General features: G+C 45.6%; 2 protein-coding genes across 3 annotated transcripts; both read left to right on the top strand.

The window, feature by feature from the left end:
- The first annotated feature begins 47,006 nt into the window (after window positions 1-47,006).
- LOC120996037 (retinol dehydrogenase 7-like) lies at window positions 47,007-99,449 on the top strand. Its single transcript, XM_040425699.1, has 5 exons — window positions 47,007-47,153; window positions 77,009-77,340; window positions 79,463-79,718; window positions 97,999-98,162; window positions 99,161-99,449. Exons 2-5 carry the CDS (start codon window positions 77,028-77,030, stop codon window positions 99,379-99,381), a joined length of 954 nt encoding a protein of 317 aa, XP_040281633.1. The 5' UTR covers window positions 47,007-47,153; window positions 77,009-77,027; the 3' UTR covers window positions 99,382-99,449.
- A 10,366-nt stretch (window positions 99,450-109,815) lies between these two features.
- On the top strand, window positions 109,816-234,586 carry LOC120996035 (retinol dehydrogenase 7-like). Of its 2 annotated transcripts, none has more exons than XM_040425697.1 (5): window positions 109,816-109,954; window positions 217,555-217,887; window positions 228,545-228,800; window positions 230,178-230,344; window positions 234,253-234,586. In XM_040425697.1, exons 2-5 carry the CDS (start codon window positions 217,575-217,577, stop codon window positions 234,516-234,518), a joined length of 1,002 nt encoding a protein of 333 aa, XP_040281631.1. In that variant the 5' UTR covers window positions 109,816-109,954; window positions 217,555-217,574; the 3' UTR covers window positions 234,519-234,586. The 2 variants fall into 2 exon arrangements, with proteins under 2 accessions (XP_040281631.1, XP_040281630.1); XM_040425696.1 differs by lacking the exon at window positions 109,816-109,954 and adding an exon at window positions 191,177-191,309.
- The last annotated feature ends 53,772 nt before the right edge of the window (window positions 234,587-288,358 follow it).

The raw sequence follows: 288,358 nt of genomic DNA, 5'->3' as shown, positions 1-288,358 counted from the left end.
GTCATGAAAATAAAGAAAACTCTTTAAATGAGAAGGTGTGTTCAAACTTTTGGTCTGTACTGTATATATACACTGCTCAAAAAAATAAAGGGAACACAAAAATAACACATCCTAGATCTGAATTAATTAAATATTCTTCTGAAATACTTTGTTCTTTACATAGTTAAATGTGCCGACAACAAAATCACACAAAAATAAAAAAATGGAAATCAAATTTTTTAACCCATGGAGGTCTGGATTTGGAGTCACACTCAAAATTAAAGTGGAAAAACACACTACAGGCTGACCCAACTTTGATGTAATGTCCTTAAAACAAGTCAAAATGAGGCTCAGTAGTGTGTGTGGCCTCCACGTGCCTGTATGACCTCCCTACAATGCCTGTGCATGCTCCTGATTAGGGATGAGCGAACCCGAACTGTATAGTTCGTGTTCGTACTGAATTTTGGGGTGTCCGTGACACGGACCCGAACCCGAACATTTTCGTAAGAGTCCGGGTTCGGGTTCGGTGTTCGGCGCTTTCTTGGCGCTTTTTGAAAGGCTGCAAAGCAGCCAATCAACAAGCGTCATACTACTTGGCCCAAGAGGCCATCACAGCCATGCCTACTATTGGCATGGCTGTGATTGGCCAGTGCACCATGTGACCCAGCCTCTATTTAAGCTGGAGTCACGTAGCGCCGCATGTCACTCTGCTATGATCAGTATAGGGAGAGGTTGAAGCTGCGACGTTAGGGCGAGATTAGGCAGATTAACTCCTCCAAAAGACTTCATTCTGTGATCGATCTGCAGCTGTGGATCATTGAAGTGCTATTATTGACTTGCTCACTTTTTTGAGGCTGCCCAGAGCGTTTTTAGATCACTTTTTTTCTGGGGTGATCGGCGGCCATTTTGTGACTTGTGGTGCGCCAGCACGAGCTATCACCAAGTGTATTTAACCATCGATAGTGTGGTTATTTTGTGCTATATCCTACATCAGCTGCAGGCTGAGCCTGTGTCACCGAAGTGCATTTAACCATCAACAGTGTGGTTATTTTTTGGCCATATATTACATCAGGGGCAAGTTGAGCCTGTCACCCAGCGCCTAAAAAATAGACCTGACATTTCTATTCAACCAAATCTGCACAGTTTTAGCTGGTCAAGTTATTTGTAGTGACCGTAAAAGCAGACTTTTTGTTCTGGGTTAAAAAAGCATTCCCAAATTTGCCATTCTGAAAATAACTAGTTTGTGGTATTTGAGGCCTACTTGAAATCTATCCCAAAAAGAAAATCTTACATTGAAGGTATTGATAGTGTCATTCAGAAAAACCTAAGACACACGCTAGCGTGCTGATAGAAGTGTCATTCTGTGATTAAACCTATAACTGTCACACAGCGCAAAAAAAACAGGTCTCACATCTCTATTCAACCAAATCTGCACAGTTTTAGCTGGTCAAGTTATTTGTAGTGACCGTAAAAGCAGACTTTTTGTTCTGGGTTGAAAAAGCATTCCTAAATTTGCCATTCTGAAAATAACTAGTTTGTGGTATTTGAGGCCTACTTGAAATCTATCCCAAAAAGAAAATCTTATATTGAAGGTATTGATAATAGTGTCATTCAGAAAAACCTAAGACACACGCTAGCGTGCTGATAGAAGTGTCATTCTGTGATTAAACCTATAACTGTCACACAGCGCAAAAAAAAACAGGTCTCACATCTCTATTCAACCAAATCTGCACAGTTTTAGCTGGTCAAGTTATTTGTAGTGACCGTAAAAGCAGACTTTTTGTTCTGGGTTGAAAAAGCATTCCCAAATTTGCCATTCTCAAAATTGTGGTGAACGGGAACAATGAGGAAAACATCTATAAGGGACGCGGACGCGGACGCGGACGTGGACATGGTCGTGGTGGTGTTAGTGGACCCTCTGGTGCTGGGAGAGGACGTGGCCGTTCTGCCACAGCCACACGTCCTAGTGAACCAACTACCTCAGGTCCCAGTAGCCAGCAGAATTTACAGCGATATTTGGTGGGGCCCAATGCCGTTCTAAGGATGGTAAGGCCTGAGCAGGTACAGGCATTAGTCAATTGGGTGGCCGACAGTGGATCCAGCACGTTCACATTATCTCCCACCCAGTCTTCTGCAGAAAGCGCACAGATGGCGCATGAAAACCAAGCCCATCGGTCTGTCACATCACCCCCATGCATATCAGGGAAACTGTCTTAGCCTCAAGTTATGCAGCAGTCTCTTATGCTGTTTGAAGACTCTGCTGCCAGGGTTTCCCAAGGGCATCCACCTAGCCCTTCCCCAGGGGTGGAAGAGATAGAATGCACTAACGCACAACCACTTATTTTTCCTGATGATGAGGACATGGGAATACCACCTCAGCACGTCTCTGATGATGACGAAACACAGGTGCCAACTGCTGCGTCTTTCTGCAGTGTGCAGGCTGAACAGGAGGTCAGGGATCAAGACTGGGTGGAAGACGATGCAGGGGACGATGAGGTCCTAGACCCCACATGGAATGAAGGTCGTGCCACTGACTTTCACAGTTCGGAGGAAGAGGCAGTGGTGAGACCGAGCCAACAGCGTAGCAAAAGAGGGAGCAGTGGGCAAAATCAGAACACCCGCCGCCAAGAGACTCCGCCTGCTACTGACCGCCGCCATCTGGGACCGAGCACCCCAAAGGCAGCTTCAAGGAGTTCCCTGGCATGGCACTTCTTCAAACAATGTGCTGACGACAAGACCCGAGTGGTTTGCACGCTGTGCCATCAGAGCCTGAAGCGAGGCATTAACGTTCTGAACCTTAGCACAACCTGCATGACCAGGCACCTGCATGCAAAGCATGAACTGCAGTGGAGTAAACACCTTAAAAACAAGGAACTCACTCAGGCTCCCCCTGCTACCTCTTCTGCTGCTGCCGCCTCGGCCTCTTCTGCTGCTGCTGCCGCCGCCTCGGCCTCTTCCTCCGCCTCTGGAGGAACGTTGGCACCTGCCGCCCAGCAAACATGGGATGTACCACCAACACCACCACCTGCGTCACCAAGCATCTCAACCATGTCACACGGCAGCGTTCAGCTCTCCATCTCACAAACATTTGAGAGAAAGCGTAAATTCTCACCTAGCCACCCTCGATCCCTGGCCCTGAATGCCAGCATTTCTAAACTACTGGCCTATGAAATGCTGTCATTTAGGCTGGTGGACACACACAGCTTCAAACAGCTCATGTCACTTGCTGTCCCACAGTATGTTGTTCCCAGCCGCCACTACTTCTCCAAGAGAGCCGTGCCTTCCCTGTACAAACAAGTGTCCGATAAAATCAAGTGTGCACTGCGCAACGCCATCTGTGGCAAGGTCCACCTAACCACAGATACGTGGACCAGTAAGCACGGCCAGGGACGCTATATCTCCCTAACTGCACACTGGGTAAATGTAGTGGCGGCTGGGCCCCAGGCGGAGAGCTATTTGGCGCACGTCCTTCCGCCGCCAAGGATCACAGGGCAACATTCTTTGCCTCCTGTCTCCTCCTCCTCCTACTCAGCTTCCTCCTCCTCTTCTTCCACCTGCTCATCCAGTCAGCCACACACCTTCACCACCAACTTCAGCACAGCACGGGGTAAACGTCAGCAGGCCATTCTGAAACTCATATGTTTGGGGGACAGGCCCCACACCGCACAGGAGTTGTGGCGGGGTATAGAACAACAGACCGACGAGTGGTTGCTGCCGGTGAGCCTCAAGCCCGGCCTGGTGGTGTGCGATAATGGGCGAAATCTCGTTGCAGCTCTGGGACTAGCCGGTTTGACGCACATCCCTTGCCTGGCGCATGTGCTGAATTTGGTGGTGCAGAAGTTCATTCGCAACTACCCCGACATGTCAGAGCTGCTGCATAAAGTGCGGGCCGTCTGTTCGCGCTTCCGGCGTTCACACCCTGCCGCTGCTCGCCTGTCTGCGCTACAGCGTAACTTCGGCCTTCCCGCTCACCGCCTCATATGCGACGTGCCCACCAGGTGGAACTCCGCCTTGCATATGCTGGACAGACAGTGCGAGCAGCAGCAGGCCATAGTGGAGTTTCAGCTGCAGCACGCACGGGTCAGTCGCACTGCGAATCAGACCCACTTCACCACCAATGACTGGGCCTCCATGCGAGACCTGTGTGCCCTGTTGCGCTGTTTCGAGTACTCCACCAACATGGCCAGTGGCGATGACGCCGTTATCAGCATTACAATACCACTTCTATGTCTCCTTGAGAAAACACTTAGGGCGATGATGGAAGAGGAGGTGGCCCAGGAGGAAGAGGAGGAAGAGGGGTCATTTTTAGCACTTTTAGGCCAGTCTCTTCGAAGTGACTCAGAGGGAGGTTTTTTGCAACACCAGAGGCCAGGTACAAATGTGGCCAGACAGGGCCCACTACTGGAGGACGAGGAGGACGAGGATGAGGAGGAGGTGGAGGAGGATGAGGATGAAGCATGTTCACAGCGGGGTGGCACCCAAAGCAGCTCGGGCCCATCACTGGTGCGTGGCTGGGGGGAAACACAGGACGATGACGATACGCCTCCCACAGAGGACAGCTTGTCCTTACCTCTGGGCAGCCTGGCACACATGAGCGACTACATGCTGCAGTGCCTGCGCAACGACAGCAGAGTTGCCCACATTTTAACGTGTGCGGACTACTGGGTTGCCACCCTGCTGGATCCCCGGTACAAAGACAATGTGCCCACCTTACTTCCTACACTGGAGCGTGATAGGAAGATGCGCGAGTACAAGCGCACGTTGGTAGATGCGCTACTGAGAGCATTCCCAAATGTCACAGGGGAACCAGTGGAAGCCCAAGGCGAAGGCAGAGGAGGAGAAAGAGGTCGCCAACGCAGCTGTGTCACGCCCAGCTCCTCTGAGGGCAGGGTTAGCATGGCAGAGATGTGGAAAAGTTTTGTCCACACGCCACAGCTAAGTGCACCACCACCTGATACGGAACGTGTTAGCAGGAGGCAACATTTCACTAACATGGTGGAACAGTACCTGTGCACACCCCTCCACGTACTGACTGATGGTTCGGCCCCATTCAACTTCTGGGTCTCCAAATTGTCCACGTGGCCAGAGCTAGCCTTTTATGCCTTGGAGGTGCTGGCCTGCCCGGCGGCCAGCGTTTTGTCTGAACGTGTATTCAGCACGGCAGGGGGCGTCATTACAGACAAACGCAGCCGCCTGTCTACAGCCAATGTGACGTTCATAAAAATGAACCAGGCATGGATCCCACAGGACCTGTCCATCCCTTGTGCAGATTAGATATTAACTACCTCCCCTTAACAATATATTATTCTACTCCAGGGCACTTCCTCATTCAATACTATTTTTAATTTCATTTTACCATTATATTGCGGGGCAACCTAAAGTTGAATGAACCTCTCCTCTGTCTGGGTGCCGGGGCCTAAATGTGTGACAGTGGCCTGTTCCAGTGGTGGGTGACGTGAAGCCTGATTCTCTGCTATGACATGAATACAGATTCTGCACTGACATAAGGCCAGATTCTCTGTTACGGGACCGCTCTCCTCTGCCTGGGTGCCTGGGCCTAAATGTGTGACAGTGGCCTGTTCCAGTGGTGGCTGACGTGAAGCCTGATTCTCTGCTATGACATGAAGACAGATTCTGCGCTGACATAAGGCCAGATTCTCTGTAACGGGACCGCTCTCCTCTGTCTGGGTGCCGGGGCATAAATGTGTGACAGTGGCCTGTTCCAGTGGTGGGTGACGTGAAGCCTGATTCTCTGCTATGACATGAATACAGATTCTGCGCTGACATAAGGCCAGATTCTCTGTTACGGGACCTCTCTCCTCTGCCTGGGTGCCTGGGCCTAAATGTGTGACAGTGGCCTGTTCCAGTGGTGGCTGACGTGAAGCCTGATTCTCTGCTATGACATAAATACAGATTCTGCGCTGACATAAGGCCAGATTCTCTGTTACGGGACCTCTCTCCTCTGCCTGGGTGCCTGAGCCTAAATGTGTGACAGTGGCCTGTTCCAGTGGTGGGTGACGTGAAGCCTGATTCTCTGCTATGACATGAATACAGATTCTGCGCTGACATAAGGCCAGATTCTCTGTTACGGGACCTCTCTCCTCTGCCTGGGTGCCTGGGCCTAAATGTGTGACAGTGGCCTGTTCCAGTGGTGGCTGACGTGAAGCCTGATTCTCTGCTATGACATGAATACAGATTCTGCGCTGACATAAGGCCAGATTCTCTGTTACGGGACCGCTCTCCTCTGTCTGGGTGCCGGGGCCTAAATGTGTGACAGTGGCCTGTTCCAGTGGTGGGTGACGTGAAGCCTGATTCTCTGCTATGACATGAATACAGATTCTGCGCTGACATAAGGCCAGATTCTCTGTTACGGGACCTCTCTCCTCTGCCTGGGTGCCTGGGCCTAAATGTGTGACAGTGGCCTGTTCCAGTGGTGGGTGACATGAAGCCTGATTCTCTGCTATGACATGAATACAGATTCTGCGCTGACATAAGGCCAGATTCTCTGTTACGGGACCGCTCTCCTCTGTCTGGGTGCCGGGGCCTAAATGTGTGACAGTGGCCTGTTCCAGTGGTGGGTGACGTGAAGCCTGATTTTCTGCTATGACATGAAGACAGATTCTGCGCTGACATAAGGCCAGATTCTCTGTTACGGGACCTCTCTCCTCTGCCTGGGTGCCTGGGCCTAAATGTGTGACAGTGGCCTGTTCCAGTGGTGGGTGACGTGAAGCCTTATTCTCTGCTATGACATGAAGACAGATTCTGCGCTGACTCAAGGCCAGATTCTCTGTTACGGGACCTCTCTCCTCTGCCTGGGTGCCTGGGCCTAAATGTGTGACAGTGGCCTGTTCCAGTGGTGGGTGACGTGAAGCCTGATTCTCTGCTATGACATGAAGACAGATTCTGCGCTGACATAACGCCAGATTCTCTGCTACGGGACCTCTCTCCTCTGCCTGGGTGCCTGGGCCTAAATGTGTGACAGTGGCCTGTTCCAGTGGTGGGTGACGTGAAGCCTGATTCTCTGCTATGACATGAAGACAGATTCTGCACTGACATAAGGCCAGATTCTCTGTTACGGGACCGCTCTCCTCTGTCTGGGTGCTGGGGCCTAAATGTGTGACAGTGGCCTGTTCCAGTGGTGGGTGACGTGAAGCCTGATTCTCTGCTATGACATGAATACAGATTCTGCGCTGACATAAGGCCAGATTCTCTGTTACGGGACCTCTCTCCTCTGCCTGGGTGCCTGGGCCTAAATGTGTGACAGTGGCCTGTTCCAGTGGTGGGTGACGTGAAGCCTGATTCTCTGCTATGACATGAAGACTGATTCTGCGCTGACATGAAGCCAGATTCTCTGCTATGGCATGAAGAGACTGATTCTCTGCTGACATGAAGCCAGATTCTTTGCTATGGCATGAAGAGACTGATTCTCTGCTGACGTGAAGCCAGATTCTCTGCTATGGGACCTCTGTCCAATTGATATTGGTTCATTTATATTTTTTTTATTTTAATTCATTTCCCTATCCACATTTGTTTGCAGGGTATTTACCTACATGTTGCTGCCTTTTGCAGCCCTCTAGCTCTTTCCTGGGCTGTTTTACAGCCTTTTTAGTGCCCAAAAGTTCGGGTCCCCATTGACTTCAATGGGGTTCGGGACGAAGTTCGGTTCGGGTTCGGATCCCGAACCCGAACATTTACGGGAAGTTTGGCCGAACTTCTCGAACCCGAACATCCAGGTGTTCGCTCAACTCTACTCCTGATGAGGTGGCTGACGGTCTCCTGAGGGATCTCCTCCCAGACCGCGACTAAAGCATCTGCCAACTCCTGGACAGTCTGTGGTGCAACGTGACGTTAGTGGATAGAGCGAGACATGATGTCCCAGATGTGCTCAATTGGATTCGGGTCTGGGGAACGAGCGGGCCAGTCCATAGCATCAATGCCTTCGTCTTGCAGGAACTGCTAACACACTCCAGCCACATGAGGTCTAGCATTGTCTTGCATTAGGAGGAACCCAGGGCCAACCGCACCAGCATATGGTCTCACAAGGGGTCTGAGGATCTCATCTCTGTACCTAATGGCAGTCAGGCTACCTCTGGCGAGCACATGGAGGGCTGTGCGGCCCTCCAAAGAAATGCCACCCCACACCATTACTGACCCAATGCCAAACCGGTCATGCTGGAGGATGTTGCAGGCAGCAGAACGTTCTCCACGGCGTCTCCAGACTCTGTCACGTCTGTCACATGTGCTCAGTGTGAACCTGCTTTCATCTGTGAAGAGCACAGGGCGCCAGTGTTGCAAATTTGGTGTTCTCTGGCAAATGCCAAACGTCCTGCACGGTGTTGGGCTGTAAGCACAACACCCATCTGTGGACGTCGGGCCCTCATATCACCCTCATGGAGTCTGTTTCTGACCATTTGAGCAGACACATGCACATTTGTGGCCTGCTGGAAGTCATTTTACAGGGCTCTGGCAGTGCTCCTCCTGTTCCTCCTTGCACAAAGGCGGAGGTAGCGGTCCTGCTGCTGTGTTGCTGCCCTCCTACGGCCTCATCCACATCTCCTGATGTACTGGCCTGTCTCCTGGTAGCGCCTCCATGCTCTGGACACTACGCTGACAGACACAGCAAACCTTCTTGCCACAGCTCGCATTGATGTGCCATCCTGGATAGGCTGCACTACCTGAGCCACTTGTGTGGGTTGTAGACTCCGTCTCATGCTACCACTAGAGTGAAAGCACCGCCAGCAATCAAAAGTGACCAAAACATCAGCCAGGAAGCATAGGAACTGAGAAGTGTCTGTGGTCACCACCTGCAGAACCACTCCTTTATTGGGGGTGTCTTGCTAATTGCCTATAATTTCCACCTGTTGTCTATCCCATTTGCACAACAGCATGTGAAATTGATTGTCACTCGGTGTTGCTTCCTAAGTGGACATCAAAATCCAGCCTAAATGGATGTATTAAATATCATGGGTTAAATATAGAAATAGAAGGTCCAGCTAAGGTATAACCCTACAAAGTGGATAATCTTTAATAATATTCACAAAACAAACATTCAGTCCTATTATGTCCAAACATAAGCGTGTCCTAAGTGGACAGTTTGATTTCACAGAAGTGTGATTGACTTGGAGTTACATTGTGTTGTTTAAGTGTTCCCTTTATTTTTTTGAGCAGTGTATATATATATATATATATATATACACATACACTCACCTAAAGAATTATTAGGAACACCATACTAATACGGTGTTGGACCCCCTTTTGCCTTCAGAACTGCCTTAATTCTACGTGGCATTGATTTAACAAGGTGCTGATAGCATTTTTTAGAAATGTTGGCCCATATTGATAGGATAGCAACTTGCAGTTGATGGAGATTTGAGGGATGCAAATCCAGGGCACGAAGCTCCCGTTCCACCACATCCCAAAGATGCTCTATTGGGTTGAGATCTGGTGACTGTGGGGGCCATTTTAGTAAAGTGAACTCATTGTCATGTTCAAGAAACCAATTTGAAATGATTCGAGCTTTGTGACATGGTGCATTATCCTGCTGGAAGGAGCCATCAGAGGATGGATACATGTTCTCATTCTGTTTACGCCAAATTCGGACTCTACCATTTGAATGTCTCAACATAAATCGAGACTCATCAGACCAGGCAACATTTTTCCAGTCTTCAACAGTCCAATTTTGGTGAGCTCGTGCAAATTGTAGCCTCTTTTTCCTATTTGTAGTGGAGATGAGTGGTACCCGGTGGGGTCTTCTGCTGTTGTAGCCCATCCGCCTCAAGGTTGTGCGTGTTGTGGCTTCACAAATGCTTTGCTGCATACCTCGGTTGTAACGAGTGGTTATTTCAGTCAACGTTGCTCTTCTATCAGCTTGAATCAGTCGGCCCATTCTCTTCTGACCTCTAGCATCCACAAGGCATTTTTGCCCACAGGACTGCCGCATACTGGATGTTTTTCCCTATTCACACCATTCTTTGTAAACCCTAGAAATGGTTGTGCGTGAAACCCAGTAACTGAGCAGATTGTGAAATACTCAGACCGGCCCGTCTGGCACCAACAACCATGCCACGCTCAAAATTGCTTAAATCACCTTTCTTTCCCATTCTGACATTCAGTTTGGAGTTCAGGAGATTGTCTTGACCAGGACGACAGCCCTAAATGCATTGAAACAACTGCCATGTGATTGGTTGACTAGATAATTGCATTAATGAGAAATAGAACAGGTGTTCCTAATAATTCTTTAGGTGAGTGTATATGTTTTGTAACAACTGCTACTCATGACTGCAATGGATATCTGTCGATTGTTCATCCTCTGTAAAATTGTCATTGAAATGTACACTGTCATTGTAATATAAATAAAAAAATAAAGTATTTATAAAAAAACAAAAAAATATGTTTGTTTGTTTTTTTGCTTAAAAACTGCTTTTATTGTGCTAAAGTGAAATAAATAAAAAAGTAGACATATTAGGTATTGACACGTCCGTAACAACCTGCTCTATAAAAATACCACATGACCTAACCCCTCAGGTGAACACCTTAAAAAATAAATAAAATAACAACAGTGCCAAAAAAGCAATTTTTTGTTACCTTACATCACAAAAATTGCAACACCAAGCGATAAAAAAGGTGTATGCCCCCGAAAATAGTACCAATCAAACCGTCACCTCATCCCGCAAAAAAGGAGACCCTACCTAAGACAATCGGTCAAAAAATAAAAAAGCTATGGCTCTCAGATTACGGATACACTAAAACATCATTTTTTTGTTTTAAAAAATGCTATTATTGTGTAAAACTTAAATTAATAAGAAAAAGTATACATATTAGGTATTGCCACGTCCGTGAACGCTGAAAAAATAAATAAATGAAAACTGTGCCAAAATTACAAATTCTTTGGTCACCTTGCTCCATAAAGTGTAATAATAAATGATCAAAAATGATATGTACCCAAAAATGGTACCAATAAAAACATCAACTCGTCCTGCAAAAAATGAGCCCCTGCACAAGATGTTCGGCAGAAAAATTAAAAAAAATATGGATTTCAGAAAATGGAGACACAAAAACAAAATTTTTTTCCCCAAAAATGCTTTATTATGTAAAACTGAAACAAACAAAGAGAGTAGACATATTTGATATCATTGCGTCCGTAACAACCTTCTCTATAAAAATAGCACATGATCTACCCTGTCAGATGAATGTTGTAAAAAAAATAATAATTAAAAACTGTGCCAAAACAGCCATTTTCTGGTTACCTTGCCTCACAAAAAACATAATATAGGGCAATAAAAAATCATATGTACCCCAAAATAGTACCAATAAAACTGGCACCTTATCCCCTAGTTTTCAAAATGGGGTCACTTTTTGGGAGTTTCTACTGTAAGGGTGCATCAGGGGGGCTTTAAATGGGACATGGCATCTAAAAACCAGTTCAGCAAAATCTGCCTTCCAAAAACCATATGGCGTTCCTTTTCTTCTGCACCCTTACATCAGTTTATGACCACATGTGGGGTGTTTCTGTAAACCACAGAATCAGGGTAATAAATATTGAGTTTTGTTTGGCTGTTAATCCTCATATGGATTAAAATGGAAAATCTGCCAAAAAAGTGAAATTTTGAAATTTCATCTCTATTTTCCTTTATCCCTAAAGGGTTAACAAAGTTTGTAAAATCAGTTTTGAGTAGCTTGAGGGGTGTAGTTTCTATAATGGGTTCATTTATGGGGGATTTCACTATGTAAGCTCCACAAAGTGACTTCAGACCTCAACTGGTCCTTAAAAAGTGGGTTTTGGAAATTTTCATAAAAATTTTAAGAATTGCTTCTAAAATTCTAAGCCATCTAACGTCCTAAAAAAAAAAAAGACATTTACAAAATGATGCCAACATAAAACAGACATATGGGAAATGTTAAGTAATAAATATTTTATGAGGTATCACTTTCTGTTTTAAAGGAAAGAAATAGAAATTTTGAAAATTGTGAATTTTTCCTTATTTTTGGTAAATTTGTCATTTTTTTATACCGTAAATAAAGGTGAAATATATTGACTCAAATTTATGACTGTCATGAAGTACAATTTGTCACGAGAAAACCATCTCAGAATGGCTTGGATAAGTAAAAGCGTTCCAAAGTTATTACCACATATAGTGACACATGTCAGATTTGCAAAAAATGGCCTGGGCAGGAAGGTGAAAACTGGCCCAGGGTAGAAAGGGTTAACAACAGAGCTAAAGCAAACAGTCAGAAGGTCAGTGTGTCCTTGTTTTTCTTCCAAAACATTGCATAAGTAGAAAGTCATAAAGTCTCTCAGTATTAGCTTGCTGTTGTCACGAGGATGTCAAGAGCCACGTCTGACTCTGTTATACCCGGGGTCAGGAAGTCGCAGCGGGTGGCTGAGCGCTCTATGTCTAAAGATAGTGCTGTTTCTTAATGGTAGCTTTCTGGGTTTGCCTTGCAATCCTTTTTGGCTCACTCAGGGATCCGTAGCTTCTTCTCCTCAGCTGTTTCTTGTCCAGCAATCCCAACCTCCTTATATTCCCCTCTCCCACTTCTCTGGTTGCCAGATATAGAGCTTCCTGCCTGGACCTCTATACTGACCCACTGGAGCTGTGTAGCTGTGATTCCTGGTTGTTGTTCCAGAGCGTTACCCTCCGGGTCCCTGTTGGGCTTTTGTTGTCCACTGTTGTCGCCCACCTGGGATTATATGTTTTGTCTGTATTGTCTGTCCTCTCCTTGGTGTTTTCCTTTAGTGTTAGTGGTGCGGACTAGTGTTCCCACCGCCCTATTCACTATGTAGGGCTCATCTCAGGGAAAGCCAGGGTTTAGGCACGTGATCGGCGTACGGGTGAGGAACCCGTCTAGGGACGTCAGGGCAGTCAGGTGCCAGCCTAAAGGTGAGTTAGGGGTCACCACCTTTCCCTCTCCCTTGGACAGGGCCTTCCCATTTCCCTCCCTTTGCGACATGTATGTGATCGGCACGCCGGTCATGATATTATATCTGGCCCTTATTTTGTGTAGGTAGAAAGAAAGAAAAAAAAAAAGAAAAAAAATACTTTTTCTTTCTGCCTATTTAGAATCCAGTATGGATCCAATTGCTGCTTTGATAAAGCAACTTCAAAGCCTGTCTTTGGAGGTGGCAGGATTGAAGGCAACAGCAGCAATTGCAACAGACCGCAAGCCCAGCGGTTGCTTTGGGTAACCAGGTTGCTGCGGAACCCAAGGTTGTTCTTCCTGACAGATTTTCTGGGGGAAGGGACAAATTTGTGACGTTCCGTGAGGCCTGTAAGTTATATTTTAAGCTGCGCCCTTACTCCTCTGGTAATGAAGAACAGCGGGTGGGGATTGTTACTTCCCTGCTTCAGGGGGACCCGCAATCCTGGGCGTTCTCTTTACCCACTGATTCCCAGGCTCTCCGGTCAGTGGATGAATTTTTTGGGGCCTTGGGTCTCATATATGATGACCCTGACCGAGTCGCCCTGGCTGAATCGAAATTACTGAGACTCCTACAGGGAGAGCAGCCAGCAGAGGAGTATTGCTCAGAGTTTCGTAGGTGGGCTACGGATACCCAGTGGAACGACCCGGCTCTCAGGAGTCAGTTCTGCTCTGGGTTATCCGAAAGGGTTAAGGATGCGCTTGCGCTGTATGAGGCTCCCTTTTCCCTTGATGCTGTTATGTCCCTTTCTATCAGAATAGATAGACGTCTTAGGGACAGATTGAAAAATCCTGAGCAATTGGTATCCCCTGCCAAGCAGCAGTAAGTCTGTACGGACCTAGGCGAGCCTATGCAGCTAGGAGGAACTACTCGTCAGGTCCGTCCTCCTGAGGCTCGCCGTAGGCATGGGGTTTGTTTTTTCTGTAGGGGGAGGGTTCATTTCATGAATGTCTATCCTTCCTTTCTCAAAAACAAAAGACCGTCGGAACTACTAACCCCAGGCTGTGTGGAGGATGTCAGCTGGGGGGTATACGTTTCCTCCATACGAACATCTCAATTTGTGTTGCCAGCGGTTGTTGTTTTTGGTGTTAAGACGGAGACTATTTCTTTCTTTCTAGACAGTGGAGCAGGAGTAAATTTGATATATGCCCATTTTGCCCACACTATGGGTTTGTCTCTCTGTACGCTACAGAGACCTATTCCCATATTCGCTATTGATTCTGCTCCTCTGTCTCAGAGAAACCTCACTCACATTGTCCATAACTTACACCTTCGGGTAGGGGACCACCATAACGAGTGTCTATCATGTTATGTTCTGGAGGGCCTTCCCACTCCTGTGGTATTGGGTCTTCCCTGGTTGGTAGCGCACAATCCAGTGGTGGATTGGCAGGCCAGGGAGATATTGGAGTGGAGTGAGCATTGCAGAGAAAATTGCTTAAATAGCAATTGCGTAGTCGCCTCCATAGCTACTCTACCTACATTTGTTTCGGACTTTGAGGATGTTTTTTCCCCCCTCGCCTATGACAGCACCCATGGATAGCATCCGCCCCTTTCCTCAGGACAGGAAACAGGAAGCACAGCCTCTTTAAAAGGGAAGTACAACCCCCATTACGCCAGTTCTGTTTCCTGTCCTAAGGGACAGGGTGGATAAGAGTAGCGGTTCAGTTTCCGGACAGACTCCTACATGTACAATTTCAGGCACTGCCGTTCGGGTTATCCCAGGCACCCAGGCTTTTCACAAAAATGATTGCAGAAATGATGGCTCATCTGAGAGAGAGGGATTTGATTGTCATTCCCTATCTAGACGATTTTCTCCTTCTCTCTCAGGAACCAGACCAGTTAATCAATCTGATTTACTGGTTCAGGGAGGTTCTAGTGAAACTGGGTTGGGAATTAAATCTCCAGAAATCCAGTCTTGTACCAAGCCAGTTATGCACCTTTCTGGGGTTACTCCTGGACTCCCAGAAACAAATGTGTTTTCTTACACCACAAAGAGTATCTCTGCTAGTCTACAGGGTTCAAGACATTATAGCTCGCCACTCCATCTCCTTAAGAGAAGCAATGTCAGTTCTAGGCCTGATGACGGCCGCAATCCCGGGAGTAGAATGGGCCCACTTCCACTCGAGGTCACTACAGTTGCAGATCCTGGGAGTTTGGGACAAAGATCCCCAATCCTTGGATTCTCTCTTTTTCCTTTCACCTCAAACGTTAAGAGACCTAGAATGGTGGACGGTGCCTTCCAACCTTCAAAAAGGAGTCCCTTGGTCAAGGAAGGATCCCCTAACTCTGACTACAGATGCAAGTCCTTGGGGTTGGGGAGCCCACACAGATTCTCTACTTCTGCAGGGACATTGGAATCAGGAGATAGTCTCCAAGTCTCACAACTTCAAGGAACTTCTAGCGATCCTCATGGCCTTGAAGAGGAGCCTCCACCTCTTAAAAGGCAGAAATATCTTGATCTATTCAGACAACATGATGGCAGTAGCTCATATCAATCGTCATGGGGGGACCAGATCCCCAGACCTGATGTCTCTGACCAAGGAAATTTTCGAGCTGGCAGAAGATTTCCTTCCATCAATCAGGGCAGTAAACTTAAAGGGGACGGAAAATGTAATGGCAGATTTTCTGAGCAGACATTGTGTTTGGCAGGGGGAATGGTCCCTAAATCAGCAGATCTTCGACGACATTGCGGCCCTATGGGGTCTCCCGGTGGTAGATCTCTTTGCCACAAGGGAAAACAGAAGAGTGAAGAAATTCTTCTCCCTATCTCTATCGGAGCAGCCCACAGCGGTGGACGCATTGGCCCAATCATGGAGAGTAGGCATTCTGTACGCCTTCCCTCCTATAAAACTACTCCCGAGAGTCCTGAAGAAAATTCGGGAGGAGAAGGCCCTAATAATTACTATAGCCCCCTTTTGGCCCAGGAGGGTCTGGTTTTCCTGGCTAAGGAGGATGTCGGTAGCAGATCCCTGGGTACTTCCTGTCTTCCCGGGGCTACTAGTGCAGGGGCCGGTACTTCATCCACAGTTAGAGAGCCTGCACTTGACAGCTTGGCTGTTGAGAGGCAGATCCTAGAAATGAAGGGTCTTTCTGGGGAGGTAATAAACACCCTTTTGTCCAGCAGAAAGGCTGTTACTTCAAAGATTTATTAAAGGATTTGGAGGGCCTTCCTTAGGTTTGCAAATAAGCCTGTTAATGTCCTAGAGCCACCGGAGTTGCCACTAGTTCTTAGCTTCCTCCAGGAGGGCTGGAATAAAAAACTTAGACCTAGTACTTTGAAGGTCCATATCTCTGCCTTAAGCGCTCTCTTTGAGTATAAATTAGCAGACCACCCCTGGATTAAAAGATTTGTCATTGCAATTTCTAAACTTGCGCCCGTCCAGAAGTCCAGAGTTCCTCCCTGGGATTTAAATCTAGTTTTGTCTGCCTTAACTGGAGATCCCTTTGAGCCCATTGAAGATATCCCAATAAAAATCTTAACCTATAAATTATCTTTTTTGCTAGCCATTACATCGGCTAGAAGAGTGAGCGAGATATCGACCTTCTCAATTGAGAGACCGTATCTTAACATTTTAGAAGATAGGGTTATTTTATCTCCTGACCCTGCCTTCCTTCCAAAGGTTTCATCATCCTTTCACCGATCACAGGATGTAGTTTTACCTTCCTTTTGTCCCTCACCAAAGAATCTGAAGGAAAGGGAATTCCATTGCCTCGATGTAAGAAGGTGCCTAATTCGGTACCTTTCTGCCACTCGGGGCTGGAGGTCATCCTCTAAGCTTGTGGTTTCCTTCCAGGGACAGAAGAAGGGCTCCCCTGCTTCCTCACAATCTCTTGCCAGATATATTAAACAGGCCATTTACCTTGCATAATCCTCTAAAGGGGTTCCTCCTCCTGCCGGGTTTGGAGCACACGCAACTAGAGCGGTGTCTACATCCTGGGCAGAAAGAGCTTCTGCTTCTATTGACCAGATTTGCAGAGCTGCTACGTGGAGTTCTTCACATACCTTTTTCAAGCACTATAGACTTCAGCTTCCTTCACAAGAGGGTTTAGGGTTTGGGCGTAAAGTCCTCCAAGCAGTTGTCCCACCCTAGATAATCTCGCCTAGATATCCATGGGTGCTGTCATAGGCGAATAGGCGAGGGGGGAAATATGTGACTACACTTACCGGTAATCGTTTTTCCTTGAGCCTATGACAGCACCCGCCTATGACCCTCCCATAATAAAAAAGAAAAAAAAAGAAAAAAGAGTTTTTTTGATAAAGATATAGTATAAATACTCCTTTATTTATGTTTAGAGATATATAAAAAATAAAAATAAATAAATAAATATATATATATATATATATATATATATATATAAGGCTACTTTCACACCTGCGTTCGGGTGTCCGCTCGTGAGCTCTGTTTGAAGGGGCTCACAAGCGGCCCCAAACCCATCCGTCTAGCCCTAATGCATTCTGAGTGGACGCGGATCCGCTCAGAATGCATCAGTCTGGCGGCGTTCAGCCTCCGCTCAGCAAGCGGACACCTGAACGCTGCTTGCAGCGGACACCTGAACGCTGCTGGCCGTGCGGAGGCAAGCGGATCCGTCCAGACTTACAATGTAAGTCAATGGGGACGGATCCGTTTGAAGATGACACAATATGGCTCAATCTTCAAACGGATACGTCCCCCATTGACTTTCAATGTAAAGTCTGGACGGATCCGTTCAGCCTACTTTCACACTTAGAATTTTTTCTAAGTTATAATGCAGACGGATCCGTTCTGAATGGATACAAACGTCTGCATTATAGGAGCGGATCCGTCTGAGCAGACATCAGACGGACCCGTGTGAATGTAGCCTAAGCGTTTGATCTATTATGGATGTATTGTGTCCTATGGTGTAGTCTTTTCTGTTTCCTTAGTTCTTGGAATAGGACTGGCGTGATGGGGGTTGTACTTCCCTTTTAAAGAGGCTGTGCTTCCTGTTTCCTGTCCTGAGTAAAGGGACGGATGCTATCCATGGGTGCTGTCATAGGCTCAAGGAAAAACGATTACCGGTAAGTGTAATCACATATTTCTGAAAAGGGTTGTCAGAAGTTACCACCTCACCGTCCTTATGATTGCCCGGTTAACCTGATTCCCGGTGCAAAATTATCCAAGACCAGGTTATATAATCTTTCGGGTCCCGAGAGACAAGCCATGAAAGATTATATCTCTGAGAGTCTGGCTAAGGAACACATCAGACCCTCTTCATCACCCGTGGCTGCAGGGTTTTTCTTTGTTAAAAAGAAAGATGGGGGCCTGCGTCCTTGCCTAGATTTCCGCGAACTAAACCGGATAACCATCCGAGACCCATACCCTCTTCCTCTCATTCCTGACCTGTTTAATCAGATTGCGGGTGCTAGGTGGTTCTCCAAACTTGATCTTAGGGGGGCCTACAATCTGATTCCTATCAAGGAAGGGGATGAGTGGAAGACAGCTTTTAACACCCCTGAGGGGCATTATGAAAATCTAGTCATGCCTTTCAGTCTGACCAATGCTCCTGCTGTCTTTAAACATTTCGTTAATGACATTTTTAGTCATCTTATCGGCAGGTTTGTGGAGATATACCTAGATGATATTTTAATTTATTCGTCTGATCTGAAAACACATGAGGTGCATGTCAGACAGGTACTGCAGGTCCTACGGACGAATAAATTATATGCGAAAATTGAAAAGTGTGTCTTCGCCGTTCAGGAAATACAGTTCCTGGGATATCTATTATCTGCTTCAGGTTTCCGTATGGATCCTAGGAAGGTCCAGGCAATTTTAGATTGGGATCTTCCTGAGAACCTTAAAGCACTGCAACGGTTCTTGGGTTTTGCAAATTTCTATAGAAAGTTCATTAAAAATTATTCAGTGATTGTCAAACCCCTTACTGACATGACTAGGAAGGGGACTGATTTTTCTAAATGGTCTGACGCCGCTAAAACTGCATTTTCCTCTCTAAAAGAGAGGTTTACCTCGGCACCTGTACTAATCCAACCTGATGTCTCCCAGCCTTTTATTGTTGAAGTAGATGCGTCAGAGGTGGGAGTGGGGGCTGTACTGTTTCAGGGTCCGTCTCCTGGCAAATGGCATCCTTGTGCTTTCTTTTCTAAAAAACTATCTGCAGCGGAGAAGAACTAGGATATTGGCAATAGGGAACTATTAGCTATTAAACTAGCGTTTGAAGAATGGCGTCACTTTTTAGAGGGGGCAATCCACCCCGTCACAGTGATTACGGACCACAAAAACCTTCTGTACCTCGAATCAGCTAAGCGTCTCACCCCTAGACAAGCTAGGTGGTCGCTATTTTTTACCAGGTTTAACTTTTTCATCACCTATCGTCCTGGGGCAAAAAATACCAAGGCAGATGCATTATCTCGTAGTTTCCCTGGAGGGGGTAATGTGGGTGATCCGGTACCAATTTTACAAAGAGGAGTGGTTGTCTCTGCTGCACACTCTGTTCTGGAGGGAAAGGTGTTAGAGGACCAGGGGGACGCCCCGGTCTCTTGCCCCTCAGAGAAATTGTTTGTAACGTTAAACCTGCGTCTCGAATTATAAAAGGAACATCATAATTCGGCACTTGCTGGGCACCCGGGTAGTAAAGCAACCTTGGAGCTATTGTCTCGTCGTTTTTGGTGGCCAAGGTTGCGTCAGGATGTAATGGATTTTGTGTCTACTTGTTCTACTTGTGCACGCGCGAAAGTCTCTCATACACGTCCAGCAGGGTCTTTATTGCCACTTGTCATTCCCAATAGGCCATTGACACATCTGTCAATGGATTTCATCACTGACTTACCTTTGTCTGTGGGTAAAACAGTTATCTTGGTAGTAGTAGACAGGTTTAGCAAAATGGTACACTTCATTGCGTTACCCGCACTACCTAATGCTAAGACTCTTGCCCAGGTATTCATCAGTGAAATCGTGAAGCTTCACGGGGTCCCTTCTGATGTTGTTTCGGATCGGGGAACCCAGTTTATTTCTAAGTTTTGGAAAGCTTTTTGTTTCCGTTTGGGGGTACACTTGTCCTTTTCCTCAGCTTTCCATCCTGAGTCGAATGGACAGACTGAGCGTACCAACCAAAACCTTGAGACATATCTAAGGTGTTTTGTGTCTGAAAACCAAGAGGTGTGGTCATCATATTTACCGTTAGCCGAGTTTGCTATAAATAATCGCCGTCAGGAATCCACTGGCAAGTCACCATTTCTTGGTGCATATGGTTTTCATCCCCAATTCTGTACTTTCAAAGAGGGGGGGTCTTCTGGGGTTCCCGAAGAGGAACGGTTTTCGCTATCTCTTTCATCTGTATGGCAGAAGGTGCAAGCTAACTTGAAAAATATGGGAGGTAAATATAAATGCATGGCTGATAAGAAACGGTCGCCAGGTCCAGACCTAGGAGTGAATGACTATGTGTGGTTATCTACTAGGAATATTAAGTTAAAGGTTCCCTCTTGGAAACTGGGTCCTAGGTTCATTGGTCCTTACAAGATAGTAGCCATCATTAACCCCGTGGCTTTTCGCCTGGAGCTACCTCAAACTTTTAAAATCCATAACGTCTTCCATAAATCGTTACTCAAAGTATGTTCCACCTCTAGAACCGTCACCGCTGCCACCCCCTCCTGTTGTTGTGGATGGTAATCTAGAGTTTCAAATATCCAAAATTGTTGATTCTTGTCGCGTCCGCCGCTCTCTTCAATATCTGGTGCATTGGAGGGGTTACGGTCCCGAGGAAAGAATGTGGGTTCCAGCGTCTGAGGTAAACGCCGACCAGGTTAGTTCAGGCTTTTCATGCCTCTCATCCTGAGTCCTGAGTGTCCGGAAGCCCCTCAAGGAAAGGACAGCCGCCCTCTGGATCCAGCCTCAGGGAATGCCTAGACCGACAGTGTCCGACTACATTGGGTTAATGTCACGAGGGTGTCAAGAGCCACGTCTGACTCCGTTATACCCGGGGTCAGGAAGTCGCAGCGGGTGGCTGCGCGCTCTATGTCTAAAGATAGTGCTGTTTCTTAATGGTAGCTTTCTGGGTTTGCCTTGCAATCCTTTTTGGCTCACTCAGGGATCCGTAGCTTCTTCTCCTCAGCTGTTTCTTGTCCAGCAATCCCAACCTCCTTATATTCCCCTTTCCCACTTCTCTGGTTGCCAGATATAGAGCTTCCTGCCTGGACTTCTATACTGACCCACTGGAGCTGTGTAGCTGTGATTCCTGGTTGTTGTTCCAGAGCGTTACCCTCCGGATCCCTGTTGGGCTTTTGTTGTCCACTGTTGTCCCCCACCTGGGATTATATGTTTTGTCTGTATTGTCTGTCCTCTCCTTGGTGTTTTCCTTTAGTGTTAGTGGTGCGGACTAGTTTTCCCCCCGCCCTATTCACTACGTAGGGCTCATCTCAGGGAAAGCCAGGGTTTAGGCACATGATCGGCGTACGGGTAAGGAACCCGTCTAGGGATGTCAGGGCAGTCAGGTTCCAGCCTCAAGGTGAGTTAGGGGTCACCACCTTTCCCTCTCCCTTGGACAGGGCTTTCCCATTTCCTACCTTTGCATCACGTATGTGATCGGCACTCCGGTCATGATAGCTGTGCATTAACTCTTTTCACAGTGCAGCTATAGTGTGATAGTGTAAATGGATATAATACAATAAACATATAAATGCAGTTCAACAAAATAAAACAGTATAAGTGCAAACAACAGCATAAATCACGGTGCAAGTTAACTCTTCAGTAAAGTAGGGAGATTATGACTGCATAGCAGCAATAGGGACAATTGTCCATAGTCCAAATTACCCTTGCTCCAGGGCACTACACATGTATTTACAGTAGAAGACATCCTTCCTACAGGTCAGTGTCATTCCTCAAGCGGCAGTGCAGGCAGTTGCTGTGGAGTGATGTGACCCGGGATGTCATATCTTGCAGTCTATTGCAACAGATAGCATGGCAGAGCAGGTAGCTATAGGTTTTAACTGTTTCCACGGCCTGATTGACTGTGGTATCTGAGGGGTTAACTGAATGGTATTGGCGTTTTCTGATCCCAGTCATGGCAGTGGAATCAACTGATGACCCTGCTCCATACACCTCTTGCATGGGGGCATGAAGGGGTTAATATGTTATCTGCAAATCTTCTATTCACTGTACTCCTAGATTACACTAAATCATTCCAGTTAAGATCCCATTAGTAGTTTTGATCTATGATTACCATAAAACCTGATATTATAATGACCTTTGTGTATACTTAAAAGCTGTTTGTGAGTTTCAGGATATAATTTCAGGTTGTTCTAGCATGCTTTGTATTTTTATTTATTTTTTGCAGAAGGGAGCTTTGTGATTTTGGAGTGAAGGTGATTGAACCAGGTGCTTTCCAGACACAGATGTGCATGCCAGAACCTTACTTGAAGAATCTAGAGCGTCTGTGGTCAAATCTCCCTTCACAAATAACAGACTACTTTGGTGAACAATACTACCAGCAATGTAAGTCAATATAAGGAGGTTTAAGGTTTCCAATTTCCATCATATGATTCTATAAGTGAGTCTGTCAGCAGTTTTGACCACGCTAATCTGCTGACAGCGCCAGGTAGGTGCTGGTATCGCAAGCCCAAATGAGAGTAGTAGTGGCTCTGGCTGAAATGATCATTCACAGTGGCAATCCTGACACCGATGCTCCCTAAGGCTCTTCCCAAAAGCTGTAGATAGGCAAACGGCAACAATGATGATAATAGGAGTAGTTATCCCTGATCTAAGCACTCTGCAACCTTTCCAAGATGATCACAGGCATGCAAAACTCTCAAAAATGTGGTAGGCATCCCAGAATATAAACCATGCACACACATAGAAAGAAAGCCACAAACTACAAACCATCCACATGCAAAAAAAAAATCACAATCAGCTCTGCAATTCCCAGATTGAGGGATGCAGGTTGTCAAAAACATTATATAAGTGTGACTGTTAATCCTTCCACAAGCAGCAAAGTCTCTATTGGCCTTAAACAGTGAATACCTCGCTAAAATGCATGACTCAGACATTTATGACTTATTGGCCTACAAGCAAGAAGCAGGGAAGAATCATGTGTTCAGATGGGAAAAAATGACGAATATTCGCTATAACGAATATATAGCACTATATTCGAAATATTCGCGAATTCTCGAAGTTGCGATATTCAAGATAAAAATTCGCTATTCGAATATTCACTCTCAACACTAATGCCCAAGAGAACTGCATGTGAGCTCTCTTAGCTTAGTGGAGCAGGCAGAAGCAGGAGCCCGCTCCGCTCAGCTAATCCTGGCATAGTACATGGGTACAGGGTACCCATGTGCTATGCCAAGAGTTAGTAATAGTCCAGGAAGCACGGGCAGGAGTAGCAATATGCGCTCCTGCCATACTTACATCGCTGCTGCCCGTTGGGAAAATGTACTCCGTAAAGTATATTAGAGTTAGTTTTATTTGGGCATTAGGGAGCACATATGAAAAGTTTAGATAAAGGTTTAGTTACTCTTTAATGCTGGGGTCATATCACTGTTTCATTTTCCTTCTGATCTGTCAGAAGATGCATGCATGTAGTATTTTTTGTTCCGTCAAAAAATTTTTAAAAAATCTCAGACGGAAATGGCTCAAATAGATGCCAAAGGTTTATAACTGATGCACAGGATCCTTATTTTTTTTTACGGGATCTTTTTTTTTCTATTCTTCTGACAGATCAGAAGAACAGAAAATTAAACAGTGATGTGAACACAGAGTGCAGAGTGCACTTCACAGCCCCACCCATGGCACTAGCAATTGCAGAAATTGGCAGAATAAAACTTCATACTCTTACTCCTCCTGGTAAGAAAAGCTCCACAAAAGGTACTGTATATTTGTACTGCTCTCCTCAGCCCTGCTTTGAACATGGTGTCAGGTCTGACAACAGCATGGTTAGAGAGCAAAAAGAGCTGAGCAGATAGAGATATATATATATATATATATATATATATATATATACACTCACCTAAAGAATTATTAGGAACACCTGTTCTATTTCTCATTAATGCAATTATCTAGTCAACCAATCACATGGCAGTTGCTTCAATGCATTTAGGGGGGTGGTCCTGGTCAAGACAATCTCCTGAACTCCAAACTGAATGTCAGAATGGGAAAGAAAGGTGATTTAAGCAATTTTGAGCGTGACATGGTTGTTGGTGCCAGACGGGCCGGTCTGAGTATTTCACAATCTGCTCAGTTACTGGGATTTTCACGCACAACCATTTCTAGGGTTTACAAAGAATGGTGTGAAAAGGGAAAAACATCCAGTATGCGGCAGTCCTGTGGGCAAAAATGCCTTGTGGATGCTAGAGGTCAGAGGAGAATGGGCCGACTGATTCAAGCTGATAGAAGAGCAGCGTTGACTGAAATAACCACTCGTTACAACCGAGGTATGCAGCAAAGCATTTGTGAAGCCACAACACGCACAACCTCATCTCCACTACAAATGGGAAAAAGTGGCTACAATTTGCACGAGCTCACCAAAATTGGACTGTTGAAGACTGGAAAAATGTTGCCTGGTCTGATGAGTCTCGATTTCTGTTGAGACATTCAAATGGTAGAGTCCGAATTTGGCGTAAACAGAATGAGAACATGTATCCATCCTCTGATGGCTACTTCCAACAGGATAATGCACCATGTCACAAAGCTCGAATCATTTCAAATTGGTTTCTTGAACATGACAATGAGTTCACTGTACTAAAATGGCCCCCATAGTCAGCAGATCTCAACCCAATAGAGCATCTTTGGGATGTGGTGGAACGGGAGCTTCGTGCCCTGGATGTGCATCCCTCAAATCTCCATCAACTGCAAGATGCTATCCTATCAATATGGGCCAACATTTCTAAAGAATGCTATCAGCACCTTGTTGAATCAATGCCACGTAGAATTAAGGCAGTTCTGAAGGCAAAAGGGGGTCCAACACCATATTAGTATGGTGTTTCTTATAATTCTTTAGGTGAGTGTGTATATATATATATATATTTTTTTATTTTTTTTTTAAGAATTAATATAAGATGTATTTCATTCTTGTAAATCTCTGCTCTATCTGCTTAGGGGCCCAATGAGCTGTCCTACTCAGAGACAGACAACCTTCCCTGCCTAGCTGTGCATACAGAGGTATTTGTAAATCACTGGTACGATCACCCACTGTACTCCTATACATAGAAATACCAGATGCATAAATAATATTTTATAACCGACCACGTGTCCAGAGTTGTAGTTGTATAGAGTTGGAGAATCACCCACCTTACAAATGAGCTGAAGTTCTGCAGTGTTTCTATATTTCATCTGTAAGTAATTTGTGATTTTTTTTCCCTCTTTTTCTTGCCCACAGATGCCCAGGGCTTAGTTTATCTAACTGGCATGGGCAGCAAGAAACTCTACCATGTCACAGACTGTATGGAGCATGCCTTAACTGCTGTACATCCCTGGACAAGATATTCCCCTGGCTTGGACAGCAAGCTTTATTACATACCTCTGTCTTACCTACCTACTGTCTTATCTGATTATGTGATGTGTCGATTATCACCCAAACCAGCACATGGCCTTATATAACCACCTTCCCACCATTTTTCTATTGGAGATAAACTTTTATGATGACTCAATCAACCATGAGATAAAGGTGACATTGGTCCAGGTGATTTGAATCTAGAATCATGTTACTCTATGAAATCAGCCCTTCATTCGGAACATTAGAGGAGTCCATATTTGTCTCACCCCACTGATGTCATCATTATGAGGTTTATGTTTGTCATAATAGTTTACCATGGGGGAAAATAAAAATAAAAATTTAAATGATGGACACCTATGATGTGTTAAAGATTATTTTAGTGATTACCTTCAATAAAAAAAAAAAATATGTTCAATTCAGAAAACTTCATTCCTTCATTCATTTTTAGACTCCTTCTAATATTCAGTTTGCAACCTGCTCCTAGTTTTCTCATTTTTCTCATGTGTATGTGTCCCTCCCAGTAATACATGTTGTGCCTGTGTGTCCAGGATGCTACTGCTATCTCCCTGCACACTGTTTTAAGTGTGCCCTCTTTCCTACCCACAGCGTGTGATCTGCCCTGTCTCCACACACGTCTGCCCTGTAAAACCTACTAATGCTACGTCTAAGACTTCATGCACAAAACTGTATATTTCATCCATGTGCCAGCAGTATTTTTCCTAGATAGTACACTCACCCATTCATTTCTATGAGGTCATGCACACATTCATATTTTTTGCAGTTCCATATGGCTAAACTGCAAATTATTGAACATGCTCCATTATGGTCCATATTGCAGACGGGAAATGGCCATTTCTATTGGTGGGAGTGAGAAAAGGGTTAATTACTCTTACTGGTAATTGGATTTTTCCAAAAGCCTCCACAACAGCACTGACAGGAGGGTGTCCCGCCTCCCCAGGACAAGAAACAATGTAGAAACTCAAGTTTAAAAGACCTTTACCTGCTTTAGTTAATGACATAGGACTTGGTAGTTATGCAAAGTGAATGTATTAAAGAAAAAAACAAATTACATACATTACAATTACTGGTCATAATACAAACCGGATTCCAAAAAAGTTGGGACACTATACAAATCGTGAATAAAAACTGAATGCAATGATGTGGAGGTGCCAATTTCTAATATTTTATTCAGAATAGAACATAAATCACGGAACAAAAGTTTAAACTGAGAAAATGTACCATTTTAACCACCTCAGCCCCCAGTGCTTAAACACCCTGAAAGACCAGGCCACTTTTTACACTTCTGACCTACACTAATTTCACCGTTTATTGCTCGGTCATGCAACTTACCACCCAAATGAATTTTACCTCCTTTTCTTCTCACTAATAGAGCTTTCATTTGGTGGTATTTCATTGCTGCTGACATTTTTACTTTTTTTGTTATTAATCGAAATTTAACGATTTTTTTGCAAAAAAATGACATTTTTCACTTTCAGTTGTAAAATTTTGCAAAAAAAACGAGATCCATATATAAATTTTGCTCTAAATTTATTGTTCTACATGTCTTTGATAAAAAAAAAATGTTTGGGTAAAAAAAAAAATGGTTTGGGTAAAAGTTATAGCGTTTACAAACTATGGTACAAAAATGTGAATTTCCGCTTTTTGAAGCAGCTCTGACTTTCTGAGCACCTGTCATGTTTCCTGAGGTTCTACAATGGCCAGACAGTACAAACACCCCACAAATGACCCCATTTCGGAAAGTACACACCCTAAGGTATTCGCTGATGGGCATAGTGAGTTCATAGAACTTTTTATTTTTTGTCACAAGTTAGCGGAAAATGATGATTTTTTTTTTTTTTCTTACAAAGTCTCATATTCCACTAACTTGTGACAAAAAATAAAAAGTTCTATGAACTCACTATGCCCATCACAAAATACCTTGGGGTCTCTTCTTTCCAAAATGGGGTCACTTGTGGGGTAGTTATACTGCCCTGGCATTCTAGGGGCCCAAATGTGTGGTAAGGAGTTTGAAATCAAATTCTGTAAAAACTGACCAGTGAAATCCGAAAGGTGCTCTTTGTAATATGGGCCCCTTTGCCCACCTAGGCTGCAAAAAAGTGTCACACATCTGGTATCTCCGTACTCAGGAGAAGTTGGGGAATGTGTTTTGGGGTGTCTTTTTACATATACCCATGCTGGGTGAGATAAATATCTTGGTCAAATGCCAACTTTGTATAAAAAAATGGGAAAAGTTGTCTTTTGCCAAGATATTTCTCTCACCCAGCATGGGTATATGTAAAATGACAACCCAAAACACATTCCCCAACTTCTCCTGAGTACGGAGATACCAGATGTGTGACACTTTTTTGCAGCCTAGGTGTGCAAAGGGGCCCATATTACAAAGAGCACCTTTCGGATTTCACTGGTCAGTTTTTACAGAATTTGATTTCAAACTCCTTACCACACATTTGGGCCCCTAGAATGCCAGGGCAGTATAACTACCCCACAAGTGACCCCATTTTGGAAAGAAGAGACCCCAAGGTATTCGCTGATGGGCATAGTGAGTTCATGTAAGTTTTTATTTTTTGTCACAAGTTAGTGGACTATGAGACTTTGTATGAAAAAAAAATAAAAAAAATAAATCATCATTTTCCACTAACTTGTGACAAAAAATAAAAAATTCTAGGAACTCGCCATGCCCCTCACGGAATACCTTGGGGTGTCTTCTTTCCAAAATGGGGTCACTTGTGGGGTAGTTATACTGCCCTGGGCCAATTGAATTAAATATACAGACACCTTCTTATACCAGCGTCTGGTTCTGCGGGAAACTAAATACGGAGACAACATCTGGTCATTGAAGTCCACCCCTCCCATGAGCGCATTATAGTCGTGGACACAGAGGGGCTTTTCAATGACACGGGTTGCTCGCTCAATTTGGATTGTCGTGTCTGCGTGAATGGAGGAGAGCATGTAAACGTCACGCTTGTCTCTCCATTTCACCGCGAGCAGTTCTTCGTTACACAAGGCAGCCCTCTCCCCCCTTGCAAGACGGGTGGTTACAAGCCGTTGGGGGAAGCCCACGCGACTAGTTCGCGCGGTGCCACAGGCGCAAATCCGTTCTAGAAACAAATGCCTAAAGAGGGCCACACTTGTGTAGAAATTGTCCACATAAAGATGGTACCCCTTGCCGAATAAGGGTGACACCAAGTCCCAGACTGTCTTCCCACTGCTCCCCAGGTAGTCAGGGCAACCGACCGGCTCCAGGGTCTGATCTTTTCCCTCATAGATCCGAAATTTGTGGGTATAGCCTGTGGCCCTTTCACAGAGCTTATACAATTTGACCCCATACCGGGCACGCTTGCTTGGGATGTATTGTTTGAAGCCAAGGCGCCCGGTAAAATGTATTAGGGACTCGTCTACGCAGATGTTTTGCTCAGGGGTATACAAATCTGCAAATTTCTGGTTGAAATGGTCTATGAGGGGCCGAATTTTGTGGAGCCGGTCAAAAGCAGGGTGGCCTCTGGGACGGGAGGTGGTGTTGTCGCTAAAATGCAGAAAACGCAGGATGGTCTCAAATCGTGTCCTGGACATAGCAGCAGAGAACATGGGCATGTGATGAATCGGGTGCGTGGACCAATATGACCGCAATTCATGCTTTTTTGTCAGGCCCATGTTGAGGAGAAGGCCCAGAAAAATTTTAAGTTCGGAAACTTGGACTGTTTTCCACCGGAAAGGCTGGGCATAATAGCTTCCCGGGTTTGCGGTTATAAATTGTGTGGCATACCGGTTTGTCTCTGCCACGACTAAGTCCAAGAGCTCCGCAGTCAAGAACAGCTCAAAAAATCCCAGGGCCGAACCGATTTGAGCCGTCTCAACCCGAACTCCAGACTGGGCGGTGAAAGGGGGAACTACTGGTGCGGCTGAAGTTGGTGACTGCCAATCAGGGTTTGCCAGCACCTCAGGGATTCTAGGGGCTCTACGGGCCTGTCTGTGCGGTGGCTGCGACGGGGTAACTACTGCACGTGCCACCGTACCAGCTTCAACTGCCCTTCTGGTGCTCGCTACTTCACCATGTTGTACGGCAGTGCTGGTACTAGGTCCAGGAAGGGCTGCGCTGCTGGTGTATGCCTCACCACGTGATCCGGCAGCGACAGCCCCACTCTGCTGCTCTTGAAGCGGATCCTGCGCAACCTGTGGTCTAGCGACATGGGGCCGGGACCTCAACCTCCTCGTCCGAACTTTGGGTCAGAGAGCCACTGCTTTCTACAGGTTCATATTCTGACCCGCTAGATTCGTCAGATGAGGGTTCCCATTCCTCATCCGACTGGGTCAGAATCCTGTAGGCCTCTTCAGAAGAATACCCCCTGTTTGACATTTTGGACTACTAAATTTAGGGGTATTCCCTGAGACTACCCAAGAAAAAAAGCAAGCCTGTCTTACAAAGGGGAGGCTAGCGAAGTACCGGAGGCCGCTGCGGTTGATAAAAAATATCAAAACTGATTTTTTTATCGCCGCAGTGCGTGTAAAGTGAATGTGCAGTGATCAAAAAAAAATATTTTTTTGTCACTGCGGTGGGGCGGGCGTGGGTGAACGCACGTGTGGGCGACCGATCAGGCCTGATCGGGCAAACACAGCGTTTTGAGTGGAGGGCGAACTAAAGTGACACTAATACTATTATAGATCTGACCGTGATCAGTTTTGATCACTTACAGATACTATAAAAGTACAAATGCTGATTAGCGATACGCTAATCAGTGAATAAAAGTGACTGCGGTGCGGTGGGGTGGGCGCTAACTGACGCTAACTACCTAACCAAGGGGCCTAAACTATCCCTAAAACCTAACAGTCAATACCAGTGAAAAAAAAAAGTGACAGTTTACACTGATCACTTTTTGTCTTTCACTAGTGTTTGACAGGGGCGATCAAAGGGGTGATCAAAGGGTTAATTGGGGTGCAGGGGGGTGATCAGGGGCTACAGTGAAGTGTTTGGTGCTACTCACAGTTCAGTCTGCTTCTCTGCTGGATCCAACCGACGAAAAGGACCAGCAGAGAAGCAGAGAAGCCATATAACAGATCATATTTACTAATATGATCTGTTATATGGCTTGTGATTGGATTTTTTAAAAATCGCCAGCCTGCCAGCCAATGATCGTTGCTGGCAGGCTGGTGACGAACTTCTTCTTTAACTTTTGCCGGCCCGCAATGCGCATGCGCGGGCCGGCTTTGAGCGAAATCTCGCGTCTCGCGAGATGACGCGTATATGAGTGACTCTGCGCAGCGCTGCCACCTCCGGAACGCGATCCTGCGTTAGGCGGTCCGGAGGTGGTTAAAGGAAAAATATGTTGAATCAGAATTTCATGGTGTCAACAAATCCCCAAAAAGTTGGGACAAGGCCATTTTCACCACTGTGTGGCATCGCCCCTTCTTCTTACAACACTCAACAGACAGTTTCTCAAGTTTAGAAATAGGAATGCTCTCCCATTCTTGTCTAATACAGGCCTCTAACTGTTCAATCATCTTGGGCCTTCTTTGTTGCACCTTCCTCTTTATGATGCGCCAAATGTTCTCTATAGGTGAAAGATCTGGACTGCAGACTGGCCATTTCAGTACCCGGATCCTTCTCCTACGCAGCCATGATGTTGTGATTGATGCAGAATGTGGTCTGGCATTATCTTGTTGAAAAATGCAGGGTCTTCCCTGAAAGAGATGACGTCTGGATGGGAGCATATGTTGTTCTAGAACCTGAATATATTTTTCTGCATTGATGGTGCCTTTCCAGACATGCAAGCTGCCCATGCCACACGCACTCATGCAACCCCATACCATCAGAGATGCAGGCTTCTGAACTGAGCGTTGATAAGAACTTGGGTTGTCCTTGTCCTCTTTGGTCCGGATGACATGGCGTCCCAGATTTCCAAAAAGAACTTCGAATCGTGACTCGTCTGACCACAGAACAGTCTTCCATTTTGCCACACTCCATTTTAGATGATCCCTGGCCCAGTGAAAACGCCTGAGCTTGTGGATCTTGCTTAGAAATGGCTTCTTCTTTGCACTGTAGAGTTTCAGCTGGCAACGGCGGATGGCACGGTGGATTGTGTTCACTGACAATGGTTTCTGTAAGTATTCCTGAGCCCATTCTGTGATTTCCTTTACAGTAGCATTCCTGTTTGTGGTGCAGTGTCGTTTAAGGGCCCGGAGATCACGGGCATCCAGTATGGTTTTACGGCCTTGACCCTTACGCACAGAGATTGTTCCAGATTCTCTGAATCTTCGGATGATGTTATGCACAGTTGATGATGATAGATGCAAAGTCTTTGCAATTTTTCGCTGGGTAACACCTTTCTGATATTGCTCCACTATCTTTCTGCGCAACATTGTAGGAATTGGTGATCCTCTACCCATCTTGGCTTCTGAGAGACACTGCCACTCTGAGAAGCTCTTTTTATACCCAATCATGTTGCCAATTGACCTAATTAGTGTTAATTGGTCTTCCAGCTCTTCGTTATGCTCAAATTTACTTTTTCCAGCCTCTTATTGCTACTTGTCCCAACTTTTTGGGGATTTGTTGACACCGTGAAAATTGGAATCAACGTATTTTTCCTTTAAAATGATACATTTACTCGGATTAAACGTTTGATCTGTCATCTACGTTCTATTACAAATAAAATATTGACATTTGCCATCTCCACATCATTGCATTCAGTTTTTATTCACAATTTGTTTAGTGTCCCAACTTTTTTGGAATCCGGTTTGTACATAAAAGGGTGGGAAACCCCAGTGCTGGTTTACTGCAAATCATCCAGGTATGTGGTGATAAGAGTGCCTTTCAGATGTAGAGAGCTTGTTACTTCTGCCATAATTTTAGAGAATATACTTGGGGCTGGTGAACCCGAAAGCGAGAGCTTGAAAGTGACAAATCTGGCCTTTCAGGAATACTGCAATTCTGAGGTATCTCTGAAAATTCTTGTGAATAGGAACATGATAATATTCATCTGAGAGATCACTGGTTACCACATAGCAATCATGAGAGAGGAGATTTTTGTTGGACCTGACTGCATCCATTTTGAATTTCTTGTAACTGATGAACTTGTTTAGGAGTTTTAGATTTATTATCAACCTGTATGATTTGTTTGCTTTTTTAACGAGAACCCTTCTCTGTACTGATCTTCTGTAACAGGAATTAATACTTGTTTTTAAGGTAGAGTAAGTATTTCTGATTCTAGGGTTAACTGTTCTCTGTGAGGGGAAGTGGTCTGTTCAATATGAAGTGTTTTGTAGGTGTTAAAATAAACTCTAGTTTGTAGCCTTCTCTTATGGTGTTTTGAATAAATGGAGAAGTTGTAATATTCTCCCAGACTGAGGAAATTTTTTTGAGTCTGCCCCCCACTTGAAGCCTGGCACCATTGTGTGGATTTTGAGGAGCTTTCTGGATTAAAGAGAAACCCCTTTCCCTTTCCTCTAGAAGACTGCCACCTTCCTGTACCTTCTTTTTTCTTCTGGTCTGGTCTTTTCTTTGGTACCGAAAGGAGCATCTCATTGTAACATAGTAGCATGGTTTATAAGGCTGAAAAAAGACGTCTGTCCATCCAGAAAGCCTGTTATCCTGCAAGTTGATCCAGAGGAAGGCAAAAAAAAAAAAAAAAACTGAGGTAGAAGCCAATTTTCCTCACTTTAGGGAAAAAATTCCTTCCCGACTTTAATCAGGCAATCAGAATAACTGTAAAGAAAAGGATGGGCACTCTTATAACTGGACCACAGAGTAAGCGATATAACACTAATTTATTGGTAACAATGCATAAAGGTCACCAAGCACATATAAAATAAAGTAGTATATCCTGAACAGGTTAAAACCCTATTAAAATACAATTGATAAAATGTTTATAAAAAAATATAGTTTTAGTCCACTGATAAAACTAATATGCGGGGGTTGGGGCTTGATATATCCCGGCCACGGGATCATATATAAATGACCAAGGTTAAACCAAATTGCATGCAGGCTGAAACATTAAGTATATTTGGTTAGTTGGAGCAATGGCTGATACCAATTATATCTCCACAAAAACAAATATAAGTGTACAAATTGTGCCAAACCAGTGCGTCAAAAAATAAATATAAAACTACTATTTAAGTGATAAAGCATAGTGACATAAAAAATAATGTTAATATTAATAAATCAGTGCAATGAATAGAAAAATAGCAGTGCTCAAATGGTTACAGTGATGCGTATCCGTGAAGCGTGTCTGTGGAGATTAATCCTGGAACTCAGTCTTTCCGCAATGGTGTAGCAAAGGTTCCGGAAAATCAGCACAATGTTCCAATATTTAATCCGGAAAATATACTAGGTTACACAATGTAACAGTCCAGCGAATCTCTAATTAGGGCAGCCTTAGGTCGCAGTGGCAATAGTCCATTAAATATGCAGTGCAGCGGTTAAGCAACAATGTGTGCACATATAATAAAATGTTTTATTACTCACGTACGGACTTAATACCGTCCTCACCGTGGCGTCCCACGTAGTAGAAATTCAGGATAAGGTATATCCCTGGGCAGCAGACAAAAAAGCAGCTTAGCTGTTAGGTATGAACCTGTTTTTTTTTTTTAGGTCCGGCTGTGAGTAGAGGTGCTTGATAATGCTTGCTCTGTCCCACTGCAGGTTCACCTTAGAGTTCCTTGATTGGAATGAGTTTTCCACCTGTCTTTGGTGCAATCACGTCCATAGGTGGCTGCTAGAAGTCGGCTGCTAGAAATCCATGATTCCTTTATCTTTGAAAGCGCTTTCTTTTATCCAACATCAAATGGCAAACTGTTGCGTTTTTTTTGTCAGGTCCAATTCATCCACGCCAGACGCGTTTCGAAGGTTATCCACCTTCTTCCTCAGTGGCTCTATTGGATCTGACTTGTTTGCCTGCTTTTTATTCATTTTGGCTGCCAAAAGGGTTCTATAGTAAACCCGAAATGGATCGGGAAGGTCTGAATGTCCCAGATACAATTTACCATATGCTGCGATATTGTCGCGGTTTATCTGCGTTTTTTTGTGCAACCATGCGTTTTCTTGTTTTATAGAATCTTGAGTTCATCAGGAACATTAATCATACTCAATTTTTTATGTATCCTGTTGCATTAGCCTCTTATATGGATAAAATTACATAATAGTGTACATTTACAAGAGCATATAAAATGTAATATATTAAATCTGCTGCAGTATAAAGGATGCATAAAAAGATCCCATCATAGCTTATTCTTACTATTATGAATATTCCATAATCATTAAATGGTCATATATTTTTGCTATATATATATATATCCGTCAACTGTAAAAAATTATGTATTAAAAATAGAATAAAATGAGAGTTTAATAATTTATTTAAAAATATATTAAATGGAATTTTGTATGGTGGGCGTCTGTTACAGGTCTAAAATTCTAAAATATTCTGTAATTTGGGATATATGCCTCCATATAATAAATAGTCCAATTAGAGGATGGCGCAGAGATAGTTTCAGACAAGGGATAGACAGAAGTCAAACCTGGCTACCCTGTATAGATGGTATCCTAGCCCATTGGGGCTTATTGCCTAAGTGTTTTGGGTAGATGAAGGATACAGGTTGGTGTGTGACTAGTTGGTATAGGGGTGGAGACCCACAGCTCAGGAGGGGTCATAGTGCTGCTAAACAGCCCGACTAGTACACCTCGTGGGCCGAAGGCATCCAACCCATCACAGGAACCCGAATATTTCCAGTTCGGCATTAAGCCCAGCTGGAGCTAGACTGCCGAATTTGAAAATCCTTCTAGACTCAGTCCTAGACATTCGGGCAATGTGGTTACTTCCCCTCCAATTGCGCTCTATCTGTTCAAAAGCTGCAAAGGTTAGAGTTTTGGGGTCTTGATTATGTATCATTTTAAAATGTTTGGATAGTACATGTTTTTCATAGCCCTTTTTAATATTATTGATATGTTCCGCTATCCTGATTTTTAATGGTCTTTTAGTCCTGCCTATATATTGTTTAGCACATGAGCATTCAATAATGTAGATGACATTTGAACTGTTACATGTAAGAAGATTCTTTATCTCAACTACAAAGGTGTTTTGTGTTGAGCTTACACGTTGGGTCTTCTTTGCAAAAGACGTGTTTCTGCAGTTCACGCAGCAACCACATCTATAGAACCCACTCCTATTTAGCCATTTATTGATAGAACCAGTTTCTCTTGAATTCTGTTTAATTGATGGTGCTATTTTCAGACCCAAATTAGGGGCCTTCGTATAGACTATCTCTGGTGTTGGTGGGATCAAAGGGCCTATAATTTTATCCTTTTGGATTAGGTGCCAATGATTTTTTAATGCTTTGCTCAATTTTCTTATGCTGTGAATTATAAGGCAGTATAATGCGGAATTTGTCATCTTCCTTGGGCTTATCAGTCCTCTTTTGATTAATTTCAAAGAACTTTTCCCTATCTATCATTCTAACCTTTTTTAAAGCGTTTTCGACTACTGTCTCTGGGTAGTCTTAAATAATAGTTTTATATTTATTTTTTGACGCACTGGTTTGGCACAATTTGTACACTTATATTTGTTTTTGTGGAGATATAATTGGTATCAGCCATTGCTCCAACTAACCAAATATACTTAATGTTGCAGCCTGCATGCAATTTGGTTTAACCTTGGTCATTTATATATGATCCCTTGGCCGGCATATCAGGCCCCAACCCCCGCATATTAGTTTTATCAGTGGACTAAAACTATATTTTTTTATAAACATTTTATCAATTGTATTTTAATAGGGTTTTAACCTGTTCAGGATATACTACTTTATTTTATATGTGCTTGGTGACTTTTATGCATTGTTACCAATAAATTAGTGTTATATCGCTTACTCTGTGGTCCAGTTATAAGAGTGCCCATCCTTTTCTTTACTATTATTGCTTTATTTCTGGTGATCGGGGTACGACATCGGGTTGGAGCACCTTGCCAGCTTGAGTCAGGGGTGAGCCGTTCTTTACCTTATCTATGTACAAATCAGAATAACTCCCTGGATCAACAACCCATCTCTAGTATCTATAGCCTGTAATATTATTACACTCCAGAAATACATCCAGGCCCCTCTTGAACTCTTTTGGTGAACTCACCATCACCACCTCCTCAGGCAGAGAGTTCCATAGTCTCGCTGCTCTTACCATAAAGAATCCTCTTCTATGCTTGTGTACAAACCTTCTTTCCTCCAGGATGTCCCCTTGTCACAGTCCTGTGTATAAATAGATGATGGGAGAGATCTCTGTACTAAATAACCCTAATTTTGATAATCTTTCAGGGTACTGTAGTCCACCCATTCCAATTATTAATTTAGTTGCCTTTCTCTGAACCCTCTCCAGCCCTGCTATGTCTGCCTTGTTCATAGAGTCCAGAACTGTGCACAGTACTCCATGTGGGGTCTGACTAGTGATTTGTAAAGTGTCAGGACTATGTTCTCATCAGGGGTATTTATGCCCCTTTTGATGCAACCCATTAATCTTATTGGCCTTGGCAGCAGCTGCCTGACACTGGTTTCTACAGCTTACCCTGTAGTTTTCGGTTCACAAAAATTCCTAGGTCCTTCTCCATGTCACTGTTACCCAGTGTTTTACCATTTAGTATGTACTGGTGACTTGCATGATTCCTTCAATTTGCATAACATTACATTTGTCAGTGTTAAAACCTCATCTGCCAATTCTCTGCCCAAGCCTTCAATCTATCCAGATCCCTCTGTAGCAGTATACCGTCCTCTTCCATGTTAATTACTTTACACAGTTTAGTGTCATCTGCAAAAATTGATATTTTACTGTGCAAGCCTTCTACCAGATCATTAATAAATATATTGGAGAGAATAGGGCCCAATAATGACCCCTGAGGTACTAGTGACAGTGACCCAATCTGAGTGTGTACCATTAATAACCACCCTATGTTTTCTATCATTGAGCCAGTTACTTACCCAGATACAGACATTTTCCCCCAGTTCAAGCATTCTCATTTTATAGACTAACTTTTTATGTGAAGTGCAGATATACGACATCCATTGATTCTCCGCGGTCAATCCTAGAACTTACCTCCTCATAGAAACTGATTCAATTGGTCTGACATGAATGATCCCTCATGAAGCCATGCTGATATGGCGTTATTTGCTTATTTTCATTGAGGTACTCCAAGATAGCATCTCTTAGAAAACCTTCAGCTTACCCACGACAGATGTTAAACTTACCAGTCTATAGTTTCCGGGCTCAGTTTTTGGACCCTTTTTGAATATTGGCACCATATTTTCTATGTGCCAATCCTGTGGAACACTCCCTGTCATTATATAGTCCTTAAATATCAGAAATAAGGGTCTGGCTATGACATTACTTAATTAGTTCAGGATACGTGGGTGTATGCCATCTGGTCCCAGTGATTTGTCTATGTTAAAGGAAATCGGTCACCAGGATAATCGCTATTGAAGTAAAGGCATATCCTAATAGCACTTAGTACCTCATTTCTAGATGAGCCTTTGTTTCAGCAATAGATGTTTTCTATCTTCTGAAAATCCAGAGGGGCGTCACTCTTGCAGTAAGGAGCCCAGGCACCCTCCTGCTAGTGCCCAAGCCCGCCCTTATGCTGGGATCAGGGAAAAGGGAGGCAGAGTTATGGCTTGAATGTGATGTAGGAGGGGTGGGTGGACACATTGTGGCATATTTAATAGCTTTGCTTTCTCCTCATCGCTCTCTGCAACCCCCCTCATTACTCTGTAAAGGGCCGACACCTTCAGATTTATACTTTTTACCATTTATATAATTGAAGAACATTTTCTGTCTCATCTTTATCATCTCTGTTGATAAAACCTAGATTTTGAGGGAAAGCCTTTTTTCTTATATGATGCCTTGTGTAGAAGATTATCTAGCACAGGGCCAAAAAGCCCTGAACTGGCATCTCTTCACACGACCTAAAAGTTTCTTTTTTCAGGGTATCTCCATTCTCAGGCAATTAACATTTTAATGTTATTATGGACTGGAAAAACTCTTTTCCTCTCCCCAACCCCTGGAACATCATATCCTGTATAGATTGAGACTCTTTAATGTCCTCAATTTTCATGGTGGCTCTTATGGTCTTTAATAACCTTTCAGTGTCCTCTGGAAGACAGAGAGGTTTACCAGAAGTATCTTCTGAGGATTCAGATTTAACATCTGATAAGATTTCCCCTTCATCTGAGTCAAATTCACCCAAATATTCAGAAGTCTGTCACTTGTGGGAGGTAGATGGCTGAGGAGAGGATGGAGGTAATTTCAAGTCCACTATAGCTTTTACTTTTTCCTTTAGACTCTTTATGGAATCTAAGAAGAAAGAAGACTCCTCCATAACTAGTTTTTCTGTATGTCTAGAGCAGTGATGGCTAACCTGGCCGAGATTCTCATCTGGGGCAAAGAACTGGCCGTACGGTAACAAAATTTGCTGGCATGTGCAGGAGAAGCTTCAATGTGTATCCCAAGGACAGGAAACAACAACAACTGAAGCAGGTAAAGGGAGGGAGCCATTGACATTTGAGCTTCTACATTGTTTCCTGTCCTGGGGAAGCAGGGACACCCTCCTGTCAGTGCCATTGTGGAGGTGGGAAATGCGGAATGCGCATGGAAGATACAGTATCTGTATTTTGTGGATCAGTGGTTTGAAGACTGAAATACCTATATGGTCTTGTGCATGATGAGAATAGAGGGAGAGAGCAGAGACTGCCGACAAAGACAGAAGCAGTGCTCTGATGGATTTGTCTAAGATTCTGAAGCATCACCAGCTAAGAAAATGGCTCACACAGACTCTACAGAAACAAAATGGTAGGACATTTTCAATTAAAGCCAGCCATAAACATGATTCATTGATTGGGTATGTTGCAGCCAACCAGAGAGTCGGGTTTAAAAAAAAAAAAAAAAAAATACTCCCTGGTTATTGAACAGATTCATCAATCAAGATGGTGGTGCCCGCCGATAGCGAGCAAATAGAGGAAGTGGTACATATGATTTTTTTTGTTTTTACACCATTTCAGGTTAAATCGATTCGGTACTACGAAGCACGAGTAAATTCTGCTTTGCGGAAATCAAATTTATCCAGAAATTCGTATTTAATTCTACTTCGTTGGATTTGATTGCTCATCTCTATTAGCATTTTTTTTTAAATCACAGTATGCAAACATTGGATGCTACATCTCAGATTGTACTGCTTCTGAGCTTATACCTGTAGCTAGGAATTAGGCTTAATATACCACGCATAAATTGGAATACTACAGGCCATAATATGGTATGAGATTTATAGCATTTTTAAATCCACTGAAGCTGTATCACTGGGACACTGAAACAATAACACATATCTTATTTCTTAAAAACGACACCAATCCTGATTTGGAAATTTACAGTATGATATTGCAGCTCGGCCATAATCATATCTGAATACCATACATGGCGCCAAAATTTTATAGGCTTCTCTACAGGATAAAAATACAAGTAAAATATTGTATGAATAAGAAACTCCATCCACGAGAAAAAAAATCCTTGGGAAAACCACAGAAATGTTATGCCTTTGTTTGTCATTTTAAATCCGTTGCAGGTGAATTTACACAGCAAAGGTTTGCTGCAACATGTAGGTGACATTTCTTCAAATCTCATCCACTTGGCTGGTACTTTAAAATGCTGTGGATTTGCTACATACAAATCTGTAGTGGCAGTTTCCCAGCCTTTTCATCCCATGTGGCCGTAGCCTTATAGTGGAATTCCTGGGGAAATGTGCACTACCCTAGTGCAGGGGATATCTGCAAATGGGTTTGTTCTTAAACGTTATGTCATGTATTGTATTACCATGTTATGCATTACACCCAATATAGTGTGTATGGATGGCAAACTCAGGGTTAAAAACCCTGACTCAGCCCTCGTAGTAGGTTAGATGTGGACTGCCTCCCCAACCCACCAATCTTTTCGAGAGAGTATATTGAGACTTCATAAAGGGCGGAAGCAAGTCTATGTGGTCCTTCTCCTTAGGCCTGAGGATCCAGAGACTAACCAATCTCTGTGAAAGTTACTGCTTCTGCTACAAGAGCAAAGTGAGAAAAAAGTACAACTTGGAATCTGCATGGCGAAGCATAGGAGTCAGCAAGGCAACCTGTGCCTATAGCTAACCAGACTTTGCTGCTTGTGAGGTAATACCTGTCACACTTAACCACATCATGTGTCTCTAAAGACCTGCACTCGGACACCACAGCCATAATTGTCAGTAACCGGTCAGAGATTCTATCGAGAGAGACCTTTCAAGCTAGAGAGGAAAGAGGGCCATAACTCTTATCCATGACAAAATCCCTACACTACTATCTGGGAGAGAATTGCACTGTGTACCTTTGGAACTGTGTTCTCGCTCTAGTTGGATGTACTACTACTCCTATTTTGCACTGCATTAAATAGATGTTTATATTTACAACTCTGCTCTGATTTTCTGACTCCTACACCATACGCTTGCCATTGCACCTTGCACCCATCCAAATATGTACCTAACATTACAGGCACCCCAGCTATCATAAGGAAGGAGCCCCAGAACCAGGGTATCCCCTCTTTGCGCTGAACTGTCCGTACGGAGCAACTGTGATACACTGTTATGACAAGAGCCAGTACAACTCCCATCCTCAACTCCAGCCCCTCAAGGGCTCACTGTAAATGTAACAGCTGTCCATGTGATGCAAGGACACGCTGGGTCTGCCAGGGGAAGAGGGTGTTTTGCTGATAAGAGCAAGACTTCAAGCTTGGATACTCTTTAGGGGGAGACTCTTAACTGCTAGCATACTTCAAACGAAGGTGACAACTACACTTCAAATGAAGGTTAATATGATTTTATGAAATATAATGGTATATACATATAGGGATATACCGTAATATCCTTCTTTTGGAAATTAAGTATATACGAAGGATAAAGAACTTACATTACCGATTGAGTAAACATCATCTGACAGGAACATATCAGCTGGGAAGCCCTATCAGTGAATACATTCAGAGTCTCTATCGGGAAAGCACCAGTTCCTACACAAGGTGTCCTATCGTAGGTGAGCTTCAACTACCCCTGAAAAGTTCCAACTTTTATACTGTGTAAACCAAGAGTTCCATTCCCTAGTGGAATGTAGCCAGTGCATACGCTCTATAATGGTCACGGTGTACGTGTTGTTTATCTGTTATCACCCCAGACCTTTTCCCAGATCCACAATGAATCAGAATCCCTAAAGAGACTTGAAAAAATATGCAGACAAAGCCTCACTCCCTTGCACAAGCAATTCCAATTCTGTAGGTTTAAAAGTGCTTGGTATTTTTTAGATTCAGCACATTTGACAATGCTCACTGCCATATGATGCAGACTATAGAAAGCGGAGATAATGTTCTTTTTCTGTTGCAAATTCTAACATTAGTGACTGACGGGTCAACAAGTTGAGCAGCTCTGTGGCACCATCCTCTACTCCCTAAGTGACAGTAGGGTTCATTTGAGGAAACGGTATCTGTGAAGCAAAGTTCTGGTCAACACTGTTCATGTCAATATCATGTGACATCACCCACAAAATAAAATGCTGAGTGAGACATTCTGCAATTGCTAAACATATAATCCAAGGGCATTATGGACCCAACAGCTGTAAAGCTAGCAGAAGAACAGCAGTGGTTAATGAAACTTATCTTCTGCTCTGGGTTGCCCATGATGAAAGGCAGCTCTATCAAAACATTAGCCAAGCACCAAATTAAAACACAAAGTGGGATATTCGGCAATATTGTGTAAAGGAAAACTGGTTTAGTTGCCAATAGCAGAGCTCCTCTGGAAAATGAAAGGTGGAATCTGATTGGTTGTTATGGACAAGTAAGACAGTTTTCCTTTACACCAGTTTGACAACTCTCCCCCCAAAATTTGAAGATTTTGTATTTGTATTAAAGCAGATAGGTTGGCTTCTAGATTAAAAATGTCTGATGACTGACTTAGGCTACCTGCATACATGAACATTAGGGTGTTTCATTTTGTGCTGGAAAAAATAAAATGTAAAATTTTTGCAGACTTTGCTTACGCCCCGAGTCTCAGTGATGTAAAAGATATAAAGTAAATGCCAAATTTCAAGAAGACTGGATAATATTTAGAGGTTGCACACTTTGATCAGTTTTGTAAAAGTAGGCCAAAAAAGAAATGATTTTTCAATGTTAATTACTTTTATTGGGAAAACTAGAAATCACAAACTTAAAAAAATATTAAAACTAGACACTAAGAATAATAGGTAGTATGATAGGCAAATCATGTGCTATATTAATCAACTTTTAACGATGCAATCCCTTCTTTTGTCAGCTTGGTGATGACTTTTCTGTGATGCTCGACTACCCTCAACAAGAATTGTTTTTGTTGTTTGTCCCTGACTGATTCGTGAAACTTTTTTATCAGAGCAATTCCTCTTTCTGCGGTATCATTGACCACCTTAAGAGTGTTCACATGGCTTATTAGAGAATCACTGCAGTATTCTGTCACGTCGTGGATCCCAAACAATTCAAAGAACGTCTTTTTTGTATTAGTAATGAAATGGCTCAGGTCTTTTCCATCAGAAACTAGGTTTTTACCCTCTAATCATTTCATTTCCTTTTTCTTTGCAGGTTTGGTTTGTAATTTTTTTGTCATATTTTCCTTAACAGCCTGAGTAATACAGTTGTGATAAAAATAATAGCAGTGTGTTTAAAAAAAGTGAATAAAGCTCAAAATCCTTCTAATAGCTTTTATTTCCATACACACAAATGCATTGGGAACACTACACATTCTATTCCAAATCAAAACATGAAGAAAAATATATCAAATTTGTGTTGTTCCTCTAAAAAAATTTGAAGAAAAGTGAATATTAGACTGTTCAAAAAAATAGCAGTGTTTGTATTCTTTTTTACAAACTCAAACATTCACTATATAAACTGAAATTTTTTTGAATATTTTGCTTTCCTTTGAATCACTTAACTGATATTTAGTTGTATAACCACAGTTTCTGAGAACTGGTGTACATCTCAATGTCTGGAACAACCCATTTTCCTCAGAATTTCAAGAGACAAAAAAAAAAAAAGAGGGAGTGTTGGTGAGGAGTGAGCAAAGGCAGGGAGGGGCGCCAAAGGATGCCTGAAAAAAGGAGGAGGGGCTAGAGAGTCAGAGAATAGGTACGTGAGGCTGCTTCACACTGGACAACGGTCTGACTAGCAGGCCGTAGTGTACAGAATTTGTTGAAAAAAAGGGAAAAGGAGGGTGGTGGAGCGCCAGGAAGAGGTCAGAGTAATAGATGCTGAAGAAACTCGATCAGTCGGAATAAGGACTCCCTGATATCAAAATAGAGACCTTAAAATTCCCAGGTTGTGTGGTTAAACAGTTGTTAGGCACCTCTTGTTAGACAGTTGGTAAACACCCACTATAGAGTGATAGATGCCAATTATCCAGGTACTATCAGAGGTGGGGTACATTACACAGGATAAAATAAAAAATAAAATCACTTACAGAGTTATTAACAATAAAATCTAAGTTTGTCTGTATGTTCAGACCACAAAAGGATCCATACACACTTAAAGAGGTACTCACTTCACCAGGGAGGGAGGCGCAAGATAAACTCAAGACACTTGACGCCGTATCCTCCCTCGCATGTAGACCAAGATCGCATGTAGATTGGAGGACACCAAGGAGTGTCTAACAACACGTGCCTAACAACTGTTTAACCACACAACCTGGGAATTTTAAGGTCTCTATTTTTGACATCAGGGAGTCATTCTTTCGACTGATCTAGTTTATTCAGTATCTATTACTCTGACCTCTTCCTGGCGCTCCACCACCCTCCTTTTCCCTTTTTTTCAACAAATCCTCTGAATTTCTGAGAGAAATGCACTGTAACCAGCATGTACAACATTTGCTGCCTTCCTTCCTTAAATAAGGGCAATAATTGCCACCTGTTTTTCAAAGAATGAATGACCTCACTCATTGAACTCCACACTGCTATTATTTTGAACATGCCCCTTTCAATAAGTGATTGAATTACAGAGAATCAGCAGCATGCATGTCATGACTGTTGGGTTTCTATTACTTTACTACACCTGCTAGTCAATTATTTGCCATGTAGAAATATCATTTCTACCAAAAACAGTGATTGATCAGGTTAGTGATGTCTGACTGCTATTATTTTGAACACAACTGTATGTTCGTCCAAAAAAGCCAATCCTACGTTTGTTTGACAGATACCTGAGGTGTCTCTTAGCAACTGTGAGAGCACTTTTTTTGACGTCTGCATCTGGGTAAGTGCTCAGAAGCTGTAGCATATCCAAATCATTCTTTGGAGCCCATCGACTCACAATTGCCTCATGCAATAAGCAAACATATATGAGGCTGACAAAATGTGCAACCCGCTTCCTTCCTTTCATTTCTCGTTGAGGAATATTCAACTGTTTAGTGAAGAGGACAATTTTAAGTGCATATATTGCCTTTGCCATCCACCTTGCTTGATGCAGAGCCCCTGGGATCCTGAAACTGAAGTCGTTTTTAGACCAACCTCCTAGGTACAGGAGTGAGAGTAGTAATAAAAGTGATCAATGTGTGCAACCCCTAAATATTATCCAGTGGATCTCAAAATCTGCACCACAGGTCAGTTTCGAGTGGTAAATTTCTACATTGTGTAGATCAGATTCTCAAAATCTCAGCTACTTAGGTACTATATTAGACTGTGGATTTGTCACACTATAGTTCATGTATTATCTATGCATAATACGCACTGTGTGCGGGTACCATTAGGCAGGGTGCAGTTTTGCAAACAGAAAGTGGATTTTAGTGCTGATTTCTCTGTGTTTCTACACCAAATCTGCACTAAAATTTGCATGTTTTACTTCCAGATTTTGGGCAAAGGCTACATACAGGGGTGCATCTCGCCTTTCTGCTGCCTGAGGCAAAAATTTTAATGGTGCCTCCCCCATGACAAATTCTCAACCTAATCCCTTTCCTCTTAACATTACATACAGCGCTACAAAATATAAAAACATACAGGGGTATACAGTGCCACGTACCCCTTACATCTTGTGGCATCTTATCTGATATAGATGTTCTCTTTCCTCATCTTCTTCATTCGGACCAGAGCACCATGATGACTTCTTACAGCTGTGTCTTATGTCTGCAGAGTTTGACAATAAGACATCTTAGTTATCTACTTTTCCATCATCCTCCCACCTTCTGAACATCCCATCCTGCCGCCCCCAATATTGTGCCCACTATGCTCCCCAATACTATACTACAGACCGAGATAATCCCCCTGTAAATACTAGTACCACACAGATAGTGCCTCCTTCAACAATTATTGGCGCATAGGGGTCTGACTGCTCTCCTTATATAGAGATTCTAGCTGAACTAGAACCTTCCAGCGGGAGGGGTGAAGCTGGATATGCACAGCCTAAAATGAAACAGTGTTACAGTTTCTTTCATAAACTTGTATAGAGCTTCAATTCAAGTCTATGGGAATGAATAAGCAGTTTTTCCAGGCAAAAACAAGTCTTCAGACATAAACAACATCGCTAAACCAGACAGAAGGTCAGCTAAGGGTTAATAGCAAGCCATGGGAAATAGCCTATTTTTGGAACTCCCACGGTGAATGGAGGGTGGCCACGCATGTGTAGCTGTTCTCCGTTCACTTTGGGACCCTTGATCTAGCTATTCATTTCCTTTAAAAAAAAAGGGATCATCTTTTGTGGACTGTTAGGGTACCTGCACAAGGGTGTGGGTGAACGCACAGAAGAACCACACAAATTTCCATGTTTCTGCACCCAGGCCACAACAAAAACTTCAAATTCAGTTTTTTTTGGTGCGGATGTGACGTGGTTTTGCTGCAGATCTCACCCTTCATTAGAAATGGGTGAAACCCGCAGCTAAAACCACAAATATAATTGACATACTGAGATTTGGAAGTCCTCCAGCAGGTCAGTTTCTGTACAGAACATGAGATTTGTGTAATCTCATACACTGCTGGTACTGTACTATGCTGTGGATTTTCTACACTAGAATCTGCACTGTAAAACCACACATATTCCGTAACATGTGCAGGTACCCTTAGTGGCATAGAGGATTACTTTACCAACATAGTAGATGCACTTGTGAAGACAGCATCTATTAGGGCTCATTCACATGACCGTATATATTTTGCGGTGCGCAAAACACAGATCAACAAAAAATACGGACAACATCCGTGTGCATTCCGTATTTTGTGGAATGGAACAGCTAGCCCCTAATAGAACAGTACTATCCTTGTCCGTAATGCGGACAATAATAGGACATACAGAAACTGAATGCACACGTAGTAACTTCCGTTTTTTTTTTTTTTTTGCGGACCCATTGAAATGAAAAAACGGAACGGACGCAGAAAGAAAATACGTTTGTGTGCATGAGCCCTTACTGGAGAGATACTGAAAACCCACATTATATCAAAAGCCACCACATGGTTACTCCCCACAAAAAGGTACAATGTTCTTGATCCTGATTGGGGCCCCCCAACCTCTGGGCCCCATTGCAAGTGCTGTAGCTACAGTTACACCCATTGTAAACAGTAGTTTTCAGCCCCTGAAGTAAAATATACATTACCTTCACAGTTATATTTGATCTGGCCAGGTTTCAAGCCACAGCTTGGCTCTATCTCCACCCATCCCTGCCGCCAGTAATGTGCTAGTTTTTATAAAGCAGCACACCCAGCTCTTTCCCTTTGAGCGTGTTCTGTACGTTTTCTTCACAGGATCACCTTAAGCATCTTCAAACTATTCAAGGTGAGTGATCACACCTTAATTGCGGGTTAATGACGTCATGTAAAGCATTTCACAACATAAAGCTTTATGTCAGGCTTCATGCAATAATGTACAATGCAGCTCCTTTGTCATTTTCATAAAGAATCAAGTTTGTGTTTTATTCCAAACTAGTCTAAACCCGTCTGCACCATGTTATATAAAGTGTAATTTTTGGCTATGCATTTGCCCCCACAGCACATACTGTAGCTTTATCATTCAGACACTGTTCTTTGCGACCCACACGGATCACTTATGATACCCCTAGCCTTAGGAAGTACAAGGCAGGATATATTCCAGCACTGATGGTAAACGCAGGTAACTCTCCTGTCCGTACCAATGTGGCATTACAGCTGCTAGGATTTTTCCTGCCTTGTATTTGTCCGACTCCATCAATCGCTGTAAAAGAAATGAAGGTCCTCAAAACTACAGTTTTTAATGCAGAGATCTACTTTCTTCTATGGGTTTCTCAGGTCTCTATCCCTTTTTCCCAAAACTTGTAATGGATTTAAACAGGATGATGATAGAAAACGTTTTTCCTCGTGCTGGAATACAATCCAAAACTGACTCCTTGAACAAGCCTAGAGGCATAACTAGAGAAGGATGGGCTCCCCAACTCAACTGCCCCTGAGCATAAGGCCTCTTTCACACGGGCCTTGCGGGAAAAGGTGCGGGTGTGTTGCGGGAACATGCACGATTTTTCAGCGCGAGTGCAAAACATTAGAAATTCGGGCTTGGGATCGGTGTTCTGTAGATTGTATTATTTCCCCTTATAACATGGTTATAAGGGAAAATAATAGCATTCTGAATACAGAATGCATAGTAAAATAGCGCTGGAGGGGTTGAAAAAATAAATAAAAAAATTCAACTCACCTTAGTCCACTTGATCGCACAGCCCGGCATCTCTTCTGTCTCCTGCTTTGCTGATTGCAGGAACAGGACCTGTGGTGACGTCACTCCGGTCATCACATGGTCCATCACATGATCCATCACCATGGTAATTCAGCGACATTTATCCATCACCATACCATTCAGCGACATTTAAAGGGGTTGTCTGAGTTACCATCCTGAACCCCCACTGTTCCAGTGACATGCCCATATATCGCTCATGACTGCCGCAGGCACTCAGTGGCCTCAACAGTATATGGCATAAGACAACTGAGGCCAGTGATCAGCTGTAAAAGTCACATGCGGTATATGGACATGTCATTGCTGTAGACAGAGCAGCAAAGCCCAGCAGAACTGAGGGAGTTTGGGACAGAATTTTTTTATTTATTTATTTATTTATTATAAAACTTGCTGACAATTAAGAAAATCTTATATCACCCCTTTAACTGTTGTATGGAATGCTAACATACCTCAGCAAGACAGGGTCCAAAAGGACACTCTGTTGACCTAGTCCTAGTATAACCCTATGAACATGTATACACTAAGCACACATCACAAACAAGCCTATAACTATGAGACCAGTGTATTCTTTCAGCGCTGCTGATTCAGTGTTTGTTATTTAACCCCTTCAGGACCCTGCCATTTTTCATCTTAAGGACCAGGCCATTTTTTGCAAATCTGACATGTCACTTTATGTAGTGATAACTTTAAAACACTTTTACATATCCAGGCCATTCTGAGAATGTTTTCTCATCACATATTGTACTTCATGACAGTGGTAAATTTGAGTCAAAATATTTTACTTTAATTTATAAAAAAAAATATACAAAATTTACCCCGAAATTCGCAATTTTCAACATTTCAATTTCTCTGCTTTTAAAACAAATAGTGATACCTCCTAAAATAGTTATTACTTTACATTTCCCATATGTCTACTTCATGTTTGAATAATTTTGTAAATTACATTTTCTTTTTTTTTTTGGGACGTTAGAAGGCTTAGAAGCAAATCTTAAAATTTTAAAGAAAATTTCCAAAACCCAATTTTTAAGGATCAGTTCAGGTCTGAAGTCCCTTTGTAGGACTTACAGAATAGAAACCACCCATAAACGGCTACATTTTAGAAACTACACCTTTCAAGGTATTCAAAACTTATTTTACAAACTTCCTTAACCCTTTAGGTGTTCCACAAGAATTAAAGGAAAATGTAGATGAAATTTCAGAATTTCACTTTTGGGCAGATTTTCCATTTTTATCCATTTTTTTCAGTAATAATGCAAGGGTTAACAGCCAAACAAAACTCAATATTTATGGCCCTGATTCTCTAGTTTACAGAAACACCCCATATGTGGTCATAAACTGCTGTACGGGCACACGACAGGGCACAGAACGAAAGGAACGCCATATGGTTTTTGTAGGGCAGATTTCACTGGGATAATTTTAAGTTGCCATGTCACATTTGGAGACCCCTGATGCACCCCTAGAGTAGAAACTCCCAATAATTACCCCATTTTGGAAACTACGGGATAAGGTGGCAGTTTTGTTGGTACTATTTTAGGGTACATATGATTTTTGGTTGCTCTATATTACACTTTTTTTTTTTGTGAGACAAAGTAACAAAAAATAGCTGTTTTGGCACCGTTTTCATTTTTTGTTATTTACAATGTTTATCTAACAGGTTAGATCATGTAGTATTTTATAAAGCAGGATGCAAAATACCAAATAGGACTACTTTTTTTGGTTGTTTTAGTTTTAAATAATAAAGCATTTTTGAAAGAAAAAAATATTTGTAGGATATGACTTTTTGATCGCTTGGTATTACACTTTTTGTGATGTAAGGTTACAAAAAATGGCTTTTTTGACACCGTTTTTTTTATTATTATTTTTTTTACAGTATTCACCTGAGGGGTTAGGTCATGCGATATTTTTATAGAGCAGGTTGTTATGGATGTGGAAATACCTAATATGTATACTTTTTTATTTATTTAAGTTTTGCACAATAATATAATTTTTGAAACAAAAAAAAAAATCATGTTTTAGTGTCTCCATATTCTGAGAGTCAAAGTTTTTTCTTTTGGGGCGATTGTCTTAGGTAGGGGCTATTTTATTGCGGGATGAGGTGACGGTTAGGTTGGTACTATTCTGGGGGGCATACACCTTTATGATTGCTTGGTGTTGCACTTTTAGTGATGTAAGGTGACAAAAAATTTTTTTTTTAGCACAGTTTTTTTTTTTTTACGGTGTTCACCTGAGGGGTTAGGTCATGTGATATTTTTATAGAGCCGGTCAATATGGACACGGTGATACCCAATATGTCTACTTTTCTTTTTTTCCCTATTCTTTGTTTTTACTTTATTTTGGGAAAAGGACACTTTTTTTTTACTTAAAACGTAATTTTTTTTTCAAACTTTTATTTTTTTTACATTTCTTTTTCCCAATCTGGGACTTCAACTTTTGGGGGTCTGATCCTCTTTACAATGCCCCACAATACTTCTGTATTGTAATATATTGGCTTTAAGTGTATTACTGAATATAATACACTTACAGCTTTCTGCCTGTGAGATCCAGTGGGCTGGATCTCACAAGCTGTCACGGAAGGCAGCAAAGATGCTTAAGAAAGGCATCGGGCTGCCTTCCCTGCCATCGGGTCCCGTCACAGCAGCGCGGTGTCCCGATGGCCACACCGCACTCGGCATGATCCAGCACATGCTGCGGTCAGCGCTGACCGTGGCAGTGCGAGGGTTAATGCGCTGGCATCTGTGTTTTCACTGATGCCGGCGCATACAGTAGTGATCCAGCTATCAGTGACTGCCGGACCCCTGCTGCTGATTGGGTGGGCACAGCTCCTGCACCCGCCCGATCAGCCCGCCGTACATGTACAGCGCTGGTCCTTAAGTCACGTCCACCAGCGCCATACATGTACGGTGAGGATCCTTAAGGGGTTAATGTTATGTAATGTTATTTTGTGTACTCTGACTCTGTCCCTGTAGGAGGCTCGGAGATGGACCTAGATCCACCCCTAGTTTAATCTAGTATTAGCTCAAATCCGAGCATCAAAATCATAAAAAAAAAGTTAAAAAAAAAATATATAAAAAATTTAAATATAAAAGTTTAAATCACACCCCTTTCCATAGATTAAAAAATAGCGTACATAAATAACAAAAAATATAAACATCATGGGTATCACCGTGACCAAAAACGCCCGTACCATTAAAGTAAAAAAAAAATTTTTTCCAATATGGCGAATGGCGTAACTTTGCCAATTTGCCATTTTTTCATTGCTTCTCTTACCCCAAATTTTTTTATAAAATGTGATCAAAAAGTCGCACACATTAGAAACGTGATAAGAACCAGCCTATATAATAATAATATATATATATATGTTTGTAAGGCTGAAGCTCAGCCTGCATTTGTGGGAGGGGCTTGAGCCTTTATCAGCCCCTCTCTCCCTCACCTGGTAGGCGTTCCGGTATTCAACTTCCGGGTAGGAGAGTGTCGTATGCTTCCCTCGTTCTGCCGGCCACCTCACGCTACAGCTCCGTTTCAAGAGGGTAAGTTGGGGATTCCGATCGGTGCCAAGCCGAGCAAGGGACAGCGGCAGTCCCACCACCATGCGCACACTTCTTCGGTCGGTGGTGTGTCCGTTCCAGTGTGGAACGCACGCGCCTCCTGGTCCTGGACGCCGGCGTGCTTCGTCCTACCCCCATGGCGGTTCACGATGCTGCTGAAGCGGCGTGCGTTCCACCGTGGAACGCAAGCGGCCCTCATCATGGCTGGCGACAGGCGGTTGGCTGACTCCAATAGGCGCATATGCAGCGCTGGTCCTAGCGGCCTCCTGGTCCTAGCGGCCGCCTTGTTTTGATCCACCCCCAGGGCAGTCACCATCACTATACAGCGGCGTGTGTTCCACCGTGGAGCGCACGCGCCCCCTCATCATGGCTGGCGACAGGGGGTTGACCGGCTCCTGCGGGCCCCAATGCAGCGATCAGCGGTGTGCGTTCCGGCGTGGAGCGCTCGCGGGTCCCTGCCTGGCTGGCTGCATAGGGAGGCACGTCTCTATACTAGCGCCGGTTCTGGGGAGCGGCGTGCGTTCCACTGTGGAGCGCACGCGGCGCCTCCTCCTGACTGCAGCACCTTTGGTTCCATGCCCTGGGGCTTTTAGCTCAAGTTCCACGGATTCTATTAAATGTGCAACCGCTATGTGTTTTTCTTCCAGCAACAACATAATTCCTGTTTTATAAATATTCAAGACCAGGTTAACTTCTCCTGCCCCAGGGTTCCGCGTGCTAGCATCCCAGGTGGGGTGCGGCAGGGCCTTCTGCGATGCTCTTGGGGGCCATTGGGTAAAAAAAATAAAAAATATATCTCTTTTTTTTTTTCACGTTTAGTATTAAAAAAATAAAAATAAAACATTTATAAAAATTTAAAAAATAAAACCATTTGCAGGATTCGCCCTGCTTCTTTTCAATTGCTCTCTACCTGGTTGCGCCCAGGCCGGTTTCATCTACCTGGTACGTCCAGGCCACTGTTGTCTTTGTGTTTATAGCCACTTAGATCTTTGTCACCAGGGCACAGTCGGTGGTCTTGTCTTGTCACAGTGTCTCCCCTGGATCGCCCAGGGTACGCTACATTCCTGGTACGCCCAGGTCCTCTTCTTTTTCTCCTTCTCTGATACGTGGGTCTCGTCGCACCTTTCTGCTTGCTTGTCCTTGTCGTTCTGTTCTGTCTAAGGGGCCATTCTCCGGCTGCTCCCCTAGTTGTTCTACGCTCTTTTTCCCCTGACTCACAGGTTCTCTATGTAAGTCTGCCGCCCTTCGCGGGCCGCTGCTACGCGCAGCCTGTATCTCATGGCAACGCGCCATTGCTCCTTTCACCCACCTGGTACGCTCAGGTGGTCTTCTTCTGTCAATATAACCAGTCAGATACGCTCGGATTGTTTACTTGACCTAGGGGTGCGCCCCATCTTGGCCAGTTGGATATAGATGACAGCCTATCTGTCTCAGGGTCAGTCATGTCAGGCCAAGCTGGTCCATCGTCCTTAAGGAGTTGGACCATTCCGAAGTTGCTGGCGGAGCTTAACCGGAGAGGCATCCCGCACCCAGCCACCGCCAGAAAGGCAGAACTATACAAACTCCTCATGATCAACACTAGCGCTTCTGAGGTGCAACCGGAGACGTCTTCCATCCAGCTGTCACTGGTACAGCTGCAGTCTACCTTGAACTCGTTGGTCGACTCTGTAGCTGACGTCCAGGCGAGGGTGTCAGAGCTGGAGTCCCGGCCATCCGTGGCGCCCCCGGCACCCGTCCCACTGATCGCTCCGTCCACTTCGGTGTGGCTGACACCAGGTACACCCAGGCCCATTCCCCAGGTGGCCCCCTCGCATTTCATCCCTGACAATCTCAAGAGGGACATTCTGTCAGGGAAGGACGTCAATCTGGCATCGATCCTCATTGCCGCCCAGGATGTGCCCGAGAACAGGGTGATCAATTGTAGGGATGTGTCTGTGGTCCTCAGGGCCAAGGACTCTCGGCTTAACCGCAAGTTGTCTATTCCTTCAGAGACATTGTCTGCACCGCACAGCCTGAAAGGAGAGAAGAGCTGGACAGCTACTTGTATCTGGTCACTGACCTGGGTCACAAGTATGGTGCTTCAGCCTTCTACGACTACCATCGTTCCTTCTCGGCTAAAGCGGCAGCAGCTTTGGCGCAGTTCCAATATGTCACCAGCTGGGCCTCCATTGACACAGAACTCTTCTGCCGTCACTTCGCTGGCCTCAGGGCGCCCACCTGCGCAATGTGCCAGTCTATTTTTCACACGTCTGAATGGTGCCCAAATAACGCTCACCCGTCTCAGGACAGGGCTCTCCCTGGAACCTCCGGGTCTCAGCCGTCCAACCCCTCCACTGACAAACTTTGCCGACCCATTGTCTACTTAGGAAGGAGTCAGATCTGCAACAATTTCAATTCGGGTGGTTGCTCCTTTGCCAGTTGCAGATCTCTCCACGTGTGCTCCTTGTGTTTCAGAGCCCACCCGCGGTCCTCCTGTCCTAAAAAGGCAGCCAAAGGGGCCTGACTAGCCGACATTAATGTGGACCTCTTGGCGGCTCTCCTTCGGGACCACCACGATCAGAACTTCGTGGCATTCCTGTTGGCAGGCTTCTGGCAGGGGCTCATTACACTGCCACAGGTTCCCTGGGAAGGCAGGAATCTGCTATCGGCCACCATGGACCCACTGGCAACTAGCGAATTGATCCGGTCTGAGGTGGAGAAAGGTTTCCTTATAGGCCCTTTCCCGCTAATTCCCTTTGCATCATGGCGCATCAACCCAATCGGCCTAGTGTCCAAGAAAAACACTAATAAAAAAGTTTGATCTATGACCTGTCCGCCCCTCACGTTTCTGCTATTCCCAGCCTCAATTCCCTCATTCCGTCAGAGGAATTCGCCATGAGGTACTCCTCCATAGACTACGCCATACGAGCCATTCTGTTGCATGGCAGGGGCGCTTGGTTGGCAAAGGCAGACTTCGCCGATGCGTTCAAGCTCCTTCCAATCCAACCACAGTTGTGGCAGTTCTATGGCATCGAGTGGGCCGGCCAACATTACTTTGCCAACAGACTCACGTTCGGCTCTAAAAGTAGCCCCTGGTTATTCGACCAGTTTGCCAAGGCGCTACATTGGATCTTGGTCCATCACGGTGGCCTTCAGACGGTCATCCACTACCTAGATGACTTTCTGGTCGTTGAGGGTCCGCAGGGCGGATCTGGCATTCTCGCCGTCCTCCTTAAGATGTTCGCCAGTCTGGATGTTCCGGTTGCCCAGGCCAAGACTGAGGGTCCCGTCACTAGGGTCTCGTTCCTGGGCATCATCCTGGATTCTGTCAGCCTGCAGGCCAGCCTCCCGGAAGAGAAACTCACTCAGTGCCGAGAGGTCATTTCCCACGCTGCCTCCTCTGGGTACCTCACTAGGGTAGAGTTGCAATCTCTTCTGGTCTGGCTTAATTTTGCCTCTAGGATCATGCCCCAGGGAAGGACATTCGTGTCAAGGCTACTCCAGCTTCTTCCCTCGCCACCCGAACAGGACAGCAACATACATTTGGATGGCCAGGCAATGGCAGACCTGGCCATGTGGGAGTTGTTCCTCTCCCAGTGGAACGGCATCTCCCTCTTCGTCCCTCCGTGGTCACCCTCCTTCCCGACTATCTTTTCAGATGCCGCCGCATCCTGTGGTTACGCAGCCATTTGGGGTCCCCATTGGCTGGTTGACCGTTGGCCCATGTCCATCCTGGAGGATGCAGAGTCCATCCGCACCTCCTCCCTGTTGGAGTTATACCCCATTGTTGCAGCTGCTCAGGCATGGAGTCATCTCTGGGCTAACTCACCGGTGATGTTTGTTACGGACAATCAGGCTCTAGTCGACATCTTGACCAAGGGTAGGGCTAAGTCCCAAATTTGCATCTCTCATACAACACCATCAAGTTATACCTTGCGGGCGTCCAACACCACACCATGCTCCACAACCCGGGGGGGGGGGGCTCCATTTTTTCTGCGCATGCGGTCAAGGCCACCTTGCAAGGGGTCCGGAAAGGTAGGGTCAATCCCCCGTCCCGCAGACAGGCTGTCACGGGTGAGATGTTCCGGAGGTTTTCTTCAGCCCTGGATGGTGCCCCTTTTGGGCCCTTCTCCAGCTTGGTCATTAAAGCTGCTATGTACTTGGGCTTCTACGGTTTCCTTAGGCCAGGCGAATTGACTTGCAGTTCTGCGGGGCGTCAAAGGAACAGCTGGTGCGGAACCAGGACCATTATACGCTTAAGTTAACATCCACTAAGACGAGCCAAACAGGTCCCCCGGTTGAGGTTAATTTTTTCCAGTCTGGCAATAAATGGTGCCCGGTACAAATTTTTGGCCAGCTCATGCACGCCATCCATGATGCTCCCCCTCACAGCCCACTGCTACCACATCTCAATGGCGCTCTCACCTCCGCACAATTCATCAGCCATATCCGTACTCTTGCCTCTGGCTTAGGGTTGGACCCCGGCTCTATATCTGGCCATTCCTTCCGCATTGGAGCTGCTTCCGCGGCTTCCCAGCACAGGGTCCCCACTCATGTCATCTGGAGAATGGGAAGGTGGCGCTCGTCTTGTTTCACCAGGTATATACCTAACCCACAGCTAGAGATTTTGCAAGCCTTTCAGTCTCTGGTGTTATGAGTCAATAAATTCTTGAATTAACTATCTTGGTTTCCTTTTTTGCCCCCTTATAGGCTGCTCTCGTACCCGGCTCCAGGCACACCTCAGCCGGTTTAGGTTCAAGGCGGGCACGCATGCCCGAGTTCGTATCATTAGCCACGACCACAAGTTTGTAAGGCTGAAGCTCAGCCTGCATTTGTGGGAGGGGTTTGAGCCTTTATCAGCCCCTCTCTCCCTCACCTGGTAGGCGTTCCGGTGTTCAACCCACCCGCCCATTCCCCTTATTTTAATCTTCTCCTTTAGGGCAGCCCCCTTATAGGCTGCTCTCGTACCCGGCTCCAGGCACACCTCAGCCAGTTTAGGTTCAAGGTGGGCACGCATGCCCGAGTTCGTATTATTAGCCACGACCACAAATATATATATATAATTTTTTTTATTTTTTATTAATTATTATTTTTTATAGGAATCTCTACTTGCAGTGGGGTCAGCAATGACAGATTTTCACAGAGACGGCGGGTTTTAAAGTCCAAACTGTTTATTTTGTCATGTCAGCATATCAGATTAGCATCCAAGTTATAGCGTCACTTGGGGAAGTGAAATTACAGCACCTGCATAACATAACAAAGCAAAATAAATACCTGCGCGTCTGTGGTCTACCTAATACACAGGCGATTCCTGTCTCACCTATAGATTCCTGTTCACACCAAAGGAGATCAGGCTTCACTCAGCCTCATGGTCAGCCAGTCTCCAATCAGCCTTTTGGTCCAACAGCCCTCCTGGCTGTGACCACATAAAGCCTCTCAGGTTTCCTTTAGGCCTCATGCACACGACCGTTGCTCTGGTCTGCATCCGTTTTTGCGGCTCAGGTGTGGACCCATTCACTTCAATGGGGCCGAAAAAAGATGCAGACAGCACTCCGTGTGCTGTCCGCATCCGTTGCTCCGTTACGTAGCCCCGCAAAAAAAATATAACATGTCCTATTCTTGTCCGTTTTGCGGACAAGAATAGGCATTTCTACAATGGGCCGCCTGTTCCGTTCCGCAAATTGTGGAAGGCACACGGGCGGCTTCCGTGTTTTGCGGATCTGCAATTTTTCGGACAGCAAAAAACGGAACGGTCGTGTGCATGAAGCCTTAGACTGACATTCTGAGGTCTGCTTTATTCCCCAGTGATGATCCCAGCAGATCTCATCTGAGATCACCTCGGGCTAGGACATAAACCTGCGATACAATGGTGTGGACTGGGAAATCCCTGTGCCTATCTTTTCTCCCAGTCCAAAGAAATTCAGCCCATACAAATTTAGACTACATGCACACGAACGTTGTTTGTTTCCATGTCTGTTCTGTCTTTTTTGCGGATAGGATGCAGACCCATTTATTTCAATGGGTCCGCAAAAAATGTGAACAGCACATCGTGTGCTGTCCGCATCAGTATGTCTGTTCTGTAGCCCTGCAAAAAATAGAACATGTCCTATTCTTGTCCGTTTTAGGCATTGTTACAATGGAGCGGCAAAAAAAACGAATGGCATAAGGATGTCAGTTTTTTTTGCGGACCGCAAAACACATACGGTCGTGTGCATGTAGCCTTCAACAAAGAGCTCCAGCAGAATATGCTCTGCTGAAGCAAAATGCATCCCTCTGGATTTCATCTATCTTACCCAGCTGAGGTATATGAGCGAGGTATACACTCTCTCCAGCACTTTACTATATATATATATATATATATATATATATAGTGGATATAAAAAGTCTACACACCCCTGTTAAAATGTCAGGTTTCTGTGATGTAAAAAAATGAGACAAAGATAAATCATTTCAGAACTTTTTCCACCTTTAGGCCCCTTTCACACGGGCGAGTTTTCCGCGCGGGTACAATGCGTGAGGTGAACGAATTACACCCGCACTGAATCCAGACCCATTCATTTCTATGGGGCTGTGCACATGAGCTTGCGCGTTGCATGAAAATTGCAGCATGCTCTATATTGTGCGTTTTTCACGCAACACAGGCCCCATAGAATTGAATGGGGCTGCGTGAAAATCGCAAGCATCCGCAGGCAAGTGCGGATGCGGTGCGATTTTCACGCATGGTTGCTAGGTGACGATCGGGATGGGGACACGATATTTAATATTTTCCCTTATAACATGGTTATAAGGGAAAATAATAGCATTCTTAATACAGAATAGTAAATTAGGGATGGAGGGGTTAAAAATTTTTTTTTAAATTAAACTCACCTCATCCACTTGTTCGTGCAGCCCGGCTTCTCTTCTTTCTTCTTCTTTGAGGACCTGGGAGAAAAAGGACCTTTGGTGACGTCACTGCGCTCATCACATGGTCCATCACCAACATTTTTTTTTTAACCCCTCCATCCCATTCTGTTTTAAGGATGCTATTATTTTTCAATTATAACCATCTTATAAGGGAAAATAATAAAATTTACACAACACCGATCCCAAACCCAAACTTCTGTGAAGAAGTCCGGGTTCGGGTCTGGGTACCAAACATGCCGATTTTCCTCACGCGCGTGCAAAACACATTAAAAAGCTTTGCACTCGCGCGGAAAAATAACTCATTTTCCTGGGACGCATCCGCATCCTATCAGGCCCTCAAACACGACGCCCGTGTGAAAGAGGCCTTAATGTGACCTATAAACTGTACAACTCAATTGAAAAAACTTAAATCTTTTAGATAGAGGGAAGAAAAAATCTAAAAATAAAATAATATGGTTGCATAAGTGTGCACACCCTTAAACTAAAACTTTGTTGAAGCACCTTTTGATTTTATTACAGCACTCTGTCTTTTTGGGTATGGCACATTTTGACTTGCAAGATTTGCCCACTCTTCTTTGCAAAAACACTCCAAATCTGTCAGATTGCGAGGGCATCTCCTGTGCACAGCCCTCTTCAGATCACCCCACAGATTTTCAATCGGATTCAGGTCTGGGCTCTGGCTGGGCCATTCCAAAACTTTAATCTTCTTCTAGTGAAGCCATTCCTTTGTTGATTTGGATGTATGCTTTGGGTCGTTGTCATGCTGAAAGATGAAGTTCCTCTTCATATTCAGCTTTCCAGCAGAAGCCTGAAGGTTTTTTGCCAATATTGACTGGTATTTGGAACTGTTCATAATTTCCTCTAGCTTAACTAAGGCCCCAGTTCCAGCTGAAGAAAAACAGCCCCAAAACATGATGCTGCCACCACATGCTTTATTGTGGTTATGGTTTTCTTTTGGTGATGTGCAATGTTGTTTTTGCGCCAAATATATCTTTTGGAATTATGGCCAAAAAGTTCAACCTTGGTTTCATCAGACCATAACACCTTTTCCCACAAGCTTTTGGAAGACTTCAGATGTGTTTTTGCAAAATGTAGCCTGGCTTGGATGTTTTTCTTCGTAAGAAAAGGCTTTCATCTTGCCACTCTACCCCATAGCCCAGACATATAAGGAATACGGGAGATTGTTGTCCCATGTACCACACAGCCAGTGCTTGCCAGATATTCCTGCAGCTCCTTTAATATTGCTGTAGGCCTCTTGGTAGCCTCCCAGACCAGTTTTCTTCTCGTCTTTTCATCAATTTTTGAGGGACATCCAGTTCTTGGTAATGTAACTGTTGTGCCATATTTTCTCCACTTGATGATGACCCCATTTCGGAAAGTACACACCCTAAGGTATTCGCTGATGGGCATAGTGAGTTCATAGAACTTTTTATTTTTTGTCACAAGTTAGCGGAAAATGATGTTTTTTTTTTTTTTTTCTTACAAAGTCTCATATTCCACTAACTTGTGACAAAAAATAAAAACTTCTATGAACTCACTATGCCCATCACGAAATACCTTGGGGTCTCTTCTTTCCAAAATGGGGTCACTTGTGGGGTAGTTATACTGCCCTGGCATTCTAGGGGCCCAAATGTGTGGTAAGGAGTTTGAAATCAAATTCTGAAAAAAATGACCTGTCAAATCCGAAAGGTGCTCTTTGGAATATGGGCCCCTTTGCCCACCTAGGCTGCAAAAAAGTGTCACACATCTGGTATCTCCGTACTCAGGAGAAGGTGGGGAATGTGTTTTGGGGTGTCATTTTATATATACCCATGCTGGGTGAGAGAAATATCTTGGCAAAAGACAACTTTTCCCATTTTTTTATACAAAGTTGGCATTTGACCAAGATATTTATCTCACCCAGCATGGGTATATATAAAATGACACCCCAAAACACATTCCCCACCTTCTCCTGAGTACGGAGATACCAGATGTGTGACACTTTTTTGCAGCCTAGGTGGGCAAAGGGGCCCATATTCCAAAGAGCACCTTTCGGATTTGACAGGTCATTTTTTTAAGAATTTGATTTCAAACTCCTTACCACACATTTGGGCCCCTAGAATGCCAGGGCAGTATAACTACCCCACAAGTGACCCCATTTTGGAAAGAAGACACCCCAAGGTATTCCGTGAGGGGCATGGCGAGTTCCTAGAATTTTTTATTTTTTGTCACAAGTTAGTGGAAAATGATGATTTTTTTTTTTTTTTTTTTTTCATACAAAGTCTCATATTCCACTAACTTGTGACAAAAAATAAAAACTTCCATGAACTCACTATGCCCATCAGCGAATACCTTGGGGTCTCTTCTTTCCAAAATGGGGTCACTTGTGGGGTAGTTATACTGCCCTGGCATTCTAGGGGCCCAAATGTGTGGTAAGGAGTTTGAAATCAAATTCAGTAAAAAATGACCTATGAAATCCAAAAGGTGCTCTTTGGAATGTGGGCCCCTTTGCCCACCTAGGCTGCAAAAAAGTGTCACACATCTGGTATCCCCGTACTCAGGAGAAGTTGAGGAATGTGTTTTGGGGTGTCTTTTTACATATACCCATGCTGGGTGAGATAAATATCTTGGTCAAATGCCAACTTTGTATAAAAAAATGGGAAAAGTTGTCTTTTGCCAAGATATTTCTCTCACCCAGCATGGGTATATGTAAAATGACACCCCAAAACACATTCCCCACCTTCTCCTGAGTACGGAGATACCAGATGTGTGACACTTTTTTGCAGCCTAGGTGGGCAAAGGGGCCCATATTCCAAAGAGCACCTTTCGGATTTGACAGGTCATTTTTTTCAGAATTTGATTTCAAACTCCTTACCACACATTTGGGCCCCTAGAATGCCAGGGCAGTATAACTACCCCACAAGTGACCCCATTTTGGAAAGAAGACACCCCAAGGTATTTCGTGAGGGGCATGGCAAGTTCCTAGAATTTTTTATTTTTTGTCACAAGTTAGTGGAAAATGATGATTTTTTTTTTTTTTTCATACAAAGTCTCATATTCCACTAACTTGTGACAAAAAATAATAAAAACTTCCATGAACTCACTATGCCCATCAGCGAATACCTTGGGGTCTCTTCTTTCCAAAATGGGGTCACTTGTGGGGTAGTTATACTGCCCTGGCATTCTAGGGGCCCAAATGTGTGGTAAGGAGTTTGAAATCAAATTCAGTAAAAAATGACCTATGAAATCCAAAAGGTGCTCTTTGGAATGTGGGCCCCTTTGCCCACCTAGGCTGCAAAAAAGTGTCACACATCTGGTATCCCCGTACTCAGGAGAAGCTGAGGAATGTGTTTTGGGGTGTCTTTTTACATATACCCATGCTGGGTGAGATAAATATCTTGGTCAAATGCCAACTTTGTATAAAAAAATGGGAAAAGTTGTCTTTTGCCAAGATATTTCTCTCACCCAGCATGGGTATATGTAAAATGACACCCCAAAACACATTCCCCACCTTCTCCTGAGTACGGAGATACCAGATGTGTGACACTTTTTTGCAGCCTAGGTGGGCAAAGGGGCCCATATTCCAAAGAGCACCTTTCGGATTTCACTGGTCATTTTTTACAGAATTTGATTTCAAACTCCTTACCACACATTTGGGCCCCTAGAATGCCAGGGCAGTATAACTACCCCACAAGTGACCCCATTTTGGAAAGAAGAGACCCCAAGGTATTCGCTGATGGGCATAGTGAGTTCATGGAAATTTTTATTTTTTGTCACAAGTTAGTGGAATATGAGACTTTGTATGAAAAAAAAAAAAAAAAAAAAAATCATCATTGTGACAAAAAATAAAAAATTCTAGGAACTTGCCATGCCCCTCACGGAATACCTTGGGGTGTCTTCTTTCCAAAATGGGGTCACTTGTGGGGTAGTTATACTGCCCTGGCATTTTCCAGGGGCCCTAATGTCTGGTAAGTAGGTAAATGACCTGTGAAATCCGAAAGGTGCTCTTTGGAATGTGGGCCCCTTTGCCCACCTAGGCCGCAAAAAAGTGTCACACATCTGGTATCTCCGTACTCAGGAGAAGGTGGGGAATGTGTTTTGGGGTGTCATTTTACATATACCCATGCTGGGTGAGAGAAATATCTTGGCAAAAGACAACTTTTCCCATTTTTTTTATACAAAGTTGGCATTTGACCAAGATATTTATCTCACCCAGCATGGGTATATGTAAAATGACACCCCAAAACATATTCCCCAACTTCTGCTGAATACGGAGATACCACATGTGTGACACTTTTTTGCAGCCTAGGTGGGCAAAGGTGCCCAAATTCCTTTTAGGAGGGCATTTTTAGACATTTGGATACCAGACTTCTTCTCACGCTTTGGGGCCCCTAAAATGCCAGGGCAGTATAAATACCCCACATGTGACCCCATTTTGGAAAGAAGACACCCCAAGGTATTCAATGAGGGGCATGGCGAGTTCATTGAAAAAAAAAAATTTTGGCGCAAGTTAGCGGAAATAGATTTTTTTGATTTTGTTCTCACAAAGTCTCCCTTTCCGCTAACTTGGGACAAAAATTTCAATCTTTCATGGACTCAATATGCCCCTCAGCGAATACCTTGGGGTGTCTTCTTTCCAAAATGGTGTTATTTGTGGGGTGTTTGTACTGCCCTGGCATTTGAGGGTCTCCGCAATCATTACATGTATGCCCAGCATTAGGAGTTTCTGCTATTCTCCTTATATTGAGCATACGGGTAATGAGATTTTTTTTTTCCGTTCAGCCTCTGGGCTGAAAGAAAAAAATGAACGGCACAGATTTCTTCATTCGCATCGATCAATGTGGATGAAAAAATCTCTGCCAAAAAAAGAAAAAGGAGGGGAAAGGCGTCTGCCAGGACATAGGAGCTCCGCCCAACATCCATACCCACTGCAGCTCGTATGCCCTGGCAAACCAGATTTCTCCATTCACATCAATCGATGTGGATGAATAAATCATTGCCGGGATTTTTTTTTCTATATATACAAAGTGTTTGCCAAAGTATATGAACACCGCCACCTCCTCAGCTCATATGCCTCGGCAAACGTATCTTTTACTGCAGAGGAGAAATCTCGTCTTGCAGCGCCGCATACACCGACTTGCGTGTAATCTGACAGCAGCGCAATGCTTCTGTCCGAATGCACATCAGTGCTGCAGCTAGTCGATCGGTTGGTCCACCTGAAAGGTAAAAAAAACAAAACAAAAAAGAAAAAACCAGGCCGCAAAGCAATAACTTTATTAACTGTTGAACAGAACATAGAAACTTTTTTTAAACATTTTTAACTGAACATTTAACTTTTTTACTTACCGGTATTTTTTTTTTTGTTTAGTTTTTTTTACCTTTTATAGAACAAACCTCTCCTTCCCCATGGGACAATGTGCAAAGCGCAAATCGCCCAAAGATGTGGCGAAGTACGTTATGCACTTTATCCCAGGTGAAAGGAGAGGTTTGCAGCAGCTGTGAGTGAATGGGCCCTAATAGCCCTGTGTGCCTGTCCTGGTGAGATGTGATCCCTATGCTAGGTGTACCTGTGTGTGGTACTTCCGGAAACACTCTCCATAGCATAGGGCAGGGTGGTCAGCACAGTCAGGACAGAAATAGCGGGTGTCACGCCTTATTCCACTCCTGCTACAGACACGACATCTTTTTCGGGGTGACGGTTGGGTTGAGGTACCAGGAACGACACTGGGGAAATGTCGCTCGTGTAGACGGCTAACTACACTGGTGGATGGGGCCACGGAACCTCCTGGGTAAAGGAGGTTCTCGATGATCTCTTCCTGGAATTTGAGGAAGGATCCTGTTCTCCCAGCCTTACTGTAGAGAACAAAACTATTGTAGAGCGCCAATTGAATTAAATATACAGACACCTTCTTATACCAGCGTCTGGTTCTGCGGGAAACTAAATACGGAGACAACATCTGGTCATTGAAGTCCACCCCTCCCATGAGCGCATTATAGTCGTGGACACAGAGGGGCTTTTCAATGACACGGGTTGCTCGCTCAATTTGGATTGTCGTGTCTGCGTGAATGGAGGAGAGCATGTAAACGTCACGCTTGTCTCTCCATTTCACCGCGAGCAGTTCTTCGTTACACAAGGCAGCCCTCTGCCCCCTTGCAAGACGGGTGGTTACAAGCCGTTGGGGGAAGCCCACGCGACTAGTTCGCGCGGTGCCACAGGCGCAAATCCGTTCTAGAAACAAATGCCTAAAGAGGGCCACACTTGTGTAGAAATTGTCCACATAAAGATGGTACCCCTTGCCGAATAAGGGTGACACCAAGTCCCAGACTGTCTTCCCACTGCTCCCCAGGTAGTCAGGGCAACCGACCGGCTCCAGGGTCTGATCTTTTCCCTCATAGATCCGAAATTTGTGGGTATAGCCTGTGGCCCTTTCACAGAGCTTATACAATTTGACCCCATACCGGGCACGCTTGCTTGGGATGTATTGTTTGAAGCCAAGGCGCCCGGTAAAATGTATTAGGGACTCGTCTACGCAGATGTTTTGCTCAGGGGTATACAAATCTGCAAATTTCAGGTTGAAATGGTCTATGAGGGGCCGAATTTTGTGGAGCCGGTCAAAAGCAGGGTGGCCTCTGGGACGGGAGGTGGTATAGTCGCTAAAATGCAGAAAACGTAGGATGGTCTCAAATCGTGTCCTGGACATAGCAGCAGAGAACATGGGCATGTGATGAATTGGGTGCGTTGACCAATATGACCGCAATTCATGCTTTTTTGTCAGGCCCATGTTGAGGAGAAGGCCCAAAAAAATTTTAAGTTCGGAAACTTGGACTGGTTTCCACCGGAAAGGCTGGGCATAATAGCTTCCCGGGTTAGCGGTTATAAATTGTGTGGCATACTGGTTGGTCTCTGCCACGACTAAGTCCAAGAGCTCCGCAGTCAAGAACAGCTCAAAAAATCCCAGGGCCGAACCGATTTGAGCCGTCTCAACCCGAACTCCAGACTGGGCGGTGAAAGGGGGAACTACTGGTGCGGCTGAAGTTGGTGACTGCCAATCAGGATTTGCCAGCACCTCAGGGACTCTAGGGGCTCTACGGGCCCGTCTTTGCGGTGGCTGCGATGGGGTAACTATTGCACGTGCCACCGTACCAGCTTCAACTGCCCTTCTGGTGCTCGCTACTTCACCATGTTGTACGGCAGTGCTGGTACTAGGTCCAGGAAGGGCTGCGCTGCTGGTGTATGCCTCACCACGTGATCCGGCAGCGACAGCCCCACTCTGCTGCTCTTGAAGCGGATCCTGCGTAACCTGTGGTCTAGCGACATGGGGCCGGGTACGCCTGGTGCTGCCAGGGACCTCCACCTCCTCGTCCGAACTTTGGGTCAGAGAGCCACTGCTTTCCACAGGTTCATATTCTGACCCGCTAGATTCGTCAGATGAGGGTTCCCACTCCTCATCCGACTGGGTCAGAATCCTGTAGGCCTCTTCAGAAGAATACCCCCTGTTTGACATTTTGGACTACTAAATTTAGGGGTATTCCCTGAGACTACCCAAGAAAAAAAGCAAACCTGTCTTACAAAGGGGAGGCTAGCGAAGTACCGGAGGCTGCTGCGGTTGATAAAAAATATCAAAACTGATTTTTTTATCGCCGCAGTGCGTGTAAAATGAATGTGCAGTGATCAAAAAATATATATTTTTTGTCATTGCGGTGGGGCGGGCGTGGGTGAACGCACGTGTGGGCGACCGATCAGGCCTGATCGGGCAAACACTGCGTTTTGGGTGGAGGGCGAGCTAAGGTGACACTAATACTATTATAGATCTGACCGTGATCAGTTTTGATCACTTACAGATACTATAAAAGTACAAATGCTGATTAGCGATACGCTAAACAGCGAATAAAAGTGACTGCGGTGCGGTGGGGTGGGCGCTAACTGACGCTAACTACCTAACCAAGGGGCCTAAACTATCCCTAAAACCTAACAGCCAATACCAGTGAAAAAAAAAAAGTGACAGTTTACACTGATCACTTTTTTTCCTTTCACTAGTGATTGACAGGGGCGATCAAAGGGGTGATCAAAGGGTTAATTGGGGTGCAGGTGGGTGATCTGGGGCTAAGGTGTAGTGTTGGTGCTACTCACAGTTCAGTCTGCTCCTGTGCTGGATCCAACCGACGAAAAGGACCAGCACAGGAGCAGACAAGCCATATAACAGATCATATTTACTAATATGATCTGTTATATGACTTTGGATTGGATTTTTTGAAAATCGCCAGCCTGCCAGCCAATGATCGTTGCTGGCAGGCTGGTGACGAAATACTTCTTTTAATTTTGCCGGCCCGCGATGCGCATGCGCGGGCCGGCTTTGAGCGAGATGACGCGTATATGCGTGACTCTGCGCAGCGCTGCCACCTCCGGAACGCAATCCTGCGTTAGGCGGTCCGGAGGTGGTTAATATGTATAGCTTGGAAGAAAGAAGAGACAGAGGGGATATGATAGAAACTTTTAAATACATAAAGGGAATCAACTCGGTAAAGGAGGAGAGCATATTTAAAAGAAGAAAAACTACCACAAGAGGACACAGTTTTAAATTAGAGGGGCAAAGGTTTAAAAGTAATATAAGGAAGTATTACTTTACTGAGAGAGTAGTGGATGCATGGAATAGCCTTCCTGCAGAAGTGGTAGCTGCAAATACAGTGAAGGAGTTTAAGCATGCATGGGATAGGCATAAGGCCATCCTTCATATAAGATAGGGCCAGGGACTATTCATAGGATTCAGATATATTGGGCAGACTAGATGGGCCAAATGGTTCTTATCTGCCGACACATTCTATGTTTCTATGTTTCTATGAGTAATTCTTGACCATTCCTCTTTACAGAACTGTTTCAGTTCAGCAATATTCTTGGGATGTCTGGTGTGAATCGCTTTCTTGAGGTCATGCCACAGAATCTCAATCGGGTTGAGGTCAGGACTCTGACTGGGCCACTCCAGAAGGCGTATTTTCTTCTGTTTAAGCCATTCTGTTCTTGATTTACTTCTATGCTTTGGGTCCTTGTCCTGTTGCAACACCCATCTTCTGTTGAGCCTCAGCTGGTGGACAGATGGCCTTAAGTTCTCCTGCAAAATGTCTGGAAAAAACTTGGGAATTCATTTTTCCTTCGATGATAGCAATCCGTCCAGGCCCTGACGCAGCAAAGCAGCCCCAAACCATGATTCCCCCACCACCATACTTCACAGTTGGGATGAGGTTTTGATATTGGTGTGCTGTGCCTATTTCTCCACACATAGTGTTGTGTGTGTCTTCCAAACAACTCAACTTTGGTTTCATCTGTTCACAGAATATTTTGCCAGTGCTGCTGTGGAACATTCAGGTGCTCTTGTGCAAACTGTAAACGTGCAGCAATGTTTTTTTTGGACAGCAGTGGCTTCCTCTGTGGTTTCCTCCCATGAAATGTATTCTTGTTTAGTGTTTTACGTATCGTAGATTCGCTAACAGGGATGTTAGCATATGCCAGAGACTTTTGTAAGTCTTTAGCTGACACTCTAGGATTCTTCTTTACCTCATTGAGCAGTCTGCGCTGTGCTCTTGCAGTCATTTTTACAGGACGGCCACTCCTAGAGGGAGTAGCAGCAGTGCTGAACTTTCTCCATTTATAGACAATTTGTCTTACCGTGGAGATACTTTTATAACCCTTTCCAGCTTTATGCAAGTCAACAATTCTTAATCGTAGGTCTTCTGAGAGCTCTTTTGTGCGAGGCATCATTCACATCAGGCAATGCTTCTTGTGAAAAGCAAAACCAGAACTGGTGTGTGTTTTTTATAGGGCAGGGCAGCTGTAACCAACACCTCCAATCTCATCTCATTGATTGGACTGACACCTCACTCCAATTAGCTCTTGGAGATGTCATTAGTCTAGGGGTTCACATACTTTTTCCACCTGCACTTTGAATGTTTACATGGTGCGTTCAATAATAACATGGTAACATTTAATTTTTTGTGTGTTATTAGTTTAAGCAGACTGTGATTGTCTATTGCTGTGACTTAGATGAAGATCAGATCACATTTTATGACCAATTTGTGCAGAAATCCATATAATTCCAAAGGGTTCACATACTTTTTCTTGCAACTGTATCTAATGCCTTGGAAAAAAAATTGTACCGTTCTGCTGACTGATACCTTTTAACAATGAGATCCCTCTGATGCTTTGGAAGCTCTCTGTGGACCATGGCTTTTGCTGTGGGATGCAACTAAGAAAATTTCAGGAAAGACCAACTAGAGCAGCGGAACTTTATTTGGGGTTAATCAGAGGCACTTTAAATTATGGCAGGTGTATGCTGACTCCTATTTAACATGATTTTGAATGTGATTGCTTAATTCTGAACACTGCTACATCCCCAGTTATAAGAGGGTGTGCACACTTATGCAACCACATTATTTATTTATTTTTTGTTTTCTTCCCTCCACCTAAAAGATTTCAGTTTGTTTTTCAATTGAGTGGTACAGTTTATAGGTCACATTAAAGGGTTTCTGTCACCCCACAAAACTCATTATTTTTTTTTTGGATAGTTATATTCCTTATAGCGCGATATAGGAGAATATAATAGTCTTACTTACTTTCATGCGGCCGATTCTTTAGAAAACGAAGTTTTATAATATGCAAATCAGGGCTCTACCAGCAAGTAGGGCGTCTACTTGCTGGTAGCCGCAGCAGAAATCCGCCCCCTCCTCTTGTTAATTGACAGGGCCAGCCGTGATCTCCTCCTCCGGCCGGCCCTGTCAGTATTTCAAAAATCGCGCGCCTCTGGTCATTCGGCGCAGGCGCTCTGAGATGAGGAGGCTCGTCTCCTCAGCACTCCCTCAGTGCGCCTGCGCCGATGACATCTTCTCTTTCGGTGATGTCATCGGCGCAGGCGCACTGAGGGAGTGCGAGCCTCCTCATCTCAGAGCGCCTGCGCCGAATGACCAGAGGCGCGCGATTTTTGAAATACTGACAGGGCCGGCCGGAGGAGGAGATCACGGCTGGCCCTGTCAATCAACAAGAGGAGGGGGCGGATTTCTGCTGCGGCTACCAGCAAGTAGACGCCCTACTTGCTGGTAGAGCTCTGATTTGCATATTATAAAACTTAGTTTTCTAAAGAATCGGCCGCATGAAAGTAAGTAAGACTATTGTATTCTCCTATATCGCGCTATAAGGAATATAACTATCCAAAAAAAAAAAAAAGAGTTTTGTGGGGTGACAGAAACCCTTTAAAGGTGAAAAAAGTCCTGAAATGATTTATCTTTGTCTCATTTTTTAGCATCACAGAAACATGACATTTTAACAGGGGTGTGTAGACTTTTTATATCAACTGTATATATATATATATATATATATATATACACACATACAGGCACATATATACAGTCTGACATACACGCAGGCACTAGAGTGGCCACTTGCTTCACCACTAAAAGCCAGAGATTATAGTCCATGCCCCCAATCCATCTAAGCCAAAGAAGAATACAAGTACTTAAAGACCTGATGGTGAGCTTCTCAGGGCAGGAGTGCTTCTCTCCCCCTCAGTCAGTCACAGAGTGACATGTTTGCCGGCTCTAGTGACTGACTGAAGGTGAGACAAGCCTATCAGTCTGTCAGTTTGTGCCTTCAGCTCACGCTTAGAAAGTGCAATGCTACTGCCTCAACGTGAGCTACTGAAAAAAGAGGACATCCAGGACATCCCTGAGTCCGTCCAGGCATTGAACTGGACAGAGGACCAGGAGCCGGAAAACCGGACTGTCCAGCCTAAAGGTGGATGTCTGGTCACCCTAACAAGCACATACTGTATATACAGTATCATATATACAGTCTCCTACACACACAGCAGGTACCATACAGTAAGCACTTACCTCCTCTCTTGACAGACAGACGGTTCCCCTCCCTCCCGTTCTGACTGAACAGCTTATTTTACAGGGATTTGTGGATCAGTATGGGGAGTGGGACACAAAGGCCACTCAGTTAGGCAGCTCCACAGAAGGTCCAAAGCTGGGGGGCCTCCAGTCTGTAGGGAGAAAGAAGCTTCTTCCCAGGGTTGCCACCTGTACGAGATTGACCCGGACAGTCCGGGTTTGTAATCCTGTGCCCGGGTACAAGCCTTTCTCAGACCCAGGCACAGGATTAATTTCAAACTGCAGTGCAGACTGTCTGACTTGCTTGCTCACGGTCTTGACAGCTGGCGGTGAATGAGCGGCGGGCGAGCTGTGAGCGGCCGGCACTCCAGGACCGGCTCAAACCTGAAGAAGACGAGGCCGCCGGTCAGGATAGATTGGAAGGCGGAGAGCTGGGGGCTGCGGATGGTCAGGAGCAGGAGCACGAAGACGCTGCTGAAGGAGAGCAGCAAATCCTCGCCCCACAGCATGGCTGCCGCGCTGGGACTGAGCTGCTCTCACTAGCAGATCAGGCCAGATAACAATGAGACGAGCGCGGGCCTGCGCTCCTCCTGTCCCTGGCTCTTCTGCTGCGCTCCTTTCCTATTCCGACACCTCCCCTCTCCCCCGGTCTCCGTTACCAGGCCCAGCAAAAGTTGCCGGACTCTCACACAACACTCTACAGTCAGTGTGCCGGCCCCGAGTGACGGTTCCCAGGGGATGTGGGCCCCATTACTCTAACTGGGGTTCACTAATGGGGGCATTACTCTTACTGGGGCCCACTAATGGGGGCATTACTATATCTGACTACTAGATCTGTGACACAAACACTGACAGCAGTAACTCAGGAACTGCAAGGCCTCTTTCACACGAGCGTGATTGATTAGGTCCAGATGCGTTCAGTGAAACTCGCATCATTTTGCAAGCAAGTTCAGTCAGTTTTGTCTGCGATTGCATTCAGTTGTTTCAATGCAGAGAGCTGCAACACCCATCTTCTGTTGAGCCTCAGCTGGTGGACAGATGGCCTTAAGTTCTCCTGCAAAATGTCTTGATAAACTTGGGAATTCATTTTTCCTTCGATGATAGCCATCCGTCCAGGCCCTGACGCAGCAAAGCAGCCCCAAACCATGATGCCCCCACCACCATACTTCACAGTTGGGATGAGGTTTTGATATTGGTGCGCTGTGCCTATTTCTCCACACATAGTGTTGTGTGTGTCTTCCAAACAACTCAACTTTGGTTTCATATGTCCACAGAATATTTTGCCAGTACTGCTGTGGAACATCCAGGTGCTCTTGTGCAAACTGTAAACGTGCAGCAATGTTTTTTTTGGACAGCAGTGTTTAGTGTTTTACGTATCGTAGATTCGCTAACAGGGATGTTAGTGTTCTAAAGAAAATAGAAAAAAAAATGGCACATCCACATGTCATGCATTTGTCTGTTATTGCTTCTCAGCACAATTTACACTTCTCAGCTTAATTAGTAGTATACAATGTCATAATCTACATACTATACAAGAGCCATTAGTGTTTTGAATAAAATGTATAGGCCCACTCACCACGTCAAGGTTTCCTCTACGAGTGGGTTCCTACTACTACTCTACATGGCAGGCAGTATGATAGAAAATGCCGCAATTGCAGACAAGAATAGGACATGGTTTATCTTTTTTGTGGGGCTGCATCTTTTTTTGCACAATAAAAATGAATGAGGATGGATGAGGACCCTTTCATACGGTCGTCTGAATGAGCCCTAAGGCCCCTTGGAACATGCATGCCTTCTCAGATAGGCATTAGTATACATTGGGTACCTACTGTAAATTGATGCAGCACCACATAATAACCACCACTGTCATGTAGAATATAGAGCAGTGTGTTTGGATGACATGGGGAGATGCCTTTGATCTAGGACTCAAGTGGTACTGTTTCTCCTTATGGAAAATGCCAGAAGTGGTGTAGGGAATCAAATAGGTCATGCAATACTCCCTGGGAAATATGGCTGGTGTGGGAAAGGTACTTTCTTTAGCTGTGGCTTTCCTCCAATAACCCAGACTTCCAGTACCTGGATCTTGATCAGTACTTTGCAACCAAAGGGAAGGGAAAATGTAATGGGCCTGGAACCTAGGGAAAGGGAACTGGTCACACCTAGTGAGTCCCTACGCCGAGCCGTGACTGCTATCAGTATGAACAGACCTTGATGGTAGGAATGTTCATACGCAGGAACTTAAGCCCAATCTCACCCTAACAGGGCCCTGCAGATAGTGTCAAGACACGGATGGCCTATTCCTTCCCAGATAAAGGAATAGCTGGTCCCCTCAGGCTCAATATCAGCAGGTAGGGGAAAACAACAAACAACAAAGAAGATCAACTTAACTTTCAGAAGTATGCGGATGAGCGGGAACTCAGAGAGAACCAACACTAGGACTTTCACAAACAAGGCGCTATCAGCCGCATAGCATGATGGGTGAGGCCAAACTAAATAGAGAAGAAGGAATGACCACTTAACCTCTTCAGGATACATGACGTACCGGTACGGCATGTTGTCCTGGTACCGTTACATCATGTGTATTTCCGATCACCGCCGCCCGGCGGGCGGTGATCGGAACAAGGTGCCTGCTCAAATCATTGAGCAGGCACCTTGGCTAAATGCGCGGGGTGGAGTCCCGCGACCCCCCGTGTCGGCGATCGCCGCAAACCGCAGGTCAATTCAGACCTGCGGTTTGCGGCTTTTATCTGCGGTTGCGGCAGCGGCGGGCGGTGCCATCGGGTCCGCATGCGGCTGTAGGGGGGGGGGCCCGATGGCATGGAAGGCAGCATGATGCCTAAGGAAGGCATCGCGCTGCCTTCCGGTGAGGAGCCTGTGAGATCCAGCCCCCTAGATCTCACAGGCAGGAAGCTGTATGAGTAATACTCACTGTATTACTCATACAGCCAATGCATTCCAATACAGAAGTATTGGAATGCATTGTAAAGAGATTAGACTCCCAAAAGTTCAAGTCCCAAAGTATGATAAAAAAGTGAAAAAAAAGTGAAAAAAATAAAGTTGTCCCCCCCAAAAATTAAAAGTTTCAAGTAAAAATAAACAAAAACGTCATTTTCCCCAAATAAAGTAAAAAAAATTTGGTAAGACATAGGGGGAAAAAAAATGTATACATATTAGGTATCGCCGCGTCCATATCGACCGGCTATATAAACATATCACATGATCTAACCCCTCAGATAAACACCGTAAAAAATAAATAAAAAAAATGTGCTAAATAAACCATTTTTTTGTCAACTTACATCACAAAAAGTACAGCAGCAAGCGATCAAAAAGGCGTTTGCCCACCAAAATAATACCAATTTAACCGTCACATCATCACATCATCAAAATGAGCCCCTACCTGAGACAATCGCCCAAAAAAAAAAAAACTATGGCTCAGAATATGGAGACACTAAAACGTCATTTTTTTTGTTTTAAAAAAGCTGTTATTGTGTAAAACTTACATAAATAAAATGCGTCCGTATCGACCGGCTCTATAAAAATATCACATGACCTAACCCCTCAGAGGAAAACCGTAAAGAATAAAAAATAAAAACTGTGCAAAATAAACTATTTTTTGTCACCTTACATCACAAAAAGTGTAATAGCAAGCGATCAAAAAGTCATATGCACCCCAAAATAGTGCCAATCAAACCATCATCTCATTCCGCAAAAAATGAGACCCTACCTAAGATAATTAAAACTATTAAAATGGAAAATCTGCCAAAAAAGTGAAATTTTTAAATTGTATTTCTATTTTCCATTAATTCTTGTGGAACACCTAAAGGGTTAATGATGTTTGAGAATTTATTTTGAATACCTTGAGGGGTGTAGTTTCTTAGATGGGGTCACTTTTATGGAGTTTCTACTCTAGGGGTGCATCAGGAGGGCTTCAAATGGGACATGGTGTAAAAAAAAAACAGTCCAGCAAAACCTGCCTTCCAAAAACCATATGGCATTCCTTTCCTTCTGCGCCCTGCCGTGTGCCCGTACGACCACATATGGGGTGTTTCTGTAAACTAAAGAATCAGAGCCTTAAATATTGAGTTTGGTTTGGCTGTTAACCCTTGCTTTGTAACTGGAAAAAAATTATTAAAATGGAAAATCTGCCAAAAAAGTGAAATTTTGAAATTGTATCTCTATTTTCCATTAATTCTTGTTGAACACCTAAAGGGTTAACAAAGTTTGTAAAATCAGTTTTGAATACCTTGAGGGGTGTCGTTTCTAGAATGGGGTCATTTTTGGGTGGTTTCTATCATGTAAGTCTCGCAAAGTGACTTCAGACCTGAACTGGTCCCTAAAAATTGGGTTTTTGAAAGATTTGCTTCTAAACTTCTAAGCCTTGTAACATCCCCAAAAAATAAAATATCATTCCCAAAATGATCCAAACATGAAGTAGACATATGGGGAATGTAAAGTAATAACTATTTTTGGAGGTATTACTATGTGTTATAGAAGTAGAGAAATTGAAACTTGGAAATTTGCAATTTTTTACAAATTTTTGGTAAATTTTGTACTTTTTTATAAATAAAAATTATTATTTTTTACTTCATTTTAGCAGTGTCATGAAGTACAATATGTGACGAAAAAACAATCTCAGAATGGCCTGGATAAGTCAAAGCGTTTTAAAGTTATCACCACTTAAAGTGACATTGGTCAGATTTGCAAAAAATGGCCTGGTCCTTAAAGAGGACCTTTCACTACAATAAAAAATCTAAACTAAGCATATGTTCGGCTCAACTGCGTGGAACCTGCCGGCGTCTCCTTCTCCCAGGCTGGAGTGCTGGCCAATCGCAGCGCTCAGCTCATAGCCTGATAAAAAAAAAAACTCTCAGGCTATGAGCTGAGCGCTGTGATTGGCCAGTGCTACAGCCTGGGAGAAGGAGACGCCAGCAGGCTCCACCCAGTTGAGCCGAACATATGAAGATACCGGAGCCTTTACCGGGAGAACGGAGCAGCGCCCAGGGATAATAGTAAGTGCAGGGAGATCCCTGGGCGCCGCTCTCCATGTCTGTATGTTTAGTTTAGATTTTTTATTGTAGTGAAAAGTCCTCTTTAAGGTGAAATAAGGCTGTGTCCCAAAGGGGTTAAGCTACACCTGAGACAAGAGGTGTGGTCATCCCCAGCAACAACACAGAAAAGAGAAAGGAATAGCTGATCCCCTCAGGCCCAATATCAGCAGGTAGGGGAAAACAACAAACAACAAAGAAGATCAACTTAACTTTCAGAAGTATTCGGACGAGCGGGAACTCAAAGAGAACCAAACACCAAGACTTCCAGAAACAAGGAGCTATCAACCGCATAGCATGATGGGTGACGCCAAACTAAATAGAGGAGAAGGAATGACCACTTAAGCTACACCTTAGACAAGAGGTGTGGTCATCCCCAGCAACAACACAGAAAAGTAAAATCCAAGAGGCTGTCAATCACGTGCAGCCAGTCTCCTCGATCTTTTAGTCCCTGTCACAGGCGGGACCGTGACACCTGGGGAGGGACGGTATCGAGGCAGCTGCTTCTCCCCGTGCGTGGATGAAAACATCCGGTGTTGGGGGGAGCAGCCAATGGCAGGCTGTGATGGGGACAAGCCTTCCTACCATTGCGGGTGATGCTATGGAGGCTCATCCCCGTCATCACCTGCCATTGGTGGCTCAACCCCGACACCGAATGTTTTATCCGCGCACGGGGAGAAGCAGCAGTGGCAGTGGGGGGACCAGAAGTGGAGTTGGGAGCCAGGTAAGTAGTGTGAGGGGCGAGGCATATGGGGGACATTTTTTAGTCTCGGATAACCCCTTTAATGCAGTTAAATCAGCTGTCTAGCATCTCAAGACTTTATTTGAGGCTGAGACAAACAGCGAGAAACATAATAAATAACACATAACATTACAATATAAAATATAAATCTATTTACAAAACTATTGTACACTCAGGTCTGGATTAGTACAATATCGCCACTGGTGGACGAAGGGACAGGTAAGCACTAACTTAATTTTTCTTCCACATGATAGTACAAAGTATGGATTACCTGGAATCTGTAAAATGCCCCAAAGCACCTATTCAAAAAATGTTAAAATTATTGTATATTTTAGATTAGATTAGATTCAGCTTTATGATCATTGTACAAGTATCATACAGTACATCAACGAAACAATAATAAATATCCAAACATAAATGTTGAAAGGCCATAATACAGTAGTTAAAAAAAAAATCTTACTTGCAAGACTACATTTTTCCACAATAGCCTTATATCTGGAAAGAAGTGTTTATATTCAGTGGAGTAACCAGAACTGACTGGGCCACACAACACATTTTTGAACAGGTCTACCCAGCAACCTCTGCTCCCGTGAAACCCTCACTCCAGCAGTTAGTCAAGCTGCTCTGTCCGTTTCCTACATGTATATTCTGTATATACTGGCACTTTATATAATGTCACTGTACAATACGGTTGGGGGGCCCGCTAACAAAACAATATTTCATTCCTCCTCCCAGACGGGCCCCTTCTGAGATTGGGCCCCATAGCAGCTGCTTCCCCTGCTTCAACTATAGCTACGCCCCTGGCACCTGCTTTGTGAAATAATATTATTTACAAATCATTTTACTTGCATTTTTTCCTAGGCTGCGGTAAGGTCCTGTCATGTGGCTCCCCCTGCTGGTGGTGTTAGCTCTTATTCTCCTGTACAGATGGTACAGACAGAGTCAGATCCTAGAAAATCTCACAGATAAATATGTCTTCATCACTGGATGCGACACTGGATTTGGAAATGTGCTGGCGAAGCAACTGGACCAACGTGGAATGAAAGTGCTGGCGTCATGTCTAACAGAGAAAGGGGCTGAGAACCTGAAGAAAGAGGCATCAAGTCGACTACAAACAGTAATTCTAGATGTTGCAGACAGTGAGAGTGTCAGCTCAGCTGCCAAGTGGATTGCTAGTATTGTTGGAAATCACGGTGAGTAGTAAAAAAGAAAGATATTTCAATAAATATACTTTATATTAAAATGCCACTAATTTCATATAGAAATGTGGAGGTTTCTTCGTCAGATTCAGTATGAATCTAATGTGAAAATATATGGAGAGCGTTGTATTAGACTACATGCACAAGTCAGTTTTTACAGGCATTTTTCAACCAATTGTGCATCCATTTTCTGGCCATCTGTCCATATTTAATGGCCATTTTCCACCTGTTTTAACCCTTTAAAAAAAAATTGAATCCTAACCCATGCAGTGCCCTCAAGTTTACTGTCCCGCATAGTGCCCCCGGTACAAAGAATGGCCCCTATGATACCCTTAGTATAAGTAATGGGCACCCAGTTCCCTCAGTATATATCATTTTAACCCCTGAACGACTTTTTTTTTATCACACTCTACCCGTATTTAACAGCTGTTAGACAGGTGCATGTCCTAAAAACAGTCCCATTTATTATAATGGGGTCTGTCTGGCTGTGAAAATGGCCAAAAATATGACATATTAAAAAAAACGGCCATGTAAATTAGTCCTTTAGACTTATGGTTTTAAAAATAACTGTGTGACGGCCATTGCTTAGAACATTACTTAGAACCTGGACATATCCCTATCTTCCCCCTTCAGTTCCCCTCATATGAGCATTTCATGCTCCGATGCCCTCCTTTGCCCTGTACTGAATCGTGCATGACAAAGGCATTTTTTGGAGATCCGGTGACGTCACTGGCACTAATAAGTGCTACCCTAGCCTGAATAAAATGGCTAGGACTGCGCTAAAGTCCACCCATCAGAGCCAGTGATGTCACTGGGAACATTGCTGGGTGGAAGCCTCCTCCTAGCAGTGTACCAATGTAAAGAAAAAAGCCCTTGCCCTGCGCGATACAGCGCAGGGCAAGGGAAAGGATTGGAGTATGAAATGCTCCGATGCTCATATCTAGGGGGCCGGAGGGGTGACAATGGGGATATGTCCGGGGTCAGCTCTGAACCCAGACAACCCCTTTAAAGGGCCGTCACACAGCCATTTTTCCTGTTGGTGTACATGTAGCCTTACAAAAGGTACTCTCCACTTGAATCATCTGTCAGACCATACAAAGTACCTTTAAATCTGTAGGGACTCTGTATTCCACCATGCAGCCTTTTGACTTAAAGTATTTGGCCCACTAACAGCATATATAACTAATCTACATGATACGTAACCTCTTCCCGACTGCCTAATGTAAATTTACATATGCGGTCAAGTATTTAAAGATGGTGCCCGCTCATGAGAGCAGCGGTTGCTATAGCCGCCGGCTGCCTTTTGTTTTAAACAGCAGGCACCATGGACTAATGTAAGTGCAATTGACAATAACGTTGATCGCACACATTTAACTCCTCAGATTCTGTGGTTGCATGTGAGGTTAAAAAAAAACTGTAGCTTGTGCTCCCGGCGGTGCACCAGCTCCCCCTACGGAGGATCAGGGCAATCATATGGTGTGTGCAGCAGCCTCAGTCCTCCTGAATTAGCCGTGGCTGTCGCACATAGGTTCCTATGGAGACCATGACTGTGGCAGGGCTCCATAGGAACATAGTGAAATTCTCATAGACTCCAATGCTAATGCACTCTAGTCTATGAAAGAACCAATCTAATGATTGCTTGTTCAAGTTTACTAGATGAACTATTAAAAAGAATTAAAAAAAAGTTTTTAAATATATAAAAAAATAAAATATAAAAATCAAATCACTCCCCTTTCCCAAAATGAAAATAAAGCTACATAGAAAATATAAAAAATAAACATCATGTTTATCGCTGCGTGTGAAACGCCCATACTATTCAAATATTTTTAAAAACTTATCCCATACGGCAAATAGCGAAATAAAATAAATTAAAAAACTGACAAAATAGCCGATTTGACGCTTTTTAGTCGCTTGACCTTCCACAAACAAATTTAATAAAAAGTGATCAAAAAGTTATGCACACCCCATAATGGTATTAATGAAAAGTACAGTGCTTTTCTTATCTGAGCATATATGTGTCTACTGTACCTGGTGGATGGTGACCACAGACCAATGTCTTAAACTCTCAATAGTTTATTAAACGAATTGTTAATCATTTATCTCCAATGTTTTCCAGGTTTATGGGGTCTTGTGAACAATGCTGGCTTTGCATACACAGGGCCTAATGCATGGCAAACAAGAGCAGATGTTGAGAGGGTGCTGAACATAAATTTAGTGGGACTCTTTGATGTGACAGTGAACTTGTTGCCTCTCATCATAAAGGCAAGGGGGAGAATTGTCAATGTCTCCAGCTGTGGAGGAAGACTATCTATCATTGGGGGAGGATACGGTCCATCCAAATTTGGCGTTGAAGCTTTATCTGATAGTCTCAGGTAATCATCATTAGAGATGGCCCGAACTATCCGACGGCGAACAGTTCCCGGCGAACATAGCTTGTTCGCGTTCGCCTCTGCCGGGCGAACACATGCGATGTTCGGTCCGCCCCCTATACATCATCATTGAGCAAACTTTGACCCTGTACCTCACAGTCAGCAGACACATTCCAGCCAATCAGCAGCATACCCTCCCTCCCAGACCCTCCCACCTCCTGCACAGCATCCATTTTAGATTCATTCTGAAGCTGCAGTCTTAGTGAGAGGAGGGACAGTGTAACTGCTGCTGATTTAATTGGGAAATCGATAGCTAGGCTAGTGAATTCAGTGTCCACTCCAGTCCTGAAAGACTCATCTGATCTCTGCTGTAAGGACAGCGTCCTGACAGCACCCCAAAAAGCCCTTTTTAGGGCTGCAACATTAGTCTGCTTTTTTTTTTTCCTTTATATACATATTGCAGTTGCCTGGCCTGCCTGTGTGTGAGGAGCTGCAGGCCCACAGACTGTAGTGTGCCCACTGCCAGTGCTCACCCCTGTCATTCCGTGTGGCACAGGACTTTGCTTAAAAAAAGGCACTTAATTTTTACACTTTAATCTAAGGTTAGTTGCCTGCCAGTGTGTGTCAGGCTGACTTCCACTGACTGTAGTGTGCCCACTGCCAGTGCCCACCACTCATACCGGCTGGCACAGGACTTTGCATAAAAAAGGCATTTAATTTTTACACTTTAGTGTAATTTCAGCTGCTTGCCTGCTGCTAGTGTGTGTCAGGCCGACTTCAACTGACTGTAGTGTGCCCACTGCCAGTGCCCACCCCTGTCATCCCGTGTGGCACAGGACTTTGCTTAAAAAAAAGGCACTTCATTTTTACACTTTAATCTAAGGTTAGTTGCCTGCCAGTGTGTGTCAGGCCGACTTCAACTGACTGTAGTGTGCCCACTGCCAGTGCCCACCCCTGTCATCCCGAGTGGCACAGGACTTTGCTTAAAAAATAGGCACTTAATTTTTACACTTTAATCTAAGGTTAGTTGCCTGCCAGTGTGTGTCAGGCTGACTTCCACTGACTGTAGTGTGCCCACTGCCAGTGCCCACCACTCATACCGGCTGGCACAGGACTTTGCTTAAAAAAGGCATTTAATTTTTACACTTTAATGTAATTTCAGCTGCTTGCCTGCTGCTAGTGTGTGTCAGGCCGACTTCAACTGACTGTAGTGTGCCCACTGCCAGTGCCCACCCCTGTCATACCGAGTGGCACAGGACTTTGCTTAAAAAATAGGCACTTAATTTTTACACTTTAATCTAAGGTTAGTTGCCTGCCAGTGTGTGTCAGGCTGACTTCCACTGACTGTAGTGTGCCCACTGCCAGTGCCCACCACTCATACCGGCTGGCACAGGACTTTGCATAAAAAAGGCATTTAATTTTTACACTTTAGTGTAATTTCAGCTGCTTGCCTGCTGCTAGTGTGTGTCAGGCCGACTTCAACTGACTGTAGTGTGCCCACTGCCAGTGCCCACCCCTGTCATACCGAGTGGCACAGGACTTTGCTTAAAAAATAGGCACTTAATTTTTACACTTTAATCTAAGGTTAGTTGCCTGCCAGTGTGTGTCAGGCTGACTTCCACTGACTGTAGTGTGCCCACTGCCAGTGCCCACCACTCATACCGGCTGGCACAGGACTTTGCATAAAAAAGGCATTTAATTTTTACACTTTAGTGTAATTTCAGCTGCTTGCCTGCTGCTAGTGTGTGTCAGGCCGACTTCAACTGACTGTAGTGTGCCCACTGCCAGTGCCAACCACTGATACCGGGTGGCACAGTAGCTTGCCGATAAATAAGGCATTTAATTTTTAGACAGTAGTCTAAATTCAGTTGCTTGCCTGCTGCCAGTCAGTGTGTCAGGCCCTCTTCCACTGACTGTAGTGTGCCCACTGCCAGTGCCAACCACTCATACCGGGTGGCACAGTAGCTTGCCGATAAATAAGGCATTTAATTTTTACACTTTAGTGTAATTTCAGTTGCTTGCCTGCTGCCAGTGTGTGTCAGGCCCGCTTCTACTGACTGTAGTGTGCCCACTGCCAGTGCCAACCACTGATACCGGGTGGCACAGTAGCTTGCCGATAAATAAGGCATTTAATTTTTAGACAGTAGTCTAAATTCAGTTGCTTGCCTGCTGCCAGTGTGTGTCAGGCCCGCTTCCACTGACTGTAGTGTGCCCACTGCCAGTGCCAACCACTGATACCGGGTGGCACAGTAGCTTGTCGATAAATAAGGCATTTAATTTTTACACTTTAGTGTAATTTCAGTTGCTTGCCTGCTGCCAGTGTGTGTCAGGCCCGCTTCCACTGACTGTAGTGTGCCCACTGCCAGTGCCAACCACTGATACCGGGTGGCACAGTAGCTTGCCGATAAATAAGGCATTTAATTTTTAGACAGTAGTCTAAATTCAGTTGCTTGCCTGCTGCCAGTCAGTGTGTCAGGCCCTCTTCCACTGACTGTAGTGTGCCCACTGCCAGTGCCAACCACTCATACCGGGTGGCACAGTAGCTTGCCGATAAATAAGGCATTTAATTTTTACACTTTAGTGTAATTTCAGTTGCTTGCCTGCTGCCAGTGTGTGTCAGGCCCGCTTCTACTGACTGTAGTGTGCCCACTGCCAGTGCCAACCACTGATACCGGGTGGCACAGTAGCTTGCCGATAAATAAGGCATTTAATTTTTAGACAGTAGTCTAAATTCAGTTGCTTGCCTGCTGCCAGTGTGTGTCAGGCCCGCTTCCACTGACTGTAGTGTGCCCACTGCCAGTGCCAACCACTGATACCGGGTGGCACAGTAGCTTGTCGATAAATAAGGCATTTAATTTTTACACTTTAGTGTAATTTCAGTTGCTTGCCTGCTGCCAGTGTGTGTCAGGCCCGCTTCCACTGACTGTAGTGTGCCCACTGCCAGTGCCAACCACTGATACCGGGTGGCACAGTAGCTTGCCGATAAATAAGGCATTTAATTTTTAGACAGTAGTCTAAATTCAGTTGCTTGCCTGCTGCCAGTCAGTGTGTCAGGCCCTCTTCCACTGACTGTAGTGTGCCCACTGCCAGTGCCAACCACTCATACCGGGTGGCACAGTAGCTTGCCGATAAATAAGGCATTTAATTTTTACACTTTAGTGTAATTTCAGTTGCTTGCCTGCTGCCAGTGTGTGTCAGGCCCTCTTCCACTGACTGTAGTGTGCCCACTGCCAGTGCCAACCACTGATACGCGCAGTGCCCCAATTTGGGAGTAAGAGGACCGACCAAGCTGCTTTTTCCATCTCCCGGTTCCTGAAATCAATTCAGTTTAGTGTATGAGAGTTTGGTCTGTCACTGTGAAGGCAGTCGAAGGTACCCGGCCTAAATTTTTTTTCATAAAAGGCAATTCCTGATATGGGACGTAACAGGGATTAAACTGATGAGAATAATACTACAGAAAATACCACTCATATCGGTGGAGGGAGCCAGCGTTTTTTTAACCATCTCCCCGTTCAAAAAATCTATTTAATAAATGGCCCCCAGATTGGGGATGTTAGAGGGATTAAACTGATGAGAATAGTACTACAGAAAATACCACTCATATCGGGTGTGACAGTAAATTGCACGGCGCAGACGCAGTCACCGTGGATAAAAACAAAGGGGAGGGAGCCAGCGTTTTTTTAACCATCTCCCCGTTCGAAAAATCAATTCAATTGACCTTTCGGGGACCCTTGGTGTTGTACGTGGCTGGGTGGAGGAAGAAACCTTCAATGACATCACCGGGACGTGGCTAGCTTGGTATCCAACCTTGTGCAAATGGGGAGTTTGCGGTTGTGCAAATGAACTGTTTGCGGTGCATTAAAAGGGGAGTTTGGTCTGTCAATGTCTGTGATGCGGGCGTAACATCATACCTGATCGTATACACACACTGGATGTTTTAAAGCACGTTATTCCAAACAATTTAGGAATGTTAGTTGATTTATGCCCTTTATGGATTAAAACCCGACTCTGCGTCCACTACGTAATTTTCCATGGGAGTTTTGCCATAGATCCCCCTCCGGCATGCCACAGTCCAGGTGTTAGACCCCTTGAAACAACTTTCTCATCACTATTGTGGCCAGAAAGAGTCCCTGTGGGTTTTAAAATTCGCCTGTCTATTGAAGTCTATGGCGGTTCGCCCGGTTCGCCAGTTCGCGAACATTTGCGGAAGTTCGCGTTCGCTGTTCGCGAACTGAAAATTTTATGTTCGCGACATCACTAATCATCATGTATTTTCTTGTTTTCCAAAAGTGTAGGCAGTGTATAATTAAAATATGAAACGGCAAACAGACTTTTAAAAATATAGAACAGTCAAATAGTGTTCCCATATTTTCGAGGGATCTTACCAAGTCTGTGCAAACTACACTTATTTCATGTTCATAGAAGGACCACAAAGACATGTAGTTTTAGAGAGACTGATAAGAGAGACCGACTAACCTGTCCAGCAAACTGTGTACCCACTGCCAGACTTGGCACTAGCTACCCACTTCAACAAAAGCTGGTGACACCCCTATCACTATATGGCCCTGCCTACAATGGAATAGCTTCCCTGATAAGAGCAATCCCACTATCAGGAACCTATCTACTTAAAGGGGTTGTCCGGGAATTAAGAAAATGAAAATACTTAATTACTATTTATTATAATGAATATATTCCCAAATATGTTTCATTAGTTAGAGGGGCTAGTTTTGTCTATGGAGCAATCACTAGGAGAAATAACATTGCCGCCGTCCTACCAGTACACACAGAACCTGTCCTAATCACACAGGAGGACAAGTTACTTCACAACACTGAGCTAAAGAGCTGCCTCATCCTCCTGTCCGGCTCTGTGGGAATGGAAATAATGAGGAGACATGAATTACAGAGAGGAGGGTGGTGGTAATGAGCAGCAGCACTTGTATGCAGTCTCCATTACCACAGCTCCATATCACCACAGTCTGTCCTGTCCATAATCTCTGTACTTAATGTCTCCTCTGAACTAAATTCCCCAGAGATTTAGCTAACGTTCTTATCAGCTGTATTCAGGATCATAATCACTGACAAGAGCAAAGAGGAGGATGAGGCAGCTCTTTACCTCAGTGTTGTGAAGTAATTTGTCCTCCTGTGTGATTAGGACAGGTTTTGTGTGAACTAATAGGACAGCAGCCATTTTGTTCCCCCTGATGATTGCTCCCTCGAAGTATTATTTAAGTATTTTCATTTTCTTAAGTCCGGGAGAACCCCATTAACCTTGAGTGGTCTCTGCGGGTGGTGTGGAATCTGTTCTTGCATTCAGTAGGTGGCCTCTGGCAGCTGGAGCGGACAGGTTGAGTAGTCATACTAGCAAGGATGAAAAGAAGGATAATGGTCATAGGACAGTCCGAGATCAAACACAGTAGCAAACAAGGAAAAGGCAATGAGTAGTTGCTTAAACAAACCAGGCAAAAAACACAAGAATACTTACTACAAGCAGAGCTAACAAACGCACAGGAACAAGGTAGCATGTGCAATAACAGGCAAAGAACAGTCCCAGAGCAGGATTTAAATAGAGCACAGATCTCACTAATTGGCTCTCCAGACAAGCCTCCTTCTGCTTCTCTGCTCCAGAACAGATGAACTCATCAGGCTACAGTCTTTCCTACCTGTTTGCCTGACTTCTGGAGCAGAGTCTGTTACAAGAGTTACTTTATTTCAATGGGGAATGTAATCTGCACATGAATCTACAGCACAATCTTCACAGAGTGAGTCACAAGTGGGAGGAGTATCCCTTTATATAAACTTTATTATGCCATTCTGGGCAAATGTAAAAATAAAAATTATTGGCTCACAATCCCTTTAATAGAAAATAATGCCTCATGTATCAAGTAAAATGATGGAATGCTGTTTATAACTTAGTTGCACTAGAATGAATGGAACGGTAACTTCTTGAACCATATACTTTATATCATTTGTATCATTGCCCATCAGTGCACTTAAGCCCTAATTTGCATACAGAATAAAACTGTGCCATACAATATTGCTTTTATCAGTAGGATCATCTATAAAACACAATAAAACTGATTAAATGGGGTTGATGCTGCTGACATGCCCTCTTTAAGACAATTGTATCCCCAGAGCTCTTTAATGTCCTACTTACTGCTATTGGTAATTACCGTATTTTTTTGTTTTTTCAAGACACACCTGATGATAACACATGTCTAGGTTTTAGAGGAGGAAAATAAGAAAAAAATATTTTGAATAAAAAGATTTGGTAAAATATGTAATAAGATAACATAATAATATTTCACAATGTTATGGGGCATCTTCAGCTGATACACTTATAGGGGGTTCTGCTGCTGACACACTGTTATGGGGGGATCTGTGGATGGCACCCTGTTATGTGGGATCTGCTGCTGAAACACGTATGGGGGGGGATGTGCTGACGACACAATGTTTTGGGGGAACTACTGCTTATACCACGCATCCTCAAACTGCAGCCCTCCAGCTGTTGCAAAACTACAACTCCCAGCTTGCCCGAACAGCCCGCAGGTATCAGCTTACAGCAGGGCATTGTGGGAGTTGTCGTTTTACAACAGCTGGAGGGCCGCAGTTTGAGGATGCCTGGCTTATAAATACAAACTGAAAAGAATGGCGTGGTATTAAACAAGCAGGAAGTGCTCAAACCCACATGCAGTTGTGCATATATATAGGGGAGCAAATCTTGCACTTGTGGCCCGTTGCTAATGACGATCCCCAGCAAATTTTTGCTGGGGATCGTCATTAGGAACGGGCCACAAGTGCAGGATTTGCTCCCCTATATATAGGGAGTGCAGAATTATTAGGCAAGTTGTATTTTTGAGGATTAATTTTATTATTGAACAACAACCATGTTCTCAATGAACCCAAAAAACTCATTAATATCAAAGCTGAATATTTTTGGAAGTAGATTTTAGTTTGTTTTTAGTTTTAGCTATTTTAGGGGGATATCTATGTGTACAGGTGACTATTACTGTGCATAATTATTAGGCAACTTAACAAAAAACAAATATATACCCATTTCAATTATTTATTTTTACCAGTGAAACCAATATAACATCTCAACATTCACAAATATACATTTCTGACATTCAAAAACAAAACAAAAACAAATCAGTGACCAATATAGCCACCTTTCTTTGCAAGGACACTCAAAAGCCTGCCATCCATGGATTCTGTCAGTGTTTTGATCTGTTCACCATCAACATTGCGTGCAGCAGCAACCACAGCCTCCCAGACACTGTTCAGAGAGGTGTACTGTTTTCCCTCCTTGTAAATCTCACATTTGATGATGGACCACAGGTTCTCAATGGGGTTCAGATCAGGTGAACAAGGAGGCCATGTCATTAGATTTTCTTCTTTTATACCCTTTCTTGCCAGCCACGCTGTGGAGTACTTGGACGCGTGTGATGGAGCATTGTCCTGCATGAAAATCATGTTTTTCTTGAAGGATGCAGACTTCTTCCTGTACCACTGCTTGAAGAAGGTGTCTTCCAGAAACTGGCAGTAGGACTGGGAGTTGAGCTTGACTCCATCCTCAACCCGAAAAGGCCCCACAAGCTCATCTTTGATGATACCAGCCCAAACCAGTACTCCACCTCCACCTTGTTGGCGTCTGAGTCGGACTGGAGCTCTCTGCCCTTTACCAATCCAGCCACGGGCCCATCCATCTGGCCCATCAAGACTCACTCTCATTTCATCAGTCCATAAAACCTTAGAAAAATCAGTCTTGACGTTTCAGCTTGTGTGTCTTGTTCAGTGGTGGTCGTCTTTCAGCCTTTCTTACCTTGGCCATGTCTCTGAGTATTGCACACCTTGTGCTTTTGGGCACTCCAGTGATGTTGCAGCTCTGAAATATGGCCAAACTGGTGGCAAGTGGCATCTTGGCAGCTGCACGCTTGACTTTTCTCAGTTCATGGGCAGTTATTTTGCGCCTTGGTTTTTCCACACGCTTCTTGCGACCCTGTTGACTATTTTGAATGAAACGCTTGATTGTTCGATGATCACGCTTCAGAAGATTTGCAATTTTAAGAGTGCTGCATCCCTCTGCAAGATATCTCACTATTTTTGACTTTTCTGAGCCTGTCAAGTCCTTCTTTTGACCCATTTTGCCAAAGGAAAGGAAGTTGCCTAATAATTATGCACACCTAATATAGGGTGTTGATGTCATTAGACCACACCCCTTCTCATTACAGAGATGCACATCACCTAATATGCTTAATTGGTAGTAGGCTTTCGAGCCTATACAGCTTGGAGTAAGACAACATGCATAAAGAGGATGATGTGGTCAAAATACTCATTTGCCTAATAATTCTGCACGCAGTGTATATGCACAACTGCATGTGGGTTTGAGCACTTCCTGCTTGTTTAATACCACGCCATTCTTTTCAGTTTGTATTTATAGAGATGCTTGGAGGTGTATAAACTCCAATTTAAATGTGCCTGTTTTCCATCTACAGGCTACATTTAGGTGCACCTGCGAGGCCTGGGCCATATCATCCAGTCTTGAGTGGGACTCGCAGACTCCTCCCTCCTCCCATTGCTAGCATGGCCACATGCTGGAGGTAACTGGTGAGTTGTTTGTGAGTCGGCCTCATGCTCCTGTAATTTGCCCACTTGCTCCTAGTAATGCCCATATGGCACAGGTAGGTGAGTGTTAGGTCCCTGAGCTACTTGAGAAACCTTGGCGCGGTGGTCGGGCTCAGACATGTCCTACACCGTAGGATATGTTGGCTAATCTCTCGATTTTAAAATCAGTTTGAGGGTTTAGTAAGACCGCAGAGTGCACCTGTCTTTGCTATTATTTTGTTATATTGATGCCTGGCTTATACACTTATGTGGGAATCCATAATACATTGTAATGGGGAAATCTTCTGCTGACACACTGTTATGGGGTATCTATGGATAACACAATGTAATGGGGGATCTGCTGCTGACACACTGATGTGGGGGATCTGCTGCTGATGCACTGTTAAGAGGGGATCTGCAGATGAAATATTGTTATGGGGGATCTGTGGATGATGTACTATTATAGGGGGATCTGCTGCTAACACACTGTTATGGGGGGATCTTCGGGTGACGCACTCTTATGGGGGAATCTGCGGATCACGCACTGTCATAGGGGGATGATGCACTGTTATGGGGAGATCTGCTGCCGACACACGGTTATGGTGGGGATCTGCTGCTGACACACTGTTATGGGAGATCTACTGCTGACACACTGTTATGGGAGATCTGCTGCTGACACATTGTTATAGGGGATCTGCGGGTGAAGCACTCTTATGGGGGAATCAGCAGATTGCGCACTATCATAGGGGGATCTGCGGATGAACAATTGTTATGGGGGGATCTGAGGATGATGCACTGTTATGGGGAGATCTACTGCTGACACACTGTTATGGGGAGATCTGCTGCTGACACACTGTTATGGGGAGATCTGCTGCAGACACACTGTTATGGGGGATCTGTTGCTGCCATACTGTTATGGGGGATCTGTCGGTGACAAACTGTTATGGGGGAATCTGCGAATGATGCACTGTTATGTAACTATTACTCTCCCGACTCTACAGTACATGGATACATTCTTAAGGATGAGATGGGAAATTATCACATTTAATATAAACACTCTCTTATATATCTTCATCTTTAAAGGAGTATTCTGTTTAGACCAAGTTATCCCCTATCCACAGGATAATGTAATGATTAAATAATTACATTAGATAGTTAGTTTGTTAGCTTATATATATATACAGTACAGACCAAAAGTTTGACACACCTTCTCATTCAAAGAGTTTTCTTTATTTTCATGACTATGAAGGCATCAAAACTATGAATTAACACATGTGGAATTATATACATAACAAACAAGTGTGAAACAACTGAAAATATGTCATATTCTAGGTTCTTCAAAGTAGCCACCTTTTGCTTTGATTACTGCTTTGCACACTCTTGGCATTCTCTTGAGGAGCTTCAAGAGGTAGTCCCCTGAAATGGTCTTCCAACAGTCTTGAAGGAGTTCCCAGAGATGCTTAGCACTTGTTGGCCCTTTTGCCTTCACTCTGTGGTCCAGCTCACCCCAAACCATCTCAATTGGGTTCAGGTCCGGTGACTGTGGAGGCTAGGTCATCTGGCGCAGCACCCCATCACTCTCCTTCATGGTCAAATAGCCCTTACTTTCAAAGTTTTCCCAATTTTTCGGCTGACTGACTGACCTTCATTTCTTAAAGTAATGATGGCCACTCGTTTTTCTTTACTTAGCTGCTTTTTTCTTGCCATAATACAAATTCTAACAGTCTATTCAGTAGGACTATTAGCTGTGTATCCACCTGACTTCTCCTCAACGCCACTGATGGTCCCAACCCCATTTATAAGGCAAGAAATCCCACTTATTAAACCTGACAGGGCACACCTGTGAAGTGAAAACCATTTCAGGGGACTACCTCTTGAAGCTCATCAAGAGAATGCCAAGAGTGTGCAAAGCAGTAATCAAAGCAAAAGGTGGCTACTTTGAAGAACCTAGAATATGACATATTTTCAGTTGTTTCACACTTGTTTGTTATTTATATAATTCCACATGTTTCGGCTGACTGACTGACCTTCATTTCTTAAAGTAATGATGGCCACTCGTTTTTCTTTACTTAGCTGCTTTTTTCTTGCCATAATACAAATTCTAACAGTCTATTCAGTAGGACTATTAGCTGTGTATCCACCTGACTTCTCCTCAACGCCACTGATGGTCCCAACCCCATTTATAAGGCAAGAAATCCCACTTATTAAACCTGACAGGGCACACCTGTGAAGTGAAAACCATTTCAGGGGACTACCTCTTGAAGCTCATCAAGAGAATGCCAAGAGTGTGCAAAGCAGTAATCAAAGCAAAAGGTGGCTACTTTGAAGAACCTAGAATATGACATATTTTCAGTTGTTTCACACTTGTTTGTTATTTATATAATTCCACATGTGTTAATTCATAGTTTTGATGCCTTCAGTGTGAATCTACAATTTTCATAGTCATGAAAATAAAGAAAACTCTTTGAATGAGAAGGTGTGTCCAAACTTTTGGTCTGTACTGTATATAATACAGATTGTTAGTGGGAGATAGTCAGTGTAGGTTATATAACAGGTTCTGCTGTCCATACATACATGCTACAGACATAGTGCTGTGATGTCACAAGTTCACAACAATACTTAGTGCACCAATCAGTAATTTGTAGCACTGGCGTGCCTAGGGTGTTTGGCACCTGGGGCGGGTCCTTTCTCTGGCACCTCCCCCCATACCTCTTACATCCAGGGACATCTCCTGGCATGTAGACCTTCTCTTTCCTCTTCTCCTCCATTAGACCACCATGACAAATTCTTTCAGCCGCATCTCGTCTCTACAGAGTTTGTAACACAGACATGCTAGATTTCTCACTTTTTCCATCAACCCCCCCCCCCCATCCTGGTGTCCCCACAGTGTCATCCTGCTGCCACCCCCAATACTGTGCCCGTTGTGCCCCCCAATGCCCCAGGTACTATACTGCTGAAAAAATAGTGACCCCAGTAGACATAATTGGGGTAATTTATCAAACTGGTGTAAAATAGAACTGGATTTCCAAAAGAGCTGTCAAATATGAAAGGTGGAATCTGATTGGTTGCTATGGGCAACTAAGCCAGTTCTACTTTATGCCAGTTTGATAAATTACCCCAAATGTCCCTTTAGTATCTACAGCAGTTATAATGTCCCCTCGAGTGCCCCCAGTAATAATAACACCCTATATTGTACTCCAGGTAATAATCCCTGTATAGTGTCCCCAGAAATAATAGAATTGCCCCTACAGAACCTCCCCAATAACAATGCTCCCCACGCTGCACCATATAGTAATTTCCCCCACACTGAATCCACATAGTATTCCCCCCATAGTAATTTGCCCCCACACAGTAATTTTCCCCACACAGTAGTTTCCCCCACACTGCCCCATATAGTAATTTGCCCCACACAGTAATTTCCCCCACACTGCCCCATACAGTCGTTTCCCCCACACTGCCCCCATATAGTAATTTGAACCACACAGTAATTTCCCCTCACTGCCCATATACAGCAGTTTCCCCCAAAATGCCCCCACACAGTAATTTCCCCCATACTGCCCCCACACAGTAATTTCCCCCACACTACCCCCATACTGCCCCATATAGCAATTTGCCCCACACAGTAATTTTCCCCACACTGCCCCCATACAGTAGTTTCCCTCACACTGCCCCCCACAGTAATGTCCCCCACAGTAATTTCCCCCAAACTGGCCCATACAGTAATTCCCCCCACACTGCCCCCATACAGTAGTTTCCCCCACACTGCCCCATATAGCAATTTCCCCCACACAGTAATTTCCCCCACACTACCCCCATAAAGTAGTTTCCCCCACACTGCCCCCCACAGTAATTTCCCCCACACTGCCCCATACAGTAATTTCCCCACACTCGCCCCATACAGTCATTTCCCCCACACTGCCCCATACAGTTTTTCCCCCACACTGCCCCCATATAGCAATTTGCCCCACACAGTAATTTCCCCCACACTGCCCCCATACAGTAGTTTCCCCCACACTGCCCCCCACAGTAATATTCCCCACAGTAATTTCCCCCAAACTGCCTCATACAGTAATTTCCCCCACACAGTAATTTCCCCCACACTGCCCCATACAGTAATTTCCCCCACACTGCCCCCATACAGTAGTTTCCCCCACACTGCCCCATATAGCAATTTCCCCACACAGTAATTTCCCCCACACTGCCCCCATACAGTAGTTTTCCCCACACTGCCCCCCACAGTAATGTCCCCCAAACTGCCCCATACAGTAATTTCCCCCAAACAGTAATTTCCCTCACACTGCCCCCAAACAGTAATTTCCCCATACAGTAATTTCCCCATACAGTAATTTTCCCCACACTGCCCCCATACAGTAGTTTTCCCCACACTGCCCCCACAGTGATGTCCCCCACAGTAATTTCCCCCAAACTGCCCCATACAGTAATTTCCCTCACACAGTAATTTCCCCCACACTGCCCCAAACAGTAATTTCCCCCACACAGTAATTTCCCACACACTGCCCCATACAGTAATTTCCCCCATACAGAAATTTCCCCCACACTGCCCCCATATAGTAATTTCCCCCATACAGTAATTTCCTCCACACTGCCCCCACACAGTAATTTCCCCCACACTGCCCCCACACAGTAATTTCCCCCACACTGCCCCAACACAGTAATTTCTCCTACACTGCCTCTACAGTAATTTCTCCCACACTGCCCCCACATAGTATTTTCCCCAACACAGTAATTCCCCTCACACTACCCCCATACAGTAGTTTCTCCCACACTACCCTCAACAGTAATTTCTCCCACTCTGCCTCCACACAGTAATTTCCCACACACAGTAATTTTTTCCACACTGCCCCCACACAGTAATTGCCCCCACACTGCCCCAACACAGTAATTTCTCCTACACTGCCTCTACAGTAATTTCTCCCACACTGCCCCCACATAGTATTTTCCCCAACACAGTAATTCCCCCCACACTACCCCTATACAGTAGTTTCTCCCACACTACCCTCAACAGTAATTTCTCCCACACTGCCTCCACACAGTAATTTCCCACACACAGTAATTTTTCCCACACAGTAATTGCCCCCACACTGCCCCAACACAGTAATTTCTCCTACACTGCCTCTACAGTAATTTCTCCCACACTGCCCCCACATAGTATTTTCCCCAACACAGTAATTCCCCCCACACTACCCCCATACAGTAGTTTCTCCCACACTGCCCCCCACAGTAATGTCCCCCAAACTGCCCCATACAGTAATTTCCCCCAAACAGTAATTTCCCTCACACTGCCCCCAAACAGTAATTTCCCCATACAGTAATTTTCCCCACACTGCCCCCATACAGTAGTTTTCCCCACACTGCCCCCACAGTGATGTCCCCCACAGTAATTTCCCCCAAACTGCCCCATACAGTAATTTCCCTCACACAGTAATTTCCCCCACACTGCCCCAAACAGTAATTTCCCCCACACAGTAATTTCCCACACACTGCCCCATACAGTAATTTCCCCCATACAGAAATTTCCCCCACACTGCCCCCATATAGTAATTTCCCCCATACAGTAATTTCCTCCACACTGCCCCCACACAGTAATTTCCCCCACACTGCCCCCACACAGTAATTTCCCCCACACTGCCCCAACACAGTAATTTCTCCTACACTGCCTCTACAGTAATTTCTCCCACACTGCCCCCACATAGTATTTTCCCCAACACAGTAATTCCCCTCACACTACCCCCATACAGTAGTTTCTCCCACACTACCCTCAACAGTAATTTCTCCCACTCTGCCTCCACACAGTAATTTCCCACACACAGTAATTTTTTCCACACTGCCCCCACACAGTAATTGCCCCCACACTGCCCCAACACAGTAATTTCTCCTACACTGCCTCTACAGTAATTTCTCCCACACTGCCCCCACATAGTATTTTCCCCAACACAGTAATTCCCCCCACACTACCCCTATACAGTAGTTTCTCCCACACTACCCTCAACAGTAATTTCTCCCACACTGCCTCCACACAGTAATTTCCCACACACAGTAATTTTTCCCACACTGCCCCCACACAGTAATTGCCCCCACACTGCCCCAACACAGTAATTTCTCCTACACTGCCTCTACAGTAATTTCTCCCACACTGCCCCCACATAGTATTTTCCCCAACACAGTAATTCCCCCCACACTACCCCCATACAGTAGTTTCTCCCACACTACCCCCATACAGTAATTTCCCCCACACTGCCCAATACAGTAATTTCCCACACACTGCCCCATACAGAAATTTCCCCCACACAGAAATTTCCCCCACACAGAAATTTCCCCCACACAGAAATTTCCCCCACACTGCCCCCATATAGTAATTTCCCCCATACAGTAATTTCCTCCACACTGCCCCCACACAGTAATTTCCCCCACACTGCCCCTACACAGTAATTGCCCCAACACAGTAATTTCTCCTACACTGCCTCTACAGTAATTTCTCCCACACTGCCCCCACATAGTATTTTCCCCAACACAGTAATTCCCCCCACACTACCCCATACAGTAGTTTCTCCCACACTACCCCCATACAGTAATTTCCCCCACACTGCCCAATACAGTAATTTCACACACACTGCCCCATACAGTAATTTCCCCCATACAGTAATTTCCCCCACACAGAAATTTCCCCCACACAGAAATTTCCCCCACACAGAAATTTCCCCCACACAGAAATTTCCCCCACACTGCCCCCATATAGTAATTTCCCCCATACAGTAATTTCCTCCACACTGCCCCCACACAGTAGTGTTCCCCACACTGCCCCCACACAGTAATTTCCCCTACACTGCCCCTACACAGTAATTTCCCCAACACAGTAATTTCTCCTACACTGCCTCTACAGTAATTTCTCCCACACTGCCCCCACATAGTATTTTCCCCAACACAGTAATTCCCCCCACACTACCCCCATACAGTAGTTTCTCCCACACTACCCCCATACAGTAATTTCCCCCACACTGCCCAATACAGTAATTTCCCACACACTGCCCCATACAGTAATTTCCCCCATACAGTAATTTCCCCCACACAGAAATTTCCCCCACACAGAAATTTCCCCCACACTGCCCCCATATAGTAATTTCCCCCATACAGTAATTTCCTCCACACTGCCCCCACACAGTAGTGTTCCCCACACTGCCCCCACACAGTAATTTCCCCCACACTGCCCCTACACAGTAATTGCCCCAACACAGTAATTTCTCCTACACTGCCTCTACAGTAATTTCTCCCACACTGCCCCCACATAGTATTTTCCCCAACACAGTAATTCCCCTCACACTACCCCCATACAGTAGTTTCTCCCACACTACCCTCAACAGTAATTTCTCCCACACTGCCTCCACACAGTAATTTCCCACACACAGTAATTTTTTCCACACTGCCCCCACACAGTAATTGCCCCCACACTGCCCCAACACAGTAATTTCTCCTACACTGCCTCTACAGTAATTTCTCCCACACTGCCCCCACATAGTATTTTCCCCAACACAGTAATTCCCCCCACACTACCCCCATACAGTAGTTTCTCCCACACTACCCTCAACAGTAATTTCCCCCACACTGCCCCATACAGTAATTTCCCCCACACTGCCCCATACAGTAATTTCCCCCACGCAGCAGTGTCCCCCACACTGCCCCCACACAGTAGTCCCCCACACTACCCCCCACAGTAATTTCCCCCACACTGCCCCCACACAATAGTTTCCCCCACACTGTAGTTTCCCCCACATTGCATCATATAGTAATTTTCTCCCCACATAGTAATCCCTCCCATAATTATTGCCCCCACATAGTAATCCCTCCCATAATAATTTGCCCCCACACCATATCCCACCATAATATTTTTCCTCCTGTGTCCCCCAAAGTTGGCAAAATAAGAAAGAAATAAAATAAAAATAAAAGCTAAATACTCACCTATGTCCAGGTGCTTGCTCGCAGAGGAAGGCGCGCACACTTCACTATGCTGCTGCGTCCCGGCACAGGCGCGATGCAACGGGATTTCATTAACGCATAGGCCTCAGGCCTACTAGGCCTGAAGCCTATGGCGGTGATCAGCGGCGAGCAGGGAACTATTCGCTCCCATGCCCCGACGCAGTATGTGGGTGTCAGCGCTCCAACAATGAATTGTATTGATGGAAGCGCTTATTGCTTCTGGCACTCCCCTGAGGGCTGGTACCTGCGACAGACCGTCCCCTGCCCCCCCTAGGCACGCCACTGATATGTAGTCAGACCTGCTAAAATGTGAAGTTGCACGTATTGCACCAAAATATGTGCATCATTAATTGCATATAAAGCTATTGTAATGTTCTGCCGTGCCAACTATTTTTTGCAGTCTCAGGAAACTTCTAGCAGCTTGAAAAATGTAGCAAAAGTGACCCACGCCTGTATTGCGCTCGCAATGCGCGCATATTACATTGCTGATTTTCGCAATCAAAAAAAGATGGCGAATTCTCGAATTTGCTAATTTATGACGAATATTCACCCAAATATTCGAGAAATATCGCAAATTCAAATATTGCCCCTGCCGCTCATCACTAGTAAGGACATGCAGGATGGCGGCATTCAGCTTTGCTAAATGCTACACTGCTGCTGCCCACCCCACACTACAGAGTGCCTTACTTCCGCTGCCCTCCTCACGCTTATTCCTTTTAGGTGGTCAGCTCACTTATTAAAGCTCCTGCAATGTGCCGACCAGCATGATTTTGGCATATTCGCTTTATAAGACAAGCTGACTTTTCCCCCCACTTTAAGGAGAAAAAAGTGCATTTTATAAAGTGAAAAATACTGTACATAACACTGATAAATATCTGTATACAAAACTATATAATTTATAAAAAAAATGTTAATATGCTTATTTATTTGTATAGTGACCATATGTCATACAAGGTCAGTGTGCAGGGAAATTTTGTTATATTTGCATCTAGCTTAATAGCATAAATGTTACCTGCCTGTGATGATAATAAGATGACTATTGAGAAGTCAGATGTACAGAACAGGAAGTGTCAGCCTAATGTGACCTCAATGTTCAGTGTGAAAACTGCAAGATTTCAGGATTATTTTTTCATTTGGATAATAAGATGGGAAAACTTGAAAAAAAAAAAACAATGATTAACATAAAAACATTATTTAAAGGTCATTCTCTGATAAGAAATTATCCTAACAATCCACAAGGATCACTTGAATATTTTCCTCATCTTAAAGGGGTTGTGCGAGAACGGCTAGACCTGTAAAGGAAAGATGATTCGCCTGCTTCCAGCTGCCGGCTCCCTGCTCCTGCTCCTCCAGGCCTGCCATGCTCCACCGGGCTCCCTCAATGTCAACATTCGATTTGACATTGCCGCAGCTAATTACTGGCCGAGGTGGAGACCATATTCCCTTGCATCATGTGACTATTTGTTAGCGCTGTCGCATTGTTGACATTGAGGGAGCCCGGAGGAGCATCACGGGTCTGGAGGAGAAGGAGCAGGGAGCCAGCACTGGGAAGCTAGTAAGTCATCTTCCCTTTACAGGTCCGGCCAAGATGAAGGTATGCCAAAACCATTCTTTCACAACCCCTTTAATGAAAATTTGAGCCCCCCAACAATGACTCCTGTTAACACTATATATTCTGTTTTCTATGCAGAAGGGAGCTTCGAGACTTTGGAGTGAAAGTTTCTATAATTGAACCGGGTGGCTTTAAAACAGAAATGGGGACAGCAGAACCTCACTTGAAGAATCTAGAGCGCATGTGGTCAAATCTTCCTACACAAATGAAAGATTATTTTGGACAACAGTACTATTATCAATGTAAGTCAACATGTTCTTCTTTAAGGGAAAGCTATTCTATCTTAAAGGCCCGATAAACATATTTAGTTATTCCTATGCAGTCATAGGTCTATTAAAGTGTATTACAATCAGATAAGAGTACCCCCTGTCCGCATTTTAAACCATATAAAAACAACTTTATAATCATCTGTCAATCACCTTCCTTTATGCCCAAGGGGCGGTTTTTCACATCTCTTTATGCCCAAGGGGCGTTTTTACTCCTACCTTCGTGCCCAGCCGCGCCTCAACTGTCGCTTCCTAGCGCCGCCCAGCTCATTATTATTCACTGGCTTGGCGGCTTTTACAGTCCCCGATTCTCCCGAGCCGACGCAGGCGCAGCAGGAGACGCTGGCATTGAATAAGGGACGCAGGCGCACTGTGAGTGAGGGTGCCGGGCAAGTTATCCGGCGCACGCGCAGAAGGTACAAGTGAGTTCAATGCAGCAGGAGACCCTGGCATTGAACTCACTTGTGCCTTCTGCGCGTGCGCCGGATAGCTTGCCCGGCACCCTCACTCGCAGTGCGCCTGCGTCCCTTATTCAATGCCAGCGTCTCCTGCTGCGCCTGCGTCGGCTCGGGAGAATCGGGGACTGTAAAAGCCGCCAAGCCAGTGAATAATAATGAGCTGGGCGGCGCTAGGAAGCGACAGTTGAGGCGCGGCTGGGCACGAAGGTAGGAGTAAAAACGCCCCTTGAGCATAAAGAGATGTGAAAAACCGCCCCTTGGGCATAAAGGAAGGTGATTGACAGATGATTATAAAGTTGTTTTTACATGGTTTAAAATGCGGACAGGGGGTACTCTTATCTGATTGTAATACACTTTAATAGACCTATGACTGCATAGGAATAACCAAATATGTTTATCGGGCCTGTCAGTGTCCCTTTAAGCTCTTAAAGTGAAAGTCTAACAGCTAATAAATATATTTCCATCAATAACATGTAGATTATGTTGATTTCTATATATTTTTTCTTATTTATACAGGTGCCCAGGGGTTGACTTCTCTAACTGGCGCGGGCAGCCCTAAACTCAACCTAGTCACAGACTGCATGGAGCATGCCCTGACTGCTGTTCACCCATGGACAAGATATTCCGTTGGCCTGGACACCAAACTTTATTACCTGCCTGTGTCTTACTTACCTACTGTCTTATCTGATTATCTGATGTGTCGATCATTACCCAAACCAGCACATGTTGTGGCATAAACATATATAAGAATATGCTCAGTATATAGTGTGACATTGAATGGTAAACTTCATTAAGGTAATATCGATTCCAATCTGTTTATTTTATTTTTTTACCTTTAAGATGTTCCGCCAACAATTCTGATATACTGTATAACATGTAATTGGTTTTGCTAAAACTCTATGGGGGGCCAATCTTGGGATTTCCACTATTATCTCTATGGTCCCGTTTACACTGGCCTTTTCTCTCAGTGATGAGTATCTCTCAACGACTAAACTGTTGTTTATGCGATTGTTTGCTCATGCAGTTTCATTATTGTTGACACCACATCCCTGTTTACACAGGTCTATGCGCTGTTGACCAACAATAATTTTAATCTGCTCATGAAAGATGAAATCAACCAAGATAGGAACATTCACCCATTCATCAGCTTGTGCTAATGGTCTTTTCACCTTTTAACTAGCCCCAGTAGCATGCCGTGCCTAGGGAAAAAAATTATACTCACTTGCTCACCCCCTACTCCATTCCACCTCCCTGGCTCTATTCCATGATCTTCTGTTCCTGGGCCTGTAAACTTGAGGACAGGGCCACACGTGCCACTGCAACCAATGACTGGCCTCAGCAGTGATGTGTCCCTGGGAGGCATATAATTGCTGGGTCATGTGCTGCCTGCGGACAAATCACCACTGAGGATAATCTTTGGCTACGGTGGCGCACGTGGAACAGTCAAGAAATTTACTGGGGACTGGAAGCTCGGAGAACAGTGCCAGGAAGCTGGAATTGGAGTTGGAAGGAATCGGGGGGTATGATTTTTTTCACTAGGTACAATGCACTGCTAGAGCTATTTTAAAACGGCCAAAAGGCTGGACAACTCTTTTAACAGACACTGTGCTGATGACTCCCAAAGCTCCAAGAACCTTACATCTCTGAATGAATTTGTAAAACCTCACATAGTACCATAATGTAGGGAAAAGTTGATAAACTGGTGAATATCTCAAAAGCCAAACCAAGTCAAAAATAAAACAACAATGCAATGCCAGGTATGATTTTTTGTTATGAAACGCTGATTACCATATTAATTATTATTTGGTTTTGTGTGGTTACATTCACACAACCATTTAAAAGAGGACCTTTCATGGTTTTGTATTAATTGTGATAAATACTTTTACTTGTGGGGGTACCCCCCCACTGATGCTGCCACCCTGCCTGATTTTTTAAAATATCACTCCTGCGCCCCGCTGTGCCCCCCCCCCCACAGTTTTCCCGCTCAGTATGCGAATACTGAGCATCGGTACAGGAAGGAGGAGACACCAGGGTTTCTCAATGGGCGTCTCCTTCTCTCTGGCTGTGACGAGATCCAATCACAGTTAAGAGTGTCACAGCCAGGGAGAAGGTGAGTTTTTTTTCTCCCTGGCTGTGACACTCTCCGCTGTGATTGGATCGCGGCACAGCCAGGGAGGAGACGCCCATTGAGAAACCCTGGCGTCTCCTCCTCCCTGTACCGATGCTCAGTATTAGCATACTGAGCGGGAATACTACGGAGGGCACAGTGGGGCACAGGAGCGATATTTTAAAAAATCAGGCAGGTATTTATCTCAATTAATACAAAACCATGAAAGGTCCTCTTTAAGAACAATTGTAGTCTATGGGGTTATTCACACTGCCCCTGAATAACGGCCGTCAAAAAATAGGACATGTTTTAACAAACTGACAGCCCCCATAAATATGAAGAGGACTGTTTTTACAAGTCTGTTAAAAATGGACCATTTTGCTGTTTTTAATAGACATTTTTTCACTGTGTGAATGTAGCTTTAAAGGGGTTGTGGTACTTCTGTAAATGGCATTTATCATGTAGAGAAAGTTAATGCAAGGAACTTACTAATGTATTGTGATTGTCCATATTGCTTCCTTTGCTGGCCGGATAAATTTTTTCCTCACATTATACACTGCTCATTTCCATGGTTACGACCACCCTGTAATCCAGCAGAGGTGGACGTGTTTGCACACTATAGGAAAAAGCACCATCCTATGTGTGCTCCCAAAGTCCTGGCCACCAGAGAGGCCGACATGTTTTCCGATAGTGTGCATGCACGTCCATCGCTGCTGGATTGCAGGGTGGTCATAACCCTTGGAAACAAGCATAGTATAATGCGTCGGAAAAATTAATATAGCCAGCAAAGGACACAATATGGAGAATCACAATACATTAGTAAGTGCCTTGTATTAATTAATTGCTGAAGTGACACAACCCCTTTAATGTATGTTCTTTTATTAAAACAGCTGTAGAAAAATTCCTACAAGTTAGGGCTCATCCACACGAACGTTGTTTGGGTCTGCATCTGAGTCGCAGTTTTTGCAGCTCAGTTGCGGACCCATTCACTTCAATGGGGCCGCAAAGCATGCGGAAAGCACTCCGTGTACTGTTCACATCCGTTGCTCCGTTCTGTGGGCCCCCCACCCAAAAAAAAATAGAACATGTCCAATTGTTGTCCATTTTGCGAAAAAAATAAAATAAAATAGGCATTTCTATTATGGGTGTCGCGTTACACAAATTACGGATCTGCAATTTGCGGACCACAAAGAACGGCATAGTCGTGTGCATGAGTCCTTAGGGAGAGTTCAAATCAGCATTATTTTTCCGTTCTTCTGATCCGTCAGAAGAACAGAAAAAAAAGCAGCATCTTGTAAGAAAATGGATCCTGTGCATGTTATGTACATTTGGCATGCGTTTGAGCATTTCTGTCTGAAATCCGTTTTTTTAGACTGAAAAAATAGTCCTGCATGCAGTACTTTTTTATCCATAAGAAATAAAATATACATATAGATCTCTAACAGAAATGGCTCAAGCAGATGCCAAATGCGCATAGCTGATGCACAGGATCCTGTTCTTTTTATGTTCTTCTGAGGGGTAAAAAAATTAATAAAAATAAACGGAAAAATAACAGTTCAACAAAAATATCAAGCACCTAACTTTATCCATAAACAGAGTAAAATATGCACTGTTTTCAGGACTATACTTGGAAAACTTTTGGTAGCTGCCCTTGAAAATGGTGACCCTGGAAGAAGTCTACCAGCTACCACTAGTGGCTCTGACATAATATCCTCGAAGTCCTTATACATTTCTGTATTTCAGGTGCAGTGTCCCACTGCAAATGTTACTGTCACTGTATTCCATGTACTGTAAGTCCCAAAGGCTGTATATCGAGAGAGCAGGAGGTTCCTAGCTACTGTTGCTAGGTAGGGCTGGCACCACCCCTTTCTCTCTAGGAGGAAGTCATTCAGTCTAGTGTGAGCTGTGGATGTGTGTGCAGCAAGAGGCCAGCCCTTGAGGGAAAGGACTGCTAGATTGTACAGAGTATACACATAAGGGAAAGTGTAGAGCATTTGTCAGAGAAAGGTGACACATTTATATTGTTGCTACAGACTTCTCTGCATGCTGATGGGAGCAATTAGCTTCAGGACCCTCTGTGTAGAGAGTGTATTGCACTGAAGATTCTGCAGAGACACCATATATTGAGAGTAGAGAGGTCATTTGTACCCTTTAATCCAGGAAAGGAGAGATTGTACAGTCTGATGAAGAAAGAGAAACCAGCCCCCATGCACAGCCTTGGGAATGGCATATATCAACTGTAAAGACTGTGCTTAATGTGTACAATGCCTGTATGAACCATCTATTGATATGCCTCAGTAAAGTACAGTGGACTTGTTGTATAAAACCCGGTCTTTTCATTGCATGCACTAACACCTGGATTGCTGTTACATCGTTCATGGAGCCTGCCTTCCACCTCAAAGCTCATCTACCCTAAGGGCACCCCACCTAACACCCAAAACCAGGGAAGAAAAAATTGCACGGCCCAGGGGACTGCCACCACAAGGACAACTACTCCTATGCGGCTCACTGCACAGGCAAGCAGTTTACATAGCAATACGTTCCAAGAAGCTGATACATACTCTGCAATGCAGGCTTGTGTTAGCACTGATTGGACAGTGTCAGAGTATGAAACACTCCATTGACAAAGAGGAATAGTAACACCCAGTTGTCTCATTTATTCATACAGTTCCTACACCTGGCTAATGCCTCTAATGGTTAGCAAAGAATGTCATCTGTGCCTTAATAATGTATTATGCAACTGTTATTACATGTAATCTGAGATCTTTAGTCAGAATGGAACTTACCATTCCATTCTTATAATTTTTTATGCACTTATATAGCACTACTATATTCCACAGTGCTTTACAGACATTAGCAACCAACTGTCCCCAATGGGGCTCACAATCTAAGTTGCCTATCAGTATGTCTTTGGAGTGGGGGAGGAAACTAGAGAAAACCTATGCAAACACGGGGAGAACATACAAACTCCATGCAGATGTTGTCCTTGGTTGGATTCGAACCTAGGACCCCAGTGCTGCAAGGCACTAGTGCTAACCACTGAGCCACCGTGCTGCCCATTCTTCCCCCTTTTGGGCAGAAGTGGGCTATTCCTGCTTACCACCAAGGGAGGGGTTGCAGGAAGCTGTGGTGAGTTGTGAGTTGAAAGTTGGAGGTAGACTGAAGGAGACCAGACAAGGCGTAGTGAGGAAGTGTTTTCCCTCCACTGTTCCAGGAGCCCCAGGAAGCAGAGAGAGAGGAAGCAAAGTCTTCATGTTCACCTGCCAGTTTACCCTTAGCCTGCTGGAGCCAAGAGAAACTTCAAATATAATTTGGATGACACCAGTTTATTGCAAGGTTGCTCAAGTAAAACCCTTAAGCTTCTGGGCTATACTTATTCCACCAACTACAACTCCTTTGTTGCTACAGAGCCTAAACCTGGGGAGCGAGAGTATCCAGGTAAGAGCCCCGTGACAAAAACTATTAGGACCACATCCCCACTCTGAATTCCTAAACACTGGGACCCGATCACCCTGGGGCCCACCCGTTGCAGATGCTTCAGAATTGTAATCTCATGGAGAATACAAGTATTTACGAAAATCAAGATGTCAGGAGAGCACAATACAGTATAATATAAATACAGAATGTACAGAATCAGATACTCAAAGGTTTCGAAACTCATGTCTTTACAATAAAATAAAAAAATATTTTGAAATATCAGCATTGGGTGGGGAGACTAAAGAAATGATTGTGGTTCAATGCAATTTAACCTCTTCCCGACACATGAGGTACTGTTACGTCATGGAAGCCACTGCGTTCCCGCAATGTAATAGTATGTCATGGTGAACGGGCGGGCACCAGAACGGTGCGCGCCCGATCACTGCAGGGGCCCGGCAGTCTGCGCTTACCGCGACATAGAAAGGGTTTGTGTCGGGTGAGGGAGCGTATCGAGTCTCCGCGCTGCTGTGGCGGGGACTCAATGTCTCAGAAGGCAGCCTAATGCCATGCAGAGGCTACCCAATGCCTTGCACGGCAACAGGACCTGCCTTCTACGGGTGCCCAGGAGATTCAGCCTCAGGCTGGGTCTCCTAGGCAACCTGTTAGTGTACTACTTACTGTAGTACACTAGACCTTACCTCACTGTAGTACACTAACAGGCAATGCATTACAATACAGCTGTATTGTAATGCATTGCAGAGGGGATCAGACCCCCAAAAGTGAACATCAGAAATAAAGTAGAGAAAAAAAAAAAAAAAAAAAGTGTTTTTAATAAAAGACAAAAGTACAAAAAGAAAAAAAACGCCCCTTATTTTATAATAAAAAACAGAAAAAAGATATATTAGATATTGCCGCGTCTGTAATGACCGGCTCTATAAATATATCACATGATCCACCCTGTCCGATAAACACCATAAAAAAATAAAATAAAAACGGTGTAAAAAAAAAAAAGACATTTTTGTCAACTTACATCACAAAAAGTGCAATACCAAGCAATCAAAAAGGTGTATGTCCCACAAAATGGTATCAATAAAACTATCACCTCATCCCGCAAAACATGAGCCCCTACCTAAGACAATCGCCCAAAAAAAAAAAAAAACTCTAGCTCTCAGATCATGGAGACACTAAAACATTTTTTTGTTTCAAAATTGCAATTATTGTGTTAAAGTGAAATAAATAAAAAAAGTACATATATTAGGTATCGCCACATCCGTAGCAACCTGCTCTATAAAAATATCGCATGACCTAACCCCTCAGATGAACACCGTAATTTTTTAAAATAAAAACAGTGTAAAAAAAAGCCATTTTTGTCACCTTACATCACAAAAATTGTAATACCAAGCGATCAAAAAGGCATATACCCCCGAAATAGTACCAATCAAACCGTAACCTCATTCCACAAAAAATGAGACCTTACCTAAGCCAAAAAATAATAAAACTATGACTCTAAGACTATGAATTCACTAAAACATCATTATTTCGGTTTCAAAAATGCTATTATTGTGTAAAACTTAAATAAATAAGAAAAAGTAGACATATTAGGTATTGCAACGTCCGTAACGATCTTCTCTATAAAAAAGTCATATGACCTAATCCCTCAGGTAAACGCTGTAAAAATTAATAAAAACTGTGCCAAAACAACCAATTTTTTGGTCACCTTGCCCCATAAAGTGTAATAATGAATGATCAAAAAATCAAATGTACTCAAAAATGGTACCAATTAAAACGTCAACTCTTCCTGCAAAAAACGAGCCCCTGCACAAGACGATCAGCAGAAAAATAAAAAAAATAGGGCGTTCAGAAAATGGAGATACAAAAACATAATTGTTTTCAAAAATGCTTTATTATGTAAAACTGAAACATACAAAAATAGAAAGTAGACATATTTGATATCATTACGTCCGTAACAACCTGCTCTATAAAAATAGAGCATGATCTAACCTGTCAGATGAATGTTGTTAAAAATAAAAATAAAAATGGTGCTAAAACATCCATTTTTTGGTTACCTTGCCTCACAAAAAACTTAATATAGAGCAATTAAAAATCATATGTACCCCAAAATAGTACCAATAAAACTGGCACCTTATCTCGTAGTTTCCAAAATGTGGTCACTTTTTTGAGTTTCTACTGTAGGGGTGCATCGGTGGGCTTCAAATTGGACATGGCATCTAAAAACCAGTTCAGCTAAATCTGCCTTCCAAAAACCATATGGCGTTCCTTTCCTTCTGCGCCCTGCCGTGTGGGCATACAGCAGTTTACGACCACATGTGGGGTGTTTCTGTAAAACGCAGAATCAGGGTAATAAATATTGAGTTTTGTTTGGCTGTTAATCCTTGCTTTGTTACTGGAAAAAATTGATAAAATTTCAAATGTAAAATCTGCCAAAAAAGTGAAATTTGGAAATTTCATCTTCATTTTCCATTAATTATTGTGGAACACCTAAAGGGTTAACAAAGTTTGCAAAATCAGTTTTGAATACCTTAAAGGGGTTTAGTTTCTAAAATTGGGTCATTTTTGGGTGGTTTCTATTATGTAAGCCGCACAAAGTGACTTCAGACCTGAACTGGTCCTTAAAAAGTTGGTTTTGGAAATTTTCTGAAAAATTTCAAGATTTGCTTCTAAACTTCTAAGCCTTCTAAAGTCCCCAAAAAATAAAATGTCATTTTCAAAATGATCCAAACATGAAGTAGACATACTGTATGGGGAATGTAAAGTAATAACTATTATATGAGGTATCACTGTTATAAAAGTAGAGACATTTTTTCACAAATAAAGGTGAATCATATTGACTCAAATTTATGACCATCATGAAGTACAATGTGTCACAAGAAAACAATCTCAGAATAGCTTGGATAAGTAAAAGTGCTCCAAAGCTATTACCACATACAGTAAACATGTCAGAGTTGCAAAAAATGGCCTAGGCAGAAGAGCGAAAACTGGCCAGGGGTAGAAGTGTTAAAAAAACCTTTGGCAATGAATTACCTCTAAACTAATTATTTGGATCAGCAGGAGAACACAATTTGGGTGGTGACTAGCAATGTAATTCACATTGCAACCTTATTTTCTCAACCTTGTGAACCACACCTAAGTTGTTTCACAACCTAAGCTTGTCACCCGCAGTAATGTGCTACAGGACGTTAGATACAACAATCTAGTGCAGCGTATCTTTAAGACCTTTTCATATAAAGTACTTTTAATCCATATGCAAATAAGTGATTAAGTCCACTGAGGGTGGGCAAAAGTACCTCTATGCACCCTTGCTTCTCTGCCTTCCTTTGCCCGCCCTTCTCTCCCTTGATTGACAGGACCAGGCTCCTGCATAGTCATCTTACTTGGTCCTTTTAACGGCTCATTTAAGTATGGATTAGGGTGCCTTCACACGCTGCACATTCTGTGCAGAAATTGGATTTTTGGAAGCCCCATTCAAGTGAATTGAACAGATTTTTAAAAAGTTGCAAATATGTTTTAAAAAGTTAACAGAGTCGTAGAAGATCAGACTAATCGCAGTTACATACGTCAGCCAGGAGCTAGTAGAGTTTTGCCCATGTAAACTAATCAAATTTAGACATTAAAAAGGCATGCTTACGTAACTCGCACCAGTCCACTGATGAAAAAGTTAGCTCTAGCTCGATCTCCGAAACAGATAAAACATGCGCAAATTTGATGTGAAGTCTAAGACAAGGAGCTAACCTAACAATAAATGTGATTAAATAGAAAAGTCTTCCCAACACAGATAAATTACGACTGAAACAGGCGCAAAACCACTTGATAAATGTGCCCCCTAGTTTTTTGTCTTTTTCTCCAGGTACAACTGTTTTTGGTTTTCAACTGATTTGGAGGGTGTGGTTTATTTCGCATGTCTGAGTTAGGCCTCATTCACACATACGTGGATTTTCACGGACCATGGTCCGTGAAAGCCCATCCTGCTGAGTGCACGAGCACACGGCGTCATTGGTTGCTATGACGCCGTGAGCTTCGTGCCGCCGCCGCTGTATGGTAATACACTCGTATAGATCATACGAGGGTATTACTGTACATTGGCGGTGGCACAATGCGCACGGAGTCATAGCAACCAATGACGCCGTGCGCTCATGCACTCATCAGGCCGTGGTACGTGAAAATGCACATATGTGTGAATGAGGCCTAAGTGCGATTTATGTATTTGCGCCTTTTTTTTTTTAGCTTTCGCAGAATTTGTCTAATTTATACGTGGCGTAGTTTTCCTCGGTTGGTCTAAAAAGGATTGTGCAACCTTTTTTGTTTAAAAAGTTGCAAATACACCATAGGATGCAACTTTCTACCTAATCTGCGACTTTTCCATGGCACATTTACAACTTTTTCCTTACACAGATTTAACAAATTACACAGAAACCACTAGACACACCTTAAAACTGACAAATAAAAACCCACCATGACTAATTCATCACCTATCCTGCGCCTCATCATAAATACTTGGAAAGACACACACAGGCGAATCAAGTACGCCCAATAAAAAAAATCATCTAGCACCGCGGCCTTCTCGCAGCTTTGCCTTGGCCATTTGACGTTGCGATCATCAGTCACATGGCCTAGGCACAGCTCAGCCCCATTGATGTGAATAAGGCTGAGCTTTGATACCAAGCACAGCCGCTGTACAATGTACGGTGCTGTGCTTGGTGAGCTGAGAGAAGGCTGTGGTGCTACTGTGGCCCCGTAGATCAGATACTGAGAATAGGTTATCAGTATAAAAATCTCGGAAACCGTGATTTGTGTGCCTTTTGTTCACTCTCTATCAGCATATGTTAAGCTGCATTTATACGAGTCAATAATTATCCAGATTATCGGGAACGACTGTTCCTGCAAACAATGGTTACCGACAATCTGCCTGTGTAAATGTGCCCGCGATCACCCGATAAATGAGCGAAACGCTTGTTCATCGGGTGATCCTGTCGTTCATGCAGTTACCACCAAACATAGTCTCTGGGCAGCAGATCGCGTGGTCTAAACAGCGATTTGCTGCTCAGAAACAATGATTCTGTATGAGAACAAGAGATTGTAATAGCGATCCCCCGTCCTCATACAGTGAAGGAGATCGCTACATGTAAATCCAGCGGTCTCCTTCACTTAACAAGCAGCCGACTGTCAGCTGCAGAATCTTTCCATCTAAATCCACCTTTAGAGATAACGAACACTCCAAGACCTTTATTTGTGGAAAGCCCTCCGAGATATACGGATATACATTTCAGGCCGCCCGCGGGGCTATTGTCCCACAGTCATATGATAATATGAGTGCGGGACAATAGCCCCACGGGTGGCCCGACTTCCACAGCATCATTGCAATCTATCATGCTGTGTGCTCCCATGCGCACGATCAATGCCGCTCTGGACCATATGGCCTGCTCACAGACCGTATATCTCGGAGGGCATACAGTTGTGTGCAAGACGCCTAGGACATGATACGTATGTTAAGCAATAGATACATACTTATGATGTGTATAGCTTTCAGACATGCGGTACACCCATATTCCGGTGTCTCAATCTCTGATTCACACAAATAAATCCCTCATAATGTAAACTATATCATGCAATATAATGCTGCTGTGTACAGGTGAGGTTCCTCACTCACTCATGCTTTACACTTTGGAGTTGGACAACATTAGCAAGACTTGGTAGGACTCCAGCAGAAGACTATCTTCCAATTAACAGAAGACATCAACCCAATAGGAAAACGGGGGAACACAAAAAGAGTAAGTAGAAGGCTTCCTTCACACACCATTTTTTTGCGGCTTGTGAAAACTAAAATGAAGTCTAAGACTGTTTACAAGTTTTTTTCCTCATGCCTTGGCATTAAGATGCATTTTTTCAGGTAAATTTTTTTCATCTGAAAAAAATGCTACACCGTCCTATAGAGTACTCTTTGTTTTGAAAAAAAAAAAAGATTATGCCATGATGAGTTTCATAAGTCCAGGGCTCCCCTTTGGTTACATGGCACCCTGTGCGAGAAGTCTTTTTGGCAACCCCCCCCCCCCCCCACCAGTGCAGATAAAAATTTTCTCAGGGCGAGTGTCAAAAAAACTCCCCCCCCCCCCAAAAAAAAACTGCCCGATAAAATCATATCAGAAGAGTGCTTGCAACCGTCTCACCAAATATATATATTATTTTTTTTATTCAAATTGCGGGTCCACAACACACCCGCCCGGCACCCCTATAGAAATGCCTATTCTTGTCCGCAGCTGCGGACAAGAATAGGACATGTTCTATCTTTTGCGGAGCTGCGGACCCGAAGATCGGGGCCGCGCTCCGCAATTGTGGATGCAGACAGCACACTGTGTGCTGTCCGCATCCATTTCGTCCCCATAGAGAATGAATGGGTCCACAAGCGTTCCGCAAAATTGCGGAACGGATGCAGACTCATTTTGGGGACGTGTGAATGGAGCCTAACCCCTACACAGTGTAGAGGTATACTGTATATTGTGTGGCACAGTGTATGTTATGTGTGTATAACATAAACATATTTCACATGAAAACTTACAATTACTTGGCTTGGCCCTTGGGGATCTCGGACACCACTTCCACACTTGGCCGGAGGCTCGGCGGAGCTGATGTGTTTTTTCCTAATGAGAAATATTTCATAATAAGGATTTGGAGAAGGGGCAGAGGAATAGCAGAGCAGGGGGAGTAATAATGCCCCCCCCCCCCCCTAGTAGAAATAATTATCCTTTTAATGTGACAGTGCAAAAAATACCCCCTTGTAATGCCCCCAGTTGAGCTAATGTCCCCATAGTGCCCCCATAATGTCCCAGTATAAAATACCCCTATATAGTGCCCCCAGTAAATTCCCCCATACTGCTCCTCTCCCGCCTTCCTGCTAGTGCCCCCCATAATGTACCAGTATAAAATGAACCATATATAGTGCCCCAGTAGATGCCCTCAGTGTCCGGCCTCTGATAGGCTGCCGGTATAGTGTCCCCCATAATGACCCCCAATATGCCCGCCCCAAGAAACGGCCCTGCCCCCCACCCAAACACACATACCTCCACAATGACCGCCGCTCCATTTACCTCTATGGAACTTTAGAAAATAGTTATACACCGATTAGTTTCAGAAGTTCCATAGCAGTGACTAGAGAGGACATTGTACATGCACAGTAATAGTGGTGCCATACTAAGCTTATTATATAAATACAGCACCAGAACCAAGTACAGTACATTAATACAGCACAAGAACCAAACACGGTAATTAAATACAGCACCAAAACTAAGCTCATCACATAATTTCAGCACAGAACTAAGCTCATCACATAATTACAGCACAGAACTAAGCTCATCACATTAATACAGCACCAAAACTAAGCTCATCACATAGTAAACAGCACAGAACTAAGTTCATCACATAATTACAGCACAGAACTAAGCTAATCACATAAGTACACCACCAGAACCAAGTAAGGAACATAAATACAGCACAAAGACCAAACTCATTATATGAATACAGCCCCAGAACCAAGTTTATTATATAAATACAGCACCAGAACTAATACGGTGCATATACAGCGGTATCCACACTTAACTGCTCACTTATCTTAGCAAGTTTAGAGATGTCACGAAATGTGGTGCCGAACTAATTCCAACACAATATCTCAGCTTAACAAATAACAAATGGGCCTGCAATACAACTGTCCAGACAGGAGGTGGTGCATAGTGTTACTAATACCCAAATACTGGGCATAAGGTTAAAAGGGTTCCGCAGTTTGTTTAAACTGATGATCTATCCTCTAGATAGATCATCAGCATCTGATTGGTGGGGGTCCGACACCCGGGACCCGCCGATCAGCTGTTTGAGAAGGCAACGACGCTCCATGAGTGACGCGGCCTTCTCACTGTTTACCGCAGGCCCAGTGACGTCACAACTAGTATCACTAGCCTGGGTGGGGATAAGCTCTGTTCACTTGAATGGAGCTTAGCCCAGGCCAGGCCAGTTGATACTAGTCTTGACGTCACAGGGCCTGCGGTTGTAATGACCGGCGTCACGCACAGGGAGGGAAAAGGGAAAGCCCTGCCCAAGGGAGAGGGTAAGGTGGTGACCCCTGACTCACCTTGCAGCTGGCACCTGACTGCCCTCACGTCCCTAGACTGGTTCCTCACCCGTGCGGCGATCACGTGCCTAAACCCTGGCTTTCCCTGATATGAGCCCTAGATAGTGAACGGGCCGGTGGGATCGCTAGTCCGCACCACTGAACTAAGAGGGAAACACCAGGAAGAGGACAGACAACACAGACAAACACATAGACCCAGGTGGGCGACCACAGCAGTCCACAAAGGTCCAACAGGGATCCGGAGGGTAGCGTTCTGGATCAACAACCAGAGAACGCAGTAACACAGCTCCAGAGGGTCAGAATAGATGTCCAGGCAGGAAGCTCTATATCTGGCAACCAGAGAAGTGTGAGAGGGGAATATAAGGAGGTTTGGGAGTGCTGGACAAGGAACAGCTGAGAAGAAGGAGCTACGGATCCCTGAGTGAGCCAAAAGGGTTTGCAAAGCAAACCCAGAAAGCTACAATAAGGAAACAGCCCTATCTTACATAGAGCGTGCAGCCAACCGCTGCGACCTCCTGACCCCGGGTACAACGGAGTCAGGTGTGGCTCTTGACACCCTCGTGACAGTACCCCCCTCTCTACGAGGGGCCTCCGGACACTCAGGACCAGGTCTCTCAGGATGAGAGGCATGAAAAACCCGAACTAGCCTGTCAGCGTTTACCTCAGACGCAGGAACCCACATTCTTTCCTTGGGACCGTAACCTCTCCAATGCACCAGATATTGAAGAGAGCGGCGGACCCGACGAGAATTAATAATTTTGGATATCTGAAATTCTGTATTACCATCCACGACAACAGGAGGGGGTGGCAGCGATGACGGTTCTAGAGGTAGAACATATTTTTGGAGTAACGACTTATGAAAGACATTATAGATTTTAAAAGTCTGAGGTAACTCCAGGCGAAAAGCAACAGGGTTGATGATGGCTACAATTTTGTAAGGACCAATAAACCTAGGACCCAGTTTCCAAGAGGGAACCTTCAATTTGATATTCCTAGTAGACAACCACACATAGTCATTCACTCCTACGTCCGGACCTGGCGACCGTCTCTTATCAGCCATGCATTTGTATTTACCTCCCATATTTTTCAAGTTAGCTTGCACCTTCTGCCATACCGATGAAAGAGATGACGAAAACCGTTCCTCTTCGGGAACCCCAGAAGACCCCCCCTCTTTGAAAGTACAGAATTGGGGATGAAAACCATATGCACCAAGAAATGGTGACTTGCCAGTGGATTCCTGACGACGATTATTTATGGCAAACTCAGCTAACGGTAAATATGATGACCACAACTCTTGGTTTTCAGACACAAAACATCTTAGATATGTCTCCAGGTTTTGGTTGGTACGCTCAGTCTGTCCATTCGACTGAGGATGGAAAGCTGAGGAAAAGGACAAGTGTACCCCCAAACAGGAACAAAAAGCTTTCCAAAATTTAGAAATAAACTGGGTACCCCGATCCGAAACAACATCGGAGGGGACCCCGTGAAGCTTCACGATTTCACTGACGAATACCTGAGCAAGAGTCTTAGCATTAGGTAGTGCGGGTAACGCAATGAAGTGTACCATTTTGCTAAACCTGTCCACTACTACCAAAATAACTGTTTTACCCGCAGACAAAGGTAAGTCAGTGATAAAATCCATTGACAGATGTGTCCATGGTCTATTGGGAATGACGAGTGGTAATAGAGACCCTGCAGGACGTGTATGTGAAACTTTTGCGCGCGCACAGGTAGAACAAGAAGACACAAAATCCAATACATCCTGACGCAACCTTGGCCACCAAAAACGACGAGACAATAGCTCCAAGGTTGCTTTACTACCCGGGTGCCCAGCAAGTGCCGAATTATGATGTTCCTTTAATAATTCGAAACGTAGGTTCAACGGTACAAACAATTTCTCTGAAGGGCAAGAGACCGGGGCGTCCCCCTGGGCCTCTAACACCTTCCCCTCCAGAACAGAGTGTACCGCAGAAACAACCACTCCTCTTTGAAGAATGGGCACCGGATCACTCACATTACCCCCTCCAGGGAAACAACGAGATAGTGCATCAGCCTTGGTATTCTTTGCCCCAGGACGATAGGTAATCACAAAGTTAAACCTGGTAAAAAATAGCGACCACCTAGCCTGTCTTTGGGTGAGACGCTTAGCTGATTCGAGGTACAGAAGATTTTTGTGGTCCGTAATCACAGTGACGGGGTGGACTGCCCCTCTAAAAAGTGATGCCACTCCTCAAACGCAAGTTTAATAGCTAACAGTTCCCTATTGCCAATATCGTAGTTCTTTTCTGCTGCAGATAGTTTTTTAGAAAAGAAAGCACAAGGACGCCATTTGCCAGGAGACGGACCCTGAGACAGTACAGCCCCCACTCCCACCTCTGATGCATCGATTTCAACAATAAAAGGCTGAGAGACATCAGGTTGGACTAGTACAGGTGCCGAGGTAAACCTCTCTTTTAGAGAGGAAAAAGCAACTTTAGCGGCGTCAGATCATTTAGAAAAATCAGTCCCCTTCCTAGTCATGTCAGTAAGGGGTTTTACAATAAGTGAATAATTTTTAATGAAGTTCCTATAGAAATTTGCGAAGCCCAAGAACCGTTGTAGTGCTTTGAGGTTCTCAGGAAGATCCCAATCCAAAATTGCCTGGACCTTCCTAGGATCCATACGGAAACCTGAAGCAGATAAAAAATAACCTAGGAATTGTATCTCCTGAACGGCGAAGACACATTTTTAAATTTTAGCATATAATTTATTCGTCCGTAGGACCTGCAGTACTTGTCTGACATGCACCTCATGTGTTCTCAGATCAGACAAATAAATTAAAATATCATCTAGGTATATTACCACAAACCTGCCGATTAGATGACTAAAAATGTCATTAACGAAATGTTGAAAGACGGCAGGAGCATTGGTCAGACCGAAAGGCATAACTAGATTTTCATAATGCCCCTCAGGGGTGTTAAAAGCTGTCTTCCACTCATCCCCCTCCTTAATACGAATCAGATTGTAGGCCCCCCTAAGATAAAGTTTGGAGAACCACCTAGCACCCGCAATCTGGTTAAACAGGTCAGGAATGAGAGGAAGAGGGTATGGGTCTCGGATGGTTATCCGATTTAATTCGCAAAAATCTAGGCAAGGACGCAGGCCCCCATCTTTCTTTTTAACAAAGAAAAACCCTGCAGCCACGGGTGAAGAAGAGGGTCTGATGTGTCCCTTAGCCAAACTCTCGGAGATATAATCTTTCATGGCTTGTCTCTCTGGACCTGAAAGATTATATAACCTGGTCTTGGGTAATTTTGCGCCGGGAATAAGGTTAACCGGGCAATCATAAGGACGATGAGGTGGTAACTTCTGACCACCCTTTTCAGAAAAAACGTCCTCAAAATCCGAAATAATTGTAGGCAGGGTAGTTATGGAGGCGACTAAGCAATTGCTATTTAAGCAATTTTCTCTGCACTGCTTACTCCACTCCAATATCTCCCTGGCCTGCCAATCCACCACTGGATTGTGCGTTACCAACCAGGGAAGACCCAGCACTACCAGAGTGGGAAGCCCCTCCAGAACATAACATGAAAGCATCTCGTTATGGTGGTCCCCTACCCGAAGGTGTAAATTATGAACAATGTGGGTGAGGTTTCTCTGAGACAGAGGAGCAGAATCAATAGCAAATATGAGAATAGGTCTCTGTAGCGTACAGAGAGACAAACCCATAGTGCGGGCAAAATGGGCATCTATCAAATTTACCCCTGCTCCACTGTCTAGAAAGAAAGAAATAGTCTCTGTCTTATCACCAAAAACAATAACCGCTGGCAACACAAATTGCGATGTACGTATGGAGGAAACGTATACCCCCCGGCTGACATCCTCCACACAGCCTGGGGTTAGTAGTTTTCCGACGGTCTTTTGTTTCTGAGGAAAGAAGGACAGACATTAATGAAATGACCCCTCTCCCCACAGAAAAAAACAAACCCCACGCCTACGGCGAGCCTCAGGAGGATGGACCTGACGAGTAGTTCCTCCTAGCTGCATAAGCTCGTCTAAGTCCGTACAGACTAACTGCTGCTTGGGAGGGGTTACCAATGGCTCCGGTTTTTTCAACCTGTCCCTAAGGCGTCTATCTATTCGGATAGAAAGGGACATAACCGCATCAAGGGAAAAGGGGGTCTCATATAATGCAAGCGCATCCTTAACCCTTTCGGATAACCCAGAGCAGAACTGACTCCTCCTATTCCTCTACCGGCCGCTCTCCTTGTAGGAGTCTCCGTAATCTTGATTCAGCCAGTGCGACTCGGCCAGGGTCGTCATATATGAGACCCAAGGCCCCGAAAAACTCATCCACTGACCGAAGCGCCTGGGAATCAGTAGGTAAAGAGAACGCCCAGGACTGCGGGTCCCCCTGCAGCAGGGAAATAACAACCCCCACCCGCTGTTCTTCATTACCAGAGGAGTAAGGGCGCAGTTTAAAGTATAATTTACAGGCCTCACGGAATGTCAAAAACTTGTCCCTTCCCCCAGAAAATCTGTCAGGGAGATTTTTTTTTTTTTTACCTACACAAAAATAAGGGTCAGATATAATGTAATGACCGGCGTCACGCACAGGGAGGGAAAAGGGAAAGCCCTGCCCAAGGGAGAGGGTAAGGTGGTGACCCCTGACTCACCTTGCAGCTGGCACCTGACTGCCCTGACGTCCCTAGACGGGTTCCTCACCCGTGCGGCGATCACGTGCCTAAACTCTGGCTTTCCCTGATATGAGCCCTAGATAGTGAACGGGCCGGTGGGATCGCTAGTCCGCACCACTGAACTAAGAGGGAAACACCAGGGAGAGGACAGACAACACAGACAAACACATAGACCCAGGTGGGCGACCACAGCAGTCCACAAAGGTCCAACAGGGATCCGGAGGGTAGCGTTCTGGATCAACAACCAGAGAACGCAGTAACACAGCTCCAGAGGGTCAGAATAGAGTTCCAGGCAGGAAGCTCTATATCTGGCAACCAGAGAAGTGTGAGAGGGGAATATAAGGAGGTTTGGGAGTGCTGGACAAGGAACAGCTGAGAAGAAGGAGCTACGGATCCCTGAGTGAGCCAAAAGGGTTTGCAAAGAAAACCCAGAAAGCTACAATAAGGAAACAGCCCTATCTTACATAGAGCGCGCAGCCAACCGCTGAGACCTCCTGACCCCGGGTACAACGGAGTCAGGCGTGGCTCTTGACACCCTCGTGACAGCGGTAAACAGTGAGAAGGCTACGGCGCTTCTGGAGCGCCGCTGCCTTCTCAAACAGCTGATTGGCGGGGGTCCCGGGTGTCGGACCCCCACCAATCAGATGCTGATGATCTATCCAGAGGATAGATCATCAGTTTAAACAACATGCAGAACCCCTTTAAGAACTGTGCAGGTAATCACTACAATTCTATATTCTGTACACTATGATTTTGATACACTTGGTATCAGTATACATTGCATCTCTAGCATTATATTCATTATGTGCAAAACAAACACCAACCCCAGTATTATGCAGAGATTATTATAATATTATATTCTTTAAACTGTGCCATTACATGTTACAATTGTACATACTACAATTCAGACGCATCGGGTGTCAGTATATACATTTTTTGCATGACATTTATCATACTGTGTAATAAACGATGTATCTAATCCTACCATGTGTCATACTGTCTGATTAGCTGTGTATCTAACCCTGTCATCTGTGATACTGTCAGATGAGCTGTAAATCTAATCCTATCATGTGTGATACTGTCTGCTGAGCCATGTATCTAATTCTGTCACCTGTGATACTGTCTTCTGAGCTGTGTATCTAATCCTGTCATGTGTGATACTACTGTCTGCTGAGCCGTGTATTTAATCCTATCATGTGTGATACTGTCTTCTGAGCTGTGTATCTAATCCTGTCATGTGGGATACTGTCTGCTGAGCCGTGTTTTTAATCTTATCATCTGTGACACTGCCTGCGAAGCTGTGTATCTAATCCTGTTCATACCACTGGCGGATCTGGGGGGGGGGGGGGCGCTATTGCCCCTTTCCCCCCCCCCTCGAGAATATAGTGAGAGTCAGGGCGAAGAGCGGATCGGGGGAGATGAGGGCTTCCATTGCGAAAGCGCTTATCTCCATAGTCATCTGTATCGCCGTCCTCAGGACAGCGATACAGATGGCTGTGCTGTGGCAGGGCAGGGGAGGGAGAGGAGTCTCCCTTCCTTGTTCCTCTGATAGGCTGCCGGAACAAGGCCCGCAGCCTATCACAGGCAGGTGCAGGCGGCGCAATGACGTCATCGTGCCGCCTGAGCCGTACAGCGTGGGACACAGGCCGGAAGAGGCCTGCATCGCATCGCTGCCATGGAGGTAAGTATAAATGTTTTTTATTTTTATACGGGACAATACTTGTGGCACATGATTTGGGGGGGGGGGGGAATGGAGAGGCACTTGTTACTGGCAAAGAATTGGGGGGGCATGGAGAGGCACTTTTTACTGGCACATGATTGGGGGGGCATGGAGAGGCATTTGTTACTGGTACATGATTGGGGGGGCATCTATGGGGGCACCTCTTACTGGCACATTATTGGGGGCATCTATGGGGGCACTTTTTAGTGGCACATTATTGTGGGGCATCTATGGGGGCACTTCTTACTGGCACATTATTGGGGGGCACTGTGGGACATCTACTGAGGCCACATAGAAGGGGTATTTTATATGGGGGAAGGGGGAGAGGAACACTATGGGGGCTTCTACTGAGGCCACAAAGAAGGGGTATTTTATATGGGGGGCTCTGTGTGGTACTAGTATTATCAGGGGGGTTATCAGTTTCTACAGTATAATATTGCGGAGCACAGTGGCACAGTATTGAGGGTAGTAGGACGATTTGTCCAGAAGATGGGTGAATGATGGAAAAGTAGTAAACTAAGATTTTTTTTTTCAAACTGCAGAGACAATAAAATGGCTAAAAAATGATGGTCTGGTCTGAAGGTCTGAAAAGAGAAGATGAGGAAAGAGAACATCTACATCAAAGGAGATGTCACTGGATGTAAGAGGTATGTCGGCTGTATAGCAAGTTCAGCAAAATGCGGTGTGGGGGGAGGGGGGAATTAGAGAATTGGGCCATATTCATTGAGGCTTGGGCCCCGAGTCGTTTTTGACCCTAGCAACTCCCCTGACCTCCACCCATTCCACTACGCCCCGCCCACGGACGCCGTGACTGGCATCTCAACAGCAGCAGCAGAAAGTGACATCATGTTCTAGGTGGTTGATAGACCAGCAGGCTTTGCGGCTACTTCCTGCCAAGCTAAACCTGTCTGCAAAGATGGGGCATGATGAGAAGGTCAAAATAGCATATCTATGTGATGTCATCTTGTGCTGGGAAGGCTTTTACTGGAAATGTAGTGGTAGATTAAAAGGAAAATATTACTGATAGCAGCCAAAGGCTGTGTATGATACTGCCGGCTGAACCACTGTATCTGAGCTTATCATGTGTAATACTGCCTGCTGAACCACATATCTAAGCTTACCATGTGTAAGGGCTCATGCACATGGCCGTGCCTGTATTGTGGCCCGCAATAACAGCGGGTCCGCAATATACGGGCACTGGACGTGTGCCCACTGTATGATGGATGCAGAGGAAGTGCCCCTCCCAAGACCAGGCTCTGGATCTGCCACTGGTTGATACTGTCTGCAGAGCTGTGTACCTAACTATGTTGATATGTCTGCAGAGCTTTGTATCTAATCCTATCCTGTGTGATACAGTCTGTGGAACCGTGTATCTCATCCTGTGTTATGTTGCCGTCCGGCTTCAGTTGGTTTCTTGCACATGTGTAGTGACAGATGGCAGACGCCACTAGACTTGGATCCTACACAAGTGAGGACTGTACAGATTTTCACACATGGCCCCACCAGCCCCACAACTCCCATTTCTCCTACTTTATCTTTCTTCATTCCTTTTGACCATTCAGCCAGCCCACCATCCTCCTCAGGAGCAAGAGATGAAAACTCTATGACCCCCCTCTCCCGCCCCCCAATAGTTTTTCCTTAGCATACAGTCAGCCTTTTTCAAACAAGGTCAGTGAGAGAAAATACATATCAAAGAACATCTGCTGTGAAGACCCCCAACTGTTTTCCAAACAATCAGACATGCAGGTGGATGGGTTACTGAGGTAATTGTGGTACACTCGACACCCAGTGGTTGTGATGTGAATTACAGCCTCCCCAGAGGTTGGATATCTCGTTAGATTCTCCTGTTAAAGTGTCATCATAATTTGCATGCCTTAACTAAACTTTAGATCAGTTAAGAGTGAACACCACTGTATACAGCATGAGGCTCAAAACCGCTCAATATACTGTAGATACAGTTTAATTTGCATAGTCCTTGACGGATAAGTATGTATAGTGTGAAACTACATGTCCCAGCATGTCCTGAATAGGTGTAAAGATACAGGATGCTAAGAGTGGTAATTTCACAAAAGAGAACGCTAGCACCTATCATCATGCTGTAGACCATACAAGTGACCACAGCACTGATCTGTGGTGGAATACAGGGGCATAGCTAAAGGCTCATGGGCCCTGGTGCAAGAGTTAAAGAGCTTCGGTCACCCCCAAAACACTTTTTTTTTGGGCTTGTTAAAATCCTTATTTAACGACTATTCCTCTTACCTTTGTCTGTGGCTTCTTTTCCTTAAAAATCGATCTTTTAAAATATGCAAATCACTTCACTACCAGCAAGTAGGGCGTCTACTTGCTGGTAGCCGCCGCAAAAAACCGCCCCCTCCTCCAGTTGATCTCCTCCTCCTCCGGCTGGCCCTGTCAGCATTTCAAATCCCGCGCCTGTCTTCATTCGGTGCAGGCGCTCTGAGAGGAGGACACTCGCCTCCTCAGCACTCCCTCAGTGCGCCTGCGCCGATGACGTCTTCTCTTTCGGTGATGTCATCGGCGCAGGCGCACTGAGGGAGTGCTGAGGAGGCTCCCTCAGCCTCTTAGGCCCTGTAGTGACTGCTACCTCTGCACCCCTATAGCTACGCCCCTGGTGGAATAAACATTTACATTTAGTGACTTACAGGTAATGTCTCCTCCAGAGTTCTTCTCTTTCCTTATCTTTCCATCTGGTTCAGACACTCTAATGACTTCTCCCAGCCACGACTGTTCTCTGCAGATCTTGCCACCCAGATGTCTTCAGCTTCTCGCTTGAACAACACACCCGGCATCCTATATACTAACACAAACTCGTATTAATGCCACATACTGTGCTGTGAATATAATAGCAGCATACACTGTGCTCCTAAATACAGTCATGTCACATACTATGCCCTCTGAAAATAATGTACCACATGCACAGTGATCCTACTGGTAGTGCCTTCATATATACAGGTCCTTCTCAAAAAATTTGCATATTGTGATAAAGTTCATTATTTTCTGTAATGTACTGATAAACATTAGACTTTCATATATTTTAGATTCATTACACACAACTGAAGTAGTTCAAGCCTTTTCTTGTTTTAATATTGATGATTTTGGCATACAGCTCATGAAAACCCAAAATTCCTATCTAAAAAAATTAGCATATAATTAATAGGTTCTCTAAACGAGCTATTAACCTAATCATCTGAATCAACTAATTAACTCTAAACACCTGCAATAGATTCCTGAGGCTTTTAAAAACTCCCAGCCTGGTTCATTACTCAAAACCGCAATCATGGGTAAGACTGCCGACCTGACTGCTGTCCAGAAGGCCATCATTGACACCCTCAAGCAAGAGGGTAAGACACAGAAAGAAATTTCTGAACAAATAGGCTGTTCCCAGAGTGCTGTATCAGGGCACCTCAGTGGGAAGTCTGTGGGAAGGAAAAAGTGTGGCAGAAAACGCTGCACAACGAGAAGAGGTGACCGGACCCGGAGGAAGATTGTGGAGAAGGACCGATTCCAGACCTTGGGGGACCTGCGGAAGCAGTGGACTAAGTCTGGAGTAGAAACATCCAGAGCCACCGTGTACAGGTGTGTGCAGGAAATGGGCTACAGGTGCCGCATTCCCCAGGTCAAGCCACTTTTGAACCAGAAACAGCGGCAGAAGCGCCTGACCTGGGCTACAGAGAAGCAGCACTGGACTGTTGCTTAGTGGTCCAAAGTACTTTTTTCGGATGAAAGCAAATTTTGCATGTCATTCAGAAATCAAGGTGCCAGAGTCTGGAGGAAGACTGGGGAGAGGGAAATGCCAAAATGCCTAAAGTCCAGTGTCAAGTACCCACAGTCAGTGATGGTCTGGGGTGCCATGTCAGCTGCTGGTGTTGGTCCACTGTGTTTTATCAAGGGCAGGGTCAATGCAGCTATGGAGATGAAGATTTCATTTTTCAGCACGACCTGGCACCTGCTCACAGTGCCAAAACCACTGGTAAATGGTTTACTGACCATGGTATTACTGTGCTCAATTGGCCTGCCAACTCTCCTGACCTGAACCCCATAGAGAATCTGTGGGATATTGGAAAGAGAAAGTTGAGAGACGCAAGACCCAACACTCTGGATGAGCTTAAGGCCGCTATTGAAGCATCCTGGGCCTCCATAACACCTCAGCAGTGCCACAGGCTGATTGCCTCCATGCCACGCCGCATTGAAGCAGTCATTTCTGCAAAAGGATTCCCGACCAAGTATTGAGTGCATAACTGAACTTAATTATTTGAAGGTTGACTTTTTTTGTATTAAAAACACTTTTCGTTTATTGGTCGGATGAAATATGCTAATTTTTTGAGATAGGAATTTTGGGTTTTCATGAGCTGTATGCCGAAATCATCAATATTAAAACAAGAAAAGGCTTGAACTACTTCAGTTGTGTGTAATGAATCTAAAATATATGAAAATCTAATGTTTATCAGTACATTACAGAAAATAATGAACTTTATCACAATATGCTAATTTTTTGAGAAGGACCTGTATAGTGCCTCACACTCTGTGCCCCATGTGTATATAGCCTCATGTTCTGTGCATATACTATATATATAGTGCCACACGTGTTGTGCCCACTGTATATAGTGCAAGGTTTTATGCCCCCATATATATAGCGCCGGGATCTGTAACTCATACAGTACTTATGCCCCCTTAACGCCCCCACAGTAGTAATGACACCATATTGCCTCCACATACTAGTTATAACATAAGTCCATCATGTGTTCAACCAAGGGACAGGTGATGTGAATTTTAGAAAAAGTAGAGTGAGAGCCAGATTTCTACACATTTTCATAAGCATTGATGTAATTTAATTTTAAGACTTTATCTAAGCTCTTTTTTAAATTGCCCGCTGTTCTTGCTGTGACTACTTCCTGAGGTAGACTATATCACAGATTCACAGTTCTTACAGTAAAGAAGCCTTTACTCCTCTGGAGACTGAACTTGCCCGTGGTTCTTGTGGAAATTTTACATGAAACATCTTTTAACCATATTTTTTGTATGGCCCATTTACACTACGTGCAGAATTATTAGGCAAATGAGTATTTTGACCACATCATCCTCTTTATGCATGTTGTCTTACTCCAAGCTGTATAGGCTCGAAAGTCTACTACCAATTAAGCATATTAGGTGATGTGCATCTCTGTAATGAGAAGGGGTGTGGTCTAATGATATCAACACCCTATATTAGGTGTGCATAATTATTAGGCAACTTCCTTTCCTTTGGCAAAATGGGTCAAAAGAAGGACTTGACAGGCTCAGAAAAGTCAAAAATAGTGAGATATCTTGCAGAGGGATGCAACACTCTTAAAATTGCAAAGCTTCTGAAGCGTGATCATCGAACAATCAAGCGTTTCATTCAAAATAGTCAACAGGGTCGCAAGAAGCGTGTGGAAAAACCAAGGCGCAAAATAACTGCCCATGAACTGAGAAAAGTCAAGCGTGCAGCTGCCAAGATGCCACTTGCCACCAGTTTGGCCATATTTCAGAGCTGCAACATCACTGGAGTGCCCAAAAGCACAAGGTGTGCAATACTCACAGACATGGCCAAGGTAAGAAAGGCTGAAAGACGACCACCACTGAACAAGACACACAAGCTGAAATGTCAAGACTGGGCCAAGAAATATCTCAAGACTGATTTTTCTAAGGTTTTATGGACTGATGAAATGAGAGTGAGTCTTGATGGGCCAGATGGATGGGCCCGTGGCTGGATTGGTAAAGGGCAGAGAGCTCCAGTCCGACTCAGACGCCAGCAAGGTGGAGGTGGAGTACTGGTTTGGGCTGGTATCATCAAAGATCAGCTTGTGGGGCCTTTTCGGGTTGAGGATGGAGTCAAGCTCAACTCCCAGTCCTACTGCCAGTTTCTGGAAGACACCTTCTTCAAGCAGTGGTACAGGAAGAAGTCTGCATCCTTCAAGAAAAACATGATTTTCATGCAGGACAATGCTCCATCACACGCGTCCAAGTACTCCACAGCGTGGCTGGCAAGAAAGGGTATAAAAGAAGAAAATCTAATGACATGGCCTCCTTGTTCACCTGATCTGAACCCCATTGAGAACCTGTGGTCCATCATCAAATGTGAGATTTACAAGGAGGGAAAACAGTACAACTCTCTGAACAGTGTCTGGGAGGCTGTGGTTGCTGCTGCACGCAATGTTGATGGTGAACAGATCAAAACACTGACAGAATCCATGGATGGCAGGCTTTTGAGTGTCCTTGCAAAGAAAGGTGGCTATATTGGTCACTGATTTGTTTTTGTTTTGTTTTTGAATGTCAGAAATGTATATTTGTGAATGTTGAGATGTTATATTGGTTTCACTGGTAAAAATAAATAATTGAAATGGGTATATATTAGTTTTTTGTTAAGTTGCCTAATAATTATGCACAGTAATAGTCACCTGCACACACAGATATCCCCATAAAATAGCTAAAACTAAAAACAAACTAAAAACTACTTCCAAAAATATTCATGTCACGGCTGAGGATGGGGGAAATCCTCAGCCGTGTGCAGCCAGGTGATGGTATGGCTGCTTGACCCAGGAGAACAGGATAGGGAGCAGGTCACCTCCTAACAGCGTCGCTACCCTGACCCTAACTCCTAACTGCATGGGCCGACCTTAAAGGTAGGCGGACCCATGCGCAGGAACCTCGGAACGCTAACTCACCCTCCATCCGGTCCCTGCGCTAGGAGTCAGGGTAAGACGACCTACTCCTCCTAGGCACGGAGGAGCAGGAGTCTCAACGGCCAAGCTGTTGGGAAAAAGGGGAAACATAAACAGACTAACGGAAATGGCAGGTGAACTCAGTAGCTCAACCAACCTGCCACAGCCTTGCTGACTGGATCCCTAACACAGAGAATCCAGAACCATTAGCTGCACAAACCAACATAGGAAAATCCCAACAGACCATCACCCAGACATGACACATACAGGTAAGCATAAACTTAATAAGACATAAAACCTGAACTTAAACCTATGACCACAGTGGTGGCTCTCACAGAGGAATGGAAGAGAGAGGGTTTATATAGGCCAAAGTGGCCACACCCAAAGGTAAGACACACCCAGTGACATAACACACACACTGGGAAGGAAGTTAACCCTTCCAATGCCACAGAAGGGAAAACACACATACATAAAGGGAAAGTGCACACAATAACATACCACACGGTGCACACAACACACACACCTAACAAAAGGTTGCTAGGAGTGACCGCATGCCAGGGCAGCAAGCTACCTAGCGACGCTCAGGCTGCTCTGCTGCTAAAAACAACACTGGTTGCCCGCGGCAACCACAAGTGAGGCCACAGACAAGCGGCCCTCATCCGTGGTTGAACGCCCATACAAAACCGCAGGCAACCGCATGCGGTAAAGGAGTCACGGTCATGGGCATGGCCGTGACAATTCAGCTTTGATATTAATGAGTTTTTTGGGTTCATTGAGAACATGGTTGTTGTTCAATAATAAAATTAATCCTCAAAAATACAACTTGCCTAATAATTCTGCACTCCCTGTATATATTTGTATTGGCTAATTCTTTTAACCTTTTTTCATAACTAAGACCCTCCATGGCCCTTATCAGTTTAGTCGCTCTTCTTTGTACTTTTTTGAACTGCAGTGCATCCTTTCCATGGACTGGTGCCCAGAACTGAACTGCATATTCCAGATGAGGCCACACCAAAGCTTTGTAAAGTGGTAGTATTACCTCCCTGTCCCGCGAGTCCATGCCTTGTTCAATACATGCCCATAAGACGCACCTAGGTTTTTGAGGAGGAACATAAGAAAAAAAATATTTTGAACCAAAAGGTGTGCTTTTGGTGGGTTTTGAACTAATGGCGGTCTGTGGATGACACTATTATGGGGGATCTGTTGAGGACACTGTTATGGGGGATCTGTGGGTGACACGGTTATGGGGGATCTGTGGGTGACACTGTTATGGGGGATCTCTGGGTGACACTGTTATGGGGGATCTGTGGGTGACACTGTTATGGGGGATCTCTTGATGGCTCTTATTGGGGTCTCTGGATGGCACTGTTATGGGGATCTGAGGATGACACTGTTATGAGGGGGGATCTGTGGATAACACATATATAGCATCTTATGCTATGTGTCATCCACAGATCCCCTCCATAACAGTGTCCCTGTAGTGTGAATGACCCCCAATACAGGGGGTGGGGGTCGCATCTGGTTTTATAATGACAGCGGGGACCGTGCAGTGACAGTATTCTACTACACGGGCCCGCTCTCTGTATATAATCTTATTTATAATTGTAGGCATTGTTAATATATAAAAATTGAGGGTAATCAGTGCCTGTATTACTTACAAGCGCTCAGTAGCAGAGAGGAGGGAGGAGGTAGGCCGGGAGGACGGGCGCTGGCAGCGTGAGTCACCACATCATGCGCCCACGCCGCCTGCTTCATTCATAAAGTGGGCGGCGCAGGCGCGTGACGTAGTGACTCACGCTGCCAGCGCCGTCCTCCCGGCCTGCCTCCTCCCTCCTCTATGCTACTAAGCGCTTGTAAGTAATACAGGCACTGATTACCCTGATTTTTATATATTAACAATGCCAACAATTATAGATAAGATTATATACAGTGAGCGGGGCCCGTGTAGTAGAATACAGTCACTGCACGGGCCCCGCTGTCATTATAAAACCAGATGCCGGCCCCCAGCCCCTCCTCCCTCTCAGCTGATACACCCGCCGCGCGGCATCGCGGCGCGGTGTATCATTGAAAATTCTGCAAAATGCAGCATTCGCCGTACAAGACCCACTGCTATTTTTTACCCACTTTTGAGGGGGATAAAGTGCGTCTTATAGGGCGAAAAATACGGTATGCTGTTAGTTAATCTATAATCTACAAAGATACCCAAATCCTTCTCTTCCAGTGTTACATAACCTAGGACATATGAAGCACAGAGATTATTACTACCAAGATGCATAACTTTACATTTATCCACATTGAACCTCATTTGCCAAGTTGATGGCCAAACACTCAGAGTGTCCAAGTCAGCTTGTAGTTTACGGACATCTTCCATAGACTGCACAGTACTACATAGCTTAGTGTCATCTGCAAAAATAGAAATGGTGCTATTAATCCTGTCCTCGATCATTATTAATTAAATTAAATAATAGGGACCCAGCACTGAACGTTGGGATATACCATTTATAACCCGGGACCATTCTGAATAGGAATCTTTGAACACAACTCTCTGGACAATGTCCTTCAGCCAGTTTTCAATCCCATTACAAACTATACTTTCTAAGCCTATACACCTTTTTATACCTATTAAATGTCAATGAGGGACAATATCAATTGCCTTTGCAAAATCCAAGAACACTACATCCACAGCCGCCCCTCTGTCCAGGCTACTACTCACCTACTCATAAAAACAAATCAGGTTAGTCTGACAACTTCTGCCCTTGGTAAACCCATGCTGGTTATCACTTATGATATTATTTACAGTCACATACTCCTGTATATAGTCCCTTAGGAGTCCTTCAAACATGTTTCCTAGAACAGAAATTAAACTAATTGGTCTATAATTACCTGTGGAAGACCTAGAGCCCTTTTTGAATATGGGCACCACATTTGCCTTGCGCCAATCCACTTGGCACTGTACTGGTGCCTAGAGAATCTCCAAAAATTATAAACAAGGGCACAGCAATGACTGAACTGAGCTCTTTAAGAACTCTTGGGTGTAATTCATCTGGACATGGAGCCTTGTTCTCATTTACCTTATTTAAAGGGAATGTGTCATCAGAAAATGACCTCTTGTTTAAATCACTTTTTTATGTTTAACATGTTTTTAAATAATTTTTTATGACGTTTTTAATATTACATGTATTCTATATATTTAAACAAAATAGATAAAATCCTGCAGTTTTTGCCACTATGTCTAATTGGTTTATACATATCACTTTATTGCAGTTAAGGCTACTTTCACACCTGTGTTCGGGTGTCCGCTCGTGAGCTCCGTTTGAAGGGGCTCACAAGCGGCCCCGAACGCATCCGTCCAGCCCTAATGCATTCTGAGTGGATGCGGATCCGCTCAGAATGCATCAGTCTGGCAGCGTTCAGCCTCCGCTCCGCTCAGCTTGCAGCGTTCGGGTGTCCGCCTGGCCGTGCGGAGGCAAGCGGATCCGTCCAGACTTACAATGTAAGTCAATGGGGACGGATCCGTTTGAAGATGACACAATATGGCTCAATCTTCAAACGGATCCGTCCCCCATTGACTTTCAATGTAAAGTCTGGACGGATCCGTTCAGGCTACTTTCACACTTAGATTTTTTTCTAAGTTATAATGCAGACGGATCCGTTCTGAACGGATACAAACGTCTGCATTATAGGAGTGGATCCCTCTGAGCAGACATCAGACGGACCCGCTCTGAACGGTAGTGTGAAAGTAGCCTAACTCATACTAATTCTGCCTGTAATAATAAGGAGATATCACCTCTGTGTATAGATAAGACAGGATCCTCCATTCACAATAAGTGATTGTCAAATCTTATCTATTCTTACCTTGTACAATGTTCTCTGCACAGGTCACAGAGCATGCTAGAAAACTCTAACATAAAAGTAAAAAGGGTCCCCTCCTGACCATTGTGTCTATGTACCATGGGCTGCCATAAAGCAATTTTATTAAAAACTTCACATACGGGCCATTTGCCCCCTTCCTGACCAGGCCAAATTTTGCAAATCTGACATATCTCACTTTATGTGGTAATAACTTTTACTTATCCAAGCCATTCAGAGAATGTTTTCTCGTGACACATTGTACTTCATGATAGTCATAAATTTGAGTCAATATATTTCACCTTTATTTATGAAAAAATCCCAAATTTACCCAAAATTTTGAAAAATTCGCAATTTTCAAAATTTCAATTTCTCTGCTTTTAAAACAGAAAGTGATACCTTATAAAATATTTATTACTTAACATTCCCCATATGTCTACTTTATGTTGTCATCATTTTGGAAATGTCATTTAATTTTTTTAGGACGTTAGAAGGCTTAGAATTTTAGAAGCAATTCTTAAAATTTTAAAGAAAATTGCCAAAACCCACTTTTTAAGGAACAGTTCAGGTCTGAAGTCACTTTGTGGGGCTTACATAGTTGATACCCCCATAAATTACCCCATTGTAGAAACTACACCCCTCAAGTTACTTAAAACAGATTTTACAAACATTTTTAACCCTTTAGGCGTTCCACCAGAATTAAAGGAAAATGGAGATCAAATTTTTAAATTTCACTTTTTTGGCAGATTTTCCAGTTTAATCCAATTTTTTCTTTAACACATCGAGGGTTAACAGCCAAACAAAACTCAATATTTATTATACTGATTCTATGGTTTACAGAAACACCCCACATGTGGTCATAAACTGCTGTATGGGCACACGGCAGGGCGCAGAAGAAAAGGAGCGCTACATGGTTTTTGGAAGGCAGATTTTGCTGAACTGGTTTTTAGATGCCATGTCCCATTTGAAGCCCCCCTGATGCACCCTTACAGTAGAAACTCCCAAAAAGTGACCCCATTTTGGAAACTAGGGGATAAGGTGTCAGTTTTATTGGTACTATTTTTGGGTACATATGATTTTTTTGATCATTCATTATAACACTTTATGGGGCAAGGTGACCAAAAAATTGGTTGTTTTAGCACAGTTTTTATTTATTTATTTATTTTTACAGCGTTCACCTGAGGGGTTAGGTCATGTGACATTTTTATAGAGCAGATCGTTACGGACGTGGCGATACCCAATATGTATACTTTTTCTTATTTAGTAAAGTTTTACACAATAATAGTATTTTTGAAACAAAAAAATTATGTTTTAATGTGTCCATGTTCTGAGAGCTATAGTTTTAATATTTTTTTGGAGATTTCCTTATGTAGGGGCTCTTTTTTGTGGGATGAGGTGGCGGTTTTATTAGTACAATTTTATGGGACATACGCCTTTTTGATCACTTGGTGTTGCACCTTTTGTGATGTAAGGTGACAAAAATTGCTTTTTTTTACACCGTTTTTTTTGTTCACCCGAAGTGTTAGGTCATGTGATATTTTTATAGAGCTGGTTGTTACGGATGCGGCGATACCTAATATGTATACTTTTTTTATTTATTTCGCTTTCACACAATAATAACATTTTTGAAACAAAAAAATGATGTTTTAATGTGTCCATGTTCTGAGAGCTATAGTTTTTTTTATTTTTTGAGCGATTTTCTTATGTAGGGGGTCATTTTTTGCGGAATGAGGTGACGGTTTTATTGGTACCATCTTGTGGGACATACCTTTTTAATCACTTTTTGTGATGTAAGGTGACAAAAATTGCTTTTTTTTACACAGTTTTTATTTTTTATGGTATTTATCGGACTGGGTGGATCATGTGATATATTTATAGAGCCGACCATCACGGACGTGGCAATATCAAATATGTCTATTTTATTTTATTTTTTCTATTTTTACCATTTTTTTTAATTCCTTACTTGGGGATTTTTTTTTACATGTGAAACCTTTTTTTTATTTTTTTATTTTAACACTTTATTTTAATTTTTTTTATTTTACACTTTGCGTCCCCCATAAGGTCATACAAGGCCTCTGGGGGACATTTAACTTCACATATTTTTTTTTTTCACTATTGATTTCTCCTGTAACTGGGGCTGACATAGTAGCCCCAGTTACAGGGGAAATACACCCCCCAGAGAGGCTGTACAGTGGTATACTGCGCTGTACAGCCTCAATGCAGGGCTGATCGAGGTCTGTGAAAGATCCGACAGCTCCTGCACTCTCCCGGCCTCGGCGGTCACATGACCGCCGGGCCGGAACAGGAAGCGCATAGTGCTTCCTGCACTGTATAAACAGCGCTCAGTGAGCACTGTGTATATAGCGATCTAAAAGGCAGGGACACCTGGGAACTGTCCCTGTCTTCTCTAATTAGCGATTAGCGTGCAGCTGCAATATCTGAATGGACGTTCAGAAACGTCCATTCAGAGATAGAGAACCACCTCCCGGACGTTTATAGTCAACGTGCGGACGGGAGGTGGTTAATGCGGACGGGAGGTGGCCGCCTCCATAATCATGTTCAGGAAATAGAATAACCAAATCTACAATCAGAAAATAAAGACAGATTAGCAAAAAAGGATATGTGCTACTATTTGGTTTTAACTGGCAGATAAAATGTTGGTAGCACATTTCCCTTAACTTAGCTTGGACCATATCTGCAGTTAGCCAACTGAGTATATTACTGGATGTACTAACAGCCCTGGCACCACCAATATCAGCTCCTTTCTCTCCTTTTGTATATACAGAGCAAAAAAAATTTTTTTGTAAATCTGCCTTTTCTTTATCTCAGTGACCATACTCCCATTACCATTATTTAGGGGAGCTACCTGCTCTGACCTTGGTTTTTTAGCATTTATATACTTAAAGATTGTTGGTGGATTTGTTTTGTTCTCTTTCTCAACCTGCTATTCATTTAGTATTTTGGCAAATTTGATCTTTTTTTTTTACAGATTTTATTAAGCTCTTTGTAAATGCCCTTTTTGTAATGTATTGCTCTTTTTACAGTAGCTGTAAGCCATGTGGGGTTTATCCGTTTATACTTGTTACCTAAAGGAATACATTTTGCAGTGTAGTTACCCAATGTGGTTTAAAGCTCTACCATTGGGAAAATGGCCTTTTTAAAATTCAGTGTTTTTGGTCTCCCTGCCAGAGTTTGCTTTTTATAGTTCAGGGGAAATATAATTATTGTGGTCACTCTTACCAAGTGTTTCACAAACTGTAACATTTCAAACAAGGTCTGTATCATAGTGGGAGCTTATACAAACTGGTCCAAGAAACACAATGTAGCAATGTTGTCTCCCTAACTGCATGGCTACTAATTTTGCTATCAGTCTGGCTATTTTTTTTCGGGACGCAGTTTCTTTTGTTAATGTGCGTTCCGCTGATAGCATTACTTTTGACTACATCTCATTAATTTTTCCATATGGTAAAAGCTTTGGTATCTTCTGTAAAACCTAAAAAGGTTTGTAGGGATTAGTATAGACTTCTACAAACAGCTGCACGATTTTGTCTTTTTGGACCAATATGGAGTTCAGATCTACACTGAAATCTAACAGATCATCTAGGCAGATTATAAAAGTTATTCCTATCATTCATAGAAGAGATATTAAAACCTTGATTACACAAGTTAAGGTGTAGGGGCATTGGAGATGCCAAACACCATTACATTCCAGTGAAAAATCTCTTTCTTCCATTTGAATTATAATAATAGGGGTCATTTATAAAGACCTAAAACAGGCGTAGGAAATGATAAATGAGATGGGCCTGGTGGCCTGCCCCCTTCCCTGCCCACACCACGCCCCCTTTTCTATATGTGGCATGAGTGGGGAAAATTCGCTGCAGTGAAAATAACCTTTGCGCCGCAATCTAAGACAGATATACGCCGGAAAACTGGCGTATATCAGTTAGTAAATGACCCCCATAATCTTTACTTACTGTATATAGCACCAACATATTTATTCCATAGCATAGCTTTTACAATCAAAGGGTTCAAAAATGAAAATGAGAGATGAGGGCCCTGCTCGTAAGAGCTTACAATTTATGAGGAGATTGGGTGGCCATCTTAACAAAAATAAGGCAGTACATATAAAGCTGCATGAGCCAGCTACCAGACAATATCTGTAGTGCTCCTGAGTGCATGTGGTGTGTTGAATAATGTGTGATGAAGAAACAAGTTCAGAAGAATGATGTTAAACAGTTCGGGGGTAAATGGGGAAGAGTTAGATATGATAGGCCACCCTAAAAAGATGTGTTATTATTGAGTGCCTAAAACTGTGGACATTGTGCATTAACCTAACTGCTTGGGGTAAGGCATTCCACAAAACTGGTGCAGCTTGAGAGAAGTCTTGGAGACGGGAGTAAGAGTTTCGGATTATGGTGGATGTTGTTGGTAGATCATTTGCAAAGTGTAGAGCACGGGTAGAGTGGTAGACATGAAATGAGGGAGGAGATCTAGGGGGATGCAGCTCTGTGGAGAGCTTTGTTAGTGAGAATAAGCAGTTTAAATTGAATTCTGTACTGTATTGGCAACCAGTGTTAAACAGATAGATGAGCTTGGCTGCTGCATTCAGCATAGATTGGAGAGTTTAGTGAGGAAGAGGCCAATTAATGATGAGTTACAGTAATCTAGACGCGAATGGATCAGGGCAACAATGAGAGTTTTTGTTGTTTCCACAGTTAAGGCTGTATTACACCAGCAGATAATTGTACAGACCATTGCTAACAAGCATTCATAGGAACGCTCATTAGCAATGATCTACTTGTATAATACAGCTGCCAATTACCTAACAAACAAGCAAACACTACTTCATCAGGCAATTTAAATTCTTAAGCATGCTTAAAAATCATATTTTGCCGGTGGCAAATCATGCTAGTCTGCTGCCGGCAAATAATGATTTTGTATGGGGACGAGTGATGGCATTAGCGATTGCTCCTCCCCATACGGTGGAGGAGATAGCTGCATGTAATAGCAGTGGTCCCAACAATTGCCAGCCGCATCTGATGGTCTAATACCAGCATAAGAAAGGGGAAGAATCTAGAGATGTTTTTGAAGTGGAGACAGAATGATATTAAATATAGAAGAGAATGAAAGATCAGTGTCAAATATAAGACCAAGACAGAGGGCGAGATGGTAGTCCCAAACACTGAGATGGAGATATCGGGTTTAGGTGGTTAGTAGATGGAGAAACAAAACAAATAGTTGTTTTTGAAAGATTCCATTTCAGACAGAGAGAGGGCATGATGTTAAAGAGAGCATACAGTCAATGGTGTTCTGTACTACAGAAGGGGTGATGTCACAAAATGACATGTGCATAGTATAGTGGGGTGTCATCAACATAGAGGTGGTACTGAAAGTTAAATGTACCGATTGTCCATCCAATAAGGACTGTGTAAAGAGGAGAGGACCAGGATGTAATTTTCACCAATATAAAAGCATTGCCCCACGGAAGATTGTAAACACATTCTAAACATATTGGTGTGTACTATACTTTGTGTCTTTATATCATGTCCCGAAAAACAGCTTCCAAGTACCCCGCTGGGTGGGGTTTGCTGCTCCAAGTGCCCAAAGAAAACCAGACTTAAGAGGTGATGGCTGCTTTAGCTGCTGATACCTTGGGATTGGTAATAGCTAAATCTGGGTATTGTTAGAAAACTGGCATTCCATGATTTCAAACAATACCCAAATCACAGCATTATATCCACTCATGGCTGGGATAAGGTATTTTGGTGCCCTAGGCGAAGCAGGCAAACCCCTCCACACCTCCACCTTCCCCCCTTAAATAAATAATTTAACCTACTTTGTAACGGAATGGCCACACTGTCAGGTTTCTGCATGCAGTTTTGGAAGCCAAAATCAGGAGTGAGTCATAAAAGGAGAGAAATATAATGGACAAATATGGCTTCTCTTTTTTGAATTCACTCCTGGTTTTCGCCACCAAAACTGCATCAGGAACCTGACTGTGACCGTACCCTAATAAAGAGATTAAAATACATTTGAAAAGAAGCAGTCAAGGGCAGTTACAGTGACTTACAGGTGATGTCTCTACGGCAGGGCCGGGCCGACACAGAGGCTGGGGAGGCTCCAGCCTCAGGGCGCAGGCTGGGGTGGGCGGAAAAACAAACCACTTTTTTATTTTTATCACTTACTTGCTGCCGGGCGCCCTCCCCTCCCCTCCCAGCCAGTGTTCACTCTAAGCTGCGCTTGTAGATAGGAGCAGGAGGCTGCTGATTGGCCAGTATCAGCTAGCTGCCCTGCCATTGGTCCATCCTTTCACACCCCCTTCTCTATGGAGCTGAACACAGCAGGAGGCAGGCGTTCTCACAGTGGATCATGTGACCATGAAGGAGCATGTGACCAGTGACGTCACAGACCTCCTTCTAACAAATCCATTCTAGCGTCTACCCAGCATGTATGGCAGGACTCTGCTGAGCAAAGACCATGTGCCCAGGTGAGGTGACCACAGAAGTGCCCTGGCATCTGTCTGCTGCTGGAAGCTCAATGTGGAGCTTTATGAATGTAAAAACTAATAGCCAAGAGGCTAAAGAAACCCTGCTTGTCTGCTTCTGACCCTAATCTTAACACATAACGTTCATTTGATTGCAATTTACCCTAACACCTAAAGGGATTTTTTAAAGCCTGCTGTTTCTCTAGATGACCTTATGTTGATAGTAGTGTTAATAGAGTCTCAAAGGTCTGTAAAAATAGGGTAACTGCTTTTATAGACCCTTGAGACTCTATTAACACTACTATAAACATAAGGTCACCTAGAGAAAGAGCAAGTTTTTTAAATTCTTTTTTCCATTTAGGTGTTAAAACATAACTTATTTGATTGCTTGAACACCTAAAGGAAAACAAATTAAAAACCTGCTGTTTCTCAAGATGACCTTATGTTGATAGCAGTGGTAATAGAGTCTCAAAGGTCTATAGAAGCAGTTTTCCCTATTTTTACAGACCTTTGAGGCTCTATTAACACTACTATCAACATAAGGTCATCTAGAGACACAGCAGGTTTTTAAAAAGATTTTTCCTTTAGGTGGTACAGCAATCAAATGAAAGTTAGGTTTTAACACCTAAAAAAAAACATAATTAAAAAAACATGCCGTTTCTCTAAATGACCTGATGTTGATAGTAGTGTTAATAGAGTCTCAAAGGTTTGTAAAAATAGTGTACCTGCTTCTATAGACCTTTGAGATTCTATTACCATGACTTTTAGCATAAGATCGTCTGGAGAAACAGGTTTTAAAAAAAAAAAAAAATTTCTTTAGGTGTTAGAGCAATCAAATGGAGGGGGAGAAATGTGACATGGGTGAGGATGGGGTTACATGATGGGCAGGAGACAATGACTGTAGTCTGTCTGTGCCATGGATGGGGAGAAATATGACATGGGGGTCTGATCTGAGGCATTGGGGCTGTGCCTGTGAGCTGGGGTCTGATGGCTGGTCTGACCTGAGGTGGAATGAAAAATATTGTTTCCTATTATCCTCCTCTAAAACTTAGGTGCGTCTTATGGGACGAACCTACATTTTGGCGCACCCCCCCTTCCCCCAGGTGAGCTGAAGGGGGAGGGGTCGCCAAAATGTAGGTTCGCTTGTGTTGGTAAAAAACCTTGCACCGGCCCTGGGCGCAGGCAAGGGGGGGGGGGGCGCACTTGGGCAGCTCAGCCTCTGTTGGTGGTGGACCTTGTCCCAGCCCTGCTCTACGGATTTGACTTGTTCCCTTCCCCTTTTTTCTCCATTTGGTCCAGACCATCACAGGCAGGCATCTTTTGGTCAGGGGGTATGCATCCCCTTCTGCCACATAGGAAGACATCAGTATTATCATATGGCACATAGTAGACAGGGGACTTTTACAAATTTTGCTACTCCGACCCTAAATTCCTAAATTTATACAGGCCACTGTCATCCTGCTGCTACTCCCAATTAGGGTTGCCACCCGACCCTTAACTCACCGGCAAAGCCAATAATTTAGTGCCCCTGCTAATGCCGGTAATTTATATATTTTTTTCTATTGCCGATTTTCCTATATGGACTGTTAATAATGAGCGCTTCCGCCCGCGTGGGCGAAGCAGGGGCCTGGTCTCAGGCACCCCGCGGGTTAATTGGTTGTTGTGACCACAATACGGAGGGCTGAGGAGTGTGCTGATCCCCGGTGCGGCCGGGCAACGGTGGTGGCGTGGAATTCTCAGCCTTCTGTGCCAGCGCTCCTGTCCCTGCTAGTGAGCCCGGTGGATTGCGGTGGCTGGTTGCGGGACCTGGGGCTGATCGCTAGGGTCTGGGGCTGCGATATTAGTGCAACTAATGAATGTAAAGGCCCATAAAGCCTTAGCGGAACAAGTGGAACTAACTAAGAATAACAGTAAAGGCCCATAAAGCTCCAATTTAACTTTCAGACTCCCGGACTTTAACCGTCGCTTTCCTGGATGGATTGGCGTCCCCTGGTAAACCCAGTCGCTAAGGGCAATTCGATTCCGCAACTGTATATTTGAAAAGCCAAACTTTGACCTTGCCATCTTAAACGTAAGAAGGCTCCCCTCTACTGGATACCCTCCTCCTGCACACTGTTTATGGGACATATTCCTCAAAACCGGCTCTGATATCTTGCTTCGCTTTGATATTTTGCTGTACTCTGATTTCTGTTAACTTGATAATATGTTTTCACACTAATTGGGTTTGTTCCTACCCATACTTTTATGACCGTTATATAACTGCTGATCACCTCTTCTCAGCCGGCTAGTGGCTTATCTCGCCTAACCTCACTAGATAAAATTCAGGGCAACTTTATTAAGACGTTTAATTGGGGGTGGTAGCCAGTCAACTTGCACATACCTTGGGCTTGTGACAACCACACCTAATCAGTGACTGCTTTATTCCCTGATATGATATGTGCATATTTGTCTGGTATTTGCCTCCTTTTTCTATATGCCAGCCTAACATAGATGGGTGCCCCGTACATATTTGTATATGAGATATAGTCGTCTGGGAACTGTGTTTATAGTCGCAATATATTGGACCTCATAAAAATGCCGCCAAAATATCGTAAATCAGGTGGTCTATCCCCTCCAAAAAGTGGATCAGGAGGGAGCCCACAAGCTCGGTTAGATAAATTTCTGAAATCACCACCCCCCAAAACTAGAGGAGGGGTTCAGAGGTCTGCTCTTCAGGCTGAGATAGGACCTGACAATGCGGAGCGGTCAGAGCAGGGGCTATTAAAGACCAGCTCATCCCATAGTGAAGGTTTTGAGAGTATTAACAAAAAATTGCAGGATATACGGGGAGTAGTAAATGCTACCAGTACTTCGGTTGCAGAGTTGGCCTCTTCCCTTGCAGTAGTACAGGGGGACGTCACTATAATAAGAGATGAAATGTCGAAGCTCAGATTAAAGGTGAAGGAATTGGAAACTACAGTCAATTGTGTCAGTGTAGAGAATGGTATATTAAAGAACAGACTTAAAGAAGTAGACGAAGATCGTATATGGTTAAGAAGGAAAGTGGTAGAACTGGAGGATAGATCACGTAGGTACAATCTGCGACTAGTTGGGTTTCCAGAGGGGGCGGAACAGGATGATACGCCGAAATTTATACAGAAGTGGCTGGTAGAAAACCTGGGGCCAGAGCATGATATGTCTACCTTCTGTGTGGAAAGGGCCCATAGGATTCCTTTTAAAAAACCGCCCCCAGGTGCCCCTCCTAGGGCAATTTTAGCTAAATTTGTCTGCTCAAAGGATCGGGATTGGGTCTTCAAACGTAAAAGAGAAGTATTAGGGTACATGCACACGTTCAGGATTCATGTGCGGAGAATCCGCACTGAAATCCGCAGGTGTTCGCAGGCAAATCTGTGCGGTCAATCCGCATTAATTGGTGCGGATTTGCATACGGATTTGCGTGCGGATTGCATACGGATTGGTGCGGATTCGGTGCGGATTTTCCGCATGCGGATTTCACTAAGTGAATGAAGAAAATCCGGTCAGGAAAAAAAAAAATTCATTGACATGTCGCGGATTTTAAAATCCGCACCGCAGGTCAAAATCCGCGCGGAAAAAATCTGCATCGTGTGCATTGAGAATTTCAAATTCTCATAGAATACAATGTACATGACCTACGGTGCGGATTTTCCGCACGCAAATCCGTGCGCAAAATCCGCACGCAATCCTGATCGTGTGCAGGGGGCCTTAGAAACATATTTTGATAATAACCTGATATCGATATTCCCTGACTTTTCTCGAGAGACGCAAAACCAAAGAAGATCTTTCTTTGAGGTTAAGAAAAGATTGATCTCAGCTAACATTAAATATTCAATGTTATACCCCGCTAAATTAAGAGTGGTAGACAAAGATACTGTCCGATTCTTTTCTAGACATGAGGAGGTGGCACAATGGTTGGATTCCAGGGGTTTATGAATTACTATGAAGATGAGGTGGGGAGGGGTGCGGGTGAGGGGAGGTGGCGGGGGGGAGGTTTGGTGGAAGGTGAGAGGTTGATGGGTATTGTAAAACGCCTTGTCAACCACATAGGGGGGTTTTTGGGGGTGGGTTTTAGGGAGGGATTGGCTGCCGTTCTCCGTCTCGTGGTTATGCGTGCCTCTCCGCTGAGATTGTAGATATTCTTACTCATATGCATGCCATGTAACATTTTATGTTGGAATGTGAGAGGGTTGGGAGACAGAGTGAAGAGGACGGTAGTATTTGACCTTGTGACCCGTCTTTTGCCCGCGATTGTTGCATTATTAGAGACTCACGCAACAGAAGATAGGATTTACACACTGAAAAAGAAATGGGCCTCTCTGGAGTACCACGCTTGCTTTTCATCTTACTCAAGAGGTGTCAGTGTATACATACATAGAGGGATAGAGTTCCAACCGCTAGACAGTGTAATAGATAAAGAGGGACGATATGTATTTCTTCATGGGTTTTGGAAGAGGCAGGAGGTGATACTGGCTTTTATATATATCCCCCCTCCATTTAAATCAAATGTTATGTCACACTTAGCTCAATATATTTCTACTAAAAATCAATGTGCCTTATTGGTGGCAGGCGACTTTAATGCGGTACTAGACCCTGAGCTGGACCGGTTCTCTTCACTCTCTGGGCGCGGTCGCAGCGGGTCCCCTTTGACTGCTGTGTGCCAGGAGCTGGCGCTGGTTGATATCTGGCGCCACCTCTATGGCAATAAAAAAAATTTCTCATGCTTTAGCCAGTCATACGGGTCTATGTCCCGTATTGATCTGGCATTTTCTAGTCGGGATCTGTGCGGACGTGTCCGGAGAATGAGGTACGAGCCTCATGGAATCTCGGATCACTCCCCCATGTTGATTGTGTTTGTGGAGGCTCCAACTTTAAGTAGAGCCTTTAAATTGAACTCACACTGGTTTGAGGTGATAGGGGAGCAGTCCGGTGTAGATCATGATATTCAGGAATTTTGGGGCTTCAACGTAGGAGCAACACACATCCATTATGTGTGGGACGCGCTGAAGGCACATATTAGGGGTCTGTACTTTAATAAAATTCATAGATTTAGAACGGAAATACGTCGTAGTGAAAAACAGTTGACAGACTCAATAAGGAGTTTGCATGCCGCATTGATTAACTGTCATGAGGAGCAACTTGTGGCTCAATTAAAGGAGGCCAATTCTCAGCTTAAGACAATTTTATATAAAAAAGCACAACATAAGCTCTTCTTTCAAGGTCAGAACCGATTTTGTGAGTCTGGTAAAACAGGTAGATTTTTGGCCCGTTTGGTGGCCAACCAGAGAGAGGTCACTACTATAAAAGAAATCAGGAACTCCCAAGGAATTGTGGTGAGATCCGTAGAGGAGATAAGAGAGGAATTCGAGAAATATTACTCTACCCTCTATAAATCTGACTCTATGTTTAGACGCACGGATATGGATCAATATCTCCAACAATTGGCGCTCCCCCAGCTATCTACCCAGGAGAGAGCGATGTTGGACTCCCCTATTCTATTGGAGGAACTCCAAGCGACTCTTCCGGTATTAAAATATAGTTCTTCCCCCGGCCCAGATGGGCTGCCGTTTGAAACTTATAGATACCATGCCAAATCTCTTTTGCCAATTCTACTGCAAGTCTTTAATGAATCCTGCGTATTTGGCTCTTTACCATCATCATTTAGAGAGGCAGTAATTATCTTGGTCCTGAAAAAGGACAAGGACCCTTGCGATGTGGGGTCATATAGACCCATATCGCTCTTAAATACGGACTATAAGATTTTTGCAAAAATTTTGGCTAATCGCTTGAAGAGGGTTATAGCCGGTCTGGTCCACCCTGACCAGACGGGCTTTATCCCGGGTCGCCAAATTCAGACGAGCATATATAGGGTCTATCTGAATTTGTCTGTTGGGGGTGGTGTGGACCACTCCATCCTGTCATTAGACGCCGCAAAGGCGTTTGACAGGATGGAGTGGTCTTTTCTCTGGGCTACGATGTTCCATTTCGGCTTTGGAAATCCATTTTTGGAAATGACTCAGATGTTATATGCACAGCCAGTTGCACGTATTAGTGTCAATGGTATGAGCTCCTCTCCTGTGTCGATGTTCAGAGGGATGAGATAGGGTTGTCCCCTGTCTCCCCTTCTTTTCGCTCTCTTTATCGAACCATTGGCTTGTCGGATTCGTTTGGAGAATCGTATAGAAGGCTTCGGGGTGGCGGGAGTGAGCGATAAAATAAGTCTATATGCAGATGATGTGATTCTGTTCCTGGATCAGGGATGGAAAACCCTTCGTATGTCATAGAGGTAATAGAATCTTACGGTAAATTATCAGGATATATGACCAACTGGACAAAGTCATCGCTCCTCCCGCTGAACCGGAAAGCTGTAGATGTGGGGAGCCGAGTCTGTATTTTGGCCCCTAACGATTCCTTGAACTATCTGGGGGTTAAGATCGGGGTTCCAATAAGTAGATTTTACGACCTGAATCTTGCCCCAGTTCTGAATAAAGTTAGAACTAAAGTTGGCGCTTGGCGGAAGCTAATATTGGCACAGACAGACCGAATCGCATTGATCAGGATGATTATTCTACCTATGGTCTTGTTCCCGATGTGTGCTTCCCCTATTTGGATTGACGACATCTTCTTTCATAGATTGGAGACTCTGATTAATGACTTAATCTGGGGTAGGAAGAGGGTTCGTATAAAGCAGAGATATCTATGGTTGTCGGAGGCAGATGGTGGGCTGTCACTACCCTTCTTTCAAGGTTATTATTTTTGTGCACAGATTCAGCGGTGTTGCCATTGGAAAGAGAGTTTATTATCACGATACTTGAATAAAGTTATTGACACACTAATAGAGAACATTTTTGTATGTTTGGAAACTGGTACTATGGGAATGAGGAGGTCCTTGCTGGTCCCTTACTCACTGCCGAGGGTGTGGAACAGGCTGAAGGAGATTCTTAAAGTCTCTGGTCCGCTTGGTTTCACTCCTCTGTGGGGGAACGGGGCGCTGGAGGAGTTCTTCAAAATTACAGATTTTGGTTACTGGACACGCAATGGCATCTACACGGTGTCTCACCTTTTTTACTTAGCTCGATTTAAATCACTTTCGGAATTTGGATTTAATTATTGTTCACCATTGGATGTATTTATGTATACACGTTTGAAACACTTATTTGAAGCCTCTAGGAATAGGGGTCGTATTTTCCCACGAGAGAATATATTTCTTGATTACTGTTATGCCCAGAAGGATGAGAAGGTGAAAATATCTAGAATATACTCTAAACTCCGAATGGCACTGGTGGCTGTAACGCCTTTCAAAAGCCCAAGTAAATGGGAGCAAGAGTTGAATTGCCCCCCTTTACATTGGTCTACTATATATAGGAACGTGAGAAGGGCGACAGTTTCCAGTGCACATAGACTAATACAATTCAAGATCCTCCATAGGCTGTATTATACGCCCCAAATTCAAGGAAAATTTCCCCAAAATAGGGGCCGTGACTGCTGTTGTCCTAAATGTGGACATGTTAACGCGAACTATGTCCATTTGTTCTGGAGTTGTAATAAAATAAGAAAATATTGGGATGAGGTTTTCTCTGCTCTACAAAAAGAATCCTCAATGAAATATAACCCGGGGATATTGACAGTGATCTTAGGAGATTATGGTTCGGAAACAGAAGTCCCCCCCCAGGTTAGACGGATTTGGATGAGAGGATTGATGGTAGCGAAAGCTATATTGGTGAAGTACTGGGGTTCTGTCTCCCAGCCCTCTTCAAGGGAGTGGGATCTATACCTTCAACAAATTAAAATTTATGAGGATATGGAAAGGAAGCGGAGAGTAGCACGCAGAGCCACGTAGATATCTCTAAATGTATTTACTGTTTTGTTGTATCTAAAGAATTGAGGGGAACGACAGCCAATGGGGGAGGGGGGGAGGGAGGGATATAAGGATATGTATGTCTGTTTTATTATATATACTGATTTATTTTAAATTGGTTTATGTATTAACTTTATGTATTTTAAAAATAAAAATATAAAGAATTAAAAAAATAATGAGCGCTTCCATTGTGGAGCACTCATTAATGCAACCTTTATCTCCTGCCACCACCTCCCCCACTTGTGTTAAGAAAAAAAACTCACCTCATCCATTTGATGGCACCGGGGTCAGGACCTGCGCTCCAGCATGATGGCGTTTCACAGCCTTGACTGGAAGCAGCAGGACCGGCGAGACATCATCACGCTGGAGCAGGGGCGGACACAGACAGCAGAGGGCCCCTGTGCAAAGGATGTACCTGGGCCCCCCCCCCCAAAAAAAATAAAAAACATACAGATATAAATATATACGTGCAAAATAAAAAAAAATCTTGTTAATATGGGTCAATATGTTTATATTTTTTTTTCATACTAGGTCACGCCTCTAACTCCTCCAAAGGCCAGCATATAGTAGTAACGCCCACACTATGCCCCCTTCACAGCACTTATGCCCAGATATGTGCCCCCTTTCACAGTAGTTATATCAAGATATGTGCCCCTCACAGTAGTTATGCCAGATATGTGCCCCTTCACAGTAGCTATGCCCAGATATGTGCCCCTCACAGTAGTTATACCAGATATGTGCCCCTCACAGTACTATGCCCTGATATGTGCCCCCTCACACAGACCCATTGAAATGAATGGGTCTGGATTCAGTCTGGAGGATATGCATTTGCTGCACACATCGCATCCAGTAGGAAAATTCGTTATTGAAAGAGGATTTAATCTGACATCACACGTGGAGGGGCACCGGTGCATGCCATCTGCCGACACCAGACAAAGCAACCATGCGACGCTCAGCAAGTATCGTACATGGACCCTTCTGATTTGATAAATGTTGGGTGTCGGAAATGTTTTTGCTCTTTCTCCGTGTCTGATCAGAAGAACCTGAGGGGGTCATTTATTATCCCGAAATACGCCTATATTTCAAGTGCAGTCGCCGCAATCTGCGACTTTGCCCCGCTCACGCCATGTCTAAATGAGTAGACGGGGAAGGGGAGGGGCGACAGGTCCGTCTCATTCACCATTTTCTACGCCTGGTTTAGGGGTAGAAAATGATCTACATCTAGAACTGGAACATCTATAACATGTAGAACTGGCGGAGGATCCGCCAAAGTTATGAAGAGGCCGGCGCCTCTCCGTAACTTCGGCGGAAGCACCGCCAGATATAGGGGTTATTAAGATCGGGGTCTAAAACGCTGGTCTTAATAAATGACCCCCTGAGTGTCTGAGCAACACTTTTAACCAATTTACACGACACGAACCATATGCATTTTGTGATCTGCAAATTACGGATGACGTCCATGTGCCATCCACCTTTTTTTTGCAGACCCATTAACTATGCAGCGTACTCAAGTCGTGTGTAGTAGGTGTTTCTGGGTGATGTAGTGCAATATACACTAACCTGGTACAGCTGACTCTCTGCAAGGGCAGGTATAGGTAGGGAATAGTTCGTGACGCCAGTGCCAAGTAAACGGTGGCACGCCGTTTGCGGATGCAGGAATAAATTGAGGAAACGTAGTGTTAAAACAGAACTTCAACTTTAGTAGTTTGCAGGCAGAGACAATATTGGAAACGCAGTTCCTCAGCATACAGTCGATTTTGCAATTCGGTCGATGCAGGCAATTCAGTACAGCAGGGTAATTACAGAGTGTTGAACACAGGATTTGCAGCAAAGGAGCTTGCACTCTAACTCTGTCTGATCCTGGAATGTAGCAATTCTTCACCAAGGCCCATTAACCTAAGTCTGGCTTTATCTCCTTGATTATGGCTTAAATAAGTACCTCCTCTGTTTCTCTCAGTACCTCTGGCTCCTCTGATCTTTGCCTCAGTCTCTCCTAGCTTCTGAATGGTTCCTCAGGCCCTTAGGCTAAGATGTTCCTGCTTCTGCATATGGGTATTCAGGAGGGAATCTTCTCCTGAACAGCAGGCTTCAGGCCTGGACTTGTCTCAGACATTGTCTAATCTCCAACTGTAGCTTACTGAAACTAGACTCCGTCTTCCCTACACTTCCCTGTCTGGCCTTATATAAACTAGGGCTCCCTAGCTCCCTCTATGGACTAGAAGTAGGAATGACACCCCTAGCAGGCCTGTAAGTGCAAGTTTCAGTGACAGGAAAATACACACATCACATTACATTTTATAAAACTGACATATAGCAACTTCCCATAATTAGGAGGGACGACAGCACACCAAGTGACCTTTGGTAGTGACGGGTATTACAGTTCCCGTACACTACAACTAGCCTGCATGTTGGGGACCAGTATAGGACATGTCACATTTTCTATCCTTTGGGGAACAGACATAAGGATGCAGAAAACAAATTACTTCTATGTGCTTTCCATATCCGTATGTCCGTTCTGCACAAAACAGAAAATGTGATACGTCCTTTACTTCTCTACAAAATGCGGACTGCAGACCCTTTTAAGTCAATGGGTCTGCAAAAATATGCGTATCGCACATGGACCACATACATATCTTGCCGATCCACGGACCGCAAAATACATGAGTGTGGGCCAGGGCCAGTGGGCACAGGGGCCACCTCCAGTTCTAACTCGCTTTCTCCTGAGTTGCTGGTTTGCTGCAGGCCTCACATATTAAGCACCAACTCTGAGGTGCTGAAAAGCTAGGAGAGGTCCAGATGTGGGTGAAGCTACCGATGGGGGCTACCACCATCACTAGATGGGGGCGGAGCTACCGTCATCACTAGATGGGGGCGGAGCTACCGCCATCACTAGAAGGGGCGGAGCTACCGCCATCACTAGATGGGGGCGGGGCTACCGTCATCACTAGACGGGGGCGGAGCTACCGACACAATGAAGTGGCCCAGCACAGGCCTGCCACAGGAGGCAGGGCGATCACAGATAGAGCCCAGGCCCTGCTGCTCAGAGCTGTGGACGGCACAGCACGTCCTCAGACTCAAGACAGTGAGCCGCAGTTTGCCAGGGGGGGCCCCTTCTACATGCTGGTCGATGGAGTTATGAATGGGGAAGCTGAGAGCGGGCGGCTCTTTGCTTCACCATTGAAATAATCAGCTGTCTGTGCGTCCTGTGGAGGGCCCCCTCCCCCGCTGGGCCCCTGTGCAGCTGAACCGGCTGCACAGGCGGTATGTCCGCCCCTGCGCTGGAGCGCAAATCCTGTCCTGAGCTTCCAGTGAGCAGTGAGTGTTCACCGCAGTGCAATCAAATGGATGAAGTTTTTTCGTTTTTTTTGCACAAGCAGAGAAGGGGGCATTGTTAATATTGGGGGGCACTAATAGGGCATTAGTAATTCTGGGGGGCACTAATGGGGGCATTACTATTACTGGAGGGCTCTAAGGAGGGCACTATTGATTCTGGGGGCGCTAATGGGGGCATTAAGCCATGCCCCACAACCACCCCCCTTTTGGGGTATGGCTTAACTTTGCTGGTATTTTTTGTTGGGAAAGGTGGCAATCCTACTCCCAATACAGTGACCACTGTGCTCCCCCATGCCCACAAACACTATCATAGTGAATAGTGCCATGCGGATAGTCCCCCATAGTAATAGTGCTCCCACACTGCTCTCATTAGTAATAGTTCCCCCAATAGTGATAATGCTACACAAGAGTGCAACCTTTAGTAGCAATGCCCTCCACAGTGTGTAAATAATAATAATGTCCCCACAGTACCCCCAGTAATAATAATATAACCATAGTGCCCCCAGTATTTAAAAAGCCCCTCCTTCAGGGCCCCCTATAGTTCTAATGCCACTTGTAGTTATAACTCCCCTGTATATATTATTATAATGCTCCTCTTACCGGAAATACAGACGTGATTGTGCCCCCCTTTATGAGTAGTGAGGTGGCGCCCTACCCTCGTCTACCCGTGGTCCGAAGCCTAATCCACTACATTGGAAAATATAGCTGTTAGAAATCTTATTGTGATATAAACTGTTATAAAGCAACGAAAATCCTATTCCATCTTTGTCGGATGGTATCTGAACAATCTTCCGTGATATACAGGGTCTGATTTTGTCCCATATATGGATTGACAGAGTTTTTCAAATTGTTTAAATTTTTTTTCGGAAGGGAGTGGGCCGCACATAGTGTCCCTCTTCCTTCTTTTGAAAAGTTGAGAGGTATGACATTATGTGATTGCTTGTTTCCAGACAGTGTTATGTTGTTAATAAAGTACTGTTAAAAAGAAAAAAACAGGAAGGGGCAGAGACTTGCTGTACATGTACAGAGAGAGCTGAGAGAGAAAGCCAGAAGCAGATGTGCTGAGATTCTGATCTTACTGAAAGTTATATTCATACGTTGTGCTTTTAGTTCGGAATAAAAAACAGTTTTTCCTCGTGCTATGCCTGATGGAGACCTCATTAATCTGCTGCCAACATCAAGGCTTTGGATTTTGTGCTGTTTACCTTGAAGTTTGAGATTTCACTAGAAGTTTTGAGTAAAGATAATATCTGGGAGCGCCTTACTGGTGTTTGAGGATAGTAAATAAAGAGCATCTGCTTAAGCAGCTGATTTGCATTCTGAATTATTGAATATAAAGCCTCTGAAGGAATGATTTTGTTGTATGGCTTGTAACAGGGTCTCCATGACTAAAATAAATAACATTAGGGGTTAATGGGCAACCCTGTCTTGTACCATTATCATTATTGCTACTGTGTCATTAATTTTAAGATAGGCATTGGGAAGCGGGGGGGGGGGGGGCACTTTTTGGTGTATATTTGGAGCAGATTTTGTCGCAAAGATGATTTGTGGCAAAATCTGCAACTTCTTCCCCTTCCACACGTCGCCAGTTAAAAAAAAAAGGGTGTGTGGTGTGGGTGGGGAAGAGAGTGCAGGCCAGGAGGCCCGTCTCAGTTATCATTTTCTACATCAGTTTTTGACAAAGAAAATTATCAAAATCTACATCAGCAAGGGAGCTAGCATAGATTTAAAGGGTTTCTACCACCACATGTTTACCTAATTAGCTATCAGACACTAGCGATCTGCTAGTGTCTGCTGTACCTAACCATGCTATCGTAATTCCTTTCTCTGCAGCAGTTACCCTAAAAAATGTAGTTTTATTGGTATGCAAATGAGCCTCTAGGTGCTATGGGGGCGTCTTTTCAGCACCATTTCTGCCGCCCAGCGCGCTCCAGCCCGCCCCTCTCCTCTAGATTAACAGCCTACTCGCGCCTGCGCCGTGTGCTTCTGTATTCGGCGCAGGCGCAGTGACTGTCTCCCTGCGCCAGCATCTTCACTGCGCCTGCGCCGATTACGGCGCGGAAAAATAGCGGGTGTTCCCGCAACACACCCACACATTTTCCCGCAATGCCCGTGTGAACCCAGCCTAATCCCCTCAACTGAAGGCTTTTATAATCTGCATTTATCATTCGCCACAGCATTCACTTCATGTGATGGAAAAAACAAAAAGCTGAACCCTGTAAGCCAATCCACCAATCACCGGACTGGCTACAATGTATCTCAGTGATACAAATCACTTTGTATTGCATCACATAAAACGGTAGTGTTGAGCGTGAATATTCGAATAGCGAATTTTTATCGCAAATATCGCCACTTTGAGAATTCGCAAATATTTAGAATATAGTGCTATATATTCATTATATCGAATATTTGACATTTTTTACCATCTGAACACATGATTCCTCTCTGCTTCTTGCTTGTGGGTCAATGAGAAGGAAGCAATGTCAAGTTCACAACAATACTTAGTGCACCAATAAGTAATCTGTAGTCAGACCTGCTAAAATGTGAAGTTTAAATATTCTAATCACTGCCGATTAGAGCAATCGTGAATATATTGGAGCACTTGACTCTATCTGCATATAAAGCTATTGTAATGTTCTGCCGTGCCAACCATTTTCTCCAGTCTGAGGAGAAACTCATAAAACTTCTAGCAGCCTCAAAAATGTAGCCAAAGGGACCCACGCTTGTATGTCGCGTTACAAATTCGCATTACGCTATGTTTACATTGCCGATTTTTCCCATTCAATAAAATAATCTTGATTTTGTGAATATATGACGAATATTCTACAAAATATTTGTGAAATATTGCGAATTCAAATATAGTCCCTGCCGCTCATCACTAATAAACGGCTAGACTGGCCACACACGCTGCCAGTTCACACAGCTGGCGTCAGTCGACATGCCATTTGCACTTAGTCAGGGATTCTCTAAAATGTTTACTGCCGCTAATTGCTCATGTAAAAAAGAGATTACTAAACTATGCTAATTGCTTATTTTCTTGGCTCGACGCGTTTCCTAACCACAAACATCCTCAGGAGCCCTGCATCAAAAGCACAATGTCATACACAAATTTAAGAGCAACAATACGCTGCCCTCCACTATGTAGAGGCAGCGCTCCGACACTAGTGCGTCCGTGAAGCGGCCGCCGCAACAGCGAGTATTTAAACTTAGAGCCCCTCCCATAGTTATCAAGGCAACACCCACCCAGTGTCACATGATCTGAGTTTTCCGCTCCTGCATAACTAAGCTGGCTCAAACAGTGGGGGACCTACAAGCAGGGGACGATTTCCCCCAGCAAACTAGAGATCATAAGGGCGAATATTAGAAGGATACTTATACCATAGGAACAGAATAGGTGAGGATAATACAAATTACACTAACCGATGGTAATTAGCAGCGATGCACAAAAGATAGTGTCCCACAGATGCAAAGTAGATGTGATGTTACAATACTCATATTGTCCAATCATAACTCATGCTGTTATATGAAGACTGTTAAAGGGGATATTAATTATTGATATTTATGTGCATCTCAATAATTAATATTCATAAATAGGCGTGAACCGTCTAGTGATGACTCCGCCTATTTATGCCTAAATAAACAACAAACACTACTGATTACCTCTGATTGCATATGCACTTCACTGAACTACACTACGTGCGACTTACTACTATACCACGGCGGCGACTACTAAAAACACCATACACTGTGTTATGAACAATAAAGAATATTTATTACACAATACAATTATACAAGTCTAACAATACGCTATATCTATATATATATTTATAGATCAATGGATATAAATATATATACATATAGACGTACACACCGCAGTATAGAAACAGTACTACAATAAACACAATACAAACCTAACTACACTACACACAATTACCATTCCACCCCACACACACTATCTATACATTACAATAATACATTTACATACTCACAAATATCGGTAACCCACTCGCCTGGCTACTTACTGTCCCTACCGGATACAAGGGGTTAAACACAATTGTGGCACTGCAGGAGAAAATAAATGCAGGCCAAGGTACACAGGTTAACATCTGGTATGGCAGGGGTTATCAGGGCAGCAGTAGCAGGGATCAGGCATTGAAGGGGTTAATGGTCAGGGCTCTGTAGGGAATGATGCAGAGCAGGGGAACAGAGCAGGGATATATTTGCCCCCTCAACCCCCCTCTTGGTGACAGTTCAGCAAGGACTGAAGTAATATGGCCCTTAGGTACCTAGTCATCACCCATCGCGCACTAACACCTCCGACCTGCCCTTCAACGTGCCCAGGCGCCTCAATCCACAGAATACACCGTCTTCTTCTCTGGTACTTTCTTGGTCTGTGGTCTGTCAGTGTCGATCGTCAGGTATCAGCCACTCCCAATGACTCTGGAATGGCTTCACCCTCACAGTCTATGGGTTGATCCACGCAGCAACCGTGGACTGGCCTCCTTTCGTTCCCACTGTCTGTGTCGATCTTTAGGTACCCGCCGCCGTCCCCATCTTAGTCTATCTTTAGTCAGACTCTGGGATAGCTTCACCCTCTCAGTCTATGGGTCGATCCACGTAGCAACCGTGGACTGGCCTCCTTTCGTTTTCGCTGTCAGTGTCGAACTTTAGGTACCCGCTGCCGTCCCCATCTTCGTCTTTCTTTAGTCAGACTCTGGGATAGTTCCACCCTCACGCTCTCCAGGTAGTACGGTCAACAGTGGAATGGCTTCCTGTTAGTAACGGCACGACTTTTCTTCCGACACTGCTTCTTCCATCTTGATTGAAGAATCAGTTGCTGGGGAGGTTCTCCCATGGACGGATACGTAGGTCTTTACAAGGCAGGTCAGAATTTCTGGTAAGAAGTGATGTGATGGTACCTAAATTCTAACTGCGGGAAAGAACACTGCACTCACTGACATTCAGTCCAACCCTTACAAACGTCACCGTTCTTGGGGTTAAAGTGGCAAATGAACTTGGTAAAGGATGGGGCCTGTCCCTAGGGAATCTACTCTTCCCCATTCACACAAAAACAGGTCACATCCCTCCCAACACCACCAAATTCCATTAAATGTGTGTACCCATAGAGACTCATGCAACCTGGCCTTTCTCTCTACACCTCCAAAGACACAGGTAGGTCACAGACCCCCGTGTCAATGGGAAACGACTATAGGATGCAAATGTGTACAGCCAAGTTATAACTCACCGCAGTGTGTTGGGCGAGTTTCCCTGGGTATAGGCTGTCACACATTTGTACCTAGAGTGTCCATGGGTACACAATCAACAACAAACAAAATCAAAATATGTACATAGGGCTATGGGGTTTTTAGGATAGCACAAGTTATAAGTCCTGAACCCTCATAGGAAACAAAGTGTGTCCATAAAATTTTTGGCTACAGGACAATGTTTGAGTTATGTCCTGAGCCTCCTTCTACGGTTAGTTCGGTAAAGTTCTGTCTGGTTCTGGTGTATTTGGTCAATAAGTCCCTTGACCCTCCGATATGACGATGACCAGAACCAGAAGAAGTTTCACTGGGTGAAACAAGTGATAAGCTCTTCCACCCGAACGTCTCCAAGTCTTTCTCCAGAGCCTGAGATAATGCTCCCGCTGGATTGTCGCACAGTCCTCGATCTCTAGAACACCTCTGAACAAAGGTCGCTTGGTTGCCAAAATCCAGTGGGATCCTCTGGAGCCTCACAAGAGTGTCAGGGGGGATAGCTGGTCTCTGTGGCGTCATCTGGGTTTTTCCTCTGCTCCATATAAACACACCTATGGCAGAAGAAAATACCAGGCGCTCCTGGGGGATTTCTCCCCCCACGGTGCAATTAAATGTAAAAAATCCCAGCACCAATACCTTTGACCCATGAGTAGAGAAAGGTATTGGGCTGCCCTTTATCTCACAGGACCCCTCGTTATCCTAACACTGGTGTCTGAACACCCTACCTTCAGAGGATCGCGTCCTCTGCTACACATCCCTCTGCACCAACAGATAAGGATGGCCGCCCTACTAGGTTAGGATAACTGAAGTGAGCTGTGAGCAAAGCACCATCTTGTTATTGATGGCACCGTATCCCCGTCCACTCATGTGTACCCAGGCTAATTTCCCCCTGTGATCCTGTCTTGTGGAGGCCTGCAGAACCAATGGCATGGTTCATACCACGGCTCTCCAGGACCCCACAACACAAGAACACAGTCCACACTCTGCTGCCAAACACTCTGAGTCCAATCCCTATCAGAGCTGTGTTACCTGTTCAGACTAGAATTAAGTGCGCAGCACAACATTACACCAATGTTGTCTGTCCGCCCCAGTCCCCAGTGTAACCCAGCCCTACCGAAAACCTTGAGCAAAACACTGTTACCTGTATCGATCAGAGACCTTGGTTGCTCATCGTGACATCCCACTTAACTGTGTTCCAATGTCACCCATTCCGCAAACCAACAATTTTCTCGATCCACAGTAGAACAATGTTCTACTCAAAGGGGACACAAGAATGAATCAAAAACAGCAGCGCCCGGACTCACAGCAAGGAATGTAAACTACAAAAATCAGCATGGTGGAACACATTCGTAGACAAGGACCACCACCACCAACACCAAGAAAAACTTACAAACAGATAACAAAAACACTCTGAGGAAGGGGCCTGTACCCCGAAACGCGTATGGTAAAGACAGTGAGGGAACATCAAGGAACAACATTTGGAAATCGTCTGTTTTCAACTTTTAACATCTACGGATTAATTTGAAAACCCTGCCTGGAAATTCAAGTCATCTGACCGCCCCAGCCAACCACGTGGGACGCCACAGGTCCTGGAAGGTCAAAGCAGAGCAAAGAAATCACACTGCTATCCAGGCAAGGGTGTAAACCCCATAGACTTTACCGACAGGTCCTGGAAGCTTAAAGCACCGCATCTGACAAACTGGTGCACAAACGGGCCGAACACAGGAGGGGTAAAGTACTCTATATATTCTGTACAAAGCATAGCATTGGATTATTGCAACTTGTCAAAATCTGGGGATGATATTGATCTCTTTGGACATTGCTCTATTGAACATTGTGCTCTCCCACAAGTATAGCTGCTAATACATATCAGGGTTATAATTGCCTTTGGACTTATTGGCCCAAAAGCCCCCCCCCCCCCCCCCCCTAAGGACTTTTAGTATATAGAAGTGTATATTTTGAAGTTTTAGTCTGAGTTTTAACATTGATTGAATGTATGAATTTTATGCAACTTGTTGTAAACTATTTTAAAGTATCATATATAAAAAAAAAATCTGATATACCAACCAACTTGTCTGTGTTGCCTGATAAAGAGTGACGCCCAATTCAATTAATTACCTTTTTACTTTACCAGCATTAGGGAGTTCTGTCGGGCAGTGCACCTACCCAATAGTGGATCAGAAAGTGAGCCACCAACCTTGTGCTAGATAACAAAAACACACAACATGGACATACACAGGGAACAAACGGTGTAACAAATAGTACAGGGGTGTCAAATGTTGCCCAGCCTAGCTTGGTCATTCTGACCCCTCAGCACCTGGTGAGGCATATGCCGCTGAGAGGTAACCCCTTTATGGCCAAGCTGACTAGACCCCACTGCACAACTTGTTACCTGGCTAATACTACTGTTGGACACATTGCAATTACTTGCACAAGGGCAATTTCTTGCAATGTGTCCTTTGTTCCCACACCTGAAACACGTGACTTGGTTTCCTGTCCTGTGTGTTATGTTCCTATCTGTTTTGCAGTGTCTCGCTATGTGACCTAGGCCACCACATGCAAAACATCTGACGTTTGCTCTGCATGGCCCACGTCTGTCTACACTGCAGCCGTGCTCCCTTCTCCTGAATTGTACCATCCTCAGGGATGCACTCTTTACAACAGTTCTTTTTCCAAAAGTCAGGGAAAAATCTCTGTTAGTCTGGACCGGCTTGGTCTGATGATTTGACCGGTCACAGACTACTCTCCCCCCTTTTTGCCCTGCACAGGGCAAAGTTTTGGGAGATTCTGACCCTGACTTTACGGAAAAAGAAAGGGCCGGCACCAAATTGGTGATAACCTGTTGCATGCCAGTCATTAGCTGGGACCTTACAGCAACCTCAGCCTTCAATTTGGCTACCGTCACGTCAGTAGAGGCAGTCCGCTCCTTGAAAGCCTTGACCTCAGTATAAGACTGAGTCAACTTAGCCTCAATTTCCTCCTTCTGCCTCTGCAGCTCTACTAACTGTGACTCTATCCTAGCCACCAGCGCATCTCGGTCAACAGTAGACTGCACATTCTCCGCCAGCTGTGCCCGTGATGCCGAAACCTGGTCCGAATTACTGGCACAGCACTGGCAGTGAATGTTCGGAGGAATTGTCTCCGTTGACCGAGACACCAGTGCAACTTCCTTTGGCTTGCAGATGCTAACCTCAAATGTTTGCACAAGTTTGGCTAGCATCCGAAGCCGTCTGGTGGCCTTGTTCAATACCGTCCGTTTGTTAACACAAAGCTTGTCGTAAATACAAGCCTGTGCTAACAAATCGGACCACAGCATTTCTGCTGACTTGTGAGTGGTGGGGAGGATGGGGTTAAATGTGCTGTGTTTAGCTAGCTGGTGTAGTGTGGAGAAGTCCATACTCACGTTTTGATGAGAGGTCATCTTCCTTGGTGCTGTCCTTTGCTGTCCCTTGTGTGCTGCGTGGAGAAGGTCCTGTAGTATCTGGAACGCCTTCTCCCGCTCAGCCGACCTTCTCTGTTCAGCTCCAACGGTGATGGTCCTCTCTTCAGTGATGTATGCGACGACTTCTCTCCAGTGTTCAGTGGGCGTGCAAGGCAATCAGAAAATCGTTACTACACAAATCAGAAAGATTTAAATTCTCTGCTGTAGAGATTGCTCTGTGTTTGGTTCTGATTGAAGAAACCGCTTTACCTGTACGAACTATCAGGCAATGGACGCTCAGAATCCACTGACCGCGTCCCTCCCATCTGACTAGTTCACAGCGTAAGCGTTTTTTTTCACCAAAATCAAACACAGAAAACAAATTCCTAGCAGTGGGCCTGGCTCGCCAATGTTAAAGGGGATATTAATTATTGATATTTATGTGCATCTCAATAATTAATATTCATAAATAGGCGTGAACCGTCTAGTGATGACTCCGCCTATTTATGCCTAAATAAACAACAAACACTACTGATTACCACTGATTGCATATACACTTCACTGAACTACACTACGTGCGACTTACTACTATACTACGGCGGCGACTACTAAAACACCATACACTGTGTTATGAACAATAAAGAATATTTATTACACAATACAATTATATAAGTCTAACAATACGCTATATCTATATATATTTATAGATCAATGGATATAAATATATATACATATAGACGTACACACCGCAGTATAGAAACAGTACTACAATAAACACAATACAAACCTAACTACACTACACACAATTACCATTCCACCCCACACACACTATCTATACATTACAATAATACATTTACATACTCACAAATATCGGTAACCCACCCGTCTGGCTACTTACTGTCCCTACCGGATACAAGGGGTTAAAAACAATTGTGGCACTGCAGGAGAAAATACATGCAGGCCAAGGTACACAGGTTAACATCTGGTATGGCAGGGGTTATCAGGGCAGCAGTAGCAGAGATCAGGCATTGAAGGGGTTAATGGTCAGGGCTCTGTAGGGAATGATGCAGAGCAGGGGAACAGAGCACTGAAAGGGTTAATGCTCTGCAGAGACTTGCAGAGCAGATGCAGGGCAGCAGGCTGACTGTGAACTGGGGCAGCAGGTCAGGGGTTAAGGGCAGAAGCAATGCTGCTGGGATCACAGGGTCCACAGGGGGGCTGCTGGGCACTGAAGGGGTTAATGGCAGCAGCAATGCTGCTGGGATCACAGGGTCCACAGGGGGGCTGCTGGGCACTGAAGGGGTTAATGGCAGGGGGCAGTGAGAATGCAGGGGATCCCAGGGCAATGCAGGGAAGGATTAGGGGTTCAGGGCAGCAGAGGTTAAGGAGGAGGCAGAACAGCGTCTACTATTTCAAGCTAGGAAACTCATAGCTAGATTTTGGCTTAGACCTCAATCTCCGACTAGGGGAGAATTCCTCAATAGAATGTCAGAGATATTACGCTTAGAGAAAAGTGTGTATGTTAAAAGAAACTGTGCTGGGAAGTATGACAAAATATGGGATAACTGGGAGAAATGCAGGCTACAGTGTCCGGTTTAGCCTTTCCTCGAAGTTGGACTACGGGGTAGGAAGAGGCGCAGTATTGGTTTGGGTAGGCTCTCTATCTCCTCTATCCTAATTTACTCTGGATGTATGCTGTATGCTGTATGAAGGTGTGTAGTACTACGCAGGTCGGGTGTGCAGAGGTCTGATACACAGACAGGAGGTGTACACCAATGGATGTGCCTTTGACATGTTAAAAAGATGTCCAATCTTGGAGTTTGGACCCGCTCCATCGCTTGGGTAGGGAGGGGGGGGGGGGGGGGTACTGGGCTTTAGTTGGGTAGGGAGGGTGGGTTTCCTGTTGATAAATTATTGAATGGGAAATGTGGTTCTGTACCAGATATACTTTGTAACCAGAATACGTGATTTTATGTGCTTCTTGTATCATGGTTTATGTTACTTGTGATACTTATGTAAGTAACTATCTGTCCGATCGTGTAATGCTATGGTATTTTTGTCATCTACTGTTGCATATATGCTATACAGACTGTCTTCCTTTGTTTTGTTATGATTTTTTGAAAAACCAAATAAAAATTATCTGATTCAAAAAAAAAAAAGGAGGAGGCAGGACAGGGAAAGCGATACTTAGTCAGCTGTTCAACTTCTGCTTCGTCCTTCTGCTCTCCTCCTCTGGGCTGCTCTGGGCTCAACTTCTCTGGACTCAGCCCCCTCCAACTCTCTTCTAAGCGCTGCCAGCCTCTTGCTCCGGGTCAGGTATGTGCCGGTCTCAGTGCTGCCTGCGTTCTCTCTCCTCTCTGTGGGGGTGGCCGGTCATCTCTTCAGAGCGCAGCACATCGCTGCCTGCGCTCTCCTGTATGGAGGGGTCTCGTTCTGAGCGCCGGATGCGCTCTCCTTCAGGGGGGGTCCCGATCTGCCCGAGCGCAGTGCCGCTGGGGTATTTAAACCCTGCGGCGTTCGCTCCCGTTTTCCCACCCTGCACCAGCCCACGCTCCCAGGCAGGGGGATCCTTTGATCCTCCCGCCTGTGGAGATATTGCACATCTCTGGCGTTGTAATTACAGCGCCGGAGGTGAGCGGCACACAGGGGAATGGGAACTTCTGGGCACAGTTTAACTGTATATATACACTTACAGATGCTTGGGGCACATCCATAAGTATATATATATACATATAAAACAGGGGGTCTGAATGGGCAGCAATAAGCCCACCTATACATATATTATATACATAGAGATGTATGCTGACAAGGGGCATACATACATCTCTATATATACACCTACCACCTGGACTGGCCCATGCAAAAGGGCCAATATATATGCATATATGTAAGGGCATATATACATATATATTTAAATCCAACACTTCCCTCAACAAAGACATCACACCTAATGTATATACAGGTGAAACTCGAAAAATTAAAATATCGTGCAAAAGTTCATTTATTTCAGTAATGCAACTTAAAATTAGAATATTGTGAAAAGGTTCAATATTCTAGGCTCAAAGTGTCACACTGTAGTCAGCTAATTAATCCATACCCCCTGAGCAAAGGATACCCGAGATTGTAACTTTGGGGTTTTCATAAGCTGTAAGCCATAATCATCCAAATTATAACAAATAAAGGCTTGAAATATCTCGCTTTGCATGTAATGAGTTTATCTCATATATTAGTTTCACCTTTTAATTTGCATTACTGAAATAAATGAACTTTGCACGATATTCAAATTTTTCGAGTTTCACCTGTAGTGTAAATTACTGTACCACTACATTAACAGCATAACCTGTTAATAAAAATTGCTCAGATTGGGGTCAACCTCCCCATTTACATTCAGAGCATAATTAAATAAATAGGACAACAATTTTACACTATAAAACGTAATCCACAAAAAATATAGGACAACAAAGTATATGCATCACTAACAATAGGGGGGTTGTAATAAACATGTTATATAACCCAATCTCTCCATGACAAACCCCCCATATTGATGAATACTGTACATTAATGGCAATCACCCTATTTACAAAAAACATGCAAAGGATATGTGATCATTTAAACCATTGGGACGCACAGTTTTTAAACAAAAGATCCATTGTGCTTCTTTTCTGAGGAGACTTTGATCGTAGTCACCCCCCTTTGGGGATGGCCTAAAAACCTCAATGCCCTAAAACGTAATCACCCCCAAATCCCCATTGTGGCATTCTACCACATGACGAGCTAGGGATGTATCTGCTTCATTTCGGACATCGTTGAGGTATTCCCCAATTCTTCTCCTAAATTCCCTCTGAGTCTTTCCCACATCTACAAGTGACCAAATACACCAAACCTGTAGTTCTACAGTTGATCAAGGTCCTGATGTCATAAGTTAGACCAGTACGTGTACAATGAAAGGTAATACCTTTTTTGATTGTACCACATGCGATGCAGCCACTACAACGATAAGTGCCCCTCCTAGAACTTGTTAACGAATCTGACGTGTGAGGGGGAGGTTCATAGAAGCTTGATGTTTCTGCCTCATCTATACGTAATAGATGGGGCATCTCCCACTAAGTGCCCAATATCATGGTCAGCTAGTAAGATTCCCCAATAACGAGATTGAATCTCCCTCACTTAATTTGTCAAACTCTCCAATGATACGAATCTGTTCTGATTCTGGAGACCTATTACGAGGGATCAGAAGAGATTCCCTTTCACAGCCCAGAGCGTGTTGGTATGCTTGACTCAACATTGAAGAGAAATAACCCTGATGCAAAAACCGCTGTCTAAGATCATTCACAGCAATACGAAAATCATGCATGTTAGTACAGTTGCGATGAAGACGCAAATATTGCCCATTTGGAATATCACGCATGTTTTACAAGGATTCTAATGGGCACATTGGCAGTCGGCTGTTTCGTAAAAAGACACATCTAAGGCCTCTTTCACACGGGCGTTGCGGGAAAAGGTGCTGGTGCGTTGCGGGAACATGCACGATTTTTCAGCGCGAGTGCAAAACATTGTAATGCGTTTTACACTCGCGTGACAAAAATCGCGCATGTTTGGTACCCAAACTCGAACTTCTTCACAGAAGTTCGGGCTTGGGATCGGTGTTCTGTAGATTGTATTATTTTCCCTTATAACGTGGTTATAATGGAAAATAATAGCATTCTGAATACAGAATTCATAGTAAAATAGCGCTGGAGGGGTTAAAAAAAATAAAATTAAACACACCTTAGTCCACTTGATCGATAATATGACTTGAGTTTAATTATTTATTTATTTTTTTAACCCCTCCAGCCCTATTTTACTATGCATTCTGCATTCAGAATGCTATTATTTTCCCTTATAACCATTTTTTAAGGGAAAATAGTAATGATCGGGTCTCCATCCCGATCGTCTCCTAGCAACCGTGTGTGAAAATCGCACCGCATCCGCACTTGCTTGCGGATGATTGCGATTTTCACGCAACTTCATTCATTTCTATGGGGCCTGCGTTACGTGAAAAACGCACAAAGAGGAGCATGCTGCGATTTTCACGCAACGCACAAGTGATGCGTGAAAATCACCGATCGTGTGCACAGCCCCATAGAAATGAATGGGTCATGATTCAGTGCGGGTGCAATGCGTTTAACTCACGCATCGCATCCGCGCGGAATACTCGCCCGTGTGAAAGGGTCCTAACTAGAGTTGAGCGAACACCTGGATGTTCGGGTTCGAGAAGTTCGGCCGAACTTCCCGGAAATGTTCGGGTTCGGGATCCGAACCCGAACTTCGTCCCGAACCCGAACCCCATTGAAGTCAATAGGGACCCGAACTTTTGGGCACTAAAAAGGCTGTAAAACAGCCCAGGAAAGAGCTATAGGGCTGCAAAAGGCAGCAACATGTAGGTAAATCCCCTGCAAACAAATGTGGATAGGGAAATGAATTAAAATAAAAATAAAAAAAATAAAAATTAACCAATATCAATTGGACAGAGGTCCCAATGCAGAGAATCTGGCTTCACGTCAGCAGAGAATCAGTCTCTTCATGCCATAGCAAAGAATCTGGCTTCATGTCAGCAGAGAATCAGTCTCTTCATGCCATAGCAGAGAATCTGGCTTCATGTCAGCGCAGAATCAGTCTTCATGTCATAGCAGAGAATCAGGCTTCACGTCACCCACCACTGGAACAGGCCACTGTCACATATTTAGGCCCCGGCACCCAGACAGAGGAGAGAGGTCCCGTAACAGAGAATCTGGCCTTATGTCAGCACAGAATCTGTCTTCATGTCATAGCAGAGAATCAGGCTTCACGTCACCCACCACTGGAACAGGCCACTGTCACATATTTAGGCCCCGGCACCCAGACAGAGGAGAGAGGTCCCGTAACACAGAATCTGGCCTTATGTCAGTGCAGAATTAGTCTTCATGTCATAGCAGAGAATCAGGCTTCACGTCACCCACCACTGGAACAGGCCACTGTCACATATTTAGGTCCCGGCACCCAGACAGAGGAGAGAGGTCCCGTAACAGAGAATCTGGCCTTATGTCAGCGCAGAATCAGTCTTCATGTCATAGCAGAGAATCAGGCTTCACGTCACCCACCACTGGAACAGGCCACTGTCACATATTTAGGCCCAGGCACCCAGGCAGAGGAGAGAGGTCCCGTAACAGAGAATCTGGCCTTATGTCAGCACAGAATCTGTCTTCATGTCATAGCAGAGAATCAGGCTTCACGTCACCCACTACTGGAACAGGCCACTGTCACATATTTAGGCCCCGGCACCCAGACAGAGGAGAGAGGTCCCATAACAGAGAATCTGGCCTTATGTCAGCGCAGAATCAGTCTTCATGTCATAGCAGAGAATCAGGCTTCACGTCACCCACCACTGGAACAGGTCACTGTCACACATTTAGGCCCCGGCACCCAGGCAGAGGAGAGGTTCATTCAACTTTGGGTTGCCCCGCAATATAATGGTAAAATGAAATTAAAAATAGTATTGAATGAGGAAGTGCCCTGGAGTAGAATAATATATTGTTAAGGGGAGGTAGTTAATATCTAATCTGCACAAGGGTTGGACAGGTCCTGTGGGATCCATGCCTAGTTCATTTTTATGAACGTCAGCTTGTCCACATTGGCTGTAGACAGGCGGCTGCGTTTGTCTGTAATGACGCCCCCTGCCGTGCTGAATACACGTTCAGACAAAACGCTGGCCGCCGGGCAGGCCAGCACCTCCAAGGCATAAAAGGCTAGCTCTGGCCACGTGGACAATTTGGAGACCCAGAAGTTGAATGGGGCCGAACCATCAGTCAGTACGTGGAGGGGTGTGCACAGGTACTGTTCCACCATGTTAGTGAAATGTTGCCTCCTGCTAACAAGTTCCGTATCAGGTGGTGGTGCAGTTAGCTGTGGCGTGGTGACAAAACTTTTCACATCTCTGCCATGCTAACCCTGCCCTCAGAGGAGCTGGCCATGACACAGCTGCTTTGGCGACCTCTTGCTCCTCCTCTGCCTTCGCCTTGGGCTTCCACTGGTTCCCCTGTGACATTTGGGAATGCTCTCAGTAGCGCGTCTACCAACATGCGCTTGTACTCGCGCATCTTCCTATCACGCTCCAGTGTAGGAAGTAAGGTGGGCACATTGTCTTTGTACCGGGGATCCAGCAGGGTGGCAACCCAGTAGTCCGCACACGTTAAAATGTGGGCAACTCTGCTGTCGTTGCGCAGGCACTGCAGCATGTAGTCGCTCATGTGTGCCAGGCTGCCCAGAGGTAAGTGCAGCGTACTCAAGTTAGGTGTAGAAATGTTCCTGGGTGTTGTAGTGCAATAGACACTAACCTGAGACGGCTGACTCTCTGCAAGGGCAGGTGATGATGAGAAATGTTCGTGACGCCAGTGCCAATTAAATGGTGGCACGCCGTTTGCTGATAGCAGGAATAACTGAGGAACCACGTGATGTTAAAACAAAACTCCAACTTTAGTAATTTCCATATAGAGACATTAACGGAAACGCAGTTCCTTTGCATACAGTTGATTTTTCAATACGGTCGATGCAGGCAATACAGATTAAGCAAGGTGACTTCAGAGTGTGAAACACAGGACTTGCAGTACAGGAGCTTGCACTCTATTCCTGACTGATTCTGGGGCATAGAAAATCTTCTCCAAGGCCCAATACCTTAACTCTGGCGTATATCCTTGGTTCTCTCTTTATAAAGTACCTCCTCTGTTATCTTGAGTACCTCTTGCTTTCCTGCGCTTTGCCTCTGTCTCCCTCTCAGCTTCCTCAGGCTCTTTAACTGAGGTATTCCTGTTTCGGCATATGGGAATTCAGGAGGGGAACCTTCTCCTAGAATCTGGAACCCGGTTACAGGGACTACAAAACCCTCTCCTGGACCGCAGGCTTCAGGCCTGGACTTGTCTCTGACATGGTCTAGTCTCCAACTACAACTCTAGACTCAACTTTAGACTCAACTTCAGACTCAACTCCAGACTCAACTGCCCTTCCTTTCCCTGTCTGGGCCTTATATAAACTAGGGCTCCCTAGCTCCCTCTAGTGACTAAGAGCTGGAATGACACCCCTAGCAGGCCTGTACATGCAAGTTTCACAGTAACAGGGAAATACATAGCATTACATTATATGACAATTTATAAAGATGACATATACCAACTTCCCCATAATTAAGGAGGGACGACAGCACACCAAGTGACACTTTTGTAGTGACGGGCATTACAGTCCCCGTACACTACATAAGGACAAGCTGTCCTCTGTGGGAGGCGTATCGTCATCGTCCTGTGTTTCCCCCCAGCCACGCACCAGTGATGGGCCCGAGCTGCTTTGGGTGCCTCCCCGCTGTGAACATGCTTCATCCTCATCCTCCTCCCCCTCCTCCTCATCCTCGTCCTCCTCGTCCTCCAGTAGTGGGCCCTGTCTGGCCACATTTGTACCTGGCCTCTGGTGTTGCAAAAAACCTCCCTCTGAGTCACTTCGAAGAGACTGGCCTGAAAGTGCTAAAAATGACCCCTCTTCCTCCTGGGCCACCTCCTCTTTCATCATCGCCCTAAGTGTTTTCTCAAGGAGACATAGAAGTGGTATTGTAACGCTGATAACGGCGTCATCGCCACTGGCCATGTTGGTGGAGTACTCGAAACAGCGCAACAGGGCACACAGGTCTCGCATGGAGGCCCAGTCATTGGTGGTGAAGTGTGTCTGATCCGCAGTGCGACTGACCCGTGCGTGCTGCAGCTGAAACTCCACTATGGCCTGCTGCTGCTCGCACAGTCTGTCCAGCATATGCAAGGTGGAGTTCCACCTGGTGGGCACGTCGCATATGAGGCGGTGAGCGGGAAGGCCGAAGTTACGCTGTAGCGCAGACAGGCGAGCAGCGGCAGGGTGTGAACGCCGGAAGCGCGAACAGACGGCCCGCACGTTATGCAGCAGCTCTGACATGTCGGGGTAGTTGCGAATGAACTTCTGCACCACCAAATTCAGCACATGCGCCAGGCAAGGGATGTGCGTCAAACCGGCTAGTCCCAGAGCTGCAACGAGATTTCGCCCATTATCGCACACCACCAGGCCGGGCTTGAGGCACACCGGCAGCAACCACTCGTCGGTCTGTTGTTCTATACCCCGCCACAACTCCTGTGCGGTGTGGGGCCTGTCCCCCAAACATATGAGTTTCAGAACGGCCTGCTGACGTTTACCCCGGGCTGTGCTGAAGTTGGTGGTGAAGGTGTGTGGCTGACTGGATGAGCAGGTGGAAGAAGAGGAGGATGAAGCTGAGTAGGAGGAGGAGGAGACAGGAGGCAAAGAATGTTGCCCTGCGATCCTTGGCGGCGGAAGGACGTGCGCCAAACAGCTCTCCGCCTGGGGCCCAGCCGCCACTACATTTACCCAGTGTGCAGTTAGGGAGATATAGCGACCCTGGCCGTGCTTACTGGTCCACGTATCTGTGGTTAGGTGGACCTTGCCACAGATGGCGTTGCGCAGTGCACACTTGATTTTATCGGACACTTGGTTGTGCAGGGAAGGCACGGCTCTCTTGGAGAAGTAGTGGCGGCTGGGAACAACATACTGTGGGACAGCAAGCGACATGAGCTGTTTAAAGCTGTGTGTGTCCACCAGCCTAAATGACAGCATTTCATAGGCCAGTAGTTTAGAAATGCTGGCATTCAGGGCCAGGGATCGAGGGTGGCTAGGTGGGAATTTACGCTTTCTCTCAAATGTTTGTGAGATGGAGAGCTGAACGCTGCCGTGTGACATGGTTGAGATGCTTGGTGACGCAGGTGATGGTGTTGGTGGTACATCCCATGTTTGCTGGGCGGCAGGTGCCAACGTTCCTCCAGAGGCGGAGGAAGAGGCCGAGGCGGCGGCAGCAGCAGAAGAGGCCGAGGCGGCGGCAGCAGCAGAAGAGGTAGCAGGGGGAGCCTGAGTGAGTTCCTTGTTTTTAAGGTGTTTACTCCACTGCAGTTCATGCTTTGCATGCAGGTGCCTGGTCATGCAGGTTGTGCTAAGGTTCAGAACGTTAATGCCTCGCTTCAGGCTCTGATGGCACAGCGTGCAAACCACTCGGGTCTTGTCGTCAGCACATTGTTTGAAGAAGTGCCATGCCAGGGAACTCCTTGAAGCTGCCTTTGGGGTGCTCGGTCCCAGATGGCGGCGGTCAGTAGCAGGCGGAGTCTCTTGGCGGCGGGTGTTCTGATTTTGCCCACTGCTCCCTCTTTTGCTACGCTGTTGGCTCGGTCTCACCACTGCCTCTTCCTCCGAACTCTGAAAGTCAGTGGCACGACCTTCATTCCATGTGGGGTCTAGGACCTAATCGTCCCCTGCATTGTCTTCCACCCAGTCTTGATCCCTGACCTCCTGTTCAGTCTGCACACTGCAGAAAGACGCAGCAGTTGGCACCTGTGTTTCGTCATCATCAGAGACGTGCTGAGGTGGTATTACCATGTCCTCATCATCAGGAAAAATAAGTGGTTGTGCGTTAGTGCATTCTATCTCTTCCACCCCTGGGGAAGGGCTAGGTGGATGCCCTTGGGAAATCCTGGCAGCAGAGTCTTCAAACAGCATAAGAGGCTGCTGCATAACTTGAGGCTCAGACAGTTTCCCTGATATGCATGGGGGTGATGTGACAGACCGATGGGCTTGGTTTTCATGCGCCATCTGTGCGCTTTCTGCAGAAGACTGGGTGGGAGATAATGTGAACGTGCTGGATCCACTGTCGGCCACCCAATTGACTAATGCCTGTACCTGCTCAGGCCTTACCATCCTTAGAACGGCATTGGGCCCCACCAAATATCGGAGTAAAATCTGCTGGCTACTGGGACCTGAGGTAGTTGGTTCACTAGGACGTGTGGCTGTGGCAGAACGGCCACGTCCTCTCCCAGCACCAGAGGGTCCACTAACACCACCACGACCATGTCCGCGTCCCTTATTAGATGTTTTCCTCATTGTTCCCGTTCACCACAATTTTGAGAATGACAAATTTGGGAATAGTTTTTCAACCCAGAAAAAAAAATGTGCTTTTACGGTCACTACAAATAACTTGACCAGCTAAAACAGTTCAGATTTGGTTGAATAGAAATGTGAGGCCTGTTTTTTTTAGCGCTGTGTGACAGGTATAGGTTTAATTACAGAATTAGACTTGTATCTGCACGGTAGCGTGTGTGTTAAGTTTTTCTGAATGACACTATCAGCACCTTGAATGTAAGATATCCTTTTTGGGATAGATTTCAAGTTGGCCTCATATAGCAGAAACTAGTGTTTTTGAGAATGGCAAATTTGGGAATAGTTTTACAACCCAGAACAAAAAGTGTGCTTTTACGGTCACTACAAATAACTTGACCAGCTAAAACAGTACAAATTTGGTTGAATAGAAATGTCAGGTCTATTTTTTAGGCGCTGGGTGACAGGCTCAACTTGCCCCTGATGTAGTATATGGCCAAAAAATAACCACACTATTGATGGTTAAATGCACTTGGGTGACACAGGCTCAGCCTGCAGCTGATGTAGGATATAGCAAAACATAACCACACTATTGATGGTTAAATACACTTGGTGATAGCTTGTGCTGGCGCACCACAAGCCACAAAATGGCCGCCGATCACCCCAGAAAAAAGTGATCTAAAAACGCTCTGGGCAGCCTCAAAAAAGTGAGCAAGTCGATATTAGCACTTCAATGATCCACAGCTGCAGATCGATCACAGAATGAAGTCTTTTGGAGGAGTTAATCTGCCTAATCTCGCCCTAACGTCGCAGCAGCAACCTCTCCCTATGCTTGAATCAGCAGAGTGACGTGCAGCGCTACGTGACCCAAGCTTATATAGAGGCTGGGTCACATGCTGCACTGGCCAATCACAGCCATGCCAATAGTAGGCAAGGCTGTGATGGCCTCTTGGGGCAAGTAGTATGACGCTTGTTGATTGGCTGCTTTGCAGCCTTTCAAAACGCGCCAAGAAAGCGCCGAACACCGAACCCGGACTTTTACGAAAATGTTCGGGTTCGGGTCCGTGTCACGGACACCCCAAAATTCGGTACGAACCCGAACTATACAGTTCGGGTTCGCTCATCCCTAGTCCTAACAGTTTGCTTGATTGGCGTACCTGTCATCCATTGGCCTTAAAGCGTGGTATTCCGTCTTCCGATACATGTTGCAGTGTAGTTGTGCCCTATGTAGTTGTGCCCTATGAACGCATAACACCCGCACTGAATCCTGACCCATTCATTTTAATGGGTCTGTGTACATGAGCTTTTTTTTCACGCATCAGTTCTGCGTTGCGTGAAAAATGCAGCATGTTCTATATTCTGCGTTTTTCACGCAGCCCTGACCCCATAGAAGTGAATGGGGCTAGAGTGAAAAACGCATTGCATCCGCACTTGCTTGCAACTGATGGTTGCTAAGAGATGTTGTTTATAAACCTTCAGTTTTTTATCACGCGCGTGAAAAACGCTGCAAAACCCATTGCACCTGCACGTAAAAAAATGAACAACTGAACGCAATCGCAGACAAAACTCATAGAGACAGTCAGTCACGGTAGAAGTCAAGGGGGTAGCCCTTCCCTCACTCCAGGCTGTAACTCTGATGCCCTAACCCCGCCTCTAAGCAGTGTAATTGACACCCGGCTCAGTCGCCGGGACCGCGCTTGTACAGGCGGCGCATGCACCATCGGACTAAAGCGCGATCCTGTAACTGAATCGCGCGTGAGGAAGAGAAGACAGGCAGGCATCGGGGACGGCGCATGCGCGATTCAATTACAGGATCGCGCTTGAGTTCGATGGCGCATGCGCCGCCCGTACAAGCGCGGTCCCGGCGACTGAGCCGAGTGTCAATTAGACTGCATAGAGGCGGGGTTAGGACAGGGGAGTTACAGCCTGTAGTGAGGGAAGGGCTACCCCCTTGACTTCTACAGTGACTTGTGGAGCTGGAGAAGAGTACTTTATAAAGCGATTTTTCCATGCATATACATGACAGAAAAGCTGGACAAGACCGTGTGCTAACACAATGAGGATGATCTATAAGGTACTTTTGATAGTTTATTAAGTGAAATCCAGGTGAAAGATAAAGATAGTTTATTAAGGGAAATCCAGGTGAAACTGACAAATGTAAAGTTATGCACATGGGAAGGAATAATGCAAGTCACCCATACATACTAAATGGTAAAACACTCTGTAACACTGACATGGAAAAGGATCTAGGAATTTTAATAAACAGCAAACTAAGCTGCAAAAACCAGTGTCAGGCAGCTGTTGCCAAGGCCAATAAGATAATGGGTGGCATCAAAAGGGGCATAGATGCCTGTGATGAGAACATAGTCCTACCACTTTACAAATCATTAGTCAGACCACACATGGAGTACTGTGTACAGTTCTGGGCTCCTGTGAACAAGGCAGACATAGCAGAGCTGGAGAGGGTCCAGAGGAGGGCAACTAAAGTAATAACTGGAATGGGGCAACTACAGTACCCTGAAAGATTATCAAAATTAGGGTTATTCACTTTAGAAAAAAGACGACTGAGGGGAGATCTAATTACTATGTATAAATATATCAGGGGTCAGTACAGAGATCTATCCCATCATCTATTCAGTGTTTCCCAACCAGTGTGCCTCCAGCTGTTGCAAAACTGCAACTCCCAGAATGCCCGGACAGCCTTTGGCTGTGCGGGCATGCTGGGAGTTGTAGTTTTGCAACAGCTGGAGGCACACTGGTTGGGAAACACTGACCTATTTATCCCCAGGACTGTGACTGTAACGAGGGGACATCCTCTGCGTCTGGAGGAAAGAAGATTTGTACACAAACATAGAAGAGGATTCTTTACGGTAAGAGCAGTGAGACTATGGAACTCTCTGCCTGAGGAGGTGGTGATGGTGAGTACAATAAAGGAATTCAAGAGGGGCCTGGATGTATTTCTGGAGTGTAATAATATTACAGGCTATGGCTACTAGAGAGGGGTCGTTGATCCAGGGAGTTAATCTGATTGCCTGATTGGAGTCGGGAAGGAATTTTTTATTCCCCTAAAGTGGGGAAAATTGGCTTCTACCTCAGTTTTGTTTTGCCTTCCTCTGGATCAACTTGCAGGAAGACAGGCCGAACTGGATGGACAAATGTCTTTTTTAGGTCTTATGTACTATGTTACTATGTTACTATGTATGTAAGGTGACATCCCTCTGGGCATCCAGTAGCGCATAGGCATATACCTTCTTGTTCCTCCTTTTAGGATTTGAAATGCACATTGGTACAACCATTGATGTGCCGTTCCTTTCTCCTTACCTCAATCTGCAAGAGAATACTGTTACTTTCTTTACTTCCTCAGTATCTTTAGGTATTAAGGATTTATCTTTCTTTGGACGTTCTTCATGTAGTGGTGTAGGATAACGTCCTTTGCAAACGCTGCATGTGGCCTTTTTCTTACACTCCTTAATAACATGGCCTTTTCTTAGACATCCAAAACACAGTTGGTTATCAAGTACAAACCTTTTCTTTTTATCTGGGGACTTCTCCTTCAATTGTTGGCACTTGTGTATGGAGTGGTTCTCTCTACAGAACATACATTTGAAGATTTGTCGGTTCTGTCTCTCTACAGATCCCAGTAGTGACTTTGAACTTGCTCTCGTAGGCATCTGGACCTTTAGCTGCTGTGTTGGTTGCAAAGCAAGTTGCTCTTGCGCATCTTATCTCTCTTGCAGGCCTTTCTTCTAAGGATTTTAAGATGTAAGATGATGTTACTGGATTACATGCTATCCGTGCTTCCTCACGGACGAACTCAGAGAACTCTTTAAAACTTGGGAAGTTCTTACCTAGATCTAACTGTTTAGTCACATAGCGATTCGATCTAGAAGCCACTTCTTCAGGTAGCTTAGTTAGAATCCTGTGGTTTTCTAGATAGTCGTTCAGTATTTACAGTCCTTGAACATGTGGGATGGCATTGCTGCATGCTTGCAGGAAGTCACCATACTTTTGGAGTCTGAAGTGTTCTTTAGGACTAGGGTTGAGCGAACCCGAACTGTAAACTTCCGGTTCGTACCGAACTTTAGGGTTTTAGGACCCCAGATCCGAATCCGAACATTTCAGTAAAAGTTCGGGTTCTGCGATTTCTTAGCGCTTTTTGAAAGGCTGCAGAGCAGCCAATCAACAAGCGTTTAACTGTGTGACCTTAGAAGCCATCACATCCATGCCTACTAATGGCATGGCTGTGATTGGCCAGTACAGCATGTGACCCAGCCTCTATATAAGCTGGAGTCACGTAGCGCTGCACGTCACTCTGCTGTGCTTAGTGTAGGGAGAGGATGCTGCTGCTGTGAGGGAGAGAATAGGACAGAATCTGTTATCAGAACTCCAATTGAACTTAGCGATCTACATAGATATAGTTGTGTGGGTACAGTGCACAAACTTTTTACCCTGCCCTGAGCCCAGTGCCAGAGAAAAACAACTTTTATCCATCTGTTAGTTAGGTGGGCGGTGGCGGCCATTTTATGCAAGCTCAGTGCACCAGCACAGCATCTATGCTTTTGTGACATTCAAATCCAAGCTTGAAATACTGTAATAATAATCTGACTTTGAAAAACACCCATTTTAGGCAATGTCCAACATCTGGTGCCTTTGCAGGATTAGTCAGTGTGCAATTTAAGCTAGAAATACAGCTATAATTTTCTGGGTTTTTAAAAACACCCTTTTTGGGCAAAATACACTATTTTACAGCCCTTGCAGCATCTGCACGTGTGAAATTCAAGCGTTATATATAGCTTTCATATTCTGTTAGTAAAAAAACACACTTTTTTTGCAAAATACTTAATATTGCAGCCCTTGCTGCATCTGTAATTGTTAAAAACAAGTTTTAAAAAATTAAAAAATTTTCTGGCTTTGAAAAAACACACATTTTGGGAAATATCCAACATCAGGTGCCTTTGCAGGATTAGTCAGTGTGTAATTTAAGCTACAAATACAGCCATAATTTTCTGGGTTTTTAACTACACCCTTTTTGGGCCAAATACACCAGTTTACAGCCCTTGCTGCATCAGCCCGTGTGAAATTCAAGGGTTATATACTGCTGTCATATTCTGTTATTAAACAAACACCCATTTTGGGCAAAAAACTTTTTTTTGCAGCCTTTGCTGCATATGTCATTGTGAGATACACACTTTAGATACCGTGGTTCTATTCAGTTATTTGAAAAACAGCCATTTTGGTCCAAAAAATTAAATTGCGGCCTATTCTGGATCAGTACGTGTGAGATACACACTTTAGATACTGTGGTTATATTCTTCTATTAATAAAACACCCTTTTTGGACAAAAAACTTTAATTGCGGCCTAGTCTGCATCTGTACGTGTGAGATACAACCTTTACATACTGTCATTCTATTATGCTATTAATTAAACACCCATTAAGGGCAAGATCCTAAATTTTTAAAATATGAGGAGAGCGTCAAAAAAGGGACGTGGCCCAGGTCGTGGTGCTGCTGGTGGAGCTCCTGTTGCAGGGAGAGGATGTGGTCGTTCTGTGCCAGCTACATGCATAAGTGAAACCACTTCCTCAGGTGCGAGTAGGCGACAGAACTTGCAGCGGTATTTGGTCGGGCCTAATGCGGCTCTACGAATAGTGAGGCCAGAACAAGTACAGGCAATAGTAGATTGGGTTGTTGAGAGTGCCTCCAGTACCTTCACATTGTCTCCGACCTGGTCTGCTGCTGAAAGATTAGAGTTGGCACCTGCAGCCGATGTCCATCAGTCTTTCACCTCGCCCCCTTGAAAATCAGACAAGCAATCTGAGCCCCAAGTCATGCAGCAGTCTCTTCTGCTTTTTGATGACTCTGTTAAAAGGGTTTCCTAGGGCCATTCACCTATCCCTGCCCCAGAAGTGGAAGAGATTGAGTTCACCGATGCCCAACCACTTATGTTTCAAGATGAGTACATGGGAGGACCATCGCAGCACGTCTTGGATGATGACGAAACACAGGTGCCAACTGCTGGGGCTTTTGAAAGTGTGCAGACTGACAAGGAGGGCAGGGGTGAAGTCTGGGTGGAAGATGATGTGGGGGATGATGAGGTCCTCGATCACACATGGAATCAAGGTCATGCGAGTGACCTATATAGTTCGGAGGAAGAGGCGGTGGTCGCACAGAGCCACCAGCACAGCAGAAGAGGGAGCAGGGTACAAAAGCGGAGCGGCCGTCCCCTAGACAGAACACCTGCTACTGCCCACCGCAGCAAGGGACCGAGCACACCAAAGCCAGCTCCAAGGAGTTCCCTGGCGTGGCAGTTCTTCAGACAATGTGCTGACGACAAGACACGAGTGGTTTGCACGCTGTGAAATCAGAACCTGAAGCGAGGCATAAACGTTCTCAACCTGAGCACAACCTGGCATCTAAGTGCAAAGCACGAGCTGCAGTGGAGTAGACACCTCAAAAACAAAGAAAGGTCTCTGACTCCTCCTGCTTCCTCCTCTGCTGCAGTCTCAGCCTCTTCATCCACCTCTGGAGTGACAGTGCCACCTGCCACCCCGCAAACAGAGGATCTGCCAGAAACACCACCACCTGGGTCACCAAGCATCTCCACAATGTCCCACGGAAGCGTTCAGCTTTCCATCTCCCAAACACTGGAGCGGAAGAGGAAGTACTCACCAGCGATCACTGGCCCTGAATGCCAGTATTTCAAAGTTACTGGCATTCAGCTTGGTGGAGACGGAGAGTTTTATAAGCCTTATGGCATCTCCCAAACACTGGAGAGGAAGTACCCCCCTTCCCACCCGCGATCCCTAGCCCTGAATGCCTGCATTTCTAAATTTCTGGCCTTTGAAATGCTGTTATTCCGTCTGGTGGAGACGGATAGTTTTAAAGGCCTTATGGCGGTGGCTGTCCCACAGTACGTCGTGCCCAGCCGCCACTACTTTTCCAGGCGAGTCATTCCTTCTCTGCACAACCAAGTGGGGGATAAAATCAGGTGTGCACTGCGCAATGCCATCTGTGGCAAGGTGCACCTCACTACGGATACGTGGACCAGTAAGCACGGTCAGGGAAGTTATATCTCCATATCAGCACACTGGGCAAATGCAGTGGTGGCTGGGCCTGAGGCGGATAGCAGTTTGGCGCATGTCCTTCCACCACCGAGGATTGCAGGGCGCTTCAGTTTGCCTCCTGTTGCTTCCTCCTACTCAGCTTCCTCATCCTCTAGCAGCTCCTCATCCGGTCAGTACAATACCTTCACCACCAACTTCAGCACAACCAGGGGTAAACGACAGCAGGCAGTTTTAAAACGTATCTGTTTGGGTGACAAACCCCACATCACACAGGAGCTGTGGACGGGCCTTGAACAACAGACCAATGAGTGGTTGGTGCCATTGAGCCTCAAGCCCGGCCTGGTAGTGTGCGATAATGGGTGAAATCTCGTAGAAGCTCTGGGACTAGCCGGTTTGACGCACATCCCTTCCCTGGCGCATGTGCTGAATTTGGTGGTGCAGAGATTCATAAAAAATTACCCCGATATGTCAGAGCTGCTGCATAAAGTGCGGGCCGTCTGTGCGCGCTTTCGGCGTTCTCACCCTGCTGCTGCTCGCCTGTCAGCGCTGCAGCGTAACTTCGGCCTTCCCTCTCACCACCTCATATGCGACGTGCTCACAAGGTGGAACTCCACCTTGCACATGCTGGCCAGACTGTGCGAGCAGCAGCAGGCGATAGTGGAGTTTCAGCTGCAGCATGCACGGGTGAGTCGCTCTGCAGAACAGCACCACTTCACCACCAATGACTGGGCCTCCATGCGAGACCTGTGTTCCTTGTTGCGCTATTTCGAGTTCTCCACCAACATGGCAAATGTCGATAACGCCATTCTCAGCATTACTATCCCACTTCTATGCCTCCTTGAAAAAACGCTCCTGGTGATGATGGAAGAGGATATGGCACAGGAGGAGGAAGAGGGATCATTTCGTAGAGTTTCCGGCCAGTCATTCCCAAGTGGCTCCGAGGGTGGGTTCCTGCACCCACAAACCCAAGGTACACAATTGTCCAGCCAGGGCACAGTTCTGGAGGATGAGCAGGTGGAGGATGAAGAGGAGGAGATGGAGGAGGAGGAACTATGTTCACAGCAGGGTGGCACTCAGACCAGCTCATGGCCTTCACTGGTGCATGGATGGGGGAATACAGAGGACACAAACGATACACTTTCCACAGAGGGCAGCTTTTCGTTGCCTCTGGGCAGCCTGGCACACATGAGCGATTACATGCTGCAGTGTCTCCGCAACGACCGCCGAGTTGCCCACATTCTAACTTGTGCTGATTACTGGGTGGCCACGCTGCTGGATCTCCATTACAAGGACAAGGTACCGTCCTTAATTCCGTCACTGGAGCGTGATCGTAAGATGCGCGAGTACAAGCGCACGCTGGTAGACGTGCTGCTGGTGGCATTCCCACCTGACAGCAGGGGCACAGTGGAAACACAAGGCGAAGGCAAAGGAGGAGGAAGAGGTCACCAACGCAGCTGGGGCACCGCCAGCACCTCAGAAGGCAGGGTTAGCATGGCTGAAATGTGGAAAAGCTTTGTCAGCACGCCACAACAACCAGCACCACCAGCTGATATGGAATGTCTTAGCAGGAGGCAGCATTTCACCAACATGGTGGAGCAGTATGTGTGCACACGCCTACACGTACTGAATGACGGGTCTGCCCCCTTCAACTTATGGGTCTTCAAATTGGGCACATGGCCTGAGCTTGCCCTTTATGCCTTGGAGGTGCTGGCCTGCCCTGCAGCCAGTGCATCATCTGACCGTGTGTTTAGCACGGCAGGGGGAGTCATCACAGACAAGCACAGCCGCCTGTAAACAGCCAATGTGGACAAGCTTACGTTCATTAAAATGAACCAGGCATGTATCCCACAGGACTTGTCCGTACCTTGTGCAGAATAGACATGTATACTGGCTTTAACTAGCCATTGTTATACTACAGCGCAATTGCTCATTCTTGTATTTTGGATATTTCACACTCATTTGGAGTGTACACTAATAAAAAATAAAAAAATTAAAACAAAAAAACAGTGTTGGCTACCTCGTCCTCCTCCAACGCTGCTTCCACCTACAATGCTACGTTTACCACCTCCTCAAACTCGTTGTCACGGATGATGTTGCAAATAGCTGGAACCTATGAATAAACGTCCGACTGGCTTGATCCCAAACTAAGGAGCATATAGGTGAGCCCTATATGCTCTCCCTGACTGCTATGTCCATGCAAGGGTCTCAATGGTAGACGATTGCATGCCCACGTACCGAAGACTGTGTGACACCTGAAAACCCTATAATAGTAAGGGGACATGACCACCGGCTCCCTGCACTTAATACGGACGGAGTCAGGGTCACCTAGAATCAAGCCAGCAAGGAAACACAATACATGAAAAGACTTTTCTGAGCGAACAGCAGCAGCAGCCTCCAGCAGTGAACACTTCATCCAGGAAGTAGTATAAACCGCAAAGTGAGGCAGTATGGGAGGGAATATAAAGGGAGACGATTAGTCTAAATAGGTGACACCTGGGAGAAGGAAAGGAGATGAGAAAGTGAAACCAAAACAAATAACGTCATGCTAGAGGTAGAGAAGGACGTCTGCCAGACCTTCTCACAGAACTGGCGGTGACAGTACCCCTCCCTCTACGGGTGGACTTCGGACACTCAGAGCCCACCTTCTCGGGATGAGACCTATGGAAAGCCATGATGAGACCCACATCCTCTCCTCAGGACCATAACCCTCCCAATAAACAAGGTGCTGGAGAGAAGCACAGATAATACGAGAATCCACAATCCTAGAGACCTGAAATTCAAGATTACCATCAACAACAATCGGAGGAGGAGGCAAAGAGGAGGGTACAGTGGGTTGGACATAAGGTTTTAATAGGGACCTGTGAAAAACATTATGGATCTTCCAAGTCTGAGGAAGATCAAGACGGAAGGCAACGGGATTGATGACGGACAAGATCTTGTAAGGCCCAATAAACTTAGGACCCAACTTCCAGGAGGGAACCTTCAGTTTGATATTCTTTGTAGACAACCACACCAGATCACCCACATTCAGGTCCGGACCAGGCACACGTCTCTTATCCGCCACACGCTTATATCTCTCACTCATCCTCTTCAGATTACCCTGAATCTTTTGCCAAATAAATGACAAAGACGAGGAAAATCTCTCCTCATCAGGTAAACCAGAAGACCCCTCTCCAGAGAATGTCCCAAACTGCGGATGAAACCCATATGCACCAAGAAATGGTGACTTATCAGAGGACTCCTGGCGACGGTTTTTTAAGGCAAACTCAGCAAGGGACAAAAAAGAATACCAATCCTCCAGATTCTCCGCCACAAAACAGCACAGATATGTCTCCAGATTCTAATTAACGCGTTCGGTCTGACCATTCGACTGCGGGTGAAAAGCAGAAGAGAACGACAACTGAACCCCCAAGTGAGAACAGAAAACCTTCCAGAATCTGGAAACAAATTGCGTGCCCCAATCAGAAACGATGTCTGAAGGAATGCCATGCAATTTAACAATATGATAAACAAACGCTTGCGCCAGCGTTTTAGCATTGGGTAACCCAGGAAAGGGAATGAAATGTGCCATTTTGCTAAAACGACCACTACCACTAGAATCACAGTCTTCCCCGAGGAACGAGGCTGGTCCGTAATGAAGTCCATGGTCAGATGCGTCCAAGGACGGGAAGGAATGGGTAACGGGAGGAGAGAACCCGATGGCCGTGAATGAGGGACCTTGGCACGAGCGCAGGTGTCGCAGGCTACCCCAAAACCCTCAACCTTCAGCCAAAATGGGACCCAGGTCTTCAAAGTCCCCCCTCCCGGAAAACAACGTGACAGGGCATCCGCCTTCACATTTTTAACCCCAGGGCGGAACGTAACAACAAAATTAGACCTAGAAAAGAACAAAGACCATCTGTCTCGGGTTCAGACGCTTGGCCGATTCCAAGTAGGCCAGATTCTTATGGTCTGTAAACACAGTAATAGGGTGTCTGGCTCCCTCTAACCAATGGCGCCATTCCTCAAAAGCTAATTTGATGGCCAACAACTCCCTATCTCCCACATCGTATTTTCTCTCTGCAGAGGAGAGTTTCCTTGAGAAAAAGGCACACGGTCGCCATTTGGCAGGAGAGGGACCCTGAGATAAGACCGCACCCACACCCACCTCAGAAGCATCCACCTCAATAATAAAAGGTAGAGAGACATCAGGTTGTACCAAAATGGGAGCAGAAGCAAAACTCTCTTTAATACTTGAAAAAGCTTTAAGCGCATCTACCAACCACGAGGAAAAATCCACCCCCTTTTTTAGTCATATCAATGAGTGGCTTTACAACAGAGGAATAATTCAAAATGAACTTTCTGTAATAATTGGCAAAACCCAAAAACCGCATCAGCGCCTTCTGATTCTCAGGAAGCTCCCAATCAAGCACAGCGCGGACCTTTTCAGGGTCCATCCGAAAACCAGAAGCGGAGAGAAGAAAACCAAGAAATTGAATCTCCGGAACCGCAAACACACATTTTTCCAGTTTAGAGTACAATTTATTCTCCCGCAGAATCAGCAAGACCTGACATAGGTGGTCCCGATGAGTCTTGAAATCAGGAGAAAAAATCTAAATGTCATCTAGATACACCAGTACAAATTTCCCCATTAAATGATAAAAAATGCTGTTCACAAAATGTTGGAAGACGGCCGGCGCATTCATCAAACCAAAGGGCATAACCAAATTCTCGAAATGACCCTCAGGGGTATTGAAGGCCGTCTTCCATTCGTCCCCTTCCCTGACCCTGACTAGGTTATATGCCCCTCTTAAATCCAACTTAGAAAAAACTTTAGCCCCAACAATCTGGTTAAACAGGTCCTGGATCAGAGGAAGCGGATATGGGTCACGAATCGTGATACGGTTCAGCTCCCTGAAATCCAGACAAGGTCTTAAAGAAGCATCTTTTTTCTTAACAAAAAAAAAAACTGCGGCAACAGGTGACTTCGAGGGTCGGATGTGTCCCTTTCTCAGGCTCTCAGAGATATAAGTACGCATAGCGACCCTTTCAGGTTGGGAGAGATTGTATAGTCGTGATTTTGGCAGCTTGGCGCCTGGGATGAGATTAATAGGGCAGTCGTACTCCCCGATGAGGGGGCAACTCCTGAACACCAGTCTCGGAAAACACATCCGAAAGTTCAGAGAGAAAAGATGCACAGTTTTGGTAGAAACCTCTGAAAGAGATGCCGTGAAGCAATTCTCTCTGCAAAACTCACTCCAACCATTTATTTGCCTTGCTTGCCAATCAATGGTGGGGTTATGTTTAGTGAGCCAGGGTAGCCCCAACACTAGAGGAGTAGGTAATCCGCTTAAGATGAAACATGACATATCCTCAACATGAGCGTCACCCACAGTCAAATGGATATTGTGAACTATGCCCTTTAACGATCTTTGAGAAAGTGGAGCGGAATCGATAGCAAAAACAGGTATATCATTTTCCAAAGTGCATACCTGTAAATCATGAGTTGTTGCAAATTGATTATCAATGAGATTGACAGCTGCTCCACTATCTACAAAAATCTCACAAACAATGTTCTTGCTGTCTAGCGCCACCCTGGCAGGTAGGAGAAAACGGGAACTACAAACAAACGGCAAACCATCAATTTCCGCATAAACCTTGCCAATAGTAGCAAATGGAAAGGTTTTAGAGGTTTTATTTTATTTTGTTTTGTTTTGTTTTTATTACCCTCAGAAAACTTCATGAATCTCCTAGAGGGGCAAACATTAGCTAAATGATTTATACCCCCACAACAGAAACAAACCCTCCTCTGAGAGTTGAATCCTCTACTGTCAGAGGCAAGCAAACCCAGCTGCATGGCCTCCTCCTCAGAGGGGATTGAGACAGACTGAGACCCCTGCGCACTGAATAAGACAGCCCCACTGTCCTTGGGCTGAATATGACAGGAAAGAGTAGTCTCCTCTCTCTCTAAGACGCCTGTCAATACGAACAGCTAGAGACATGGCTGACTCTAACGACACTGGTCTCTCATGAAAAGCGAATGCATCTTTCAATCTTTCTGAAAGACCATGGCAAAATTGACTTCGGAGTGCAGCATCATTCCAACCAGTATCAGCTGCCCATCTCCGAAATTCAGAACAATATATCTCTGCAGAGTGTTTACCCTGGCATAAAAAACGCAGTTTAGATTCGACCAGAGCAATACGATCCAGGTCATCATATCTGCCCCAGGGCTACAAAAAATTCATCCACCGATTGGAGGGGTCGTGCCCCCACCGGCAGCGAAAAGGCCCGAGACTGAGCGTTATTCCTGAGCAGCGAGATGATGATCCCCACCCTCTGCTCCTCATCACCAGAGGAATTGGGAAGTAGGCGAAAATGGAGTTTGCAAGCCTCTCTAAAGCGAACAAAATTCTCACTACCCCCGGAGAACGTATCCGGAAGCGAGATCTTAGGCTCAGAACAAACTCCATGAACGCCAGCAGAACCGGTCACTTGAAACTGAGACACAGTTTTACAGAGATCTGCTACCCCTGACTGCTATGCACATGCAAGGGTCTCGATGGTAGACGATTGCATGCCCACGTACCTAAGTCTGTGTGACACCTGAAAACCCTATAATAGTGAGGGGACACGACCACCGGCTCCCTGCACTTAATACGGACGAAGTCAGGGTCACCTAGAATCAAGCCACCAAGGAAACACAATAAAGTAAAGGACTTATCTGAGCAAACAGCAGAAGCAGCCTCCAGCAGTGAACACTTCATCCAGGAAGTAGTATAAACCGCAAAGTGAGGCAGTATGGGAGGGAATATAAAGGAAGACGATTAGTCTAAATAAGTGACACCTGGCAGAAGGAAAGGAGATGAGAAAGTGAAACCAAATCAAAGAACATCATACAAGAGGTAGAGAAGAACGTCTGCCAGACCTTCTCACAGAACTGGCGGTGACAATGTCCTATTATTGTCCGCATAACGAACAAGGATACTACTGTTCTATTAGGGGCAAGCTGTTCCGTTCTGCAAAATAGGGAATGCTCATGAAGTCATCCGCATTTTTTACGGATCTGTGTTTTGCGGACCGCAAAATACATACGGTCGTGTGCATGAGCCCTTGGAGGTCTGGAATGCTGTCAGTGTTATCCAATACATTCCAGACCTCTAAGGCCCCTTTCACATGAGCGAGTTTTCCGCGTGGGTGCAACGCGTGCCGTGAATGCATAGCACCCGCACTGAATCCTGACCTATTCATTTCAATGAGTCTGAGCACATGAGCGTTTTATTCACGCATCAGTTCTGCTGAAATTGCCCTTGTTTTAGATGTTTTATTCACACATCAATGTTTTGGTCAGTGATTTACATCAGTGATTGTTAACCAAAACCAGGATTGGAGCCTTCACAGACATAAGGTATAAGGGAAAAATCTGCCCCCTGTTCTGTGTTTAGAACCGTACCTGGTTTTGGCTCAAAATCACTGATGAAAATCACTGACCGAACACTGACATGTGAATAAGGCCTCATGTACACGACGGTATGTATTTTGCGGTCCGCAAAAGATACGGATGACGTTCGTGTGCATTCCGTATTTTGTGGAACGGAACAGCTGGCCCCTAATAGAACAGTACTATCCTTGTCCGTAATGCGGACAATAATAGGACATGTTCTATTTTTTTGTGGAACGGAAATACGGACATACGGAAACGGAATGCAGATGGAGTACCTTCCGTTTTTTTTGCGGACCCATTGAAATGAATGGTTCTGTATACGGTCCGCAAAAAAACGGGACGGACACGGAAATAAAATACGTATATGTAGCCTTAGGCCTCATGCACACGACCGTATGTGTTTTGCGGTCCGCAAATTGCAGATCCGCAAAAAAAAAAAAACGGATGAAGTCCGTTTGGCATAGTTTTTTGTTTTTTGAGGATCCATTATATATGCCTATCCTTGTCCACAAAACGGACAAGAATAGGACATGCTCTATTTTTTGGCGGAATGGAACCAAGGACAATGGACGCGGAAAACAAACGGTTTACTCTCCGCATCTTTAAACAGCTCCATAGAAATGAATGGGTTCGCATCCTATCCGCAAAAAAAATGGAATGGGCGCGGAAACAAAATACGTTCGTGTGCATTTAGCCTAAGGCTTAATTCAAAAGTTTTCTAACTTTTGCTACTTTTTCCAACCTTTTTATATAGGTGCTACTTTTCTTGGCGGCTGAATTTGACGCAACAACAGTCTAATTTCTACTCCACCCCAGGGCTGGAGTACTTTTCTTTGTCTGTTTTCAGTGGCGAAGTAAGACTTTTTTGCATTAAAAGTTGCATTTTACGGGTAACGTACAACTTTTTCTGCAAAGATGCAACTTTTTCATGTGCAAATAAATTAAACCAGTCTAAGTGAATATGAACCTGTCTAACTGAAAAACAACCACCAGAGGTCAGGCTAATAAAGATATGCCGAATCTAACTTATCAACTGCTGTGCAACTTTTAGTAAATACTCAGCAAAAGAAAGACAGACTAATGAAATACGCCTGTGTAATTTTAAGCCTAAAAAAAAAAGCCTCTTTCGACTATTTAGAATTTTTAGACTAAGACTACATGCATACAACCGTATGTGTTTTGCGGTCCGCAAATTGAGGATCGCCCCAAAAAACGGATGACATTCGTATGCCATCCGTTTTTTTGGCGGATCCATTGTAACAATGCCTAAAACGGACAAGAATAGGACTTGTTTTTTTTTTGTGGGACTACGGAACGGACATACGGATGCGGATAGCACACGGTGTGCTGTCCGCATTTTTTGTGCATGAGGCCTAATTCAGAAGTTTTATAACTATTTATGTAGGTGTGCCTTTTTTTTGCCTGAATTTGTTGCAAGAACAGTTTAATTTCTACTCCACCCAAGGGCTGGCGTACTTTTCTTTGTCTGTTTTCAGTGGTGAAGTGCGACTTTTTTTGCATTAAAAGTCACACTTTCCAGGAGATGTTCGACTCTCTCCACAAAGATGCAACTTTTTTCATGCACAAATAAATTAGACCAGTCTAAAGGCCCCTTTCACACGGGCGAGATTTCCGCGTGGGTGCAATGCGTGAGGTGAACGCATTGCACCCGCACTGAATCCGGACCCATTCATTTCTATGGGGCTGTGCACATGAGCGGTCATTTTCACGCATCACTTTTGCGTTACATGAAAATCGCAGCATGCTCTATATTGTGCGTTTTTCACGCAACGCAGGCCCCTTAGAATGAATGGGGCTGCGTGAAAATCGCAAGCATCCGCAAGCAAGTGCGGATGCGGTGCGATTTTCAGGCACAGTTGCTATGAGACGATCGGGATGGGGACCCGATCTTTATTATTTTCCCTTATAACATGGTTATAAGGGAAAATAATAGCATTCTGAATACAGAATGCATAGTACAATAGGGCTGGAGGGGTTAAAAAAATAATAATAATAATTTAACTCACCTTAATCCACTTGTTCGCGCAGCCGGCTTCTCTTCTGTCTTCTTCTTTGAGGAATAGGACCTTTGATGACGTCACTACGCTCATCACATGGTCCGTCACATGATCCGTCACAATGTTAAAAGATCATGGGATGGACCATGTGATGAGCGCAGTGACGTCATCAAAGGTCCTTCCTCAAAGAAGAAGACAGAAGAGATGCCGACTGTGAGAACAAGTGGATTAAGGTGAGTTAAATTTTTTTTTTACATTTTTTAACCCCTCCAGCCCTATTGTACTATGCATTCTGTATTCAGAATGCTAGTATTTTCCCTTATAGCCATGTTATAAGGGGAAATAATACAATCTACACAACCCCGATCCCAAGCCCGAACTTCTGTGAAGAAGTTCGGGTCTGGGTACCACATTCAGTTTTTTATCACGCGCGCGAATGCAATCGCAGTCAAGACTGATTGCAATTGAGTACCTACTCTCGCGGGTTTGCCGCAATGCATCCGGACCTTATCCGGACACGCTCGTGTGAAAGAGGCCTAAGGCCCCTTTCACAACAAGCGAGTTTTCCGCGCAGGTGCAATGTGTGGCATGAACGCATAGCACCCGCACTGAATCCGGACCCATTCATTTCAATGGGTCTGTGTACATGAGCGTTTTTTTTTTACGCAGCAGTTTTGCGTTGCATGAAAAACGCAGCATGTTCTATATTCTGTGTTTTTCACGCAGCCCTGGCCCCATAGAAGTGAATGAAAAACGCATTGCATCCGGAAGCAGGTGCGGATGCAATGCGTTTTTCACTGATGGTTGCTAGGAGATGTTGTTTGTAAACCTTCAGTTTTTTATCACGAGTGTGAAAAACGCATCAAAACGCATTGGCAGAAAAAACTGAACGCAATTGCAGACAAAACTGACTGAACTTGCTTGCAAAATCGTGCGAATTTCACTGAACGCACCCTGAACGCATCCAGACCTAATCCGTCACGCTTATGTGAAAGGGGCCTAAGTGAATATGATCCTGTTTAACTGAAAAACAACCACCAGAGGTCAGACTAATACCAATATTGCGACTTTTAATAAACACTCGACAAGAAAAAGACACCCGAATCAAATACGCCTACCTAATTTTATAGCCAAAAGCAGGTGAACTTGATAAATGTGCCCAGAAATTTCCAGGCATAAGGCCTCCTGCACACAACCGTTTTTTTCCGCGTTTACTGGTCGTTTTTTGCGTTCTGTATACGGTTCGTATACGGAACCATTCATTTCAATGGTTCCGAAAAAATAACGGAATGTACTCCGTATGCATTCCGTTTCCGTATTTCCGTATTTCTTTTCCATTAAAAGATAGAACATGTCCTATTATTGCCCGCAAATCACATTCCGTGGCTCCATTCAAGTCAATGGGTCCGCAAAAAAAAGGTACACATACGGAAATGCGTATGTCTTCCGTATCCGTTCCGTTTTTGTGGAACCATCTATTGAAAATGTTATGCCCAGCCCAATATTTTCTATGTAATTACTGTATACTGTATATGCCATACGGAAAAACAGAACGGAAAAACGGAACAGAAATGGAAACACAACAAAAACAAAAAACGGAACAACGGATCCGTAAAAAACGGACCGCAAAACACTGAAAAAGCCATACGGTCGTGTGCAGGAGGCCTAAATGTTAGTAAATTTGCTGAGGCTGGAGTCCCGTCCCCGCATGGCCTCCGACATGCCCACAACGGTGGTGTTCGTGTGATGTTTATGTTGCATTAAAACAGACAATAATAGGACATGTTCTATGTTTTTTGCGGGGCTGTGGAACGGACATATGGATGTGGACAGCACATGTATTGAAATTAAAGGGTCCACTTCCGATCTGCAAAAAATACGGATTAAAAATACAGTTGTGTGAATGGGGCCTTAAGCCTCATTTACATGTCCGTGTCTGTGTTCAAATCCGTGAGCAGGTGGTCAGTGATGCATCCGTGAAGGATCCGTGGGTCCATTTTTTGCTGTCCGTGTGCCATCCGTGTTTTACTGACACTGAACAGCTGAAAAATTATTTTTAAAACATCTCTTTCTAATCATCCATGTTGCATCCGTGGCTTTCACGGACCCTTAGACTATAATGGGTGTGATGGATGCAACTGTGCTAAAACACTGATGTGTGAATACACACATTAAAATGAATTGGGGACGTGTGCTGTCCGCGGAGAACACGTACAACACACGTCCGTGGAACACTGACATGTAAATGGTGCCTTAGGCCTAGTTCACACGAACGTATGGCTTTTATAGTTTTTTGCGGTCCGTTTTTCACGGATCCGTTGTTCCGTTGTGTTTCCATTTCCTTTCCGTTTTTCCGTATGGCATATACAGTATACAGTAATTACATATAAAAAATTGGGCTGGGCATAACATTTTCAATAGATGGTTCAGAAAAAACGGAATGGATACGGAAGACATACGGAAGCATTTCCGTATGTGTTCCGTTTTTTTTTGTGGACCCATTGACTTTAATGGAGCAACGGAACGTGATTTGCGGCCAAATATAGGACATGTTCTATCTTTCAACGGAACGGAAAAACGGAAATACGGAAACGGAATGCATACGGAACACATTCCGTTTTTTTTTGCGGAACCATTGAAATGAATGGTTCCGTATACGGACCGGATACGGAACACACAAAAACGGCCCGTACACCCGCAAAAAAAACGTTTGTGTGAACTAGGCCTTACACTCTGGGTTTTCATCCACAACGTGTGCACTGCCAAGTTTTGATCAGGTTTTCAGATGCAGTTTTTGAAGCTAAAACCAGGTGTGGATTCAAAACTAGAGTCTGCCCTTCCCACTACCCCTCCTTTCATGATCCACACCTGGTTTCAGCTTTAGAACTGCATTTAAAAACCTGATTTAAAATCTGACTGTGCGGCTGTATCCTCAGACGCTGTGGCTGGAGCCGTGTAAGACTGACTTGGCAGTGGATTGAATCCCTTTGAATGCTGTTACTGTGGTGAATGAAATAACTACTATGCACTCACTGGAGACTGAAGGTAGGACTATACTGCAACATGTATTTTACAACTGATCTGGTTGTAAGGCTATTGTAGTTATATAATGCTGGTACCACAAGCAGATCTAAGTGTACTGAGTGCTTCCCATGTGTAAAAAGCAATACATACAGTATATTGGTTCAATGGCTGTACTGCTGTAAAGAGATCTTTGGTGTTGCAGCCAAGATCGCCATGTAGCCCCAGCCTTGGGCTCCATTCACACGTCTGCAAAACGGGTCCGCATCCTTTCCGCAATTTTGCGGAATGGGTGCGGACCCATTCATTCTCTATAGGGACGGAATGGATGCGGACAGCACACAGTGTGCTGTCTGCAGCCGCAATTGCGGAGCGCGGCCCCCGATTTTTGGGTCCGCAGCTCCGCAAAAAGATAGAGCATGTCCTATTCTCGTCCGCAGCTTGCGGACAAGAATAGGCATTTCTATGGGGGTGACGGGCTGGTGTGTTGCGGACCTGCAATTTGCGGGTCCGCAACACACCACGGACGTGTGAATGGAGCCTTAACCAGGTATTCCAGTTTTTTATTTTCTTAACTTGCTTATATAATAAGAAAATTATACAATGATGTAGCCCAGTGATGGGCAAACTGCGGCTCCCCAGCTGTTATAAAACTACAAATCCCATCATGCCCTGCTGTAGGCAGACTGGGCATACTGGGAGTTGTAGTTTTACAACATATATCAGTCCTGTGTAATGCATCCGTGGCCTAATTGAAACATGGAATCAGTCATGTGACAACCTACACATCTTGTAATTTCTAACAGTGTTAGGCCTCTTGCACACGACCGTATGTATTTAGCAGTGCACAAAAAAATATGGGTGACATCCGTGCGCATTCAGTATTTTGCGTAATGGAACAGCTGGCCCCTAATAAAACAGTACTATCCTTGTCAATAATAGGACATGAGAGATAATAATAATAATATTATTATTATTATTATTTGCAAAAAAGAAACGGGACACTGAAAGAAAATATGTTCGTGTGCAAGAGGCTTTAGGGCTCATGCACACGAACATAGACTGTTTTGCAGTCTGCAAATCACGGATACTGGCTGTGTGCGCTCTGCATTTTGCAGAATGGACCATCCAGGCCATATTAGAACTACTATCCTTTTCCGTAATGTAAGCACATTGTATGGATGCTACAGGACAGACATACAGATGTGGACATCTTTTGTGGCTCCATTGAAGTGAATTCACCTGTTAGATACCTGGGTAGTTAATGAAAAGCCATGTCACATGATACTTCTGAGGGTCAATGAAGCATTTCAGCTCTCTCAATGGAGCCTTTGTCAAGCTTGACAAAGGCTCCATTGAGAGAGCTGAAATGCTGCATTGCTGTTGGGTGTAATAAAATCCACCTTTTTTCATCAGAAGACCGGAGTGCTGGCCTCATTTCATAGATTTTATTCTAGTGTGTGTGTGTGTGTGTGTGTGTCAAACGTTCAGACAATACACTGGCTGCAGGGCAGGCCAGCACCTCCAAGGCATAAAGGGCAAGCTCAGGCCATGTGCCCAATTTGGAGACCCAGAAGTTGAAGGGGGCAGACCCATCATTCAGTACGTGTAGGCGTGTGCACACATACTGCTCCACCATGTTGCTGAAATGCTGCCTCCTGCTAATACGTTCCATATCAGCTGGTGGTGCTGGTTGTTGTGGCGTGCTGACAAAGCTTTTCCACATTTCGGCCATGCTAGCCCTGCCTTCTGAGGTGCTGGTGGTGCCCCAGCTGCGTTGGGCGACCACTTCCTCCTCTGGCTTCACCTGGTGCTACTATTGTGCCCCCGCTGTCAGGTGGGAATGCCACCAGCAGCGCGTCTACCAGTGTGCGCTTGTACTCGCACATCTTACGATCACGCTCCAGTGACTGAATTAAGGACGGTACGTTGTCCTTGTAATGGGGATCCAGCAGCGTGGCCACCCAGTAATCAGCACAAGTTAGAATGTGGGCAACTCGGCGGTCGTTGCGGAGACACTTCAGCATGTAATCGCTCATGTGTGCCAGGCTGTCCAGAGGGAACCCCCCCCCCCTCCCCCTTACCACAGCCAAGCATCAGTGATGGCCATGAGCTGGTTTGGGTGCCACCCTGCTGTGAACACTGTTCCTCCTCCTCCATCGCCAGAAGCGTTTCAGTGAACGCCGAAAGCGCGCACAGACGGCCCGCACTTTCTGCAGCAGCTCTGACATATCTGGGTAATTTTTAAGGAACCTCTGCACCACCAAAGTCAGCACATGCGCCAGGCAACGGATGTGCGTCAAACCGGCTAGGCCCAGAGCTACTGCGAGATTTCGCCCATTATCGCACACCACCAGGCCGTGCTTGAAGTTCACTGGCACCATCCACTCATCGTTCTGTTGTTCAAGGCCCATCCACAGCTCCTGCGCAGTGTGGGGTTTGTCCTCCAAACAGATAAGTTTTAAAACTGCCTGCTGTCGTTTACCCCTGGCTGTGCTGAAGGTGTTGCGCTGACCGGATGAGAAGGTGGTAGAGGATGAGGAAGCAACAGGAGGCAAAGAGAAGCGTCCTGCAATCCGCGGTGATGGAAGGAAATGCGCCAAACTGCTATCCGCCTCAGGCCCAGCTGCCACTGCATTTACCCAGTGTGCTGTTAGAGAGATATAACGTCCCTGACCATGCTTACTGGTCCACGTATCCGTAGTTAGGTAGACCTTGCCACAGATGGTGTTGCGCAGTGCACACCTGATTTTTGTCCCCCACTTTTTTGTGCAGGGAAGGGATGGCTCGTCTGGAAAAGCAGTGTCGGCTCGGCACAACGTACTGTGGGACAGCCACTGCCATAAGGCTTTTAAAACTCTCCGTCTCCACCAAGCTGAATGCCAGTAACTTTGAAATACTGGCATTCAGGGCCAGTGATCGCTGGTGAGTACTTCCTCTTCCGCTCCAGTGTTTGGGAGATGGAAAGCTGAACGCTTCCGTGGGACACTGTGGAGATGCTTGGTGACCCTGGTGGTGTTGCTGGCAGATCCTCTGTTTGCGGGGTGGCAGATGGCACTGTCACTCCAGAGGTGGATGAAGAGGCCGAGACTGCAGCAGAAGAGGAAGCGGGAGGAGCCAGAGACCTTTCTTGGTTTTTGAGGTGTCTACTCCACTGCAGCTCATGCTTTGCACTTAGATACCTGGTCATGCAGGTTGTGCTCATGTTGAGAGAGTTTTTGCCTCTCTTCAGGCTCTGATTGCACAGCGTGCAAACCACTCGTGTCTTGCAGCGTTGGGCAGTAGCAGGCGTACTGTCTGGGGGACGGCCACTCTGCTTTTGCACCCTGCTCCCTCTTCTGCTGTGCTATTGGCTCTGTGCAACCACGCCTCCTCCTCCGAACTACACAGGTCACTCGCATGATCTTGATTCCATGTGGGGTCGAGGACCTCATCGTCCTCCACATCATCTTCCACCCAGTCTTCACCCCTGCCCTCCTTGTCGGTCTGCACACTTTCAAAAGCCACAGCAGTTGGCACCTGTGTTTCGTCATCATCTGAGACGTGCTGCGGTGGTCCTCCCATTTACTCATCTTGAAACCTAAGTGGTCGGGCATCGGTGCACTCAGCCCTGCCCCTGCCCCAAAAGTGGAAGAGAATGTGGATGGCCCTGTAAAACCCTGCTAGCATAGTCATCAAAAAGCAGAAGAGACTGCTGCATGACTTGGGGCTCAGACTGCTTGGCTGATTTGCAAGGGGGTGAGGTGAGAGACTGATGGACATCGGCTGCAGGTGCCAACTCTGATCTTTTCAGTAGGAGACTGGGTTGCTGACAGTGCCGCCAGTTCCTTCACATTGTCTCCCACCCAATCTACTATCGCCTGTACTTGTTCTGGCCTCTCCATTCGTAGAGCCGCATTAGGCCCGACCAAATACCGCTGAAGGTTCTGTCGCCTACTCGCACCTGAGGAAGGGGTTTCACTTGTGCGTGTAGCTGGCACAGATCGACCACGTCCTCTCCCTGCAACAGGAGCTCCACCAGCAGCACCACGACCGGGGCCATGTCCCTTATTCGACGCTCTCCTCATTCTCCACCAAATTTAGTATTTGGCCCAAAATGTAGTATATAAAATGTAGAATATAATTGCAGTATTTCAAGCTTCTATTTGACTGTCACAAATACATATATGCTGTGCTGGTGCACAGAACTTGCATAAAATGGCCGCCACCCACCTAACAGACGGATAAAAGTTCGTTTTCTGGGTCACTGGGCTCTGGGCAGGGTAACAAGATTGTGCACTGCACAGTATATCGCACCCCTCTGTGTATCACACATATAGATGGCACACCTATACTAGTGCTTAAAAGGACTTTTGTGGCCCTATTAGCGTTTGGTGTCCCTAAAAGCCTGTCCCTGCTCCACACAGCAACCTCTCCCTACACTGGCAAAACACTAAATGTAAAATGGCGGCCTGATCAGGTTTATTTATAAGGTAGGGGGTATGTCCATGTGCTGAAATGTCTCAATTGGCTGTCCTGTACCACCTGATGGATGTCTCATGGGTCAAAGTTCTTCATAATGTAAAAGAATATGGCAGGCGCGAATTTCTCCATATGTTCGGCGAACACTCAAAAGACCGCCGGGCGAACCGCAAGGCCATCTCTACCCAGCATGGCCTCCGACACTCCCACACAGATGACACACGTGTGTGTATATTTTTTATTTCTTTCTTTTTGTGGACCAATTGTAAAAATGCCTATTCTTGTCCACAAAACAGACATTAATAATTTTTGCATGTTTTTTGCGGGGCTGTGGAACGGACATATGGATGCGGACAGTACACGGTATTGAAATGAATGGGTCCACATCTGATCCGCAAAAAAAAAAAAAAGTGATTGTGTGAATGGTGCCTTACACTGTGGGTTTTCATCCACAACGTGTGCACTGCCAAGTTTTGATCAGGTTTTCAGATGCAATTTTTGAAGCTAAAACCAGGTGTGGATTCAAAACTAGAGTCTGCCCTTCCCACTACCTCTCCTCCTTTCATGATCCACACCTGGTTTCAGCTTTAGAACTGCATTTAAAAACCTGATTTCAAATCTGATTGTGCGGCTGTATCCTCAGACGCTGTGGCTGGAGCCGTGTAAGACTGACTTGGCAGTGGATTGAATCCCTTTGAATGCTGTTACTGTGGTGAATGAAATAACTACTATGCACTCACTGGAGACTGAAGGTAGGACTATACTGCAACATGTATTTTAGAACTGATCTGGTTGTAAGGCTATTGTAGTTATATAATGCCGGCACCACAAGCAGATCTAAGTGTACTGAGTGCTTCCCATGTGTAAAAAGCAATACATACAGTATATTGGTTCAATGGCTGTACTGCTGTAAAGAGATCTTTGGTCGTGCAATAGGTGTTGCAGCCAAGATTGCCATGTAGCCCCAGCCTTAAAGGGGTATTTCCTTTTTTATTTTATTTCTTTTTTAGCTTATTTGTTTACATAATAGGAAATCATACAATTTTCTAATATACATATACCATATTTTTCGCCCTGTAAGACACACTTGCCCATAAGACGCACCTAGGTTTTCAAGGAGGAAAATAACAAATATTTTGAACCAAAAGGTGTGCTTTTGGTGGGTTTTGAACTAATGGTGGTCTGTGGATGACACACTGTTATGGGGAGGGAGATCTGTGGGTGGCACATATATAACATCTTATGCTATATGTTTCATCCACCGGGCCCCTCCTCACAGCATTATTCATATGTAAACTGTAATCCATAACCTCTTAACTTTAGTTAAAGTAGCGCTATCCCGTGTACTACTATTTACTATCAAGCTCCCGTACCGTAGCAGGCAGAGCGGCCGGCAGCGTAATGTCACTCGCGTCACGTGCCTGCTTCATTCATAAAGTGGGAGGAGCGTGCGCAGGACATGAGTAAGTGACGTTACAGCTGCCTGCAACGGGAGCTTAATAGTAAGTAGTACACGGGATAGCGCTACTTTAACTAAAGTTAAGGATTACAGTTTACATATGAATAATGCTGTGAGCGGCGGGGCCCAGTGCAGAAGTATAGTGACTGCACGGGGCCCCGCCACGATTCCAGCAGTTGCCGCCCTCCTGCCCCTCCTCCCTCCCCCTGATGCATCGCCGTGCTGTGCAGCACCTCAGCTGGCAATGTAAAAAATGGCAGCGTTCGCCCCATAAGACGCACTGCCATTCCCCCCGCCCCCCACACTTTTGGGGGGGAAAGAAGTGTGTCTTAAAAATATGGTATTTAGAATTCTGTGTAATAAATAAATATATTTTTCCCCAGTCGTCTCCATGACAGCACAAACTGAGATTGCCTTCCTCTGATAGGACAGGAAAAAAGCACACAGGTTAAAATCCCCACCCCCACCCCTCCTCATCGCCAGTGTTTTTTCTGTCCTGTCAAGGAAGGAATGCCAGAGAGGTGCTGGGAGCTCTTCTGGGTTCCCTAGTCCTTCTTTTTTTTTTTTTTTACCTTTTTTTTTCTTCGCACCCTGCTACGGCCGGTTCCGGGGTCCGGCTCTTCCCTCCTCCAGGTGCGGTCTATGCCCGGGTCACCCTCATTCATGGTGATCCCGGCAAAGTTCCCTCTGCGGCGGCCCAGGCGGGCTTGAAGCAGTGCGGTAGGGCGGCTGGAGCAACGCCATGAAGCGCTTCCCTCCAGTCGCCAGGTGATGACGTCAGACGCCGGGAGGCTTGGCCAGCGTCGTGACGTCACGGAGGCCGCGGCCGGCGCCAATTTCAAAAAGGGATGCCGATTCGGACCACTCTGAGGCTTCCACGGTTCACCTTACCTGCTTACAGCAACGCAAGTGGACGGGAGCTGAGAAGATCAGCGCCCCTACCACCACTGGCTCAGGTCCTGAGCCCCCTACCACTCTGGGCGGTGTGAGTAGCCTGCTGGCACCTTTTTCATATTGCATATTTTCCCTGCAGTGGTTGACACTTTCCTCCCTTGTGTGTTGCAGGGAGAAAGAGTCTACCTCCTCTGTTAAATCCAGACCCAGGAAGTGCGGCGTCTGTTCTAAGCGCCTTCCTCAGGGTCCAAGTTACTGTGTAAAGACTGCACCTCAGTCCCACCTGCACTGCATCCCTCTCCCTCTTCATCAAAACAATGACATCATCCCGGTCGGAGGAAGGCTCAGCTCCTTTTTACGGGTTTGGGAACAAACCATCATGAATCCATATATATTAGGCATCGTAGAACATGGCTACACTATAGAACTGGATTCCCTTCCTCCGCAGAGGTTCGTCCTGACCAAGCTCACCAGGGGCCTCGAGTCTCCCTTATCCGAGGGCGTAAGAAACTTATTACGCCTGGGGGCAGTAGAAAGGGTCCCTGCCGGAGAATTGGGGAGGGGTCACTATTCCCCCTTATTCCTGGTCCGGAAATCGAATGGCAATTTTCGGATCATCATAAATTTAAAACCCCTGAACCAACACATCACCTACCACAAGTTCAGGCTGGAGACCGTCAAGTCAGCGGTGAAGCTCATCAAAAGGGGGTCTGTGATGGCTACAATAGATCTCTCCGATGCATACTTCCATATCCCAATACAGGTCCATTCCAGAAGATATCTGAGGTTTGTGGTGGAGCAAGGTGGGACAGTCCTCCACTATCAGTTCAGGTGCCTCCCGTTCAGCATATCATCGGCACCCCACATGTTCACCAAGGTTGTGGCGGAGGTCGTAGCCTCCCTAAGCAAGGAGGGGATAATAATTGTCCCTTACCTAGACGACCTGCTAATAGTAGCGGAAACCTCAGATCTCCTTCACAGACACATCCAAGTGGTTCTCTTGCGCCTCCAGAACTTGGGCTGGTTGGTCAACCGGGAGAAGACCAAAATGTTCCCAGACCATCGGAAGGTATTCCTGGGTATTCTCTTGGCTTCAGTTCTTCAAAAATCCTTTCTCCCTCCGCTAAAGGTACAGAAGCTGGGGTCAAGGGTCCTCCACTTCACAAAGCAGTCCCATTGCTCAATAAGGCAGGGCATGTAAATGCATCCTCCTGCATCCCTGCGGTGGCCTGAGCCCAATTCCATATGAGACCCTTACAGAAGCTGGTTCTAAAACAATGGAACAGGTATCGATCTTCCCTGGACCAAGGGTTGTCAGTGTCCCGGGAGGTGAAGGCTTCACTGGGCTGGTGGCTCAAGACCAAGAACCTGGAAACGGGAGTCCCATGGAGGCAGGAGGATGTGCTTTCCCTAACAACGGACGCTAGCTCTTGGGGCTGGGGGGCCCCTCACGGCCTCAGACTTTTCAGGGGATTTTGTCCAAGGACCAGAGAAGGATGTCCCCAAACCGCACGGAGTTCTCTGTAGTTGAAGGCCTCAGGTCCATCCAAATACAGGCCAAAAATCGCCACATCCTGGTCCATTCGGACAATTCTACAGCGGTGGCGTTTATCCAGCACCAGGGAGGAACAAGACACGGTCACCTCCAGAGGCTTTCAGACCGAATCTTCTTTTGGGCAGAAAATAATCTACAATCCCTTGCGGCAGTACATCTGAAGGGATCCCTGAATCTCCAGGCGGATTACCTCAGTCGGCAAAGTCTGGATCCAGGCGAATGGTCTTTGTCTCAAACCGCCTTCCAACAAATTCGGGATCGTTGGGGGAATCCCATCCTAGACCTGTTCGCATCAGAAAAGAAGTTCATTTCTTCTCCCTCAATCGAAGAGACCCCTGTGTCGCAATAGACGCCTTTCCCCCGAGCTGGACGACTGGCCTAGTCTACGCCTTTCCCCCGATACCAGTAACCCCAAGAGTGCTCCAAAAGTTTCAGTCCTGAAGGTGCAGACTGATTCTGGTGGTCCCATTCTGGCCCAGGAGAAGCTGGTTTGGGCTCCTCAGCCCAGAAGATCCCATCCGTTTCCTGCCGGAGGAGGGTCTTCTAACCCAGGGTCCCATACCGCACCCCAATACCAACCTCCTCAAGCTGTCTGCCTGGATTCTGAGCAATCCTTCTTGCTAGGGCTCTCTGAAAGAGTAGTTAAGACCCTCTTACTCAGTAGGAAGTCCAACACCTCCAAAGCGTACCTCAAGATTTGGAGAAAGTTCGCCTCCTGGGGAGGAGTCGGGTTCAACCAGTCCACCCCTAACATCCCTTTTATCCTGGAATTCCTCCAGGATGGGTTGGATTTGGGTCTTGCTCCTAACACATTGCGAGTTCAGGTGTTGGCCTTGGGGGCCCTCTATAATACCAGCTTTTTATGAGGTCCCCTGGGTAGCAAGATTCCTGAAAGCGGCAGATAGACTAAATCCCAGAGTCAGGAATATGGTCACTCCGTGGAACCTCAACACCGTCCTTTTTAGGGCTGTCGGATGTTCCATTTGAGCCTCTTCTCTCCCTAAGTGGCTCACTCTGAAAACCATCTTCCTAGTGGCCATATCCTCCGCACGAAGGGTTTGCGAGCTCCAGGCTCTGTCCATACAGGAACCCTTCCTCAAGGTGCTAGACGACAAGCTCGTTTTCAAATTAGACCCCTGTTTTCTCCCCAAAGTGGTCTCCTCCTCCTTTCATAGGTCGCAAGATATAGTTATCCCGTCTTTCTTTCCTAACCCTAAAGACGAGCAGGAATCTAGATACCACAATTTAGGCGTTCAGTTCTTTATTATTTACACGCCACAGAGGAGTGGCGTATCGACAAATTTATTTATCCAGTTTGCAGGTCCAAATAGGGGTAAGAAGGCAGCGAAGAGCTCTATATCCCGCTGGATTAGATGCACCATCTCCGAGGCCTATAAAGCCTAGATCGGTCTCCACTTCTTGGGCTGAGAGAGCCTCTGCTTCGTTAGAACAGATCTGCAGGGCAGCTACCTGGAAGAGAGCCCACACCTTCACCAAGCATTATAGGGTGGATGTGTTTGCTGACGAGGACTTGGCCTTTGGACGTAAGGTCCTAGGTGCTGTAGTCCCCCCCCCCCCCCCCCCCCCAAGTTACTTTGTTAGTTCTCAGTTCGTGCTGTCATGGAGACGACTGGGGAAATGAGTATTACACTCACTGGTAATCTGGTTTTCTGGAAGTCTCCATGACAGCACATCTTTGTCCCGCCCATGTTTTTTCTTTGTCAATAGACTATTTTGACTAGTTTGATGTTCTACCCCTTGTCCTAGTCCTGTTTAAAATACACTGGCGATGAGGGGTGGGGGTGGGGTTTTTAACCTCTGTGTGCTTTTTATTTTTATTTTTCCTGCCCTATCAGAGGAAGGCAATCTCAGTTTGTGCTGTCATATAACACAAATATCACAGCAGCACAGTCAGACGTAGTAAACTGGGTGCAATTCCCCACAGAGGCCGGCCCCTCCTCCACGATATATACACTGCTCAAAAAAATAAAGGGAACACAAAAATAACACATCCTAGATCTGAATTAATTAAATATTCTTCTGAAATACTTTGTTCTTTACATTGTTGAATGTGCTGACAACAAAATCACACAAAAATAAAAAAAATGGAAATCAAATTTTTCAACCCATGGAGGTCTGGATTTGGAGTCACACTCAAAATTAAAGTGGAAAAACACACTACAGGCTGATCCAACTTTGATGTAATGTCCTTTAAAACAAGTCAAAATGAGTCTCAGTAGTGTGTGTGTGGCCTCCACGTGCCTGTATGACCTCCCTACAACGCCTGTGCATGCTCCTGATGAGGTGGCGGACGGTCTCCTGAGGGATCTCTTCCCAGACCTGGACTAAAGCATCTGCCAACTCCTGGACAGTCTGTGGTGCAACGTGACGTTGGTGGATAGAGCGAGACATGATGTACCAGATGTGCTCAATTGGATTCAGGTCTGGGGAACGGGCGGGCCAGTCCATAGCATCAATGCCTTCGTCTTGCAGGAACTGCTGACACACTCCAGCCACATGAGGTCTAGCATTGTCTTGCATTAGGAGGAACCCAGGGCCAACCGCACCAGCATATGGTCTCACAAGGGGTCTGAGGATCTCATTTCGGTACCTAATGGCAGTCAGGCTACCTCTGGCGAGCACATGGAGGGCTGTGCGGCCCTCCAAAGAAATGCCACCCCACACCATGACTGACCCAATGCCAAACCGGTCATGCTGGAGGATGTTGCAGGCAGCAGAACGTTCTCCATGGCGTCTCAAGACTCTGTCACGTTTGTCACATGTGCTCAGTGTGAACCTGCTTTCATCTGTGAAGAGCACAGGGCGCCAGTGGCGAATTTGCCAATATTGGTGTTCTCTGGAAAATGTCAAACGTCCTGCACTGTGTTGGGCTGTAAGCACAACCCCCACCTGTGGACGTCGGGCCCTCATATCACCCTCATGGAGTCTGTTTCTGACCGTTTGAGCAGACACATGCACATTTGTGGCCTGCTGGAGGTCATTTTGCAGGGCTCTGGCAGTGCTCCTCCTCCTGTTCCTCCTTGCACAAAGGCGGAGGTAGCGGTCCTGCTGCTGGGTTGTTGCCCTCCTACGGCCTCCTCCACATCTCCTGATGTACTGGCCTGTCTCCTGGTAGCGCCTCCATGCTCTGGACACTACGCTGACAGACACAGCAAACCTTCTTGCCACAGCTCGCATTGATGTGCCATCCTGGATAAGCTGCACTACCTGAGCCACTTGTGTGGGTTGTAGACTCCGTCTCATGCTACCACTAGAGTGAAAGCACCGCCAGCATTCAAAAGTGACCAAAACATCAGCCAGGAAGCATAGGAACTGAGAAGTGGTCAGGTCACCACCTGCAGAACCACTCCTTTATTGGGGGTGTCTTGCTAATTGCCTATAATTTCCACCTGTTGTCTATCCCATTTGCACAACAGCATGTGAAATTGTCACTCAGTGTTGCTTGCTAAGTGGACAGTTTGATTTCACAGAAGTGTGATTGACTTGGAGTTACATTGTGTTGTTTAAGTGTTCCCTTTATTTTTTTGAGCAGTGCACTTCACAAATGACGAGGCAGCACTTCCAGCTTTAGGCGATAGGGTGAAGACCCCAAAACTCTAATCCCAGCAACGTTTCGGCCTGCTCAATGAGGCCTTTATCAAGCTTGATAAAGGCCTCATTGAGCAGGCCGAAACGTTGCTGGGATTAAAGTTTTGGGGTCTTCACCCTAAAGCTGGAAGTGCTGCCTCGTCATTTGTGAAGTGTGTATATATAATTTTTTTTTTACCTCCCATGTGAAGTTGAGGTGCCGTTTAGGGTGCTTGTGGCTGGGCCCCTGGTTCATGATGCCAGAACCGTTGGATGCAAATGTTGAGAGTAGTAGTTGTAAAAATGGGAAGTCAGTAATTGTAAACCAGTTGAATATTTACTGAAGATCAATAGTCTCTGGACAGTTGGTACAGTTCATCAATGGAAAGCGTTTTATATTGCATAAGTAATAAGTTCACTGGTAATCCTATTTTTCCTAACACCCCCACAGCGGCACGACAGGAGGATGCCCCGCCTCCCCAGGGACAGGAAACAACGTGGAGATCTTTAAATACTCCCCTCCCCTTACCTGCTCCAGTTGTTTCCTGTCCCTCTGGGAGCAAGACGTGGAGTTTTCTTTCGCTGGTGGGATTTCTTCACCCATCAGCAGGATCGCCGGCAGATCGTTAGGGGAGCAGGATCGCGGAACTGCGGTGCGGTTCTCCCTGTCTCCCAGGCACAAGTCCTCCGGTGGAGGCAGCCCCGGGCAGCGCTTCCTCGCTGGTATCGCGAGAAGGAAGCACAGGATCGCGGGTCACGTGAGCGGAGCTCACAGGCGCCGGAGTCTGACGTCACTTCCCTGCTCAATTTCAAAAAAGCGGCGGGAATCGGCGGCGTCTGGAACAGCATGTTGGCATCAGGAGAGGACGCGATGCGCAGACCCTCGGATCCTTCCAAGACCGGTAGCCCGGTAAGCTACCCTCCTCTGGAGGTGAATGATAGATGTCTATATTGCTGTGATTCACTGTGGGTTTAGGTTTCTGACCTCTGCACTGGATAAGGGACTGTTCCTCTCCCTTTCTACAGACTAGACAGCCCCCCCCTTATTTTATTAAACAAGTTTTTTGACTTATATCTAATATAGGTCAGGGAAGTTCAGAAGTCAGAGGCCCAGCGTGTCAAAAAATGTTCAATCTGTAAAAAGGCCTTACCGTCAGGATATAAAAAAGCCCTTTGTGCCAAGTGTTTGGAAAAGATTGTGGCAGAAGAGTCCCCTTCCTTATTGGATAATATTAGGAATATTATTAAGGATGAAGTAACCAGCGCTGTGGATCAAAGGCTAGCCGCTACGTCCCAGAAGCCTTCTACTTCTATGACGGAGATACCCGCGACTTTAGAGTCGGAATACCAGGAAGAGGACTTTGATGAAGGGGAGCTCTCAGAGTCTGAACCCCTTTCCTCTGAAGATGAGTCCGGGAAACCTCTTTGTTCCATTGAGGAGACCGAAGTATTATTGAAGACCATTAGGGCAACTCTAAACCTAGAGGAGTCTAAACAGTCCAAAACTATTCAGGATTTAATGTTTAAGGGCTTAGGAGAAAAAAGGAAGAGGTTGTTCCCCCCCCCACTCTAATATTATAAAGTTAATTAACAAGGAGTGGACCGATGTGGAAAAAAGACCTAGCGTATCTAGGGTCCTAAAAAGAAAATATCCCTTTGCTGAGGAAGATACGTCCTCTTGGGACAAATGTCCTAAGGTGGATGCCCCCGTAGCAAAGATTACAAAAAAGTCAGCCTTACCCTTTGAGGATTTAGGTCTCCTAAAGGACCCAATGGATAAGAGAAGTGAGGCTCTACTAAAAAAATCTTGGGAGGCTTCCATGTCTATCCTTAGACCTAGCGTAGCCGCAACATATACAGCCAGATCCATGTCTATCTGGTTAAGTCAGCTGGAGGAGCACCTGGTATCAGGAACCCCTAGAGAGGATATTTTAGCTTCTCTTCCAGTTCTTACAGGCAGCAAATTTTTGGGCCGATGCTTCGGTCGACTCTATTAAGTTAGCAGCCAGGTCTGCGGCCCTCTCAAACTCTACCAGAAGGGCGGTGTGGCTTAGGTCCTGGTCAGGTGATGCGGCATCCAAAAACAAACTCTGCAGCATCCCCTGCGAAGGTGATGGGGTGTTCGGATCAGTTCTGGACGACATCCTTGAAAAAGCCACAGACAGAAAGAAAGGGTTTCCCTCAGAACAAAAGAATTTTCGTCAGACTGTTTTTTCCCACATCTAGGGGCAGGCAAGATCAAAAGAGAGGATTTTTTTCCCCCCGGTGGCGCTCGGGAAGAGGAAGAGGTCGAGGTTTTTTATTCAACCCCTCTGACTCCTCCCAAAGGTCATCAAAGCAATGACGCCAGATGCAGGGTAGGAGGAAGGCTGAAGTACTTCCTTCCAGCCTGGGAGAATATCTCCAATTCCCCCTGGGTTTTGGACGTAGTCTCATCAGGCCTAAAGCTGGAGTTTTCCACCCTTCCCCAGGAGGTGTTCCACATCACCAAAAATGCCGATCCAGTCCAAAAATGCCGATCCAGTCCAAGCTCTAATACTAGATCAGGTAAAAATCCTGTTACAAAAAGAAGCTATAGTGTCAGTTCCCCTAGCAGAACAGGGAACAGGTTATTATTCCCCCTTATTTTTAGTCAAAAAACCGAACGGCTCATACAGTGCCATTATAAAGTTAAAGGGACTGAACCAACATCTACTCTACAAACGGTTCAAGATGGAGAGCATAAAATCCACCATAAGTCTGTTACAGAGAAACACCTTTATGGCAACCCTGGACCTTACCGACGCGTATTACCACGTTCCAATCTGCAGAGAGCATCAGAAGTTCCTAAGATTTTCAGTACAACAGGGTTCGGTGGTACTCCACTATCAATTCCAGGTCCTTCCTTTCGGCATTACGTCAGCACCAAGAGTCTTCTCCAAAGTGATGGCAGAGGTGATAGCGGATCTTCATCTAAGGGGCATATTAGTTGTGCTGTACTTAGGCGACTTCCTTATAGCAGCTGCATCGGAAAGTCTCCTATTAGAACAAATAGAGATAGTGGAGCAAAGCTTCTCTAGAACGGAGAGTAAGAGTCCCTCAATACGTAAAGGACTCTGTAAATTGGTGGTTGATCAACCAAAACCTAAACACAGGTGTCCCGTGGCAGCAAACGGACGTAGTCACCATCACTACAGACGCCAGCAAGAACGGTTGGGGGGCCTTTTCAGACAGGTCCGTAATACAAGGGGGCTGGCAGGAAAATCAGATCCTAGCCTCTTCCAACCTAAAGGAGTTAAGGGCAGTATGGGAGGCCTTGAAGGCCCTTCACTCAGAAGTCCACGGGAAAGAAGTGAGAATACTCAGACAACACCACAGCGGTGGCCTATCTGAACAGACAGGGGGGCACGAGAAGCCCATCCTTGGCAAGGGTCTCAAGAGATTTTCCAGTGGGCAGAAAGGAACATATTATCAATATCGGCAGTTCACATAAGGGGAGAAGACAATACAGTGGCGGATTTTCTCAGCAGAGATGTCTTGAAAGAAGGGGAATGGTCCTTAAACCCAAGGATATTCCATCAGATAGCACAAACATGGTTCCTTCCAGAAATGGATCTGTTCGCCATGCGTCAAAACAGACAAGTAGAGAAGTTCGGCTCTCTGGCTTATTCAGATCACCCTCTTATAGTGGACTCTCTCTCCCATCCGTGGCCAAGAGTAAACTTGTACGCCTTCCCTCCCTTTGCGTTAATCCCCAAGGTGCTGCAAAAGGTACTACAGGAGAACCACAATCTGATCCTGATTTGCTCCTTACTGGCCCAAGAGGTCATGGTTCCCTCTCCTAGTGAGAATGTCAGCAGGAGACGTGTGGCATCTACCAAACATCCCGGATCTCCTTCACCAGGGCCCAGTATGGCATCCCAAGACAACACAACTTCAGTTGACAGCTTGGAGACTGAGCGGGAAATATTAAAGGGAAAGGGCCTCTCGGACGCGGTAATTTCCACAATTCTTTTTAGCCGCAAGAAGGTGACTTCTATGATCTATGACAGGATCTGGCAGTCTTTCAGAAGATTTACAGGGGGGGATACCAGAGGTCCCCTTATTGTCACTAAGGTCCTAGAGTTCCTCCAGTCAGGTCTTCAGAAGGGGCTAAGAGTAAGCCCTATAAAAGTCCATATATCAGCCTTGAGTGCCTTACTTGATATAAAATTAGCAGACTTAGACCTTGTTAGGAGATTCGTGAAAGGAGCTCGGAGAAAGCAGCCAATAGTGAGGTCCACTGTCCCTCCTTGGGACTTAAATCTAGTCTTAGCAGCCTTATCAGACAGCCCTTTTGAACCCCTATCTGAGATATCTCTAAAGATGCTTACCTTTAAACGGTTTTCTTAATAGCCATCACCTCGGCTAGGAGGGTGGGGGAGATACATGCTTTCTCGTGCAGGCCCCCGTACTTGTCCATCAAGGATGATAGGATAGTACTGAGACATTCTCCCTCTTTTTTACCCAAGGTGGTCTCTAAGTTCCATTGTCTTCAGGAAGTGTCCCTCCCTTCCTTTGGATCCCCATCAGGCAGTCAGGAGCAGAGACGCTTCCATAACCTGGATGTAAGAGCTGTTCTTACTTACTTAAAGGCTACAGAAGACCTCAGGAAGACTGACAGACTGTTTGTTCAGTTTGCAGGCCCAAATAGGGGTAACGCGGCAAGCAAAGCATCCGTTAGTCGATGGATTAGATCGACAATCCTGACTTGTTATGACTTAAGGGAGGTTCCTCCCCCTGCAGGCTTAAAGGCCCATTCAACCCGATCTGTAGCAACTTCTTGGGCTGAAATCAGCGGAGGTTCCGTTGGAACAGATTTGCCAGGCAGCCACCTGGTCGTCACCTTCTACTTTCTTTAGACATTATCAGTTAGATGTGTTGAACAGGGAATTATCATTTGCTCGCAGAGTGTTATCTGCGGTTGTCCCCCCCTGATATGGGATTCCTATGTTATTCCTCCTGTCGTGCCGCTGTGGGGGTGTTAGGAAAGATTGCAATTACTTACCGGTAATTGGTTTTTCCTCTAGCCCCCACAGCGGCACAGGGAATTTCCCTCCCTATGATTATTCTAACTTTTACAAAAAAAAAAAGATGAAAGAAGGAAAAAGTTGTTTTGTCTTTCTTGGAGAGTATCCTTGTTTGTTTTGCAATAACACATAAAGATTAATTTTGTTGCATCCATTCCAGAGTTTCTCGGTTATTTACTGGAGCAGGTAAGGGGAGGGGAGTATTTAAAGATCTCCACGTTGTTTCCTGTCCCTGGGGAGGCGGGGTATCCTCCTGTCGTGCCGCTGTGGGGTCTAGAGGAAAAACCAATTACCGGTAAGCAATTGCAATCTATCTGGTAGTGGCAAATGTCTGAGGAATGGTCCTTTTTTGGAGTAGACTCTTGGCAGGAAAGGATTCTGGTAGAAATCCTATGTTTACTTCACAGCACACTGGCACTAAAGATGCTAATATTTATTTATCTAGGAGATTTCCTTTCAAGGTGTCCCCCTCACGGCAGGCAAAACACATCTGCTTCATTATTTGGCAGGAATCTCATCTAGAAACTGATTTAATGTTTTCTCCCTACCACCCGGAAGGTTGAATTAGTGATGAAGACAATTTGGCCTAAATTGTCTGTCTGGTTGTGTTCAGGCACTCTGAAAGCTACTCCTGGTCACTAGTCTCCTTGCATCTCTGTGTAGACTCAGACTCACTGTCTGGTGCTGGTCTCCTGCAATGATCTTCTCCAGGCTTGATAAGGCCCCAGAGGGAAATACAGCAGTTAGATGGTGGCTTAGGTCTGTCTGTGTGTCTCTCGCTCTCTCGGACTTGCTGCTTCATCCTCCTCTAACTTCAACAACCTCTATTATCTCTACACTACTCTCAGCTAGACCCCCCCCCCCCCCTGTTATATATACACCTAGGGGTGAATGGATGTAATTACATTGCCAGACAGAAAATAGGAAATTCTATACATTGAGGTTCAATATACACATTAAGATGTTTGAAGTGTCCCCTTTTCACACATGTGTGCGCCCTGCATTTTGCGGAATAGAATGTCCGGGCCATAATGGAACCGCCCTTTCCTTGTTGGCAATGCCAACAAGAATAGAACATGTTCTATATTTTTATGGATGCTACAGTACAGACCTATGGATGCAGATGGCACACGTTGTGCTGTCCTCCTCTTTTGCGACCCCCCCCCCCCCATTGTAGTGAATGGGTCTGAATCCGACCTGCCCCCCCAAAAAATAGATTGGATGCAGATAAAAAACATGGTTGTGTGCATGAGCCCCTACAGTGTTGAAATAATTTTTATTGTGGTTATTGCAGTAAATAAAAAAAACCTGCTTCTGCATAGACACTGATGGACATGATGTTAAGGTGCTTCTGCAGATAGTAATATTGCATATGTTCTACTCCTCAATACACTACTATTCACCTGTTAGATACTTGGGCAGTTAATGGAAATGATACTTCTGAGGTTCACATGATGGCTCATATGACGGATACAACAAACAATTCAATGACCTCTCTTATCCCAGATAATAAAACGTAACTTTTATTAAGTCTACTAAGATTCCTGAGTGAAATAAATGTGAGCACAACTAAGTTAAAACTTTCTGATGTCCTGTCAGTATTTCAGCAGTAATGACCTAACTAGCATGTGAACCTGAGGTGCACATCCCATTCATTCACACACTATATATTGCTGTATTTACAGACACATGTAGTATCGTACTATCTATTTCGCCATGGAAGATTCCACATGCAGACACTAAATGTGTTGAAGACTTGCTATAGCAATCTTACTGAAGGCTGACACTGACAAAGATCTCAGAACCTAAAACATGAGACTGTCCCCCAACATGTTTCACCAGCTAATCTAGCTTCATCAGGGGTCCATTACATGTGTCTGTGAATACAGCAATATAGTGTGTGAATGAATGGGATGTGCACCTCAGGTTCACATGCTAGTTAGGACATTACTGCTGAAATACTGACAGGACATCGGGAAGTTTTAACTTGGTAGTGCTCACATTTATTTCACTCAGGAATCTTAGTAGACTTAATAAAAGTTAAGTTTTATTATCTGGGATAAGAGGTCATTAGCCTTAACAGGCTTGAATTGTTTGTTTATAGTAAACCCTTCCCAGATAGGGTCTTGTTATTGTTTAGTTGAATCATATGACGGATGCCATGTTAGTCCTATCCAGCTCTCCTATGGATACATTTTAGAAGTCTAAAATGAGCTGTGCTTTTTTTTTTTTTTTTTTTCTTTAAGGAAATGCTACTACTTTGACTATAATAAAGATCTTTGCGCAAAATTTTTATTATATTAGAACATTTTTGAACATTCTATTCTCTAAATAAATGAAATCATTTAAAACCAAAATATTGCTTTAACTTGTCTTTGTGCCCCCACTCTCCTCTGTATGAGTTGACTACCTCTCCACTCATTTTTATGGGATTGCAGAAAAGTAGAGCGTGCCGCAAACTGCAGAGGATGGGAGTGGTATTGGCTTTGGCTGTAACAGTTAATGACTTCCTGGGATGGAGGATCTTCTGGGCTCACTGTATCCCTCAACTTCCTTTAACAAATAAAAACTTGACCACGTGACTTGGTGTAAAAAGGCCGTAGCTTAAGTTTATTAATCATAATAAAATTGACCATGTATTGAACATATACCTATTAACATTGTAAACTAGTCCAATATTAATCAAAACATTAACTTTTCAAAAACGTGAAGGGATCCTAGAAGGCAATCCATGTTCACCCCTCGCAAACCTCCTCTTACGATCCAGGTCTAATCCAACTTTACCCTCGGACGCACTCTCCGAACCAAGGGCACCAACTCCTGGAAATTAAACCCCTGCCAGGCTATTAGCCCAAACAGGATCCCCCAGCTTTCCATTCACCACAACATCCTAGATGCACGCCGCAAGAGATGGAGCCATGCACCTATCCAAGTTTTGCCTCCCAGGATCCTTTTACCTGCAACCAGACAAACATAGGGGTCACCTCACCTATGTTTGTCCCTCCAAACCTTGAAAGACATTTCCAAACCCTCTTGTAAGTCCAAGGTCCACATGTCAATCCCAATCTCCTTCAAATGAACCCCGTCCTGCCGTAAAAACATAGGGGATGCCCCTTCCAATTCTTTGACACACCACAAAATGGCCCACTTCCTTAACTTTTGCCCATGCCCTATTCAACCGACCTTGCCATCCTCCATGCTCTGACCAAACCACTAACCAAAACCCGTAAAATCTGCTAACAACCTCAACAAATCCAACTTGATGTCCCTTATAACATCCCTGGAACGACGGACTGCCAAATGGTTTTCACCTGCGTGTAAAATCACTATATCCAGGGGACGAGCCAATGACGCGTAAACAAAATTTCGGGAGCACTCGACCCCACAACAAACCACTTAAACCAATCCAGCGCACCTGCAAATCTCCTACGTCAAAACCCAACTGCCTACCGTTCCTGCACACATCCGCTCTCTGGGCCCCCCAGTACATGTAGGAGTGACCAAAAATCCAGGCTAAACATGGCACAGGCCCTTAAAGAAATTAAACAAAGCAAGTCAGCAACACATGACCTTAACCAATACCTTGAGCTCCCACCAATAACACCAACTACTATCCGCCTCTATCCAACTTTTCCCTATAAAAACAACAAAAGCGGGCGACTGTATGAACGAAAGCTTGAAGACTCCCATCTGCCTATCCACCAAATCACATCCTCTCCCAGACCCCACCTGGATGCTTCCGTGGCCACCCCGATCATGAATGAATGAGACGCAAACTCATTCGCCGCCAATCCTTCGGCTGCCAAGTATTTCCAAAATATTGCAACAAACTGAAAGCAAGACTAGGCTGCCCCATTCTGATGTATCAACAACGGCCCAGAGATATCCGGCCACACCGCCAAAAAAATCACATCGAACAGGACAAACAAACCCCCCCCCCCCCCCCCCCCCCCATGGAACGCAACACAAAGTGCATCCCCCTTACCCTCCGGGTCTGTTTTCGATTGCCGCAAAAAACACCGTAACCCATTTGCACACCGCTAAACGTCTCCTCCAAGCTGCAAACCACCTAACCCAAATTTACTCTGCGCAACTAATTCTGACACTCTAAACACGCCAATGAAAAAGCCTCCTGAAACCAGCACACTTCATAACCTGACACACAGATCACTCCCACCTGACTCCATAAACATTGCAATAATTTGTAAGATACCGGACGACGCTTGTCCCTTGTAAGTGTGCTCCGCCGGTAACCCTTTAACGCTTGTCGCACCAGGAAGCATTTCAACACATCCAACAAACCCTGCATGCGTAACTAAAGTGCAACAGCCGACACCCTCTTAGCCACTACCGAAAAAGGCAAACCCACCCAATAAATCAGTAACATCCGGAAGTCATCTGCAGCACTGCAACCCCCAACCTACTCTATCAATCTCCAGAGCCATTGAGGACAAGGATGCCCCTGCTCGACCACCTCCGGCACCAGTCGGTGAAGACTATCCCACTGAAAACAAGAGCATCAGCTACTGAATTCTCCACACCCGGCAAATGGACAGCCACAAAGAACGCATTAAAAAACAAACCTTGCAAAACCAAATGCCACAGCAAGCGAGTCACTGGCAGTGAACTGGCAGATTGTGAGTTAATAGCTTGAACTACACCCATGTTGTCACAACCAAATCGCACTCACTTATTCCGAAGAAAATTCCCCCCCCCCTCATAATTCCACCTCCAAAACAATAGGAAACTATTCCAGTAATGTCAGATTAGAAAGGAAGTCCGCCCGCCGCCGTTCATCGGGCCACGCCCCCGCACTCCATTCACCCTGACAAAACGCACCCTATCCGCAAGATCCAGATGCATCCGTGAAAAGTAGACATTAGAAATCTGCCCTTCCATCCACCCTGACCTCCCACTGTACTGAGACAAGAATTGCTCCCAAACTGCCAGATCCGCCCTCACCTCTGCAGACAATCTCTTATATTGGGAAGGAGCTGACACCCCTGCCATCGCCCTGGCCAAACGCCGACAAAATACCTGACCCATAGGCAGAATCCTACAAGCGAAGTTCAGCTTACCCAATACTGACTGGATCCTACGCAATTGTGCCTTCTTAACCCTCTGCAAACTAACAACCTCCGCCCACCAGGTCACACAATTTCTCTTCAGGCAAACTAAATTCCATCTTCACTGTATCAATAACAATGCCCAAGAATTTCACTGAAGTTGCCGGGCCCTCTGTCTTCTCCTGCGCCAACGGGACCCCAAACATCGCTGCCACCCGTTCCATTGTGTGTAGCAAAATTGAACAGGTACGATCGCCAGTCGGCCCCAGGAACAAAAAATCCTCTAAGTAGTGAAGCACAGATTCCCTACCTGACCACCCATTCAGAAAATAACTAAATGTTTCAAAAACCGAAAAGGAAATTGCGCAACCCATAGGCAAACAACAATCAACATAAACTTGCCCTCCCCCATTTAAAACTAATAGATTAAAACAATCCGGATATATAGGGCACAAACGAAAAGCCACTTCTATATCCGTTTTAGCTAACACGCCCTGCCCCAAATGCCGATCCCAAGCCACCGCTGTGTCAAGATGTGTAGGACATGGAACAGAGCTCTTAATCTGTCCCGTCATTCACCGAACTCCCTGGCGGATAAGACAGATGGTGAATGAGCCGAAACTTATTTGGCTCCTTCTTAGGTACCAACCCCAACGGCGATAAGCGCAACCCCAGCAGGAATGTCCAAAAAAGGTCCCGTGACTCTGCCTGCCCGAACTTCCTTCTCAATCTTCTCTTGTACGACTTCTGGCCTAGCAAGCGCCAAAACTAAATTTCGAACACTACCCCTAGCCCCAACTGATGTGCAAGGTATCCTGAAACCATCAACAAATCCCTTCCGCAACAACTCGGCTGCCGCCCTCACAGGCTACCTATTTAGAAATGGAAGCATCTCTTCCACCCTCACTGGCGTCGCCCCTCTTCTGAGCAGCCTTCTGTCCCTTCCCTTTTCCCCTCTTGAAACACTGGCTAAAACTGTGATTCCCCCGCATCCAGAACATTTATGCTTAAAACGGCAGTCTGAAAGGAACTTACAGTGCCCTTTTGTTAAACAGCCAACAGCAACCTTTTCTTCCGCCAGAAGGTGACTCTGCTGTTGAAGTACCCCCTAACGACCAACGAAAGGGCTGCACACCACCCTTAGGGGCAGACATAAGCCTCATCCACAAACTAAAATCTTTGTGGTCCCACCTTTTTATATTGGGCCCGTATAGCTATGCGCTGACGGAACTGCTCGTCATACCTCAACCACGCCACTCCGCCATACTTTTTTTTTTATTTCAAGGCAACTTCACCAAAAAATTGTGACGTTTGCAAGCAATCCCATGGGTGTGGATACACCATATTGCTCTACATAGCTTCACCTACTGGGTGTGGACACAACAGATAGCTATAAAGCTTCACCTACTTTCCATACATCCTACTCAACGGCAACTTGTGTTTTGATAAAGGTCTTCTGACCGAAAAGTCCAATCTTTTTTTGGTTGCCTTGCAATAAAAGCTTGAACAGAAGTTTTCATTAGAGTGCTGTTGTTCTTTCTGCTATTATGTGCTGGCTGGGAAGCCAGCACAACAAGCACCACCACAACAACCGACGAGTGCCACGCTTTGTCTGTACTAAAAGGAAAGTGGGGTCATCCACGTCCTCACTGGGACTCTGAATCGGAGGCAAGCTCTGCGTATGCCTCCTCGGCCGAGAACATCCGGCGGGCCATAGGGGAGTGTGTGTCTGCGTGAAACTTTGTGTGTGTGGGGGCACGGGTGTTCACGAACTCACCCTAAACCTAACTAAAAAAAGGGCGAAAATAAAAATCACTGATCAACCGTCCAAAGTGCCGGCCACAGTCGGCGTACGCACAAAAAAAACTGCTTGTGCCCCAAAAAAAGTTGGGGGGGGGGGGGGGCAAGCTGCAGCACCCCTGGGGGTCTAGTGTCACACAGCTGTGCTGTGGACCCCAGACACCCGATTTTAGGGTGATGCAGCGGGGGAAAAAAAACTTTTTTTTTTTTTTTTCCCTCTCCCTAACTTTCCCTGAATATCCCTGCGTAACCTAATCTGACCCTAAGCTTTCCCTAAATACCTGGGTGGTGCTGGGGCGCTGGCTGGAGATCCATGCAGCTGGCGATCCACATGCAGCTCCTCGGGCTCCCGGACACAAAAAGGGGAAGAGAGGAGCGCTGCGATAATTTGAATGACCCGCCCGCCCAGCCGACTAATGAGAGCGATCCTGAGGTGATGTCCCCATCACCTCGCAGGATGGTAATTGGTGGTGTATTATCACACCACTGATTACATCCTATTCCGGGTTATTGGGTCCCCAGAGACCCGAATAACCCGGAAACGCAGCAAACCGCAGGTCTGAATTGACCTGCGGTTTGCTGCGATCGCCGACATAGGGGCGGGGGGGGGGGTCACAGGACCACCCGGCGCATTGAGCCAAGGTACCGGGTTCCGATCGCCGGGCGGCGGTGATCGGAACTATACATGACATAATGGTACGTCAAGTGTCCTTAAGTACCGGGACAACATGCCATACGTTATGTGTCCAGAACAGGTTAAGGAACCTCTGCACCACCAAATTCAGCACATGCGCCAGGCAAGGGATGTGCGTCAAACTGTCTAGTCCCAGAGCTGCTACAAGATTTCGCCCATTATCGCACACCACCAGGCCGGGCTTGAGGCTCACTGGCACCAACCACTCATCGGTCTGTTCTATGTCCGTCCACAGCTCCTGCACGGCGTGGGGTTTGTCCCCCAAACAGAAGTTTTAAAACTGCCTGCTGTTTACCCCTGGCTGTGCAGAAGTTGGTGGTGAAGGTGTTACGCCGACCGGATGAGGAAGCGGAGTAGGAGGAGGAGGCAAACTGAAGCACCCTGCAATCCTCGGTGGTGGAAGCACCAAACTGCTATCCGTTTCAGGCCCAGCCGCCACTGCATTTACCCAGTGTGCTGTTAGGGAGATATAACATCCCTGACCGTGCTTACTGGTCCACGTATCCGTAGTTGGGTGGACCTTGCCACTGATGGCGTTGCGCAGTGCACACCTGATTTTTGTCCCCACTTGGTTGTGCAGGGAAGGGATGGCACGCCTGGAAAAGTAGTGACGGCTGGGCACGACGTAATATGGGACAGCCATCGCCGTAAGGCTTTTAAAACTCTCCGTCTCCACCAGACGGAATGACAGCATTTCAAAGGCCAGTAATTTTGAAATGCTGGCATTCAGGGCCAGGGATTGCGGGTGGGTAGGAGAGTACTTCCTCTTCCGCTCCAGTGTTTGGGAGATGGAGAGCTGAACGCTTCCGTGGGACACTGTGGAGATGCTTGGTGACCCAGGTGGTGGTGTTGCTGGCAGATCCTCTGTTTGCGGGGTGGCAGGTGGCACTGTCATTCCAGAGGTGGATGAAGAGGCTGGAACTGCAGCAGAAGAGGGAGCAGAAGGAGCCAGAGACCTTTCTCCGTTATTGAGGTGTCCACTGCAGCTCGTGCTTTGCACTTAGATGCCTGGTCATGCAGGTTGTGTTCAGGTTGAGAACATTTATGCCTCGTTTCAGGCTCTGATTGCACAGCGTGCAAACCACTCGTCTTGTCGTCAGCACATTGTCTGAACTGCTACGCCTCTTCCCCCGCACTACACAGGTCACTCGTATGACTTTGATTCTATGTGGGGTCAAGGACCTCATCGTCCTCCATCTACACCCCTGCCCTCCTTGAAGTCGGTGGCGGAGATCCCGAGGGTGGTGTCCGAGAAGTTGAGGAAAGAGGTTGAGTTGGGGCGCATGGCAGGACCCTTTTGGGGAGTTGCCGATGCCGGAATTGAGGCAGTCTCCGCTGGGGGTGGTGCCCAAGAGGGAACATAACAAATTTTGTCTTATACACCACCTCTCTTTCCCAAAAGGGGGCTAGGTTAATGACGGGATTGCGCCGGAGTTGTGTTCGGTGGTTTACACATCATTCGATGAAGGGGGCGTTTGGTTAGGGAATATGGGCAGGGGGCTCTGTTGGCCAAGGTGGAGATTAAGGCGGCATTTCGGCTTTTGCTGATTCACCCTAAGTGTCAACATTTGCTGGGCTGTTTTTGGGAGGGTGGGTTTTTTTGTGGATGGGTGTCTACCCATGGGTTATTCGGTTTCGTGTGCTTATTTTGAGTCATTTAGCACACTTTTGGAATGTGTGGTGCAGGAATGGTCGGGCTGGGGGTCCATCATCCATTGTTTGGTTGATTTCTTGTTCATCGGGCCGCCAAACGCGAGCGGTTTGCTCGATTTATGTTACACTCCTTTTGAGGCAATGGCGCATCGTTTCGGGGTCCCCTTGGCGTCGGAAAAAACAGAGGGCCCTACTACAGTTTTGAGCTTTCTAGGCATAGTGATTGACACGGTGGCAATGGAGTGTAGGCTGCCAGATGACAAGGTGGCGGATTTACGGCAGGTTGTGGCGGCGGCCTGCAGGCGGAAGAAAATGGGGTTACAGGAGATTCGGTCATTGTTAAGGAAGCTCAACTTCGCGCGCCGTATCATGCCCATGGGGCGGATTTTTTGTAGACTATTGGCTAGGGCAACAGCGGGAGTCCAGTCCCCCTCATCATTTTGTGTGGCTCCATCATGAGCTGCGTGAAGATTTGGGGGTGTGGGCATCCATTTTGGAGGCGTATAATGGGCGTTCATTGTGGATGGTGGCGGCGGACCTTGACTTGTTTACTGACGCGGCGGGGGGTTGGTTTTGGGGCTTATCTGCAGGGTCGGTGGTGCGTGGGGGTGTGGCCGGCGCAATGGAGGGAGGAGGGTCTGGTGTTGCTAGAGCTCTTCACCGCCACCACAATGGGGGGTTATTTGGGGGGGGGGGGGGAGTTTTTCAGAATAAAAAAGTGCGCTTCCATTGCGACAATTTGGGAGTGGTGGAATCTATTAATCATCTTTCGGCCTCGTCGTGCGCCTACTGCAACACCTTGTTTTGGTTTGTTTGTCCTTGAATTCTTGGGTGGTTGCGGCCCATGTTCCTGGGGTGGATAACTCAATTGCTGATGCTTTGTCTCGTTTCCAGTGGGACCGGTTTCAGGTGCAGGCACCGGAAGCGGACGAGGAAGAAGTGAGCTTCCCTCAGGAATTGTGGAATCTGGGACTTGGGCGGCGTACAGGAATGCATGGGATCTGTGGGGCACTTGGAAGCAGAGTTTTCAGGGGTGTGGGCTGGAGGAAGGGGTGTTGTTGCTGCTGTTTGTGGGACATTGCAGAGAGGAGGGTTGGTCGGTATCCAGGATGAACAAGTTTATGGCGGGTGTTGTGTTTGGTTGCAAGAGTAGGAACGTGTAGGATGTTACGAAATCGTTTTGGGTTGTGCAGGCTTTAAGGGGTTGGAGGAGGTCGTCGTCAAAAGGGATCAACTCCGGCCGGTCTCTTTTGAGTTGTTAGGGGATTTGTTTGGACAGTTAGGGCAGATTTGTGGGTCGGGAGGAGAGGTTGTTTAGATTGGCTTTTTCATTAGCCTTTTTTGGGGGGTTGCGGATTGGGGAATTGGTTAGCCCAAGTAGGCGCTGCGTGGGGGGTTTGCGAAGGGAGGACGTAGTCTTAATTCATGATAGGATTGAATTTGGGATTAGGTCAAAAACTGATCAGTTGGGTCGGGGGTGTCGGGTGGTTTTGTTTCAAGTGGAGGGTTCGGTAGTGTGCACGGTACGGTGTCTTAGGGACTTTGGGGTGCGGGGGGGTTGGTTTGGAGGGGCCGTTGGTTCACGAGGATGGATCATTCTTGTGTCGTTTTCAGTTTATAGCTGTTTTGCGTTCTTGTTTGAGGCAGTTGGGTAAGGACCCCTTGCTGTTTAGGAGTCACTCATTCCGCATCGGGGCAGCTCGTAGGGCTCTGAGGGACGATGTTATTTGTCGTATCGGTCGGTGGGAGTCCATTCGGTTTCGGTCGAATGTTAGGCCGGCGTTGTTATTGTGAGGTTGGTCGAAGTTGGGGCCAAGGCATGGTGGGGGGGGATGAGGGCCTCCAATTGATTATGTGTTTTTGTTTTGCAGGTGGTGCAGCTTGTCTGGTTTGGATTATGGGTCACTCCTATGTATTTGGGGGGCATTGCGGGCGGATGTCAGACCAGATGGTAGGCAGCTGAGTTTTTCAAGGGATGTGGCGGTGATTAGGTGGTTGGGTTTGAGGGTCATGAAGTGGAGCAGGGTGCTACCTGAGTTCCACAGGTTTGCTAGGTTGGATTCTTCCCCGGGGGTCTTGATGTTGCATGTGGGGGTAATGATTTGTGGGTGCGCCCCTGCAGGAAGCTGACGAAGGATATAAAGTTTGACCTGCTCGGGTATGTTTGTAACCATACACAGGTTTACATTTGTGTGGGGCCATCAATGGTTTTTGGGGGGATATAACAATCTTTACATTGATGTTTTGTATATTTATTCAATAAAGTGCAGTACTATAAATCGATAGCCAGTGCTAAACAATACAGCAGCAATATCTCATAAATAGTCCCCTCATACAGTAATGACCAGTAGATAAATCCTAAGTCGTAACCTACCCATAATGGGTAATCGCCTCAGGAGAAATGCACACACCTTGCCAGGCTTTTTGCTTTCATTTTGTAACACATGCAGCGAACATTTTAAGAAAAACCTGATTCTTTACCATGAACCGCTAGGAAATTTGGATTTGTTGCCAATCTATGTTGGCTTCACTCAACACTAGCTATGAGTAAGTAAAGATGAGAACAAAATAATGATTAAACAATACATCCTAAAACTTGTATGAGCTGTCCCCACAAGAGGTTGATGAAGAAAATAAAGTACATATGCAACGCCTGCGCCCTAGGGGTGTTATGTGAGTGTAACAGTGGTGATGTGCCGAGTGAGGGTAGTAGTACTCAGTTAAGTTGTCCCCTGGGCTAGACTGCAGTGGAGGGGAAGACTGCACTAAATCCTCCGGGGCACTCTCTATTGCAGGGAACACCAGCCAGATGGAAGTTGAGGTGCCCTTGATGGTAATGGGTATTGAAGGTGCTTTGGTGGCTGGGCCCCTGTGTTTGTGACGCCAGCACCAGTAGGTGCAATGATGAGAGAGGCAATGGTTGAACCAAACAGGAACTTTACTTGTAAATTGTAGTCTTGCAATAAATATAATCCATTAGCAGCACTTTGTCATACATACAGATGGTAAAGCTGTAAATCCCAATAACAAGGTCAGTGAGGTGGTGTCTGTAGGTTCCAGCTCTGCTGTGTAGAAGTGGTGATCTTACTTGTACTTCCTGATCTTGCTTCTGTTACTCAGCCTTTCAATAATAGTTTGGATCCTCTGTAAGTAAGTATTCTGCCAGATGGCATTTCTCTCCTTGGTTATGGTGGGCAGCTTGTATCTTAGAATCTCTCCACCTAATGCAAAAGAGACTAGAGCCTGATAAACGGAAGATACCTTCCTTTGCCAATATTCTATAGTTTAGTAATCCAGCAACCCAATGGCTGTCTCCCTTATGGCAGGCAAACTCTGCTCTATTATTTGAAAAGGTTGCATGAGATACAGCAATTATTCCCCAAGTCCCTGGAAGGGTTCCTGGTAGGGGTGTTACAGTAACGGATCAAGAAGTCCTAGGCTTTGGGCTGAAGTAGCTTCACTCTCTGGGGCAAAGCCCAGAGGACAGAGCCAAGTCTGGCTCCTCACCTCCTGCACACGAACGTGTGCGCCCCTTGGCCGTGCTGCGGCCCGGAAATTGCGGGCCGCAATGCACGAACACCGACCGCAGGGCAGCTGCAGCAGATCACAGATCAATTCACTTTAATGGTTCCGCAATCTGCAAGTTCCACAAAAAGATAGGACATGTTCTATCTTTTTGCGGAACGGAAGTTCAGGACGAAACCCCACGGAAGCACTTCGTAGTGTTTCCGTTCCGTGCTTCTATTCCGCATCACTGGATTTGCGGACCCATTAACGTGAATGGGTCTGCATCCGTGAAACAGAATGCCCACGGAACAGCTCCCGTGTATTGCGGGTCCGCAATACGGCCACTCCTAAACTCCCATTTCTAATCTTCCGTCTCTTCCTGTGTGCTGACCTATATAAATGGGGCAAAAGTGACACCTAGTGTGTATGTAGTGCATCCACCAGCCTGAAATAGGAATTTAACAGCTGTGACAAAGGAGAATACATGAAATAATGCAAAATGACATGGGATGGCATAAAATGACATAAAGCAATTTGGAGTGGTTCCATCCACCTCGAGTGGGACACTACACATGGGCAGATAATATTGTATGTTCTGGCCTGGAGGAAGCACATGGAGGGGTATGGAATTTCACATGTATCGCCAGCTACTGTGGCATGCGTAAATATTCATCCATTCAGCTGTAAAATCAGATTGATCAATGGCTGTAAGAGATAAATTAGCGAGGGAGTCGCTCCTAAGCTTAGCATGCAATAATTAGTACTGCAAAATTGCTGCGCATGTGTCTATAGAGATCAAAACTGGGCTGAAAAAAGTGTCAATATAATTACAAGAGACCATAGTCTGCACATGTGCAGAGTATCCAAGCTTTAGTGGGTCATTTATCAAACTGGCGTAAAGTAGAACTGGCTTAGTTGTCCAGAGCAACTAGATTCCTCCTTTCATTTTCCAAAGGAGCTGTCCAAAATGATCTGGTTGCTATAGGCAACTAAGCCAGTTCTACTTTACACCAGTTTGATAAATGACCCCCTTAGGCTCCTTTCACACGAGCGTGACTGATTAGGTCCGGATGTGTTCAGTGATACTCGCACCATTTTGCAAGCAAGTTCAGTCAGTTTTGTCTGTAATTGAGTTCAGTTTTTTCCACGCGGGTGCAATGTGTTTTGATGCGTTTTTCACGCACATGATGATAACTGAAGGTTTACAAACAACATCTCCTAGCAACAATCAGTGAAAAAAGCATTGCATCCGCACCTGCTTCTGGATGCAATACACTTTTCACTGAAGCCCGATTCACTTCTATGGAGCCAGGGCTGCGTGAAAAACGCAGAATATACAACATGCTGCGTTTTTTTTTTTTTTTTTTTTTTTTTTTTTTCGAAACGCAGAACTGATGCTTGATAAAAAAGCTAATGTACACAGACTCATTGAAATGAATGGGTCAGGATTCAGTGCGGGTGCTATGCGTTAACCCGCACGGAAAACTTGCTCGTGTGAAAGGGGCCTTAGTCTCTACACTGGCTTCAGGAATACTGTCAGCAGGCAGCTACTACGAACAAGCAAGATACAAGTTGTAAATGGGGCAGATGGCTCGGAGAAAGGAATACCAATTAGGGAATGGAATAGAATATTAGACACAGTGTCAAGTATATTATAAATCGTGTTTCAAATTAAATCCTAAAGTGTATTATATAATTTATTGATTGTTGTTATTAACCCCATAATATTCTAGGACAAAACTACCTACTCATCATGTGGCTACTCCTGCTGGCTGTATTTGGTCTGATCTTATTGTACAGATGGTACCGCCAAAGTCTTATCCTGGAAAATCTCACAGATAAATATGTCTTCATTACTGGATGCGATACTGGATTTGGAAACCTGCTGGCAAAGCAGTTAGACAACCGCGGAATGAAAGTCCTGGCTGCTTGTCTGACCGAACATGGAGCAGAGAACCTAAAGAAAGAGACCTCTAGTAGACTGCAAACAGTAATACTAGATGTTACTAACAGCGAAAGTGTAAGCGCGGCTGCTGAAATTGTGTCCACTACAGTTGGAAATGCAGGTGATAATTTAGTTTTTTTTCCTTACCTTCCTTGCATGCTTTCAGTAGTGTTCCTATACATTCTGAGTATTGTACCATTTCAAGAACCAGAAAAAAGGGTCCTACTTTGTTCCCCAGAAACCACGCTACATCTGCCCATGTTCCAAGTCTGGTACTTTAACTCATCCACATTCATGTAAGGGCTCATGCACACGACCGTATGTATTTTGCGGTCCGCAAGAAATATGGATGAAGTCGTGTGCGTTCCGTATTTTGCTGAACGGAACAGCTGGCCCTTGATAGAACAGTACTATCCTTGTCCGTAATGCGGACAATAATAAGACATGTTCTATTTTTTGGGGGAACGTAAATACGGAAACGGAATGAACACTGAGTAGCTTCCGTGTTATTTATTTTTATTTTTTTGCATACCTATTGAAATGAGTGGGTCCGTATATGGTCCGCAAAAAAAAAAATGGAATGGACACTGAAAGAAAATGCATTCATGTGCATGAGTCCTAAATAGAACCAACACAGCCCTAAACAGGTGTGTTACTGTTTCTGAAAAAAAAAAAAAAAGATTTTCTTGCAGTCCTAGACTAAGCTTTTAAGGGTCCCTGCACATGTGAATTTTTGTCTGGCTTCTTTTTTCTTTTTAGTGTGTGTGGAGATTTAGAAAAGCTGTGTAGATCTTCTCCAGATTTATCACAGGGGCTCAGGGTGGATGATAAATGTGGTGCAGGGATAGACCCTTTTCTCTGACTCTATATCAATTATTGGTTAGCCTATGATAAAACAGATTTTTATGCCAGAATTGTGGTGTAATTTTAGAGCAAAATGGCATATATTAGGCCATTTCCCATGAGGTGAAGATCAGCCCCTTCCTGCTAGGCTACATCCCCTTTTCAAGCATGTTGGGGAATGGTGTAGACACCTTAGATGTGCCAAATTGCACCACTTCCTTTTTTTTTTTTTTTTGACCGTTTTAGCACAGACACATCTGTTATACTGGGCCAGTGTGTCTTACCTGTAGCATTTTCCTCATAGCGTTTTCTATAGAGAAAGTAAAAATGCCTGAAAAAATGGCTAGAGTTACAGCATTGTTTTTGAAAAGCTAGAAAAACAAAAATCCCACATGTACAGTGCTGGACATGTAAAAGGATTATCCTAATTAGAGATGAGCAAATTTCTCAATCGGTCCACACCGCTACTTCTCAGGCAGGTAGTCTCCTGCGTAGCGGGCGGTCTACCTCGGGCATGTTTGGCTTCCGACCTCCCACTGCTGCCACCTTGCTGGCTCAGCTGCTGCCTCACGCGGAAGCTGCCACCCTCTTCTCATGATGATGAAGCCGCTTCACCCGGCTCACAAGTGCGATCAGCTTCATCAGTGACATGCAGACAGTAGTTGTCGGGTAATTATTTCATATAAGATATGAAATCATAAAAATTATGATTTCATATTTTTATGAAATATGAAAAATTAAAAATTTAATTGGCGGACATATAAACGCCAGTTCTTTTATTGATGAGATCTAAAGTTAATTTGTGCAGATAATGAAACGGGGTGCAATTAATTATATAAAATATAATTTATTACAAATAAATACATGCAGTAAAAATGGCATACAAATAAATACAAGGATAATATCAAAATTGACCACAAGATGCTCCGCCGTTTACGCCGGGCTCACTTAATTTAGTACACCAAGTACAATATAATGTTGTTCAAATTATTACCGATTAGTATACTGGTTATCAAAATATTATAATGTAACAATAGAAATGAATCTGTGGAAAATCCCTTATGCTCAATCAAAGAATATGGCAGTAAGAGACACCTTTATAAATACGCCCGTTGGCCTAACTACGGATAATAATATCCGATCAGAGATTCCACTCTGATATCAATATTACAGGAATTCTAATGATGTGCACGTTCATTAAAATTTCCCATAAAATTATTGTTTTAACACTATTGACCCACTAATAATGGGGTCTCAACTATATGCTAATTGGAGCGATTTATAATTACTGCAAATGAAATAGATTATACATTACCCCTGGCTTTGGGATAAAGAGCTTTTAGAATGGACCCAGCTTTCCAAGATTTAGATATGTCCCGTCCTGTGGTACGTTCCTGACATGTGAAGTGATGCTGATGAATGAATCTTTGTGAAGTGTTCCTTGTGAAGTCCTTGTGAAGTTTTTTCTTTTGTGAAGTGTCTTGATCTCCCAAAACTGGATCAGATATCCCAATCCTTATCTATGCCCATCCCCTCTTGGATTAGGGATTACCAATTAGATAAGGTGGGTGTGACGTATGTTAAACATGGGGATGATGTCATCTAATTGACATTCCTTAGAAACTTCTGCCCATCTACCACTTGATGGCACTGTTGTATCATATAACAATTTTGAATATTTTAAGAATTAACACATATATATATATATATATATATATATATATATATATATATATATATATATATAGATTGTTTTATTACTACTTAAACTTTGACCTTTCCCACCTTAAATCAATTAGGAGGGACTCTTTCTGACACTTTGCTCAGACTGACTGGCGGTATCAGAAGTTTTCCTAATCCCTGAATTTATGGGGCAGATAAGGGTTCTTCTGGTTTGTGTATCTTAACTGTCTCAGCGATTGAGTGATGATGTTTGAAATAACATCAGCTCCTCTAAAATAAACCCCATTTAAGAAAATTCAACTTAACATTCTCTATATCCACTAGAATATATCCTCTCAGTGAGATACAGACATATAAAGATACATTAATAATATTTGGTTATAATACATCAATATTGCATAGTATATATGAATCATTAACAAGTTCAAACGCTAAATAAATGCACACAGGAATATGTATGTATGTGAATATATGAATAGATATCTGTTTTACATCAGATGTGTTTTATGGACGTCTCTTATCAGATCATGGTTTAGCCATAAAACACCCATTGTTCCTCAGACAGACAAGTTTAGAGAAACCAGTGTAGATAAATCCATGTCTCAACAATAATATGAAGTATAATGCTCCCTATATATTTACTTTTAACACATTGAACTTGCCATGAATCCATCTTGGTTTTTTTTCAGGTTCATGCTGATCACATGCTGTTAAAGGCAATGATCATCCATATTGAATATAGTATCATCAGATACATTGTACACTTATGAAAATGCACAACATAGTGGATGATGTCCCCCTTAATTTTCTCAGGGCCAGGAACCTGACCGCCTGCAACATCAGCTCCCACACAACTCACTACTAATCGCTACTTGCCCGCCTACTGGAGGAAGCAGCGGTTGTCTCCTCCAGATCTTGGCTGGGCAGTAGCTGCTGACTGTCCTCTAGTAGCTTGTCCTCGCTGAAAAGTGGAGCGGAGCCTACGGCATATAATAATTCTCTAGCAGTGGGAACAGAAAAGGAAAAAAGCAGGGTGAGGGCACAGGGCCATGCCAACTAAGCGTTGTCTGAATAACCCACCAACTCTTGGCTGGGGGTTTCTGATGTCACTTGCGACAAAGTAGAAGACCGCGTCAACCACTCAAGCACTGCAGGGTTGCTGGTCAAGACAACCGCTAGATGACATCGGGAGTTCAGGCCTCTCGCTTCAACTCCTGCTTCATTAGCTGAATTCCTGATTTCATTAGCTGAAAGTACTAGCTTCAAGTACTACATTAAGTACTAGTAAAGAGATATTGCAGCAGACTGAAGAGATTCAAGAGATACTGCAAGAGATTGGCTTAGAGTCTCCAACTGGCTCATCTGTGTTGTTTTTGCTGATCATTGCTTAAGAGGTAAGGAATTCGGTCAGCTGTTTGCTATTGTGCGTTTGCTAATGAGCCTAGCTCACTAAGGTGTTACATTTGTTGCTGGGGGAGGAGTTTGGGAAGGAGTGTGTGTATATATAGAGACAGACTCATTAGCTGGCCTAATTCATTAGCTGAAAGTACTAGCTTCAAGTACTACATTAAGTACTAGTAAAGAGATATTGCAGGAGATAGTCAGGAGGTAGGCTGGAAGGTGGAAACAATACAAAAAAAAAAAGGTAAGATTTGTTTGATTTAAAGTTACAAATTTATTTTTTATTTTTATTTTTTTTCTCCTCTTTAAAATGGCAGACTTGGTTCAGTGCAGGAATTGTTGTGCATTTATTTCATGTTCCACTCTTTGGAGATTCGGATGCTGTCAGATCTGTAGACAGTTCTCCTTACTGCAGCAGGAAATTGCATTTTTGAAGGCTGAAATATTTAAATTATCTGTTAAACAAACTCCAGCTAGGACTGCTGCAATGCCACTGCCACAGAGGACCCCCAGAAATGGCAGATGGGTTAATGTAGGTTCTGGAAGTCTTAGAGTGGTGGATAGAAGACATGTCCCACAGTCGGTGGTTCTCCATAATTCATTTGCAGCACTCTCAGAATGTAAGGACAACATGGATATGGACTCAAGCACAGAGGGTGAGAAACCATCGACTCCTATGTCTAATGTATGCAACAAAAAAGATAAAGTGAAGTCTCAAAGGATGCAGCTGTTGCTGGGTGATTCAATCATAAGAAGTGTGGAGCTTAAAGAAAATGCTTTTGTGAGATGTCTCCCTGGGGCTACTGCTAGAAGAGATAGAAGACGTATTATTAATATTGTTAAGCAAGCAAAGCAGGAAGGGGACGTGGATGTTCTTGTCCATCTAGGGACAAATGACCTGGCTTGCAATGAAGTGTCAGAGGTGAAAAAATCTTTTATCACACTTGGTAATGACGTACAGGATTTTGCATCTACCATTTCATTTTCTGAAGTTCTGCCTGTGCATAATGTTCAGAATGATAGGCAGAGGCGCATAAAGGAGTTCAACATATGGCTTGGTAAATGGTGTCAAGAGCAAGGATTTGGCTTTGTTTCTCATGATAGCTCTACTTGGAATAGAAAGGAACTGTACAAAAAAGATGGTTTGCATCTTTCTCTCAAAGGAACAAATGTACTTAGTGAACAGCTCCAAGAATTTGCGAAAGAGTATTTAAACTAGGAAGGGGGGGCAAAAGAGTGAAAATAAAAGAGTCCAATTGCCCCCCGAAACAATGCCAGAACAGGTCAGAAGCACAGAGGTTAAGAAATGATAAGCTCAGAGTCCTGTCTACAAATGCTCGCAGTTTAGGTAAAAAAATCAATGAACTTGGGTCAATAATGGCATCTGAGAATGTAGATTTAGTGGCTGTTACGGAGACATGGTTTAATGAAAGAAATGACTGGGACATAACCATACCAGGGTACTCTTTATACAGAAGAGACAGAGAAGGCAAGAAAAGAGGAGGAGTGGCCCTGTATGTGAAAGATAGCATTAAATCTAACCTAATACAAGTTGGTGAGGCCAACATAGAGTCAGTTTGGGTTACGTTGCAGTTTGCTAACCATGCAGTAACTCGTGTAGGTGTGATATATAGACCACCTGGTCAAGTTAAAGAACTAGATGATCTACTAGTTGAAGAAATAGCTAAAATGACAATGAAAGGAGAAGTTATCATTATGGGAGATTTCAATCTTCCAGATATAAACTGGAAAACCAAAATAGCAAGTTCTACCAGGAGTACAGATATTCTAAATTCCCTACTGGGGTTATCTCTACAACAAGTGGTTGAGGAGCCAACCCGGAGGGAGGCCATTTTGGATTTGGTATTCACAAACGGGGATTCGGTATATGATGTCATTGTAGGCGAAACCTTGGGATCTAGTGATCACCAGTCAGTGTGGTTTAATATAAGAACTGTGAAAGAGTCCCACCACACAAAAACAAAAGTTTTAGATTTTAGAAAAACAGACTTTTCAAAAATGAAATTAGTCATAAATGAGTCCTTATCAGACTGGAACGGATTACATGGAGTCCAGGAGAAATGGGACTACTTAAAAGGTGCATTATTGAAGGCAACAGAAAATTGCATTAGACTCGTCAGTAAAAGCAAAAAAAGGAGGAGACCAATGTGGTACTCAGCAGAAGTGGCCCAAATCATTAAAAATAAAAAGCTAGCATTTTGTAATTATAAAAAAACCCAGAGCAATGAAGATAAGGAAATCTACAAGATTAGGCAGAGAGAGGCCAAGCAAGTTATAAGAACTTCTAAAGCGCAGGCAGAAGAAAAACTAGCTCAGTCTATGAAAAAAGGGGATAAGACATTCTTCAGATATATAAATGAAAAAAGGAAATTAAAACAAGGAATAACTAAATTAAAAACAAAGGACGGAAGGTATGTAGAAGAGAATAAAGGGCTAGCCGACTGCCTTAATGAATACTTCTGTTCAGTTTTTACAAAAGAAAAAGGAGAAGGACCTCCACTAGAAAGAATGACTATTAAATCGTTTGATGCATGTATCTTTACAGAGGAAGATGTTCTAAGTTTGCTGTCTAAGGTGAAGACAGATAAGTCACAGGGGCCTGATGAGATACACCCAAAATTATTAAAAGAGCTTAGTGGTGAGCTGGCAAAACCGTTAACAGATTTATTTAACCAATCATTAGTAACAGGAGTCGTCCCGGAAGATTGGAAATTGGCAAATGTCGTGCCCATTCACAAGAAAGGTAGTAGGGAGGAATCGAGCAACTATAGACCAGTGAGTCTGACATCAATAGTAGGCAAATTAATGGAAACCCTATTAAAGGATAGGATTGTGGAACATCTAAAATCCCATGGATTGCAAGATGAAAAACAACATGGGTTTACTTCAGGGAGATCATGTCAAACAAATCTTATAGATTTTTTTGACTGGGTGAATAAAATAATAGACGGTGGAGGTGCAGTAGACATCGCATATCTAGATTTTAGTAAGGCTTTTGACACTGTCCCACATAGAAGACTTATCAATAAACTGCAGTCATTGAGCATGGACTCCCATATTGTTGAGTGGATTAGGCAGTGGCTGAGTGACAGACAACAGAGGGTTGTAGTCAATGGAGAACATTCAAAACAAGGTAATGTTACCAGTGGGGTTCCACAGGGATCTGTACTGGGACCGATTTTGTTTAATATCTTAAGTGATATTGCAAAAGGCCTCGCTGGTAAGGTTTGTCTTTTTGCTGATGACACAAAGATATGTAACAGGGTTGATGTTCCTGGAGGGAAACGCCAAATGGAAAAGGATTTAGGAAAACTAGAAGAATGGTCAGAACTCTGGAAACTGAAATTTAATGTGGATAAGTGCAAGATAATGCACCTGGGGCGTAAAAACCCAAGGGCAGAATATAGAATATTTGACACAGTCCTGACCTCAGTATCTGAGGAAAGGGATTTAGGAGTAATTATTTCAGAAGACTTAAAGGTGGGAAGACAATGTAATAGAGCAGCACGAAATGCCAGCAGAATGCTTGGATGTATAGGGAGAGGTATAAGCAGTAGAAAGAGTGAAGTGCTTATGCCGCTGTACAGAACACTGGTGAGACCTCACTTGGAGTATTGTGCGCAGTACTGGAGGCCATATCTCCAGAAGGATATAGATACTCTAGAGAGAGTTCAGAAAAGAGCTACTAAACTAGTACATGGATTGCAGGATAAAACTTACCAGGAAAGGTTAAAGGACCTTAATATGTATAGCTTGGAAGAAAGAAGAGACAGAGGGGATATGATAGAAACTTTTAAATACATAAAGGGAATCAACTCGGTAAAGGAAGAGAGCATATTTAAAAGAAGAAAAACTACCACAAGAGGACACAGTTTTAAATTAGAGGGGCAAAGGTTTAAAAGTAATATAAGGAAGTATTACTTTACTGAGAGAGTAGTGGATGCATGGAATAGCCTTCCTGCAGAAGTGGTAGCTGCAAATACAGTGAAGGGGTTTAAGCATGCATGGGATAGGCATAAGGCCATCCTTTATATAAGATAAAGCCAGGGGCTATCCATAGTATTCAGTATATTGGGCAGACTAGATGGGCCAAATGGTTCTTATCTGCCGACACATTCTATGTTTCTATGTTTCTATGCTGCCACCCCCCCCCCCCCCCCTTCTGCCTGTGACAAACATTTTGGGCCGGTCACTTGTCTGACACTGTTAAATAAAATATCTAAATTAAAAGGAAATTAATAGTGTTGAGAGAGCATGCTCGGCACATCAGTGCTCAACTGAATACTGTGGGTGCTCGAGTACAATTTAATACAATGAAAGTCAATGGGAGACCCGAGCATCAAACCAGGCACCCCCTGCTCTGAGGAAGAGAGGGAGTCTGGTTCACATTTTTTTTTTTAATTGATGGACACCCTATCAAAATGGTTTGGAAACAGCATTAAGAGGATGGCTGGATGTGTCTTAGACTCCTATTATCTACAACATACAATAGACAACCACTCAAAGGCTATATGCCAAAAGCCAGGTATATGCAAGCCATCAATATATCCATGAGACAGATGACAGGCTTTGTGCACTGAGACATTCCAAACCAGCTCTCATCTGACTGAGAGCCAGTAAGCCTCAAAGTTACTTCAGATCTGTTGGATGGCTTTGGTGGACCTGCACACCTAGATCAATATCCTTAGGGAGACGACGTGTTTTTTTTTTTTTTCTTATTGTCCTAACCTAATATTAAATAACCTTTTTCTATACATTTTTTTTTTTTTGTCATGTAAACTAATTTGCATAAACATGGACATATGGGAAAGACATGCAAATGAACAGAAGCTGCCTTGTTTTTAAGCTGAAAAACCATTTGCATGGGAAATCTGTGATCTACACTACTCATAAACAGCGCCATCTATTGGTTTCATAGTTTTGATGAGTAATATTCTAGTCATAGAATTTATTTAAAAAAAATTCTTACAAGCAGAATCTTGCTAAAAAGTGCCTGCATCAGTGTGGTCCAGCAGAGCAACAAAGAGGGCTGTGAAAGGGGGGAGGGCAGGATGGGGGGGGGGAAAACCTGCGGCCGAAGGTCACTCCAACTTGCAGCTACTAATGTAACACCTCAGACTGGTTTTACCACTTCTGCACCTTGCTACGGTCTTTATTGGTCTAACCTAATGTCATCTTATGCATTTATTCCAGGTCCTCCACACTGTGCATTTCTAATGTTATGTAACTGTTCATGTAATGTGTCTGGTTCACCAGCATGTGGCAGAAAACATGGCAGAGCTATATTTAGATAGAATAGAACTTACCATTACATTCTAAACCCTCTGGAGAGAGGTGGGTGAGTACCACTTCCTTTCTACAGGAAGGGTGGGGACCAGTTTCTAGTTTGTCTAGCTTACCCCCTGCTTGGGGAAGGGTGTAAGGGCATGTCTCTGGACGTGCCCAAGCCAGCCAGAGCGCCCTTAACTCTGCTGGCCATTGAGGCCAAAGCTTAAAGCCTCAGAAGCCAGGAGCATAGTTCCCTGGCATAACTTGAGTCAGACTAAAGAGAGAAGGTGCAGCAGACAGAAAAAGCAGAGTTATATAGCTAGCCTGTGTCACGGACACTCCTGTGACAGGGGCCAGGAGACCAGAGACTGGCAACACGTGGGTTAATCTGAATGGTTCCTTATGGATCTTGTGTCTGCCTCTGGCAGGTATTGTTTGGTCATTTAACTTTCCCTATTTATTACTGCTTACCCCTACTGGGGGTGCAGTTTATAGCTTCAGTTTCTGGATTCTGGGCTAGCTGGTGGTTGGATCTCAGTTGAGCTCCTAGCACTGCCTTTGCTCCACGTGAAGTTAAGTGTCGTCTTTGCTATTTGTATTTTGTTTGTATTCCCCTGTCTGTTGTATCCAAGCCTGAGGGAGACTCCTGTTCATCCTTCTGGTGGAGGAATAGGTGGTCTCAAGTCCTGTCACTATACCAGGGCCCTACAGGGTGTGTTAGGGCTCTAGGTTACGGTGTATGAACTTTTCTACCATCAAGGTCAGTTCATACTGATAGTTGGTCAGGACTTGGATTAGGGTTATTCTAATAAGTGACCTCCTTTACCCTAGTTTCCAGGGCTTATTCCTATCCCCTTCCCTCCTGTGCTTGGTGTGGAGTGTCCCCCCACACTGCATCTGTGACAGCCTGTCAGTACAGCAGAGACAAAGAGAAACAGATATAGCAGCGTCAAGTTTGACTGCCAGTTTTAATGCTAAAGCCTGCTGGGCCCAAGACAAAAATGTAAACTGTTTTGGAGAGCGTTTTATGCAAGTAAAGCTGCCATTGAACTTCATCTCAAGGTCTGGACTCGTTATTCTTTTATCCCTCAATTATTTCCCCATAGCCAAAGCCTGTGGTCCAGCCGTGTCCAGGTAGGAGCACCGTGACACATACACATTTTAGGCCACACTATACCACTTGGCATTCCTACACTTGGGATGCGTTATATAGGGGGCACAAGGGGGGGGTGCCCGTTGCACGAAGATGAAAGCTGTGTACTGCCAGGACCTTCAATTATGACAGGTGGTTGTGGCCAAAGGGGAAGTGCAGAAAAATGAGCAAAGATGCACCCTATGTCTATTACTAAAGATGTGCCTGTAGCAAGTCTGTGTGCATGTAAAATTTGTATTTTTTGGGTGTATCTTACAGTCCACAGTCTGGAAAATATGGTAGATTGCATAATTAACAGGTTATGAATTAAGGCGCAAAGTAGAACTTAGCCAGTAAGTTATGACAACGTTAATATTTATGCATAGAGGGTTTGGTTTTGTCAGTATTTTTATTTCTTATTTTTTTGCAGGTCTCTGGGGTTTGGTTAATAATGCAGGGGCTTTTTGCCCTGCTCCCAATGAATGGCAAAAAAAGGAGGATTTCGTAAGGGTCGTGAATGTAAATTTAATTGGTACAGTGGACGTGACGCTACATCTACTGCCGCTTATAAGAAAAGCTCAAGGACGTATTGTTAACATATCTAGTTGTTTAGGAAGATTGTCATTTATCGGTGGTGGATATTGCATGTCAAAGCATGGTGTGGAGGCTTTCTCCGACTGTTTAAGGTGAGTTTGTGTAAGACGGCGATAAGACTGGTGCAGATGAATGCTAATATCAATAGTTAATATTACATTTAAAGAGGACCTGTCGCCAAAAAAATGCAATGCATTCTGACAGCACCATGTTGTAGAGCAGGAGAAGCCAAGCAGATTGATATACATTTTTGTGGGAAAAAATTCAGAATAACCTGTAATTTTATAATGTATACCATATTTTTCGCCCTATAAGATGCAACGGCCCATAACAAGAGGTTTTAGAGGAGAACAATAAGAAAAAATAACCCCTCCCTCCTGTATAACTGTTCACATGGCTGGAGATATAAATGTAAAAATCTTTTCTCTCAAAAATATAGATCCGCTTCTCCTCCTGCTCTATAACATGGTGCTTTTAGAGTCTGTTGTGTTTTTTGGAGACGGGTTCTCTTCTTCCTGGTGAATAAAGCAATTTTGTGTGTGTGTAATCTTCATAAAGTTGAGCAACAGTTCAAGTGCATTGACTTCTTATACCGATCCCAAGTTGTAACATGAAAGCTCATTCTTGGGGTGCATTCACATAACTGTAGTTCTGGGTCCGCATCCGTTCCACAATTTTGCGGAACAGGTGAGGACCCATTCATTTCAATGGGGCCGCAAAAGATGTGGACTGCATACAGTGTGCTGTCCGTGTCCACAGTTCCGTTCTGTGGCCCCAGAATGCACACGGCTGGTATCTGTTTTGCAGACCGCAAAACAAATCCGGTCGCATAAATGTAGCCTTATCCACAGTTTCAGCCCCAGTTATAGGTCTTCAACACAGTGAAAGCCTGATATCCCTCAAAGGAAGGAAAACCAAGCAAAGGGGTGTCCCCATTACAGAGATCACCAGATCCACCCTATTAAGTGGCCCCTATGTCAAGATCCAGCTCTTTTTTTACAAGCCTTAAGGATGTGACCGGGGAAGACCTAAGCCAGCTATCATCCACAGACAGCTGTTTCGGGCTGTTGCCCCTCATCGGCGTTGAGTAGGATTCTGGCTAACTGGGAGCAATGCCTTGGAGACTACTCCAACAAAACTGCCTTAGGTTTTCCCCTGTCACATCCTTAAGGCTTGTAAAAGAGCTGGATCTTGACATGGGGGCCACCTAATATGGTGGATCTGGTGATCTCTGTAATGGGGACACCCCTTTGCTTGGTTTTTCTTCCTTTTGAGGGATATCTGTCTTTCACTGTGTTGAAGACCTATAACTGGGGCTCCACGGTTATTTTGCCTATTACTGTTTTACAGGGAGCTTTGCAGTTTGGATTGCTTTTGCTATAAGAATTGTTTTTATTAAAATAAATTATACTTGTTAAAATGTAATAAATGCTGGTAAACCCCATAACCATGCTCTATTTGGTTTCCAGGAGGGAATTGTGTGAGTTTGGAGTAAAAGTCTCCATCATAGAACCAGGCGCTTTCGGAACAATGATGACACTTTCAATAGATCATCATGTAAATAACTTAAAGCGTTTGTGGGAAAATCTACCCCAAGGAATTCAAGACAGCTATGGCGAGCAATACTACGAACAATGTAAGTAGACTTGTGCAGATACTGCTATCAGAAAACATTAAAGGTTCGGCAAATGGCATTTATCATGTAGAGAGAGTTAATACAAGGCACTTACTAATGTATTGTGATTGTCCATATTGCCTCCTTTGCTGGCTTCATTCATTTTTCAATTGCATTGTACACTGCTCATATCCAGACTATTGTTTGGCTGACAATCTGATTTTGTATGGAAGACTCTCTATTGACAGATGATGAAGTGGAGAGAAAGATTGAGTGCGTTGAATGTCAATGCCCTATCCGTGTTTTTTTTTTTCTTTTTTTATTCCTGGAGAGAAGTCACCACCAGAGGTGACTGGAAGCATGTTTCTCCTCTCCCCATTGAAAATACATAATGCTGGGCCGGACCAAGCATGTATGTGTATGGGAGAATTGAAAGAGATTGCTGTTGGCAGAACACATTTGGCCAACAACTGTTGACGTTTTATGGGTGCCTCTTTTAAAGGGGTTATGCAGGCAGTTTATACAGATGACCTATCCTCAGGATAGATCATCAATATATGATCAGTGGGCAGGGGTCTGATACCCAGCCTCCTGCTGATCAGATGTATAAAGAGGAGATGGTGCTCCATGCCTGCACTGCTTCCATTTTATTACTGTGCATTGTCATTACATGTACTCTCTCCAAATGGACTGAGTATTTGTAATTACCGTGATTTCCGAGACAACAGGCAGTGTCATGAAGAGGAAATGGCGTTCGTATAGAGTGTCGCCTCATCTTCAAACAGATGATCAGTGGGGGTCCGTCACCTGTCACCCCAGCCGATCCGATATTGATGATCTAGCCTGAGGATAGGTCATCAATATATATTGCTGCACAACCCCTTTAAATAACATACACCAGGGTTACTGAAAACGTAACTTTTATTTAGCCAGCATATTATAATATGGGACTTTCTCCAGTTAGTATAACGATGGTAAACATACAAGGGTACTTAAACATGGCACATGGTGGTGAACCCCTTGAGGACCCTGGGATTTTCCTTTTTTTTTTTTTTTTTTTTTCCTTTTTTTTTTTTTTCGTTTTTTTATTTTTCACTCCCCACCTTCCCATAGTCTTAACTTATTTTTATTTATTTTATTTTTTTCCATTCACATAGCCTTATGAGGGCTTATTTTTTGGCGGGAGAAGTTGTAATTTCTAATGGCACCATTTACGGTTGCATACCATGTAGTGGGAAGTGGGAAAAAAAGAATCTGAATTGGGGGAAAAAAAACACAATTCTGATAAAGGTTTTTATTTTTTTACACTGTACACTATGTGGTAAAATTGATCTGTTATCTTCATTCTCCAGGTTAGTCAGATAGAGATATAAATATATAATCTGTGTGAGGGCTCATTTATTTGCGGGACAATCTGTTCTTCTCAGTGATACCAATTTGAAGTGTGTGCGACTTTTTGATCACTTTTTATAAAAAAAATTATTGGGTAGTTGAAGTGACAAAATGGCAAATTGTCTGTTTTTATATATATTTTTTTCCTGTTACGCCACTTGCCGTATGCTATTAATGTTATATTGTATGGGCATTTTCGCAGACGGTGATTGTGTGTGTGTGTTTTTTTTATTTTAAGGAAAGGGGGGTGATTTTGAACTTTTCTTAGGTTTGGCAATCATTAGATTGCCCATTGTGTTCATTGATGGCTATATAGCCATCACTGAACACTTCATTTTCAATATAATAATAAAATGCTGCCACCTAGTGGCCTGATTTGGAATATTCCTGAAATAGGCACCGAAGCCTGCTTGAGGCTTAGGGCTATATCGGCAATGTAACAGGGTCCCTGATCTCAGCCGGGGGGCCGCGGGTCTCTGAAATTTAAAATCGCAACAACCCGGCGGCTATGGCGCCGCTGCATGTGCGAGCGGGCGCCATGTTTAGGGACCGGAGGTCCTTAAGGGGTTAAACGGTCTTAGGCCTTATTCACACAAGTGTTTTGGTCAGTGATTGTGAGCCAAAACCAGGATGGGAGCCTCCGCAGACATAAGGGAAAGATCTGCTCCTGTTCTGTGTTTAGAGCCCCACCTGGTTTTGCCTAAAAATCACTAATGGAAATGACTGACCGAACACTGACTGTTTGAAGGAAGCTTTAAGCTGAGTTCACACTTAAGTTATTTGGTCAGTTATTTCTATCAGTTGTTGTGAGCCAAAACCAGAAGTGGAGGCTACAGAGGGATAATGTATAATTGAAAGATTTGCATCTGTTCTGTGTTTTTTTGACCTGCACCTGGTTTTGGCTCACAATAAGGCTCCATTCACACGTCCGCAAAATGGGTCCGCATCCTTTCCGCAATTTTGCGGAATGGGTGCGGACCCATTCATTCTCTATGGGGACGGAATGGATGATGACAGCACACAGTGTGCTGTCTGCAGCCGCGGAGCGCGGCCCCGATTTTGGGTCCGCAGCTCCGCAAAAAGATAGAGCATGTCCTATTCTTGTCCGCAGCTTGCGGACAAGAATGGGGGTGACGGGCTGGTGTGTTGAGGGTCCGCAACACACCACGGACGTGTGAATGTAGCCTAAGGCCTCTTGCACATGACCGTATGGCTTTTTCAGTATTTTGCGGTCTGCAAAAAAGACTGTCCATGTGCATTCCGTTTATTTACGGAACAGCTGACCCCGATAGAACAGTACTATCCTTGTCCGTTATGCGGAAAATAATAGGACATGTTCTATTTTTGAACAGAAAAACGGAAACTGAAGGCATACGGAGTACCTTCCGTGTGTGTGTGTGTGTGTGTGGTGTGTGTGTGTGTGTGTGTGTGTGTGTGTGTGTGTTTTTTTTTTGTTTTGTTTGTTTTTTTGAACTTTGCCTTATTCAGTTAATAGCCATCAGTTCTTCCATAAGTTCCACCAATCATCCTAGACAGTGGTTTTCCGATTCTCTTATATTGATGATGTATCCTTAGGCCATCAACATCTGGTCAGCAGGGATTCGACACCACACTCTGCTCAATCAGCGGTTCTGCAGTAGCTCCATCCTCTGAAGTGAATGGGAGCAGCACTGCAGTAACCAGCTCCATCCACTATAGAAATGGATGAAGCTGTGTAGTTTTGGCACTGACTTCCGGTACCAGAGCTACTGCAGAACAAATGATCAGTAGGGGTACGGGGTGTTGAACCTCTTCCGATCAGATGTTGATGGTCCATCCTGGGGCTAGGCCATCGATATGAAGACACTAGAAAACCCATTTTAATGCATTTATCATTAGGTGTAAAATTCCCAAGCAACCACCCACCAAGTTTTAGAATTGAACCATAATTTACAATGTGTTTTTTTTTTAGGCCATCACTTGTGACATCACTCAAAATAATAAGTATGAAATATTTAATGTATATCCACTAGACATGCCATAAATTCCTGGCACATTCTCCATGAAGTTAATAGACTATGCATATACATGGCCCTTGGAATCCATGGGTGCAATGTAAAGAGCCAAGTAATCCCTGAAACGCCTAACTACTACGGCAGACAGGGCCTTGCACAAGTGTGGCCACCTCTGCATTAACTTATATCGGAAATAATGTTGATGTGAATTGGTAAATAATGACTAGAAAATCCTTATGCACCCAATCGGTGAGGGCCCTGCCAGGCATTTATGGCATATACGGTCAACATCCCATAAACGTTGTGGTGGTACGATTTGTGGAAGATCTATCACTGTCATTTGGAAAGTTTTAGCAAACTTGGAATAGTTTTTATTTAAAAAAACAAGGCCATGAAGCACAAACACATTACAATTTAGATATATGGTACTATTGCTTATACAGATTTACAATACCCTTTAGGCCCTATCCAGAAATGTATTAGCCATTTGCATGAAGTAATAAAGAACATATATTACAGTGTGACATTTTAATTTATCTACAGATGAGAATGCTCTGAGGGGTTTAGTAGGAACAGCCAGTCCCAAGATTTACAAGGTTACCAACAGTATGGAGCATGCTTTGACTGCTGTGTACCCATGGACAAGATATTCTCCTGGCTTGGACAGCAAGCTTTTCTACCTCCCGATGTCATACCTCCCTACTGTATTATCTGACTATGTGCTATGTCACTCGGCACCTAAACCAGTCGCTAAGAAATGGGGAGAGAGACCGGCACAGCCAAATGTGACTCAACAAAATGGGCTGTAATTCAATCATACGTTTATCACTGAGATATAACTATGTAATATTTGGAAACTCTTCTAATAAAGTGTAATATGCAATAATTTTTTCTCGACCAGGCTTATTAGTGGAATTATAATATTTTATCATTGTGGTCTATCATTGTTATGTATGCCGATTTCTCAAGCCTAAATATTACACTGATTCAAGAGTACTAATAATCCTAGGTGATGTGTACGATACTGGTGGCTGTCAAACTCCAATTTACCAATCTGTCAAATGGGACAAGCAAAACTGTAGAAATAAAAGGGTGCATTTTACACACTAGTACAGTGCAAAGCAAGTGTGGACTAAGTACTGAAGCACACCGTTCAACAGGGATAGACTGCGCATTGGGAGAAGCACAGTGCTGAAGAATCTGACAGCTATCTGGTTATTCTATTTAGACATACAAGGGCACATTAAGACCGGTGTTAGACACTGGTCTTAATAAAGTCCCATAGCTGGCGGAGGATCCGCTGCAGTCATGAAGAGGCGCAGGCCTCTCCATACCTTTTTTTTTTTTTTTTTTTTTTTTTTTTTTTTTGCACATCCAGCGCCAGTTCTAAATGTAATACGGTTTCCAAGCTGTCTTACATTTAGACCATTTTCTACGCCTTCAATGGGTGTAGAAAATGGTGAATGAGACGGGCCCCCACAGAACCTGTAGAAGGGCTTAATTCTTGGTGGTCTACTGTCTAGAGTACCTTGGACCTAAACCAAGAAACTATTCTTGGAGCCCTTCCTTTAGAACAGAAGTAATACATGACCATTGTTACATGAATCATGAGAACTGTTTTGAACTGAGAAATGCAGTGATACATTTTAGATCATGATGGAATCTGCAACAGAAGCATCCAATTCGGGAGTGAACAAGGCCTTATTTTCCATTTCATCCACCATGACTGCCCACAATGAGATTGACCCTTGACCTCTGTAGGGGCAGGAACACATGAAGAGTTTAAATTCCCCCCACCCCTCCACCTCCTCAGTGCTTTCCTGCCCCTACAGGGGCCAACATGTGGAGAGAGCCCTCCTGTCAGGAGGGTTGTGACATCGTACTCAATATCGTTTTTTTTTACAGGAATCTCCTGCTGTCCTCCCGCGGCAGGGGCTAAGGCTGGACAGCATGGAGCAACAAGGACCCTCGTCCTAGCTTATGCTGGGGCCTGCGGTCCTCCCTTACCTCTAGACCTCCTTCCTCACATCGGGAAGCAGTCTGGGGTGCCGGCTTCACATGGAGGTTCGCGCATGGTGTTCGGCGTCCTCCTTGCAAACACCTGACCGGCCAGGGGAGTAGGTACAGCGCATGGAGCGCGAACATTAGGAGGCGGGCCGCGCAGACGCACGCACCTATACAATGGTTGGTGCGAAGCAGGCACACGCCGACAGCCCGGGGCGCAGCTTGATGACGTCAGACGCCGGGGCTGTTCAAAAGATCGCGGTTCCAGCCAGCATTTGCCTGCAGCACCACGATGTCTGACACCTACTCCCCGCCAGGAAGGTCCTGATCCCTCTGCCGCCAGTACTGAGAGTCCCCTCCGGGGGGGTTGTATCACTAAGACAGCACTTATATTTTAATTGCTAACTGCGGGATATCTGGTTGTTCCCTCACTTCCAGGGCTCTAAAGTGTCTAAAGCAAAGGTGAGATTACTAAAGTGCAATGCGTGCTCAAAAAGGCTACCTGAGAATTATAAGAAAAGGCTGTGCAAGTCTTGCACGGTCGAGATCTGGAAGGAAGAACCACCAGATATTCTTACAGAAATTAAATTGTTTATTCTGGACTAAATTAAAGGGAACCTGTCACCAAAAAAATCGCTTATTAAGCTGTTCAAAGTACCTTATAGTGCTACATAGTAGTGTCCTATTGCACTTTTTCATCGTTTTCCAGCATTTAGCCTCATTGAGAAATCAATGTTTTATTCAGCTGCTGCCCCGTGCTTTAAGTCAGGCTTGAAGTCAAGGGGGCAGCGGCCTAGTTGTCTACAATCCTGCTCTCCCCGCCTCCCGTTGCCTTGATTGACACGCCGCATCTCAGTGCCGGGACCGCGCTCTCAGCCCGCATGCGCAGTAAAGGGCTGCTGTAGCGCAATCCCGACTCCGGCTCGTACACTCAGCCGGCTTCAGTCTCGCTACAGCACATGCGCCCGCTCTGTATGCGCAGGTAGAGAAGATGCCGGGCGCGAGTATGTAAGGCTGGCGGGCTCATGCGCTGTAGCGAGGCCTAACCGCCTGCCTACCTTCAGTTCCTTGGTGCCAGAGCCACACGACTATAACCCAGAGCTGGCTCCTGAGGGAATGAAATGGAAGACAGGGAGACCTAGACAGAAGGATACGGATACCACAGTCTGTGAAAACAGATGTCAACTGGTGGAAACAAAAGAAAAGATTACTCAGGGGTCTTGATTGACAGAACCATCCAGAGGTTCAAGTAATAACGGACGCAAGTCTCGAGGGCTGGGGAGCCAAAATAGGAGACCATTTTTTTCAGGATACCTGGCCAGAGGACATAAAAAGGTCATCCAACTTCAGAACTGTACGCAGTTCTCGAGGCTATAACAAGAGGGGAAGGTCTGTTAAAGGGTCAACATCTAAAGATCCTGTCCGACAACACAACGGTGACATATTTGAGGCACCAAGGAGGGACAATGTCCAGCCTGCTAGGGGAGTGGCAAAAAGAATCTTCTCTTGGGCAGAAAGAAACACCTTATCGCTCTCTGCTGTCCACTTGAAAGGATGCGAAAATCCAGTGGCAGACTACCTGGGCAGAGAAAGAATAGAATAGATCCGGGAGAATGGTCCCTGAACAGAAGAATCTTTCAGAAGATATCCGAAAGATGGAGTCATCCCGAAATAGATTTATTCGCTTCCAGATGGAACACTCAGGTAGATCTCTTTTGCTCCCTAAATCCAGGGGACAGACCTTGGGCGATAGACGCCCTGTCAATCCGCTGGAGATGGAGACTAGCGTATGCATTCCCTCCAATACCTCTAATCTCTCGAGTCATCCAGAAGTTCCTAGGAGAACCAACCACTCTAATCCTGATAGCTCCTCTATGGCCAAAGAGGAGCTGGTTTTCCACTCTGAAACAACTGTAGTTGGAGGATCCTTGGGAGATCCCCTTTCAGAGAGACATGCTAGTCCAGGGCCCTCTTCTACATCCCAACCCAAGAATATTCAGACTAGCTGTTTGGATCCTGAGAGCGAGACCTTTAAGAAGTAGAGGCCTTTCAGATAGAGTAATCTTCACCCTTAAGGCCAGTAGGAAGAAGGTTACATCTTCCATCTACCTTTAAAATCTGGAAAAGATACTGCTCTTAGTTAGGGGTGAATCACCCGGACACCACCTCTCCTCCTATCAATAAAATTTTAGATTTCCTTCAGACTGGCTTGGAATTAGGATTGAGACCTAGTACCCTGAAAGTACAAATATCGGCTCTTTAGCACCTTCTACGACTGCAGCCTAGCCAATCACTGATGGGTTTAGGAGATTCATCAGAGCAGCAATCGGATTAAGACCTACTCTAAAATCTAGGGCTCCAACTTGCGACTTAAACATCATCCTAGAGAGTTTAACAAAACCTCCCTTCGTGCCGCTGTCTGATATTTCTTTAAAGCACCTTTCCCTAAAAAACGCTTTCCTGATAGCAATAACCTCAGCCAGACATATCAGAGAACTTCAGGCCCTTTCCGGCAAGGAACCGTATCTCCAGATCAACGAAGATCACATTTGTTTAATGCTCAATCCCGGGTTCCTCCCTAAAGTGGTCTCCTCCTTCCACCGTGACCAGGAGATATTTCTACCCTCCATTACCGGGTCCCAGGATAAGAGGGTCAGACGATAAAATGTGCCTATTAGATGTCAGAAAATAGTCATTCACCTTGAGTCTACCCAAGAATTTAGGAAGGATAATAATCTCCTAATACAGTTCTCAGGGAGAAATAGGGGAAAGAAGCTCTCTAAATCCTCCATAGCTAGGTGGATTAGATCCACCATGGAGTGTTGCTATGTGATTCAGGGCAAACCCAGCCCGGGAGTCATTTAAAGCCCATTCCACTAGGGCCACTGCCTCCTCTTGGGCTGAGAAAGGAGGTGTCTCACTTGACCAGATCTGTAGGGCTGCAACCTGGTCAAGTGTAAATACCTTTTGTGCGACACTATCGTCTTAGTCTTCCGGACTCGAATAAGACTCTTTTTGGCCGGAGGGTTTTACAGGCGATATGCCCACCCCATTTGTTACCTCTCATTGTGGATGAAATGGAAAAACCGCAATTAGACTTACCGGTAATTCCGTTTCCTTGAATCCACCATGATGGCCCGTACTATTCCCATCCCCAATAAATATATAATATTAATAATACACGGGGAAGATATACAGTCGTGGCCAAAAGTTTTGAGTGACACAAATATTAGTTTTCACAAAGTTTGCTGCTAAACTGCTTTTAGATCTTTGTTTCAGTTGTTTCTGTGATGTGGTGAAATACAATTACACGCACTTCATACGTTTCAAAGGCTTTTATCGACAATTACATGACATTTATGCAAAGAGTCAGTATTTGCAGTGTTGGCCCTTCTTTTTCAGGACCTCTGCAATTCGACTGGGCATGCTCTCAATCAACTTCTGAGCCAATTCCTGACTGATAGCAACCCATTCTTTCATAATCCCTTCTTGGGATTGTAGGCTGTAAGCCCAGGAGAGGCATGTTAGAGTAGGACCCATCTGATTAGAAGCCACCTTGTTGTCTGGTAGATGGGCCCGAAATATTTTTGATCAATTATATTCGCAAAGAGCTTCTAGCTGCATTTGCAGTAAGTATGGCCACCAAGCAGTTATTTTTTCAGTGTTTGCTTATATCTTTGTGCAATTGACTAGCAGAGTGCTGTTACCTGTAGTTCTACTTCTCTTTAAACAGCTGATCGGTGGGAGTGCCGGTAGTCGGACTTCCACCGATTTGATGTTGATGACCAATCCTGAGGATAGGTCATTAATATAAATAAAGCAGACAACCCATTTAAATGTGAAATATTCGACTCTATAAAACTAAAAATCCGGTACCAATGTAGGACCAACAGGAAAAGTGAGCACTGAAAAAAATCTAACTACACAGGAGTGCAACTAACATGCTACAGAACAATAATCTGCAAGGACAAAAACCAAAAAAAGCCCTATACTGACGCACATAGCCAAAAATTGATTTAAAGAGGACCTTTCATGTTTTTATACTAATTGAGATAAATACCTTTTTTTTTTTACCGCTGATGCGGCCACCCTGCCTGATTTTATTTATTTTTTTAAATATTGCTCCTGCGCCTCGCTGTGTTGTTCCCCCCCCCCCCCCCCCGCAGTTTTCCCGCTCACTATGCTAATACTGAGCATCGGTACAGGAAGGAGGAGAGGCATGGGTTTCTCAATGGAAGTCTTTCTCCTTGGCTGTGCCGCAATCCAATCACAGTGGAGAGTGTCACAGCCAGGGAGAAGGAGTCTCCTCCTCCCTGTACTGATGTTCAGTATTGGCATACTGAGTGGGAAAACTGCAGGGGGGGGGCACAGGAGAGCTATTTAAAAAATAAAATTAAAATTTGGCAGGGTGGCAGCATCAACGCAAGTAAAGGTATTTATCTCAATTAATACAAAATCATGAAAGGTCCTCTTTAAAGTTAACAAGGCACTACCTTGGCTCTAATTTACTTCAAGGGGTTATCGGAGTTATTATTATTATTTTTTTTTTTTGTTCTTTGTATGTTAATAACTAGGCAAATGTAAAGTGAATTGTAAACTCCTTATCTCTAGTTGCTGCTTTCTCAGATTTCAACTGAGGGTCACATGACCTGTGATGTCAGCCTCTCTCCCTGCTCTGTTTCATGCACAAGCCTGAGAGCAGATATGTGCCTGTACACGAGATGTCACTGTGCTGGCCAAGCCCCCATGCACTGCCAACTGCTGCTTATTGCTCTCTCCCTGGATTCTTGAGAGCTGAAAGCTTTACGGAGTAGCTGCAGGCAGTGAGGAGACAAATGCACAGGAGCTGACGGGAGTTCTGCAGAGCATTGCACAAGAACGGGTAAGGGGAGGATCCTGTGTGTATCAGCAATGTCATTGTGCAGCTGGGACTTGTAGTCCTACAAATACAACATGCAGCACTTGTATTCACTCCCTGTTATCGTCTACCATATGCACAGCCTAGGATGTTGCAATGTTAGGAGGGCTGTTGCAGGGAGCAGGAATCTTGAGGACGCCATTGCCTCCCTTCCTGCCTTTTTGGTGCAAGTTCTACTCTGTAGACAGCCCCGGGCATTCTCCATTCAGGTCGGATGCTGACCATGCGGGGTACTGAAAAGGTTTTATCAGAGGAAATGCCTTCCCTCCTGGATTCTATGAGGTCCTTAATTAAAGAAGTTAAAGGCTATGGACACCTTTTGTGCACTAAAAATCTATAAACCCATATCTTACCGTAATGCAGCACATAATAAAATTGCACTTGTTAGTTTACTGGTATCAGCTTTGCTTCACATGCTCTCAGCTACCTATATGCTACAGCCTGTAATCAGCAGATTTATTTCTCACTTTCCTTTCTGTAGAAAATACATTATTTGTAGATGCAGTGTCCCACTCAGTGATTGTCGTGGGCACTTCAAACTTTTTTTTTTGTATTTTTATTTTATTTATTTCTGTCTATTACTAATTCCTTATGAGGCTGTGGCATTACATTTAGCCACCACTAGGTGGTGCTAGTGCCACATTTTTTATATATATTATTATATAAAAATAGAGAGCGAGCCTGGGGTTAGCTAATACAAGTGAGAAGAAAGGAAGTTAATGAAGGAGCAGAACAGGCCTAGTCCACAATAAAGCTGCTTTTTTAGCTCCTTGGCCCTGATCAAGCTAAGGGAGTATAGAGAACAGAATTACAGCAGCACAGACCAGTGAATCTACGTCTGGATATGGAGAAAGTCTAGTGGAGTCTAAATTAGCCAATGGACTTCACAAGTACCAGTGACAAATAGGAACCTAAAAGTACCTAAACACAGCTGGATGATTAATGTGCAAAATTATCCTTTACCACATGCCTTTATGGACATAGTGGACCGTAATTCTTCAATAAGCATCATTTCCAAAGAATGGAGCAGAAGACTGATACCTGCTAGAGTTGAGCGGACACCTGGATGTTCAGGTTCGACGAGTTCGGACGAACTTGAAAAAAAGTTCGGGTTCGGGGACCCAAACTTTTGGGCACTAAAATGGCTCTAAAATAGTCCTGGAAAGGGCTAGAGGGTGCAAAAGGCATCAAAATGTGCTTAAGAGCATGACAACTGTTCTGCAAACAAATGTGGATAGGGAAATGACTTAAAATAACATAAAATACAGAAAAATTAAAAATAACAATCGATCTAGGAGTAGGAGGTTGAGGAGGCTGGGGATGTGGCAGTGTAGGTTGATGTGGCGGTGAAGGAGAAATAGGTAGCCAACATTGATTTGTGTTTTTTTTTTTTTGTTAAATTGGGGTATTCCCCAAAATATTGGGACATATAACAAAATAAAACAAAGAATAAGTGCACTTGAGTGCAAGAATGGATGGTTGAGGCTGGTATAAATGTCTATTCTGCACAAGGTACGGACAAGTCCTGTGGGATCCATGCCTGGTTCATTTTCATAAACGTAAGCTTGTCCACATTGGCTGCGGCCTGTGATAATGCTCTCTGCCGTGCTAAACACACGGTCACACTATACACTGGCTGCAGGGCAGGTCAGCACCTCCAAGGCTGACAAAGCTTTTCCACAATTTGGCCATGCTAACCCTGCCTTCTCAGGTGCTGGCGGTGCCTCAGCTGTGTTGGCGACCTCTTCCTCCTCCTCTGCCTTCACTTTGTGCTTCCACTGTGCCCCCGCTATCAGGTGGGAATGCTATCATCAGCGTGCACTTGTAGTCGCGCATCTTCCGATCAGTAACAGATGTTTTCACTAAATTTAGTTCCGTGTCAGCAATGCAGAGCAGGGGTTCATTCACAGCAATAGGGGGTTCATGTCACCCAGCAATAGAACTGAGGATTTTGAGAGATTTAGGCCCCTGTCACCCAGGCACAGCAGGGGTTTGTATACACCAAAAATGGTAAAATGTCACCCGACAATTAAAAATAAGAATTTTTTCAATTTAGGGCACTAAAATAGTCCTTGAAAAGGCTAGAGGGATGTAAAAGGCAATAAAATGTGCTTAAGAGCATGGCAACTGCTCTGCAAACAAATGTGGATAGGGAAATAACTTAAAATAAAATAACTAAAAATTACAAATTATTAACGTGCAACTCAGAGAAGGAGGTGGATATGGAGTCGGAGGTTGAGGAGGTGGTGAATGTGGTGTTGTAGGTGGAGGCAGCAATGGAGGAGGAGGAGGCAGCCAACAATGTTTTGTTTTTATTGGGGTAGGTAGCCCCCAAAATATTGGGACAAATAAAAATAAAAAAAGAAAACAAAGAATCATTGCACTTGACTTGAGTACAAGAATGTATGTTTGATGGTGGTATAAATGTCTATTCTGCACAAGGTACGGACAAGTCCTGAGGGATCCATGCCTGGTTCATTTTAATGAACGTGAGCTTGTCCACGTTGGCTATGGACAGGCGGCTGCGCTTGTCTGTGATAACGCCCCCTGCCGTGCTAAATACACGTTCAGATAATACACTGGTTGCAGGGCAGGCCAGCACCTCCAAGGCGTAAAGGGGAAGCTCAGGCCATGTGCCCAATTTTGAGACCCAGAAGTTGAAGGGGGCAGACCCGTCATTCAGTACGTGTAGGCGTGTGCACACATACTGCTCCACCATGTTGGTGAAAGGCTGCCTCCTGCTAAGACGTTCAATATCAGCTGGTGGTGCTGGTTGTTGTGGCGTGCTGACAAAGCTTTTCCACATTTCGACCATGCTAACCCTGCCTTCTGAGGTGCTGGCAGTGCCCCAGCCGCGTTGGTGACCTCCTCCTCATCCTCTGCCTTCGCCTTGTGCTTCCACTGTGCCCCCGCTGTCAGGTGGGAATGCCACCAGCAGCGTGTCTACCAGCGTGCGCTTGTACTCGCGCATCTTACGATCACGCTCCAGTGACGGAATTAAGGATGGTACATTGTCCTTGTAACGGGGATCCAGAAGCGTGGCCCCCCAGTAATCAGCACAAGTTAGAATGTGGGCAACTCGGCGGTCGTTGCGGAGACACTGCAGCATGTAATAGCTCATGTGTGCCAGGCTGCCCAGAGGCAACGAAAAGCTGTCCTATGTGGGAGGTGTATCGTCTGTGTCCTCTGTATCCCCCCAGCCACGCACCAGTGATGGCTATGAGCTGGTCTGGGTGCCACCTTGCTGTGAACATGGTTCTTCCTCCTCCTCATCCTCCACAACTGTGCCCTGGCTGGACAATTGTGTACCTTGGGTTTGTGGGTGCAGGAACCCACCCTCGGAGCCACTTGGGAATGACTGGCTGGAAACCCTATGAAATGATCCCTCTTCCTCCTCCTGTGCCACATCCTCTTCCATCATCGCCATGAGCGTTTTTTCAAGGGGGCATAGAAGTGGGATAGTAACACTGAGAACGGCGTTATCGGCACTGGCCATGTTGGTGGAGTACTCGAAACAGCGCAACAAGGAACACAGGTCTCACATGGAGGCCCAGTCATTGGTGAAGTGGTGCTATTCCGCCGAGCGACTCACCCGTGCGTGCTGCAGCTGAAACTCCACTATCGCCTGCTGCTGCTCACACAGTCTGGCCAGCATGTGCAAGGTGGAGTTCCACCTTGTGGGCAGGGCTGGTCTTAGGTGTTCAGGCACCCTGTGCGAGCTAATCTCGTGCCCCCCCCCCCCCCCCCCTGTTCACCTAAACATACACAAAGAGGAAAACAATCTTTGTAACAAACAGTTTTCTTTAATTACAGATAATTTAAGTGCAAGTGCAAACAAGTACAATCATACCCAGTGTCACCCATAGCCAGTCTCCTGCCCCCCTTAATCATACCCTGTCACCTTTGCCCAGTCCCCTGCCCCCTTAATCATACCCAGTGTCACCCAGAGCCAGTCCCCTGCCCTTCTTAATCATACCCAGTGTCACCCTTACCCAGTCCGCTGCCCGCCTTAATCATACCCAGTGACTGTCACGGTGTCACCCACCTTATCCAGTCCTCTGCCCCCTTAATCATACCCAGTGTCTATCACCCTTATCCTTATCCAGTCCCCTGCCCCCAGGCCCCATTTTAAAGAAAGATATTTGGTAAAAAAAAAAAAAAGTACCGCACCATACCTGTTACATCCAGTGACATCTCCTGTGATGTACACTTTCCTCAGCATCTTCATTCGGAGATAGGACCGTCATGATAACTTCTTTCAGCCGCGTCTCATCTCTGTAGAGTTTCACAGAAAATTTTGGGGATTTCTCACTTTAATATCATCCTCAGATAACAGACCTCCCCTCCCCCGTAGTGCCCATAACTATAATGCCCTCTGTATAATTATAATATACACTCACCTAAAGAATTATTAGGAACACCATACTAATACGGTGTTGGAACCCCTTTTGCCTTCAGAACTGCCTTAATTCTACGTAGCATTAATTCAACAAGGTGCTGATAGCATTCTTTAGAAATGTTGGCCCATATTGATAGGATAGCATCTTGCAGTTGATGGAGATTTGAGGGATGCACATCCAGGGCACGAACCTCTCGTTCCACCACATCCCAAAGATGCTCTATTGGGTTGAGATCTGGTGACTGTGGGGGCCATTTTAGTACAGTGAACTCATTGTCATGTTCAAGAAACCAATTTGAAATGATTCGAGCTTTGTTACATGGTGCATTATCCTGCTGGAAGTAGCCATCAGAGGATGGATACATGTTCTCATTCTGTTTACGCCAAATTCGGACTCTACCATTTGAATGTCTCAACAGAAATCGAGACTCATCAGACCAGGCAACATTTTTCCAGTCTTCAACAGTCCAATTTTAGTGAGCTCGTGCAAATTGTAGCCTCTTTTTCCTATTTGTAGTGGAGATGAGTGGTACCCGGTGGGGTCTTCTGCTGTTGTAGCCCATCCGCCTCAAGGTTGTGCGTGTTGTGGCTTCACAAATGCTTTGCTGCATACCTCGGTTGTAACGAGTGGTTATTTCAGTCAACGTTGCTCTTCTATCAGCTTGAATCAGTCGGCCCATTCTCCTCTGACCTCTAGCATCAACAAGGCATTTTTGCCCACAGGACTGCCGCATACTGGATGTTTTTCCCTTTTCACACCATTCTTTGTAAACCCTAGAAATGGTTGTGCGTGAAAATTCCAGTAACTGAGCAGATTGTGAAATACTCAGACCGGCCCGTCTGGCACCAACAAAATTGCTTAAATCACCTTTCTTTCCCATTCTGACATTCAGTTTGGAGTTCAGGAGATTGTCTTGCCCAGGACCACCCCCCTAAATGCATTGAAGCAACTGCCATGTGATTGGTTGACTAGATAATTGCATTAATGAGAAATAGAACAGGTGTTCCTAATAATTCTTTAGGTGAGTGTATACTGGCCCCTCTATAATATTATTATTATTATTATTATTATTTCCTCCTCTGTATTATTATTATTATTATTATTATTATTATTATTAATATTGGCCCCCTCTGTAGTATTATAGTAATAATTATGCCCCCCCCCCTCAGCCCCTCTAGCATACAATCCCATGTAAGACACATTATTTCCCTGCCTTCAGCTCCTCCAGCATACAGTCCCATGTAAGGTAGATCACTCTCCTGCCTTCAGCCCCTCCAGCATACAGTCTCATGTAAAATACATCACTCCCCGCCTTCAGCCCCTCCAACATACAGTCCTATGTAAATAATATCACACTCCCTCTCTTTGCCGCCTGCCTTCAGCCCCTCCAGCATACAGTCCCATGTAAGATACATCACACCCCTGCCTTCCAGTCCTTCTTGCACAGTCCCATGTAAAATGCATCACTCATCCTGCCTTCAGCCCCTCCAGCATACAGTCCAATGTAAAATATATCACTCCCCCTGCCTTCAGCTCCTCCAGCATACAGTCCCATGTAAGATACAGCGCCCCTCCAGCATACAGTCCCATGTAAGACACATCACTTCCCTCCCTTAGCCCCACCAGCATACAGCCCTATGTAAAATAATATCACCCCCTTGCCTTCAGCCTCTCCAGCATACAGTCCCATGTAAATAATATCACCCCAACTACCCTCTCTTCAGACCCCTCTAACATACAGTCTCCAGTACAAAGATGATTCCTTCTCCCTTCAGTCCCTGCAAAAAGCCCCCCAAGTAAAAATAACAGTCACTATTCTCCTCCACATACTTACCTGCAGACTTTGCTCCTGCTCTGTAGAATCTCCTGCACATCGTTAGGCCCCGTCCCCTGGATGACGAGACTCCGCCTCTTTCCCTGACATCATACCTCCTAGGATCAACTACATTCTAGACACTACGCTCGCTCTACTGCCTCATAGGCTTCAGGCGCTGAAGCCTATGAGGAAGAACGGAGGGGACTGGAGCCTTAGGCTCCCATGATCCTCATTTTAGTGTTTGCTGCCTGGCGCCCCCTGCAATTTTGCGCCCAATCTCTGCTCAGGTCGGGCCGGCTGCTGTAGCCTGTAGAGACCGACTGCGAGCTGTGTCGGCCGCCGGGCGCCCCTGTTGCCATGGCGCCCTGTGCGGCCGCACAGCTCGCACACCCCAAAGGCCGGCCCTGCTTGTGGGCACGTCGCATATGAGGCGGTGCGCTGCAAGGCCGAAGTTACACTGCAGCGAGCAGCAGCAGGGTGAGAACGCCAAAAGCGCGCACAGACGGGCCGCACTTTATGCAGCAGCTCTGACATGTCGGGGTAAGTTTTAAGGAATCTCTGCACCACCAAATTCAGCACATGTGCCAGGCAAGGGATGTGCGTCAAACCGGCTAGTCTCAGAGCTGCTACGATATTTCGCCCATTATCGCACACCACCAGGCCGGGCTTGAGGCTGACTGGCACAAACCACTCATCGGTCTGTTGTTCAAGGCCCGTCCACAGCTCCTGCGAGGTGTGGGGTTTGTCCCCAAACAGATACGTTTTAAAACTGCCTGCTGTCGTTTACCCCTGGCTGTGCTGAAGTTGGTGGTGAAGGTGTTACGCTGACCGGATGAGGAGCTGGTAGAGGAGGAGGAAGCAACAGGAGGCAATGTGAAGCACCCTGCAATCCTCGGTGGTGGAAGGACATGCGCCAAACTGCTATCCGCCTCAGGCCCAGCCGCCACTGCATTTACCCAGTGTGCTGTTATGGAGATATAACGGCCCTGACCGTGCTTACTGGTCCACGTATCCGTAGTCAGGTGCACCTTGCCACAGATGGCGTTGGGCAGTGCACACCTGATTTTGTCCCCTACTTGGTTGTGAAGGGAAGGGATGGCTTGTCTTGAAAAGTAGTGGCGGCTGGGCACGACGTACTGTGGAACAGCCACCGCCATAAGGCCTTTAAAACTATCCGTCTCCACCAGACGGAATGACAGCATTTAAAAGGCAAGTAATTTAGAAATGCTGGCATTCAGGGCTAGGGATCGCGGGTTGGTAGGGGGGTACTTCCTCTTCCTCTCCAGCGTTTGGGATATAGAGAGGCGAACGCCTGCGTGGGACATTGTGGAGATGCTTGGTGACCCAGGTGTTGGTGTTGCTGGCAGATCCTCTGTTTGCGGAGTGCCAGGTGGCACTGTCACTCTAGAGGTGGATGAAGAGGCCGAGACTGCAGCAGAAGAGGAAGCCGGAGAAGCCAGGGACCTTTCTTGGTTTTTGAGGTGTCTACTGCACTGGAGCTCGTGCTTTGCACTTAAATGCCTGGTCATGCAGGTTGTGCTCAGGTTGAGAACGTTTATTCCTCGCTTCAGGCTCTGATTGAACAGCGTGCAAACTACTCATGTCTTGTCGTCGGCACATTGTCTGAAGAACTGCCACGCCAGGGAACTCCTTGGAGCTGGCTTTGGTGTGCTTGGTCCCTTGCTGCGGTGGGCAGTAGGAGGCGTACTGTCTGGAGGACGGCCACTCCGCTTTTGCACCCTTCTCCCTCTTCTGCTGTGCTGGTGGCTCTGTGAGACCACCGCCTCTTCCTCCGAACTACATCGGTCACTCGCATGACCTTGATTCCATGTGGGGTCGAAGACCTCATCGTCCTCCACATCATCTTCCACCCAGTCTTCACCCCTGACTTCCTTGTCGGTCTGCACGCTTTCGAAAGCCCCAGCAGTTGGCACCTGTGTTTTGTCAACATCTGAGACGTGCTGCGATGGTCCTCCCATGTACTCATCTTGAAAAATAAGTGGTTGGGCATTGGTGCACTCAATCTCTTTCACTTCTGGGGCAGGGCTAGGTGGATGGCCCTGGAAAACCCTGCTAACAGAGTCATCAAAAAGCAGAAGAGACTGCTGCATGACTTGGGGCTCAGACTGCTTGGCTGATTTGCAAGGGGGTGAGGTGAAAGACTGATGGACATCAGCTGCAGGTGCCAACTGTGGTCTTTCAGCAGGAGACTGGGTGGGAGACAATGTGAAGGAACTGGATCCACTGTCAGCAACCCAATCTACTATCGCCTGTACTTGTTCAGCCCTCACTATTCGTAGAGCAGCATTAGGCCCGACCAAATACCGCTGCAGGTTTTGTCGCCTACTCGCACCTGAGGAAGGGGTTTCACTTTTGCTTGTAGCTGGCACAGATCGACCACGTCCTCTCCCTGCAACAGGAGCTCCACCAGCAGCACCACGACCTGGGCCACGTCCCTTATTTGACGCTCCCCTCATATTTTTTAAATTTATGATCTGGCCCTAAATGGGTGTTTAATAGTAAAAAAAGAACGACGGTATGTAAAGGGTGTATCTCACACGGCCTGAACCAGACTAGGCCTCAATTAAAGATTTATTTGCACAAAATGGCTGTATTTTAAATAGGTGTATTTCAAATGGCTAATTCAAACCCCTGTATGTAGAGGGGGTATCTCACAGGGCCTGAACCTCTGTAGGCCTGAATTCAATATTGGTGCACCAAATGGCGGTATTTAAAATCTCTGAATGTAACCCAAATGTATTAAGGGTGTATCTCACAATGACATCTGCATCAAAGGCTGCCAACTTTTTTTTTGGAGACCAAACGACTGTTTGTTTAACAACTGAATTTGACAGCAGTATATAAGCCTGTAATTTCACACGTGCTGATGCTGCAAGGCCTGAAAATAGTGTTTTTTGTCAAATAAGTGTGTTTTTCAAACCCCAGAAAATTATGGGTGTATTTCTACCTTAAACTGCACACTGACTAATACAGATGTTGTAGATTGCCCAAAAAGTATTTTTTTGCTAACAGAATATGAATGCTGTATATATTAAACTTGAATTTAACACTTGCAGATCTGGCAAATACTGTTTTTTTGGGGGGAAAAAAAGTTTTTTTCAAACCCCAGAAAATGATGGGTGTATTTCTACCTTAAATTGCACACTAACTAATCCAGATGTTGTAGTGTGCCCCCCAAAAATGGTGATTTGCAATGTCCCAAAAGCTCAGATGCAGTGCTGGTGCACTGAGCATGCATAAAATGGCCGCCGCTACCCACCTTACTAACAGAATTCTAAAAGTTAGTATTTTTGGTCAATGAGCTCAGGGCAGGGTAAAACGATAGTGCCCTGCACCCACACAACTATTTGTCTGTAGATCGCTATGTTAGATTCTCTCCTATGCTCTCCCTGAAATCACAAGTCCAGCAGCATCCTCTCCCTACACTTGTAACAGCAGAGTGACGTGCAGCGCTACGTGACCCAAGCTTATATAGAGCCTGGGTCACATGCTGCTCTGGCCAATCACATCCATGCCATTAGTAGGCATGGCTGTGATGGCCTCTTGGGGCAAGTAGTATGACGCTTGTTGATTGGCTGCTGTGCAGCCTTTCAAAAAGCGCCAAGAAAGCGGCGAACACCGAACCCAAACTTTTACGAAAATGTTCGGGTCTGGGGTCCAAAAATCCAAAAGTTCGGTACGAACCTGAAACTTTACAGTTCGGGTTCGCTCAACCCTAATGCCTGCCATTAGGGAGCCTCCCTGTGAATTGCTACTGAACAGTAAGAAGTGAACGGCGCAGGCGCAGGATTTCGTCAACGATGTGGTGGACCGTGCCATCAATCAAGAGGAGCTGGGCGGGCAGAACAGGGGACCTGGGCGGGATAAAGGGTGAGTGGACGGAGCCTCTAGGTGCTGATTTTACGCCCACATAGCACCTAGAGGCTCATTAGCATATAATACAAGTTTTTTTTTTTACATAAACGGCTGCAGGGACTAATGCTAGAAAAACATACTGCTATGTAGTGCTGACATTAGCGCATTGCTAATGTCAGTCAGCTACATACAGTATTTCTGGTGGTAGAAGCCCTTTAAGAAGGGAGGAATCATGACTTCAGGTGGAAAAAAGAGGAATATTCTAAAAAAACTAATATATTCGATATAGTGCTATACATTCGTTTTTTGAATATTTGTGATCAACACTATTCCCAACCTCTTGAGCCTTCACAGTCTCAAGAAGATGACAGTGGTGAACAGCAAACATTCGTTCACGAGGTGGATGATGATGAGACACAGTTGTCAATCACTGAGGTTGTGGTTAGGTCAAGTCAGGAGGATGAGCACAGTGAGGAAGTGGAAGAGGAGGTGGTGGACGATGAGGTCACTGACCCAACATGGGAGGGTGAAAAGCCGAGCGAGGACAGCAGTACAGAGGGGGAGGGATCCACAGCACCAATACAGGCTGGAAGAGGCAGTGGGGTTACAAAAGGGAGAAGTCGGCCCACACCAAACAGGCCCGCAACTGTTACATCGAGCACCCCCATGCGTAAATCTACCTTGACAAGGGGTAGGTATTCCGCAGTATGGCACTTTTTTGAGGAAAGTGCAGATGACAAAAGAGTGGTAGTTTGCAACCTGTGCCATACCAAAATGAGCCGGGGCGTGAACTCTAGCAACCACACCACCATCAGCATGATCCGCCACATGGCATTCAAGCACCCTAATAAGTGGGCCGAACACTTGGGTCCACAATCTGGGTCTGCAGGTCACACCACTGCCTCCTCTTCCCCTGTGTTACACACTGCTGACCAATCCCCTGTCGAAGGCGCAGGCCCGGATGCCCCTCGCCCTGCACCTGGACCTTCGCTTGAACCATCAGCAGCAACATCCACTTCCCTGTCCCAGCGCAGCGTCCAAATGTTCATTACTCAGTCATTTAAACACAAGCCATAGCACCAAATGTGCAACTTTGAAATTGCTGGCCCTTGAAATGTTGCCATTTAGGCTTGTGGACACTGATGCCTTCCGCAGCCTGATGCCGGCGGCCGTCCCTTAGTACGCAGTCCCCAGCCGCCATGGTGTGCCATGCTCGCCTTACACCAGCATGTGTCCTAGAACATCACCCGTGCCCTGACCAACGCAGTTACTGGGAAGGTCCACTTAACCAAGGACACATGGACAAGTTCTGGTGGCTGGGGATGCTACATTTCCATGAAGGCACACTGGGTGAACATTGTGGAGGCCGGTAGTGAGTCGTACCCTGGGATGGCACAAGTGCTACCAACGCCCAGGATTGTGGGCCCTACTCCATCAGGGTCTCCGCCAGCAGCTATGTTACTGGCTCCAACCCCCACTTCTCCTCCTCCAGCAGCAGTCAGCCATCAATCGCTAGCTGGAAGCAGGGTAGCACTGCTGTGGGTAAGCATCAACAGGCCGTGCTGAATCTGATCTGCTTACGGGACAGACAGAACACCGCCACAGAGCTGTGTCAGGTATAAGGGACCAGACCGAGCTGTGGCTCTCGCCACTTAACCTACAACCAGGCATGGTTGTGTCTGACAATGGCCGTAACTTGGTGGTGGCTTTGGAGCTCGGCAACCTGAGACACATCCCATGCCTAGCCCACGTCTTAAACTAAGTGGTTCAGCGGTTTATCAAAATCTACCCCAATTTGCCAGAGCTACTAGTGAAGGCGCGCCTCTTCATTGTAATTTTTGGCAGCACTTGCACTTTATATACAAGTAAATATACAGGAAAGAATGTTTTCAATCAATTTTTCCTATCAAATCGATTTTTTTACTTTGGTTTTGTGCGTAAAACCTTAATTAGATTGTGGGCCTGGTGATCACTTTAAGGCCTTTTAAACAGCATCAGCAGCAGCATGGTGATAAAAATGAGTGGCAAGGTGACATGGTGTGGAGATGTCAGCATAAGGAGGCCACAGAGTGGCACAATGACTGAGTCTGGATAAAAGACTAAGGCCACAGATTGTTTAGAAAGATGCAGATGGAAACAATCTGTGGAGCTGCATCACGGTCACCTGCAGATTAATGCAGACCAGGGGCGTAGCTATAGGGGAAGCAGGGAAAGCTGCAGCTTTGGGGCTCTGACCCAGAAGGGGCCCATCTAGGAGGAGGAGGACCAAAGGATTTGGTCAGGGCCCCCTCAACAGTATTACACAATAAAATTATATATACAGTGACAGTATAGACAGTGTATAAAACGGATGGAACAGCTGCCGGCCCTGGTCTGAGAGAGCGATCTTTACTAGCCACAGGAATGGGGGCGGCATGAAAGAAAGGGGTCGCTAAAAAATAACTGTGGGATAGAGCCTCATTCAAAAATTTGCTACGCCACTGATGCAGCCCACAAAAGCAAGTTGGGTTTATCGATTCCAAAACCTTAATTAACCACCTCAGCTCCCCTAGCTTAAACCCCCTTAATGACCAGACCACTTTTTAAAATTCTGCACTACACTACTTTCACGGTTTATTGCTCGGTCATACAACTTACCACCCAAATGAATTTTACCTCCTTTTCTTCTCACTAATAGAGCTTTCATTTGGTGGTATTTCATTGCTGCTGACATTTTTACTTTTTTTTGTTATTAATTGAAATTGATCGAAATTTTTGCAAAAAAATGACATTTTTCTTTTCTGTTGTAAAAATGTTCAAACAAAACGACATTTCTATATAAAAAAAATTCTAAATTTATTGTTCTACATGTCTTTGATAAAAAAAAATGCAATAAGTGTATATTTATTGGTTTGCGCAAAAGTTATAGCATTTACAAACTATGGTGCAAAAATGTGAATTTCCGCATTTTGAAGCAGCTCTGACTTTCTGAGCACCTGTCATGTTTCCTGAGGTTCTACAATGCTCAGACAGTAGAAACACCCCACAAATGATCCCATTTCGGAAAGTAGACACCCTAAGGTATTCGCTGATGGGCATAGTGAGTTCATGGAAGTTTTTTTTTTTTTGTCACAAGTTAGCGGGAAATTATTGATTTGTTATATATATATATATATATATATATATATATATATATATATAATTTTTTTTTTTTTTTTTTTTTTTTTTTTTTACAAAGTCTAAAATTTTACATGAACTTGCCATGCCCTTCACGAAATACCTTGGGGTGCCTTCTTTCCAAAATGGGGTCACATGTGGGGTATTTATACTGCCCTGGCATTTTAGGGGCCCTAAAGCGTGAGAAGAAGTCTGGAATATAAATGTCCAATTTTTTTTACACATTTGGATTCCGTGAGGGGTATGGTGAGTTCATGTGAGATTTTATTTTTTGTCACATGTTAGTGGAATATGAGACTTTGCAAGAAAAAACAAAAAACAAAAAAATAATCAATTTCCGCTAACTTGTGGCAAAAAAAAAAAGTCTTCTATGAACTCGCCATGCCCCTCAAAAGTGATCTTTATAGTGCCGCAGCGATTTTATGATGTTTTTGCAGTGATCAGAAAAAAAATAATTCTGTCACTGCGGTGGGGCGGACTGAACGCAAGTATATGCACAAGACCAGGCCTGATCGGGCGAACACTGCGTTTTTTGTAGAGCCTATAGAACATGTTCTATTCTTGTCCGCAATTGCGGACAAGAAAAGGCATTTTCTATATAGTTCTGGCACTGGGCGGATCCGCAAAATGCGGTAAACACATACGGACGTCTGAATGGAGCCTTACAGGGAGGTGATCAATGACAGGGGGGTGATCAGGGAGTCTATATGGGGTGATCACCCCCCTGTCATTAATCACCCCCCTGTAAGGCTCCATTCAGACGTCCGTATGTGTTTTGCGGATCGGATCCGTGCATCCGCAAAACACATACGAACGTCTGAGTGGAGCCTTAGAGGGGGGTGATCAATGACAGGGGGGTGATCACGGAGTCTATATGGGGTGATCAGGGGTTAATAAGGGGTTAATAAGTGACGGGGGGGGGGGGTGTAGTGTAGTGTGGCGATTGGTGCTACTTACAGAGCTGCCTGTGTCCTCTGGTGGTCGATCCAAGCAAAAGGGACCACCAGAGGACCAGGTAGCAGGTATATCAGACGCTGTTAACAAAACAGCATCTGATATACCTTTCAGGGGTTAAAAAAATCGCATCTACAGCCTGCCAGCGAATGATCGTCGCTGGCAGGCTGTAGATCCACTCGTTTACCTCCCGATCCTGTGAACGCGATCTCCTGTGTGCGCGCGTTCACAGGAAATCTCGCGTCTCGAGAGATGACGCGCCGATGCGCATCCCTGCGTTAGGCGTTCGGGAAGCGGTTAAATTGTGGGCCTGGTGATCAGTTTAAGGCCTTTTAATCAGCATCAGCAGCTGCATGGTGATAAAAATTAGTGGCAAGGTGACATAGTGTGGAGATGGTAGCATGAGTGGCACAATGACAGTCTGGATAAAAGACTTAGGCCACAGATTGTTGAGAAAGATGCAGGTAAAAACAAATCTGCAGAGCTGTATGACGGTCACCTGCAGATTAATGCAGCCATCAAAATCAAGTTGAGTTTGTTGGTTCCTCCTCAGCTCACCAGCAGGCCCGCACCTAAAATCTTTTACTGGGTCAGCTCACCTGCAGGCACGCAACTCAAATCTTTTACTGGGTCAGCCCACATACAGGTCCTCGCATAGAACTTTTTAAAGGGTCAGCTCAGCTGCAGTCCCTCGTATATAATGTTTTACAGGGTGTTGCTCATCAGCAGGCCCGCACCTAAAATCTTTTACAGGGTCAGCTCACCTGCAGGCCCGCAACTCATGCTGCCTTGCTTTGAAGTAGTAGCCGTAGCCATTTATCAGGCTCCCTCTCCGAAATCGAACAATGATTCCCCGTTACCAGTGGTCACCATGTTAGGCGCATAAAAGAACATCGAAAGTTGATAGGGAAGAAATCCAAATGGATCGTGGATGTCACGGGGATGTGCGATCAGGCAGAAGTTATCTAGAGTCAACAAAGTGGCAGCAGGGCCTCTCCTGTATAACGTTTCCTCATCCAAAATACCATAGTGACAATCCTTGTAATATTTTATTACTCATTCCAATAACAGGGCATCTTAAAAGTCCTGTATTGTTATTTATCATCACTACCTCCATTAGTCGGGAGTGTGTGATTTGCGCAACACCTGCTTGCTTTCCTTGGATGTGGTAGCCGTTTCTCAGGCTCCCTCTCCGGAATCAAACACTGATTCCCCGTTACCCGTAGTTTACAATGGTTTTGAGCTGACAATTACATCGAAAGTTGATAGGCCAGACATACGAATGGATCGTCGCCGTCACAGGGACGTGCCATCGGCCCCAGGTTAACTAGAGTCACTAAAGCGGCAGTAGGCCACCGCCCATAATGTTTTAGATGGTCAGATCAGCAGGCCCTTGCTCCTAATGTTTTTGAGGGTCACCAGCAGGTCATCAATCATAATTTTTAAAGGGTGTGTATGATGCCCTCCTTTATGTGTAACTAAGGGTGTATCGGAGTGCCTCTTTCTTGTAATTTTTGGCAGCACTTGCACTTCATATACAAGTAAATATTTAGAAAATAATAGAAAAAGAGAGGAGTGAGCACCATCTGGACCATAGGATATATTTGATATTTAATAAATGGTAAGCAATAAATCACATTAACATTCAAATAAAATTACATAAAATAGTGGTTGGTACCAACATAAAATGACACTGACGAATGGTAGTTGTGCAAACCTTGCGTAATTGGTATTCAAAACTAGCACTTTACACCGCGTAGAGTTGTATGGTAAAAGGACCACTCTCAATAGTGGTAATACCGCAGACCGCAGTCGGCAGTTCTAATGTCCCGGTGAGAAGTCCATATGACTCCGGATTAATACTCAAGTGTCCTCGTGCATGGAGATATGTCTTTCAATATAACAGTCTCTCCACAGTTGATCCGATATAACCACACAGGGCTATAGATATTAGGTATGCAGTTCAGGTTCCTACCTTATCCCAAGTTGTACCAAATTGTTCCACGCTGGGCCGTCCTACCACGAGGAGCGAGTGATGCCGGCTGCTTCGGCGTCTCACGTCGCAGATCTCGGGTTGCTGATGTCACGGTATCGCGGGATCACAAAGTTCGGCTGATAGGAATGATGAATCGTTATTGGAACCTGTAGTTATCTCCTGTATCCTAGAGAGGTATTATTGGGATTCCTTATCGCATGGCCATGCAATGTGTTTCATCAGAATCCAGTGGGTTAGGTGGGCGCTTCTCTTCCAGTCACCAGACGCGTTTCGGGGCGTCTACACGCCTTCCTCCACTTTTGTGTTTACATTTTCTGAAAGCCATATTTTTTTAATTTTGTCTTAGGTAGGGGCTAATTTTTTGCGCGATGAGACGACTGTTTGATTGGTACAATTTTGTGTGGCACATGTGACATTTTGATCGCTTGGTATTACACTTTTTGTGTTGTAAGGTGATAAAAAATGGCTTTTATTTTATTTTTTACGGCGTTTACCAGACAGGTTAGCTCATGTGATATTTTTATAGAGCAGGTTGTTACAGACATGGCGGTACCTAATATGTCTGTTTTTAAAAATATATATTTTGGTTTTACACAATAAGAGCATTTTTTTAACAAAAAAAATCATGTTTTAGTGTCTCCATTTTCTGAAAGCCATATCTTTTTATTTTTTGGGCGATTGTCTTAGGCAGGAGCTCATTTTTTGCGTGATAAGATGACTGTTTGGTACTATTTTATGGTACATATGACTCTTCAGATCGATTTTTATACCATTTTTTGGGAAGTGCAGTGGGCAAAATTGCAATTCCATCATAGTTTTTTATTTTTTTTATGGCGTTCACAGTGCGGTAAAAGTACGTGATCCTTTTATAGATCAGGTCTTTATGGATGTGGCAATACCAAACATGTTTATTTTTTAAATTTTTTACATTTTTAACCAATTATATGTGTGGATATAGGAAGACGTTAGATTTTTTTTTCATAACTTTTTTTTTAACGTTACTTTTTTTTTACACTTTTTTGACTTGAAGATCCAGTGGGTCTGATGCCTCTACAATACACTGCAGTACACTGTATAGTGTACTGCAGTGTATTGTCATTCACAGTAAGCCTGATCAGACTCAGCTATACCATGGCAATCCGGATGCCTGTGAAGGTGTCCGGTTGCCACAGCAGCCCAGCGGCCCAATTGGGGAGAAGCTCCCTCCCTCAGTTTACCCTTCAAGCATCGATCCGATGGTTATCCCCTCCATGCAGTGGTCCCTAAAAATCATGACATGGAAGGGGTTAAACGGCTGACATCGGTGCCAGCATATGTTATAGCTAACACTCTGCCCCACTGCTGCTCTGCAAACCTTGACTTGGTGGGGGGAAGCTTGTTGCATCGCCAGCCATCCTGAAGGGATGATAAAGGAATGGTATTGTCCTTCTTGGAATTTAATTGATAGATTTATTTAGATAAGATTAATAACCATATGACAAATCCTATTGTTAATATATACATTAGTGTTGATCGAGCATCAAAGTCCTTGGGTGTTCGGGTGCTCGGGTCGAACACTTCGGCATGCTCGGGTTCTCTACAGAGCACCCAAGCACAATGGAAGTCAATGGGAGAACCCAAGCATTTAACCAGGCACCCCCTCCTCTGAAGAGGGGAGGGAATCTGGTTCATAAGAAAAGGTCAGAAATTGATGGAAACACAGCCAAAATGATTCGGGAACAACATGGGGAGGATGTCTGGATGCATCTTGGACTCCCAGGTCGCTGCTGGGAACAATGTTATCCGAGTAGTACGCCACTTTTACAGACTGACAATAATACGCACCAAACCAAAGATAAAATCGATTTTAGAGGAAAAATTGTTAGGAAACATTCTTTACTGTATATTTAGTTGTGGTCAAGGCTCCGGGGGGAGTGTTGGGAAGAGGGTGTGCACTGGACACGGTAGGACCTAACTTGGCTAGTGGTGTGCCTTTAGCCACGTGACGCGGGTAGCCAAAAAAGGGGGCTAACCCAGGGAGTCTGAGCTGAGTGAAGCTGGAAAAGAGGGAGGGTCGGGTGGGGCACTGTGCGATGCCGACGCCAGAGGGAGGGCGTGTGCCGGCTAAATACCCTATGCCCCTCCCACAAATGCAGGCTGGGAATCCAGCCTGCTATACTTGTGGTCAAGGCTCCAGGGGGAGTGTTGGGAAGAGGTGTGCACTGGACACGGTAGGACCTAACTTGGCTAGTGGTGTGCCTTTAGCCACGTGACGCGGGTAGCCAAAAAAGGGGGCAAAACATGAATTTAGGCAGTTTATTATTTGGAGATTACAAAACCAGACTGGAAAACGCTTTGGCAATCTCGACCCGTGGATGAGGGATGTAACGGGAAAAACAGGAAGATTGCCATCGTCCCATCTTCCGTATGACGTGAGCGGGGACGCCATGTTTGGAGGCTGCCGATGCAGCCCCGATTCGGAAGGAGTGTCCGAAAATGGAAGCAGCGTGGAACCCCAGACCCGAAGCTATGGAACGAATGTGCCTGATGAACTGCGCGGATGTCAGTGACAGCACGGGAAATGGCAGTAGGGGGCTATCGGGAGTTCTGTCCTGGAGAGTGGAGAGCAGCTGATTGAACACGGACACTGGGCACCAAGGATTGAACGACTTAAAGTATTCGATCTGTACCGGTGGACCGACTTGGGAGGTTTTGGAGGAAGGAAGAGAGAAGGTGAAGTGATCTAAACTATGGAGGAGCTGGCTGATAACTGGCCCTGGATTCCGGGCTGAGGTGCAGCAGAATTCCCCCGGCCTGAGAAACCCATAGAAGCTGAGGTAGAGAGCGGCTTGAGGATCAAACTTCTGAAAGGGCCAAAGGGATTACCATCTAGGGCGGCAGAAATTTTTGGGAATAATTCCCCTGTGACTGGTTGTCTGGTGGGAATGGCAGGGGAAGAGAGCTTCTGAATGCCCCTCAAAACCGCCTTGACCGCCTGGGAGGAAAAGAAGGAGGTATGACTGGGATGACTGATCATGTGGTGGTGCTGGATGCCCGCTAAATAAAGTCTGATGGTGTTGTGGGACAGGTGGAGCTCCTTGTGGCAGTACGCCAGGAAGGCCAGGACGAAGGAGACTCTGTCCCTGTCCCCCCTGGGGTGAAGGTGGGCGAACCGCCTGAAGGTGTTCCACCCTGTTAAATAGTTCCGGGCAGAATTAGCCGAGAGAGACTCGCGGATGAGACCGTGGGCTGCGGAAACGTACTCCTCTAGTCCATGATCAGGGCTTCGAACCCCGAAGGGTTGATCCCGACTCTCCGAGCTCCCGGCATGACCTGGAAAAACAAATTAAAGTTTAAACGGGACAGAGCATCAGCTGCGGTATTTTTCCTGCCCTCTATGTGCCTGCAAATGATGCAGAAGTTGCTTTGAAGGGACAGCCAGGTGAGCCTGCGAACCAGACGCATGACCTTGGGGTAGCTGGACCTACCCCTGGCGAGGATGTCAACAACCGCCTGGTTGTCAGTCATGAAGCACACTGGCCTGTTACTCCATGACTGTCCCCAGACAAGAGCGGCTGCGACGATGGGGTATACCTCGAGCAGGGGGGAGGACCTGGCAGCCTCCTGGTCTGAGGAGACCTGCGCGGGCCAAGGACCCGCAAACCATTGATCCCCGTGGATGGCCCCGAAACCGAGGGAAGCAGCAGCATCGGAGAATACCAAGGGAGAGGCCTCGTTCCACTGAGGAACGAAGAGGGAGATGCCATTCCAGCTGGACAAAAACAAAGACCACATGGCCAGATCCACCAGCGCGTCGTGCCCGAGGTGGATGAGGGCATGCTGATCTGAGGCTGCTGGAAGGAGTCTGAGTAGGCCGGCGGTGAAAGACCTGCCCTGGGGCATGATCCTGGCGGCAAAGTTGAAAGACCCCAATAAAGACTGGAGTTCCAACTTTGACACCGTGCGGGTGCCCACGAGCCTGGCCACGGAGTCCTTTAACCTGTTTAATTTGTCCAGGGGGAGGCTGGCCTCCATTCTGATTGTGTCCAGGGTGATGCCCAGAAAGGTGATTACCCTGGAGGGGCCCTCGACCTTGGCTGAAGCCACCGGAACATTCAGGCGGCTGAACAGGCTGAGGAGGCTGTCCAACCTGTCCGGGGCGCGTTCGGCCTGCTCGATGAGCAAGAAGTCATCCAGGTAATGGATGACCCTCGGACAGTGGGCATGATTGACCAAGAGCCAATGCAGTGCTTGGGCGAACTGGTCAAAGAGCCAGGGACTGCTCTTTGACCCGAATGTCAAGCGGGTGGCAAAGTAATATTTTGCCCTCCATTTAATGCCGTAGAACTTCCACAGGTGAGGCAGGATGGGCAGCAACTTGAAGGCATCAGCAATGTCCGCTTTTGACAACCAAGCTCCTGCCCCGACCTGTAAGATGAGCTCCACGGCCTCGTCCAGGGACGAGTACTGCATGGAGAACTCGTCCGACGGGACCAGGGAATTTAGGCTGGGGGTGGTGGATGCATGAGGAGCAGACAAGTCATAGATTAATCTTTTTTTATTGGAAGATTTTTTGGACACCAGACCTATGGGGCTGACCCGGTACAGAGGGAAAGGGGATTCCGCAAAAGGACCGATCATGAAGCCCTTCTGCAACTCCACCTCCAGCAGAGCGTCCACCGCCCCGAGATCCGCCAGAGAAGAGAGGAGGTTGGGGCACTCATGAGTGACCTGCGGAAGGGTGACTAGCCCGGTATGGAAACCCTCCGAGAAACCCTGTGTGAGAAACTGGACAAAACTGGGGTCGTGATGTTGTTGGAGGAGGGAGAGTAACAGGTCAACGTTGACCCCGCCTAGTCATGAGCGTTTTGCCGTGCGTTGGGAACAGGAGGACTGAGGATGGGCCCTGAAACAGATGGCGCAGATGTGCAAAGCCTTGCATTTATCATAACTGCAAAAACCCAGGTTGAAGTTGTTACAGAGCTGATTCTTCCCTAAGAAGGTGATGGGACGGCCGAGTTTGTCCGTGGCGGGGTTGGGTTTCTGCGCCCCTGAGCTGGACGTTGGCCTGGCCGGAGATGGGTTGGTGACATGTGGGCACCAATCAGAAGAATGGAGGACTGATTGGCAACCGGCACAGGCTGGGGATTTTTGCCCGGCGAAGTGCCTGCAAAAAATCTCCATGTCCAACACTGCCCAGTTGGTAACATGCTGGTGCTGGAGGAAAGCCGTTGCAGCTTTGGCAGAGAAAGACCGGTGGTACTCGTAGAAGGCGGTACCGCCATATCTGTAACCCAGCTCGGTGACCTTGTACATGTATGTGTCCAATTCTACCCTGCGGTGGGGATGAATGGAGCACACTATGTCCCGGTACAGGCTGAAGGTCAGCATGAATTCGGGGATGGACAGCTTCTTGTTGAGGCGGACGTCTTTAGACCTCAGCACGACCGACACATCACCGCAGGCGATTGTCCGGTTTTCGACCGTATCATGGGTGGAGATTAGGATGGCGGCCAAATTGATATCCTTTCCTGCCAGGATATCCCGCCTGATGTTCTCTGGTACGAAGAACGCTGGGGCGATGTCGGGAGAGGCCAGACCTGTACCTGGGACGTTGGCCTGGGAAGTAGAAGGCACGGCTTCGGCCTCTGGCGGAGGAGGAGGCGTAGCAATCTTGCTCTCGACGGCCTGGAGCCTGGAGTCGATGTGTGACATCGAAGACGCCATGTTGTTGATGGTCGCATGGAGTTGGGTCAGGGAGAGCTGAATGGTCGACATGGAGACCAGATCTTCGGAGGCTCCGGGTGGTTCGGGAGTCCTGGGAGATTCAGGGAAGAGCAGATGATATAGTTCTGCCTTTCGTGCAGATGCCGAATGGCGGATCCCTTTCTTCTTCAGTTCAGCGAGCATCCTGGGGATGGTCCAATGCCTGTAAGATGCGCGGCTGGCTGCCTCCGAGACCGCTGACTCAGGGATGGACAGTGAGTCCTCAATATCCGAGACGTGAGACATGTTGCACGAAGAAGACCGGACCCTGGAGCCTCAGAAAGTTTAGGATGGAAAAAGTTAGGAAACCTGGAAACGAACAAAACTCGGAAATGTCTGCGGAGAGAGTGGACTTCACCCTGCGAATCTGGGATTGGTAAGTGAGGAGGAAATTTTTACTGGTACCTGCGGGGAGATGTACCCCAACATATGCTGACAAGATGAAACTTACGTGATGATGAACAGGACGAAAACGAACCCTGAAGGTGGCAGGCCGAAAACGCAAGAAATCCTGAACGATATCAGGCGATGGGAGGACAACCTGAAAGAAAACACGAAAACCGAGCGGCCTGAGCGTGTCAGGTAGTGAGGAAAAGGACCTGACGTGAACAAGTGAATGAAAACGCCGGGCCCTGAACAAACCGAGAGCCGAGACGCGTCTGGAAACGAGGCCCCAACTGGCTGCCAGCATGGAGTTGACCAGTGTGGCAGGCAGTGAGGAGACATGACCCGTGCGTGATGGCAATGGCGAGCAACAGGCCCCAAGCGTGACAGATAAAGAAGCCTGAACTGACCGTGATAGGTACACTGGGGAAGGAGAAAGATGCAACAGGACAGTAAGAGAGAAAAATGACGGAGTGAGAAGGCGAGCCCAAGAAATGACCCTGAAAAAGATGAAAAGTCACAAACAGGACTGACCAGACGGGACATGAACCAAACGTAACAGGAGGGAGGACATGATGAAGGCTTGACCAGCAAGAGGACATGACGAGGGCCTGAACGTATCAGGCAGAAAAACCAGAAGCAGAAAACCCGAACGTATCAGGCAGATGGACACGAAAACGGAAAACCTGAACGTATCAGGCAGACAGTGACGAAGATGGAAACCTGAACGTATCAGGCAGACGGACATGAAAACGGAAAACCTGAACGTATCAGGCAGACAGTGACGAAGATGGAAACCTGAACGTATCAGGTGGACGGACATGAAACGGAAACCTGGATGTAACAGGCAAACAGACATGAAAAATAGAAACCTGAACGTATCAGGCCGAAGGCACAAAGAACATCCTGAACGTATCAGGCAGGGGGACGTGGAGCCAATCCTGGACACATCGGAAAAGACACTAGAACGGATCAGGTGGGAGGACATGATGAAGGCAAAACCCTGGACGTATCAGGCAACCGGACCTGAACGTATCAGGTGATTGGACAGGCGGAGAGCCTCGACGAATCGGGCGAGACCCCGAAAAGGAACCTGAACGTATCAGGCTACAGGACACGGAGAGAACCATATTAATGCAAGACAGGAAAAGAAGACCACCTGGACATCCTTGGAAGAAAAAACATGGCGGCCAGGTAAAATATAAAACAGGTGAAAGAAAACGGAACATATCTGAGCAGACCTTTTTTTTTTTTTTTTTCTTTTTCAGGGCGGAACCGCGGCGTGCCTGGCTACCGGCACACATAGCTGCTCCCGGGACGCCCGGCCGCACCGCAAAACCGAGCCGCCCGGCCACGGCATCCCTGCAACGTGCCTGCCCAAGCTTATTCTGGGCTTTTCATGTGACACTTCCTTGAACACATGTGAGAAATGGAAATGTGGTCAAGGAACCAGGAGTAGGCGTGGTAGCCTTCATATTGGAGCCCAGGATATGGCGGATGGGGTTCCCCCTGGGTGCCCCCACGGTGGAGCGCAGGGAAGGTTGGGAATCTGGGAGGCTTCCTCTTGACTAAGTGATGCGTGAACGCCAATGTGTTCCACCGTGGAACACAACGGGGAAGTGGTGGAGCTCCGGGAGATGGGCGGAAGTGTGCATGCCGATGCGTTCCACCGTGGAACGCATCGGGGAAGTCGTGGAGTAGCGTCCCCGCCTGCTGCCCCCCCAAGGCCTGAACAAGGAGAAGTAATCAGCCCGGGGGGGGGGGGGGGGAGACGCGCGGGACCCCTCGCGAGGCGACGCTGGGAGAAATGGCGTGCTGTGGAGACCGGACGCGGGGAACGTGATGCAGCCAGTTTCGGTGCGCCCAGCGAAATCTGCCCCAGCGCTGCCTGAGCGAACCACCAGGCGTCCAGTCTCCTGCTGCACCGCTCCCCCGCCGGCAACGCCAGGAATGCGCGCTCCCCCAGACCGGGCGCGATGGCCGCGGCCAAGCGAAGTTAGATGGCGCGGCCAGAGGAGCGCAGCAGAGGAGACGCGTCGGTGGGGGAAGCGGAGCCGGAGGTGGGCGGCCGGAGATGGAGTGCGGCGGCGAAGCAGCCCGGAGTAACTTACCACGAAGGACCGCCGCCCGGGAGAAGAGTACCGTCGCAGCTTCTGCCTCGTCAGTCTAGCCGGAACCGGAAGTCGCACTCGAATGACGTCACCGAAATACGAGAGGCACTGTGCGATGCCGACGCCAGAGGGAGGGCGTGTGCCGGCTAAATACCCTATGCCCCTCCCACAAATGCAGGCTGGGAATCCAGCCTGCTATACTTGTATATAAAGTGCAAGTGGTGCCAAAAATTAAACGGAAGAGGCACTCCGATACAACCAGTATATCACATAATGGAGGGCATCATACACCCTTGAAAAATTATGATTGATGGCCTGCTGGTGACCCTCAAAAACATTATGGGTGAGTTCCTGCTGCTGAGCTGACCATTGAAAAAATTATGGGTGAGGGACTGCTGGTGAGCTGACTCTCAAAAACATTATATGCGAGGGCCTGCAGTGATATGACTCTCTAAATGATTGTAGGTGAAGGCCTGCTGGTGAGCTGACCCTCTAAAAGATTGTAGGTGAGGGCCTGTTGGTGAGCTGACCCTGTAAAACATTATGGTTGAGGGCCTGCTGATGAGCTGACCCTCTAAAACATTATATGCAAGGGCTTGCAGGTGAGCTGGCCCTCTAAAAGATTGTAGGTGAGGGCCTGCTGGTGAGCTGACCCTCTAAAACATTTTATGAGAGGGCCTGCAGGTGAGCTGACTCTAAAACATTAGGAGAGAGGGCAGATTAATAAGCATGTTGATATAATGGAACAGGAGGAGGACGATAAAAAGAAGATTATGTTCAGCCGCTTTCCTCTGGTGGAGTACAGAAGTCAGGGGCAATCCAGGCCTTGTTCATTTTTATAAGAGTCAACCTGTCAGCATTTTCAGCATTTTCAGTTGACAGGCGGATGCGCTTATCAGATATTATAGCCCCAGCAGCACTAAATACCCGCTCTGACAAAACGCTGGCGGCAGGTCAGGCCAGCACCTCCAAGGCGTAGCACGCCAGTTCGTGCCACGTGTCCAGCTTGGACACCCAGTAGTTGTAAGGCACAGAGGGATCATTGAGGACACTGACAAGGTCTGCTATGTACTCCTTCACCATCTTCCAAAAATTTTCTCCTTGTGACACTAGGCCGTGCATCAGGGTGAGGGTGCTGGCGGGGTGTCATAAAACTGTCCCAGGCTTTGGAGAGTGTTGCCCTTCCTCTGTTGGAATTGCTGTGTTCCCCTCGTCTACCCTCCTCGGTTGCCGTACTCTGCCGCCAGCGTTGTCAGCCCAAAAAATTGGGAACTATTTTTCCACAAGGACCTTCTGGTATTGCACCATTTTGCTCGTCCTCTCCACCACAGGAATGAGAGATGAGAAGTTCTCTTTGTAGCGGTGGTCGAGAAGGGTGAACAACCAGTAATCGGTGTTGTCCAAAATGCATAAAACACGTGGGTCTCGGGAAAGGCAGCCTAACATAAAGTCAGCCATGTGTGCCAGAGTCCCAGCAGGCAAGACTTTGCTGTCATCACCAGGAGGATGACTCTCAATCTCCTCATCCTCTTCCTCCTCTTCTGCCCATCCACGCTGAACAGATGGTATTAAACTTCCATGGGTACTACCCCCTGTAGCGGAGGCAACAGCCTCCTGCTCCTCCTCCTCCTTCTCATCATCATCCAATTTGCGCTGAGAAGATGAACTGAGGGTGGTCTTGCTATCACCCTGTGTAATGTCTTCCCCCATTTTCACCTCTTCCACATGCAAAGCGTCGGCCTTAATTGTGAGCAGCGAGCGTTTGAGTAGACACAGAAGTGGGATGGTGACGCTGATAAAAATGTTATCACCGCTCACCATCTGTTTTGATTCCTCAAAGTTTCTTAAAAGCTCACAGAGGTCAGACATCCATGCCCACTCCTCGCTTGTGAAGAGCGGAAGCTGACTGGAAAGGCGACGACCATGTTGCAGCTGGTATTCCACTACTGCCCTCTGCTGCTCCCAAAGCCTGTCCAACATCTGGAACGTAGAGTTCCAGTGCGTGCTCACGTTGCACAACAGTCGGTGAGCTGGCAATTGTAAGCGCTGCTGTAGCGTTGACAGACCGGTGGAAGCTGTCGATGACTTGCGGAAATGGGCACACACACTGTGCGCCTTCACCAGTAGTTCAGGCAAATTGGGTTAGGTTTTGAGAAAACGCTGAACCACTAAGTTGAAGACATGGGCTAGGCATGGGATGTGTGTGAGCTTGCCGAGCTCCAAAGCCGCCACCAAGTTACGGCCATTATAAGACACAACCATGCCTGATTCTAGGTTGAGTGGCGAGAGCCACAGCTCAATTTGGTCTCTTATCCCCTGCCACAGCTCTGTGGCGGTGTGCTGTTTGTCACCTAAGCAGATCAGCTTAAGCACGGCCTGTTGACGCTTCCCCACTGCAGTGCTACACTGCTTCCAGCTACCGACTGATGGCTGACTGGTGCTGCAAGAGGATAATTCTGAGGTGGAAGTGGAGGAGGAGGAGGAGAAATGGGGGTTGGAGCCACTAACGTAGGTGATGGAGGAAACTCTGATGGAATTAGGGCCCGCAATTCTTGGCGTGGGTAGCACCTGTGCCATACCAGGGTACGACTCGCTCCCAGCTTCCACAATTTTCACCCAGTGTGCCGTCAGGGAACTGTAGCGTCCTGGCCAAAAGCACTTGTTCATGTGTCCGTGGTTAAGTGGACCTTCCCAGTAACTGCTTTGGTCAGGGCATGTGTGATGTTAAGGGACACTTGCTGGTGTAAGGCAGGCACGGCATACTGTGGAAAGTTGCACATTTAGTGCTTTGGCTGGCCTGTGGGTGGGTGGCTGGGTATTTGCTCTTGTGTTCAAATGCCTGGGGTAAGGACATTTGTATGCTGCGCTGGGACACGGAAGTGGATGTGGTCGCTGACGGTGCTTGCAAAGGTCCAGGTGCAGGGTGGGAGGCATCCGGGCCTGCGCCTTTGACAGGGGATTGGCCAGCACGTAACACAGCGAAAGAGAAGGCAGCGGTGTGACCCGCAGACACAGATTGTGGACCCAGGCATTCGGCCCACCTATTAGGGTACTTTGATGCCATGTGGCGGATCATGCTGGTGGTGGTGAGGTTGCTAGTGTTCATGCCCCTGCTCATTTTTGTATGGCAGAGGTTACAAATTACAATTCTTATGTCATCCGCACTTTCCTTAAAAAAGCGCCATATTGCGAAACACCTACTCCTTGGCAAGGGAGATTTCCGCAAGGGTGTGCTCCTGGGAACAGTTTCAGGCCTGTTTGGTGTGGCCCACCTTCTCCCTTTTGCCACCCCACTACCTGTTCCAGCCTGTATTGGTGCTGCGGATCCCTCCCCCTCTGTACTGCTGTCCTCGCTCGGCTTGCCACCTTCCCAGGTTGGGTCAGTGACTTCATCGTCCACCACCTCCTCTTCCACTTCCTCACTGTGCTCATCCTTCTGACTTGTTGACCTAACAACAACCTCAGTTATTGACAACTGTGTCTCATCCTCATCATAAACCTCTTGAGACACATCTTCTTGTGACTGTGGATGCTTAAGAGTTTTGGAATTAGGGCACAAGATCTCATGTCCCTGTTCAAGCGGGCTTGTCGAGAGGCTCAAATTAAGCTGAAAATAGCTCCTCAGAATATCCGAGTGTGGAATCACTTGTTTGGCAAGACTCTCCATGGTGGGAGGAAGGAGGATCAGGGGGAGGATTGTGTTGACCAGACTCTTGGCTATTGAGACTGGACTTGGTGAAAGACAGGGTGGTGCTTAACCGACTGGAAGCATTATCTGCTGCAATCCAACCGACCACCTGGTCGCACTGGTCTGACATCAAGAGAGCGTTGTCCTGTACCGCCCTGCAAAATAGGAAATGAAGCTAGATATCGTGGATGATTGTTTTTCTTGTGCTCTGGCAGCAGGCACAGTTTCAACGCGCCTAGGGCAACGACTTCTGCATACACCATTAGCATCACGGCCACTTCCCTGTTCCTTACTGCTCGTCTTCTTCATATTAAATGTTATATATGCTTGAAAGTATGTCACATGTACAGTAGCGTAGTATTTGTTAGTGTATGCGCAAAAAAATAAAAAAAGGTATTTATCACGGCCGGCGTGACTATCACATACGTGACGCAGAGGGAGGGAACAAGGAAGGCCCTGCCCAAGTGAGAGGGAAGGTGGTGACCCCTGACTCACCTAGCGGCTGGCACCTGGCTGCCCTGACGTCCCTAGACGGGTTCCTCACCCGTACGCCGATCACGTGCCTAAAGCCCTGGCTTTCCCTAAGCTGAGCCCTAGATAGTGAACAGGGTGGTGGGAACACTAGTCCGCACCACTAGCTCTAAAGGAAAACACCAAGGGAAGGACAGACAATACAAACTCAACATATAATCCCAGGTGGGCGACAACAGGAGACAACAAGAAGTCCAACAGGGATCCGGAGGGTAGCACTCTGGAACGACAACCAGGATTCACAACTCCAGTGGGTCAGTATAGATGTCCAGGCAGGAAGCTCTATAACTGGCAACTAGAGAAGAGTGAGGGGAGAATATAAGGAGGTTGGGAGTGGCAGACAAGAAACAGCTGAGGAGGAGAAGCTACGGATCCCTGATTGAGACAAAAAGGATAGCAAGGCAAACACAGAAAACAATCACTAAGAAACAACGTGATCTTTAGATATAGAGCGCGCAGCCACCCGCTGCGACCTCCTGACCCCGGGTATAACGGAGTCAGACGTGGCTCTTGATACCCTCATGACAGTACCCCCCCTTTCACGAGGGGCCTCCGGACACTCAGGACCAGGTCTCTACGGATGAGAGGCATGGAAAGCCTGAATTAACCTGTTGGCGTTTACCTCTGACGCTGGAACCCACATTCTTTCCTCGGGACCGTAACCCCTCCAATGCACCAGATACTGAAGAGAGCTGCGGACCCGACGAGAATCAACAATTCTGGCTATTTGAAACTCCAGATTACCATCCACAATAACAGGAGGAGGTGGCAGCGGTGATGGTTCTAGAGGTAGAACATACTTCTTGAGTAACGATTTATGGAAGACGTTATGGATCTTAAAAGTCTGAGGTAGCTCCAGGCGAAAAGCCACAGGGTTAATGACGGCTACTATTTTATAAGGACCAATGAACCTAGGGCCCAGTTTCCAAGAGGGAACCTTCAACTTAATATTCCTAGTAGACAACCACACATAGTCATTCACCCCTAGGTCTGGACCTGGCGACCGTTTCTTATCGGCCATGCATTTATATTTACCACTCATCTTTTTTAAGTTAACTTGCACCTTCTGCCATACCGAAGAAAGAGATGAAGAAAACCTTTCCTCTTCGGGAACCCTAGAAGACCCCCCCTCTTTGAAAGTACAAAACTGGGGATGAAAACCGTATGCACCAAGGAATGGTGACTTGCCAGTGGACTCCTGATAATGATTATTTATGGCAAACTCAGCTAACGGTAAATATGATGACCACAACTCTTGGTTTTCAGACACAAAACACCTTAAATATGTTTCTAGGTTTTGGTTGGTACGCTCAGTCTGTCCATTCGACTGAGGATGGAAAGCTGAGGAAAAGGACAAGTGTACCCCCAAACGGGAACAAAAAGCTTTCCAAAACTTAGAAATAAACTGGGTTCCCCGATCCGAAACCACATCGGAAGGGACCCCGTGAAGCTTCACGATTTCACTGATAAACACCTAAGCAAGAGTTTTAGCATTAGGAAGTGCGGGTAGCGCAATAAAGTGTACCATTTTGCTAAACCTGTCTACTACTACCAAAATAACTGTTTTACCCGCAGACAACGGTAAGTCAGTGATGAAATCCATTGACAGATGTGTCCATGGCCTATTGGGGATAAAAAGAGGCAATAAAGACCCTGCTGGACGTGTATGAGAGACTTTCGCGCGTGCACAAGTAGAGCAAGTAGACACGAAATCCATTACATCCTGACGCAACCTTGGCCACCAAAAACGACGAGATAATAGCTCCAAGGTTGCTTTACTACCCGGGTGCCCAGCAAGTGCCGAATTATGATGTTCTTTTAATAATTCAAGACGCAGGTTTAACGGTACAAACAATTTCTCTGAGGGGCAAGAGGCCGGGGCGTCCCCCTGGGCCTCTAACACCTTTCCCTCTAGAACAGAGTGTACAGCAGAGACAACCACTCCTTTTTGTAAAATAGGTACCGGATCACTAGCATTACCCCCTCCAGGGAAACTACGAGATAACGCGTCTGCCTTGGTATTTTTTGCCCCAGGACGATAGGTGATTACAAAGTTAAATCTGGTAAAGAATAGCGACCACCTAGCTTGTCTAGGGGTGAGACGCTTAGCCGATTCTAGGTACAGAAGGTTTTTGTGATCCGTAATCACCGTGACGGGGTGGATTGCTCCCTCTAAGAAGTGACACCACTCTTCAAGCGCCAGCTTAATCGCCAACAGTTCCCTATTTCCAACATCATAGTTCTTCTCTGCAGAAGATAATTTTTTGGAAAAGAAAGCGCAAGGGCGCCATTTGCCAGGAGACGGACCCTGAGACAATACAGCCCCCACTCCCACCTCTGACGCATCTACCTCAACAATAAAAGGCTGGGAGACATCAGGTTGAATTAGAACAGGTGCCGAGGTAAACCTCTCTTTTAGAGAGGAAAATGCATTTTTAGCGGCGTCAGACCATTTAGAAAAATCAGTCCCCTTCCTAATCATGTCGGTAAGGGGTTTAACGATCACTGAATAATTTTTAATGAACTTTCTATAGAAATTTGCGAAACCCAAAAACCGTTGTAGGGCTTTAAAGTTCTCAGGAAGATCCCAATCTAAAATTGCCTGGACCTTCCCAGGATCCATACGGAAACCTGAAGCAGATAATAGATATCCCAGGAACTGTATTTCCTGAACGGCGAAGACACATTTTTCAATTTTCGCATATAATTTATTCGTCCGTAGGACCTGCAGTACTTGCCTGACATGCCCCTGATGTGTTTTCAGATCAGCCGAATAAATTAAGATATCATCTAGGTATATGACTACAAACCTGCCGATGAGATGACTAAAAATATCATTAACGAAATGTTGGAAGACAGCGGGGGCATTGGTCAGACCGAAAGGCATAACTAGATTTTCATAATGCCCCTCAGGGGTGTTAAAAGCTGTCTTCCACTCATCCCCTTCCCTGATACGAATCAGATTGTAGGCCCCCCTAAGATCAAGTTTGGAGAACCACCTAGCACCCGCAATCTGATTAAAAAGGTCAGGAATGAGAGGAAGAGGGTATGGGTCTCGGATGGTTATCTGGTTTAGCTCACGGAAATCTAGGCAAGGACGCAGGCCCCCATCTTTCTTTTTAACAAAGAAAAACCCTGCAGCCACGGGTGAAGAAGAGGGTCTGATGTGTCCCTTAGCCAGACTCTCGGAGATATAATCTTTCATGGCTTGTCTCTCGGGACCCGAAAGATTATACAACCGGGACTTGGGTAATTTTGCCCCGGGAATCAGGTTAACCGGGCAATCATAAGGACGATGAGGTGGTAGCTTCTGACAACCCTTTTCAGAAAAAACGTCCTCAAAGTCCGAAATAAATGTAGGTAGGGAAGCTATGGAGGCGATTAAGCAATTGTTATTTAAGCAATTCTCTCTGCAATGCTCACTCCACTCCAATATCTCCCTGGCCTGCCAATCCACCACTGGATTGTGCGCTACCAACCAGGGAAGACCCAATACCACAGGAGAGGGAAGGCCCACCAGAACGTAACATGAAAGACACTCATTATGGTGGTCCTCTACCCGAAGGTGTAAATTATGAACAATGTGGGTGAGGTTTCTCTGAGACAGAGGAGCCGAATCTATAGCGAATACGGGAATAGGTCTCTGCAGCGTACAGAGAGACAAACCCATAGTGCGGGCAAAATGGGCATCTATCAAATTTACCCCTGCTCCACTGTCTAGAAAAAAAGAAATAGACTCCGTCTTAACACCAAAAACAATAACCGCTGGTAACACAAATTGAGATGTTTGTATGGAGGAAACGTATACCCCCCGGCTGACATCCTCCGCACAGCCTGGGGTTAGTAGTTTTCCGACGGTCTTTTGTTTTTGAGAAAGGAGGGACAGACATTAATGAAATGACCCTTCCCCCCACAGAAAAAACAAGCCCCCCCCCCCCTACGGCGAACCTCAGGAGGACGGACCTGACGAGAAGTTCCGCCTAGCTGCATAGGCTCATCTAAGTCAGTACAGACTAATTGTTGCTTGGGAGAGGTAACCAATTGCTCAGGAATTTTCGATCTCTCCCTAAGACGCCTATCTATTCTGATAGAGAGGGACATAACAGCATCAAGGGAAAGGGGGGTCTCATACAGCGCCAGTGCATCCTGAGAGCCGGGTCGTTCCACTGAGTATCCGTAGCCCACCTACGGAACTCTGAGCAATATTCCTCTGCTGACCGATCTCCCTGTAGGAGTCTCCGTAACTTCGACTCAGCCAGGGCGACTCGGTCAGGGTCATCATATATGAGACCCAAAGCCCCAAAAAATCCCTCCACTGACCGGAGAGCCTGGGAACCAGGGGGTAACGAGAACGCCCAGGATTGTGGGTCCCCCTGAAGCAGGGAAATGACAATCCCTACCCGCTGTTCTTCATTACCTGAGGAGTAATGGCGCAACTTAAAGTATAATTTGCAGGCCTCACGGAACGTCGCAAATTTGTCCCTTCCCCCAGAAAATCTGTCAGGAAGAACAACCTTGGGTTCTGTAACTACCTGGTTACCCATAGCAACCGCTGGGGGTGCAGTCTGCTGCATTTGCTGCTGTTGTTGGAGGACAGACGACTTCAATCCTGCCACCTCCAAAGACAGGCCTTGAAGCTGTTTTGCCAAGGCAGCAATAGGATCCATATTGGATTCTAAGTAGAGAAAAAAAAACAACAAAAAAATATATATTTTTTTATTTTTTTTATTTTTTTCTCAAAAAGTAAAGGCCAGTTATAATATCACGGACGGCGTGACTATCACATACGTGACGCAGAGGGAGGGAACAAGGAAGGCCCTGCCCAAGTGAGAGGGAAGGTGGTGACCCCTGACTCACCTAGCGGCTGGCACCTGGCCGCCCTGACGTCCCTAGACGGGTTCCTCACCCGTACGCCGATCACGTGCCTAAAGCCCTGGCTTTCCCTAAGCTGAGCCCTAGATAGTGAACAGGGCGGTGGGAACACTAGTCCGCACCACTAGTTTTAAAGGAAAACACCAAGGGAAGGACAGACAATACAAACTCAACATATAATCCCAGGTGGGCGACAACAGGAGACAACAAGAAGCCCAACAGGGATCCGGAGGGTAGCACTCTGGAACGACAACCAGGATTCACAACTCCAGTGGGTCAGTATAGATGTCCAGGCAGGAAGCTCTATAACTGACAACTAGAGAAGAGTGAGGGGAGAATATAAGGAGGTTGGGAGTGGCAGACAAGAAACAGCTGAGGAGGAGAAGCTACAAATCCCTGATTGAGACAAAAAGGATAGCAAGGCAAACACAGAAAACAATCACTAAGAAACAACGTGATCTTTAGATATAGAGCGCGCAGCCACCCGCTGCGACCTCCTGACCCCGGGTATAACGGAGTCAGACGTGGCTCTTGATACCCTCGTGACAGTATTTGGGATGTGGAAACGTCACACAGGAGATATACTGCAGATAATGTTGCTGATGTCAGCAGTGGCTAATATAAAATTACAGGGAATGTCAGGTATTTTGGATGTGGAAACGTTACATAGGAGATGTACTCCACGTAATGTCTCTATCCGCAGTGGACACCGCCTACGGAAAAAGTACACTGGATGTCACAGATATTTTTGGGATGGACACATGTTACACAGGAGATGTAGCGCTGATAATGTCGCTGTCTGCAGCTGCCTAACTGTTGCTGATGTCAGCAGCGACTAATATTCAATTACAGGGAATTTCACTGGTATTTTGGATGTGCACACATTACACAGGAGATGTAGTGCAGCTAATGTCACTGTCCACAGCGGACACCATTTACGAAAAAAGTACACTGGATATCACGGATATTTTTGGGAAGCGCACATGTTACACAGGAAATGTAGTGCAGATAATATCGCTGTCTGCAGCCGCCTAACAATTGTGGTCATGGCTACGGCGGAGAGCTAGTGCCCCGAACGTGCCGAGACCTGAGGGAGGAAACCGACCTGCCTAAACTAATATGGCTGGAGAGGTGCCCTTAGCCATGCCGCGGGTAAGCCTAAAAGGGGGCATACCCTGAGGAGAATGGAAAGAAAAGGGGAGGGAGGGTGGGGCACCGAAAACGCCCGCACATGAGGAGAAGGCGTGCCTCCTTTTAAGAGCGCCTACGCCCCTCCCACAAATGCAGGCTGACATGTCAGCCTTAAACTACTTGTGGTCATGGCTACGGCGGAGAGCTAGTGCCCCGAACGTGCCGAGACCTGAGGGAGGAAACCGACCTGCCTAAACTAATATGGCTGGAGAGGTGCCCTTAGCCATGCCGCGGGTAAGCCTAAAAGGGGGCAAAATACATATGAGTAGGGAGAGAAAACCCTGAATGCAACTGGCCAAGTTACCATACCAAAACTGTGGAATGCCTGAGATATCTCGGCCTGAAGGTGGTATGTAACGTGGAAACCTGAGGAGCGTCGGTGACCCATTTGCGGATGACGTGGCCGGGGACGTGTGCAATGAAACCGCGGATGCAGCTCCAAACGGAAGGAGTGTCCTGACATGGTCTGGGGGTTGAAACCCAAGCCCGCCGTCAGAGTGCGAACATGGGAGATGCACTGCGAGGCCGTGAGTGCCGAGGCCTGGAACGGGAGCAATGGGCGGCCAGGGCGGAGTCCCCCAGAGCCGCCAGCCAGCTCCTAAGCACCTGGACCCGCACCATGCGTGCGTGGACTGGAATGACTTCACCTCCCCTGGTGGACCCACCTGTGAGGTTGGAAGTGAGGAGATGTGAGGAGGAATGGTCGTCGTGCCATACCAGCTGACCCCCGGTTGAACCCTAGGACCTGGCTGAACCGAGGGTGTATGCGCTGTGTCCTAAGAACCCGCAGAACTAAGGTACATGGCCGCCTTAGACAGTGCTGGAAAGGAGCCCAAAAGAAAGACCAACTAGGGAGGTGGAAAGCTTCTAAATGATCCCCTGACACAGCCCGCCTGCTCGGGACGGCCGCGGGACTACTCTTCTGAACACCCCCTAACCGTTTGAAACGGAAAAACGGACCTACTTTCGGGGTCTTCCAACATGGAGAAAGTTGGACTTCGGCCAAATACTGTTGAAGATGTTGAAGGATAGTTGTGGAACCGGATGGCCTGGATCTTGAGGACACATCAGCTGGGGGTGAGCCCTGAAACCTACATGAAGGGGCCCTACATTTGTAGTAATGACAAGCAGTTTGGCTGCGGCAGGGAATGAAAAGCCAGGGAGCAGTCTCGGTAGCGTACGGAACTCTACCTGGGGGAACGGGCCCTAGGGTGGAGGTTGTTGGCAAGGCTAGAGTGGACTGGACAGGTGGCAGCCCCCAGTAGGACTTGACGGCCAGGAGGCTGGACTGGACGTCCGAAACCAAGGAGGCGACGGAGTACATCCCGGCATGTAGCTGCGCCAGGGACACCTGAAGGGTGGACATGGAGACTTGCTCCAAGACCGGGCTGCTGGTTCAGCCAACAGTAGCCTGGCTCTGCTTTACGGTGGAAGCAGGGTAGGAACCCTCTCCTGGTTGAGCTTCGTGATCAACTTCGGAATTGACCAACTCCTTAGGGCCGCTTGGGTGCGGGTGTTTTGGTACGGATAGACCTTCTTCGATGTTGGAAATGCGACCTACTGCAGCTGAAATCGTACCGGAGAAGGACTACCGAATCGAGTCTGAAACATGACAGGCGACAGAAACAGTAATTTAACAGTGTGAACCTGAAGTGACAGGTAACAGAAAATAAATGATACCAAGACTTTGAGTGATCCGGACACTTGTGTACGCCTGAGCGTGATAACCATGGCATGAGAAGTGACGAACGTGGACCCTAAACGAAAGAGGCAACGGAAACTGGAAACGTACATCGATGCGCAGCCGGTGGCAGACACGGCGTGACATGAACGTAAGCCTGAAGCGTGACAGGCAACACCTGAAAAATAAAAAACACGTGAGCCTGAAGCGCAACAGGCGGCAGATGATTGATTGAAACGTAAGTCTGAAGCGAAACAGCCAAACCTAGACAAATTGAAAACGTAAGCCTGAAACGTAACAGGCAACAGATAATTCAAATAACACGTAAGCCTGAAGCGTAATAGGCAACCTGAGATGAATTTAGAAACGTGAGCCTGAACGTAACAGGCAATAGATAACGAAACTAACACGTGAGCCTGAATCGTGACAGGCAACCTGAGATGAATTACAACGTAAGCCTGAAGCGTAACAGGCAACAGAGATGAATTGACAAACGTGAGCTTGGACCGTGGCAGGCACCCGACATGGTGAGATGTGCACGTGAGCCTAAAGCGCAAAAGTGGAAATGGTAATAAGCGTGAGTCTGACACGTGACAGGCCGACGATTGGGAAGGAGCGGACGCCTGGACAGAACGGGCCGTGGAAGGCAAGAGGCGTGAGCCTGGCCGGACCGCCAACTGATGCATAAGCCTGACACGTGACAGCAGCAGCCTGTGGTGGACAGGTATGACAGAAACAAAACATGGTGACATGAACAGGAAGTGACCTGAGACGTGACTGGAGACAACCTGGTGACTATGACGTGACCCTGACGCGGGTGACAAAGGAATGGAAGTGACATGGCGGCGTAGCCTGGAAGGCCGCAAATGTGTGGTGTAAAAAGAAGCGGTTGCCGGACATGGCCGTGGATTTGGAGAGTGGAAAGCGATGGTCGGCACCAACGGGACGAATGAGCGCAACCTGGCTGACGAGCGCGGCCAGAGTGGCGCAGCACCCGGGGACTGCAACATAGTTGGTGACGTGAGGGGGAGACTGCGCCGACCGGAACGCGCCAAAGCGTCCCAACCGTGACATGGGGAACCATTTATTTTATTATTATTTTATTTTTATTTTTTTTTTAAAAACTTCAACGCTACTGCTGACTGTGTGGAGAGAATAAGACTTTGGGTGTGACCGAAGTGAGAAGGACGAAAACCAGTACCTACCTGTTTGAACCCCGAGTGAGGAATTTTGTGACCTCTGTAAGGATGCATGGATCCTTGGATGAAGATTAACGGCAGAGTACCCAGGGTCTGCAACACTAACCCTTTTTTTTTTTTTTTTTTGGAAAAAGCACACCAAAACTGGGATCGTACTGTAGAAAATAATATTGATCGAATCTGGAATAAAAAATGATAGCGACAAAGAATAGTGATTAACAGCATGAACCTGGCCTGTGACCGGTAATGGATGAAAAACGTAAACCTGAAGCGTAACGGGGAATAAAAACATAAGAGAAACGTAAGCCTGACAAACGTGACAGGCAACAGACGTGGTTCAGTGGATACGTAAGCCTGAAGCGTAACGGGCGACAAGAATGAAAGAAAAACGTAAGCCTGAAGCATGACAGGCAACATGATACATTTAGAAACGTAAGTCAGAAACGTAACTGGCAACAGAAAAGAAAGAGGTAAGCCTGAGACGTAGCAGGCAGCAGACATGATAGATAAGAAACGTAGGCCAGAACGTAACTGGCAACAGAAAGAAAAACGTAAGCCTGAAACGTAACAGGCAGCAGACATGATAGATAAGAAACGTAGGCCAGAAACGTAACTGGCAACAGAAAGAAAAACGTAAGCCTGAAACGTAACAGGCAGCAGACATGATAGGTGAGAAACGTAAGCCAGAAACGTAACTGGCAACAGAAAAGAAAAAAGCAAGCCTGAAACGTAACAGGGAACAGACATGATATAATAGAAACGTAACCCTGGAACCGGCACTGACGGCAAATGATACGTAAGCCTGAAGCGTGACTGGCAACCGATGGTCTGGGAAAACGTAAGCCCGTGGCGACATGGGCAACAAGTGGTAAAGAATAATGCGTAAGCCTGACACGGAACAGGCCACAGACATGTGAAGCATGAAATGACATACGTGAAACATGCAGAAAACCCGGCAATGAACATGGTGGGATGACATGGAAGCAAACCCGCCGTGTGACTGGTGACAGAACGGTGACTGAAAATAAGTATTTACCGAAACGTCCGCAGATGTGGCAGAGTGGAACAGGCGGTGGTCGAAATGGGCGGAATTTGTCTGAAAACCCTTGGCAGACGAAAAATGGCTGGCACGGCCGAAACCCAGGGTCTGCAACAACAGCCAGGTGTGGGGGGGGGGGGGGGGGGGGGGGCCCGGAGTAGTCCAAAGACTGCGCCATTTACCGACCCATGACCCAGGGATCCCTATACGTCCCTGTGATCTAACAAAATGCTCTGGCGGGCTGCGGATGCCCTGCGGTGGGGACCTGACGTGGAGGGTCGCGGGAATTTGCTGAACGTGCTGTGTGAAGGGATGACCTGTGGGGTGACTTGTCTCTGGAGCGAGAAAGTGTAGAAACGTATCTATTCATATGCACATACATATGCATATATATACACGTGCATGCGGGCACACGCATAGACACATATAAACACTTTTTTTTTTTTTTTTTTTTGAGGTGGACAGAAGCAAGGGAGTGAATGCGGGGAGGAAGGGGGCGGGGAAGGTTCCCTGCGCCAGCTGACAGTGGCTCCGGATGACAGAGGAGGGCACGTGGGGACCCTGTAGCAGTTGCTATGAGCTGGATTGCTCCTGTATGTGTTTGAGAAGAGTGTGGATTGGAATTGCGCCGCTCCCGTGTGCAGCGTGCATTCGTAGAGTGGCCTTTTTTTTTTTTTTTTTTAAATTGACAGCAGCCGGCCGCCAGCCAGCGGCTGCGCCGGAATGAGGAGCGGCACCCCCGGGTCTGGACGGACCCGCCCGTGGTGGCAGAACCTGGATCAGAGGGGTGGTAGTAGCCCATGATTGCGCCATATGTGTTGACCTTCAAACCCAGGGATCTTGCCTGTCCCTGTGATCTAACAGAAATTTGTGTTTGAAGGAGCTGACGTGGATGGTAGCGGGTACCGCTACCGTGGGGTGTGAAGGGTTGAACTGGCCAGCGGCTCGAGCTGACAGAGGAGGGCACATGGGGGCCATGCAGTGCGCTATACTACCATGACAATAGGTTTGGGCTTTATATCTGAGTGAAAAGAGTTTGTGATGGGGCTTATTGCATGAACCTGTAAGTGTGGGACCGATTTTTTTTTTTTTTCTTTTTTTGAACTTTATTGAAAATGGACAACTGCCGGCCGCCGGCCGGCAGCTGTGACCGAGTGGAAAGCGGCGGCCCTGGGTCTGGACGGACCCACCCCCGGAAGACAGGTCCTGGAATCAACAAGCGGGAGGTTGCTGTGACGCCCGGAGCCCAGGGAGGGAGATTGGACAGAGACGCGGGCTTCGTTGCCAAGGCAACGGAGGCGCTGCCCGGCGTCACACGTGGCTTGCCTCGGCCGGCGCTGGAAGCCTGTATCGAGCCGGCCGCACCGCCTGTGGAAGGTGGGTAGCGGTGAACCGGGTGGAGGGGGAGACGTACGCCGGGAAGGGGGATCGGGAGGATAGTAGCTAACTTACCCTTGCAGCAGGAACGAGCGGCGAGCATCGGGACCCTCGGTAACTTACCTGGTGAGCAGCACAGCAGTACGGGGCGTGACGTTAAGGCGGGAATGCACCGAAAACGCCCGCACATGAGGAGAGGGCGTGCCTCCTTTTAAGAGCGCCTACGCCCCTCCCACAAATGCAGGCTGACATGTCAGCCTTAAACTACTTGTACGCTATTTAGCGCAGGATGCGCTAGAAATATACACTGCTCAAAAAAATAAAGGGAACACTTAAACAACACAATGTAACTCTAAGTCAATCACACTTCTGTGAAATCAAACTATCCACTTAGGAAGCAACACTGAGTGACAATCAATTTCACATGCTGTTGTGCAAATGGGATAGACAACAGGTGGAAATTATAGGCAATTAGCCCCAATAAAGGAGTGGTTCTGCAGGTGGTGATCACAGACCACTTCTCAGTTCCTATGCTTCCTGGCTGATGTTTTGGTCATTTTTGAATGCTGGCGGTGCTTTCACTCTAGTGGTAGCATGAGACGGAGTCTACAACCCACACAAGTGGCTCAGGTAGTGCAGCTTATCCAGGATGGCACATCAATGCGAGCTGTGGCAAGAAGGTTTGCTGTGTCTGTCAGCGTAGTGTCCAGAGCATGGAGGCGCTACCAGGAGACAGGCCAGTACATCAGGAGACGTGGAGGAGGCCGTAGGAGGGCAACAACCCAGCAGCAGGACCGCTACCTCCGCCTTTGTGCAGGGAGGAACAGGAGGAGCACTGCCAGAGCCCTGCAAAATGACCTCCAGCAGGCCACAAATGTGCATGTGTCTGCTCAAACGGTCAAAAACACACTCCATGAGGGTGATATGAGGGCCCTACGTCCACAGGTGGGGGTTGTGCTTACAGCCTAACACTGTGCAGGACGTTTGGCATTTGCCAGAGAACACCAAGATTGGCAAATTCGCCACTGGCGCCCTGTGCTCTTCACAGATGAAAGCAGGTTCACACTGAGCACATGTGAAAGACGTGACAGAGTCTGGAGATGCCGTGGAGAACGTTCTGCTGCCTGTAACATCCTCCAGCATGACCGGTTTGGCATTGGGTCAGTAATGGTGTGGGGTGGCATTTCTTTGGAGGGCCGCACAGCCCTCCATGTGCTCGCCAGAGGTAGCCTGACTGCCATTAGGTACCGAGATGAAATCCTCAGACCCCTTGTGAGACCATATGCTGATGGGGTTGGCCCTGGGTTCCTCCTAATGCAAGACAATGCTAGACCTCATGTGGCTGGAGTGTCAGCAGTTCCTGCAAGACGAAGGTATTGATGCTATGGACTGGCCCGCCCGTTCCCCAGACCTGAATCCAATTGAGCACATCTGGGACATCATGTCTCGCTCTATCCACCAACGTCACGTTGCACCCCAGACTGTCCAGGAGTTGGCAGATGCATTAGTCCAGGTCTGGGAGGAGATCCCTCAGGAGACCGTCCGCCACCTCATCAGGAGCATGCACAGGCGTTGTAGGGAGGTCATACAGGCAGGTGGAGGCCACACACACTACTGAGACTCATTTTGACTTGTTTTAAGGACATTACATCAAAGTTGGATCAGCCTGTAGTGTGTTTTTCCACTTTAATTTTGAGGGTGACTCCAAATCCAGACCTCCATGGGTTGAAAAATTTGATTTCCATTTTTAAATTTTTGTGTGATTTTGTTGTCAGCACATTCAACTATGTAAAGAACAAAGTATTTCAGAAGAATATTTAATTAATTCAGATCTAGGATCAGTGCTTGAAGTGGGCCGGAACGCGGCGGTACTCAGTACCGCCACTTCCAAAAATTGCCCTGGAGAGTACCAGCACCTCTCCGTGCGCCCAGTACGTGGGTTTCCGGTACCGGAGCGCAGCGGAGAGCTGGCAGTCAGTGGCGGATTACAATAGGGACGTTCGGGTCGGCAGCCCCGGGCCCAGCACCGCTGGGGGGCCCAGCGCCGACCCGAACGCCCACATACTGCCGGCCGTGCCGACAGCGAGGAGGCTCCTTGGCTGGTGTAGTATTTTACACAGAGTGACTGACAGAGAGAGGAGCCCGGCCCCGCCCCCAACAGCAGGCTCCAGCACAGACATTGCCCGGAGCCTGACTCCTCCCACACATGTGACTGATCACATGATCATGACATCACGGAAGGTCCTTAAGCCTGCTTGTGCAGAGCTGTCATCCGGCTGTTCAGGGGCCAGGGCTGTGTGTCAGGTAGGAGGCTGAATACAGAGAGGCTGGTGATTTTCAATATCAATAGGAGAGGGATTGTTTCAGCAGTAAAGAAAGACTTTGCATACAAAGACAGTTATGTTCGTGGTTTAGGACACATGAGGGGACATTAATAAAGTAATGCTGTGAGTCTGTGACACATAGGGCCATGAGAGGGGCCAGCAAAACATGCTATATGTGTGTCATTCACACATATAGCATCTTATGCAGGCCCCCCTCATGGCCCTATGTGTCATAGCACACATCCCCTATAACAGTGCATCATCCATACGTCCCCCATAACAGTGCCATCCACAGATCCCCCATAACAGTGTCATCCACAGATCCCCTCCATAACAGTGCCATCCACAGATCCCCCCCATAACAGTGCCATCCACAGATCCCCCATAACAGTGTCATCCACAGATCCCCTCCATAACAGTGCCATCCACAGATCCCCTCCATAACAGTGCCATCCACAGATCCCCCATAACAGTGCCATCCACAGATCCCCTCAATAACAGTGTCATCCACAGATCCCCTCCATAACAGTGTCATCCACAGATCCCCTCGATAACAGTGTCATCCACAGATCCCCCATAACAGCGCCATCCACAGATCCCCCATAACACTGCAAATAGACCTCTACCACAATTCCCTTAAAATATCGCATCGCATATCGTTATCGCATCCTGTTTGGGAAAAGCTGGTCTGCTGTGATAATATAAACAATGGGGGTTCTACAAAAGAGCTATTGTGGGGCAAAATTCATATTCGTGTTTACACACGTGTTTTAAAATGAATGCTTTCGCCTTTTATAAACAAGTAAATAACGACGCAATGCTGTGGAGCTGGTATGCAACTTTTTCCAGGGCTGGTTTTTATCCCCAGTCCGGCCCTGCGCATAGCTCCCTGTCCCGTCGCCTATCACCGCCATAGGCTTCAGGCCTAGTAGGCCTGAGGCCTATGCGGTAGTGAAATCCCGGCGCAGGCGTGCGTGATGACGTCATCACGCGCCTGTGCCGGGACACAGCACATTGACGTGTGCCTGCCTCATCCCGCTTCCGTCTGCGATCAAGTGCCTGGCCCTGGACGGTAAGTATTTAGCTTTTCATTTTGTTTTCCAATTTTAATTTTTTTATTTCATGTGCCTACTTTGGGAGACATGTGGGGGACGAGACACAGAGGAGGACATATTAGGGAAGGGACCTCGAGTACATGGGAGGGGGAATGTGGGGTTGTGTGGGGCTACATTTTTATGGGAGGGACTACTATGTGGGGGCAAATTATTATGGGAGCCGGACTACTATGTGGGGGCAAATTACTATATGGGGCAGTGTGGGGGCAAATTACTATGTGGGGGCAGTGTGGGGGCAAATTATTATGGGAGGGACTACTATGTGGGGGCAAATTACTATATGGGGGCAGTGTGGTGGAAACTATTGTGTGGGGTAATTACTATGTGGGGGCAGTGTGGGGCCAAATTATTATGGGAGGGACTACTATGTGGGGGAAACTATTGTGTGGGGACAGTGTGGGGGAAATTGCTATGTGGGGGGCAGTGTGGGGAAATTGCTATGTGGGGACAAATTACTATGTAGGGGAAACTATTGTGTGGGGGCAGTGTGGGGTAATTTCTATGTGGGGGCAAATTACTATGTAGGTGCAAATTACTATGTGGGGGCAGTGTGGGGGGAAACTATTGTGTGGGGGTAATTTCTATGTGGGGGCAGTGTGGTGGAAATTACTATGTGGGGGCAGTGTGGGTGCAAATTACTATGTGGGGGCAAATTACTATGTGGGGGAAATTACTATGTAGGGGCAGTGTGGGGCAAATTACTGTGTGGGGGCAGTTTGGGGGAAATTACTGTGTGGGGGCAAATTACAATGGGGTAATTACTATGTGGGGGCAGTGTGGTGGAAATTACTATATGGGGGTGTTGCTATTGGGGAGGCACTGTAGGGACAATTCTATTATTTCTGGGGACACTATACAGGGATTATTACCTGGAGCACAATATAGGGTGTTATTATTACTGGGGGTCTCTAGGGGACATTATAATTGCTGTGGACACTATAGGAACATTTGGGGTAATCTATCAAACTGGTGTAAAGCAGAACTGGCTTAGTTGCCCATAGCAACCAATCAGATTCCAACTTTCATATTTGACAGCTCTTTTGGAAATCCAGTTCTACTTTACACCAGTTTGATAAATGACTCCAATTATGTCTATTAGGGTCACTATTTTTTCAGCAGTATAGTACCTTGGACATTGGGGGGCACAACGGCCACAGTATTGGGAGTGGCAGCAGGATGACACTGTGGGGACACCAGGATGAGGAGGAATTTAGAAATCTAACGTGTCTGTGTTACAAACTGTAGAGACGAGATGCGGCTGAAAGAATTTGCCATGGTGGTCTGGGTCAAATGGAGGAGAAGAGGAAAGAGAAGGTCTACATGACAGGAGATGTCACTGGATGTAAGAGGTATGTGGTGCTGTATTCTCCTCCATGTCTTTTTTATTATAATTATATGTATTTTAAATTTGGCGACCAAATTTTTCAGTTTAGGACCCAATTTGGGGTTTTTTTTTTTTGTCTGAAGATGTCATATGGCCTATGAAGAGACTGTGGCGCTCATGAAGCACCACAGCCTCTTCATACAAAAAAAAACACTAAACTACAATGGGGGGGGGGGGGGGGGGGAGAGTTGGTTAGACAGCCCCGGGCCTATCATGCACTTAATCCGCCCCTGCTGGCAGTATCTCCTCCCTAATGTCGTTGGCTGGGCAGCTAGTGGAGGGGGGCGGGTCGTTGCAGAGTACGGCTCAGGCTGGCGCAGGCAGGGAGTTGACCTCACGTTAGGTGACGTCAACTCCTTCCCGCGCGCCTGTGAGGAACGATCAGTGCGGCGACCAGTGACTGGTCCTCCTTGGAGTCAGGAGTCGGACGGTGCAGCAAAGAACATCGACTTTGCTTTGGAATCCAACTTCTGAAGAGTACTGGTGAGTGACAGGCACCCCCCCTCCCCCCACACACATTAGTTCCTCTCTGTACCAGTACCCCCCCCCCCCTGGCAGGGGGGTACTGGTACAGAGAGGAATTAATGTGTGTGATGAGGGGGGGGGGGTCTGATGTGCAGGGGGGTACTGGTACAGAGAGGAACGAATGTGCGGTGGGGGGGGGGGGGGTACTGGTACATAGAGGAACTAATATATATGTGTCTGATGGGTGGGTCTGATGTGTAGGGGGCCCCTGCACATCAGACCCCCCCATCACACACATATATATTAGTTCCTCTATGTACCAGGACCCCCCCCCCACCACCGCACATTCGTTCCTCTCTGTACCAGTACCCCCCTGCACATCAGACCCCCCCCCCCCTCATCACACACATTAGTTCCTCTCTTTACCAGTACCCCCCCCCCCCACCACCACCACACATTAGTGCCTCTCTGTACCAGTACCCCTCTGCACATCAGACCCCCCATCACACACATATATATTAGTTCCTCTATGTACCAGTACCCCCCCCCCCCCACCACCGCACATTCGTTCCTCTCTGAACCAGTACCCCCCTGCACATCAGACCCCCCCCTCATCACACACACACACACACATTAATTCCTCTCTGTACCAGTACCCCCCTGGCAGGGGGGTACTGGTACAGAGAGGAATTAATGTGTGTGTGTGTGATGAGTGGGGGGGGGGGTCTGATGTGCAGGGGGGTACTGGTACAGAGAGGAACGAATGTGCGGTGGTGGGGGGGGGTACTGTACTGGTACATAGAGGAACTAATATATATGTGTGTGATGGGGGGGTCTGATGTGCAGGGGGGGGAGCACCGGCGCCTAATAGAGTACCGGCACCTCTTTTGGCCCACTTAAAGCACTGTCTAGGATGTGTTATTTTTGTGTTCCCTTAATTTTTTTGAGCAGTGTATATTGTTGCTGCCACACACAACAATAGTCCTTAACCACTTAAGGACCACAGGTTTATACCCCCCTAGTGACCAGGTCCTTTTTTACAAATCGGCACTCCACAACTTTAACGGTTTATTGCTCGGTCATGCAACTTACCACCCAAATGAATTTTACCTCCTTTTCTTCTCACTAATAGAGCTTTCATTTGCTGGTATTTCATTGCTGCTGACATTTTAACTTTTTTTGTTATTAATCGAAATTTACAGATTTTTTGGCAAAAAAATGAGATTTTTTCACTTTCAGTTGTAAATTTTTTTTAAAAAAAACGACATCCAGATATAAATTTTTCTCTAAATTTATTGTTCTACATGTCTTTGATAAAAAAAAAATGTTTGGGTAAAAGCTATAGCGTTTACAAACTATGGTACAAAAATGTGAATTTCCGCTTTTTGAAGCAGCTCTGACTTTCTGAGCACCTGTCATGTTTCCTGAGTAGAGTTGAGCGAACACCTGGATGTTCGGGTTCGAGAAGTTCGGCCGAACTTCCCGGAAATGTTCGGGTTCGGGATCCGAACCCGACCCGAACTTCGTCCCGAACCCGAACCCCATTGAAGTCAATGGGGACCCGAACTTTTCGGCACTAAAAAGGCTGTAAAACAGCCCAGGAAAGGGCTAGAGGGCTGCAAAAGGCAGCAAAATGTAGTTAAATCCACTGCAAACAAATGTGGATAGGGAAATGAATAAAAATAAAAATAAAAGAAATAAAAATTAACCAATATCAATTGGAGAGAGGTCCCATAGCAGAGAATCAGTCTTCATGTCATAGCAGAGAATCAGGCTTCACGTCACCCAAAACTGGAACAGTCCATTGTCAGATATTTAAGCCCCGGCACCCAGGCAGAGGAGAGAGGTCCCATAACATAGGATCTGGCTTCATGTCAGCAGAGAATCAGTCTTCATGTCATAGCAGAGAATCAGTCTTCATGTCATAGCAGAGAATCAGGCTTCATGTCATAGCAGAGAATCAGGCTTCACGTCACCCACCACTGGAACAGTCCATTGTCACATATTTAGGCCCAGGCACCCAGGCAGAGGAGAGAGGTCCCATAGCAGAGAATCTGGCTTCATGTCAGCAGAGAATCAGTCTTCATGTCATAGCAGAGAATCAGGCTTCATGTCACCCACCACTGGAACAGGCCACTATCAGATATTTTTAGGCCCTGGCATCCAGACAGAGGAGAGGTTCATTCAACTTTGGGTTGCCCCGCAATATAATGGTAAAATAAAAATAAAAATAGGATTGAATGAGGAAGTGCCCTGGAGTACAATAATATATGGTTAAGGGGAGGTAGTTAATGTCTAATCTGCACAAGGGATGGACCATGCCTGGTTCATTTTTATGAACGTCAGCTTGTCCACATTGGCTGTAGACAGGCGGCTGCGTTTGTCTGTAATGACGCCCCCTGCCGTGCTGAATACACGTTCAG

Source organism: Bufo bufo, chromosome 3 (assembly GCF_905171765.1).
Source record: "Bufo bufo chromosome 3, aBufBuf1.1, whole genome shotgun sequence".
NCBI classification, from domain to species: domain Eukaryota; kingdom Metazoa; phylum Chordata; class Amphibia; order Anura; family Bufonidae; genus Bufo; species Bufo bufo.
Note: the sequence above shows the minus strand (reverse complement) of the source record. Positions and strands in the feature narration are given on the sequence as shown.

Excerpts from the sequence above, each read along its gene's own strand:
- LOC120996035 (XM_040425696.1), top strand. The coding sequence starts at position 191,288 with ATGCACTCACTGGAGACTGAAG. Across the intron at positions 191,310-217,554 it reads GCACTCACTGGAGACTGAAG|GACAAAACTACCTACTCATC; the intron begins GTAGGACTATAC and ends ATAATATTCTAG. Across the intron at positions 228,801-230,177 it reads GCTTTCTCCGACTGTTTAAG|GAGGGAATTGTGTGAGTTTG; the intron begins GTGAGTTTGTGT and ends TTTGGTTTCCAG.
- LOC120996037 (XM_040425699.1), top strand. The coding sequence starts at position 77,028 with ATGTGGCTCCCCCTGCTGGTGGTGTTAGCTCTTATTCTCCTGTACAGA. Across the intron at positions 77,341-79,462 it reads TAGTATTGTTGGAAATCACG|GTTTATGGGGTCTTGTGAAC; the intron begins GTGAGTAGTAAA and ends AATGTTTTCCAG. Across the intron at positions 79,719-97,998 it reads GCTTTATCTGATAGTCTCAG|AAGGGAGCTTCGAGACTTTG; the intron begins GTAATCATCATT and ends TTTTCTATGCAG.